At 46.8% G+C, this 288,358-nt stretch overlaps 3 protein-coding genes across 18 annotated transcripts; 1 reads left to right on the plus strand and 2 right to left on the minus strand.

Annotated features, from left to right (window-relative positions):
- Positions 1-44,138: 44,138 nt before the first annotated feature.
- On the minus strand, positions 44,139-68,672 carry ZNF558 (zinc finger protein 558). 10 transcript variants are annotated; one of them, XM_063658432.1, is made up of 11 exons: positions 68,538-68,672; positions 67,667-67,747; positions 62,366-62,477; positions 60,737-60,843; positions 59,817-60,152; positions 58,409-58,518; positions 57,781-57,869; positions 57,005-57,131; positions 48,937-49,032; positions 48,371-48,453; positions 44,139-47,873 (listed from the first exon to the last, which is right to left on the minus strand). In XM_063658432.1, exons 6-11 carry the CDS (start codon positions 58,437-58,439, stop codon positions 47,091-47,093), a joined length of 1,209 nt encoding a protein of 402 aa, XP_063514502.1. In that variant the 5' UTR covers positions 58,440-58,518; positions 59,817-60,152; positions 60,737-60,843; positions 62,366-62,477; positions 67,667-67,747; positions 68,538-68,672; the 3' UTR covers positions 44,139-47,090. The 10 variants fall into 10 exon arrangements, with proteins under 10 accessions (XP_063514502.1, XP_063514501.1, XP_063514503.1 ...); XM_063658431.1 differs by having other exon boundaries at positions 62,366-62,482; XM_063658433.1 differs by lacking the exon at positions 68,538-68,672 and adding an exon at positions 68,408-68,512 and having other exon boundaries at positions 62,366-62,482.
- Positions 68,673-81,152: 12,480 nt separating this feature from the next.
- On the plus strand, positions 81,153-84,834 carry MBD3L1 (methyl-CpG binding domain protein 3 like 1). 7 transcript variants are annotated; one of them, XR_008495598.1, is made up of 3 exons: positions 81,153-81,221; positions 82,411-82,498; positions 84,173-84,834. XR_008495598.1 is itself a non-coding variant. In XM_054461559.1 (3 exons), the coding sequence occupies exon 3, from the start codon at positions 84,194-84,196 to the stop codon at positions 84,794-84,796; it is 603 nt and encodes a 200-aa protein (XP_054317534.1). In that variant the 5' UTR covers positions 81,169-81,221; positions 82,414-82,486; positions 84,173-84,193; the 3' UTR covers positions 84,797-84,834. The 7 variants fall into 7 exon arrangements, 5 of the variants coding, with proteins under 5 accessions (XP_054317534.1, XP_054317535.1, XP_054317537.1 ...); XM_054461559.1 differs by having other exon boundaries at positions 81,169-81,221; positions 82,414-82,486; XM_054461560.2 differs by having other exon boundaries at positions 81,170-81,221; positions 82,411-82,486.
- A 5,464-nt stretch (positions 84,835-90,298) lies between these two features.
- On the minus strand, positions 90,299-181,621 carry MUC16 (mucin 16, cell surface associated). Its single transcript, XM_063658436.1, has 89 exons — positions 181,565-181,621; positions 181,404-181,471; positions 179,658-179,830; positions 166,114-166,149; positions 165,790-165,855; positions 164,592-164,716; positions 163,990-164,057; positions 163,221-163,396; positions 162,856-162,891; positions 162,529-162,594; positions 161,316-161,440; positions 161,027-161,094; positions 160,247-160,419; positions 159,862-159,897; positions 159,537-159,602; positions 158,696-158,820; positions 158,392-158,459; positions 157,605-157,777; positions 157,240-157,275; positions 156,918-156,980; positions 155,554-155,678; positions 155,252-155,319; positions 154,466-154,638; positions 154,102-154,137; positions 152,733-152,857; positions 152,427-152,494; positions 151,331-151,503; positions 150,980-151,015; positions 150,656-150,721; positions 149,606-149,730; positions 149,285-149,352; positions 148,185-148,357; positions 147,821-147,856; positions 147,499-147,564; positions 146,098-146,222; positions 145,798-145,865; positions 145,012-145,184; positions 144,660-144,695; positions 144,334-144,399; positions 142,906-143,030; positions 142,651-142,718; positions 141,873-142,045; positions 141,510-141,545; positions 140,076-140,200; positions 139,821-139,888; positions 139,127-139,299; positions 138,764-138,799; positions 138,438-138,503; positions 137,426-137,550; positions 137,172-137,239; positions 136,399-136,571; positions 136,032-136,067; positions 135,711-135,776; positions 134,475-134,599; positions 134,192-134,259; positions 133,423-133,595; positions 133,077-133,112; positions 132,753-132,818; positions 131,378-131,502; positions 131,083-131,150; positions 130,327-130,499; positions 129,966-130,001; positions 129,639-129,704; positions 128,350-128,474; positions 128,056-128,123; positions 127,280-127,452; positions 126,911-126,946; positions 126,565-126,630; positions 125,342-125,463; positions 125,065-125,132; positions 124,296-124,468; positions 123,931-123,966; positions 118,099-118,223; positions 117,934-118,001; positions 112,981-113,153; positions 110,040-110,075; positions 108,444-108,494; positions 107,539-107,660; positions 107,381-107,448; positions 107,060-107,232; positions 104,793-104,923; positions 104,369-104,436; positions 102,462-102,610; positions 100,066-100,217; positions 99,670-99,737; positions 97,426-97,592; positions 93,143-93,184; positions 92,744-92,823; positions 90,299-90,485 (listed from the first exon to the last, which is right to left on the minus strand). The coding sequence occupies exons 1-89, from the start codon at positions 181,619-181,621 to the stop codon at positions 90,390-90,392; spliced, it is 8,520 nt and encodes a 2,839-aa protein (XP_063514506.1). The 3' UTR covers positions 90,299-90,389.
- Positions 181,622-288,358: the final 106,737 nt, after the last annotated feature.

The raw sequence follows: 288,358 nt of genomic DNA on the forward strand, positions 1-288,358 counted from the left end.
GAGCTCTTGGGGGAATCTTTTATACTGTCAGCAGGGGGTGGAGCCAGGGGATTTGTCAGCAGGAACTGATGTGATTGGCTGTTCCTGCTATGACAATGGGAGGGGCCCTCCAGGAGGATTTGGGCATAACTCAATCGACAGGTGACCAATCAACAGAACCTGCCTAATCCCATCAAGAGCTAACCTGTTTCCTGCCCCCTCCCATCCTCTTGCTCTTGCCTAATAATGATAGACACTTTCTGTCATACCCAGTTCATCCATCGCTGAAATAGTTTTTAATGTGTGCCTTTTATATTTTCATGCAATAAAAATGCGTTAATTTTCACAGTGGCTATCCTGGGGAATGTTATGTATACGAAATGAAGTGTCAAAGGAGCAGAAGCAGAAGGAAATTCAGAAGCTTCTCTGAGTGTCCCTGCTTGAATTCCTGCCATGTTTTCTAAATACGCTGGCTTCTGTCTTCCTATCCAAGTAGGAAGGTGCTTCAGAAGTTCAATCATAGGGCATTTGACAAACACTGCTGAGAATTTCAGGATGACACGAAGGAACCCTTGATTGGATTTGTGGATGTGCCTATGAAAGCGTGTGTGTCTGTGTGTGTGTGTGTGTGTGTGTGTGTGTGTGTGTGTGCGTGTGTGTAGTCAGGATGAATTGGCTGTTCCTGGGGTGGAGACCCTTCTTTATCTTGAGAAATTTCTTTGTTGTTCAATCATTGTGGGGTTTGGAGACATTTTCTGTCTCTCTCTCGTTCTTTCTTTCTTTCTTTCAGGCATTTTCTTATTTCTCCCTCCCTCGCTCCCACCCTCCCTCCGTCCCTCCCTCCTTCACTCCCTCCCTCCCTCCCTCTTTCCATCCTTCCTCCCTCCCTTCCTTCTTTCCTTCCTTCCTGCCTTCTTCCCTTCCCCTTCCCCTTCCCCTTCCCCTCTTCCTTCCGTCCTTCCTTCCTGTGTGTAAAAAATAAATTGGTGAATAGAAGAATAATTGAATAACTGCCTCAGACATTTATATGGTTCTCATCTCATCCTGGGCACACAGAAGACCGTGTTGGACTCATCTCCTTGATCTTTAAAGCAGTCATTCTAAAATCAAGGAGACTAGATGTATCACTTGTAGGTGAAATCTTGAAAGAAAATGTGTAAGAGTTTCATGTGCTCTTAATCTCTGTGATCAGAATTGAAGAAGGCATGAGTTGTAGATGCTGCATCACCAAGATCGTGGTGATTCCATTAGCATTCCCCTTGTAACTTGTGAGCATCCTTACTGCCAGCAATGACTATTAGATATCAAATCTGAGATAGGAGTTAATATTTCCTGTATTACTATCTTGGTCTGGGAGTGGTGGCTCATGCCTGTAATCCCAGTGCTTTGGGAGGGAGAGGCAGGAGGCTCGCTTGAGCCCAGGAGTTCGAGACAAGCCAGGACAACATAGCGAGACCCACATGTCTACAAAAAATTTAAAAATCAGCCAAGTGTGGTGGTAGGTGCCTGTAGTCTCAGCTATTTGTGAGGCTGAAGTGGGAGGATCGCTTGAGCCCGGGATGCCAAGGCTACAGAAGCCGAGATGGTGCCACTGAACTTCAGCCTGGGAAACAGAGCAAGACTGTGTCTCAAAAATAAAATGTTTTTTCCTTTAGGCTTAAATTCTAACCCTGAAACCTCCAATGTGAAGGTTTTAGGAGGTGGGGCCCTTGGGAGATGATGAGGTTATGAAAGTGGAAGCCTTGTAGATGGGATTAGTGCCCTTCTGAAAGTCACAGAAGAGAGCTCGCCAGCACCTTGCACGTGAGGAGACAGGGAGGATATGACAGTCTCCAACCTGGAAGAGGGTCCTCACCAGACCCTCATCATGCTGGCACCCTCAACTTGGACTTCCAGCCTCCAGAACTGTGATAAACCAATGTCTGTTCTTAAAGAAAAAAAAAGTGTGGAAAACAATGTTAATGTTCCCAATCACTTTTAGTACATTCTTTTCCTTAACTATGGCTTAATGCATAGTTGTGTTGGATGGCCTAGTTTGCAATGTTAGAATATGGATGTGAGCGAATTAATAAATACAGCAGTAAAGAATACTGTTCGGGTTGGGAGTGGTGGCCCACGCCTGTAATCCCAGCACAATGGGAGGCCAAGGCGGGTGAATCAACTGAGGTCGGGAGTTCGAGATCAGCCTGAAAACCATGGAGAAACCCCGACTCTACTAAAAATACAAATCAGCCTGTCATAGTGGCACATGCCTTTCATCCCAGCTACTCGGGAGGCTGCGGCAGGAGAATCACTTGAACCTAGGAGGCAGAGGTTGTGGTGAGCCGAGATCGTGCCATTGCCCTCCAGCCTGTGCAACAAAAGCTGAACTCGATCTCAAAAACTTAAAAAAAAAAAGAAAAGAAAAGAAAAGAAAAGAATGCTGTTTGTTGACCATTTGATGGGCTAGTCTTGGTGCTTCCTGGTGGGCGAGGAGAGCCCTGCCCCATTCCTACCTATTCCAGTAGACATGGCATGAGAGTGATTCTCACTTTCTGCTATAGCCTCTTTATCCATTGGCTGAAGTGATTCTTTTTTAACGTGTCTTATAAATGCTTCCATACTAAAAAAAAAAAAAAAAAAAAAAGAAATGAATTGACTCTTATAGTGACTCTTTTGGGAATTCTTACCCATAATTGCATAATTTGTTTGAACTCCTAAAAAAGGAAGTATGCCGAGCCCAGTGGAGATTCCGTCTCAAAAAAAGGAAAAAAAAAAAAAAAGAAAGAAAAGGAAGTAAATGGAATTATACAAATAGACAAGGTGTTATGAGAGAGTTGCTAAATGTGATTCCCCCGAATTGTCCAAAGAGACCACCTCTGGGGGTCTATTCACAAAAGACCCCTTAGAAGTGCAGACTCACGCATTTGAGAATCACTCAGGGAAATCTGAAGATGACCCGTGGTGGGGGTATAAATGGATTCGTAAATGTGTCTTGTGATTGTGTGAGAGTGTGTCTGTGTGTTTGTGTGTGTGTTGTCATCTGTGGAGTGGGGGATACTCTTTTGCCTTGAGGAAGCTCATCTGTATCCCCTTACTGTGGGCTCTACCGTCTGTGCCTTGTATCCAGTAGAAATAAAACAATTTGCTGTAGAAATGGAGTTTTATTTTATTTCACTTTATTTTGTATTATTATTATACTTAGACCGGGTCTCACTCTGTGACTCAGGCTGGAGTGCAATGGCACGATCTCAGATGACTGCAACCTCTGCCTCCTGCACTGAAGCCATCCTCCCGCCTCAGCGTCTGGAGTGGGGAGATCCCACACCCGTGTAATTTTTGCGTTTTTTTCTAGAGATGGGGTTTCCTCATGCTGCCCAGGCTGGTTTCCAAACCCTGGGCTCAAGTGATCCACCCGCCTCAGCCTCCCAAAGTGCTGGGATTACAGGTGGGAGCTACTGTGACCGGCCAGAAATGGAGATTTTTTTTTTTTTTTCGGTTTTTGAGACGGAATCTCGCACTGTCGCCCAGGCTGGAGTGCAGTGGAGTGACCTCGGCTCACTGCAAGCTGTGCCTCCTGGGTTCACGCCATTCTCCTGCCTCAGCTTCCCAGACAGCTGGGACTACAGGCGCCCGACACCATGCCCAGCTAACTTTTTTTGTATTTTTCTTTGAGTAGAGACGGGGTTTCACCGTGTTAGCCAGGACGGTCTCGATCTCCTGCCCTCGTGACCCACCCGCCTCAGCCTCCCGAAGTGCTCGGATTACAGGCATGAGCCACCATGCACGGCCCAGAAATGGAGATTTTTCGGCAAACACATTAAAGAAAATAAACACAAATAGACGAAACTCATTTTAACGTTTTTATTCAACCCAAGGAATACAGATAGAATCAACACCAATACAATTTATGTCACAATGATGAATAAGATACATGCTACAATCCTTCATTCTCAGATGCAAAATCTAGTATGTGTTTTACAGCAAACCTCAATGGGAAACTGAATGTCGATCACACATGCTTGATGTGCACGTCAATTTCATAAGAGTTACAATCTCAGGATAAGTCTCACGTAGCCTGAGAGTCCAAACATACCTTCAAGTGTTCCAACAAGTTATTCAGTACTCATTCTTAGAACTGAATTTACAAACAAAAATCCCAGCCTGTTCATTGTTGAATTGCGTCCCATTGAAAGAATGGGTCACAGTTCCTGTTTCCAGACACTGTTGAATGACATTAAAGTCCCTTCCATCTTTTGGCGATGCTGAGGACAGGTGCTAGAAGTCTCTGCCCTCAGCCTTGTCCACCTGAGATCTAATTCCTTTAGAACAACTATCTCAGGGTGGGAAAGATGGTTCCACTGCTAAGTGCCTATTGCATTGATTATGAATCAATGAAACTCTTTCTCCCTGGGGGTTGTCCCAGTTGGATTCCAAGCAGCACTGTCAGAGCGTTCCAGCTTCTCCACATGCTCCGCAGCCCTTGGAGCATGTGGTGAGTCATTGTCATGGTGGCTTCTGTAAGAGCTTCTTGGTTGTATTTCAAGGTGTATTGGACGTGCATTTTCCCGGGGAAGGGGGGAGGGGGGATAGTGAACCCTTTTTGAAGTGGTTCTTTCCACCCCCTTTGAGGAAATATCTGTTCAAGTCTCTTGCTGGGTTTTGAACAGAATCATTTGTTTGTTCCATTGGAGTCTCGACAACACTGTGTATTCTGAGTATGAGCAGTCCTTGCCTGTATATGAGATTCGCAAATATTTTGTGCCCCAGTCTGAAGGTTGCTCTTTTATACAAATCAAGAGCATCTGAGGCAGAGCAAAGGTTCGGGTGAGAGGACGGAGCATTTCTCCACCTATCCAGCAGGCGCAGCATCTCTCTCCTCCGAGATGCAGAGACATCTGTGCAGAGAGACACCAGGAAAAAGCAGGTGTGCTTCATTCTGAATAGAGCATCTCTGATTCCCGTCTGGTGCCTGAGGGTTCATGGCCCATCAGCCGTAGAAGAGACGTCTTCGGGCCTTGCACATTGGCCTCCATAGAACCTTGTGGCAAATTCTGGGCTCCGGACTGGGTGAGGGGGGTAGAGGTCTGAGGGCAGAGCTGGGCAGGGGCTCCAGGCCACGGAGATCCAAGCTGAATTCTTCAGGCAGAGCCTGTCTCCAGGAACTAGGCTTGGGCATTTGGGATGAGCCCTGGGGGACGGCCGCTCTGTAGTCAGGTTGGAGGTAGAGGACACGCCAGGAAGAAGGGCTGATTCCATGCACGAGGCTTGCTGGGGGTCCCATCAGGGGCAGGAAGCCTTGGGGAGCCTCACCCTCTTTTACTGAAGGCGCCACACACACCTTCTCTGCTCTCTGGGCTCTCACAGATCCATTTTCAATGTCAATCTCCCAGACAGTCTCTGTACTCGTGAGCAGGAGCCAGCGGGCACGGGCAGGGAACAAGAGATCCTTCAAGGACATCAAGACTTGCTCAGGGACCACCAGGAGGAGCACATTGAGGAGGCTGAGTCGCAGGGCTCCCTGTGGGTCCAGCCCCAGGACCTCCTCTCCCAGGCGCAGGTGCAGGACCATTCCTGGTTCCAAGACCACGATGATCAGCTTCCTCTGGGGAAGCTGTGGGCCCTGGGGGAGAAAAGCCATGGGTCAGGCCTTGTCCTCTGAGGGAGGCTCAAACAGGGAGAGACCAAGGCAGGGAGCTGCCAGGAACTTCCCCAGCCATCAATTAAACCCCGCAGGGACACCCAGAATTTGCACTTGTATTGACGCCCCTTGGGACGGTGATTTCCTGGAAGTCCCCTAGGGCCTGGAGCTCCGGCAGACCTGTCTCACCCACGCCCACCTAGGTGGTGTGACCTTACCTGGGGCAGCTCCAGGGGCAGCTGTGCAGGGTGGTGGGGACCTGGCTGTGCTGGAGCTGGTTCTGCACCTGTGGAGAGAACAGAGTGTGCAGGTGAGAGCCCTTGTCATGCAGGATGCCCTTGAGGGTTAAAGGTGCCACCGTGAGAAAGACCAAATACGGAAGAAGCCAGGTACAGGACACCCGCCCACGGAGCTGCAGGAGGAAGCTCCCGACACTCTGGACAGCACAGCTGCTCGTCTCATGACGTGGTGGGACACCGGCTTCCTAGCAGGGGACTCACGAGGAAAAAGAGAAGATGCCTCACCTGGCTGAGGACCCAGCTCCTCCACTTTCTGGCGTTTTGGGGCATTTGATTGCGTGCTGCTGGAGCTGTAGGACAGAGAGACACTGTCAGATTTCGGGCAGTTACCTACGTCCAATTCCCTGAATCCCCACAAATTCACTCCACTTCCCTGCCTTTCCTTCAAGGTCACAGACTCGTCATCCACTTCCTGGGAGACCTGCTCCCAATCTGTCCTAACTGCCAGCTGTTCTTGTTCTCACCCTATCTACCTGAGCTTCCCTGGGTGAGGAAAAGGCAGGGAAGGAGGGTCGCTGCCCACAGGGAGCAGTTCACCCTTTCAGGAGCTCATGCAGATGAGAGTTAGAAACCTCTCCTTGGGTGTGAGGACCCGGAGAAAGATGTTGAGATGTCGGAAAGGTGACACCTCTGTCTAGACAGGTAACATAGGAATGGGGTCTTGGGATTCTAATGAAAGCAAGAAAAAAGGAAGGAATTTGTCGGGCATGATGGCATGCCCCTGTAATCCCAGCACTTTGGGAGGCCAAGGTAGGAGGATTGCTTGAGTCCAGGAGTTTGAGAGCAGCCCGGGCAACATGGTGAAACCTAGTCTCCACTAAAAATAGAAAACCTGAGTGGGTCACGGTGGTGCACGCCTGTGGTCTCACCTACTCAGGAGGCTCAGGCGGGAGGATCACCTGAGACTCAGAGGTGGAGCCAGCAGTCAGCTAAAATCACGCCACTGCACTCCAGTGTGGACCATCGGAGTGAGACGCTGTCTCAATAAAACAACTAAGTAAATAAGACAAATATAAAAATTAAAGATTAAAAAAGGAAGAAACTGTGTTTTTTTTTTTTTTTCTTACTAGATCTTGAAACTCACACACCATGTCCTACAGTCTCCCTTCTTGCAGAACACAGGACCCATTCCCTGTGGAGCTGGTTGGGTGGATTGAAAGAGGGGCTGCCCTGAGATATGTGTGTGGTTGGGTTGTAGAAGCCTTCCCAGCACCTTGTGGTGACTTACGGGCACCTCACTTCCCTCTTGCCCCAAATTCAAAACATCTAATCTCATGGCAGGTTCACGCATCTCTTTTCCCTTCCCCTCTCTCCAACACACACCCACACAGCCCACAGGCAGGTCACCCTGCAGGCGTCCCCAGCACATAGCAAAGCTTACCCGCTCTCTCCTGCGCGGTCGCTCTTGGATTCTGTGCAGGAATCACTGGGGCTTCTTGGGCGCCGGGAACCTTTCATGGTGAAAATTTCCAGGTCTCTCCAAGTCAGCCACTGCCAGTGTTTGTCTGTGTCCTGCAAAGATTTCTTCTTGGCTCCTGGATCTTTTACTTCCTTTGAGAGAGGGGTGTCAGCCCCAAAGCAGCTCCCGAAGGCTTGGGTTGCGTAGCGACGGGGCTGCGGCCAGCGGCAGGTGGAGCAGGCTCTGGCAACTGAGCTCTTGGGGGAATCTTTTATACTGTCAGCAGGGGGTGGAGCCAGGGGATTTGTCAGCAGGAACTGATGTGATTGGCTGTTCCTGCTATGACAATGGGAGGGGCCCTCCAGGAGGATTTGGGCATAACTCAATCGACAGGTGACCAATCAACAGAACCTGCCTAATCCCATCAAGAGCTAACCTGTTTCCTGCCCCCTCCCATCCTCTTGCTCTTGCCTAATAATGATAGACACTTTCTGTCATACCCAGTTCATCCATCGCTGAAATAGTTTTTAATGTGTGCCTTTTATATTTTCATGCAATAAAAATGCGTTAATTTTCACAGTGGCTATCCTGGGGAATGTTATGTATACGAAATGAAGTGTCAAAGGAGCAGAAGCAGAAGGAAATTCAGAAGCTTCTCTGAGTGTCCCTGCTTGAATTCCTGCCATGTTTTCTAAATACGCTGGCTTCTGTCTTCCTATCCAAGTAGGAAGGTGCTTCAGAAGTTCAATCATAGGGCATTTGACAAACACTGCTGAGAATTTCAGGATGACACGAAGGAACCCTTGATTGGATTTGTGCATGTGCCTATGAAAGCGTGTGTGTCTGTGTGTGTGTGTGTGTGTGTGTGTGTGTGCGTGTGTGTAGTCAGGATGAATTGGCTGTTCCTGGGGTGGAGACCCTTCTTTGTCTTGAGAAATTTCTTTGTTGTTCAATCATTGTGGGGTTTGGAGACATTTTCTGTCTCTCTCTCGTTCTTTCTTTCTTTCTTTCAGGCATTTTCTTCTTTCTCCCTCCCTCGCTCCCACCCTCCCTCCGTCCCTCCCTCCTTCACTCCCTCCCTCCCTCCCTCTTTCCATCCTTCCTCCCTCCCTTCCTTCTTTCCTTCCTTCCTGCCTTCTTCCCTTCCCCTTCCCCTTCCCCTTCCCCTTCCCCTCTTCCTTCCGTCCTTCCTTCCTGTGTGTAAAAAATAAATTGGTGAATAGAAGAATAATTGAATAACTGCCTCAGACATTTATATGGTTCTCATCTCATCCTGGGCACACAGAAGACCGTGTTGGACTCATCTCCTTGATCTTTAAAGCAGTCATTCTAAAATCAAGGAGACTAGATGTATCACTTGTAGGTGAAATCTTGAAAGAAAATGTGTAAGAGTTTCATGTGCTCTTAATCTCTGTGATCAGAATTGAAGAAGGCATGAGTTGTAGATGCTGCATCACCAAGATCGTGGTGATTCCATTAGCATTCCCCTTGTAACTTGTGAGCATCCTTACTGCCAGCAATGACTATTAGATATCAAATCTGAGGTAGGAGTTAATATTTCCTGTATTACTATCTTGGTCTGGGAGTGGTGGCTCATGCCTGTAATCCCAGTGCTTTGGGAGGGAGAGGCAGGAGGCTCGCTTGAGCCCAGGAGTTCGAGACAAGCCAGGACAACATAGCGAGACCCACATGTCTACAAAAAATTTAAAAATCAGCCAAGTGTGGTGGTAGGTGCCTGTAGTCTCAGCTATTTGGGAGGCTGAAGTGGGAGGATCGCTTGAGCCCGGGATGCCAAGGCTACAGAAGCCGAGATGGTGCCACTGAACTTCAGCCTGGGAAACAGAGCAAGACTGTGTCTCAAAAATAAAATGTTTTTTCCTTTAGGCTTAAATTCTAACCCTGAAACCTCCAATGTGAAGGTTTTAGGAGGTGGGGCCCTTGGGAGATGATGAGGTTATGAAAGTGGAAGCCTTGTAGATGGGATTAGTGCCCTTCTGAAAGTCACAGAAGAGAGCTCGCCAGCACCTTGCACGTGAGGAGACAGGGAGGATATGACAGTCTCCAACCTGGAAGAGGGTCCTCACCAGACCCTCATCATGCTGGCACCCTCAACTTGGACTTCCAGCCTCCAGAACTGTGATAAACCAATGTCTGTTCTTAAAGAAAAAAAAAGTGTGGAAAACAATGTTAATGTTCCCAATCACTTTTAGTACATTCTTTTCCTTAACTATGGCTTAATGCATAGTTGTGTTGGATGGCCTAGTTTGCAATGTTAGAATATGGATGTGAGCGAATTAATAAATACAGCAGTAAAGAATACTGTTCGGGTTGGGAGTGGTGGCCCACGCCTGTAATCCCAGCACAATGGGAGGCCAAGGCGGGTGAATCAACTGAGGTCGGGAGTTTGAGATCAGCCTGAAAACCATGGAGAAACCCCGACTCTACTAAAAATACAAATCAGCCTGTCATAGTGGCACATGCCTTTCATCCCAGCTACTCGGGAGGCTGCGGCAGGAGAATCAGTTGAACCTAGGAGGCAGAGGTTGTGGTGAGCCGAGATCGTGCCATTGCCCTCCAGCCTGTGCAACAAAAGCTGAACTCGATCTCAAAAACTTAAAAAAAAAAAAGAAAAGAAAAGAAAAGAAAAGAATGCTGTTTGTTGACTATTTGATGGGCTAGTCTTGGTGCTTCCTGGTGGGCGAGGAGAGCCCTGCCCCATTCCTACCTATTCCAGTAGACATGGCATGAGAGTGATTCTCACTTTCTGCTATAGCCTCTTTATCCATTGGCTGAAGTGATTCTTTTTTAACGTGTCTTATAAATGCTTCCATACTAAAAAAAAAAAAAAAAAAAAAAAAAAAAAAAAAAAAAAAAATGAATTGACTCTTATAGTGACTCTTTTGGGAATTCTTACCCATAATTGCATAATTTGTTTGAACTCCTAAAAAAGGAAGTATGCCGAGCCCAGTGGAGATTCCGTCTCAAAAAAAGGAAAAAAAAAAAAAAGAAAGAAAAGGAAGTAAAGGGAATTATACAAATAGACAAGGTGTTATGAGAGAGTTGCTAAATGTGATTCCCCCGAATTGTCCAAAGAGACCACCTCTGGGGGTCTATTCACAAAAGACTCCTTAGAAGTGCAGACTCACGCATTTGAGAATCACTCAGGGAAATCTGAAGATGACCCGTGGTGGCGGTATAAATGGATTCGTAAATGTGTCTTGTGATTGTGTGAGAGTGTGTCTGTGTGTTTGTGTGTGTGTTGTCATCTGTGGAGTGGGGGATACTCTTTTGCCTTGAGGAAGCTCATCTGTATCCCCTTACTGTGGGCTCTACCGTCTGTGCCTTGTATCCAGTAGAAATAAAACAATTTGCTGTAGAAATGGAGTTTTATTTTATTTCACTTTATTTTGTATTATTATTATACTTAGACCGGGTCTCACTCTGTGACTCAGGCTGGAGTGCAATGGCACGATCTCAGATGACTGCAACCTCTGCCTCCTGCACTGAAGCCATCCTCCCGCCTCAGCGTCTGGAGTGGGGAGATCCCACACCCGTGTAATTTTTGCGTTTTTTTCTAGAGATGGGGTTTCCTCATGCTGCCCAGGCTGGTTTCCAAACCCTGGGCTCAAGTGATCCACCCGCCTCAGCCTCCCAAAGTGCTGGGATTACAGGTGGGAGCTACTGTGACCGGCCAGAAATGGAGATTTTTTTTTTTTTTTCGGTTTTTGAGACGGAATCTCGCACTGTCGCCCAGGCTGGAGTGCAGTGGAGTGACCTCGGCTCACTGCAAGCTGTGCCTCCTGGGTTCACGCCATTCTCCTGCCTCAGCCTCCCAGACAGCTGGGACTACAGGCGCCCGACACCATGCCCAGCTAACTTTTTTTGTATTTTTCTTTGAGTAGAGACGGGGTTTCACCGTGTTAGCCAGGACGGTCTCGATCTCCTGCCCTCGTGACCCACCCGCCTCAGCCTCCCGAAGTGCTCGGATTACAGGCATGAGCCACCATGCACGGCCCAGAAATGGAGATTTTTCGGCAAACACATTAAAGAAAATAAACACAAATAGACGAAACTCATTTTAACGTTTTTATTCAACCCAAGGAATACAGATAGAATCAACACCAATACAATTTATGTCACAATGATGAATAAGATACATGCTACAATCCTTCATTCTCAGATGCAAAATCTAGTATGTGTTTTACATCAAACCTCAATGGGAAACTGAATGTCGATCACACATGCTTGATGTGCACGTCAATTTCATAAGAGTTACAATCTCAGGATAAGTCTCACGTAGCCTGAGAGTCCAAACATACCTTCAAGTGTTCCAACAAGTTATTCAGTACTCATTCTTAGAACTGAATTTACAAACAAAAATCCCAGCCTGTTCATTGCTGAATTGCGTCCCATTGAAAGAATGGGTCACAGTTCCTCTTTCCAGACACTGTTGAATGACATTAAAGTCCCTTCCATCTTTTGGCGATACTGAGGACAGGTGCTAGAAGTCTCTGCCCTCAGCCTTGTCCACCTGAGATCTAATTCCTTTAGAACAACTATCTCAGGGTGGGAAAGTTGGTTCCACTGCTAAGTGCCTATTGCATTGATTATGAATCAATGAAACTCTTTCTCCCTGGGGGTTGTCCCAGTTGGATTCCAAGCAGCACTGTCAGAGCGTTCCAGCTTCTCCACATGCTCCGCAGCCCTTGGAGCATGTGGTGAGTCATTGTCATGGTGGCTTCTGTAAGAGCTTCTTGGTTGTATTTCAAGGTGTATTGGACGTGCATTTTCCCGGGGAAGGGGGGAGGGGGGATAGTGAACCCTTTTTGAAGTGGTTCTTTCCACCCCCTTTGAGGAAATATCTGTTCAAGTCTCTTGCTGGGTTTTGAACAGAATCATTTGTTTGTTCCGTTGGAGTCTCGACAACTCTGTGTATTCTGAGTATGAGCAGTCCTTGCCTGTATATGAGATTCGCAAATATTTTGTGCCCCAGTCTGAAGGTTGCTCTTTTATACAAATCAAGAGCATCTGAGGCAGAGCAAAGGTTCGGGTGAGAGGACGGAGCATTTCTCCACCTATCCAGCAGGCGCAGCATCTCTCTCCTCCGAGATGCAGAGACATCTGTGCAGAGAGACACCAGGAAAAAGCAGGTGTGCTTCATTCTGAATAGAGCATCTCTGATTCCCGTCTGGTGCCTGAGGGTTCATGGCCCATCAGCCGTAGAAGAGACGTCTTCGGGCCTTGCACATTGGCCTCCATAGAACCTTGTGGCAAATTCTGGGCTCCGGACTGGGTGAGGGGGGTAGAGGTCTGAGGGCAGAGCTGGGCAGGGGCTCCAGGCCACGGAGATCCAAGCTGAATTCTTCAGGCAGAGCCTGTCTCCAGGAACTAGGCTTGGGCATTTGGGATGAGCCCTGGGGGACGGCCGCTCTGTAGTCAGGTTGGAGGTAGAGGACACGCCAGGAAGAAGGGCTGATTCCATGCACGAGGCTTGCTGGGGGTCCCATCAGGGGCAGGAAGCCTTGGGGAGCCTCACCCTCTTTTACTGAAGGCGCCACACACACCTTCTCTGCTCTCTGGGCTCTCACAGATCCATTTTCAATGTCAATCTCCCAGACAGTCTCTGTACTCGTGAGCAGGAGCCAGCGGGCACGGGCAGGGAACAAGAGATCCTTCAAGGACATCAAGACTTGCTCAGGGACCACCAGGAGGAGCACATTGAGGAGGCTGAGTCGCAGGGCTCCCTGTGGGTCCAGCCCCAGGACCTCCTCTCCCAGGCGCAGGTGCAGGACCATTCCTGGTTCCAAGACCACGATGATCAGCTTCCTCTGGGGAAGCTGTGGGCCCTGGGGGAGAAAAGCCATGGGTCAGGCCTTGTCCTCTGAGGGAGGCTCAAACAGGGAGAGACCAAGGCAGGGAGCTGCCAGGAACTTCCCCAGCCATCAATTAAACCCCGCAGGGACACCCAGAATTTGCACTTGTATTGACGCCCCTTGGGACGGTGATTTCCTGGAAGTCCCCTAGGGCCTGGAGCTCCGGCAGACCTGTCTCACCCACGCCCACCTAGGTGGTGTGACCTTACCTGGGGCAGCTCCAGGGGCAGCTGTGCAGGGTGGTGGGGACCTGGCTGTGCTGGAGCTGGTTCTGCACCTGTGGAGAGAACAGAGTGTGCAGGTGAGAGCCCTTGTCATGCAGGATGCCCTTGAGGGTTAAAGGTGCCACCGTGAGAAAGACCAAATACGGAAGAAGCCAGGTACAGGACACCCGCCCACGGAGCTGCAGGAGGAAGCTCCCGACACTCTGGACAGCACAGCTGCTCGTCTCATGACGTGGTGGGACACCGGCTTCCTAGCAGGGGACTCACGAGGAAAAAGAGAAGATGCCTCACCTGGCTGAGGACCCAGCTCCTCCACTTTCTGGCGTTTTGGGGCATTTGATTGCGTGCTGCTGGAGCTGTAGGACAGAGAGACACTGTCAGATTTCGGGCAGTTACCTACGTCCAATTCCCTGAATCCCCACAAATTCACTCCACTTCCCTGCCTTTCCTTCAAGGTCACAGACTCGTCATCCACTTCCTGGGAGACCTGCTCCCAATCTGTCCTAACTGCCAGCTGTTCTTGTTCTCACCCTATCTACCTGAGCTTCCCTGGGTGAGGAAAAGGCAGGGAAGGAGGGTCGCTGCCCACAGGGAGCAGTTTACCCTTTCAGGAGCTCATGCAGATGAGAGTTAGAAACCTCTCCTTGGGTGTGAGGACCCGGAGAAAGATGTTGAGATGTCGGAAAGGTGACACCTCTGTCTAGACAGGTAACATAGGAATGGGGTCTTGGGATTCGAATGAAAGCAAGAAAAAAGGAAGGAATTTGTCGGGCATGATGGCATGCCCCTGTAATCCCAGCACTTTGGGAGGCCAAGGTAGGAGGATTGCTTGAGTCCAGGAGTTTGAGAGCAGCCCGGGCAACATGGTGAAACCTAGTCTCCACTAAAAATAGAAAACCTGAGTGGGTCACGGTGGTGCACGCCTGTGGTCTCACCTACTCAGGAGGCTCAGGCGGGAGGATCACCTGAGACTCAGAGGTGGAGCCAGCAGTCAGCTAAAATCACGCCACTGCACTCCAGTGTGGACCATCGGAGTGAGACGCTGTCTCAATAAAACAACTAAGTAAATAAGACAAATATAAAAATTAAAGATTAAAAAAGGAAGAAACTGTGTTTTTTTTTTTTTTTCTTACTAGATCTTGAAACTCACACACCATGTCCTACAGTCTCCCTTCTTGCAGAACACAGGACCCATTCCCTGTGGAGCTGGTTGGGTGGATTGAAAGAGGGGCTGCCCTGAGATATGTGTGTGGTTGGGTTGTAGAAGCCTTCCCAGCACCTTGTGGTGACTTACGGGCACCTCACTTCCCTCTTGCCCCAAATTCAAAACATCTAATCTCATGGCAGGTTCACGCATCTCTTTTCCCTTCCCCTCTCTCCAACACACACCCACACAGCCCACAGGCAGGTCACCCTGCAGGCGTCCCCAGCACATAGCAAAGCTTACCCGCTCTCTCCTGCGCGGTCGCTCTTGGATTCTGTGCAGGAATCACTGGGGCTTCTTGGGCGCCGGGAACCTTTCATGGTGAAAATTTCCAGGTCTCTCCAAGTCAGCCACTGCCAGTGTTTGTCTGTGTCCTGCAAAGATTTCTTCTTGGCTCCTGGATCTTTTACTTCCTTTGAGAGAGGGGTGTCAGCCCCAAAGCAGCTCCCGAAGGCTTGGGTTGCGTAGCGACGGGGCTGCGGCCAGCGGCAGGTGGAGCAGGCTCTGGCAACTGAGCTCTTGGGGGAATCTTTTATACTGTCAGCAGGGGGTGGAGCCAGGGGATTTGTCAGCAGGAACTGATGTGATTGGCTGTTCCTGCTATGACAATGGGAGGGGCCCTCCAGGAGGATTTGGGCATAACTCAATCGACAGGTGACCAATCAACAGAACCTGCCTAATCCCATCAAGAGCTAACCTGTTTCCTGCCCCCTCCCATCCTCTTGCTCTTGCCTAATAATGATAGACACTTTCTGTCATACCCAGTTCATCCATCGCTGAAATAGTTTTTAATGTGTGCCTTTTATATTTTCATGCAATAAAAATGCGTTAATTTTCACAGTGGCTATCCTGGGGAATGTTATGTATACGAAATGAAGTGTCAAAGGAGCAGAAGCAGAAGGAAATTCAGAAGCTTCTCTGAGTGTCCCTGCTTGAATTCCTGCCATGTTTTCTAAATACGCTGGCTTCTGTCTTCCTATCCAAGTAGGAAGGTGCTTCAGAAGTTCAATCATAGGGCATTTGACAAACACTGCTGAGAATTTCAGGATGACACGAAGGAACCCTTGATTGGATTTGTGGATGTGCCTATGAAAGCGTGTGTGTCTGTGTGTGTGTGTGTGTGTGTGTGTGTGTGTGTGTGTGTAGTCAGGATGAATTGGCTGTTCCTGGGGTGGAGACGCTTCTTTGTCTTGAGAAATTTCTTTGTTGTTCAATCATTGTGGGGTTTGGAGACATTTTCTGTCTCTCTCTCGTTCTTTCTTTCTTTCTTTCAGGCATTTTCTTCTTTCCCCCTCCGTCGCTCCCACCCTCCCTCCGTCCCTCCCTCCTTCACTCCCTCCCTCCCTCCCTCTTTCCATCCTTCCTCCCTCCCTTCCTTCTTTCCTTCCTTCCTGCCTTCTTCCCTTCCCCTTCCCCTTCCCCTTCCCCTCTTCCTTCCGTCCTTCCTTCCTGTGTGTAAAAAATAAATTGGTGAATAGAAGAATAATTGAATAACTGCCTCAGACATTTATATGGTTCTCATCTCATCCTGGGCACACAGAAGACCGTGTTGGACTCATCTCCTTGATCTTTAAAGCAGTCATTCTAAAATCAAGGAGACTAGATGTATCACTTGTAGGTGAAATCTTGAAAGAAAATGTGTAAGAGTTTCATGTGCTCTTAATCTCTGTGATCAGAATTGAAGAAGGCATGAGTTGTAGATGCTGCATCACCAAGATCGTGGTGATTCCATTAGCATTCCCCTTGTAACTTGTGAGCATCCTTACTGCCAGCAATGACTATTAGATATCAAATCTGAGATAGGAGTTAATATTTCCTGTATTACTATCTTGGTCTGGGAGTGGTGGCTCATGCCTGTAATCCCAGTGCTTTGGGAGGGAGAGGCAGGAGGCTCGCTTGAGCCCAGGAGTTCGAGACAAGCCAGAACAACATAGCGAGACCCACATGTCTACAAAAAATTTAAAAATCAGCCAAGTGTGGTGGTAGGTGCCTGTAGTCTCAGCTATTTGTGAGGCTGAAGTGGGAGGATCGCTTGAGCCCGGGATGCCAAGGCTACAGAAGCCGAGATGGTGCCACTGAACTTCAGCCTGGGAAACAGAGCAAGACTGTGTCTCAAAAATAAAATGTTTTTTCCTTTAGGCTTAAATTCTAACCCTGAAACCTCCAATGTGAAGGTTTTAGGAGGTGGGGCCCTTGGGAGATGATGAGGTTATGAAAGTGGAAGCCTTGTAGATGGGATTAGTGCCCTTCTGAAAGTCACAGAAGAGAGCTCGCCAGCACCTTGCACGTGAGGAGACAGGGAGGATATGACAGTCTCCAACCTGGAAGAGGGTCCTCACCAGACCCTCATCATGCTGGCACCCTCAACTTGGACTTCCAGCCTCCAGAACTGTGATAAACCAATGTCTGTTCTTAAAGAAAAAAAAAGTGTGGAAAACAATGTTAATGTTCCCAATCACTTTTAGTACATTCTTTTCCTTAACTATGGCTTAATGCATAGTTGTGTTGGATGGCCTAGTTTGCAATGTTAGAATATGGATGTGAGCGAATTAATAAATACAGCAGTAAAGAATACTGTTCGGGTTGGGAGTGGTGGCCCACGCCTGTAATCCCAGCACAATGGGAGGCCAAGGCGGGTGAATCAACTGAGGTCGGGAGTTCGAGATCAGCCTGAAAACCATGGAGAAACCCCGACTCTACTAAAAATACAAATCAGCCTGTCATAGTGGCACATGCCTTTCATCCCAGCTACTCGGGAGGCTGCGGCAGGAGAATCACTTGAACCTAGGAGGCAGAGGTTGTGGTGAGCCGAGATCGTGCCATTGCCCTCCAGCCTGTGCAACAAAAGCTGAACTCGATCTCAAAAACTTAAAAAAAAAAAGAAAAGAAAAGAAAAGAAAAGAATGCTGTTTGTTGACCATTTGATGGGCTAGCCTTGGTGCTTCCTGGTGGGCGAGGAGAGCCCTGCCCCATTCCTACCTATTCCAGTAGACATGGCATGAGAGTGATTCTCACTTTCTGCTATAGCCTCTTTATCCATTGGCTGAAGTGATTCTTTTTTAACGTGTCTTATAAATGCTTCCATACTAAAAAAAAAAAAAAAAAAAAAAAAAAAAAAATGAATTGACTCTTATAGTGACTCTTTTGGGAATTCTTACCCATAATTGCATAATTTGTTTGAACTCCTAAAAAAGGAAGTATGCCGAGCCCAGTGGAGATTCCGTCTCAAAAAAAGGAAAAAAAAAAAAAAAGAAAGAAAAGGAAGTAAAGGGAATTATACAAATAGACAAGGTGTTATGAGAGAGTTGCTAAATGTGATTCCCCCGAATTGTCCAAAGAGACCACCTCTGGGGGTCTATTCACAAAAGACCCCTTAGAAGTGCAGACTCACGCATTTGAGAATCACTCAGGGAAATCTGAAGATGACCCGTGGTGGCGGTATAAATGGATTCGTAAATGTGTCTTGTGATTGTGTGAGAGTGTGTCTGTGTGTTTGTGTGTGTGTTGTCATCTGTGGAGTGGGGGATACTCTTTTGCCTTGAGGAAGCTCATCTGTATCCCCTTACTGTGGGCTCTACCGTCTGTGCCTTGTATCCAGTAGAAATAAAACAATTTGCTGTAGAAATGGAGTTTTATTTTATTTCACTTTATTTTGTATTATTATTATACTTAGACCGGGTCTCACTCTGTGACTCAGGCTGGAGTGCAATGGCACGATCTCAGATGACTGCAACCTCTGCCTCCTGCACTGAAGCCATCCTCCCGCCTCAGCGTCTGGAGTGGGGAGATCCCACACCCGTGTAATTTTTGCGTTTTTTTCTAGAGATGGGGTTTCCTCATGCTGCCCAGGCTGGTTTCCAAACCCTGGGCTCAAGTGATCCACCCGCCTCAGCCTCCCAAAGTGCTGGGATTACAGGTGGGAGCTACTGTGACCGGCCAGAAATGGAGATTTTTTTTTTTTTTCGGTTTTTGAGACGGAATCTCGCACTGTCGCCCAGGCTGGAGTGCAGTGGAGTGACCTCGGCTCACTGCAAGCTGTGCCTCCTGGGTTCACGCCATTCTCCTGCCTCAGCCTCCCAGACAGCTGGGACTACAGGCGCCCGACACCATGCCCAGCTAACTTTTTTTGTATTTTTCTTTGAGTAGAGACGGGGTTTCACCGTGTTAGCCAGGACGGTCTCGATCTCCTGCCCTCGTGACCCACCCGCCTCAGCCTCCCGAAGTGCTCGGATTACATGCATGAGCCACCATGCACGGCCCAGAAATGGAGATTTTTCGGCAAACACATTAAAGAAAATAAACACAAATAGACGAAACTCATTTTAACGTTTTTATTCAACCCAAGGAATACAGATAGAATCAACACCAATACAATTTATGTCACAGTGATGAATAAGATACATGCTACAATCCTTCATTCTCAGATGCAAAATCTAGTATGTGTTTTACAGCAAACCTCAATGGGAAACTGAATGTCGATCACACATGCTTGATGTGCACGTCAATTTCATAAGAGTTACAATCTCAGGATAAGTCTCACGTAGCCTGAGAGTCCAAGCATACCTTCAAGTGTTCCAACAAGTTATTCAGTACTCATTCTTAGAACTGAATTTACAAACAAAAATCCCAGCCTGTTCATTGCTGAATTGCGTCCCATTGAAAGAATGGGTCACAGTTCCTGTTTCCAGACACTGTTGAATGACATTAAAGTCCCTTCCATCTTTTGGCGATGCTGAGGACAGGTGCTAGAAGCCTCTGCCCTCAGCCTTGTCCACCTGAGATCTAATTCCTTTAGAACAACTATCTCAGGGTGGGAAAGATGGTTCCACTGCTAAGTGCCTATTGCATTGATTATGAATCAATGAAACTCTTTCTCCCTGGGGGTTGTCCCAGTTGGATTCCAAGCAGCACTGTCAGAGCGTTCCAGCTTCTCCACATGCTCCGCAGCCCTTGGAGCATGTGGTGAGTCATTGTCATGGTGGCTTCTGTAAGAGCTTCTCGGTTGTATTTCAAGGTGTATTGGACGTGCATTTTCCCGGGGAAGGGGGGAGGGGGGATAGTGAACCCTTTTTGAAGTGGTTCTTTCCACCCCCTTTGAGGAAATATCTGTTCAAGTCTCTTGCTGGGTTTTGAACAGAATCATTTGTTTGTTCCATTGGAGTCTCGACAACTCTGTGTATTCTGAGTATGAGCAGTCCTTGCCTGTATATGAGATTCGCAAATATTTTGTGCCCCAGTCTGAAGGTTGCTCTTTTATACAAATCAAGAGCATCTGAGGCAGAGCAAAGGTTCGGGTGAGAGGACGGAGCATTTCTCCACCTATCCAGCAGGCGCAGCATCTCTCTCCTCCGAGATGCAGAGACATCTGTGCAGAGAGACACCAGGAAAAAGCAGGTGTGCTTCATTCTGAATAGAGCATCTCTGATTCCCGTCTGGTGCCTGAGGGTTCATGGCCCATCAGCCGTAGAAGAGACGTCTTCGGGCCTTGCACATTGGCCTCCATAGAACCTTGTGGCAAATTCTGGGCTCCGGACTGGGTGAGGGGGGTAGAGGTCTGAGGGCAGAGCTGGGCAGGGGCTCCAGGCCACGGAGATCCAAGCTGAATTCTTCAGGCAGAGCCTGTCTCCAGGAACTAGGCTTGGGCATTTGGGATGAGCCCTGGGGGACGGCCGCTCTGTAGTCAGGTTGGAGGTAGAGGACACGCCAGGAAGAAGGGCTGATTCCATGCACGAGGCTTGCTGGGGGTCCCATCAGGGGCAGGAAGCCTTGGGGAGCCTCACCCTCTTTTACTGAAGGCGCCACACACACCTTCTCTGCTCTCTGGGCTCTCACAGATCCATTTTCAATGTCAATCTCCCAGACAGTCTCTGTACTCGTGAGCAGGAGCCAGCGGGCACGGGCAGGGAACAAGAGATCCTTCAAGGACATCAAGACTTGCTCAGGGACCACCAGGAGGAGCACATTGAGGAGGCTGAGTCGCAGGGCTCCCTGTGGGTCCAGCCCCAGGACCTCCTCTCCCAGGCGCAGGTGCAGGACCATTCCTGGTTCCAAGACCACGATGATCAGCTTCCTCTGGGGAAGCTGTGGGCCCTGGGGGAGAAAAGCCATGGGTCAGGCCTTGTCCTCTGAGGGAGGCTCAAACAGGGAGAGACCAAGGCAGGGAGCTGCCAGGAACTTCCCCAGCCATCAATTAAACCCCGCAGGGACACCCAGAATTTGCACTTGTATTGACGCCCCTTGGGACGGTGATTTCCTGGAAGTCCCCTAGGGCCTGGAGCTCCGGCAGACCTGTCTCACCCACGCCCACCTAGGTGGTGTGACCTTACCTGGGGCAGCTCCAGGGGCAGCTGTGCAGGGTGGTGGGGACCTGGCTGTGCTGGAGCTGGTTCTGCACCTGTGGAGAGAACAGAGTGTGCAGGTGAGAGCCCTTGTCATGCAGGATGCCCTTGAGGGTTAAAGGTGCCACCGTGAGAAAGACCAAATACGGAAGAAGCCAGGTACAGGACACCCGCCCACGGAGCTGCAGGAGGAAGCTCCCGACACTCTGGACAGCACAGCTGCTCGTCTCATGACGTGGTGGGACACCGGCTTCCTAGCAGGGGACTCACGAGGAAAAAGAGAAGATGCCTCACCTGGCTGAGGACCCAGCTCCTCCACTTTCTGGCGTTTTGGGGCATTTGATTGCGTGCTGCTGGAGCTGTAGGACAGAGAGACACTGTCAGATTTCGGGCAGTTACCTACGTCCAATTCCCTGAATCCCCACAAATTCACTCCACTTCCCTGCCTTTCCTTCAAGGTCACAGACTCGTCATCCACTTCCTGGGAGACCTGCTCCCAATCTGTCCTAACTGCCAGCTGTTCTTGTTCTCACCCTATCTACCTGAGCTTCCCTGGGTGAGGAAAAGGCAGGGAAGGAGGGTCGCTGCCCACAGGGAGCAGTTTACCCTTTCAGGAGCTCATGCAGATGAGAGTTAGAAACCTCTCCTTGGGTGTGAGGACCCGGAGAAAGATGTTGAGATGTCGGAAAGGTGACACCTCTGTCTAGACAGGTAACATAGGAATGGGGTCTTGGGATTCGAATGAAAGCAAGAAAAAAGGAAGGAATTTGTCGGGCATGATGGCATGCCCCTGTAATCCCAGCACTTTGGGAGGCCAAGGTAGGAGGATTGCTTGAGTCCAGGAGTTTGAGAGCAGCCCGGGCAACATGGTGAAACCTAGTCTCCACTAAAAATAGAAAACCTGAGTGGGTCACGGTGGTGCACGCCTGTGGTCTCACCTACTCAGGAGGCTCAGGCGGGAGGATCACCTGAGACTCAGAGGTGGAGCCAGCAGTCAGCTAAAATCACGCCACTGCACTCCAGTGTGGACCATCGGAGTGAGACGCTGTCTCAATAAAACAACTAAGTAAATAAGACAAATATAAAAATTAAAGATTAAAAAAGGAAGAAACTGTGTTTTTTTTTTTTTTTCTTACTAGATCTTGAAACTCACACACCATGTCCTACAGTCTCCCTTCTTGCAGAACACAGGACCCATTCCCTGTGGAGCTGGTTGGGTGGATTGAAAGAGGGGCTGCCCTGAGATATGTGTGTGGTTGGGTTGTAGAAGCCTTCCCAGCACCTTGTGGTGACTTACGGGCACCTCACTTCCCTCTTGCCCCAAATTCAAAACATCTAATCTCATGGCAGGTTCACGCATCTCTTTTCCCTTCCCCTCTCTCCAACACACACCCACACAGCCCACAGGCAGGTCACCCTGCAGGCGTCCCCAGCACATAGCAAAGCTTACCCGCTCTCTCCTGCGCGGTCGCTCTTGGATTCTGTGCAGGAATCACTGGGGCTTCTTGGGCGCCGGGAACCTTTCATGGTGAAAATTTCCAGGTCTCTCCAAGTCAGCCACTGCCAGTGTTTGTCTGTGTCCTGCAAAGATTTCTTCTTGGCTCCTGGATCTTTTACTTCCTTTGAGAGAGGGGTGTCAGCCCCAAAGCAGCTCCCGAAGGCTTGGGTTGCGTAGCGACGGGGCTGCGGCCAGCGGCAGGTGGAGCAGGCTCTGGCAACTGAGCTCTTGGGGGAATCTTTTATACTGTCAGCAGGGGGTGGAGCCAGGGGATTTGTCAGCAGGAACTGATGTGATTGGCTGTTCCTGCTATGACAATGGGAGGGGCCCTCCAGGAGGATTTGGGCATAACTCAATCGACAGGTGACCAATCAACAGAACCTGCCTAATCCCATCAAGAGCTAACCTGTTTCCTGCCCCCTCCCATCCTCTTGCTCTTGCCTAATAATGATAGACACTTTCTGTCATACCCAGTTCATCCATCGCTGAAATAGTTTTTAATGTGTGCCTTTTATATTTTCATGCAATAAAAATGCGTTAATTTTCACAGTGGCTATCCTGGGGAATGTTATGTATACGAAATGAAGTGTCAAAGGAGCAGAAGCAGAAGGAAATTCAGAAGCTTCTCTGAGTGTCCCTGCTTGAATTCCTGCCATGTTTTCTAAATACGCTGGCTTCTGTCTTCCTATCCAAGTAGGAAGGTGCTTCAGAAGTTCAATCATAGGGCATTTGACAAACACTGCTGAGAATTTCAGGATGACACGAAGGAACCCTTGATTGGATTTGTGGATGTGCCTATGAAAGCGTGTGTGTCTGTGTGTGTGTGTGTGTGTGTGTGTGTGTGTGTGTGTAGTCAGGATGAATTGGCTGTTCCTGGGGTGGAGACGCTTCTTTGTCTTGAGAAATTTCTTTGTTGTTCAATCATTGTGGGGTTTGGAGACATTTTCTGTCTCTCTCTCGTTCTTTCTTTCTTTCTTTCAGGCATTTTCTTCTTTCCCCCTCCGTCGCTCCCACCCTCCCTCCGTCCCTCCCTCCTTCACTCCCTCCCTCCCTCCCTCTTTTCATCCTTCCTCCCTCCCTTCCTTCTTTCCTTCCTTCCTGCCTTCTTCCCTTCCCCTTCCCCTTCCCCTTCCCCTCTTCCTTCCGTCCTTCCTTCCTGTGTGTAAAAAATAAATTGGTGAATAGAAGAATAATTGAATAACTGCCTCAGACATTTATATGGTTCTCATCTCATCCTGGGCACACAGAAGACCGTGTTGGACTCATCTCCTTGATCTTTAAAGCAGTCATTCTAAAATCAAGGAGACTAGATGTATCACTTGTAGGTGAAATCTTGAAAGAAAATGTGTAAGAGTTTCATGTGCTCTTAATCTCTGTGATCAGAATTGAAGAAGGCATGAGTTGTAGATGCTGCATCACTAAGATCGTGGTGATTCCATTAGCATTCCCCTTGTAACTTGTGAGCATCCTTACTGCCAGCAATGACTATTAGATATCAAATCTGAGATAGGAGTTAATATTTCCTGTATTACTATCTTGGTCTGGGAGTGGTGGCTCATGCCTGTAATCCCAGTGCTTTGGGAGGGAGAGGCAGGAGGCTCGCTTGAGCCCAGGAGTTCGAGACAAGCCAGAACAACATAGCGAGACCCACATGTCTACAAAAAATTTAAAAATCAGCCAAGTGTGGTGGTAGGTGCCTGTAGTCTCAGCTATTTGTGAGGCTGAAGTGGGAGGATCGCTTGAGCCCGGGATGCCAAGGCTACAGAAGCCGAGATGGTGCCACTGAACTTCAGCCTGGGAAACAGAGCAAGACTGTGTCTCAAAAATAAAATGTTTTTTCCTTTAGGCTTAAATTCTAACCCTGAAACCTCCAATGTGAAGGTTTTAGGAGGTGGGGCCCTTGGGAGATGATGAGGTTATGAAAGTGGAAGCCTTGTAGATGGGATTAGTGCCCTTCTGAAAGTCACAGAAGAGAGCTCGCCAGCACCTTGCACGTGAGGAGACAGGGAGGATATGACAGTCTCCAACCTGGAAGAGGGTCCTCACCAGACCCTCATCATGCTGGCACCCTCAACTTGGACTTCCAGCCTCCAGAACTGTGATAAACCAATGTCTGTTCTTAAAGAAAAAAAAAGTGTGGAAAACAATGTTAATGTTCCCAATCACTTTTAGTACATTCTTTTCCTTAACTATGGCTTAATGCATAGTTGTGTTGGATGGCCTAGTTTGCAATGTTAGAATATGGATGTGAGCGAATTAATAAATACAGCAGTAAAGAATACTGTTCGGGTTGGGAGTGGTGGCCCACGCCTGTAATCCCAGCACAATGGGAGGCCAAGGCGGGTGAATCAACTGAGGTCGGGAGTTCGAGATCAGCCTGAAAACCATGGAGAAACCCCGACTCTACTAAAAATACAAATCAGCCTGTCATAGTGGCACATGCCTTTCATCCCAGCTACTCGGGAGGCTGCGGCAGGAGAATCACTTGAACCTAGGAGGCAGAGGTTGTGGTGAGCCGAGATCGTGCCATTGCCCTCCAGCCTGTGCAACAAAAGCTGAACTCGATCTCAAAAACTTAAAAAAAAAAAGAAAAGAAAAGAAAAGAAAAGAATGCTGTTTGTTGACCATTTGATGGGCTAGCCTTGGTGCTTCCTGGTGGGCGAGGAGAGCCCTGCCCCATTCCTACCTATTCCAGTAGACATGGCATGAGAGTGATTCTCACTTTCTGCTATAGCCTCTTTATCCATTGGCTGAAGTGATTCTTTTTTAACGTGTCTTATAAATGCTTCCATACTAAAAAAAAAAAAAAAAAAAAAAAAAAAAAATGAATTGACTCTTATAGTGACTCTTTTGGGAATTCTTACCCATAATTGCATAATTTGTTTGAACTCCTAAAAAAGGAAGTATGCCGAGCCCAGTGGAGATTCCGTCTCAAAAAAAGGAAAAAAAAAAAAAAAGAAAGAAAAGGAAGTAAAGGGAATTATACAAATAGACAAGGTGTTATGAGAGAGTTGCTAAATGTGATTCCCCCGAATTGTCCAAAGAGACCACCTCTGGGGGTCTATTCACAAAAGACCCCTTAGAAGTGCAGACTCACGCATTTGAGAATCACTCAGGGAAATCTGAAGATGACCCGTGGTGGCGGTATAAATGGATTCGTAAATGTGTCTTGTGATTGTGTGAGAGTGTGTCTGTGTGTTTGTGTGTGTGTTGTCATCTGTGGAGTGGGGGATACTCTTTTGCCTTGAGGAAGCTCATCTGTATCCCCTTACTGTGGGCTCTACCGTCTGTGCCTTGTATCCAGTAGAAATAAAACAATTTGCTGTAGAAATGGAGTTTTATTTTATTTCACTTTATTTTGTATTATTATTATACTTAGACCGGGTCTCACTCTGTGACTCAGGCTGGAGTGCAATGGCACGATCTCAGATGACTGCAACCTCTGCCTCCTGCACTGAAGCCATCCTCCCGCCTCAGCGTCTGGAGTGGGGAGATCCCACACCCGTGTAATTTTTGCGTTTTTTTCTAGAGATGGGGTTTCCTCATGCTGCCCAGGCTGGTTTCCAAACCCTGGGCTCAAGTGATCCACCGCCTCAGCCTCCCAAAGTGCTGGGATTACAGGTGGGAGCTACTGTGACCGGCCAGAAATGGAGATTTTTTTTTTTTTTCGGTTTTTGAGACGGAATCTCGCACTGTCGCCCAGGCTGGAGTGCAGTGGAGTGACCTCGGCTCACTGCAAGCTGTGCCTCCTGGGTTCACGCCATTCTCCTGCCTCAGCCTCCCAGACAGCTGGGACTACAGGCGCCCGACACCATGCCCAGCTAACTTTTTTTGTATTTTTCTTTGAGTAGAGACGGGGTTTCACCGTGTTAGCCAGGACGGTCTCGATCTCCTGCCCTCGTGACCCACCCGCCTCAGCCTCCCGAAGTGCTCGGATTACATGCATGAGCCACCATGCACGGCCCAGAAATGGAGATTTTTCGGCAAACACATTAAAGAAAATAAACACAAATAGACGAAACTCATTTTAACGTTTTTATTCAACCCAAGGAATACAGATAGAATCAACACCAATACAATTTATGTCACAGTGATGAATAAGATACATGCTACAATCCTTCATTCTCAGATGCAAAATCTAGTATGTGTTTTACAGCAAACCTCAATGGGAAACTGAATGTCGATCACACATGCTTGATGTGCACGTCAATTTCATAAGAGTTACAATCTCAGGATAAGTCTCACGTAGCCTGAGAGTCCAAGCATACCTTCAAGTGTTCCAACAAGTTATTCAGTACTCATTCTTAGAACTGAATTTACAAACAAAAATCCCAGCCTGTTCATTGCTGAATTGCGTCCCATTGAAAGAATGGGTCACAGTTCCTGTTTCCAGACACTGTTGAATGACATTAAAGTCCCTTCCATCTTTTGGCGATGCTGAGGACAGGTGCTAGAAGCCTCTGCCCTCAGCCTTGTCCACCTGAGATCTAATTCCTTTAGAACAACTATCTCAGGGTGGGAAAGATGGTTCCACTGCTAAGTGCCTATTGCATTGATTATGAATCAATGAAACTCTTTCTCCCTGGGGGTTGTCCCAGTTGGATTCCAAGCAGCACTGTCAGAGCGTTCCAGCTTCTCCACATGCTCCGCAGCCCTTGGAGCATGTGGTGAGTCATTGTCATGGTGGCTTCTGTAAGAGCTTCTCGGTTGTATTTCAAGGTGTATTGGACGTGCATTTTCCCGGGGAAGGGGGGAGGGGGGATAGTGAACCCTTTTTGAAGTGGTTCTTTCCACCCCCTTTGAGGAAATATCTGTTCAAGTCTCTTGCTGGGTTTTGAACAGAATCATTTGTTTGTTCCATTGGAGTCTCGACAACTCTGTGTATTCTGAGTATGAGCAGTCCTTGCCTGTATATGAGATTCGCAAATATTTTGTGCCCCAGTCTGAAGGTTGCTCTTTTATACAAATCAAGAGCATCTGAGGCAGAGCAAAGGTTCGGGTGAGAGGACGGAGCATTTCTCCACCTATCCAGCAGGCGCAGCATCTCTCTCCTCCGAGATGCAGAGACATCTGTGCAGAGAGACACCAGGAAAAAGCAGGTGTGCTTCATTCTGAATAGAGCATCTCTGATTCCCGTCTGGTGCCTGAGGGTTCATGGCCCATCAGCCGTAGAAGAGACGTCTTCGGGCCTTGCACATTGGCCTCCATAGAACCTTGTGGCAAATTCTGGGCTCCGGACTGGGTGAGGGGGGTAGAGGTCTGAGGGCAGAGCTGGGCAGGGGCTCCAGGCCACGGAGATCCAAGCTGAATTCTTCAGGCAGAGCCTGTCTCCAGGAACTAGGCTTGGGCATTTGGGATGAGCCCTGGGGGACGGCCGCTCTGTAGTCAGGTTGGAGGTAGAGGACACGCCAGGAAGAAGGGCTGATTCCATGCACGAGGCTTGCTGGGGGTCCCATCAGGGGCAGGAAGCCTTGGGGAGCCTCACCCTCTTTTACTGAAGGCGCCACACACACCTTCTCTGCTCTCTGGGCTCTCACAGATCCATTTTCAATGTCAATCTCCCAGACAGTCTCTGTACTCGTGAGCAGGAGCCAGCGGGCACGGGCAGGGAACAAGAGATCCTTCAAGGACATCAAGACTTGCTCAGGGACCACCAGGAGGAGCACATTGAGGAGGCTGAGTCGCAGGGCTCCCTGTGGGTCCAGCCCCAGGACCTCCTCTCCCAGGCGCAGGTGCAGGACCATTCCTGGTTCCAAGACCACGATGATCAGCTTCCTCTGGGGAAGCTGTGGGCCCTGGGGGAGAAAAGCCATGGGTCAGGCCTTGTCCTCTGAGGGAGGCTCAAACAGGGAGAGACCAAGGCAGGGAGCTGCCAGGAACTTCCCCAGCCATCAATTAAACCCCGCAGGGACACCCAGAATTTGCACTTGTATTGACGCCCCTTGGGACGGTGATTTCCTGGAAGTCCCCTAGGGCCTGGAGCTCCGGCAGACCTGTCTCACCCACGCCCACCTAGGTGGTGTGACCTTACCTGGGGCAGCTCCAGGGGCAGCTGTGCAGGGTGGTGGGGACCTGGCTGTGCTGGAGCTGGTTCTGCACCTGTGGAGAGAACAGAGTGTGCAGGTGAGAGCCCTTGTCATGCAGGATGCCCTTGAGGGTTAAAGGTGCCACCGTGAGAAAGACCAAATACGGAAGAAGCCAGGTACAGGACACCCGCCCACGGAGCTGCAGGAGGAAGCTCCCGACACTCTGGACAGCACAGCTGCTCGTCTCATGACGTGGTGGGACACCGGCTTCCTAGCAGGGGACTCACGAGGAAAAAGAGAAGATGCCTCACCTGGCTGAGGACCCAGCTCCTCCACTTTCTGGCGTTTTGGGGCATTTGATTGCGTGCTGCTGGAGCTGTAGGACAGAGAGACACTGTCAGATTTCGGGCAGTTACCTACGTCCAATTCCCTGAATCCCCACAAATTCACTCCACTTCCCTGCCTTTCCTTCAAGGTCACAGACTCGTCATCCACTTCCTGGGAGACCTGCTCCCAATCTGTCCTAACTGCCAGCTGTTCTTGTTCTCACCCTATCTACCTGAGCTTCCCTGGGTGAGGAAAAGGCAGGGAAGGAGGGTCGCTGCCCACAGGGAGCAGTTCACCCTTTCAGGAGCTCATGCAGATGAGAGTTAGAAACCTCTCCTTGGGTGTGAGGACCCGGAGAAAGATGTTGAGATGTCGGAAAGGTGACACCTCTGTCTAGACAGGTAACATAGGAATGGGGTCTTGGGATTCGAATGAAAGCAAGAAAAAAGGAAGGAATTTGTCGGGCATGATGGCATGCCCCTGTAATCCCAGCACTTTGGGAGGCCAAGGTAGGAGGATTGCTTGAGTCCAGGAGTTTGAGAGCAGCCCGGGCAACATGGTGAAACCTAGTCTCCACTAAAAATAGAAAACCTGAGTGGGTCACGGTGGTGCACGCCTGTGGTCTCACCTACTCAGGAGGCTCAGGCGGGAGGATCACCTGAGACTCAGAGGTGGAGCCAGCAGTCAGCTAAAATCACGCCACTGCACTCCAGTGTGGACCATCGGAGTGAGACGCTGTCTCAATAAAACAACTAAGTAAATAAGACAAATATAAAAATTAAAGATTAAAAAAGGAAGAAACTGTGTGTTTTTTTTTTTTCTTACTAGATCTTGAAACTCACACACCATGTCCTACAGTCTCCCTTCTTGCAGAACACAGGACCCATTCCCTGTGGAGCTGGTTGGGTGGATTGAAAGAGGGGCTGCCCTGAGATATGTGTGTGGTTGGGTTGTAGAAGCCTTCCCAGCACCTTGTGGTGACTTACGGGCACCTCACTTCCCTCTTGCCCCAAATTCAAAACATCTAATCTCATGGCAGGTTCACGCATCTCTTTTCCCTTCCCCTCTCTCCAACACACACCCACACAGCCCACAGGCAGGTCACCCTGCAGGCGTCCCCAGCACATAGCAAAGCTTACCCGCTCTCTCCTGCGCGGTCGCTCTTGGATTCTGTGCAGGAATCACTGGGGCTTCTTGGGCGCCGGGAACCTTTCATGGTGAAAATTTCCAGGTCTCTCCAAGTCAGCCACTGCCAGTGTTTGTCTGTGTCCTGCAAAGATTTCTTCTTGGCTCCTGGATCTTTTACTTCCTTTGAGAGAGGGGTGTCAGCCCCAAAGCAGCTCCCGAAGGCTTGGGTTGCGTAGCGACGGGGCTGCGGCCAGCGGCAGGTGGAGCAGGCTCTGGCAACTGAGCTCTTGGGGGAATCTTTTATACTGTCAGCAGGGGGTGGAGCCAGGGGATTTGTCAGCAGGAACTGATGTGATTGGCTGTTCCTGCTATGACAATGGGAGGGGCCCTCCAGGAGGATTTGGGCATAACTCAATCGACAGGTGACCAATCAACAGAACCTGCCTAATCCCATCAAGAGCTAACCTGTTTCCTGCCCCCTCCCATCCTCTTGCTCTTGCCTAATAATGATAGACACTTTCTGTCATACCCAGTTCATCCATCGCTGAAATAGTTTTTAATGTGTGCCTTTTATATTTTCATGCAATAAAAATGCGTTAATTTTCACAGTGGCTATCCTGGGGAATGTTATGTATACGAAATGAAGTGTCAAAGGAGCAGAAGCAGAAGGAAATTCAGAAGCTTCTCTGAGTGTCCCTGCTTGAATTCCTGCCATGTTTTCTAAATACGCTGGCTTCTGTCTTCCTATCCAAGTAGGAAGGTGCTTCAGAAGTTCAATCATAGGGCATTTGACAAACACTGCTGAGAATTTCAGGATGACACGAAGGAACCCTTGATTGGATTTGTGGATGTGCCTATGAAAGCGTGTGTGTCTGTGTGTGTGTGTGTGTGTGTGTGTGTGCGTGTGTGTAGTCAGGATGAATTGGCTGTTCCTGGGGTGGAGACCCTTCTTTGTCTTGAGAAATTTCTTTGTTGTTCAATCATTGTGGGGTTTGGAGACATTTTCTGTCTCTGTCTCGTTCTTTCTTTCTTTCTTTCAGACATTTTCTTCTTTCTCCCTCCCTCGCTCCCACCCTCCCTCCGTCCCTCCCTCCTTCACTCCCTCCCTCCCTCCCTCTTTCCATCCTTCCTCCCTCCCTTCCTTCTTTCCTTCCTTCCTGCCTTCTTCCCTTCCCCTTCCCCTTCCCCTTCCCCTTCCCCTCTTCCTTCCGTCCTTCCTTCCTGTGTGTAAAAAATAAATTGGTGAATAGAAGAATAATTGAATAACTGCCTCAGACATTTATATGGTTCTCATCTCATCCTGGGCACACAGAAGACCGTGTTGGACTCATCTCCTTGATCTTTAAAGCAGTCATTCTAAAATCAAGGAGACTAGATGTATCACTTGTAGGTGAAATCTTGAAAGAAAATGTGTAAGAGTTTCATGTGCTCTTAATCTTTGTGATCAGAATTGAAGAAGGCATGAGTTGTAGATGCTGCATCACCAAGATCGTGGTGATTCCATTAGCATTCCCCTTGTAACTTGTGAGCATCCTTACTGCCAGCAATGACTATTAGATATCAAATCTGAGATAGGAGTTAATATTTCCTGTATTACTATCTTGGTCTGGGAGTGGTGGCTCATGCTTGTAATCCCAGTGCATTGGGAGGGAGAGGCAGGAGGCTCGCTTGAGCCCAGGAGTTCGAGACAAGCCAGGACAACATAGCGAGACCCACATGTCTACAAAAAATTTAAAAATCAGCCAAGTGTGGTGGTAGGTGCCTGTAGTCTCAGCTATTTGGGAGGCTGAAGTGGGAGGATCGCTTGAGCCCGGGATGCCAAGGCTACAGAAGCCGAGATGGTGCCACTGAACTTCAGCCTGGGAAACAGAGCAAGACTGTGTCTCAAAAATAAAATGTTTTTTCCTTTAGGCTTAAATTCTAACCCTGAAACCTCCAATGTGAAGGTTTTAGGAGGTGGGGCCCTTGGGAGATGATGAGGTTATGAAAGTGGAAGCCTTGTAGATGGGATTAGTGCCCTTCTGAAAGTCACAGAAGAGAGCTCGCCAGCACCTTGCACGTGAGGAGACAGGGAGGATATGACAGTCTCCAACCTGGAAGAGGGTCCTCACCAGACCCTCATCATGCTGGCACCCTCAACTTGGACTTCCAGCCTCCAGAACTGTGATAAACCAATGTCTGTTCTTAAAGAAAAAAAAAGTGTGGAAAACAATGTTAATGTTCCCAATCACTTTTAGTACATTCTTTTCCTTAACTATGGCTTAATGCATAGTTGTGTTGGATGGCCTAGTTTGCAATGTTAGAATATGGATGTGAGCGAATTAATAAATACAGCAGTAAAGAATACTGTTCGGGTTGGGAGTGGTGGCCCACGCCTGTAATCCCAGCACAATGGGAGGCCAAGGCGGGTGAATCAACTGAGGTCGGGAGTTCGAGATCAGCCTGAAAACCATGGAGAAACCCCGACTCTACTAAAAATACAAATCAGCCTGTCATAGTGGCACATGCCTTTCATCCCAGCTACTCGGGAGGCTGCGGCAGGAGAATCACTTGAACTTAGGAGGCAGAGGTTGTGGTGAGCCGAGATCGTGCCATTGCCCTCCAGCCTGTGCAACAAAAGCTAAACTCGATCTCAAAAACTTAAAAAAAAAAAGAAAAGAAAAGAAAAGAAAAGAATGCTGTTTGTTGACCATTTGATGGGCTAGTCTTGGTGCTTCCGGGTGGGCGAGGAGAGCCCTGCCCCATTCCTACCTATTCCAGTAGACATGGCATGAGAGTGATTGTCACTTTCTGCTATAGCCTCTTTATCCGTTGGCTGAAGTGATTCTTTTTTAACGTGTCTTATAAATGCTTCCATACTAAAAAAAAAAAAAAAAAAAATGAATTGACTCTTATAGTGACTCTTTTGGGAATTCTTACCCATAATTCCATAATTTGTTTGAACTCCTAAAAAATGGAAGTATGCCGAGCCCAGTGGAGATTCCGTCTCAAAAAAAGGAAAAAAAAAAAAAAAAAAAAAAGAAAGAAAAGGAAGTAAAGGGAATTATACAAATAGACAAGGTGTTATGAGAGAGTTGCTAAATGTGATTCCTCCGAATTGTCCAAAGAGACCACCTCTGGGGGTCTATTCACAAAAGACTCCTTAGAAGTGCAGACTCACGCATTTGAGAATCACTCAGGGAAATCTGAAGATGACCCGTGGTGGGGGTATAAATGGATTCGTAAATGTGTCTTGTGATTGTGTGAGAGTGTGTCTGTGTGTTTGTGTGTGTGTTGTCATCTGTGGAGTGGGGGATACTCTTTTGCCTTGAGGAAGCTCATCTGTATCCCCTTACTGTGGGCTCTACCGTCTGTGCCTTGTATCCAGTAGAAATAAAACAATTTGCTGTAGAAATGGAGTTTTATTTTATTTCACTTTATTTTGTATTATTATTATACTTAGACCGGGTCTCACTCTGTGACTCAGGCTGGAGTGCAATGGCACGATCTCAGATGACTGCAACCTCTGCCTCCTGCACTGAAGCCATCCTCCCGCCTCAGCGTCTGGAGTGGGGAGATCCCACACCCGTGTAATTTTTGCGTTTTTTTCTAGAGATGGGGTTTCCTCATGCTGCCCAGGCTGGTTTCCAAACCCTGGGCTCAAGTGATCCACCCGCCTCAGCCTCCCAAAGTGCTGGGATTACAGGTGGGAGCTACTGTGACCGGCCAGAAATGGAGATTTTTTTTTTTTTCCGGTTTTTGAGACGGAATCTCGCACTGTCGCCCAGGCTGGAGTGCAGTGGAGTGACCTCGGCTCACTGCAAGCTGTGCCTCCTGGGTTCACGCCATTCTCCTGCCTCAGCCTCCCAGACAGCTGGGACTACAGGCGCCCGACACCATGCCCAGCTAACTTTTTTTGTATTTTTCTTTGAGTAGAGACGGGGTTTCACCGTGTTAGCCAGGACGGTCTCGATCTCCTGCCCTCGTGACCCACCCGCCTCAGCCTCCCGAAGTGCTCGGATTACATGCATGAGCCACCATGCACGGCCCAGAAATGGAGATTTTTCGGCAAACACATTAAAGAAAATAAACACAAATAGACGAAACTCATTTTAACGTTTTTATTTAACCCAAGGAATACAGATAGAATCAACACCAATACAATTTATGTCACAATGATGAATAAGATACATGCTACAATCCTTCATTCTCAGATGCAAAATCTAGTATGTGTTTTACAGCAAACCTCAATGGGAAACTGAATGTCGATCACACATGCTTGATGTGCACGTCAATTTCATAAGAGTTACAATCTCAGGATAAGTCTCACGTAGCCTGAGAGTCCAAACATACCTTCAAGTGTTCCAACAAGTTATTCAGTACTCATTCTTAGAACTGAATTTACAAACAAAAATCCCAGCCTGTTCATTGCTGAATTGCGTCCCGTTGAAAGAATGGGTCACAGTTCCTGTTTCCAGACACTGTTGAATGACATTAAAGTCCCTTCCATCTTTTGGCGATGCTGAGGACAGGTGCTAGAAGCCTCTGCCCTCAGCCTTGTCCACCTGAGATCTAATTCCTTTAGAACAACTATCTCAGGGTGGGAAAGATGGTTCCACTGCTAAGTGCCTATTGCATTGATTATGAATCAATGAAACTCTTTCTCCCTGGGGGTTGTCCCAGTTGGATTCCAAGCAGCACTGTCAGAGCGTTCCAGCTTCTCCACATGCTCCGCAGCCCTTGGAGCATGTGGTGAGTCATTGTCATGGTGGCTTCTGTAAGAGCTTCTTGGTTGTATTTCAAGGTGTATTGGACGTGCATTTTCCCGGGGAAGGGGGGAGGGGGGATAGTGAACCCTTTTTGAAGTGGTTCTTTCCACCCCCTTTGAGGAAATATCTGTTCAAGTCTCTTGCTGGGTTTTGAACAGAATCATTTGTTTGTTCCATTGGAGTCTCGACAACTCTGTGTATTCTGAGTATGAGCAGTCCTTGCCTGTATATGAGATTCGCAAATATTTTGTGCCCCAGTCTGAAGGTTGCTCTTTTATACAAATCAAGAGCATCTGAGGCAGAGCAAAGGTTCGGGTGAGAGGACGGAGCATTTCTCCACCTATCCAGCAGGCGCAGCATCTCTCTCCTCCGAGATGCAGAGACATCTGTGCAGAGAGACACCAGGAAAAAGCAGGTGTGCTTCATTCTGAATAGAGCATCTCTGATTCCCGTCTGGTGCCTGAGGGTTCATGGCCCATCAGCCGTAGAAGAGACGTCTTCGGGCCTTGCACATTGGCCTCCATAGAACCTTGTGGCAAATTCTGGGCTCCGGACTGGGTGACGGGGGTAGAGGTCTGAGGGCAGAGCTGGGCAGGGGCTCCAGGCCACGGAGATCCAAGCTGAATTCTTCAGGCAGAGCCTGTCTCCAGGAACTAGGCTTGGGCATTTGGGATGAGCCCTGGGGGACGGCCGCTCTGTAGTCAGGTTGGAGGTAGAGGACACGCCAGGAAGAAGGGCTGATTCCATGCACGAGGCTTGCTGGGGGTCCCATCAGGGGCAGGAAGCCTTGGGGAGCCTCACCCTCTTTTACTGAAGGCGCCACACACACCTTCTCTGCTCTCTGGGCTCTCACAGATCCATTTTCAATGTCAATCTCCCAGACAGTCTCTGTACTCGTGAGCAGGAGCCAGCGGGCACGGGCAGGGAACAAGAGATCCTTCAAGGACATCAAGACTTGCTCAGGGACCACCAGGAGGAGCACATTGAGGAGGCTGAGTCGCAGGGCTCCCTGTGGGTCCAGCCCCAGGACCTCCTCTCCCAGGCGCAGGTGCAGGACCATTCCTGGTTCCAAGACCACGATGATCAGCTTCCTCTGGGGAAGCTGTGGGCCCTGGGGGAGAAAAGCCATGGGTCAGGCCTTGTCCTCTGAGGGAGGCTCAAACAGGGAGAGACCAAGGCAGGGAGCTGCCAGGAACTTCCCCAGCCATCAATTAAACCCCGCAGGGACACCCAGAATTTGCACTTGTATTGACGCCCCTTGGGACGGTGATTTCCTGGAAGTCCCCTAGGGCCTGGAGCTCCGGCAGACCTGTCTCACCCACGCCCACCTAGGTGGTGTGACCTTACCTGGGGCAGCTCCAGGGGCAGCTGTGCAGGGTGGTGGGGACCTGGCTGTGCTGGAGCTGGTTCTGCACCTGCGGAGAGAGCAGAGTGTGCAGGTGAGAGCCCTTGTCATGCAGGATGCCCTTGAGGGTTAAAGGTGCCACCGTGAGAAAGACCAAATACGGAAGAAGCCAGGTACAGGACACCCGCCCACGGAGCTGCAGGAGGAAGCTCCCGACACTCTGGACAGCACAGCTGCTCGTCTCATGATGTGGTGGGACACCGGCTTCCTAGCAGGGGACTCACGAGGAAAAAGAGAAGATGCCTCACCTGGCTGAGGACCCAGCTCCTCCACTTTCTGGCGTTTTGGGGCATTTGATTGCGTGCTGCTGGAGCTGTAGGACAGAGAGACACAGTCAGATTTCGGGCAGTTACCTACGTCCAATTCCCTGAATCCCCACAAATTCACTCCACTTCCCTGCCTTTCATTCAAGGTCACAGACTCGTCATCCACTTCCTGGGAGACCTGCTCCCAATCTGTCCTAACTGCCAGCTGTTCTTGTTCTCAACCTATCTACCTGAGCTTCCCTGGGTGAGGAAAAGGCAGGGAAGGAGGGTCGCTGCCCACAGGGAGCAGTTTACCCTTTCAGGAGCTCATGCAGATGAGAGTTAGAAACCTCTCCTTGGGTGTGAGGACCCGGAGAAAGATGTTGAGATGTCGGAAAGGTGACACCTCTGTCTAGACAGGTAACATAGGAATGGGGTCTTGGGATTCGAATGAAAGCAAGAAAAAAGGAAGGAATTTGTCGGGCATGATGGCATGCCCCTGTAATCCCAGCACTTTGGGAGGCCAAGGTAGGAGGATTGCTTGAGTCCAGGAGTTTGAGAGCAGCCCGGGCAACATGGTGAAACCTAGTCTCCACTAAAAATAGAAAACCTGAGTGGGTCACGGTGGTGCACGCCTGTGGTCTCACCTACTCAGGAGGCTCAGGCGGGAGGATCACCTGAGACTCAGAGGTGGAGCCAGCAGTCAGCTAAAATCACGCCACTGCACTCCAGTGTGGACCATCGGAGTGAGACGCTGTCTCAATAAAACAACTAAGTAAATAAGACAAATATAAAAATTAAAGATTAAAAAAGGAAGAAACTGTGTTTTTTTTTTTTTTTCTTACTAGATCTTGAAACTCACACACCATGTCCTACAGTCTCCCTTCTTGCAGAACACAGGACCCATTCCCTGTGGAGCTGGTTGGGTGGATTGAAAGAGGGGCTGCCCTGAGATATGTGTGTGGTTGGGTTGTAGAAGCCTTCCCAGCACCTTGTGGTGACTTACGGGCACCTCACTTCCCTCTTGCCCCAAATTCAAAACATCTAATCTCATGGCAGGTTCACGCATCTCTTTTCCCTTCCCCTCTCTCCAACACACACCCACACAGCCCACAGGCAGGTCACCCTGCAGGCGTCCCCAGCACATAGCAAAGCTTACCCGCTCTCTCCTGCGCGGTCGCTCTTGGATTCTGTGCAGGAATCACTGGGGCTTCTTGGGCGCCGGGAACCTTTCATGGTGAAAATTTCCAGGTCTCTCCAAGTCAGCCACTGCCAGTGTTTGTCTGTGTCCTGCAAAGATTTCTTCTTGGCTCCTGGATCTTTTACTTCCTTTGAGAGAGGGGTGTCAGCCCCAAAGCAGCTCCCGAAGGCTTGGGTTGCGTAGCGACGGGGCTGCGGCCAGCGGCAGGTGGAGCAGGCTCTGGCAACTGAGCTCTTGGGGGAATCTTTTATACTGTCAGCAGGGGGTGGAGCCAGGGGATTTGTCAGCAGGAACTGATGTGATTGGCTGTTCCTGCTATGACAATGGGAGGGGCCCTCCAGGAGGATTTGGGCATAACTCAATCGACAGGTGACCAATCAACAGAACCTGCCTAATCCCATCAAGAGCTAACCTGTTTCCTGCCCCCTCCCATCCTCTTGCTCTTGCCTAATAATGATAGACACTTTCTGTCATACCCAGTTCATCCATCGCTGAAATAGTTTTTAATGTGTGCCTTTTATATTTTCATGCAATAAAAATGCGTTAATTTTCACAGTGGCTATCCTGGGGAATGTTATGTATACGAAATGAAGTGTCAAAGGAGCAGAAGCAGAAGGAAATTCAGAAGCTTCTCTGAGTGTCCCTGCTTGAATTCCTGCCATGTTTTCTAAATACGCTGGCTTCTGTCTTCCTATCCAAGTAGGAAGGTGCTTCAGAAGTTCAATCATAGGGCATTTGACAAACACTGCTGAGAATTTCAGGATGACACGAAGGAACCCTTGATTGGATTTGTGGATGTGCCTATGAAAGCGTGTGTGTCTGTGTGTGTGTGTGTGTGTGTGTGTGTGCGTGTGTGTAGTCAGGATGAATTGGCTGTTCCTGGGGTGGAGACGCTTCTTTGTCTTGAGAAATTTCTTTGTTGTTCAATCATTGTGGGGTTTGGAGACATTTTCTGTCTCTCTCTCGTTCTTTCTTTCTTTCTTTCAGGCATTTTCTTCTTTCTCCCTCCCTCGCTCCCACCCTCCCTCCGTCCCTCCCTCCTTCACTCCCTCCCTCCCTCCCTCTTTCCATCCTTCCTCCCTCCCTTCCTTCTTTCCTTCCTTCCTGCCTTCTTCCCTTCCCCTTCCCCTTCCCCTCTTCCTTCCGTCCTTCCTTCCTGTGTGTAAAAAATAAATTGGTGAATAGAAGAATAATTGAATAACTGCCTCAGACATTTATATGGTTCTCATCTCATCCTGGGCACACAGAAGACCGTGTTGGACTCATCTCCTTGATCTTTAAAACAGTCATTCTGAAATCAAGGAGACTAGATGTATCACTTGTAGGTGAAATCTTGAAAGAAAATGTGTAAGAGTTTCATGTGCTCTTAATCTCTGTGGTCAGAATTGAAGGAGGCATGAGTTGTAGATGCTGCATCACCAAGATCGTGGTGATTCCATTAGCAGTCCCCTTGTAACTTGTGAGCATTCTTACTGCCAGCAATGACTATTAGATATCAAATCTGAGATAGGAGTTAATATTTCCTGTATTAATATCTTGGTCTGGGAGTGGTGGCTCATGCCTGTAATCCCAGTGCTTTGGGAGGGAGAGGCAGGAGGCTCGCTTGAGTCCAGGAGTTTGAGACAAGCCAGGACAACATAGCGAGACCCCCATGTCTACAAAAAATTTAAAAATCAGCCAAGTGTGGTGGTAGGTGCCTGTAGTCTCAGCTCTTTGGGAGGCTGAAGTGGGCGGATCGCTTCAGCCCGGGACGTCAAGGCTACAGAGAACCGAGATGGTGCCACTGAACTTCAGCCTGTGAAACAGAGCAAGACTGTGTCTCAAAAATAAAATGTTTTTTCCTTTAGGCTTAAATTCTAACCCTGAAACCTCCAATGTGAAGGTTTTAGGAGGTGGGGCCCTTGGGAGATGATGAGGTTATGAAAGTGGAACCCTCGTAGATGGGATTAGTGCCCTTCTGAAAGTCACAGAAGAGAGCTCGCCAGCACCTTCCACGTGAGGAGACAGGGAGGATATGGCAGTCTCCAACCTGGAAGAGGGTCCTCACCAGACCCTCATCATGCTGGCACCCTCAAATTGGACTTCCAGCCTCCAGAACTGTGATAAAGAAATGTCTGTTCTTAATGAAAAAAAAAAAAGTGTGGAAAGCAATGTTAATGTTCCCAAGCACTTTTAGTACATTCTTTTCCTTAACTATGGCTTAATGCATAGTTGTGTTGGATGGCCTAGTTTGCAATGTTAGAATATGGATGTGAGCGAATTAATAAATACAGCAGTAAAGAATACTGTTCGGGTTGGGAATGGTGGCTCACGCCTGTAATCCCAGCACAATGGGAGGCCAAGGCGGGTGAATCAACTGAGGTCGGGAGTTCGAGATCAGCCTGAAAAACATGGAGAAACCCCGACTCTACTAAAAATACAAATCAGCCTGTCATAGTGGCACATGCCTTTAATCCCAGCTACTCGGGAGGCTGCGGCAGGAGAATCACTTGAACCTAGGAGGCAGAGGTTGTGGTGAGCCGAGATCGTGCCATTGCCCTCCAGCCTGTGGAAGAAAAGCTAAACTCGATCTCAAAAACTTAAAAAAAAAAAAAAAAAGAAAAGGATGCTGTTTGTTGACCATTTGATGGGCTAGTCTTGGTGCTTCCTGGTGGGCGAGGAGAGCCCTGCCCCATTCCTACCTATTCCAGTAGACATGGCATGAGAGTGATTCTCACTTTCTGCTATAGCCTCTTTATCCATTGGCTGAAGTGATTCTTTTTTAACGTGTCTTATAAATGCTTCCATACTAAAAAAAAAAAAAAAAATGAATTGACTCTTATAGTGACTCTTTTGGGAATTCTTACCCATAATTCCATAATTTGTTTGAACTCGTAAAAAGTGGAAGTATGCCGAGCCCAGTGGAGATTCCGTCTCAAAAAAAGGAAAAAAAAAAAAAAAAAGAAAGAAAAGGAAGTAAAGGGAAATATACAAATAGACAAGGTGTTATGAGAGAGTTGCTAAATGTGATTCCCCCGAATTGTCCAAAGAGACCACCTCTGGGGGTCTATTCACAAAAGACTCTGTAGAAATGCAGACTCACGCATTTGAGAATCACTCAGGGAAATCTGAAGATGACCCGTGGTGGGGGTATAAATGGATTCGTAAATGTGTCTTGTGATTGTGTGAGAGTGTGTCTGTGTGTTTGTGTGTGTGTTGTCATCTGTGGAGTGGGGGATACTCTTTTGCCTTGAGGAAGCTCATCTCTATCCCCTTACTGTGGGCTCTACCGTCCGTGCCTTGTATCCAGCAGAAATAAAACAATTTGCTGTAGAAATGGAGTTTTATTTTATTTCACTTTATTTTGTATTATTATTATACTTAGACCGGGTCTCACTCTGTGACTCGGGCTGGAGTGCAATGGCACGATCTCAGATGACTGCAACCTCTGCCTCCTGCACTGAAGCCATCCTCCCGCCTCAGCGTCTGGAGTGGGGAGATCCCACACCCGTGTAATTTTTGCGTTTTTTTCTAGAGATGGGGTTTCCTCATGCTGCCCAGGCTGGTTTCCAAACCCTGGGCTCAAGTGATCCACCCGCCTCAGCCTCCCAAAGTGCTGGGATTACAGGTGGGAGCTACTGTGACCGGCCAGAAATGGAGATTTTTTTTTTTTTTCGGTTTTTGAGACGGAATCTCGCACTGTCGCCCAGGCTGGAGTGCAGTGGAGTGACCTCGGCTCACTGCAAGCTGTGCCTCCTGGGTTCACGCCATTCTCCTGCCTCAGCCTCCCAGACAGCTGGGGCTACAGGCGCCCGACACCATGCCCAGCTAACTTTTTCTGTATTTTTCTTTGAGTAGAGACGGGGTTTCACCGTGTTAGCCAGGACGGTCTCGATCTCCTGCCCTCGTGACCCACCCGCCTCAGCCTCCCGAAGTGCTCGGATTACAGGCATGAGCCACCATGCCTGCTTCAAGCGTAGCAGGGCAGAGCTCTTTTAACACCCCACAGCCTGAAGGGACGACGGGAGGGATATATATGTATATATAGAGTGTATATATATATACACACACACACATACATATATATATACACTCTGTCTCTATATACATAGTATGTATACTCTCTATATACATATATAGTAGGTATATATACTCTCTATATACATATATAGTAGGTATATATACTCTCTATATACGTATATTGTATGTATATATACTCCCTATATACATATATAGTATATATATACTCTCTATATACATATATAGTATATATATATACTCTCTATATACATATATAGTATATATATATACTCTATATATATACACACACACATATACACACATGTACACATATACATACATACATACACTGTATATATATATATAGATATATATATATATCTATAGCTATACACTATATAACTATATCTATATCGAGAGAGCTACTCCAGATCCTCATGCCTAAGGGGTCTGGATGCCTGGACACAACGCCCTGCTCAGGATATATCTGCTGAACTTATTTATCATCAAAATTGGGGAAAAGAATATCAAGAGACATTCTATTGAATTACTTGAATGCCAAATGTTTTCCCCCTGCCCTCACTGTATAACGATGGTCCCATATCCTCTGGTTGATAGGATTAATTACCCATGCCAGTATGGTGGCTTCTTTCCTCTTGTGCTAGTCTCATAGCAGTCATAGTCGTACGTTTTTTTGTTTTTTTTTTTTTTTGAGATGGAGTCTAGCTCTGTTGCCAGGGTGGAGTGCAGTGGCACGATCTTGGCTTACTGCAACCTGTGCCTCCTGGGTTCAAGTGATTCTCCTGCCTCAGCCTCCCAAGTAGCTGGGATTACAGGCACATGCTGCCACACTCAGGTAATTTTTGCATTTTTAGTAGAGATGGCGTTTCACCATGTTGGCCAAGATGGTCTCGATCCCCTGACCTTGTGATCTGCCCACCTCGGCCTCCCAAAGTGTTGGGATTACAGGCATGAGCCACCACGTCCGGCCAGCAGTCATAGTTTAATGTCTGATGGGACTCTCACTGTGTTTCTTGGTGGAAATGTTCCCCTCTGGGAACCAGGCCCTTTAGATTATTTCTTCAGCTTTCCCCCCAACAGCCCCATCCCCCATCCTATACGAAGAACACTGGTGTTCGCAACTATTTTAGGCTTCAGGTGGGAGTATCAATGCATTGATAGCACCCCAGGGTAGCACAGAAGCTGATGGAATTCCTGGGCAAAGATATGAACTTTCCTGCCAAGTGATGGGCAAAAGTAGATTCTGAGAAGCAAAGGGGTGACCAATGCTGAGTATCTTCCATTGTCTCAATGAACCTACCTCTTCTATGAATGACATTGATAGGCTTCCTTGCCTTATGGCTTTTGGTTTGGTTTGGCCAGTGGGGAGGCCAGGCATGAGATCAGAAGGATGAAGGCGAGTGAGGTCTGACCCTGGCTATTTCCTGCAGGAGGACCTGGGGCTGGATGCTATCCCTGACTGACCTACTCTCAGCTCCTGGAATACAGCCGTCTCCTCTCGTCTCCAGATTCAGTTGTTCCCTCCCTTCGTCCCTTCAGGCTGTGGGGTGTTAAAAGAGCTCTGCCCTGCTACGCTACTGGGTGCTTTACAACTTTTTGTGGTTTCCCTGGATCCTGTCCACAGGACTGAGTAGACCCTTTATGAAAACTCTACTTGAATTGTCCTAGTCTGTGGGCGTCAATGTGAGTTCCTGCTGGGACCCTGACTGATGTGCCAACTCACTGAAATAAGGAAAAGTCCTAACAATGTCTCAGAAAACCCAACAAGATCAGGATCCACCATGTCTCTGACCACATCATCTTCTACTGCTCCCTCATCACCCCTTTGTTCCACTCCAGCTGTATTGGCCTCCTTGTTGTGGGCCTTTGCATGCCAACACTACTCTTGCAAGACAAATTCATGACTCACTGTCCCAACTTGTTCAGATCTCCGCTCAAATGCTCCTTACCAAGAGGCTTTCTTTTCCTAGTTATATAAAATTATTATTCCCAACCCCCCTTAACTCTCCTAAAATGCTTTTTTCCCCATAACTCTATAATACCATATTTTCTTGATTTTTCTATCATCTGTTCCTCCTCCATTAGGATGAAGTATTTCAATGGCAAAACTTTGCCTGGCACACAGAACATACTCTGTTAATAGGGTAGTGGTTAAGTGCATGGACTGTCTGGGTTCAGATCTTGGCTCTACCATTTACCAGTCAGTGAATGCAGACAAGTAACTTAAGTGTATCATACCAGTTTTCTCATCTGTAAATTGGAGATAATAACATTACATACTTAAGTTTACAGTGCATACTGAGTTAATACTTACATGGCATTTAGAAGGGGGCCTGATCTATGGGAAGTGCAATATAAATGTCTGACCATCAGGAGTTCGAGACTAGCCTGGCCAACATGGTGAAACCCCATCTCTACTAAAAATACAAAAAATTAGCTGGGCGTGGTGGCAGGTGCCTGTAATCCCAGCTACTCAGGAGGCTGAGGCAGGAGAATCACTTGAACCTGGGAGGCCGAGGTTGCAGTGAGCTGAGATCACACCATTGCACTCCACCCTTGGTGACAAGAGCAAAACTCCATCTAAAATAAATAAATAAATAAATAAATGTTTGACCATTTATTATTAATGCATTACAATACTTTGCTATGTAAAAATATCATCTCCACATAAAAAAGAATACAGAAGAAAATGCCTAATCCTGTATGCATCTAGTTACATAACATCAAAATATATAAAAATGACAAAATTACAATGTTAATACATAATGGAAGAGTTTACCACACCCCTATCACTAAATAAGGTTAGAAAAAGGAAATCTGAATATATGTACCGTACTTGGAAATACAATTAAGTTGCATTAATGTGCATATACCCTATATCCAAATATTAGAGAATATACATTTTTTCAAAGAAACAACATGGCGAAAATTTGACCAATTTATAGGTTTACCAGTTAGATTCTGCACCCTGCTGGAAGTTAACAGAACACCACCTCAAAAACAAACAGATCATGTTGGCTTCAATCAGTTAAGGGTTTCTTTTTTAAAAAATATTTATTTATTTGTTTATTTTGAGACGGAGTGTCACTCTGTTGCCAGGCTGGAGTGCAGTGGCACCATCTTGGCTCACTGCAACCTCTACCTCCCAGGTTCAGGCAATTCTCCTGTCTCAGTTTCCCGAGTAGCTGGGAATACGGGCGTGCACCACCACGCCCAGCTAATTTTTATATTTTTAGTAGAGATGGGGTTTCACCATGTTGGCCAGGATGGTCTCGATCTGTTGACCTCATGATCCACCCACCTCGGCCTCTCAAAGTGCTAGGATTAAAGGCATGAGACACCACATCCAGCCTAGGGGTTTCTTTTAGTCACGTAAGAAGTGTAAGAATAAGGAGCCCAGAGCAGATGCAGCCAATCGGAGGCTCCTGGAGAGCCCACAGCATTGTGATTTTTGGCTGCACTTTGGTTTCTGTCATTGTGGTCAAAAAGCAGCTCTTCAAACTTTAGACCTTGAGGCCACTTTCCAAGAGACAGAATGGGTGAGGTGAATGGAAAATACGTGAGGAGAACAAGCCAGGAGATGTTCCCCACAGTGACTTTGACTTACTTCTCATTGCCAGGGGAGTGCAAAAAAACCTGCCTGGGCTTCAGGAAAAACTATAAGATTGAGAACTTTCGATATTGTTCACAGACAACTTGAACATGTTTGTTTCTTGAAACGAATAAACAGAAGAGAATGGACACTGGGAAAGAAACCAACAGTATTTGCCATACCAAGATAGAGAGAAAATAATCAGTATCATAAAGCTCATGTACTCTGCCAAAAATACCATTAAATTAGAAAAATGTGTTTATAAATACTAATTTCCATTATGATAAACTGAATTACTCAGAAGGTATTTGGAAATAACTTTTTGAATATGCAATGTGTTGATGTCTTTAACAAGCAAATTATAATAAATATATTGCATTAAAATTATGAAATATAAGTTAATGTTTATTTTCGGGAACAGCTATACACAAATGTTTATATTAAAAGAAAAAAAGACTAAAAAAATTAATGAGCTAGCAGTCCAATCTACAGATGAGACACTGATAAAGGATATCCCACACTCAAAACAGTTATTATACTTTTTGTTCCCAGTGAAAATTGTGGCCACTCAGTGAAGAGTTCAGGCTGAGGCATCCTAACAGATCACATTCCTAGGGGTTTCTCCATATAAGTTCTCTCATATACAAGAAAGAGAAGAATCACTGAAAAATTTTCCAATATTAATATACTCATAGGTTTTGCATCCAGGGAGAAGTTCCATATTTTCCCTAACACAGAGGCATCACTGAAGGCTTTCTCTTCTTCTTTATATTTCAAGTTTCTCTGCAGTGTGAATGCTCACAGGTTTCCTAACAAACATAGAAAAACGGAAAGCTCTCCAATATTGATGATGTTCAATGGGGCATTCTCTCCAGAATTAATTCTCAAGTCCCTTAAAAACCGAGAGAACATTCAAGGCCTTCCCATAGTCACTGCAGAATACCACACTATAGTTTGCTCAGTAATGTGAACACTTTTGCTGTAGGGTATTCCCCATTTCTGAGTGTTGTTCCATTGTGTGATTTCCAATGTGTCTTAAGGGATGTCACTGAAGGCTTCTGAGACCTTCACAGGTTTTCTCCCTTAGTGTGAGCTGTCACATAAATCCCTGCTGATAGCACTGAAGGCTTTCTACAGCTGTTTCATTCTTCAGGATTCTCTCAGTACATAATCTTCTGGGCCCATGAAGGTGCGAATTCGAGCTGAGAGCTTTACCATACAGATTGTCCTCCAAAGGTTTCTCTTCAGAGTGAATTAATAGAAGTTACTGAATGCTATTTCATATTGATTAGATTAGAAGGATGATGTGCTGAGAGCTTTTCTTCATTAATTCCATGGCAAATTTCCCAGATGCTTCTGAGTGATCTGTTTCCTGGTATTCATACCTTCTGTAGTCTCTCACATTGTATCAGGATTAGTGTGTTGTGAGACAACACAATAGGAAATAAGTGAAAGCTTACCAGTCCTCCTGAGGATAGGTCATAAAAGCCATTTTGGCCTCTGTATTGGTCCTCTCTTGGATCACCAACCTTGGGGAGAACTTATTGCCAAATCATAAAGGAGCTCAGCCTTGTAAACTGGCCTACATGGAGAGGCCTACATGGTAATGACTGAAGGTCCCCTGACAATAACCAACATCAACTTTCCAGGCATGTGAATGAGTCATCTTGGAAGTGGACTGTTCATCAGTAAAGATGTTAGATAACCATAGCTTTGGCTGACATCTTGATTGTAAGTAAGGGCATGAGAGATCCTGCAGTGTAACTACAGAGATAAGCCGTTCTTGAATTCCTGACCTGTAGAAATTGTGAGAGAATAAACATTTTGTGTTTGAAGCCACAAAGTTTGGGGGGATCATTTGTTATGCTGCAACAAATAACTTATACATCCAGTGTGAACTCTCTCAAACTATCTTAGGGATGAAAGATCAATGAGTGCTTTCCTCCAGAAGTTCCTGCAGTAATTCATATCCACCTATTATGTATTCTCTTGTGCACAGAAAGGTAGGAGTTACTTGTGAAGGATTTCCCACAATGATTACATTCATAGGGCTTTTCTCCAGTGTGAGTTCTTAAGTGTTTCTTCACAGCTGAGAGATTATTAAAGGCTTTTCCACAGTCACTGCACTCGTAGGGTTTCTCTCCGGTATGTATTCTCTTGTGCACAGTAAGAGAAAAGCTACTGCTAAAGGATTTCCCACACTCATTACATTCATAGGGTTTTTCTCCAGTATGAGTTCTTACATGCTGTGTCAGATAAGAGCTCTTCCTGAAGGTTTTCCCACAATCGTGACATTCATAAGGTTTCTCCCCTGTATGAATGCTATTGTGCCCAGTGAGAGAGGACCTTGTGCTGAAAGCTTTTCCACACTGATTACATTCATGGTGATTCTCCCCCGTGTGAATCCTCTTGTGGCTTTTGAGGTTACAACTGGTGCGGAAGACGTGAAAACACTGGTTACATTCGTAGGGTTTTTCTCCGGTGTGAATTCTCACATGCAGTCTAAGGGATGAGGGATCACTAAACGCTTTCCCACAGTGATTGCATTCATAGGGTTTCTCCCCATTATGGATTCTCTTATGAATAGTAAGGTAAGATCTGCTACTGAAGGACTTCCCACATTGATTACAGTCATAGGGTTTTTCTCCAGTATGAATTCTCTTGTGCTGAGTTAGGTTAGATTTCGTGCTGAAGACTTTAAAACACTGATTACATTCATTGAGTTTCACTCCACGATGACTTCTTTCCTGTGGATTAAGAGATGAATGATAACTATAATTTATAATATTTGAAATACTTAATGTTCTCCTAGGAATTTTCTCTCCCAGGAATTCTGTTACATTATTATAATTGATATTTTGGCTACTTTCAGTGGTTGTATGTGATTTCTGCCCAGTTTTAGCTCTAAGAAAGTTAAAAAACATAGATGCTTTGCCACAAGTCCTTATCAGATTCACAAAACATTTTCTGATAATGTGTGGATGAAGTTTTGTTCCCAACAGTCAATAGCTGAGCCACAGATAGGAAATATTTACTTGTGGGAATTCTTAGTGAAGAAATAAGTTTGGAGCTAACTCATACTTCTCTAAATATTTAGAATTTTCAGAGTCTCTCCAGGGACACGGCATTCTCAATTATAAATGACACTTTCCTTTAATGCCTCTCCTGGTTATTTTGTGCCCTTTCTAAACTTAAGGCATTTCTCCTACTATAGAAAACCAGAAATCACCCATGTTAGTCTTACCGTTTTTACACCTTTAGACTGTTCTTTTCTGAAAACATGTTTCTTAGGAGTTAACCATTTGGCTTTAAGTAGAGTCTCCAAATCTGAAACAAATTGAAAAGAAATTTAGGTTGATGGAGAAAAGAAATGGAAAAATGCACACATGAGTAAAGGCAGATTCTGAGGGATCAGGGCTTTTGAGGATGTTTGTAACAAAGAGGATTTGGTTATGAAAATTTTAGGTATTAATTTTAAAAAAGGATTCTAGACAAATTGAGATTGATCACAGATTGACAAGAGGAGTGATCAGGAATGCAAAGTGGGAAGGAACTTGACTGAAATTTTCAAAAGAGTTGCATCTTTGTTTCTTCCCTGAGCCTGAAGCAAAGTATGAGATGATGACAAGAGAGTTAGAGAGAAAAGAAAGGACATGAGGAAGCTCATACCAAATGTTCTTGTGCATGTTTGTCAGGAACAGGGTATTTTACGAAGTTCCCTGATTGACATGAACTAATGTAATACTCCCAACTCCCAAGTCACTGGCCAGAGTTATTCCTCACAAGGGCTCATATCCACCTGGTGCTCACCTGGACAGGTGCTTGGTAGAATTCCTCTTTCCTCTGTCATCACCTTCTTGTCTTGTTCCAACTGGGATATCAGACTGGGTTTATTAACACGACACCCTATTTATGGAAAAAATACACATGATATAGGGAACAGTGCTGGGGACAACCAACTCCATGAAATGAAAGCCAACATTTCTGAAGATGGAAAAGTGTGACTTTAGGAGCAGTGAAATAAATTATGCCTTAATTCTTTTTTTCTTTTTTTTTTTTTTTTGAGATGGAGTCTTGCTCTGTCGCCCAGGCTGAAGTGCAGTGGCATGATCTTGGCTCACTGCAACCTCTCTGCCTTCCAGGTTCAAGTGATTCTCCTGCCTCAGCCTCCCGAGTAGTTGGGACTACAGGTGCATACCACCACGCCTGGCTAATTTTTGTATTTTTAGTAGAGACGGGGTTTCACTGTGTTGGCCAGGCAGGTCTTGATCTCTTGATCTCCTGACCTTGTGATGCACCCACCTTGGCCTCCCAAAGTGCTGGGATTACAGGCATGAGCCACCACGCCCCGCCAATTACACCTTAATTCTAGTGCATATGGTAACTCTCATGGAACAAAAATGCAAGCATATTCAACTAGATATTCAGGGTGATAGGGAATAAACAGCCCCAGAAGGCCATGCCTAAGTTCAAATGCACACTTCAGAGGCCCCAAAACTTTTAGCCATGAAGAATATAAAGTCAGAACAAGAAATAGATCTTCAGTTCATAAGGCAGGAATTAGAGACTGCCCATGAGGGTGGGACCATATGGTCCCATTCATCACTGTACTCTCAAGCCCCTGCACAGACCTAGGAACACAGAGGTGCTTAAGAAAACTTGAAAGAAGTGATGACAGTGACAGCGGTGGAGGAGGGAATTCCAAACGTTCATCCCTCCACAAAAACAGTGAGTAGACTGGCAAAAGCGGTCAGAATCAACTTTATTGGAATTCTTGAAATGTATCAAAAGTCCACAGCAATCAGGAGAATGCCTTCTCAGAAAACCCAGCTGAATCTGGGTAAGAGAGCTTTATGATACTTTAAATGGACCTCTTTCCCCTGCTTTTTCTACAACCTTGAAGACAACAGCCTGCATTCCTAGTACTTGCAGGGAGCAGAACAGACCTTACTCTGTGGTTGCTTTTCCTGACCTGTCTGGTGGTTCCCTGAAGGACTGGCTCAAAGGGTTGTCTTTATTTATCTAACTCCAAATTCTTTCAGGACTGAGCTGGTTACCTGGAACACACGTGATCGACACATGTAAAGGCAAATGTATTAGTCAGTACTGCTTGAGGCAAGAGAAAACAGTAGAAGCAAACAAAAGACTAACCAAAAAGCCTGAAAGGAAAAATGGGGAAAAAGATGTTTGGGGAGTAGGACTTTGAAAATCTTCCTCATATTCTTAAGAACCTGTAATTCCAAGCACATACTCAGGGCTGGGAGCATGCCCAGAAAATACCTTAGAAGGCATGAAACCCTCACCTTTTGGTGACCTTCAGGCTCTGCACAAGCCAGAAATGAAGGTCAAGGCAGAGTTAACTGCCTACCTAAGTATTAAAGGCATGTCCCTATGTACACGCAGAGCCCATGTAAAGAGACTGGAAGTTTTTTCCTTTTTTGTTCCAGGCCTTCAAATCACTATATGACCATTACACTGTCAGAAAAGAGACTTCAATGGCCACACATAACAAATACAGACATTACAAAGTTAGTTCTGAAATAGAACTGTTGTATATTCTAACAAGAGTTTACAATATACGATATTCTAGAACTTTAGAATATACAATAGTTCTATTTCAGAACTAACTTTAGAACTGTTGTATGTTCTATAGATACAATACCAACTACAACAAGTAAAACAAACTCTGGAGATGGGGAAAAGTCTGATTCCCAAATTGCTATATTATAATATTCCAAATACCTAGTTTCAACAAAATAGTTATGAGGGAGGCAAGGAAACAAACGTTGGGCCCATTATAAGAAAAATAAAGCTGGTAGAAATTGTCCCTTCAGAAATTCAAACACTGGACTTGACAAGTAAAATAAGTCAACTATTTAAAATCTGCTAAAAGATGTACAAGAAATATGTATAAAGAACTAAAGGAAACCATGAGTACATATTTTCAACAAATGAAAAACAGCAAAATAGGTACGACTATGGCATATCAAAAAAATACAAAAAATGGAAAACATAAAGAGACAGAAACTTTAGAAAGGCAAATAAAAAAAATTGAGTTGAAAAGTACAATAGCTGAAATGAAACATTCAGAACATATCTGAGCAGGCAGAAGACAAAATTGGTGACCATGAAGATAGGACAATTGATATTATCCAGTCTGAGGAGCAGAAAAAAGAGAGATGCCAGGTGCAATGGCTCATGTCTGTAATCCCAGCATTTTGGGAGGCTGAGGCAGGAGGATTGCTTGCATCCAGGAGTTCAAGACCAGCCTGGGAAACATAGTGAGATCCTGACTCTACAAAAAATAAAAAAATTAGCTGGGCATGGTGATGCATGTCTCTAGCCATGCCTCCCTATTTGGGAGGCTGAGGTGGGAGGATCACTTGAGCCCAGGAGGTCAAGGCTGCAGTAAGCCACAATCACTCTGCTGCACTCCAGCCTAGGTGACAGAGTGATGAGAACTTGTCTCAAAGATAGATAGATAGAGATAGAAAGAGAGAGACAGAATGGGAATTTTGAAAAAGATGAACAGAGCCTGAGACCTGTGGGATACCATCAAACCTACCAACATATATAGGATGCGGAGAACCAGCGAGATGTAAAGAGAGAAAGGGGTGAGAAGATTGAAGAAATAATGGCTAAAAACTTCCTAAAATTTGATGAAAGGCACAAATGTACAAATCCAAGAATCTCAACAAACTCAAGTAGAATAAATTTGAAAAAATAGAGATTCATACTGAAATACACACACACACACACACACATATACACACACGCAGTTTTTGAGCCAGGGTCTTATTCTGTCACCCAGGCTGGAGTGCAGTGGTGTGATCATGGCTCACTGCAGCCTTAATCTCCTTAGGTCAAGCAATCCTTCCACCTCAGCCTTCCAAGAAGCTGGGACCACAGGTGTGCACCAGCACGTCTGGCTAATTTTTTAATTTTTTGTAGAGACAGGGTCCAAGTTGCCCAGGCTGGTCTCATACTCCTGGCCTCAAGGGGTCCTCCTGCCTCAGCCTCCCAAAGTATTGGGATTATAAGCGTGAACCATTGCACCCGGCATCAAACACATATTAATCAAACTGTTGAAAGACAAAGGCAACATCCTAAAAACAGCAAGAGGGAGGTGACTTATCATGTACACAGGATCCTTGGTAAGATTACAGCCAATTTCTCAATAGAAACCATGGAAATCACCAAGTGCTGGAGTGGTATATTCAAAGTGCTGAGAAAAAAATGGCAACCAAGAATTCTATGTCTGGCAAAACTCCCCTTCAAAAATAAAGAAATGAAGACCTTCCCATAAACAAAGACTGAGTGTTTGTCACTATTACATCTACCCTACAAAAAATGATCAAGGGTGACTTCAGGACAAAACGAAAAGATAATGGATAGTAACTTGAATCCACAAAAGGAAGTGGTAAAGGTAAATACAGAGGTGAATATAAAAGTCACTGACAATGTGTTTTTGGTTTATAACTTCTCTTTTATTACTACATAATTTAAAGACAAAAGCATAAATGATTACACATCTACATTTATGGGCACACAATGTATACAGATGCAATCTGTGACAAAATTTCTAAACAGAACAGCTACAGTGAAACAAAGTTTTCATATACTATTGAAACTAAGTTGCTATTAAACTAGATTGTTATAAATTAAAATGCTTATTAATATTCTCAGGGCAACTACTAAGAAAATAACCAAAACGGATAAAAAGAAATGAGAAGGGAATCAAAATGGTCCACTAGAAAATATCTAACACAAAACAAAAATGAAAGAACTGAGGAACAAAAATGATATGACACATAGAAAAAAGTAAATAGTTATAGAGCAAATAGTAAATAGGCAAAAGTAGCTCCTTCCTTATCAGTAATTACATCATTACAAGGTGGATTTTGGCAGAATGGATTTAAAAAATAACCCAATTACAGATGGTCCCCAGCTTACCATGGTATGATTTTTTAACTTTATGATGGTGCAAAGGTCATATGCATTCAGTAGAAACCACACTTCAAGTACCCTACAACCATTCTATTTTTCACTTTCAGTACCATATTAAATATATAATTTATAATTGTTGAGATATTCAATACTTTATTTAAAATACACTGTTACGTTAGATGATTTTGCCCAACTGTAGGCTAATGTAAGTGTTCTGAGCATGTTTAGGCTAGGCTAACTTATGATGTTCAGTGGGTTAGGTGAATTAAATGCACTTTTGACTTTTTTTTTTCTTTTTTCATTGTTTTGCATTTTTGACTTATGGTATTTTTAACTTACAATGGCTTTACGGGGACATAGCCCCATCAAAGTTGTGGAGCATCTGTACACACTGTCTATAAGACACTTGCTTTATATTCAAAGCCACAAATATGACTGATAGTGAAATAATGGAAAAAGATTATTTCATACAATAAAAATTGTTATAAAACACAGAGAAGGACATTATAGATGTATAAAGCATCAATTTATGGAGAAAATGTAACAATTATAAACATATATGTGCCTAATAAGAACTCCAAAATGTACGAAGTAAAAACTGGCATAATTGAAGGAAGATATAGAGTGTTCTATAATAATCGTTTGAGACTTCAATACTCCACTTTCAATAATGGATAAAACAACATATTAGAAGATCAAAAAGGAAACAGAGGGCTTAAACAATAAACTAACTAGACCTAACAAATATATAAAGAACACACCACCCAACAAGAGAATCCATATTCATCTCAAATGCACATGGAACATTCTCCAGGATAGATTATATGTTAGGCTATAAAAAAGTCTCACTAAATTAAAAAACAATGAATTCATACAAAGTACCTTCCTTAACCACAATAGAATGAAATTAAAAATGAGTAACAGGGCCAGGTGCGGTGGCTCACACCTGAAATCCCAGCACTTTGGGAGGTCGAGGTGGGTGGATCACGAGGTCAAGAGATTGAGACCATCCTGGCCAACATGGTGGAACCCTGTCTCTACTAAAAATACAAAAATTAGCTGGGCGTGGTGGTGTGTGCCTGTAGTCTGAGCTACTCGGGAGGCTGAGGCAGGAGAATCACTTGAGCCTGGGAGGTAGAGGTTGCAGTGAGCCGAGATTGCACCACTGCACTCCAGCCTGGTGACAGAGTGAGACTCTGTCTCAAAAAAAATAATAAGGTTATGTATTGGAAGCCTTAATATTGTTAAGGTGACAATACTACCCAAAATTATCTACAGAGGTAAAACAATCATTATCAAAATTCTGAGTTTTTTTTCCTTTCAGAAACGCACAAACTGATCTGAAAATTCATGGCATTGCAAGGGATCTTGAACAGACAAGTGCTGAAAAAGAAGAATAAAGTAGAAAGATTTGCACTTCCTGCTATCAAAACTTACTACAATGTAACAATAATCAAGGCATTGTGGTACTGACCCAAGGATAGATACATAGACCAATGGAGCCAGGAGCAGTGGCTCACACCTGTAATCCCAGCACTTTGGGAGGCCCAGGTAGGCGCATCACTTGAGGTCAGGAGTTTGAGATATACAGACCAGTGGAACAGAATTGAGAGTATGTAAATAAACTCCAGTGTGTATGGCCACATAATTTTCAATAAGGGTACCAAGGTCATTTGATGGGGAAAGAACAACATCTTCTATAAAGGTGGTGAGACAACTGGATATACACACATGCAAAAGAATGAAGTTGACCCTTTCTCCACACCATATGCAAAATTCACTCAAAATCTATCAAACAGCTGAGTGGAAGAGTTAACACTAGAAAATTCTTGGAAGAAAACATAGGGGTAAATCTTCATGACCTTGACTTGAGCAATGGATTCTTAGGTATCACACCAAGAGCACAAACAAAAAAGAAAAACTAGATACAAAAAACTTCATCACAATTAAAACTTTTCTCATTTTTTGAGACGGAGTCTTGTTCTGTCACCTAGGCTGGAGTACAGTGGATCTCGGCTCACTACAACCTCTGCCTCCCAGGTTCAAGTGATTCTCCTGCCTCGGCCTCCCAAGTAGCTGGGATTACAGGCACCTGCCACCACGCCCGGCTAATTTTTGCATTGTTAGTAGAGATGGGGCTTCACCAAGTTGGCCAGGCTGGTCTTGAACTCCTGACCTCAGGTGATCCATCCATCTCAGCCTCCCAAAGTGCTGGGATTACAGGCGTGAGCCACCGTGCCTGGTCACAATTAAAACTTTTATGCATCAAAGGACATTATCAAGAAAATGAAAAGATACCCAAAGAATAGAGAAATCATTATATTTTGAATACATTATATTTTGAATAAGGATTTGGTACCCAGAATATAAAATGAACTTTTAAAATCCAACAGCAAAAATAAACAACCCAAATAAAACATGGCAGAGGGCTGGGAGTGATGGCTCACACCTGTAATCCTAGCACTTTGGGAGGCCAAGGCAGGCAGATCACTTGAGGCCAGGAGTTTGAGACCAGCCTGGCCAACACAGCAAAATCCTGTCTCTATAAAAAATACAAAAAAATTTAGCCAGGCATGGTGGCACATGCCTGTAATTCCAGCTACCTGAGAGGCTGAGGCATGAGAATCACTTGAACCCGGGAGGCAGAGGTTGCAGTGAGCCAAGATCAGGCTGCGCCATTGCACTGCAGCCTGGGCGACAGAGGGAGACTCTGTGTCAAAACAAGCAAACAAACAAACAACAACAATAACAAAAATGGGCAAAGGACTTGAATAGACATTTTTCCAAAGAAAAATACTCAACAAGTACATGAAAAGATGCTCCATGTCATTTGTCATTAGAAAAATGCAAATCAAAACAAGAACGAGATAGCACTTCATACCTGCTGGTATGACTATAATCAAAAGGGCAAGTGCTGGGAAGATGCAGAGAAGCTGGAACCCTCCTGCATTGGTGGGAATGTGCAATGGTGCAGCTGCTGTGGAAAAGTCTGGCAGTTCCTCAAGAAGCTAAACACAGACCTAGCCTTCCACTCCTAGTATATACCCAAGAAAACGGAAAGTGGGCATTTAAACAAAAGCATTATTCCTGATAGTCAAAAAGTGGAAACAACTCAAATGTTTCTCAATAGAAAAATGGATTGGCAAAATGTGGTATGTCCATACGATGGACTATCATTCAGTCATAAGCAATGAAGTACTGGTACAACATACAACATAGCTAAGCCTTTTTTTTTTTTTTTTTTTTTTGAGACACAGTTGTGCTCTGTTGCCCAGGCTGCAGTGCAATGGCGCAATCTCAGCTCACTGCAACCTCTGCCTCCTGGTTCAAGTGATTCTCCTGCCTCAGCCTCCTGACTAGCTGGGATTACAGGCACGTACCACCACGTCTGGCTAATTTGTATTTTTAGTAGAGACAGGGTTTCACCATGTTGGTCAGGCTGGTCTCCAACTCCTGACATTGTGATCCGCCTGCCTCGGCCTCCCAAAGTGCTGGGATTACAGGTGTGAGCCACCGCACCTGGCCCATTACTAAGCTTTTAAAACACTGTGCTACATGAAAGAAGTCAGACACAAAAGGTAATGTATTTTGTAATTCCATTTATATGATATGTTCTGGATAGGTAAATTCCTAAAGACAGACACCAGATGAGTGGTTACCAGCAGCAGTGGGTAGGGAAAGTAACAGGTATTGGCTGCTTCATAGGGACGGGGTTTCTTTCAGGGTGATGAAAATATGGTGATATTAGATAGTGTTGATGTTTGCACAATACCATGAATATATGAAAAACCACTAGACTGGACATCTTAGAATGGTTAAAAATGGTGAATTTTATGTTGTATGGATTTTACCACAATAAAAAAAGTAAGAAAAGCAGGCAAGTCTTGTCACTGGAGTCATTAAATAAAAGCAGGAATGATGTCAGGCTTACCCAGTGAGGCCAGGTTCCTGCAGTTCTCCAGCATCACGTCCCTGTACAGTGTCCTTTGGGCAGGGTCCAGCAACGCCCACTCCTCCTGGGTGAACTCCACGGCCACATCCTCGAAGGTCACCAAGCCCTAAAGCATTGCAAACATTACGGCTTAGCCAAGGGCCACCCCCACCAATGTGCACAGGAGGAGGGGCCAAGAAAACAGAGCCAGGGCTGGGGAAACCTGAGCACAAGATGTGGGGGGGTTCTGAGCTCCTCTTCTGGGGTTCTGAGCTCCTCTCCCTGGCTTCTGAGCTCAGCCCTCAATGCTTGTCTCCTTAGGCCACTCCCAGGTCCAATGCACAGTACCACAGAGCAGCTGTCTTTTCTCACTCAGACTGGGAGCTCCTGTGATCTTATTTCCCTCAATCTCCAGGGGAGCATGGGCCCGTGACATGGCAGAAATCAGAGAAATACTTGGTAAGTGAATGAATGATTTCCATGGCCTTTATGAATTGCTTGGGTTTAGAACATCATCACGTCTTTACTTGGTTTTCCCCTAAAACTTTCAGGAGCACATGATGTACTCAGGGACCCTGGAGGGAGCTCTGAACCTGCAATAAACGTTGACACACACTGACATTTTCTGGGCAGCCCTTACCCTCCATCAGATGCTTGGAAATCCTGGGATGCCTGAGGACCTGGTTTGGCCATGAGGCTCCAGGCTGCTGGAAGGTATCAAGTCCAACCTTCTGGCCAAAGGAATAATGATTTGGGAAAAGGAGCATCTGACTCACCTGTAGCCAGCTTGTCAGGAGCTCATTAACCAGCTCTCCGCCCTTTGTGTGTCCTTTTTGCTGAGAGGCTGGGAATGGGGAAGAGGGAGCTGGAGGAGGAGAAATGAGTCCCAGGGATTCAGGCTTGTCTGACACCCACACATCTGCCCATGATCGACCATATCCACCTCCCACACCCACAAGGATGAGGCACCCACACAGCGCCTAACTACGCCCCATGCAAACACCTACCTACAGCTCTCCTAAGATACCCGAACACAGCCCTGTCTCACCAACCAAAGACAACAGGGCTCAAGGTCTGACTGCACTTGGGGAAGGGATTATTCCCACTTCACAGATGACGAAACTGAAGTTCCAAGGGCGTCACTGTGTTTTTATCAGGTTCACAGAAAGAACTAAAGGGAGAATTTAAAAGCTCCAGCACATTCACCACACAGGTGACATCCACAGACACCCAAATGCCTAAGTCCCAAATCCCGAGAGCCGCCCGATCAGACACGGACGACCTCTGGGTCCCTGGGGCTCCACTCCTGCCTCACCTGCTCAGCCCAACCCCCTCCCGTCCCATGCTGTGGGTCAGGACCTTTCAAGCCTGGACTCTGAGAAATGCCAGGACCCCATGACTCACCAGCAGTCGGGGGCAGGACGATGGCCGCCATCCTGTGACTCTGACAGCAACACGGCAGCCGGGAAGCAGGACGCTCCTTCCTTTTCCTGCAGTGCTCTCAGGACAGCGCTCTGGAAGAAATGGGAACGCTCCAAGTCTCCACGGCCTCCTCCCTCTCGGGCTGCTGGGGATGGGCCCTCCTCAGCCCATCCTTCCCATCCTTCTTCAAATGCAAGTTCTGGCTTCCACACTGGGCCTTTATTTTGCTGAGCAGACAATGAATTCAGGGCCACCTGATGGAAAACTTGCCTTCCTCTGTCCCCAACACAACGACCGGTACCTCCCTGACCCACCCGCTTTGAGAACCTCGGCTTCACGCAGTCTCACGGCACGTTCTTCCCACCCAAGTGCGCCACAAACGCATTCCCAAGTGCGCCACAAACGCATTCCCGGATACTCCCTCCTTCCCTGGGGACTCCGGCGCCTCCATCACTCCTCCCACCTCCAGTTCCAGCTCCTGGAGGATGTCAGAGACCCCCAGAGTCTCGAGTTCCTCAGCTGCAGGGCCCTTTGTCCCCTCTCTCCTCATCAGCCACACGTTTCCACAGGTCCCCTCAGCCTTGGTCATCACCAGGCACTGTCCCACCACCCAGAACAATGTTCAGAAACTCCCCTCTCTGTGAACCCAACCTCCTTCCTCAACTTCCACCGCGTTCACTCCTTTTTTCTCTCACCACATGTCCTCCGACCACACACAGGCCTCAGTCACCTCCTCCTGCCTTGGTCACCCCACTCCTGCCTCAGTCAACCCCTCTTCTGCCTTGGTCACCCCCATCCTGCCTCAGTCAGCCCCCCTCCTGCCTCGGTCACCCCCCTCCTGCCTCGGTCACCCCCCTCCTGCCTTGGTCACCTCCCTCCTGCCTGTGCTCGGCCTCAGTCACCCTCCTCCTGCCTCAGTCAGCCCACCTCCTACCCATGCTCTGCCTCGGTCACCCCCTCTCCTGCCTCAGCCACCCCTTCTCTTGATTTCATCCTCACCCAGCTTGGATGTCACTGTCCCTCATTTCAGCTGATTTCCTCCTCCCCACCCCCCACTGTCACGCCAGCCCAGCAGAACTCCAGCCAGGCGTGACTTCAATCATCCACCTGCTCCAGGGGACGTTCGGGCAGACCACCCTGTGCAAGGGCTGTGATGCTGCCACTCAGGAATAACACGGTCATCAACGTGTAAAGAACCCTCAGCCTGCAGGGCGATCCCACAGGTCAGCATGGCTTCCCACTCGTCAAACCTCCTCTCCTCTCTTTAAACTTCACACCTCCTCCCCTGTCCCCTCTGTGGTAACTGCTTCCTAACGAGCCCTTGATGATCCCAGCCTCCTGGTGTTCACACCCTGCGTAGGCCCGACACACACATGGAATTAGAGCTGACCTGTGTGACCAGCAGAATATGGCTGAGGAGACAGCGGGGGTGGGTGCAGGGGTGACTTCCAGGGCCAGGTCCTAGAAGGCACTGCAGTTGCTTCCGCCTTGGTCTCCTGGATGTTGCTCTAGGGGACGCCAGTTGCCATGCTGGGAAGATGCTCAAGTGGCCCTGTGGAGAGGCCTATGTGGAGAGGAACTGAGGCCTCCCACCGACAGCCAGCTCCGACTCGCAGGCCATGGAGTGGCCCCCGGTACCCGTTGAGCCTTGGGATGATGCGGACCCAGCTGACAGCCTTCTGCAAGTTTCCAGCCAGAGCCTTCCAGCCAAGCTGCTCCTGAATTCCTGAAACACAAAAACAGTGAGGGACCATACATGGTCGTTGTTTCAAGTGACTAAGGTTTGAGATCATTTGTTAGGCAGCAAGACATGACAAATCATCTCATTTTCAGCAGACAATCCCGATCCTGCTTCTCAGGGTAACGATCACGAGTAGGAATCTACTTTCCTGTGTTGCTGCCAGCACTGCAACCTGCGCCCTGCTCTCCCGCCTCCTCCCATCACAGACAAGGAGCTGCCTGCCTTCTCCGCAGGGCCTGCTGGGCAGTTCTGGCCTGGGGTCCACCCTCCTGCTTTTGAGGAGCTGTCTGTGCTCGAAGCTCTCTCCTCCGCCCTTTCCCTTCTAGCTCTCCCATGCTGCTAGACCCTTCCTCACGCCCCTCAAGGCTGATGTGGCATCTTCTGTAGTGCGATGAGCCTATCCTTGGGGCACAGCTTTCTTTCCGGTTACTGCCCCGTCTGTGTCCCCCATTCCAGCCACAGCTCTTCACTCTGTCCCCTTTCCTGAGTCATCACACGGTGCAATCTGGCTTCCCTACTATCATCCCAAGGACAATACCCTTGATGGAATCGCCAATGACCTTACTCACTAGGGAGATGCGGATTGCAGCAACTCTGGCGCTATTTCCTAGCTGGCAGGTCAACAGAGAAACAGTGGCCCACACTCTTCATTCTCACACACTGCTGGGGGTAACCCCTAGGGAAGGAAATGTGTCAAGCAAAGCTGCAAAAAACATTTGTTCTTTCCTAGAACCCCACTTCTAGAAATCTATCTCAAAGGTACACAAATACTAAAAGACATGTGTAAGATGATTCACTGTGGCACTTCGTATAATCGCAGAGGATTGAAAATACCACAAGTGACCATCAGTAGGGGATTGGTTGAATAAACTATGTGATAGCTTTTAGGTTGGTGCAAAAGTGATTGCGGTTTTTGCCATTACTTTCAATGGCAAAACCTGCAATCACTTTTGCGGCAACTTAATAAATAACGAAGAAACATGTAGCCAGGAAAAAAAACCCCAAAACCAAAACCAAAACAAAGAACCCCTGAAAAGATTTCTAGGTATTCAGAGAGATTATCTCCAATAAATTTAAGTGAAAAAAAAAATCAAGGTACAAAGCAATGTCATGTGTCCTTTTTATAAGACGGGAAAGCCTCCTTTCTCTGGATTTATAGAATAAAACGTTAACTCCATAAAGCCAGTTTCTGGAGGTTTCCATGTGTGACCTCCATGACATGAACCCAAAAGATAAAAGGAGTGAAGGGTGTGAATGGGCAGGGATGGGGGCACTGGTCATTCAGGGTGAGTTCGGGTTCCGCGAAAAAATCAAGTTGCAGGGAGTCTTTAGCTCTTGGGCCTCTGTGGTAGACAGATGATTAACTTCCTGCTCTCCCAAGGAAGGGGTCTGTGTTCTAATCCCCAGAACCTCTGGATCTACCCCCTTACATGACAAAAGGGATTCTGCAGCTGTGAAGAAGGCAAGGATCCTGACATGGGGGATGATCCTGGGTGGGCCCACTGTGATTACAGGGGTCCTTATAAAAGGGAAACAGGAGGGTCAGTTCAAAGAAGGATGGGATGAGATGAGAGAAGAAGGGAGCGTGTGTGTAGCAGGAAGGAGATAACATACAGAGAGACTGGAAGATGCTGCCCTGCTGGTGTTGATGATGGAGGAACAAGCCACAGTCGGGGAAGGCTGGTGGCCTCTACAAGATGAAAAACGCAGGAAATGGGTTCTCCCCTAGAGCCTCTACAGCCGTGGTCCCCAACCTTTCTGGTACCAGGGACTGGTTTCATAGAAGACAATTTTTCCATGGACCACGGGGTGGCAGTGGGGCTGGGCAGGGAATGGTTTCAGGATGATGTTTTAGAAGCACGTTACATTTATTCTGCACTTTATTTCTATTATATTACATGGTAATACATAATGAAATAATTATACGACTCACAATAATGTAGAGTCAGTGGGAGCCCTGAGCTTGTTTTCCTGCAACTAGATGGTCCCATCTGGGGGTGATGGGAGAAAGCAACAGATCATCAGGAATTAGATTCTCATAAGGAGTGTGCAATCCAGATCTCTCGCATGCAAAGTTCACAACAGGGTTTGGGCTCCCATGAGAATCAAATGCTGCCACTGATCTGCCAGGAGGTGGAGCTCAGGTGGTAACGCGAGCGATGAGGAGTGGCTGTAAATACAGATGAAGCTTCGCTCACCTGCCGCTCACATCTTGCTGTGCAGCCCTGTTTATAAGCACCGGTCCGTGGCCCAGGGGCTGGGGACTCCTGCTCTAGAGGGAGTGCAGGCCTTCCAGCTTATTGAGGATTTCTGACCTCCAGAAAGGCAAGAGGATAAATGTGTGTTGTTTTAAGTCCCTGAATTTGTGGTAGTTTGTTACAGCATCAATAGGAAACTAACACACCTTTCACATCACACCTTCCCTTTGGGTGAGTTCAGCAGACCCAGGCAACTGCTGCAGAACTTCCCTACCCTCTACAGGAGGAAGTATCTCCTTTTTCCCCATAAAGGACCTGATGTGCAGGTAGGCACACAGTAGTTCCAGTCACCGAGCTGGGGAGTGAGAGGGGGGTTGGCCTCCAGCCAGTTCACTGGGCCTCCAAGAAGAAAACAAGTAGAGAAGGTACCTGGGACATTTTCAGGCCCTGAGTCCCTATTCAAGGCTGTCTGGAAGCAGAAATTTCCCACTAGGACAGAAGGGGTCTCTTCAGTTGACAGATCCTCTGACCCCTGCCCTACCCTGCCCTGGATATGGAGGACGGTCACAGCAGATGGGCCACTCTATGCCAGCTGCCCAACACAACTGTTGGTGATGATGGAGATGTTCTATAATTCTACTCTAATACTTGCAATGTGGCTAGTATGGCTGAGAAAATAAATTTAGTTTTATTTTTTTTGAGATGAAGTTTTGCTCTTGTTGCCCAGACTAGAGTCCAGTGGTGCAATCTTGGCTCACTGCAACCTCTGCCTTCTGGGTTCAAGCAATTCTTCTGCCTCAGTCTCCCCAGCAGCTGGGATTACAGGCGCCCACCACCATGCCCGACTAATTTTTGTATTTTTAGTAGAGACAAGGTTTCACCATGTTGGCCAAGCTGGTCTTGAACACCTGACCTCAGGTGATCCACCCGCCTCGGCCTCCCAAAGTGCTGGGATTACAGGCATGAGCCACTGAGCCCTGCCCGGAAATGAATTTTTAATTGTGTTTCATTCTCATTGGTTTAACTGAAATAGCTCCATGTGGCTAGTGGCTACCATGCTGGACAGGGCCTAGATATATGCAGGCCTGACTTCCTTGAGGATGCAGATCTGAGGCCCTGTGAGTGGCAAAGTGAGGGCAGGCACATGGCCCTGGGCTAAGGGGGCTACCTGCAGGTTTGCACAGACAGGCGCTGGGGCACAGTGAGTGCTCTCAGCCCTCTGACCAATGCATGGAGGAAAGCGAGCAGCATCACATTCTTTCAGCTCTAAACTCCCAGGTCTCTACTTTCTACATCCTTCCTACTCCAAGACCATCATCCAGGCATAGGGAGCAATCATGTGATTCCTAAATTACCTCCGAACACCTCCTCTTTTGCCTCTTAAATGCCTTCCTTCTGAATCCTGAAGTCCTTGTTATCTGCATGCTTCCACTACATGCAAATTACATCACCCTCTGGCCCACAACTCTTTAGTGTCTTCCCACTGGCCGGAGAACAGAGTCTGAAGTGAGGCCTAGTATGGTTCTGCCTCCCTCTTGGTCTTGGTCTTGGTCACACTTCTTTCCCTGCTTTTTTTTTTTTTTTGAGGAGTCTCACTCTTACACCCAGGCTGAGAGCAGTGGTGCAATCTCTGCTCACTGCAACCTCCGCCTCCCAGGTTCAAGCAATTCTCTTGTCTTGGCATCCTGAGCAGCTGGGACTACAGGTGTGTGCCACCATATCCAGCTAATTTTTGTACTTTTAGTAGAGACGGGGTTTCACCATGTTGGCCAGGCTGGTCTCGAACTTCTGACATCAGGTAATCAGCCCGCCTTGGTCTCCTAAAGTGCTGGGATTACAGGTGTGAGCCACTGCGCCCAGCTTCTTTCCCTGTTCTTGTCTCGGCTTCAGCCATCCCTGTGTTCCCAGTGCAGGGAGCATGGCAGCCTCTCTCCTGCTGCAGGGGCTTTCCTTATGCAGCTTCCTTGATGGCAGTGCTCTCTTGGACATATCCCTGTCCCCTCACTCTAGTTGAGCCCTATGACTAGCTACATCTGACCCCAACTTGGAGATGGAGCAGCAATTCCCTTTTTCAGGGGCCTGTGAACCCCAAGTGGGAAAATAAAGGAAAATCCTGAAATTCCTTTAAGGGAAATTCCGAGCATCCAGCTAGCCCCAAAAGTAAATATGGAACTTGTTAAACAGGAAGCTAATAGTAACTTAAAACAACAGCCAAAGAAGTTAAGGCTCCAGAGATGATTGCTTTCCCCATGGAAACTAAAGATAACATCTTAACATGTGTCCCTGAGCTGCCTTTCAGAGGCTGGGACTCCCACTGAGGACCCCCACCAAATGGAGCTGCTGGCTCAGAGACCCCAGATAAGGGGGACATGAAGGCTGAGCTTCAGCATCCTTTGTGCTAAGTTTCTTGCTGAGGGGCTTGGAGAAAGTCACTTCTCCCAGCCAGTTAACATTTTCCTACTGACTCTAAATTTTTAAGCAAAGCTTCTTTTCCTTAACCAATTACAAATCAGAAAAATCTTTCAATCTACCTATGACACATAAGCTCCTGCTTCAAGACATCCTTGCCCTTTTAGGTCTAAACCAGTGTGTAACCTCCATGTATTGCTTTATGATTTTGCCTGTAGCTTCTGCTTTTCTGTAATTTACTGTTGCCTTCAGAAATCCTTGCCTAGCCGGGCGCGGTGGCTCATGTCTGTAATCCCAGCACTCTGGGAGGCCTAGGCAGGCGGATCACCTGAGTTCAGGAGTTTGAGGCCAACCTGGCTAACATGGTGAAACTCTGTCTCTACTAAAAATACAAAAAATTTGCTGGGTGTGGTGGTATGTGCCTGTAATCCCAGGGACTTGGGAGGCTGAGGCAGGAAAATCACTTGAACCTGGCAGGCAGAGGATGCAGTGAGCTGAGATCGTGCCATTGCACTCCAGCCTGGGCGACCAAGTGAGATTCTGTCTCATTGAAAAAAAAAAGGCCGGGTGTGGTGGCTCATGCCTGTACCATCTCAGCACTTTGGGAGGCTGAGGCAGGTGGATCACAAAGTCAGGAGATAGAGACCGGCTGGGCCAACATGGTGAAATCCTGTCTCTACTGGAAATACAAAAATTAGCCGGGCGTGGTGGTGGGCGCCTATAATCCCAGCTACTCAGGAGGTCTTCGGCAGGAGAATTGCTTGAACCCGGGAGGCGGGGGTTGCAGTGAGCTGAGATTGCGACACAGTACTCCAGCCTGGGTAACAGAGCGAGACTCTGTCTCAAAAAAAAAAAAAAAAAAAAAAAAAAAAAAAAAAATTCCTTGCCTAAAAGCCACTAGGGAGGCCAGGATTTGAACATTTAATGGTCTGGTCCTCCTTGCTTAGTGTTCTGCAATAAAAGCCTTTCTATCTATCGTAGCAACCCTCAATATAGACATCTGGTTTCACTGCACCACCAGGTGAGCAGACCCGTTTGGTTCTGTAATAACTTAAGCTCTCAAGCTAAATATGCTTTCCAAGAAAGCTTCCCTGTTCCCTCTGATCAAGTTCACTAGTGCCAAGCTCCCAAATCACTCCTGTCATTCATGGTTTAAAATTTATCTTCCCTGTTAGAAGGTAAACTTTATGTGAGACAGGGGCCATTTCAGGTCCTCCAGGGTCCCTATGCATCTGACCTAGGACCTGATTCATGGAGGTGACCTAGTGTGCCAAGGATTGTCCCGTTTTGAACACTGGATGTCCTGTGCCCTAGCATACCCCTTGGTCCTGAATAAATGAGGATGGTTGCTCACCATAAACTGTGCACTCAAATAATATCTATTGCATGATAAGTAAACATTCCCTCAAGAATGTTGTAGGAAAGCTAGAATGGAAAAGGTGAACACACATACAATGAGCAGAAACCCCACAATTTAATACTAGATTACTTAACATGATTCTCTGCAATATGAATCACCATACTGTTATTTCAGAGAAGTTTTAAGAAACAAAGTTAATTCCTATTAGGAAGTGATATCGTCAGCTCTGTGTCCCCCACCCAAATCTCATCTCGAGTTGTAATAATCCCCACGTGTCAGAGGAGGGTCCTGGTAGGAAGTGACTGAATCATGGGGGCAGACTTCCCCCTTGCTGTTCTCCTGATAGTAAGTTCCCACGAGATCTGATGGTTTAGAAGTTTGGCGTTTATGTCTACTCTCTCTCCCCTGCTGCCATGTAAGATGTGCCTTGCTTTCCCTTTGCTTTCTGCCATGATTGTAAGTTTCCTGAGGCCTCCCCCGCCGTGCAGAACTGAGTCAATTAAACTTCTTTCCTTTGTAAGTCACTCAGTCTCAGGAAGTTATTTACAGCAGTGTGAAAACTCTCAGGTAGCTCTTTATAGCAGTGTGAAAATGGAGTAATACAGGACGAAAGGTACAGAGGACAATCTTTGGAAACCATTTCCCTACCCTTCAATCTATAAGTTGTTGCTTAATATTCTTCCAAATGTTTTCAAATCTCATTAGGAAAAAAAAAATCCCATTGCTCAAAACACATCTGGTCGCTGGTCAACTTAATTTTAAATTTGTTACTAACAAATCATCCTTTTTACAAATACCCTTATATTTTGAAGTTTGGTGGAGGGCCGATATGCCTTTAGAAATCAAATCGACAGCCGGACACGGTGGCTCTCACCTGTAATCCCAGCACTTTGGGAGGCTGAGGTGGACAGATCACTTGAGGTGAGGAGTTTGAGACCAGCCTGGCCAACATGGCAAAAACCCGTCTCTACTGAATATACAAACAAAGTTAGCTGGGCGTGGTGGCAATTGTCTGTAGTCCCAGCTACCCAGAAAACTGAGGCAGAAGAATTGCTTGAATCTGGAAGGTGGAGGTTGAAATGAGCCAAGATCACGCCACTGCACTCCAGCCTGGCCAACAGAGCGAGACTTGGTCTCAAGAAAAAAAAAAAAGTCAGATCAAACAGGCCTGAAGAATGTTGCTGAGTAGTCCTGGTAGTTGTTAGTGGGAAGACTTATAACACTACATATACATGTAAATATTTTCTATATTTATTATAGCATACCAGAAAATCTGTATTTAGCTACAGTTACACATCTTTACATTATTTGTATGTTTGTTTTGTGGATACTTATTTGCATGTAACTGTATTTACTTATTTACACACATGCAACCATAAATACCTCTGTCTTTTTACCTTGAACTTTCCTTAAGATACCTTCACTCTTAGTGACTTCCATGTGGTTACAACCCCAGCACAGGAAAAGCCCACCAGCAGTTCTACACAGCAGAGCCTGCTGGAACCTTGTTGTAGGTTCCACACTGTACTCACCTGGTCACACACAAACCCACAACAGGTGGACCTTGTGGCAGGCTTCAATACGAATCTGAGCTTGAATGATGCTTTTCTCATCTAAAAAAAAAAAAAAAGACACCAAGATTTCTTTCGAGGCTTTGTATAGGTTGTACAGTTGTTGTATACAGCTGCTGGAAACACCATCCCATTCACTTTTTTTGGGTACTCAATGATTAAATGTGTAATAAGGGCCCAGCCTATGGGCCAGGACTGGCTTTACCTGATTCCTAAGAGGAGAGAAAACAGCTTAATGCTGTGTGCATTTGACTTGCTCAACTTACTAGGCTGGAGAGAGATTCTATGGTGACTCCACGGGCTTTAAAAATATCTTGTCACTTAGAGGCCCTATTAAGTGACTAAGCTGAATTTTTAACAATTTATGTAGTTTATTCAGAACTGCAAAGATTTTTTTTTTTAAGGCCCTAGAGCAGGGTTTCCCAACCTGGCACTACTGTTAATTCTTTGTTGTGGGGGACTGTCCTGTACAACGTAGGATCTTTAAGAGCAAGCAGCGTCCCTCTTCCCCGGCCTCCACCCTCTAGGTGACAGTAGCAGCCTCCCCTCTCCGCAATTTGTGACAACCACAGCCGTCTCCAGCTACAGGCACAAGTCCCCTGGGGCGCAGAATCGCCCCGGGTGAAGGCGACTGGGACTCTCTGAGGAGGCGACAGCGGCGCGGTGCCCCGACCCAGGAGCAAGCAGCAGCTTCGTGCTGACCTAAGCACACAGCCCGAGGCCTCATGAACGGAAACACGGCTCCCGGGAGGGACGCAGGGCCCGCGGCTGGCGGTATCCGCGGCCCACGTCGCCCCCTGGACTCGGACCCGAGCCCCCACCAGTCGCTCACCGAGCCCGGCCCCTCCCGCAGGGCCAAAAGCGCCGACTCGCGGGGACGGAGGGACTCGCTCCCCGCTAACCCACGCGCGGCCCCTCCCACGGTACCGCCCCGCGCTTGCGCTTCCGCTTCCGGTCTGGGGAGAGCCGCGCTGCACCTCCCCTTCCGGCTCGCGCGGGCAGCCTCGCAGAGTCGAGCGTGTTGGGGGTTCGGCGCTTAGGCAACAGGCGCGGCGGGCAGGAGGGGCGGCTGCGCACCCCAGCCTTGGGCAGAGGTGTTCTAGTTTGCTTAGTGGGCACAAAGTTGGGCCCTGGCCTGGGGCAGTAGCGGGTGTAAGGTTGGCCCTGAGGGCGGGACCAGGCTGCTAGCCGCGCGAGGCCTGGGGGCGGGGCTGGTTGTGGGCGGAGATCGGTTCCGGGGCGGGGCTGAAGGCGGGGAACCGGCTGAGGCCGTACCGGGCCTGGAGGGCGAGGCTGATTGGGCAGAGACCAGCTCCAGGGGCGGGGCTGTGGGTGGGGCCCAATTCTGGGGGCGGATGGTACAAGGCTTGCAGAGCATGGATGACTGAGCAGAGACCAGTTACAGGGGCGGAGACCTCCATTTCTGGGGCGGGTCTAAGCGGGAACCAGCCTGTAGTTGTGACAGCTCTGGAGGTTGGGGCTGGCTGTGGGCGGAGATAAGTTCCGGGCAAGGCGGAGGGCGGGGACTAGGCTGTGGGTGTACCGGCCCTGGGGGGCAATGCTGATTGGCAGAGAGCCGTTCTAGGGGCGGAGCTATGGGGTGGCACCAAGCCTGGGGGCGGGGCTGGCTGTGGGCGGAGACCAGTTCTGGGGGCGGGACTGCGGGCTGCACCAGGCCTGGGGAGGGGGCAGCGGGTGGAGATCAGTTCCAGGGGCAGGGATCTGGGTATGAATAAAAGGGTGTATGATGTGGGTGGGTTGGGCTAGGCCCAGGAACCAGGATTGTGGGCGATCAGATTCAGGGGTAGGGCTTTCCTTGGATCCCTAGATTGATGATAGTTACTTCCCCATGTTCATACAACCCAATAGGATCAGATTATATATGCACATTTGTCTGTAACTTGCTTTCCCAAAGCAGAACATAGTGATTTAACACTAAGAGTTTAGGGGAGCAGGAGACGACTGGGTCATAGATACACATATAGGAAAACTTAAGAATGTTACAAAGTCAGTCAAATATTCTCCCACCACTGTCTTTTCAGTTCTTTTGCTCAGAGGCAAAAATAATTTTCTCCTCTATCTTTCCAGATATAGTGTGGACATGTATGTGTGTGTATGTGTGTATGCTGCAGTCATATTCATGGAATAAATGCTATTACCTCCCCCCCCCACAAGTCTCTGTTTTATACACCATGGATATGAACTGAACAAAATAGGTAAACGTCCTTGCCCTCAGAGAACGTGCATTTTAGTTGTAGATTGGGCAGGAGAAGTGAACAGTGAATGTGAAAAATAGAATACGTGGTGTGTTGGTGTGTTAGATACCACTAAGTGCTGGTTGGACCTGGCAGCTCACGCTTGTAATCCCAACACTTTGGGAGGCTGAGGCAGGCAGATCACCTGAGGTCAGGAGTTCGAGACCAGCCTGGCCAACATGGTGAAACCCCGTCTCTACTAAAAATACAAAATTAGCCGGGCGTGGTGGCGGATGCCTTGTAATCCCAGGTGCTTGGGAGGCTGAGGCAGGAGAATCGTTTGAACTCGGGAGGTGGAGGTTGCAGTGAGCCGAGATTGCAGCCGGTGCACTCCAGCCTGGGTGATGAGCGAGACTCTGTCTCAAAAAACAAAACAAAACAAAAACCAAAAACCATAAACAAAAAAAGATACTGGTAAGTGCAAAGGGAAAAAATGAGGGGAATGGTCTTGAGTGATCTTCCCCTTGGCCTCCACCTCTCATTCCTGAGAAGCTCAAAGCTTCAATTTTACTTTCCCATAGACAGTGAAGACTTTCTGCTGCCCTAGTTTGCCGTGCCCTTGCAGAAAGGCCACCAACTACATCCTTTTCCTCTTTCAGTACACAGTGTTTGTTTACCCTGATGGTGGAAGTGAGGCTGTGGGGCTGTGGGGCTGTGGTGGTCCTGGCTGGGAAGCTTCAACAGCTGCAGGTGTGAGTGACTGCTCATTTTCACAGTGATCTGGCTGTGATCTGCTGTTCTTCAGAAAGTTAGGTGTGCCATGAATGGATGTCCAGGAAGATAAGCAGCTGCTGATTGGAACTGTGTGAATTTTTCAATTTAGATTAAATTGAGGGAGAATTAACATTTAATTCTTTCCGTCTTTGAAAGTGGCATAGCTTTTCGTTGACATAGTTCTTTCCTTAAGCCATTAGAATTTTAATCCTAGTGAAATGTTAGGCATTCTTATTGGGGTTGTTTTTAGACATGGTACATAGCTCTTTTTTGTTTTAAAATTATTTTGATAAGATTCCAAATTTACAGAAAAGCTGCAAGAATGGTACAAAGAACTCCTTTATATCTGTGTATTTTGTGCCTGTGTCACCAAACGTTAACATTTTGCCCTGTTTGCTTTATCATGAACTCTGTCTCTCTTTACATACATTACTATTTTTTTTTTAACCATTTGAGAGTAAGTGACAGACATTGTGCCCATTTACTACCAAATCAGGGTATATTTCTTTATAACAAGGACCTTTTCTTTCAGAGCTACAGTAATTAGCAAAATCAGGGAATTGAACACTGCATGGGGCTGTTATCTAATAACATAATCCATATTCAGAATTGCCAATTGTCACAATAATGTTTTCCATGGAGTTTTTTTCTTTCTTTTTATTTTTTAATTTTGCGACAGAGTCTCACTCTGTTTCCCAGGTTGGAGTGCAGTGGCACCATTTCGGCTCACTGCAACCTCTGCCTCCCGGGTTCAAATGATTCTCATGCCTCAGCCTCCCAAGTAGCTGGGATTACAGGCACGTGCCACCACGCTGGCTAATTTTTTTTTTTTTTTTTTTTTGGTATTTCTAGTAGAGATGGTGTTTCACCATGTGGCTCACACATGTGGCTGGGGACCTCACAGTTCCATGTGACTAGGGAGGCCTCACAATCATGGTGGAAGGTGAAAGGCACAGTCTTATATGGTGGCAGACAAGAGAGAGCCTGTGCAGGGAAACTCCCCTTCATAAAACCATCAGATATCGTGAGACTTATTCGCTATCACGGGAACAGCACGGGAAAGACCTGTCCCCATGATTCAGTTACCTCCCACCGGGGCCCTTCCATGACACGTGGGAATTGTGGGAGCTACAATTCAAGATGAGATTTGGGTGGGGATACAGCCAAACCATATTAGATGTCCTGTATTTGGCCACATTGGAGTCCTTAAACTAAACCAAAGAAACAACAACAACAACAAAAATCAAATAACATTATTTGAAAATATACCTAGGAATACCTGACATGATTTAAAGACATCAAACCATTTACACATAAAAGTAAGATCTTTTACAAATTACTCTTGCATCAAAGAGGAACACTAACTTCCACTAAAGACTATCTAGAATAAGGCAATTTTTTTTTCACATTTCTTTGGGGAGACTTTTTAAAAAACTTTTAGGGTCGGGGTACATGTACAGGTTTGTTACATAGGTAAATTGCCTGTTATGAAGGTTTGGTGTACAGATTATTTCATCACCCAGGTAATAAGCATAGCACCCAATAGGTAGTTTTTCGATCCTTGCCCTCCTCCCACCCTCCACCCTCAAATAGGCTTCAGTGTCTCTTGTTCCATCTTTGTGTTAGAATAAGGAAAAAATTTGAACATGACACATAAATGTTGCTGAGAGGAGATTTTTAGCTTGATATGCTAGTAATCCCAAAGTGATGTATTCAAATGATTTATACTTTTAATTTAACATGGGATGTAAATAAGAAACTAAAACCCAGTAAGAAAGAAATAGAATATAAAATCAGAATAAAATGTAGCAAAGTAGCAGTATTTCTTAAAAACAATTCTGGAATAAAGGTTTATTCTAAAAAAGATGAGAATGTCCAAAAATTGACATGGACTATTTACAGAAATTTTATATAAGAGAGTGGTAACATTTAAAATCAGCCGGGAGGAAATACTTTCAATGAATGATATTGTTTCACGCACCTGTCCTTTCAGAAAAAAATAGATCTCTGCTTCCCAAAAATATCCTAATCATTCTCAGGTGGCTGAAGGAAGTTTAAGCAAAAATGAACAAGTTCAAAATTCAATATACTAGGAAAGTTCACTGGAAAGACTGTTCTCTTCAACAAATTGTGCTGGGACAACTAGATGCCAATATACAAAAGAATGAAATTGGGCTGGGTGTGGTGGCTCACGCCTGTAACCCCAGCACTTTGGGAGGCTGAGGCAGGCAGATCACGAGGTCAAGAGATCGAGACCATCCTGGCTAACATGGTGAAACCCCGTCTCTACTAAAAATACAAAAATTAGCTGGGTGTGTTGGCAGGCGCCTGTAGTCCCAGCTACTCGGGAGGCTGAGGCAGGAGAATATGACATCAAAAACAGGTGGCAAAAGAAAAAAATATATAAATTGGACTTAACATTAAAAAACATTGATGCTTCAAAGGATACCATCAAGAAAAAAGACAAACATGGACTGGGTGAAGACATTTACAAATGATTTATCTGATACATGACTTGTATTCAAAATATATAAAGGCTTGCAACTCAGCAATAAAAAGATACCCAATTAAAAGTGAACAAAGAGTTTTTTTTTTTTTTGAGATGGACTCTCCTTCTGTCACCCAGGCTGGAGTGCAGTGGCACCATTTTGGCTCACTGCATCCTCTGCCTCCTGGATTCAAGCGATTCTCCTGCCTCAGCCTCCCAAGTAGCTGGGACCACAGGCATTCACCACCACGCCTGGCTAATTTTTGTACTTTTAGCAGAGAGAGGGTTTTGCCATGTTGGCCAGGCTGGTCTTGAACTCCTGACCTCAAGTGATCTGCCCACCTCAGCCTCCTTAAGTGCTGGGATTACAGGTGTGAGCCACTGCACCCCGCCTGAAAAATGAACAAAGAGTTCAAATTGTCATTTCTACAAAGAAGATACACAAATGGCAAATATGTACATGAAAAGATGCTCGGCCCCATTAATCATTAGGGAAGTTAATATCAAAACTTCAGTAAAATACTACTTCACACCCATTGGGATAATTAAAATTAAAAAGATAGCCAATAACAAAGGTTGGCAAAGACAAGGAGAAATTGGAATTCTCATACATTGCTGTCACGATTGTAAAATGGTGCACCCACTTTGCAAAATAGTTTGGCAGTTCCTCAAAAAGTCATAGAGTTGCCACGTGACCCAGCAATTTTATTTCAAGTATATGCCCAAAGGAAATGAAAACGTGTTCATATGACAGCTTGTACATGAATGTTCATAACAGCATTATACATAATAGCCCAAAATTTTGTATGTCCCAAATGTCAATCAACTGATGAATAGATAAATAAAATGTGGTATATCCACACAATGGATTATTATTCATCCATTAAACAGAATACATATTCCATGGATGAACCTTGAAAACATTATGGTAAGTAAAAGAAGCCACTCATAAAAAACCCACATTTTGTATAATTCAATTTAAATAAAATTTCCAGAATAAGAAAATCCAAAGAGACAATAGATTAGTGGCAAATGTTGGGGAAAAGGGAAATGAGGGGAAGTGGGTAATGGTATGGATTTCATTTTAGATGAAAGTAAAATTAGATAGTGGTGATGATTGCACAACTGTGTGAATATACTAAAAACCATCGAACTGTACACTTTAAAAGGTTGAATATTATGGTAGCTCAATAAAGTTTTTATTTAAAAAATGTAGAATTATACACATAAATTCTTCAGTTAGGCAAAATAACAGAATAAAAGTGGAAAAATAAAATACTACATAAATATGAGTGCTTCTTCCTCAAAATAATAGAAGTGGAAAAAGTAAAATACTACAAAAATGTGAGTTCTTCTCTTCTTCCTCTTCCTCCTCCTCCTGCTTTCTTCCTTCTTCCTTACTCCTCCCCTTCCTCCTCCTCCTTGCCTCCTCCTTCTTCTTTCTTCTTTCCTCCTCCTCCTTCTCCTCCTCCTCCTTCTCTTCCTTCTCCTCCTCCTCCTTCTTTCTTCTTTTTTCTTTTTTTGGAGACAGGATCTTGCTTTGTCACCCAGGCTGGAGTGCAGTGGTGCAAACATGGCTCACTGCAGCCTGGACTTCCTGGGCTCAAGTCATTCTCCCTCCTCAGCTTCCCGAGTAGCTGGGACTGCAGGCGTGCACCACCACGCCCAGCTAATTTCTGTATTTTTTATAGAGACAGGGACTCACCACACCACACAGGCTAGTCTCGAACTCCTGAGCGCAAGCAGTCCCCTTGCCTTGGCTGCCCAAAGTGCTGGGATTTTAGGCATGACCCCACCGTATCCAGCTTAAGTGTATCTTAATTTTCCACACCATCACATTAGTAAATGGCAAAACAAACTGGGGATAAATAATTGTAAAAATCTATGACATGTGGGCTCATATCATTATTACATAAAGAATATTTTGGATAAATAAGCAAAAGATGAACAAGCCAGTAAAAACATCATCAAAGACAAAGGCTATGAACCACACACTCCTTTACAAATACGTACAATTGCCCAATACTGTAATTAGCAAAGAGGCACAAATTAAAATAATGGCATTATGTTTGTGCCTCTCAAGTAATGCAAAACATTTTAAATGCCCAGTTTGTCAAGACATGAACAAATGAATGACCGTGCCCTCTGCTAGTGGCATTGATAAGTACCAGTTTCTCAGCAGGTACTTGGTAACATATACCCAAAGCTGTACGAATGGGCATATTTATCAACCCAGCGATTTTACAATGATCTAAATCAGAGAAATGTTTGAACCTTGTTAAAAAGGATTGATCATCTACCTCCTATTTAATATGACAGAAGATTAGTAACAATGGCGAATAAGTACTGGTGTAGCCGTATGAAATGACATTCATGGGCCTTAAAACAACAATGTCAATGTACATTTAGTTATATTAAATTACAGTCAGGATATATTGTTAGATGTGAGAAGCTGGCTGCAGAATGAAGTCGACAGTGTGTATCCATGTTGTAACCCACAAAGTCTAGGAATATAAAATTCCAGGGCTTGACAACCACGTAATGCCTGGATCCTTTCTGCCTCGAATGGAGGTGGCTAGAAACTTCTCTGGCTGGAGGTCAGAAGGCAGAGTGCAAAGTTTTGCCTCAAGACTTGTGACGGGGATAAAGACCCTTACCCTTCACACTGGCCTCATGGACAAGTTCTCGCTTTCCCCACAGAGTACCTGAGATCCGAGGATACTTTATACTCTGATAGTCACTTCCGGCTCCCCTAATTCTGCTAGAGTAAAAACAACTAGCAGCTTCCACCTAACCAGATGACGCATAAAATAATTGCCACAAAATATTTCATTCCATGTTTTGGTTAATAAGGAAGAGAAGGAGGTAAAGAAACTTGAAACAACTGGAAGGGACCAAGATGGAGCAGGCAGAGTTCCTTATACACAGGAGACAGTAAGGCTGAAATTCTACCCAGGAGATCAGCAGCCCTGGCCAGGCACGGTTTCTCACGCCAGTAATCCCAGCACTTTGGGAGGCCGAGGTGGGTGGATCATGACGTCAAGAGATCGAGACCATCCTGGCTAATATGGTGAAACCCTGTCTCTACTAAAAATACAAAAAATTAGCTGGGCATAGTGGCGCACACTTGTAGTCCCAGCTACTCAGGAGGCTGAGGCAGGAGAATCGCTTGAACCCAGGAGGCAGAGGTTGCAGTGAGCCGAGATTGCATCACTGCACTGCACTCCAGCCTGAGCGACAGAGCAAGACTCCATCTCAAAAAAAAAAAAAAAAAAAAAAAAAAAGGTCAGCAGCCCCACTATCACCTGCCTCCAGGGCAAGGCCACCTGTGGAAATGACAGGTGTCAAATAATCCCCAAAAGAATTGCTAAGGATGGAGACATTCCATGGAAACAAACCGCATATTGCCTAACCCTCTCCTGAGGACATGGACATTTTGACATAGTAAATGTTTTGAAGGCTGTGCAACTCTGCAAACAACCAAGCAGGCACAGAACACAGGCTGTCTAGTGATAACTCCTAGATAAGCACCAATATAGCACCTCAGCCACAGATGGCATGCCATACACAATGAATTCTAAAAGTCTATTTTAAACTACGATAGCCAACATATTCTCATTTGTGCATGCAATCAATGTAAAAATTATTGAGACGTTTTAGGTGCGACTGGCTGGGGCTGGCATTGCGGGCGGTAAAATAATTTCCCAAGACAGTTGTAGGTAAAGAAAGACAGATTTATTAGAGAAGATATGAAGATAGGTTGCAAGGATGCAACAGGCAGCACAGAAGAGAAGGGGCCATTTGCAAAGAGGCAGAGGTTGGATGGGACTTTATAGGGTCGTGCTGGAGGCGGCTACGTGCACGTAAGGTGTGCAGATAAGGTCGTGTTGCTGGGACTACGTGCAGACCGAGGTCTTTTGGAACAGAATGTCACGCCAGTGGGTTGTTTGCAGTTAGCCATCTCTCAGAACAATTGTTCTCCCCCAACCAGGGGCCCCTTCCTTGTTGTTGGTTACTTATCTTATTAGGACTCTAGATGAGATCTTTTTTTTTTTTTTTTTTTTTTTTTTAAATTTATGAAGTATTTATTGATGATTCTTGGGTGTTTCTCGGAGAGGGGGATATGGGAGGGTCATAGGATAATAGTGGAGAGAAGGTCAGGAGATAAACACATGAACAAAGGTCTCTGGTTTTCCTAGGCAGAGGACCCTGCGGCCTTCTGCAGTGTTTGTGCCCCTGGGTACTGGAGATTAGGGAGTGGTGATGACTCTTAAAGAGCATGCTGCCTTCAAGCATCTGTTTAACAAAGTACATCTTGCACCGCCCTTAATCCATTTAACCCTGAGTTGACACAGCATATGTTTCAGAGAGCATGGGGCTGGGGGAAAGGCCATAGATCAACAGCATCCCAAGGCAGAAGAATTTCTCCTAGTCAGAACAAAATGGAATCTCCTATGCCCACCCCTTTCTACACAGACACAGCAACAATCTGATCTCTCCTTCCTTTCCCCACACTTCCCCCCCCCTTCCTTTCAACAAAACCGCCATCGTCCTCATGGCCGGCTCCCGATGGTCGCTGTCTCTTCGGAGCTGTTGGGTACACCTCCCAGACAGGGCGGCCGGGCAGAGGCGCTCCTCGCTTCCCAGACGGGGCCGCCCGGGCAGAGGCGCTCCTCTCCTCCCAGACGGGGCGGCCGGGCAGAGGCGCTCCTCGCTTCCCAGAGGGGGCCGCCCGGGCAGAGGCGCTCCTCGCTTCCCAGACGGGGCCGCCCGGGCAGAGGCGCTCCTCGCTTCCCAGACCGGGCCGCCCGGGCAGAGGCGCTCCTCACTTCCTCCCAGACCAGGTGGCAGCCGGGCAGAGGCGCTCCTCACCTCCCAGATGGGGCGGCCGGGCAGAGGCGCTCCTCACTTCCCAGAGGGGGCGGCCGGGCAGAGGCGCTCCTCACTTCCCAGACCGGGCGGCCGGGCAGAGGCGCTCCTCACTTCCCAGATGGGGCGGCCGGGCAGAGACGCTCCTCACTTCCTCCCAGACGGGGTGACGGCCGGGCAGAGGCGCTCCTCACCTCCCAGACAGGGCGGTCGGGCAGAGGCGCTCCTCACTTCCCAGACTGGGCGGCCGGGCAGAGGCGCTCCTCACCTCCTAGACGGGGTGGCCAGGCAGAGGCGCTCCTCACTTCCCAGACGGTGTGGCGGCTGGGCAGAGGCGCTCCTCCCTTCCCAGATGGGGCAGCCAGGCAGAGGCGCTCCTCACTTCCTCCCAGACGGGGTGGCGGCCAGGCAGAGGCGCTCCTCACTTCCCAGAGGGGGCGGCCGGGCAGAGGTGCTCCTCACTTCCTCCCAGACGGGGTGGCGGCTGGGCAGAGGCACTCCTCACCTCCCAGACGGGGCGGCCGGGCAGAGGTGCTCCTCACTTCCCATACGGGGTGGCAGCCGGGCAGAGGCGCTCCTCACTTCCCAGATGGGGCAGCTGGGCAGAGGTGCTCCTCACTTCCTCCCAGACGGGGTGGCGGCCAGGCAGAGGCGCTCCTCACTTCCCAGACTGGGCGGCCGGGCAGAGGCGCTCCTCACTTCCCAGACTGGGCGGCCGGGCAGAGGCGCTCCTCACTTCCCAGACTGGGCGGCCGGGCAGAGGCGCTCCTCACCTCCTAGACGGGGTGGCCAGGCAGAGGCGCTCCTCACTTCCCAGACGGTGTGGCGGCTGGGCAGAGGCGCTCCTCCCTTCCCAGATGGGGCAGCCAGGCAGAGGCGCTCCTCACTTCCCAGAGGGGGCGGCCGGGCAGAGGTGCTCCTCACTTCCTCCCAGACGGGGTGGCGGCTGGGCAGAGGCACTCCTCACCTCCCAGACGGGGCGGCCGGGCAGAGGTGCTCCTCATCTCCCAGACGGGGCGGCCGGACAGAGGTGCTCCTCACTTCCCCCCAGACGGGGTGACGGCCGGGCAGAGGCACTCCTCACCTCCCAGACGGGGCGGCCGGACAGAGGCGCTCTTCACTTCCCATACGGGGTGGCAGCCGGGCAGAGGCGCTCCTCACTTCCCAGATGGGGCAGCCGGGCAGAGGCGCTCCTCACTTCCTCCCAGATGGGGTGGCGGCCGGGCAGAGGCGCTCCTCACTTCCCAGATGGGGCAGCCGGGCAGAGGCGCTCCTCACTTCCTCCCAGATGGGGTGGCGGCCGGGCAGAGGCGCTCCTCACTTCCCAGACGGGGCGGCCGGGCAGAGGTGCTCCTCACTTCCTCCCAGACGGGGTGGCGGCCGGGCAGAGGCGCTCCTCACCTCCCAGACGGGGTGGCCGGGCAGAGGCGCTCCTCCCTTCCCAGACGGAGTGGCCAGGCAGAGGCGCTCCTCACCTCCCAGAGTGGGCGGCCAGGCAGAGGCGCTCCTCACTTCCCAGAGTGGGCGGCCGGGCAGAGGCGCTCCTCACTTCCCATAGGGGGTGGCAGCCAGGCAGAGGCGCTCCTCACTTCCCAGATGTGGCAGCTGGGCAGAGGTGCTCCTCACTTCCTCCCAGACGGGGTGGCGGCCAGGCAGAGGCGCTCCTCACCTCCCAGACGGGGCGGCTGGGCAGAGGCGCTCCTCACCTCCCAGAAGGGGCGGCTGGGCAGAGGCGCTCCTCACTTCCCATATGGGGTGGCAGCCGGGCAGAGGTGCTCCTCACTTCCCAGACAGGGTGGCGGCCAGGCAGAGGCGCTCCTCACCTCCCAGATGGGGCAACCGGGCAGAGGCGCTCCTCACTTCCTCCCAGACGGGGTGGCGGCCAGGCAGAGGCGCTCCTCACCTCCCAGACGGGGCGGCCGGGCAGAGGTGCTCCTCATCTCCCAGACGGGGCAGCCGGGCAGAGGTGCTCCTCACTTCCTCCCAGACGGGGTGGCGGCCGGGCAGAGGCACTCCTCACCTCCCAGACGGGGCGGCCGGGCAGAGGCGCTCCTCACTTCCTCCCAGACGGGGTGGCGGCCGGGCAGAGGCGCTCCTCACCTCCCAGAAGGGGTGGCCAGGCAGAGGCGCTCCTCACCTCCCAGACGGGGCGGCCGGGCAGAGGTGCTCCTCATCTCCCAGACGGGGCAGCCGGGCAGAGGCGCTCCTCCCTTCCTCCCAGACGGGGTGGCAGCCGGGCAGAGGCGCTCCTCACATCCCAGACGATGGGCGGCCGGGCAGAGGCGCTCCTCACTTCCCAGATAGGGCGGCCGGGCAGAGGGGTTCCTCACATCCCAGACGATGGGCGGCCAGGCAGAGATGCTCCTCACTTTCTAGACGGGGTGGCGGCGGGGCAGAGGCTGTAATCTTAGCACTTTAAGAGGCCAAGGCAGGAGGCTGGTAGGTGGAGGTTGCAGCGAGCCGAGATCACACCACTGCACTCCAGCCTGAGCACCATTGAGCATTGAGTTAGCGAGACTGAGATCTTTTAAATGATTTTTGTTTTTTGTAATGAGTTCCAGAAATCCAGTTTATACTTTCCACTGATGGCACATCTCAATTTGCGAGTTGAATGTTATCAGATGTGCTTGCCCCGTATTTAGATTTTCTTTGTTTTTCTTTTTTTTTTTTGAGACAGAGTCTTGCACTCTTGCCCAGGCTGGAGTGCAGTGGCGCCATCTCGGCTCACTGCAAGCTCCACCTCCCAGGTTCACGCCATTCTCCTGCCTCAGCCTCCTGAGTAGCTGGGATACAGGTGTGCGCCACCACACCTACCTGTATTAATATTATGGCTAATATTTTGTATTTTTAGTAGAGATGGGGTTTCACTGTGTTAGCCAGGATGGCCTCAATCTCCTGACCTCACGATCTGCCCACCTTGGCCTCCCAAAGTGCTGGGATTACAGGTGTGAGCCACCGTGCCTGGCCACATTTAGATTTTCTAGGGTTCACAGCTGTAAAGTAAGATTCACACGTCCAGGTTATTCCAAGCATACTTCAAAGCTTTCCACTTCAAGAGTCACGTCAGATGAATAATGAGAATTCCTTTGGGATCTAACAACAAAGGGGTCATTGTGGCCTTAGCAACAGAGGCAGCTGAGAACGGTGAAGGAAAACAGAAGTTTGGGGTGGCCTGAGGAGTTAGCTGGAGGTGAGGAGATAGGAGACATAGATGTAGATGATCTTTTCTCAGTGGTTCATAGCTAAGGGGAAGGGGTAGAGAATAGTGGTGAAGGAGGGGGTCCCAGGAAGTTTAGGAGAGGAGTGTCTGTGTAGCTAGGAGAAACTTGAACATGTTTAAATGCCAAAGAAGGGATTCAGTAGAAAAACAGAAGTTAAAGATATGGGGGCGCCTGTAATCCCAGCACTTTGAGAGGTTGAGGTGGGCAGATCATGAGGTCAGGAGTTCGAGGCCACTCTGGCCAACATGGCAAAACCCCATCTCTACTAAAAATACCAAAAAATTAGCCGGACATAGAGGTGTGTGCCTGTAATCCCAGCTACTTGGGAGGCTGAAACAAGAGAATTGCTTGAACTGGGCAGCGGAAGTTGCAGTGAGCCCAGATCATCCCACTGTACTCCAGCCTGGGCTATAGAGCGGGACTCCGTCTCAAAAAAAAAAAAAAAAAAAAAAAGATGATACAAAGGTTACATTGCGATATTGGAAGCATAAAATTAACAAAAAGGAAGAAGGAATAAGGCTCAGATCACTCTTGGTGGATAAAGGAAATATATTTATTTATTTATGAGACAGGGTCTTGCTCTGTTGCCAAGGCTAGAGTGCAGTGGCCTGATTGCTGCTCACTGCAACCTCGACCTCCTGGGCTCAAGCTATCCTCTTCGCTCGGCCTCCCTCACTCAGCTGGGACCTCAGACGTGTATCATCACCCCCAGCTAACTTTTTAATTTTTAGTAGAGATGGGGGTCTCCTTACGTTGCCCTGACTGGTCTCAAACTCCTGCATTCAAGTGGCCCTCCCACCTCAATCTACCAAAGTGCTGGGATTAGATGTGTGAGCCACCACGCCTGGCAGGAAATCTCTTTAAAATACAATTAAAGGAAATTTGGAAACATTCCATGCTTATCAGGGATATTTGCAGATTTGGCAACTAACGTCTTAGGGAACCATCAGGTAAGTTAAGGACAATTAAATATCTATGAGGAAAAAAGAAAGCTGGAGAAAATTTTGCAACAGGTTTTGGGGAAAATCAAGGAGTAAACATGACAATGCATATACAGAAAATAAAGTTTCTATGCATGATGGATTCTTCCCAGTTAGTGGAGAATATTTTGTATTTATAGTGGCACTAAGATGTCATGTCATGTGATTCTTTTTTCAGCAGTGATCATATGATGGCGTCAGCCATGGCATCACAGAGAATAGGGACCTTCCAAGTTTGAAGTTTTACAAGGCAGGTATGATAAGTGGTAAGGAATTTTGGATTAATCTAAGTGAAATTTTTTCTTTTTTTTCTTTTTTTTTTTTTTTTTTTTTAGACAGGGTCTCATTCTGTTGCTCAGGCTGGAGTGCAATGACGTGATCCCCGCTCACTGCAACCTCCACCTCCTGGGTTCAAGCGATTCTCCCACGTCAGCCTCCTGAATAGCTGGGACTACAGGTGTGGGCCACCACACCCAGCTAATTTTTTTTTTTTTTGGTAGGGATGGGGTTTCACCATGTTGGCCAGGCTGGTCTTGAACTCCTGGCCTCAAGTGATCCACCCACCTTGGCCTCCCAAAGTGCTGAGATTACAGGCGTGGAGCCGCCATGCCCGGCCTCTAAGGGAAATATTGAGGTCGCAGACCACAGAATCCAAGAGTGCTAGGAATCAGAGGAGAGAGAGGAAGGTGAAGATACGGAGGTCTGGAGTAATTCAAATACCCAAATCACAGATACTTGTTCCTCAAGGTACGTTCATCAAGAACAGGTATCTATGGTATGGGCATTTGAATTTAAAAAACCCGGGAAATCAGAAATTTATAGTGGGTGAATAAGTTTTCCGATTTATTTATTTATTTGTTTTGAGACAGTCTCGCTCTATTGCCCAGACTGGAGTGCAGTGGTACGATCTCGGCTCACTGCAACCTCCAGCTCCCAGGTTCAAGCTATTCTCCTGCCTCAGCCTCCCGAGTAGCTGGGATTACAGGTGCCCGCCACCATGCCTAGCTAATTTTTGTATTTTTTGTAGAGATGGGGTTTCGCCATGTTGGTCAGGCTGGTCTTGAACTCCTGACCTCAAGCGATTCGCCTGCCTTGGCCTCCCAAAGTGCTGGGATTACAGATGTAAGCCACTGTGCTGGGCCTGAATTATTTATTTTTGAGCATGGCTGTTTGGGTTGCTGAAAATGTCTGGGGTGTGGGATTAAGGCTCGAAGAGCAGAGCAGTTGATAATTTCATTATTGACTTACAAGCTGCAGGAACTGTGCAAACCAAGAGGTCAATGTGTTAACCAGATGAATAGTCAAGTAATGCATAAGAATGGCAGGATTTGGGCTGGGCACGGTCGCCCATGCCTGTAATCCCAGCACTTTGGGAGGTCGAGGTGGGTGGATCACTTGAGTTCAGGAGTTCCAGACCAGCCTGGACAGTACGGTGAAAACTCGTCTCTACAAAGACCAGAAATAGCCAGGCGTGGTGATGCACGCCTGTAGTCCCAGCTACTCGGGAGGTTCAGGTGGGTGGATCACTTGAGCCTGGGGAAGTAAAGGCTTCAGTGAGCAGTGATTGCACCACTGCACTCCAGCCCGAGTGATGGAGTGGGACAAAAAAAAAAAAAGGCAAGATTTGAGATTTAGAAAAAGACTGTCATATGTGTCATGAGAGGGAGTATCAGGACTTGAACATTTAAGAGTGACAAGGGCAGAAAGAGAATAAAATAGTACTGAAACAAGGAGGGGGTTTGCAGGATGATGAAGGAGAGTTTTGACCTTGAGCTTTCTGTGCTTGACTCAAATCTGCCTGATGATGTCCCAGGAAGCAGGTCAGACCTGTCCCCAGAGGGAGAGAGGAAGGATGAAAGTCCAAAACAGCTGAGATCGTTGTCCTGAGAAGGCAGGCTTCATTGACCAATTTGACCCCATTTCATGATTTATTTTAATAGTGTAAGAGGAAAAGAAGTGTGATGGCCAAGAGTTCACAGAGGAAGCAACGTGACTGTGTAAACCAATGCAAATCAAAGCCTGGCTTGAGCACCTCAATCCCTCTGAGAATGTCCAGTTACACATTCAAGAGGCCAGTTACGAGAATTACACCCCATCCTGGCAATGAGGTCAGATACCATCAATGGGAGGAGAGCTTGGAGAAGCCTCAGCAGGTCTGCTGGCAGAGGAGACTGCAAGGACTCCAGGCTTACAGCAGTGCAGGAGAACTTTTAAGTACTTTGGATCTTGCCAATACCTTGCAAAAACTTGTCCCTAGTTACACAGGTGGATCTCTGCTGGGGGATCTTGCCAGTGGTCTGGAGCAAGCCTGCCCCATGCCCCACCTTGCCTGCTCTTCAGATGCGATGGAGATAATTCCTGGAGAGGGAGCGGGTATCTCGCAGCTCCTCTGCCAACAATTTCTGGTCACTGAGGAAGATATCAGGAAACAGGAAAGGAAAGTGAAGACAGTCAGACAGAGACTCGCAATAGCACTGATTGCAGACGGGCTCGCTAATGAGGCAGAGAAAGTGAGAGATCAAGAAGGCTGTCCTGAAAAACACTATGAAAAAAAGGGAAGATAGTGCAGATGAAATAAAGCGTAATCCTTTATTAACATCTCTTTGCAGTGTCCACAATGAGGTTTTTTTGCTTTAAGCTCTTGAAACTTTAAAATATGCCAATACTTAAAAAAAAAATTAGGCTGGGTGAGCACCTAAGAGCACCTAAGTAAGTAAGCTCAGAACAGGGCACGGTGGCTTATGCCTGTAATCCCAGCACTTTGGGAGGCTGAGGCGGGCGATCACTTGTGGCCAGGAGTTCAAGACCAGCCTGGTCAACATGGTGAAACCCCGTCTCTACTAAAAATACAAAAATTAGCTGGGCATGGTGGCAGGCACCTGTAATGCCAGCTACTCAGGAGGCTGAGGCAGGAGAATCGCTTGAACCTGGAGGCAGAGGCTGCAGTGAGCCGAGATTGCACCACTCCACTCCAGCCTGGGTGACAGATTGAGACTCTGTTTCAAAAACAAAACAAAACAAAACAAAAAATTACACTCCTTTGTGTGACACAAGGGAATAAAGACAATAATTTCTTTTTGAGGTGAGAGATTGGGTTTCAGGTGGGCAGGGAAAGGAGATTTTTTTCTTTTTCATGTTATACTCTCATTTTTATTTACTATGTATGTATGTATGTAGTCCAGGCTGGAGTGCGGTGGTGCCATCATAACTCACTGCAGGCCAGGTGTGGTGCCTCACACCTGTAATCCCAGCACTTTGGGAGGCCGAGGTGAGCAGATTGCTTGAGATCGGGAGTCCAAGACCAACCTGGCCAACATGGTGAAACCCTGTCTCTACAAAAAATACAAAACTTATCTGGGTGTGGTGATGTACACCTGTAGTCCCAGCTATTTGGGAGGCTGAGGCAGGGGAATCGTTTGAACCCAGGAGGCAAAGGTTGCAGTGAGGTGAGATCGTGCCACTGCACTCCAGCCTGGGCAACAGAGCAAGACTCTGTCTCAAAAAAAAAAAACCAAAAAAAACCCAAAAACCAAAAAACAACAACAAAATCCATAAAACAAAACAAAACAAAAAACCCAAACAAACAAACAAACAAACAAAATCTCACTGCAGTCTTGAACTCTTGGGCTCAGTTGATCCTCCAGCCTCAGCCTCCTGAGTAGCTGGGACTACAGGCACATGCCATTACATCTGGGTAATTTTTTCTGTTTTTTGCAGAGACAAGGTCTCACTCTGTTGCCCAGGCTGGTCTCAAACTCCTAGACTCAAGCAATCCTCACACCTCAGCCTCCCAAAATGCTGGGATTACAGGTGAGGACCATCATGCTTGGCCAGCATTCTATCATTTTTAACACATCAATCTCAGAAACTGGTAAATCCATCAAACAAAAGCAAATAATGATAAAGAGGACTGGAATAATTCAATAAGCTTCATCAGGCAAGTAGACAAATAGACTTTAACTCTTAATCCCAACAAGCAGAACGATGGTGCATTGTTAGATTCATAACACTGAAAAGTCTCTCTCTCTCTTTTCGAGACGGGGTCTTACTCTGTCACCCAGGCTGGAGTGCAGTGGTGTGATCTTGGCTCACTGCAACCTCTGCCTCCTGGGTTCAAGCGGTTCTCATGCCTCAGCCTCCCATGTGGCTGGAATTACGGGTGCCCACCACCACACCCAGCGAATTTTTGTATTTTTAGTAGAGATGAGGTTTCATCATGTTGGTCAGGTTGGTCTCGAACTCCTGACCTTGGGTGATTTGCCGGCCTTAGCCTCCCAAAGTGCTGGGATTATAGGCATGAGCCTCCATGCCCGGCCTGAAAAGTTTCTCTTGATATTATTATCCCTCAAATTGTGTCAACTGTCCTGAATCAAATTTCAAACACATATAGATCTAGAGAATCAGGGAAAGTCTGGTATTTCATTAAATGCAACTCTGAATTAACGGGCAATCAAGAACAGAAAAATAACTAGATTAGATAGCTTATTTGAGAACATAGATATAAAAAACTCTTTCCTGAAATATTATTTTGGAATCTTCTGGGATATTTCACAAAAATAATAATCAGTTCTGATTAGGTAGGCTTTATCCTGTGATGATAAGGACAAAACACTGAATAATTTCATAACCTTGATTACTGCCTACTGACTTTAAGATAAGTGAATTAAGTCAGACACAGAAAGAAAATACTGCATTGATGTCACTTCTATGTGGAATCTAAAAAAAGTCATATAGACTGGATGTAGGCTATTGGTATTTTTTTTCAAGCAAACAAAACATTAAAACGCATTCTAAGGCTGGACGCAGTGGCTCACGCCTGTAATCCCAGCACTTTGGGAGGCTAAGGCAGGCGGATCACCTGAGGTCAGGCGTTCAAGACCAGTCTGGCCAACAGGGCGAAACCCCGTCTCTACTAAAAATACAAAAATTAGCTGGGTATGGTGGCATGCACCTGTAATCCCAGCTACTCGGGAGGCTGAGGCAGGAGAATCGCTTGAACCTGGGAGGCAGTGGTTGCAGTGAGCTGAGATCATGCCATTGCACTCCAGCCTGGGCAACAGAGTGAGACTCCATCTCAAAAAACAAAAGAAAACAAAAACAAAAAAATCCCCACATTCTAGGTCTCACATGATTACCACGTGGAAGCACAGAGCAGAAAAGATGAAATTTTAAAATAATAAATTTTCAGGGAAGCTATAAATAATATAGATATTGCACTCTATTTTTTTTTAGAGATGGGGTCTCACTCTGTTGCCCAGGCTTGGAGTGCAGTGGTGCGATCATACTGCAGCCTCAACCTCCTGGGCTCAAGGGATCTTCCTGCCTCAGCCTCCCTAGTAGCTGGGACTGTAAGTGTGTGCCACCACATCCAGCTATTTTTTTCTTTTAGTAGAGTTGGGGGTCTCATTATGTTGCCAAGGCTGGTCTCTAACTCCTGGCCTCAAGCGATCCTCCTACCGTGGTCTCCCAACATGTTGGGATTACAGGTTTGAGCCACTGTGCCTGGCCCGTAGAACAATTTCTGGCCCGTTTATGTCTTCTTGGTCTACTTCCCATTGTAGAGGACCCGTGAGATGGATAATATGCCACCCAGGGAACACTAATTTGGAAGTTCTGGTGCATTTGAGTTTCAGAGAATGAAACAGCAGAAGAAAAATTTGCAACTGCCAGGGTTTCTTGGGGGCGGGGGTATGGGCATATAAAGGAACAGGATGGGTGTGATGGCTGGTATAGGAGTCAAGGGTGAGCATGTACTGAGTGACAAAGGAGGGAGACCTTACACTGAAGTGGAATGTTGATTTTCCATCATGGCAATTTCTTTTTTCTTTTTTTGAGATGGAGTCTTGCTCTGTTGCCCAGGCTGGAGTGCGATGGCACGATCTTAGCTCACAGCAACCTCCACCTCTCAGATTCAAGTGACTCTCCTGCCTCAGCCTCCTGAGTAGCTGGGATTACAGGCACCCACCACCACACCCAGCTAATTTTTTTGTATTTTTAGTAGAGTTGGGTTTCATTATGTTGGTCAGGCTGTTCTTGAACTCCTGACCTCAGGTGATCTACCTGCCTTGGCCTCCCAAAGTGCTGGGATTACAGTTGTGAGCCACCGTGCCCGGCCTCCATGATGGCGATTTCTATATCAGTGAAACAGGAGGATTCCCTGAGCTCCCTTGCAGGATGTGTGACAGGGGTGTGGCTCATCTGTTTGGCTGCTGGGTGCACTCAAACCCCTTATGGGATGGGGAGCACATAGACAGGCAGGTGCAGGAGCCGGGGTGAGTGCCCCTGGGCTCTGGCCCCATGGCAGCATCCAGGGATGTGTGTGTTACAGTGTGCTCCTTTAGCCTTGCTGTCTGTGGATGGCTTAAGTGTTAACCAGCTCAGTGCCCTCTTGGTACCCACGTCCTTGTCCAGCATCCAGGAAGAATCAGGTCACAGACAGACTTAAGGATGAATGCCGGGGTTTTATTGAATGGGGGAGGTGGCTCTCAGTGGGATGGATGGGGAGCTGGAAGGGGGATGGAGTGGGAAGATGATCTTTCCCTGGAGTTTGGCTGTCCAGTGGCTGGTCTCCTCTCCAACTGTCCCCAGCCGAACTCCTGTTGGCGTTCAGATGCTACTTCTCTTCTCTCTGCTGTGTCATTCTGCCATTCCTCTGCTCTTCTGATTATCTCATCTGCTTGTGGAGCCTGGGGTTTGGGGTTTATATGGGTACAGGATAGGGGAGCATGTGGGCCAAAAGTCTGAACACAGGAATGCCTGTTCCCATTTAGGGCTTGAGGGTGGGGCCTTTGCTGGGGAACCACCCTCTTCTACCCAGTATTTCCCTGTCTCGTGTCCATATCATCAGTAATGTAGTTTGGATGTGTGTCCCCACCAGATCTGACGTTGAATTGTAATCCCCAGTGTTGGAGGTGGAGCCTGGTAGGAGGTGCTTAGATCATAGAGGCAGATCCTTCACGGTTTGATGCTGCCTTTGCAACAGGGAGTCTGTACTTGTGAGATCTGGTTAAGTGTGTGGCACCTTTGCTCCCCCCAACTCTCTCTTGCTCCTGCTCTGGCCATGTGACATGCTGGCCCTCTCTTGTGACATGCTGGCCCTCCCTTGGCTTTCACCATGATTGGAAGCTTCCTGAGACCTCCCCAGAAGCTGATCAGATGCTGGCATCATGCTTCCTGTACAGCCTGCAGAACTGTGGGCCAATTAAACCTCTTTTCTTTAAAAATTACCCAGTCTCAGGTATTTCTTTTTTCTTTCTTTCTTTTTTTTTTTTTTTTTTTGAGACAGGATCTCACTCTGTCATTCAGGGTGGAGTGCAGTGGTGCAATCACAGTTTACTGCAGCCTTGACCTCCCAGGCTCAGGTGATACTCCCACCTGTGCCTCCTGGGTAGCTGGGACTACAGGGACGCACCACCATGCCTGGCTATTTTTAAAAATCTTTTGTAGAGACAGCATTTTGCCATGTTTCCCAGGCTGGTCTCGAACTCCTGGGCTCAAGCAACCTGCCTGCCTAGGCCTCCCATAGTGCTAGGATTACAGGTGTGAGCCACCGAGCCTGGCCAGGTTTTTTTTTCTCTTTTTCTTTTATTTGAGACAAAGTCTCGCTCTGTCACTCAGGCTGGAGTGCAGTGGCATGATCTTGGCTCGCTGCAACCTCCGCTTCCTGGGTTCAAGTGATTCTCGTGTCTCAGCCTTCTGAGTAGCTGGCATTACAGGCATGGACCACCATGCCTGGCTAATTATTGTATTTTTAGTAGAGACAGGGTTTCACCAAGTTGGCCAGGCTGGTCTTGAACTCCTGACCTCAAGTGATCCACCCGCCTTGGCCTCCCAAAGTGCTGGGATTATAGGTGTGAGCCACTGCGCCCAGCCAGGTATTTCTTTGTCACAGCGCAAGAACAGCCTAATACAATCATTTTCACCAATTCTGGTGTTCCCAAGGGATGACATGGTGTGAAACCACAACACACAACTGAGAGTTGCCTTTGGGACTTCACGAAGGGGGAAGACTGTTCTCTTAGTCCAACGAACCAGTCAGGGGTCACATCAAGGAAGGCTCAGAGACTGTGTCCGAGCAATATGGTTTATTTCTGCCCCAGCCAAGCTTCTTTGGACCCTGGCTGGGGGAAAGGGACCCCAGGCACTGGTAAGTTCCAGTCATTGCAGATCCTTCAGGTCTAGGTGTGACTGGTAGTAGCCTGGGCACTGTTGCTGGACGTTGTATTCTCCTTCCTTCTGCCGGCGGGTGGTCACCTACGAGGGTGAGGAGGAGGCGTGAGAATGGACTGGTCAGCCGTCCAGGGAGGGGAGACCACAGGGGTGAGAATATGGCCAAAGCCAGAGGCCTTATGATTCCTCTGTCTCCCTTCATTCTTTCATTTAATTTCTCCCTCAGTTCTTTTCCTCTTTTCACCACTTTCTTTTCTTCTGTCTCCTTGTTTCACTCCCAGTTTAAAAGAATTTTTCCCCCTCAATATCCCCTTCATTTCTCTCTCCCCTTGCCCATGATTTTCTTTATCAGTATATCACATGAATTTCTTTATCAGTATATCACATATCTACCAGTGATCCATTTATCTATCATCTAGTTATCAATATTTATCTGTCAATCAATTCTCTATCTACCAATCAATAACTATCAATTATCTCTCACCTCTCAATCATCTGCTATTTATAATCTATCAATCATCTATCAATCACCTGTCATCCATCAGTCATCTATTTATCAATATCTATTAACTACCTGTTACCTATCAATTTATTATCTACCAATTATCTATCAAAAATAATCTATTTATCATCTACCTATCAGCTATCCACCAATCATCTATCAACTATCAATCATCTATCGCCTGTCTTCTGTCTAAATATCATTTCTCTCTCATCTCATTCTCAGTCTCTGTCTCTCTGGCTTTTGGTCCTGATCTCAGCCCCTCTCTCTCTCTCCTTCCCTTCCTCCTCTACACCTGTCCAGCTTAACTGAGGCATAACTGACATAAACTGCGCACATTTAAAGTGAATGTTTTGATAAGTTCTGATCATAACTTATTGAACCGTCACCACAATCAACATAAGGAACGTCCATCCATCATCCCCAAAACTTTTGTCCTGGCCAGGCGTGGTGGCTCACGCCTGTAATCCCAGCGCTTTGGGAGGCCGAGACAGGTGGATTACCTGAGGTCAGGAGTTCGAGACCAGCCTGGCCAACATGGTAAAACCCCGTCTCTACTAAAAATACAAAAATTAGCTGGGTGTGATGGTGCGCGTCTGTAATCCCAGCTACTTGGGAGGCTGGGGCAGGAAAAAGGCTTGAACCTGAGAGGCAGAGGTTGCAATGAGCCGAGATTATGCCGTTGCACTCCAGTCTGGGTGACAGAGTAAGACTCCGTCTCAAGAAAAAACAAAACAACAGCAACAAAAAAACTTTCCTCCTGCTCTTTTACAATTCCTTTTTCCCTGCCACTGCAAACACATTTTCATTCCCAGGCAACCGCTAATCTGATTCCTGTCCTTACAGATTAGTTTGTGTTTTCTAGAATTTGTTTATTAAGGGAATCATATGGCATGTACTCTTTTCTTCATCTGGATTCTTTCACTAGGCATAACTATTTTGCAATTTATACATGTTGCTGTATAATTTATTAATGTATTAATAATTCCTTTTTGTTGCTGAATAATATTCCATTGTCGGGATATATTTGTTAATGGACATTAGGGTTGTTTTCAGAGTTTGGCTATTACAAACAAAGCTGTTATGAACATTTATTTGTGTACAAGTCTTCATATAGGCATATGTTTTTATTTCTCTTAGATAAATTACTAGGAGTGGGATGGTAGGGTCTTATGGTAGGTGTGTCTAATTTTCAAAGAAATGGCCAAGCTATTTTCCACTAGCGCTTTATGAGAGTTCCAGTTCTGTCACATTTTCACCAACACTTGTTATAGTCAATCTTTTCAATTTTATCCATTCTTGTGAAAAGTGGCCTCTCATTGTGACTTCCATGTACATTTCCCTAATGACTAATTTTGTTACATTTTTCCCTCTTACATTATTTTATTTACACTCTTCACAATCACTTTTTCACTCACTATCTTGTAATCAGCATATAGGTTGTGAAGTTTTTGAGATCTGCACAACATAGTAACTATAGTTAATAATAATGTAGATTTCAAAATTGCTAAGAGTATAGGTTGCCAATGTTCACACCACAAAGAAATAATAAGTATGAGAGGTGAGGGACATATTAATTAGCTTGATTGAGTCATTCCATAATTGTACATATACCAAAGCATCAAATTCTATCCCCTAAATATATGCATTCATTATTTGTCAATTAATTAAAAATAAAATTATAAAAAGAAAATAGGAAAGCCACTCTGTGAACTGGGAGAAAATATTTGCAAAACATATATCCAGCAAAGGACTTGTGTATAGTATAGTATGGTTTTATAATATATTAAGAATTCTTACAACCCAATAGTAAGAAGATAAGCAACCCTTCCTTGCTCACCAGGACACCGCAGATCAGGCATGTGATGAGTCCCAGGAGTCCTGCCAAGCCAATGAGGATGACGGCCCAGAAGGGAAAGTCTGGGGAGACAAGGGCTGGGGTGAGCTACCTCCTGCCACGTCCCAGGGCTCCTTCTTGGACCCTATGTGGCATGAGGATGGGCACAGCCCTGGGGAGGAGAGCTTAGTGGCTCAACACCTCATGCCTCTGATGCCCCCAAAAAGTGGGCCCCCAGCAAGCCAGGATCCCTGCTATCCCTTTACTATGCCTCAATAGTCTTTGCCATGGGTCGGCCAACTTTGATCCTCATCCAAGACTGTGCCTGGTGCTCTTGGACAAGGCAAAGCACCATCAGGTTACCCCCTCCCTACCCTGGGCTGGGGCTTCTTTGAGACTTACCAGAATTCCCAGTTAAGAGCTCATTTTTGTTGGAAGAATACCCTAGAAATGAAAGAAATGGAGGGTGCATGTGATTGTGTCTTAGTCTTTTTTTTTTTTTGGAGATGGGATCTTGCTCTGTTGCCCAGGCTAGAGTGCAGTGGCGTGATGTTGGTTCACTGCAACCTCTGCTTCCCGGGTTCAAGCAATTCTCCTGCTTCAGCCTCCCAAGTATCTGGGATTACAGGCACCTGCCAAAACGCCCGGCTAATTTTTGTATGTAGTGATGGGGTTTTACCATGTTGGCTAGGCTGGTCTCGAACTCCTGACCTCATGATCCACCCACCTTGGCCTCTCAAAGTGCTGGGATTACAAGCCTGAGCCACCACACCCGGCCGAGTGCGTCTTATTCTTTTAAATACAATTTTACAAGCACACAAAAAAGCAGAGAGAAAAGTACAATAAATATTCATCACCTAGGTTTAGTGATTTATATTTCCTCCAACTAAAACATATACATCCAATTTATGATTTATTGACATTTCAGTGAAAGTAAATGTTTTTGCTGAAGTTTTAGAGGCCAGTAGACATCATGACATCTCACTCCAAATATTTCAATTTGTATCTCTAAAAAAATGAGGACACATGGCTACATAAGCCCAAAGCCATTATCCCACCACAAGAGTGTCATAAGTTAAATTCATGCCTCTGGGCATGGTGGACCTAAATTGGGCTGGGCCCAATGGCGGTGGTGGAGAGAATGGATCATCACAGTTGGAAACTCATGGGATCTCTCTAAGTTTTAAAATTCTCACCCAAAAGCTTTTTCTTCTGCCTAAAAACACATTTAAGCTCTCCTTCACCTGGTGGTTTTATCATCATCTTTTAGAATTCACCTTCAACGTCATTTCCTCAAGGAAGCCTTCCCTGATGACCACACCCATGTATGAATAGGTTCACATCAAATAATTTATAACTGACAACTGCCTGTTCTTGTTATTCCTCAAGACAGAATAAACTCCATGAAGATAGGGATATAAAGCCATCATCAGGCATGGCGAGAAGGGTTACTGGTTCCTCTACTTCTACAACCCCATTATAGCCAACTTCTTTTTTTTTTCTCAAGATGGAGTCTTGCTCTGTCACCCAGGCTGGAGTGCAATGATGTGATCTTGTCTCACTACAACCTCCACCTCCTGGGTTCAAGTGATTCTCCTGCCTCAGCCTCCCGAGTAGCTGGGATTATAGGCGCACCACCATGCCTGGCTAATTTTTTGTATTTTTAGTAGAGACAGGGTTTCACCATGTTGGCCAGGCTGGTTTTGGACTCCTGACCTCGTGATCCACCTGCTTCGGCCTCCCAAAGTGCTGGGATTACAGGTGTGAGCCACCGCACGCAGCCTATAGCCAACTTCTTAGAGATGTGGAAGACATACCAATGGCTAACAAGCATAAGAAAAAATGCTTGACATCACTAATAATCAGAGAAATGCAGATTAAAACCATGATGAGATACCACCTTACGCCAGTCAGAATGGCTGTTACTAAAAAGACAAAAAATAACAGATGTTAAAAAGGATGCAAGAAAAGCGAACTCTTACACGCTGTTGGTGGGAATGTAATTTAGTACAATCTCTATGAAAAACATACGGATATTTCTCAAAGAACTAAAAATGAAACTACCATTTGATCCAGGAATCCCATGACTGGGTATCTACACAAAGGAAAATAAATAATTCTGTCAAAAAGACACCTGCACCTGTGTGTTCACCACAAAACTATTCACAATAGCAAAGATATGGAATCAACCTAAGTGTCCATCAATGGAGGACTGTATAAAGAAAATGTGATCTCTCTCTCCACACACACACACACACACACATACACTGCAATACCACACAGGCATAAAAAAGAATGAAATCATGTCTTTTGCAGCAACATGGATGGAAGTGAAGGTCATTATCTTAAGTCAAACAACTCAGATACAGGAAGTCAAATAGCACATGTATTTGACTAAATAATGCATAGACATATCAATGCTGAATAATGCATAGGCATGGACATAGAGAGTGGAATAATAGACAGGGGAGACTTGGAAGGGTTGGGGAGTGGAGGAGAGTGGATGATGAGAAATTACTCAATGGGTACAATGTACATTATTCAGGTAATGGATACCCTAAAAGCCCAGACTTCCCCACTGGGCAATAAATCCATGTAACAAAATTGCACTTGTACCCCTTAAATATATACAAATAATAACTTTAAAAAGTAGTGTGCAATATGGAGCAGCCACAAGTGGCTTTTTAAATTAAAATTAAATAAAATTAAAACTTCGGTATCTCAGTTACATTAACCACACTTCAAGCTTAGTAATCACACATGGCTTTGTGCTGAATGGCACAGATAGAAACATTTTCTATCACTGCAGAAAGTTCTATTGGATGGTACTGATTCAAGGCAAGGTTTGGCAAACTACAGCCATGCTGGGTCCATGGCCTGGTTTTAGAAAGCTTGTAAGCTGACAACAATTTTAATTAAAAAAAAAAATTGGGGCCCGGTGTGGTGGCTCACGCCTGTAATCCCAGCACTTTGGGAGGCCCAGGTGGGCAGATCACGAGGTCAGGAGATTGAGACCATTCTGGCCAACATGGTGAAACCCTGTCTCTACTAAAAATACAAAAAAAATTAGCCAGGCATGGTGGCGGGCGCCTGTAGTCCCAGCTACTCAGGAGGCTGAGGCAGGAAAATGGCGTGAACCCAAGAGGCAGCGCTTGCAGTGGGCCGAGATCGTGCCACTGCACTGCAGCCTGGGCGACAGAGCGAGACTCTGTCTCAAAAAAAACAAAAACAAAAACAAATAAAAAACAAAACAACAACAACAAACAAACAAAAAACCAAATTGGTAAAACAAGAAAAAGAAAAACCTGTGACAGGCATGTGAAAGGCTTGTTGATTCTGAAGGATCAACAGTACTCTCTTGCACAACAATAATTCAGAACCAAGGACAGTGCACACAGGCATTGGAAGGTCCCGTCTAAAACATTATTCACATTTGACTTGAAAAGAACCTTGTATGAAATCTAGTTATTCCTTCTGCAAATATGAGTTGAGTGTTTATTATGTGCCAGGCAGAATATGGGTTTCTTGGAATGTAGTGGTGAAAGAGCAGACAGTTACTCTCTGTTATATTCCTGATACATGGTACAATGTATATAACTATTCTTTGAATGGGTAAAATTGGATATGCAAAGTTGAGCCACCTTGAAGCCATCTCCAGAGTTGGAAAATAGGTCCATCCTACCACATTTGTTGAGGATGAATCACATAGAACTTGAAACTGGAAGCCCTCATTGACCTGCTGAGGCAGGAGGATCACTTGTGGCCAGGAGTTAGACCAGTCTGGGCAACATAGTGAGACCCTGTCTCTACAAAAAATTTAGAAATTAGCAAGTCATGGTGACACGTGCCTGTAGTTCCAGCTACTCGGGAGGCTGAGGTGGGAGGCTCGCTTGAGCCTGGGAGTTCAAGACTGCAGTGAGCTGTGATTGCACCACTGTACTCCATTCTGGTTAACAGAGTGAGACCCTGCCTCTAAAAGAAAAAAACAAACACAAAAAACCAGAGCCGGGTGCAGTGGTGCCTGCCTGCTTGTAATCCCAGCACTTTGGGAGGCTGAAGCAGGTGGCATGCTTGAGCTCAGGAGTTCAAGACCAGCCTGGGCAATGTCGCAAAACCCCATCTCTAGAAAAAATACAAAAATTATCCGGGTGTGGTGGCGCATGGCTGTAGTCCCAGCTACTTGGGAGGCTGAGGTGGGTGGATTGCTTGAGTCCGGGGGTTGAGGTTGCAGTGAGCTGAGATCATGTCACTGCACTCCAGCCTAGGTGACAGAGTGAGACCCTCTCTCAAAAACAAACAAACAACACAACTACAATAACTAATCAGGGTAATTGTTTAACACTGCAGCTGCCTGGGGGTGGAGGAGCAATACCATCTAGGGCAGGCAAGATGGGAACCAAAAACCAAGTGGCTTGCTAAGTACAGAGAGATAAGAAGTCCAGAGAGGAGATGTGACTAGCCTGAGGTCACAGAGCTGGCCAGAAGAGGGCAAATGCCTCCCATATCCCTCGGGCATCCTTTTCTTTCCTTCAATGATGGGTAAAGCCTAGGAGAACTAAGCCACCTTCTCCCAGTCTGAGAAAGCTTGATGATGAATCGTCCCCAAGCCTTCGGATTCCCAGGGAAAGACCCAGGTTAGGAAGTGGGAGCTTCCACCTCAGCCCCAATGACCCAGGGAGCTTTACCATCCACAAGAACACTGCTCCTGTCCAGGGTGAAGTTCTGCAGCTGGGTACCATTCCGGGTCATCCGCAGGAATTCCTCATAGATGGCAACTCTGTCTACTCTCCGAGCCAGTGGCGAGAAGTTACACAGGGAGTCCACCCCAGTGTGGTCGCTGTTGGGGACAGACCTGGAAGGGGACAGGGATAAGCAAAGATATCTGCAATTTTATCATGATTCTAGGCTTTCTCCTTCTAGGCTCTTCCTGCAGGAACTTTCTACAATGATGTAAACATTCTATGTTGGCCGGGCACAGTGGCTCATGCCTGTAATCCCAGCACTTTGGGAGGCCCAGGCAGGCGGATCATGAGGTCAGGAGATCGAGACCATCCATACAAATCACGAGGTCAGGAGATTGAGACCATCCATACAAATATTAGCTGGGTGTGGTGGCGTGTGCCTGTAATCCCAGCTACTCGAGAGGCTGAGGCAGGAGAATCACTTGAACCAGGGAGTAGAGATCGCAGTGAGCCGAGATCGCGCCATTGCACTCTAGCCTGGTGACAGAGCGAGACTCCATCTCAAAAACAAAACAAAAAACAAAAAAAAAATTCTACATCTGCACTACACAATGCAGCCATTAGTAGCTTCATGTTGTTATTAAATGCTTAAAATGCAGCTAGTGTGGGAGAAGAACTGAATTTCTAATTTTATTCTACTTAATTCATTTAAAAATAGCCACAGGGAGGCCAGGCACAGTGGCTCATGCCTGTTATCCCAGCACTTTGGGAGGCCAAGGCGGGTGGATCACTTGAGATCAAGAGTTCAAGGCCAGCCTGGCCAACACAGTGAAACCCCATCTCTACTAAAAACACAAAAATTAGCTGGTATGGTGGCGCACGCCCATAATCCCAGCTATTTGGGAGGCTGAGGCAGGAGAATCGCTTGAACCTGGAAGTGGAGGTTGCAGTGAGCTGAGATTGCACCACTGCACTCCAGCCTGGGCAACAGAGGGAGACTCTGTCTCAAATAAATAAATAAATAAATAAATAAATAAATAAAGTAATAGCCACAGGGAGAATATTTCTGGAATGTTGGGGTAACGACTTCTGAATACCCATAAAATCAACGAGAACATTGGCCAAAATAGTCCAAATCAATTTTTCCAGAAGTCTAGAAGTGAACCAAAGGCTTGCAAAAATTCAAGGGGTGTTTAGTTAAGGAAAGTGTTAAATATCAGTAAAAAGAGCAAGCTTTGTGGCATTTTAACTTGAATTATTTCCACAGTTCTCTTTCAAGATCCTCAGTATTTTATTATTATTATTATTATTATTATTATTATTATTATTATTATTTTTTGAGACAGGCTCTGGCTCTGTTGCCCAGGCTGGAGTGCATGGCACAATCTTAGCTCACTGCAACCTCTGCCTCCTGGGCTCAAGCCATCCTCCCACCTCAGCCTCCTAAGTAACTGGGACTACAGTGCATGCCACTATGCTCAGCTGATTTTTGTATTTTTTATAGAGATGTGTTTTCACCATATTGCCCAGGCTGGTCTCAAACTCCTGAGCTCAAGCGATCCATCCACCTTGGCCTCCCAAAGTGCTGGGATTACAGTCGCGAGCCACTGCATCCAGCAAGACCCTCAGTAACTTTGAAAACCAGCAGCCTCAGAATCATGATAGCTGTGAAAACCAGCTGCCTAGCAGTCAAAATAGCTTTAGAGTTCTCCAGACATCAATCTGCAGAACATTGTCACTATTTGATCTGTTTGGCAGCTCCTTGAAAAAGCCCTATTCTCAGGGATCATATTTATTTGTTCTGACTCAGAATTTGTTTAGTGAGGAAAGCCTGTTCTCAGGGCAGTTGTCAAAAACAAAACAAAAAAATCATTGGTACCCGCCCATTGGAAATGATACCTCTCATTGAAAAGCAGAGTTAGGCTGCTAGATTCTAAGTCATCTGGTTTTAGTCCCCTCCTTCCCCCATCTTCCATAGGTCCTGATTTCAGTAGCTGATGTCTTAATGTAGTAGATTCTACACTCTAGACTCCATGGCCTCAGCACCAGGTACCTTTATGTCTGCTGAGATTTACACCAGCTCGAGTGTTGAAGCCAGTTGGGCTCCAGCTTTAGGAAAAAGCTGGTTTTTAGTTAACAGCTCTCTATTTCTAGGGCTCTCTTCCATCAAAGCTATGGCTTGGGGACACTTCTATTTAAAGCACAGCAGAAGTTCCTAGAGTCATTAGGTCCTGAGTTAGAACTCACCTGAATGTTGAAACTTGACAGTCAGAAAAATAACTCTTGATGCTGCTGTTTTGGAAGAGTTGGTTGAGCTGAAAGACAGGGTGATGTTTCTTAGGTCAGAATCCTGGCCCCAGTAGCATCAGAGAAGTTTCAGCCACTGAGCACACTTCTCCATCTATTTTGCTTCTTGTCATGACAACCACTTGCCCAGGTATGTATATCAAAGGACATGCTCTTCTAGGGTATGACTTAGCTGTGTGACCTTGGGTCAGCTACTGAACCTCTCTGTGCTTGTGTCTTGAATGGGAATAAGAACCTGTCTTTGTGGATCATTATAAAAAGTCACCCTGTGGCTACCCCGTATGCATAAGTCAGTTTCTGCATGGCAACAGAGTGGACACACCACCCCCTTCTCACCGCGTCCTCAATATTCCTTTTGTTCCTCTGGTAATTGGTGGTGCCTGGCTGGGCCATGTCCCCGGAATATGGTAGGTTGGTGATGGTGAAATTCAGGTAGAAGTGCTGGGTGCTGGAGCTGCTTGTTGGTTGATAAACTGATGACTCCATTTCTAGAATTTAAAAAAAAGTATGTAAAAATCCACTATCAAGGCAGGGTTTTAAGAAAGAGATTATTCCAGCTAGCTTACTTATTCCTGGCAGTGTGAGCTGAGCTAGGTTTTTCTTTTTTTTTTTTTTTTTTTTGGCAGGGGGGTCATTTGTTTTGTTTTTTGAGACAGTTTCACTCTCTTTGCCCAGTCTGGAGTGTAATGGCGTGATCTTGGCTCACCACAACCTCCACCTCCTGGGTTCAAGCCATTCTCCTGCCTCAGCCTCCCGAGTAGCGGGATTACAGGCATGCGCCACCCTGCCTGGCTAATTTTTTTTTTTTTTTTTTTTGTATTTTTAATAGAGACAGGGTTTCTCCATGTTGGTCAGGCTGGTCTCGAACTCCCGACCTCAGGTGATCCGCCCGCCTTGGCCTCCCAAAGTGCTAGGATTACAGGTGTGAGCCACCGCACCTGGCTGAGCTAGGATTTTAAAGGTGGGATGGAGAGTTTTAGGTAACAGCTCTGTATTGGATGGAGGATCTTCCTCCATCCATCTGTCCAACTTGCATCCATCCACCCATCTACCTGTCCAATTCTCTTTCTACCAAGCATTGTAAGAATTCCCTACAACATGGGGGAAAAGAGACTGGGTTTCTCTGGGGGTGTAGTCAGCAATTGCAGGCGCTGAGCAACCCAGAATCTTCTAACTAATGATATTTGTTCCTAAAGGGTCTTCTTGCCTCCGCTCTCCTCTCCCCCCACCCTCCATTCTGCACACAGCACCCAAAGGATGAGCAGAATTCATTTCATTTTCTTTCTAAAGCAGAACTCATGAGTGTGTCATGTTCCTCCCCAAGCCATTCCAGTACCCAACAAAGTCTCTGCCCACATCTTTGGCTTCAACTGTCACCTCTCCAATATCAAAGCGGATGCTCCAGCTACACCAATCTTCTTAAACTTGCCCCAAAATGCCATGTTCTTTTTTTTTTTTTTGAGACGCAGTTTTGCTCTTTTTGCCTAGGCTTGAGTGCAATGGCACAATCTTGGCTCACTGCAACCTCCGCCTCCCGAGTTCAAGCGGTTCTCCTGTCTCAGCCTCCCAAGTGGCTAGGATTACAGGCACACACCACCACGCCTGGCTAATTTTTGTATTTTTAGCAGAGATGGGGTTTCATCATATTGGTCAGGCTGGTCTTGAACTCCTGACCTCAGGTGATCCACCCATCTCGGCCTCTGAAAGTGCTGGGATTACAGGCGTGAGCCACCGCACGCGGCCAAATGCCATATTCTTTCTATCTTCTAGGTTATAGATGCATGGAGCACAATTCTCCATCTATTACCCCCGGCTAGGTCCCATTGTCTGTCAGATCTCAGCTTCTTCACCCCTTCCTACACAAAACTTTCCAAGACAAGGTTGTGTGTTCCTCCTTGGGGCTCCCACAGGCTCCTGAAATTCCCTTATCATAGCAATGATCACACTGTATCATTAGTGCGTGTTTACTTCCATTGTTTATTTATTTTTTATTTTTATTTATTTATTTATTTTTGAGACAGAGTCTTGATCTGTTGCCCAGGCTGGAGTGCAGTGGCGTGATCTCGGCTCACTGCAAGCTCTGCCTCCTGGGTTCACGCCATTCTCCTGGCTCAGCCTCCTGAGTAGCTGGGACTACAGGCGGCCACCACCATGCCCGGCTAATTTTTTTGTATTTTTAGTGGAGACGGGGCTTCACCGTGTTAGCCAGGATGGTCTCGATCTCCTGACCTCGTGATCCACCCGCCTGGGCCTCCCAAAGTGCTGGGATTACAGGCGTGAGTCACCACGCCTGGCCTACTTCCATTGTTTATTGAATGAATGAATGACTTATTCATTTATCGATTCATTCATTTAATCATTTTAATCAATCAATTAATCAATTAAATCAATTCTCAATTAAATCAATTAATCAATTATGTACTGAATCATTTATTATTCATTAATTAAATGAATGAATCAATAAATTGATTCAAAATAAATGATTTATTGATTCATTCACTCAACTCAATTCTTTTTACATGTAAAAATAGCTATTCTCTTAGGTGTAATGGCTGAGTGTTCTGTTCCTGCCTCATTGGATGATCTACTGCCAGAGGTCACCTACGTGGGTCTCCAGAAAGCCTCCCTTTCCCTCTCTAGAGCCTCCACCAATTCCGCTGGTACTGAGAAGCCCCATCTTTCCTCAGAACCCCACCTCTTCCAGTTATGAAACCAGCCACCCCACCTTGTACCTGTCACATGGATGTCCACCAACTGGTAGGTGGAGCCCAGCCAATGGGATGAGGCATTCAGGGTCTTAGCTAGAAAGACTTGCTCCACCAGGCCGGGGTCCAGATTGGAGAAGAACAATGCCTTGACAGTGACCAACACAGAGTCCATCCTAGGGACAGAGACCACAGGAATTCAGCCAGTACTCAGCATCAGCAGGGTCATCGGTTGCTGTCTTTAAAGAGCGAAAGATCTAGAGGCAAGGTGGTGGTGGGGTGCCTAGCTGCCCCCACCCCCAGTCTAGAGAAGGGTTCTGATCAAAATGGGAGGCCTTCGGCTGGACGCAGTGGCTCACGCCTGTAATCTCAGCACTTTAGGAGGCCGAGGCAGGCAAATTGCCTGAGGTCGGGAGTTCAAGACCAGCCTGACCAACATGGCAAAACCCTGTCTCTAATAAAAATACAAAACTACACCGGGTGTGGTGGCGCGTGCCTGTAGTCCCTGCTACATGGGGGGGGTGCTGAGGCAGGAGAATTGCTTGAACCCAGGAGGCAGTTGCAGTGAGCCAAGATCACACCACTGCACTCCAGCCTGAGCAACAGAGCATGACTCCATCTCAAAAAAAAAAAAAAAAAAAAAAAAGAAGGCTTCCAGGAATTATGTCTAGAAGCAATAACAGTAACAATAATCGACATTTATTGAACACTTTTTATAGATCAAGACTGCTAAAAGTGACTTATGCATTCTTCATCATCACTCTTGTGGAAGGTATTGTTAAAATTATCCCAATTTCTCCCACATTTTCCCTCTTGATTTCTACTTATTATTTTATTTTATTTTTTTTGAGATAGGGTCTCGCTCTGTCACCCAGGCTGGAGTGCAGCCTCCTAGGCTCAGGTGATCCTCCCACCTCAGCTTCCTGAGTGGCTGGGACTACAGGTGTGTGCCACCATGCCTGGCTAATTTTTGTATTTTTTGTAGAGACTAGGTCTCCCTGTGTTGCCCTCACTGGTCTTGAACTTCTGGGCTCAAGAGATCTGCCTGCCGTGGCCTCCCGAAGTGCTGGGATTACAGGCGTGAGCCACTGTGCCTAGCCTACTTTTGATTTTATTTGTTTTTAATTTTTGTGGGTACATAGTAGGTGTTTTTATATTTTTGGGGTACATGAGATTTTTGATACAAGCATGTAATGCATAATAATCATCAGGGTAAATGGGGTATCCATCCCCTCAAGCATATATCCTTTGTGTTGCAAACAATCCAAGCATATACCTTTAGTTATATTTTAAAATGTACAATCAAGTTATTTTTTACTATAGTCACCCTGTTGTGCTAGCAAATACTAGGTCTTATTAATTCTTTATATTTTTTGTTCCCATTAACCTTCTCCATGTTCCCAGCTGAAATACAAAAATCTTTGAAGTTTAGAAATATGCAAAGTCAGCCCTGTGTCCTGTGACCCTCCTCTTCCCAAGTATAGATATCTTCATTCCTTCATCCAGTCATCAGAGACCTGGGTTCAAATCCCAACTTTGATGGTTCTTGGGACGTTCACTCTACTGACCCTCAGTTTTCCCATCTGCACAATAGGGATGATTTTTGCACTCCACTCATAGATTCTGTTGTGAGAATTAAATGAGAGGAGGCTGGTTGATGTTAAATATTATTATTGGGCTAATATTTTGAATTCTACATCAAAAAGTTATCTTTTCCCAAGTGTCCAGAAAAAAAGAAGAAGGTGGATGCTGGAAGTTGGTGGCCCCATGAGGTTAATCCTCACTCCCTACCTTGAGGATTTATGCAAAGAGATAGTAGGATTAGCTAACAGGGATGTAGGGGAGAATGGGTACCCCACTGGGGACGTCTAGCTCAAGGGTGCTCAGAGACACAGCCACAAGCTTGGTCACCGCTTATGACCTTCAGAACTTACGTCAAGTTGGTGACCAGGCAGAAGCGGAACTTGTCATGTAGTTGACTGCCTTTGTAGAGTGTGGTGACCTAGAAGGATGGGTAGGGAGAGTGGGTGAGATGGAGGTCTCTTGGGGGTGGAGGGGCCGCTGATGCCAGTGGAAAAAAAACACAGGACTTGGAGCAAAGGGGACCAGAGTTCAAATCCTAACTCTGTTCCTAAATCACTGTGTGACCCTAGGCACACCACGCCCCTTTCTGAGCCTCAGTTTGCCCATCTGTGGAATGGGAATGGTAGTCAAGAGAGTACTTTTGGAAACTGAGAGAGAACCCAGAATACGTAGTGAAGTGAAGCATTTGAAATGATCACTTAATAGACAAATCAGGTAGAAGAGGGAGAGAAGTACACAGGGCAGGGAAGACGGGAGGGGTGAGAGATGCCCCACCTTGTCCTGGATGTCCCTCAGCATGGTGATGTACTCTGAGGATGTGGGGTCTGGATTACTGAGGTTCCAGTTGACAATGTGGAAATTTATCTGGTACTCGCCCCGGATTGATAAATTCTGGGGTGCATAGCCTGGAGCCACAGAGAAGAAGAAAAGAACATGGTGGGGAAATGTTGATCACAAAATGCAGAGCCAGAATGGCCCAGCGGTCCCCTGCCTACTGTCAGAATCAGTCAATTTCAGGTCCACATGCTGGGCATTGCAGGAGCTCTTAGACGGAAAGTTGCCCCAAAGAGAGGGAAAAATGGAATATTACACAGATTCTCCTGAGCTGAGCTTTCCTGCATGTGCTGTGCAGTTCTCACTTCTAGGAATGCATCCTTTTCATTTCCTGCAAAACTCCTGCTCACGCTTCAAAAGCCCAGTGAGAGGGAGCTCCAGGACAGCCCAAGTCTGTCTTATTCATTATTGTGTCCCAGCACAGGGCCGGGTATATAACACCCTCCTCCAGGAAGCCCTCCTTAATTTACTCCTCCTCTCAGCTCCCGTAGTACCCTGTTAATAACAGCAGTGGGGTCTTTATTGTGCCCCTAATTTGTTGTTAACTTGAGTATGAGTTTTTCAGAGACAGAAAAATGTGTCTTCTATCTCCAGACCCAGTACAAGGCTTGGGGCAGAACAGCCACCCATATATGTTTGCTGAATGAATGAATTAATGTATGTGAGTTACAGCAGAGACACTAGTCTTTAATTTGCTCACTCATTCAATGATTCTTTCCATACTATGGTGTGCTGATGTACTGAGAACCAAGGGTACAGTGGCACTCAGACTGTAATTTTGTTGAGTTCACAGGGTAAGGGGGAATCAGATAATTTAACAAGTACTTACAGTAAAGTGTGATAAATGTCAGCCTTGTGCCCATCTAGGAACTTTGGGACCATGTACAACAGGATTTCTCACCCTTGAAATTATTGGCATTTGGGGCTGGATCATTCCCTGGGGTGGGCATCTCCTGTGCACTTGAAAATGGGCTACTGACCCACTAGATGCCAGTTGCACCCTCCTTCCCTCCCTGAGTTGTGATACCCAAAAATGATTCCAGATATTGCCTAGAGTCTCCCAGTTGGGAAGTGGGGTGGGGCAGAAGTGCAGAATTGTCCCCTGGTAATAACCACTGACACAGAGGATCCTCATATAGAAGGGACCTGCTATCCTGTCCCAAAGGATGCCAATGGCTCAGCCACTTGGGTTTTGAATTGAAATTAATTATGGATGTACCTGGGGGTTTTCATTATGCTAAGTGAAATAAACCAGATAGAGAAAAACAAATACTGCATGATCTCACTTATATGTGGGATCAGAAGAAGTCAAACTTACAGAAGCAGAGAGTAGCATGATGGTTATCAGGGGCTAGGGGCATGGGGGTGGTGATAGAGAAAATGGGGAGATGTTGGTCACAAAATACAAACTTTTAGTTACAAGATGAATAAGTTGTGGGGATCGAGTATAAAGCTTGATGATTATAGTTAATAATACTGTATTGTAAACCTGAAATTTTCTATGAGGGTAGACCTTAAATGTTCTCTTTCTCTCTAACTCAAACAGACGCACACAGACACACGGTAACTATGTGACATGATAGCAGTGTTAACTAATTTGATTATGGTAATCATTTCATAAGCTACACATATATTAAATCACTGCATTATACATCTTAAATACACACAATTGTATTTGATAGTTATACCGCAACCAAGTTGGAAACAAAAGTGAAGGAGAAAGAGACAAACAATTTATGACATTAATTTGGTCAAAGAATTTCATGCTATTTACTCAAAATAATGGGAAAGACCCTCCCCTTGGTGGTTTGGGGAAGGTTGTCCCCCAGCCAGGCCTTGGGCTATTTTTTTTAGACAGGAAAGGGACAAATAATAGTCACGGTGGGCCGGGCATGGTGGCTCATGCCTGTAATCCCAGCACTTTGGGAGGCCAAGGCAGGTGGATCACCTGAGGTCAGGAGTTCGAGACCAGCCTGGGCAACATGGCGAAACCCTGTCTCTACTAAAAATACAAAAATTAGCTGAGCATGGTGGCATGCACCTGTAATCCCAGCTACTTGTGAGGCTGAGGCAGGAGAATCACTGTTGCAGAGCCGAGACTGCACCACTGCACTCCAGCCTGGGTGATAGAGTGAGACTCCATCTCAAAAACAAAGAAACCAACCCCCAAAAAGTCACTGTAAATCCAAGTTCAGCCTGACACTCACCATTGATGAAGAGGCTATCCCTGTCCAGGACATAGAAGCCCAGTTGGGTGACACCATGGGTCAGCTGACTCAGCTCCCAGTAAAGCTGCTGTATGTCCAGCCCGGGACCCACAGGGTCAGGGTGGTAGGTGCAGGAGGTGTCCACGCCAGTGGCTGCCCCATCCTTCTCAGGCCTGGGGAGAGAGGAATTTGAGGACTCTAGAGAGGTCCCGAGACCTCTGCAGGTAAAGAGCAGAGGAGGGAGGAGCAGGGGAAGGCTGAGGAAGGGGTGGTCACAAAAGGGGTGGTCGTTACTGGCAAATGGCCAGGAAGTGGTCTCACCTGAGGGAGATCAGTTGGCAACCCAAGTAGAAGGGGCCCATGCTGCTCTTCTGGAACAAGGGTCTGAGCTTGAGAGGAAGGAGGAAGAGGGTAAGCCGAGGAACAGAGGCTGGGGGTAGGATTTATCCCACCAGGAGCTGCTGGGACCAGGGTCTCACCAGGTGCTGCAGGACCCTTTCGGTGGAGTTGAATGTAGCTGAGCCCTTGCCCATATCTGGTGAATACTGGAGATTGGAGATGGTGAAGTTGAGTGTGAGGGTCTTCAGGTGGTACCCCATGGCTGCAGGAGGGGAGGAGGAGAGACGTCTGCAACTGAGGGCTGGTCTGAGACTAGATCAGACTACACTCATTATTAACTAGTGTGGCCATCCAAGTCAGAAGCTACGTATCTTCTCCCCTCCAAGTAACACCAATTCTCTTTGCTGAATATTCATCACATATATCCTCTCTCTCCTCCCCTATCCCAGTTCAGGTCTTATTTTCTCTCACCCTGATTAGTACCCTGGCAGACTCACTGGATGCCCTGTCTAAAGGACATTCTCTATACTGAACACAAAAAGAATCTTTCTGAAATGACAGTCTCACTATGGCTGTCCCTGCTCTAGTACCATCCACAGCTCCCTATGGCCTTCAGTGTTAAGTTCAAATTTCTTGACTTGGCATTCAAGGCCCTTCCCAATCTGGCTCCTGCTGACCTTTCAGTCTCACTTATCCATCCACTCTGGGTTAAGCTTTATGTTTCATGCAAACCAAATTTCTCTCACTTCTCCCTATACTCTATGCTGTTTCTGGCCACTGAGGCTTTGCTCATGGAATCCCCTCTTTCAGTTTTACTGTTCATGCCCTATTTGCCTGAATCACTCTTAATCATCCTTAAAGACTCAGTTCGGGTGAAACTTTCTCCAGAAAGCCCTCCTCCTTCCCAATTATGCCAGGTGTCTCACCCCAAAACATCTGACATTATGATGGTCTATTTACTTCATAAAATTTGGGGCTCCATGAGGGCAGGTGTCTGATTGAAATGCTAGTCTAATCTTTGAGGAGGAAAAATGGCCCCAGATACCTGTTGTGGCTTCTGACAGAGGAGGCAGGAATGTGGTGGCTGGCTTGGGAGCTGTGGAAGGAACAGTCCATCAGAGAGGAAAAAAGCCCACCACCTAGTGGGAGAAGCTCCCCTGGGCTTCATCAGTGGTCCAAGCCAGGACAACCATTCACAGGTGGGCCATAAATGAGACTGAGGGAAGGAGTGATTGTGTGAGTGGAGGAGTGAGCAAGATGGATGGATGGATGGATGGATGGATGGATAAAAGGACAGGTGGAAGGAAGGACAAGCAGGTGAATGGGCAAGAGGATGTGTGGGTGGATGGAAAGATGGATGAATGGATGGAAGGACAGAAGGAAGGAGAGACAGGCAGATGAATAGGCAGGAGGATGGATGGAGAGATGGATGGATGGTTGGAAGGACAGAAAGAAGGACAAACAGGTGGATGGGGAGAAGGATAGATGGATGGATGATGGATGGATGGATGGATGGTTGGAAGGACAGAAAGAAGGACAAACAGGTGAATGGGGAGAAGGATAGATGGATGGATGATGGATGGATGGATGGGTGGATGGATGGATAAAAGGACAGATGGAAGGAAGGACAATTGAGTGAATGGGGAGGAGAATGGGTGGAGAGATGGCTGGCTGGATAGATGGATGGATGGAAAGACAGAAATAAGGAAACAGGTGAACGAAGAGGAGAATGAATGGAGAGATGGGTGGATGGTTGGAAGGACAGAAAGAAAGACAAACCGGTGAATAGGGAGAAGGATGGATGGATGGATGGTGGATGGATGGAGAGATGGATAAAAGACAGATAGAAGGAAGGACAAGCAGGTGAATGGGCAGGAAGATGGGTGGATGGATGAATGGAAGGACAGAAGGAAGGAGGGGCTAGAAAGTGAATGGGCAGAAGGATGGATGGGTGGTGGATGAGTGGATGGGTGGATGGATGGATGGATGGATGGATAGATGTATAGAAGGACAGAAGAAAGGACAAACAGGTGAATTGGCAGGAGGATGGGTGATGGATGAATAGATGGATAAAAGGACAGATGGAAGGAAGGACGAGGAGGTAAATGGTCAGGAAAATGGGTTGGATGGATGGATGGGTGAATGGATGGATGGAGGGATGGAGGGAAGGACGGATGGTGTCTGAGAGATGACTGGAAGGATAGAAAAATGGATGGCTGGAAAGATAGACAAGTGGATCACTGGATAAAGCAATGGGCAAATTTAGCCAAAACCAGTAGCCAGCAGAGTCTGCAGCTTGACCATGAAGCCTCTGCTGGGTCACTCGGAGGAGATTTTCTTATCAGGAGGTATGGACTAACAAGGTCATCATCTGACCTCAACCTCTATGCCTGTAGGGAATGCTTGTTCAAACTTCTTCCTCCAACCCAGAGGGACATGGAAAATTCACAAAGCCAAGACTATGGCTGCAGGTCTAAAAACAGGCCAAGGACTCAGCATTCTTCCTCCCACTGAGACATTGCCCCTCACCACCTCAGGGGACCAGCCCGAATTTGGGGCAACCTTTCTTCATGAATGAGGAGAAAAGCTTGAACCAAGACCCACGGAGATTGAAATGGGCACTGGATTCAAAGACACGTACTTGTAGGAGGCTCATCTGGACCAGGTTCATTATAACCTAGAAACAAAGAAGTCACACATAAGAGGAGGTGGTGGAACTGTCCCAGATACTCCATGCCTTTGTCCTTATGGGGCCCTGCCTGGATGCCTTTCCCTTTGTGTATCTAGAGATTATGGACACATTTATGTATCATCTAATATTTGACTTAAATGTGTTCACCACTAGAAAGAATTTCCTGATATTTCAATTAGCACTGACCCTTCCCTACTCACGTCTCCAGCATGCCTCCAATGAGAGGCTCTCACTACCTTTGTGTTCACAAGTCTATCCTCCTATCCATCCATAACCCCTGCCTCCCCTTCCAGTCCTCCTCCAATCTATTCCTCCACCCAATGAATGTTTATTAAGGGTTTACTATGTGCAAGGCTCCCTTTACATTTGGGGAATATAGGGTAGAACAAAACAGTCTCCGCCCCTCTGGAGATTACATTAGGACAGGATGCACATGTAACCTATCTCTGTCCCTGGGGACAGGCACAAGACCTGGTTAATAGTAGCTGCTTGGTAAATCTAAATGAAGGAACAAAATGAAGCATATAAGCGCTGCAGTTTACAAGGGGGAACAGCTCCCTGCAATAGCCAAGTTGAAGGGACTGGATGTTAACTCAGATCATCAAGACCCAACCCGCACCTGTGTGTTTATCACAGCACTATTTACAATAGCAGAGATGTAGAATCAACCTATATGTCCATCAACAGATGAATCCATAAAGAAAGTGTGGTATATATGCACAGTGGAACACTATTCAGCCATAAAGAGAAATAAAACCATGCTGCTGAGGTTGCAGAGAAAAAGGAGTGCTTATACACTGTTGGTGGGAGTGTAAATTAGTTCATCCACTGTAGAAAGCAGCAGGACGATTCCTCAAAGAGCTAAAAACAGAACTACCATCCGACCCAGCAATCCCATCACTACATATATGCCCAAAGGAATATAAATTTTTCTGTCATAAAGACACATGTTCATTGAAGCACCATTCATAATACCAAAGACATGGAATCTACTTAAATGCCCATCAAGGATAGACTGGATAAAGAAAATGTGGTACGTATACACCATGGAATACTATGCAGCTATAAAAAAGAATGAGATCGTGTCTGTTGCAGGAACATGGATGGAGCTGGAGGTCATTATCTTTAGCAAACTAATGCAGGAACAGAAAACCAAATACTGCCTGTTCTCACTTATAAGTGGGAGCTAAATGATGAGAACACATGGACACATAGAGGGGAACAACAGACACCGGGGCCTACCTGAGGTTGGAGGGTGGCAGGTGGAGGGTGGAGGGTGGAGGGTGGGAGGAGGGAGAGCATCAGAAAAAATAACTAATGGGTACTAGGCTTAATACTTGGGTGATGAAATAATCTGTACAAGAAACCCCTGTGACATGAGTTTAACCACACAGAAAATCTGCACGTGTATGTCTGAACTTAAGAGTTAGAAAAAAAGAATGAATCCATGTCTTTTGCAGCAACATGGATGAAACTGAAGTTACCTTAAGTGAAACAAGTCAGACACAGACAGACAAATAGCACATGTTCTCAATCATAAGTGGGAGCTAAACAATATGTAGACAAGAACTCAGAGAGGGGAATGATAGATAAAGGAGGCTTGGAAGGGTGAGGGGGTAGGAGCGAGGTGGGTGATGAGAAATGACTTAATGGATACAATGTATGTTATTGGAGTGGTGGATACTCTGAAAGTCTGACTTCACTACTATGCAATCTATGCATGTAACAAAATTGCACTTGTACCCCATAACTGTATACATACAATGATGATGAGGAGGAGGATAGTAATAATAATAATAAAGAACATCAAGACTCAGACTAGCCAAAAACTTACTGTGGGCATGGGCAAGTCCCTTCCCCTCTCTGTGCCTCAGTTTCCCTCTTTGCTAAAATAAGAGTAATGAAAGCCCAGGATGTCTCTCTACATCCCGGTACCTACCTAAAGGTACATCATATAAGTGATACGGGGTGCCCACCTCATGGGGTCATGATGATAAGCACTGTTCTTGGGTTGGCGGTGGAGGGGATGAAAGGGGAGCTATTTTGTCAATTCTCCACAGTCATGCTTTGCCTCTCAGAACCCCATTTAGGGGATGCCTTCTTAAATGCTATCTTTTCCTGAGTTCTAGACCAATGCTGAGGCCCAGTGTGCCTGAAGCTTAGATCCCGTAGATCTTCCTGGCATAGGGGCCTCAGGTAGGAGAGAAGCCCATCCCTCCTCAATGGTGAGAAGAAAGCAGGGAAGGGAAACATGTTTGTTTCGTTTTGTTTTGAAAAGAGTCTTGCTCTGTCACCAGGCTGGAGTGCAATGGTGCGATCTCGGCTCACTGCAACCTCCGCCTCCCGGGTTCAAGCGATTCTCCTGCCTCAGCCTCCTGAGTAGCTGGGACTACAGGCGCGCACCACCACACCCAGCTAATTATTGTATTTTTAGTAGAGACAGGGTTTCACCATGTTGGCCAGGGTGGTCTCAATCTCTTGACCTTGTGATCCGCCCGCCTCAGCTTCCCAAAGTGCTGGGATTACAGGCGTGAGCCACTGCGCACGGCTGGAAATGTGTTTTTTTGTCCCCCAAGTGCCTCCACCAGGAAGACTCTTCTGTGAGTTAAACATGTGGAGTGGATCATAGCACCGAATGCTGACAAGTGGAGTTCATATCCTGGTTCCACCACTGTCAAGGTAAATTGCTTAGCCTGTGTAAGCCTCAGTTTCTTCATCTGTAAAATGGGATTAATCAGTCCAACCTTGCATGGTGGTTATGGGAGGGCCAGTGGTAATGCCAACACTTGAACCCCAAGTCTTTCCCTAGAGAACCGGGAAACAGACACCCTCCTGGACTGCAGTGGGGGCTGGGGGGTGGGGCAGGGAGATGGGGCTGAGAGCTGCTCACCGTTAAGGTAGAGGCTGTCTTTGTTCAGAGAGTAGGGGCCCAGCCGGGTGATGCCGTGGGTCTGCTGGCTCAGCTCATGGAACACCTGCTTGATAGGCAGACCTGGGCCACTGAGGGGCTGCAGGTAGGTGCAGAGGAGGTCCACCCGTGTCTCAGCGCCGCTCTTCACAGACCTGAGGAGGGAGAGGTGCAGCTTTGGGGGATGAAGGCCACCTGGCACCTCTCCACTTGTGGTCGCTGCACAACTCACAGTCCGTATTTTGGTCTCGTTGACAATTTGCACTTTCTCCACCTGGCCTTATCTGTCATCTCAGGATCTTTGCAATTGCTGTTGCTTTTGTCTGGAAGCTTCTCCCCATTTCTCCTTACCTGGATAACTTCCTGGTCATCTTCCAGGTCTCAGCTTAGAGGACTCCCTCCTCCTCCTCCTCCTCCTCCTCTTCCTCCTCCTCCTCCTCTTCCTCCTCCTCCTCTTCCTCCTCCTCCTCTTCCTCCTCCTATCTTCCTAGGCAAGGTCAGGGGCCTCCTCTGGGTCCCACAATCCTTCACTCTTTCCCTGTCACTGCCCTGGTCACCCTTTATGTAATCATAAATTATTTGTTCCTGTTCCTGCCAGAACATGGTCTCCACAAAGGAGGAAATGAACCAGTTTAGCTTACTCTTATTATATTGAAGCCCCAGAACCTAGCACCCCTTGACAACTTCCTGCAAAAATCAAAGTCCTAATGAATGGAAAAACAAAATATAGCATTTACATACAAGTGGAAAAGGAAGGGAATTCTGACACATGCTACAACATGGATGAACTTTGAGAACGTTATATTTGGTGAAATAAGCCAGCCATACAGTATAAACCAGGACATATACCATATGATTCCTCCATTCATAGGAAGTCCTTAGAATCATCAGATTCACAGAGACAGAAAGTAGAATGGTGGGTGCCAGAGGCTTGAGGAGGGGGATGAGGAATGAGTATTTCATGGGGATGGAGTTTCAGTTTGGGAAGATGAGAAAGTTTTGGAGATGGATGATAGTGGTGATGGTTGCACAGTAATGTGAAAGTGCTTGATGCCACTGAACAGGAAATATAGCTAAAATGGTAAATTTAATGTGATGTGTATGTTACCACAATATAGAAAAAAAAAATCCAGGCCAGGTGCAGTGGCTCACACCTATAATCCCAGCACTTTGGGAGGCCGAGGCAGGCGGATCACCTGAGGTCAGGAGTTCGAGACCAGCCTGATCAACATGGAGAAGCCCCATTTCTACTAAAAATACAAAACTAGCCGGGTGTGGTGGCACATGCCTGTAATCCCAGCTACTCGGGAGGCTGAGGCAGAGGAATCACTTGAACCCAGGAGGTGGAGGTTGTGGTGAGCCGAGATCATACCTGGGCAACAAGAACAAAGCTCTGTCTTAAAAAAAAAAATCCAAGTCCTCCAAGGCCCTTTGACCCTGCTGATGTCTTGAGTCTCATCCTCTCTCTCTTTCCTTCTTGCTTTCTCTCTGCTCCAGCCACACTGGCCTCTTTGCTGTTCGTAGAACATGCCAAGCTCATTTGCACCTCAAGACCTTTTTTCATGGTGTTCTCCCTGCCTGGAACAGTTTTCATGGCCATTTGGGACACAGCCCAAGATTCATCCTGGGTAAAGTTGCTCTTCCCATCACTTGCTATTTATTTATGTTTCATATGACTTTACTCCATTTGAAGCCACTTTACTTAGATATTTATGTTCCTGTTTAGCATCTGTTCTTCTCCACTGGGTGAGGGCAGGGACAGCATCTGTCTTATCACTCTAGTACCCAGCACCTCCCTCAGAGGAGCGGTGCCATGGGCATCAGTTGACTAAAAATATAAATGGAGAAGTAAATAGTGAATACCAAGAGAGTGCAAACTGACCCGAAGAAGTCAAGTTGGCAAGGATGCAAGAAAAGGAACTCTTATACATGGTTGGTGGGAATGGTAGAGGAGTGGTGCCATGGGCATGGGTTGAGTAAAAATATAAATGGAGAAGTATCTAGCAAATACCATGAGAATGCAAACCAACCCAGAAAAGTCAAGTTGGCAAGGATGCACTAAAAGGAAACTTTTTTTTTTTTTTTTTTTGAGATGGAGTCTTGCTGTGTTGCCTAGGCTGAAGTGTGCAGTGGTGCGATCTCGGCTCACTGAAAGCCCCGCCTTCCAGGTTCATGCCATTCTCCTGCCTCAGCCTCTCCAGTAGTTGAGACTACAGGCACCCGCCACCACGCCTGGCTAATTTTTTGCCTATTTTTAGTAGAGATGGGGTTTCATCATGTTAGCCAGGGTGGTCTCGATCTCCTGACCTCATGATCCACCTGCCTGGGCCTCCCAAAATGCTGGGATTACAGGCATAAGCCACCGTGCCCGGCCTAGGAAATTCTTATACACTGTTGGTGGGAATGTAAATTAGTACAACCTCAAATGAAAAACAGTATGGACATTTCTCAAAAAACAAAAAAAAATCAGAACTACCATTTGACCCAGCAATCCCACTGTTAGGGATCTACCCAATGGAAAAGTATTAGAAATAAATAGTGGTGATGGCTGCATGACATTGTGAATATAATCAATGTCACTGAATTGTACATTTAAAAATGGTTAAAATGGCAGATTTTATGTTACATGTATTTTTGCCACAATATTAAAAAATGTGATTTTCTTAAATAGATGCAGAAAAGGACCGTCTGAGAATAGCTCAACCCATATATAGTTAAAGGAAATGAGGCCAGGTGTGGTGGTTCATGCCTGTAAAATCCCAGCACTTCAGGAGGCTGAGGCAGGTGGATCACTTGAGGCCAGGAATTTGAGACCAGCCTGGTCAACATGGCAAAACCCCGTCTCTACTAAAAATGCAAAAAAAATTAGCCTGGTGTGGTGTTGGGCGCCTGTAATCCTTGCTACCTGGGAGGCTAAGGCAGGAGAATCGCTTGAATCCGGGAGGTGGAGGTTGTGGTGTGCCAAGGTCATGCCACTGCACTCCAGCCTGGAAAGCAAGAGCAAAATTCCTTGGGAGGCTGAGGCACAAGAATCGCCTGAACTCAGGAGGCAGAGTTTGCAGTGAGCCGAGATTGCACCACTGCACTCCAGCTTGGGTGACACAGTGAGACTCTGTCTCAAAAAAAAAAAAGAAAAAAAAGAAAAGAAAAAGAAAAAAAAGAAATGAAATCAGTATCTTAAAGAGATATCTGCACTCCTATGTTCATGCAGCACTATTCACAATAGCCAAGATATGGAAACAAGCTCAACGACCTTCAATGAATGAATGGGTAAAGAAAATGTGGCATACACATATACAATGAAATATATAAGAAAGAAGAAAATCCTGCCACTTGGGATAACATAGATGGAGCTGGAGGACATTAGGCTAAGTGAAATAAACCAGGCACAGAAAGACAAATACCATATGATCTAACTTACAGGTGGAATCTAAAACTGTCAAACTCATAGAAGCAGAGAGTAGGATGGTGGTTGTCAGGGGCTGGGAGGAGGAGCAAATGGGGTGATGCTGGTCAAAGGGTACAAACATGATAGCTATGTAGAAAGAATAGATATATTAATTAGCTGAAATGTGGCCATCATTTTACAATGTTTACCAAAATATCAAGTTGTACACTTTAAATGCAAGCAATTATTATATGTCAAAAATCAAACTGTCATGAATAAATAAAAAAGTTATTAATACCAGTCAGAATAACTATTACTAAAAAGACAAAAACCAACCAACCAACCAAACAAACACCAAACAACCAGATGCTGGCAAGAATAAAAGAAAAGGGAACTCTCATACACTGTTGGTGGGAATCCGAATTAGTACAATCTCTATGGAAAACGGTATGAGGATTTCTCAACGAACAAAAATGTAGAACTACCATTTGACCCAGCAATCCCACTATTGGGGATCTACCCAATAAAAGAAATCATTATATATAAAAAAAAAGAAAGAAAAAAAGAAATCATTATATAAAAAAGACACCTGCACGTGTGTGTTTATTGCAGCACTATTCACAACAGCAAAGGTATGGACCCAACCTAAGTGTCCATCAGTAGAAGACTGGATAAAGAAAATGTGATATATATATATATATATATATACCACGAAATACCATTCAGCCATAAAAAGAGTGAAATCATGTCTTTTGCAGCAACATGGATGGAATGGGAGTCCATTATCTTAAGTGAAACAACTCAGAAATAGAAAGTCAAATACTGCATGTTCTCATTTATAAGTGGGAGCCAATGGACTCCATGTCCATTAGCTCATGGTCAAATACCATATGTTCTCACTTATACGTGGGAGCATGGACCTGGAGTGTGGAATAATAGACACTGGATACTCAGAAAGGTGGGAGAGTGGGAGAAGGGTGGGGAGCCTCACTTAATAAGTACAATGTACACTATTCAGGTGATACACCAAAAGCTACTGTCTGGAAGTCTACTGTTTGCAGACTTCACTATGCAATATATGTATGTAACAAAAACTGCACTTGCACTCCTTAAATCCATTTTAAAAAAAGAGTGGGGCCAGATGTGGTGGCTCACGCCTGTAATCCCAGCACTTTGGGAGGCTGAGGAGGGTGGATCACCTGAAGTTAGGAGTTCGAGACCAGACTGACCAACATGGAGAAACCCCATCTCTACTAAAAATACAAAAACAATTAGCCAGGCATGGTGGTACCTGCCTGTAATCCCAGCTACTAGGGAGGCTGAGGCAGGGTAATCACTTGAACCCGGGAAGCAGAGGTTGCAGTGAGCCAAGATCGTGCCATTGCACTGCAGCCTGGGCAACGAGAGTGGAACTTTGTCTCAAAAAAAAAAAAAAAGGAAAGATAAAAAGATTAAAAAATATATACAGCCCACCCCAACCCAAGAGGGACCTCCCAGTCAGAACTCTAAGTTCTTGGTGGTGCGCTGTGGGTGGGGGAGTTTCTCACCTTAGTGCGATGACCCTGCAGCCTGTGTACTGTGCACCCAGGCTGCTCCTCTGGAACAAAGGACTGAGCTGCAGAGGGAGAAGGGAGCCCGGGTTGGTCAGAGGCAGGCAGGCAACAGCCCTAGGATGGGCATGGCAGGGTTGCAGGGGGAGGCAGGCCTCTCACCAGGTGCTGCATGACGTTGTCTGTAATGTTGAACTTGAGGGAGCCGGGTTGGCCCATGTCCGCCATGTAGCGCAGGTTGTTGACGGTGAAGTTCAGTGTGAATGGCTCCTCACTGACCACCCCGGCTAGGGCAGGGGGAAGAAAGAGAGAGAGAGAGAGAGAGAGAGAGAGAGAGAGATGAAGCTCTTGGGGAGGATGATGGGTGGGTTGGGGGTGGTGTGGGACAGGGTAGGGGCAGTGTGTTCCAAGGACCCTGTGTCCGCCTCTCAATAAACCCAACGATGACTTTTAATGGAGACAACTCCAGCAGCCAGTAAGGGTGTGCTTAATGATTTGGGATGTCCAGATGGGGTTCTTCTACCCAAATGCAGGAAGGGAAGATTCTGTAAAAAGTACCAATGGTTCTGATCTTTCCCAGGGTAAAGGCTGCATATTACCACACTGATGCAGAAGTCATGACTCTAGACATTTTTAAAAAATTTATTCTCTCTCTCTCTCTTCTTCTCTCCCCATCGATCCTTCTCTGCCTTTCTCCCATTTCTCTCTCTCTCCTACACTCACAACCAGGTATGCTAATCTTCTATGCATTGGTTAACATGGCCAACAAGCTTTGCAGCCATAACCAACCTCTCAGCACTTCAGTTTATTCATCTGTGAAACGAGACGACAATGGTTCACAATGATGTTTCCTGCCTTAACGTTGTTATAAAGCTTAAACAAGTTAATCATTGTAAATCGTGTAAGCACTGCTGGGCACACAGGTCAATATGGTGTACATGTTTATTACATGAAATATATCAGCAAATGCTTTCTAATCACTCCCTGTGTGTGGAACTTTATGGACGTATGAACTAAGGTTTTTTTTTTTTGGTTTTTTTGGGCTTTTTTTTTTTTTGGTTTTTTGTTTTGTTTTTGTTTGAGACGGAGTCTCACTTTGTCACCCAGGCTAGAGTGCAGTGGTGCGATCTTGGCTCACTGCAAGCTCTGCCTCCCAGGTTTTAAGCTATTCTCCTGCCTCAGCCTCCTGAGTAGCTGGGACCACAGGCGTGCACCACCACGCCTGACTAATTTTTTTTTGTATTTTTAGTAGAGACAGGGTTTCACCGTGTTAGCCAGGATGGTCTTGATCTCTGACCTCATGATCCACCCGCCTCGGCCTCCCAAAGTGCTGGGATTACAGGCGTGAACCATGGTGTCCGGCCAAGCTAAGGCTTAAGACAAACCTCTAGAAGAAAAATTTACCTCTTCTTCTCTCCCTGCCTTTCTTCTTTTCATCACTCTTGAACTTTCTTCTGTTCATTCTTCCTTCTCTCCTTCTCTCATTCCATCCTTTCTTCTTCCCTTCCATCTTTCATTCTATTAATGCATCCTTTCTTTCTTGCTGGCTTCCTTCCTTTCATTGTACCTTCTATCATCTATCTATCCTTCCTCTTCCTTCTCTCACTTCTTTCCTTCCTTTCACCCATCCATCCATTTATCCATCCATCCATCCATCCATTCACTTATCCATCCATCTATCCATCCATCCACCTACCCACCCATCTGTCCATCCATCCATCCATCCATCCATCCACCTACCCATTTATCCATCCATCCATCTATCCACCCACCCATCTGTTCATCCATCTCTCCATCCATCCATTCATCCCTTCACCCACTCACCCACTGATCCATTCATCCATCCATCATCAATCTTTCCTTCCTTACACCTCTCTTTTCTTCCTTCCATCTACTTATCCATCTTTCCTCCTCCTTTTTTTCTTTCATCCATTTTCTTCTTTCTTCAATCCACTCATCCATCCTCTCTCCCTTCCTCCTTCCATTCATCACTTCTTCCTTCCATCTGTCACTTCTTCCTTCCATCTATCCACCTTGCCTTCCTTCCATATATATGGAATTGGTCCTACACCGCTCCAGGAACATTGGAAGGGGAGCAGAGGGGCGGGGTACAGAAATACTCTGGCCCTTCCATAGCCCCGCCCACCGTTGTCCCACCAATGCCTCCTATTGGCTGAAGCTAACAGAAAGCTAGTCAGCATGGGAGCCTGGGAAATGTAGTTTTCATGAGTCAGACGTCTATCCCACAGAGCACAGGAAGGTTGGAGAAGATTGGAGAATGGATCCAAGGACAAAAATAAAACAAAACAAAACAAAAACCCACATGTGGTATAACAGAGAAAGCCCATAAGAAGTTACATTCCCATAAAAGAGAAGCAGACAACAGAATATAAACAAATGAGTTCAAAAAAGTGGGAGAAGTATTGTGAAGGATTAACAGAAAAAAACCCCCAGGATCTCATTCGGAAGTAGGAGTGAGACAAATGCGTATAAGAAATTGACTTTTCCTTCACAGTCAGCAGAGTAAACAGACAACCTACAGAGTGGGAGAAAATCTTCACAATCTATATATCCAACAAAGGACTAATATCTAGAATCTACAACGAACTCAAACAAATTAGCAAGAAAAAAACAAACAATCCCATCAAAAAGTGGGCTAAGGACATGAATAGACAATTCTCGAAAGAATATATGCAAATGGCTAATGAACATATGAAAAAAATGTTCAACATTACTAGTGACTAGGGAAATGAAAATGAAAACCATAATGTGATACCACCTTACTTCTGCAAGAATTGCCACAATCAAAACATCAAAAAATAACATTTTTTGGGGGCCAAGATGGTTGACTATAAGCAGCAGCGCTCAGAGGCTCAGATTGAAAAAAACTGTAATAAGTGTGTGAATCCTTCCTGGCAACCAAAATGTCCAGGTTCCCTCATCAGAATTGACTAGAAGGCTGGCAGTGACCCACGGAGAGAAGGAAGAGCAGTGTGGTGTGGTGGCCCACCTGAGAGACACACGGGGAAGGGGAACCCCCTCCTTCCAGCAAAGGGAGGTGGTGAGTCAGCGGGCTACCCAAGCGGGGGAAACTGTGCTTTTTCCACGGAACTGTGCAACCCCCAGATTGGAAGATCTCACTCGCGAACCCATGCCACTGGGACCTAGTGTCCCAACCCCAGAACAGGCAGATTCTTACAGCTGGAATCTGCTTAAGCCTACGGAACTCCCCGGGGGAGGGGTGACCAGCACTGGCTGTGGCTGCCTGCTAAGTCTTTTTTGTTCCTTGGGGAAGGGGCGACAGCCAGCACTGGGACTCACAACTGCCTAACACGCTAAGCTCCCTGGGCGGGGGAAGGGCGGCACCCCTTTCAATAGCTCCAGGCTGCGCTTTTCCCCTGCTAGAGCCAGGTAGGCTGGACGGCTTGGTCCCAAGACTTGTCCCCACAGCCCAACACACCGGCTGTGGCAGTCTGCAGCCAGAGTGCCTTTTCAGGGCTAACCCTGAACCATCCTTCCTCAGTGGGCAGAGCTTCCTTGCAGGATCTCCAATGACTCCAGCCAGAGGCTCAGGGACAGAATTTGGACTCCCTGGGCTTGGGCCCCTAGTGGGAGGGATGGCTGCAGTCTCTGTGGACCAGCAGACTTAGCCTCTCCTCTGGTAGTTCTGAGGAATCCAGGCAGCCCAGACATATGGTTTCCCCCCAGTGAAGCACCCCCTCTCCACCAGGGGACAAAGTGCTTCATTAAATGGGTCCTGCTCCCCATGCCAGTCAACTGAGCGAGACCCTCCAACAATAGTTGTCAGACACCCTATACAGGAGCAATCCTACTGGCATCAGGTTGGTGTCCCTCGAGGTCAGAGGTCCCAGAAGAAGCAGGCACCTATGTTCGCTGCTCTCCAGCCTCCTTGAGTGACATCTCCAGGCATGGGAGCGAATCAGATGAATAGGGCCTGAAGTGAACCCCTAGCAAACTGCAGCAGCCCTACAGAAGAGGGACCTGACTATTGAAAGAACAAGCAGAAAGTGACAATAACAGCATCATCAACAACAACAACAACCAAAAGACCCCCGCAAAAACCCCATCCAAGGATCAGCAGCCTCAAAGCCTGAAACTAATACTCACGAAGATGGGAAAGAATCAATAAAAAAATGCTGAAAACCCAAAAGGCCAGAGTGCCTCTTTTCCTCCAAATGACCGCAACATCTCTCCATTAAGGGTGCAGAACTGGATGGAGGATCAGATGGATGAATTGACAGAAGTAGGCTTCAGAAGATGGGCAAAAAAAAGTACGATGAGCTAAAGGAGCATGTTCTAATGCAACGCAAAGCTAAGAACCTTGATGAAGTGTTAAAGGAATTGCTAACTAGAATAACCAGTTTAGAGAGGAACATAAACCAACCGATGGAGCCGAAAAACACAGCACAAAAACTTCGTGAAGCATACATAAGTATCAACAGCCAAATCGACCAAGTGGAAGAAAGGATATCAGCAATGACCAAGCTGAGCCTGAGCTGAGCCTTCTAGGAAAACCAAAGAGCCAACTACACATCATCAAGGAACCTAACTCTCTTGAATTCTGTCCCATAATCCTGAGTCACCTCCAATTGAATTGGTAGCGACTGATTTTTTTTTTTTTTTTTTTTTTTGGTAACCATTCTGAAGCTGTTTTGAACTGAGAGAAAATGAACACTATTATCAATTGGTGATGTCTGCCATGAATGCTGCAATCAATTAATGATGGCTGTCATGGATGAGGGAGTGGAGCAGAAGCCATATAGTTTTCCAGTGTAAACTCTGGCAGACACTAAAGTTGAACCAAGGCAGAAGAGGAAAGTTTCCATACATTATAAGAAAGCATACTTCATTCCTTCCTTCCCTGGGAAAATCCATGTTTTCCTGTAGATCTAAATCTGTCGATCTACCATGTACAAGGTCCTGAAGCAGATACTAGGGAAGCACAAGGGAGTAAGACACAGTTGCTCCAATCAGCAGGTTTATGCACTATTGGGGTGACTGGATATAAACACAATGTTCAAAGCAGAGAAACTGTGTTTGCAATTGACTTAAAAAAATATGCAACAGGACTTAAAGTGAGTGACAAAATAAAAGGTTCCCATGATTCTTTTGCCTATAATAATTCAAGATTTTTTTTTAGAAATCATATTAAATAGTACTAGTTAAACACTGAGCATAGCACTTTGGTGCATATTCAGTACCCAATAAGTTCATATATTATCTATTAACTTTATCACCACCACCATCACAATCATCACCATCCCTGTCACCATCACCATCATTATTGTCATAATCACCACCATCATTACCAACATCACCATCATCATCATTACCATCATCACCACCACCATCACCATTGTCATCATGATCATAATCACCATCATCATCATCATCATCATTGCCACCATCAGTATCATCATAAAAATAGCTCTCTGAGAGGAGAGATTATTAATTGTTTCATGATCCATGCCACAACCCCAGGATTTGGCAGAGCCCCAGGGCTTGGCACAATGCTCAATAAAATTTGTTGGTTAGCTCATCATCACTAGATTTATAAAGAATTTCCATCTTTATTTGACTGAATAATGGAAGAGATGTTTACACTCATCAACCATGCTCTAACAGAGGTGCCATTGGCTGGTACTTATTCAAGGGACCAGTAGAAGGGATGGATCCCCAGAGTTTCCCAGGTCCACTGTGGTAGTTCCAAGAGCTACAGAGAAACCCTCTTCAGAGGAAGCATCCAAGCCTCTCATGGCAGAAAGTTCAGCAAATAAAACTATTTACAGGGCTTGCTGCATATGGGGCCCGAGCTGAGTCTCTCTCTGGAGCTGGCCAGAAGGGAAAGGGAAGAACTTGTGCCCTCCCAGCCCCTTCCCTTATGAAGAGGACATAGGAGTATAGGAAGAGAGGACAGCTCCTGCCCTGCTTGGTGTATAATTGGGGCCACTGGAGCATCGGTTGAATACTCACTGCTGGTGGTGGGTACAGAGCTCCGATGGGTGAAACCTGCATAGAGAAGGAGGGAGGAGAGTGGGTAAGTGTTAAGGGAGAGATGGGGAATCAAATAGGGGTCACAGATACCCTAGTGGAATGGAAGAAGTTTCAAGGAACAGGGGCCTTTGAAGATTCTCTATCAGTACCCTCAGATCAGGGAAGAAGGTACTGAGGATGAACTCAGTCCAAGATGAAGAAACTATGAAGTTCAGACATCAGTCATCACATACAGACAACATAGCCAAGACGTCAATGCCAGTCAGGGAGTGTGACCTCAAGTCAGAGAGTAAGAGGCTGTCCAGCAAAGAGGAAGAATCTCCAACCACATCACAGCTGCTCACCATTGACATAGAGACTGTCCCTGTCCAGTGTGTAGGGGCCCAGCTCAGTGATGCTGTGGGTCAGCTGGCTCAGCTCCAAATACAGCTGCTCTCTGTCCAGCCCAGAGCCTGTGGGGTCAGGGCGGTGGGTGCAGATGGCATCCACTCCAGTGGCTTCCCCATCCTTCTCCGGCCTAGGGAGGGCAGATAAGGGGAATGACATTAAATAGATTGCCTATGGAGAGGCATTCTGAGATTCCTGGGGGCAGGACAGGAAGGGGACAGAGGAAATGAGAATCCTGGTAGACAGGTGAGAAGCCATACTAAGATTCTCTGAATGTGCCAACTTCCAGGCAGCCTGGGAATGTGAGTAGAGTCAGGAATACAAGAATTTTATAAAATTGCATTCTCATGGTATGGGGACAGGAGAGCCCAGACTTGAGAAACATTAAGAGCTGGAATCAGGGATGAAAGCAAGTGGATGGGGGATGTTTATCTTGAGAGAAACCTTGGAAGAGAACTTAACACCTGAAGGAGAGAGAGGCAGGGAGAAGTAAGAAATTCAGAGGGATGACCAAGGTAGAAGCCTGATCTGGCTGATGGGCCCTGCAAGTTCTCTCGATTGATGGGGGAGGTGGTAAGATCAGGAGATATGTTTGTCCTGGAGCCACCAATGCCTGAATTCCACTTGTGCTGAGGACTTCCATAGGGAGGGAAGGAAGAAAGCTGACTAAACTCCTTGGGCTTGGGAACACTTGGGGCAGCCAGACTGGTTATTCTCAGTTCTCACCTGAGCAAGGTCAGCCTGCAGCCAGAGTACAGATGGCCAACACTGGTGTTCTTGAACAAGGGCCTTAGCTGTGGAGGAGGAAGAGGGAGGTGAGTAGGACAGCTGAGAACATAGGAGTGAGGAAGATGTAAGGTGGGAGGGGCTGTAATCGGGGGCGAGGCTTGCATCTCTCGGGAGAGGGGAGGTGGGTGAGATCTTCTTCCATGCCTTGGAATGGGTGACGTAGGTGGAACGAGACAAGATGGGCAGGGCAGAGTGAGGTGGGCAGGGCTCTCACCAGACCCTGAAGGACCCTCTCTGTAGTGTTGAACTTCCTGGAGCCAGGCCACATATTCTCCTCATACCGCAGGTTAGTGATGGTGAAGTTGAGGGTGAATGGTATCAGGAGATGGCTGGCAGCTGTAGTGGAGGTGGGAAATAAACATTATGTTCAAAAGTAGAGAACATTTAAGAGTTTGTAATAGACTTATTTCTAAAGATATGCAACAAGATTTAAAGAGAGTGATAAAATAGAAGGTTTTCATGCTTCCCTTGACTATAACGATCAAAGTTTTTCATAGAGCATGCTAATAATAATAGTTAGATGCTGAGTATAACCTTTGGTGCAAATTCTGTGTTCCATAATACTAGATACTATCTATTACCTTTGTTATCACCACCATCATCATCATCACCAACACTGTGGCCATCACTTTCATTATTGTCATCACCACCACCATCAAGACAAAAATCATGATCATCATAATCCTTAACATCCCCACCACCATCACTATCATCATCCACATCATCACCTGCACCATCACCACCAGGAACATGGTCACCAACACCATCACTGTTTCATCCTTACCATCATGACAATCACCACCATCATCATCATGATCACCACCATCACCACCACCACCACAACAATCACGATCCACATCACCACCACTAGTACCATGATCACCAACACCATCATCACATCATCCTTAACCATCATCACCACCACCACCACACCACCACTATCATCATCATCCTCATTGTCAATATCACCATCACATTGTCACTCACCACCACAACCACCACCATCACCACCACCACTGTCATCCTTCCCATAATCACCACCATCACTATCATCATCATCATCACATCATCATTACCGTCAAAACCACTACCATCATCAATATCATCATCATCATCTTCATAATCACCATCATCATCACATCATGGTCATCAGCATCACCATCATTATTGTAATCATCTCCGGCAACATCATCGTCACTGCTACCCCACATCATCCTCAAAATAAAAGAAGCTCTCTGAGGGCAGAGATTTTTACCTCTTTTGTGTTCCCTGCCTTATCTCTAGGGCCTGGCAGAGAGTGGGTGCTCAAAGAAGTTTGTTGGGTGACTCATCATCAGTAAATTTGCTATGATTTTTAATCTTATTTGAGTGAAAAGGACAGAGATGTTGACACTCATCATGCATACTGTAATAGAGGTGCCATTGACTGGTACTTACCTGAAGGGCCAAATATCGAGACCGGAGTCCTAGATGCTCCCAGATACACTGTGGGGGTGCCAGGAGCTGAGGAGAAGCCCGCATTGGTTAAAGCAGCATAAGCTCTTTAGTTATGCTAAAGAGCATAAGCTCTTTCATGGCAGAAATGCCAGCAGATAGGAGTATTTCTGCATGCGGGGCTTGAGATTGGTGTCTCTCTGGAGCTGGGCCAGAGGGAAAGGGAATCCCTTGTGCCCTCTCAGATCCTTCCCTCATAAAGAAGATATAGGGGCATAGGAGAAGGGGGTCAGCTCCTGTCCTGCTTGGAGTAGGATTGGGGTCACTGGAACATTAGTAGAATACTCACTGCTGGTGGTGGGCACAGAGGTCCGATGAGTGAAACCTGCATAGAGAGGGAGGGAGGAGAGTGGGTAAGGGTTAAAGGAAAGGTGGGGGACCAAAAGGGGTCAGTGCTACCATAGTGCAATTGAAGGAGTTTCAGGGAACATGGGCTTTGAGGATTCTATATAAGCACTCTCAGATCAGGGAAGAAGGTCCTGAGGATGAAGATCTCCAGTACAAGATGAAGAAGAAACCATGAAGGTCATATCAATCATCAAATACAGAAAACATGGCCAAGACTTCAATGGCCAGGCAGGAAGAGTGACCTCAAGACAGAGAGTAGAGGCCTGCTCAGCAAGGAAGAAGAAACTCCAACCACATCACAATTGCTCACCATTGACAAAGAGGCTGTCGTTGTCCAGGGCATAGGGGCCCAGCTCAGTGATATTGTGGGTCAGCTGGCTCAGCTCCCAATACAGCTGCTCTCTGTCCAGCCTAGGGCTTTTGGGGTCAGGGTGGTGGGTGCAGACAGCGTCCACTCCAGTGGCTGTCCCATCCTTCTCAGGCCTGGAGAGGGGAGGTGAGGGGAATAATAATAAAGTTTTATCTAGGGAGGAGTCCCAAGATTGCTGAGTGAAAGACAGGAAGGGACCACAGGAAATGAGAAGCCTGATACACAGATGAGAAGCCACACTTAGATTCTCTGAGTTCACTGACTACTGTCCAGCTTGGGACGGTGAGCATACTTGTGGATAAAAGAATTTTTCTAACATTGCAGTGTGGCTCTTGCATTCTCATGGCATGAGGACAGGAGAGCCTAGACTTGAGACAGGTGACAAGCTGGAATTGGGAATTAAACAAGTGAATGAGGCATGTTTGTCTTGAGAGAAATCTTAGTTAGAGAATTTAACACCTAAAGGCAGGGGAGGTGGGGAGAAAAGAGGGTGGAAGTCCAATCCTGCTGATGGACCCTGTGGAAACTCTCAGTCAATTTGGGTGGGATGGCAGGGGGCAGTGGTAATATTGGGAGACAGGTTAGTCTTGGAGCCACTGTTCCTTGAGTTCCATCTTTGATGAGAATAACCACAGAGAGGGCAGGAAAAAAGAAGTCCAAACTCATGGAGACTGGGAACAATTGGGGCAGACAGGTTGGCAATTCTAAGTTCTCACCTGAGCAAAGTCAGTCTGCAGCCAGAGTACAGAGGGCCAACACTGGTGCTCTTGAACAGGGACCTGAGCTGTGGGGGAGGGAGAGGGAGGTGAGTAGGATGGCTGAGGGGGTAGGGGCAGGGGACTAGTCATTGGGGCTGGCACCAGTAGGCGGGCCTGGCATCAGTGGATGGGGGCTCATGTCTCTGGGTGTGAGGGGAGGTGAGTGAGATCTTCTTCCGTGGCCTGCCATGAGTGAGACAGGTGGGACTAGACAAGGTGAACTGGGCAGAGTGAGATGGGCGGGGCTCTTACCAGGCCCTGAAGGACCCTCTCCGTGGTGTTGAACTTCCTGGAGCCAGGGTGCTGCATGTTCTCCTCATACTGCAGGTTGGTGATGGTGAAGTTGAGAGTGAACGGCATCAGGAGAAGGCTGGCAGCTGTCGTGGAGGTGGGAAAGAAACAACATGTTCAAAAGTGGAGAACTTTATACATTTCCAAAAGGCCTACTTCTAAACATATGCAACAGGATTTAAAGAGAGAATAGTATAAAAAGTTTCCATGCGTTCCTTGAATATAACGATAGAAGTTTCTAACAAAGCCTACTAAATAATAGTAGTAGTTAGCATACCTCTTGGTGCATATTCAGAGTTCTATAATACTAAATATTATCTGTCACCTTTATTATTACCATTGTCATCATCAATGTCACCAACACTGTGACCCTATTATTGTCATCACCACCAGCATCAGCACCACCCACAGCAGCACCAAAATCATGACCAAAACTGTGGTGGGGATGACTCTAGCACCCCCACTACCATCATCGTCATCATCACCACCACCACAATCATCATCATTTGCATCATGATCACCAGCACCATGATTACCAACACCATTATCATATCATCATTATTCTCATCACCACAACCACCATCACAACCATCATCATTATAATCATCATTATCTTCATTGTAACCATCACAATCACTACTGTCAATCACTACCACAACCACCACCACCCTTACCACCATCATTCTTCCCATAATCACCCCTACAACTGCCCTCATCATCATCACATGATTACCATCATAACCACCACCACTACCATCATCATCATTCTTGTTGTCAACATCGTCATTACTATTGTCAATCACTACCAAAATTACCACCATCGCCAACACCACTAGCATCCTTCCCATAATCACCACCACCATTGTCATCATCATCACAGCATCACCATCATAACCCCTGCCACCACCATCATCATCATCACCACCATCTTCATAATTATAATCCTTATCGCCATCATCATCACTAGCATCACCATTCTTATTGTCATCATCTGCAGTAACTTCACCACCAACAACCCCCATCACCCTCACAATAAAACAAGCTTTCTTGCAGCAGATATTTTTAACTGTTTTGTGTCCCCTTCCTTATCCCTAGAGCCCTGCAGAAACTAGGCACTCAATTAAGTTTGTTAGATGACTCCTCATCCGTAGATTCACTAGGATTTTTTTATCTTTATTTAAGCGAAAATGGCAGAGATGTTGACAGTCATCAGGCATGCTCTAACAGAGATGCGATTGATTTGTACTTACCCGAGGGACCAGGTTTAGAAACTGGAGTCCCAGATGTTCCCAGGTCCACTGTGGAGGTCCCAGGAGCTGAGGAGAAGGCCTCATTAGTGAAAGTGTCGAACCCTCTCATGGCAGAAATGCCAGCAGGTAGGAGTATTTATGGACCTTGCAGCATGTGGGGCTTGAGCTGGGTCTCTCTCTGAAGAGACTTGGGCCAGAAGGGAAAGGGAGTAACTTGTGCTGTCCCAGCTCCTTTGCCCATAGAGGACATAGGGGCATGTGAGGAGGGGTGAGTTCTTGCCCTGCACGGTGTAGGATCAGGAGCACTGGAAATCAGTGGATACTCACTGCTAGTGGTGGGCACAGAGCTCCGCTGTGTGAAACCTGCATAGAGTGGGAGGGAAGAGGGTGGGTAAGGGTTAAGGGAGTGGTGGGGAACTATATAGGGGTCAGGGTACCCTGGTGCAATGGAAGAAATTTCCCAGAACACGAGCCATTGAAGATTCTCTATCAGCACCCTCAGATCCAGAAAGCAGATCCTGAGGATGAACTCAGTCCAAGATGAAATAGAAACCATGAAGTTCCAACCTCAGCCATCACATACAGACAACATGGATGAGCATTCAACAGCCAGGCAGGGAGTGTGACCTCAAGGCAGAGAGTAGAGGCTTCCCAGCAAGGAGACTCCAACCACATCACAGCTACTCACCATTGACATAGAGACTGTCCCTGTCCAGGGTGTAGGGGCCCAGCTCAGTGATGCTGTGGGTCAGCTGGCTCAGCTCCCAGTATAGCTGCTCTCTGTCCAGTCCAGGGCTTTTGGGATCAGGGCGGTAGGTGCAGATGGCATCCACTTTGGTGGCTGCCCCATCCTTCTTGGGCCTGGGGAGGGCAAGATTGGGGAAAGACAATACATGGATTGTCTAGGGAGGGGTTCTGAGATCCCACGGGGCAGGACAGGAGGGGGCCAGAGGAAATGAGAAGCCTGGTAGAGAAGTGAGAAGCCATACTTCCATTCTCTGAGTGCACTGACTCTCAGCAGCTATGAGCAGAATCGTGGATGCAAGGATTTTTATAAAATTGCAAAGTGGAAACTGCATTCTTGTAGCATGGGGTAAGGAGAACTCATACTTGAGACAGGTGAAGAGCTAGGCTTGGGGATGAAAGCAAGTGGATGAGGCATGTTTTTCTTGGGAGAAATCCTGGGAACAGAATTTAACAACTTGTGGAAAGGCAGGTAGGGGAAAGGAGGGAATTCAGAGAGATGACCAAGGTAGAAGCTCAGTCTTGCTGATGGGCTCTGCATCTCTCAGTTGAGGTGGGAGGTAGTAGGATCAGGAAGCACATTGGTCTTAGAGCCACTGCCTCCTGGATTCCACCTGTGCTACAGACATCTCCAGGGAGTGCAGAAGGGAAGCAGGTCAAACTGCTCAGATCAGTCAGACTGGGTGTTCTCAGTTCTCACCTGAGCAAGGCCAGTCTGCAGCCAGAGTACAGAGGGCCAACACTGGTGTTCTTGAACACAGGCCTGAGCTGTGGAGGAGGGAGAGGGAGGTAAGTGGGAGGACTGAAGTCATAGGGGTGTGGTAGAAGGGAGGTGGGCAGGGCTGGCAACAGTTGGTGGGGCTGGCATCAGTGGTTAGGGCATGCATATCTGGGGGCAAGATGAGGTAGGTGAGATCTTCCATGCTCTGCAATAGGTGAGGTGGGCAGGACTAAACATGGTGAGTGGGATAGAATGAGGTATGTGGGGCTCTTACCAGACCCTGAAGGACTCTCTCTGTGGTGTTAAACTTTCTAGAGCCAGGGTGATGCATGTTCTCCTCATACCACAGGTTAGTGATGGTAAAGTTAATTGTGAATAGCACCAGGAGAGGGCTGGTGGCTATAGTGAAGATGGGAAATAAACAGTGTTCAAAAGTAGGCTAACACTTAAGAATTTGTGATAGAATTGTTTCTAAACATATGCAACATGATTTAAAGTGACAAAATAAAAGGTTTTCACACTACCCTTCACTGTAATGGTAGATAGTTTTCATAGAGCATACTAAATAATAGTAGTTAGATGCTAAGCATGGCTCTTGGTGCATATTCAGTATTCCATACTACTAGACATTATCTACTACATTTGCCAACACCACGATCATCATCAACATCAGCAACACTGTGACCATCGCTATCATTATTGTCATCACCACCAGCATCAGCACTAAAACCATGACCACCATAATCTCTATGATCCCCACCCATCATCATCATTACACCACCAGCACCACAACCATCATCATCCATATAATCAGCACTAGCACATGGTCACTAACACCATTATCATATCATTCTTACCATCATAACCACCATCACCACCTCCATCATCATTATCATTATCATCATCACCACCATCATTATCCTTATTGTCAACATCACGATCACATTGTCAATTATCATCAGAACCATCACATCACCACCACCACTATCATTCTTCCCTTAATCGTCACCACCACCATCATCATCATCATCACCAACATCATCAGCAACACCATCATTGTTGTCATCATGTCCACCACCCCATCATTATCATCATCATCACAACAATATAACTTTCCTGAGGACAGAGATTTGTATTTCTTTTGTGTTCCCTGTCTTATCCCTAGGGCCCCGAAGAAGCCAGACGCTCAACAAAATTTGTTGGTTGACTTGTCATCACTAGATTCACCAGGACTTTTCATTTTTATTTGAGTGAAAATGGCAGAGTTGTAGGCCAGGTGTGGTGGCTCATGCCTGTAATCCCAGCACTTTGGGGGGCCAAGGCAGACAGATCATGAGGTCAGGAGTTCGAGATCAGCTTGACCAACATGGTGAAGCTCCATCTCTACTAAAAATATAAAAATTAGCTGGGTGTGGTGGCATGCACCTGTAATCCCAGCTACTCAGGAGGTGGAGGCAGGAGAATCGCTTGAACCTAGGAGGCAGAGGTTGCAGTGGGCTGAGATCACGCCATTGCATTCTAGCCTGGGTGACAGAGCAAGACTCTGTCTCAAAAAACAAAAAACAAAAAAAAACAAAGAAAAGAAAATGGCAGAGATGTTGACACTCCTCAGGCATGCTGTAATAGAGATGGCACTGAATGGTACTCACTCGTGGGTCCAGACAGGGAGGCTGGAGTTCTCGAGGTTGCCAGGTACATTGTGGAGGTATCAGGAGCTGAGGAGAAGGTTTGCTGTATTAGTGAAAGCAGCAAACCCTCTCATGGCAGAAACACCAGCAGGTAGGAGTATTTATGGCCCTTGCTGCATGTGGGGCAGTATCTCCATCTGGAGCTGGGCCAGAGGGAAAGGGATATAACTTGTGCTCTCTCAGTTCCTTCCCTCATGAAGAGGATATAGGGGCATAGAAGGAGAGGTAAGCTCCTGCCCTTTATGGTGTAGGATCAGGAGCACTGGAACATCAGTTAATACTCACTTCTGGTGGTCATCATGGAGCTCTGATGGGTGAAACCTGCATTGAGATGGAGGGAAGAGTGGGTAAGTGTTAAGGGAGTGGTGGGGTACCCTGGTGCAACAGAAGGAATTTCCCAGAACATGGGCCATTGAAGATTCTCCATCAGCACCCTCAGATTTAGAAAGCAGATCCTGAGGGTAAATTCAGTCTGAGATGAAAAAGAAACCATGAGGTTTTGACCTTAGCCACCACATACAGACAACATGGCTGAGCCTTCAATAGCCAGATGAGAAGTGTGACTTCAAGCCAGAGAGGAGGGGCAGCCCAGCAAGGAGGAAGAGACTCCAACCACATCAAAGCTGCTCACCATTGACATAGAGACTGTCTCTGTCCAGGGTGTAGGGGCCCAGCTCAGTGATGCCGTGGGTCAGCTGGCTCAGCTCCCAGTACAGCTGCTCTCTGTTCAGTCCAGGGCTTTGAGGGTCAGGGCGGTGGGTACAGATGGCATCCACTCTGGTGGCTGCCTTGTCCTTCTCTGGCCTGAGGAGGTTAGGTGGGGTGGGGGGGTGACAATGAAAGGATTGCCCAGGAACGGGTCCTGAGATTCCTGAGGGAAGGACAGGGAGGGGAGAGAGGAAATGAGAAGCCTGGGAGAGAGGTGAGAAGCCACAGTTAATTTCTCTAAATGCACCAACTCCCAGCCAGCCTTGGACTGGGAGCAGAGTCATGGACACAAGAGTATTTATGAAATTGCAAGGTGAAACCTGCAGTTTGATAGCACAAAGACAGGAGAGCTCAGATTTGAGACAAGTGAAGAGGTAGAATCAGAGATAAAAGCAAGTGAAAAAGCCACCTTTCTCTTAAGGGAGACCTTGGGAACAGAATTTTAAAGTTATATGGGGGAATGGAAGGTATTAAGAAGGATGAATGGAGTAAGAATCCAATCTTGATGATGGGCTCTGCGGAATCTGTCACTTGAGTGGGGAAGTGCTAGGATCAGGAGGCACATTCTTTCTTGAAGCCACTGTCAACTGAATCCCACTTCTGCTGAGGACGTTCACAGGGAGGGCAAGAAGGATGCTTCTGGGGCCTGGGAATACTTGGGTAAGCCCTGATTGGCTATTCTAAGGTCTCACCTGAGCAAGGTCAGTCTGCAGCTGGAGTACAGAGGGCCGATACTGGTATTCTTGAACAAGGGCCCGAGCTGTGGAGGAGGGAGAGGGAGGTGATTGGGAGGGCTGATGAGGAGGGGCAGGGCAGAAATGAGATAGGTGGGTGGGGCTCACACCAGTGGGTAGGGTTTGTGACTCGGGGTCAAAGGTGGTTCACATTGGATCTTCTTCTATATCCCTGGCGTGGGTGATGCAGGTGGAATCTGGTAAGGTGGGCCAGGCTGAGTTAGATGGGTTGGACTCTCACCAGACCCTGTAGGACCCTCTCTGTGGTATTGAACCTCCTGGAGCCAGGGTGTCGCATGGCCTCCTCATACTGCAAGTTGGTGATGGTGAAGTTGAGGGTGAATGGCACCAGGGGAGGGCCAGGCACTGTAGTGGGAGTGAGAAACAAACACTATGTTCAGAAGTAGGGAAATTAAGGGTTTGCAATAGAATTATTTTTAAATATACACAGCATTAAATGGGATGGACAAAATGAAGATTTTTGATCCCTCCCTTAACTATAATGATAGAATTTAAAAAAACACATACTATATCATATCAGTTGGATGCTAAGCCTAGCTTTCACTGTATGTTCATTGCTCAACAATGTCATGTTATCCCTTACCTTTGATACTGCCATCATAATCACCATCATTGTCACCTACAGCATCATTATTGTCATCATCATTGCCACCACCACCACCGTAATAATCCCCACAATCACCACCAGCACAACCATCGCCACCATCATCATGATCATCACCATCATTACTGTCATCATCACTGCCACCATCATCACCATGATAATCCCCATCACCACCACCATAGTCATCATCATCACCATCATTACTGCCATCATCACCGCCATCATCATCACCAGGATAATCCCCACTGTCATCATCATCATCACCATCATTGTCACCCACACCATAATTGTCATCATTACTGCCACCACCACCACCATGATAATCTCCATCATCACCACCAGCACCAGAACCATCATCATCACCATCACCATCATTGTCACCCACACCATCATTGTTGTCACCATCACTTCCATGACCACCACCATGATCATCTCCATCATGACCACCAGCACTATCATTTATCACACTCAACACATCATCATTATCATCATAACCCCCACCTTCATCCTCATCCTCACCTGTCATCATCCTCACCACCTTCATCATCATTATCATCATTGCTACCATAAGCATCACCATCATCATCAAAACCACCACCATGATCATCATCACCACCCACCACAGTCATCATCACAAGAATATAAGCTCTCTGATGGCAGAGACTTTTATCTGTTTTGTATACTTGCTGTATCCCTAGGGTCTGGCACAGAGGAGGTGCTCAATAACATTTGTAGGTTGACGCACCATCACTAGATTTACTATGATTTTTACATTTATTTGAGTAAATAATGGTAGACATGTTGCTGCTCACCAGTCATGCTCTAACAGAGGTGCCTTTGACTGGTACTTACCTATGGGTCTAGGTAGGGAGGATGGATTTTCAGAGGTTCCTAGGTATACTGTGGAGGTCCCAGGAGCTGAGGGAAAGACCTCATCAGTGAAAGCAGCAAGCTCTCTCATGGCAGAAATGCCAGTAGGTAAGACTATTTATGGGCTTTGCTGTATGTGGGGTTGGAGCTGGGTCTCTCCCTGGGGCACAGGGTAAAAGGAATAACTTGTGCCCATCCAGATCCTTTGCTCATCAAAATAACAGAAAGGCATATGAAGTGGGTTCAGGTCCTGCCCTGTTTAATGTAGGATTGGGGGCACTGGAATGTCAGTTGAATACTCACTGCTGGTGATGGGCACAAAGTTCCGATGGGTGAAACCTGCAGAGAGAGAGAGGAAGAATAGTGAATAAGAGTCAAAGGAGAGGTGGGTGACCAAATAGGGGTCATGGTACCCTGGTTCAATGGAAGGAGTTTCATGGAACAAAGGCCATTGGAGAGTCTCTATTACCACCTCACATCAAGGAGGAAGACGCTGAAGATATAACTCAGTGCAAGATGAAGAAGAAACCCTGAAGTTTAGATGTCAGCAATCACAAAAAGACAAAGTGGCTGCGCCTACAATAGTGAGGCAGGAATTGTGACCTCAAGCCAGAGAGTAGAGGCCACTCATCAAGAAGGAAAAGCCTGCAACCACATCACAGGCACTCACCATTGACATAGAGACTGCCTCTGTCCAGGAGGTAGGGGCCCAGCTCAGTGATGCCATGGGTCAGTTTGCTTAGCTCCCAGTATAGCTGCTCTCTGTCCAGTCCAGGGTTTAGAGGGTCAAAGCGGTGAGTGCAGATGGTGTCCACGCCAGTGGCTGCCCCATGTTTCTCAGGCCTGAGGAGGATAAGTGAGGGGAATGACAATAAATGGATTGCCTAGGAAGAGGTCCTGAGATTCCTGAGGGAAGGACAGGCAGGGGCCAGAGGAAATGGTACAAAGGTGAGAAGCTACACATAGATTCTGTGAGTGCACCAACTCCCAGCCAGCCTGGGTCTGTGAGCAGAATCATGGACACAAAAATATTTGTAACATTATAAAGCGGATCCTCTATTCTCAGGGGATGGGGACAGGAGAACTCAGACTTGAGACAGGTGAAGAGCTGGAACTGGGGATCAAAGCAAGTGGATGAGGCATGTTTGTGTTTGAAAGAAATGCTGGTTGTAGAGTTTATTATCTGCAGGAAAGGGAGGCGGTGGGGAAGGAGGGAATTTAGAGGGATGACCAGGGTAGGGGCCCTATCCTGCTGATGAGCTCTGCAGCATCACTGTTGAGTGGAGAGATGTTACTATCAGGGACACCTTGGTCCTGGAGCCACTGCCTCCTGGATTCCACCAGTGCTGAGGGCACCCCCAGGGAGGGCAGGAAGGAAGTTGTCCAAACTTCTTGGGACTAGGAACAATTGGAGAAGGTAGGCTGGCTCCTCTAAGGTCTCACCTGAGAAAGGTCAGTCTGCAGCCAGAGTACAGAGGGCCGACACTGGTGCTCTTGAACAAGGGCTTGAGCTGCAGAGGAGGGAGAGGGAGGTGAATGGGAGAGCTGAAGTGTAGGGGCGTGGCAGACATAAGGTAGAAGGGGCTGGCATCAGTGGGCAGGGCTTGTATCTCTGGGACCCAGGAATGGTGGGTGAGATCTCCGTGGCCCTGGCATAGATGATGTAGGTGGGACTGGCAAAATGGTAGGGCTCTCACCAGACCCTGCAGGACTCTCTCTGTGGTGTTGAACTTCCTGGAACCAGGGTGACGCATGTCCTCCTCATACTGTAGGTTGGTGATAGTGAAGTTGAGGGTGAATGGCACCAGGAGAGGGCCAGGGGCTGCAGTGGGAGTGGGAAGTAAACACTATGTTCAAAAGTAGGAAAAATATGATATTGCAATGGACTTATTTTTAAACACATGCAGAATTTATCACACCTGCAATCCCAGCACTCTGGGAGGCCAAGGCAGGTGGATCACGAGGTTGGGAGATCAAGACCATCCTGGCCAACATGATGAAAACAAAGTAAACCCGTCTTTACTTAAAAAAAAAATACAAAAATGAGCTGGGTGTGGTGGCACGTCTGTAATCCCAGATATTTGGGGGGCTGAGGCACAAGAATCACTTGAACCCACGAGGTGGAGGTTGCAATGAGCTCAGATCGCACCACTGCACTCCAGCCTGGCGACAGAGTGAGACTCTGTCTCAAAAAAACAAAACAAACAAACAAAAAACCATATGCAGCATTTAAAGTGATAGAATTTTGTAGAAAGCATACAATAGTAGGTAAATACTGAGCATAGCTCTTGATGCATATTCAGTGCTCAATATTGCCAAAAATTATCTATTCTCTTTGTTTCTACTATCATCATCATCACCATCATCCTCATCACCACCATTATTCTTGTCTTTCTCATTACCACCACTATCATCAGCATCACCATTACCATCATCATCATCACAGTCATCATCATCATCACCACTGTCATCACCATTATCATCACCAACACCCACTTAATCATCATCATCACAGAAATATAAGCTCTCTGAATGCAGTTATTTTATCTCTTTTCTGTTCCCTGCTGTATCCCCGGGCATTAAAGTTTGGGAGTTGACTTACCGTCACTAGATTTACCATTACTTTCCATCTTTATTTGAGTCAATAATGGCAGAGATGTTGGCATGCTCAGGCATGATCCAACAGAGGTGCCATTGACTGGTGCTCACCTGTGTGGCCAGGGAGGGAGGCTGGAGTCCCAGAGGTTTCCAGGTGCACTGCAGAGGTCCCAGGAACTGAGAATAAGCCCTCATTACTGAAAGCAGCAAACCCTCTCATGGTGGAAATGCCAGCAGGTAAAACTATTACGGGCCCCACTGCATTTGAGGTTTGAGCTGAGCCTCTCTATGAAGCTAAGACACAGGGGAAAGGAAATAAATTGTGCCCTCCAAGCCTTTTCCCACAAGAAGAGGACGTAAGGGGATAAGAGATAAGGTCAGCTCCTGCCCTGCTTGGTGTAGGATTAGGGGGACTGGAACATCAGTAAAATACTCACTACTGGTGGTTGGCACAGAGCTCTGATGGGTGAATCCTGCAGAGAGAGGGAGGGAGGAGAGTGGGTAAGGGTTAAGGAGAGGTCAGACCAAATAGGGGTCAGGGTTACCCTAGTGCAATGAGGAAAGTTTCATGATGCATGGTCATTGAGATCCCTTACCAGCACCCGCACATGGGGGAAGAAGGCCTTGAGGGTGAAATCCGTGCAAGATGAAGATGAAACCATGAAGTTGAAACTTCAATCATCACATATAGAGCACATCATCAAACCCTCAATGGTCAGAAAGGGCATGTGACCTCAGGACAGACAGTAGCATCTGCCCAGCTAGGAGGAAGAGCCTCCAACCACATCACGGCTGCTCACCATTGACATAGAGACTGTCCCTGTCCAGGGTGTAGGGGCCCAGCTCTGTAATGCTGTTGGTCAGCTGGCTCAGCTCCCAGTATAGCCGCTCTCTGTCCAGTACAGGACCGGTGGGATCAAGGCGGAGGGTGCAGATGGCGTCCACTCCAGTGGCTGCCCCATCCTTCTCAGGTCTGGGGAGGGTAAGAGTGGGGAATGGCATTAAGTGGATTGCCTAGGGAGGGGTTCTGAGCTTACTGGGTGAAGGACAGGAAGGGGCCAGAGGAATTAAGAAGCCTGGTACAGAAGTGAGAGAAGCCACACTTTGATTCCTTGAGTGCTTTGACTCCCTGCCAGCTTGGGACTGTGAGCAGAGTCATGGGTGCAAGGATTTTCATGAAATCACAAGGTGCAACCTGCATTCTCAGAGCAATGGGGAAAGAAGAGTTCAGTCCTGAGACAGGGGAAGAACAAGAATTAGGGGTGAAAGCAAGTAGATGAGGCATGTTTGGAGAGAAATTCTGGGAACAGAGTTTAACAATTGGAGGAAAGGGAGGTGGAGGGAATTTAGAGGGGTGATGGGTAAGGGATCAATCCTGCTGATAGACTCCGAAGAATTTGTCAGTTGATGTGGGTAGGGCAGGAAAGAAGGTGAGCAAACTCTTTGGGCCTGGGAACAATTGGGGAAGCCAAGCTGGAAATTCTAAGGTCTCACCTGAGCAAGGTCTGTCTGCAGCCAGAGTACAGAGGGCCAACAGTGGTGCTCTTGAACAAGGGCTTGAGCTGTAGAGGAAGGGGAGAGAGGTGAGTGGGTGGGCTGAGGCGGAGGGACGGGGCAGACATGAGGTAGGAGGGGCTGGCATCACTAGGCGGGGCTGGCATCTCTGGGGCCAAGGAGTGGTGGGTGAGATCTTCCATGGCCCTGGCGTGGGTGATATAAGCGGGACTGGTAAGGTGGTGGAGCTCTTACCAGACCCTGCAGAACCCTCTCCGTGGTGTTGAACTTCCTGGAACCAGGGTGTTGCATGTTTTCTTCATAATGCAGGTTGGTGATGGTAAAGTTGAGGGTGAATGGTATCAAGAGAGGGACAGGGGCTGTAAATGGATTGGGAAATAAACACTATGCTCAAAAGTAGAGAAATATATAACAGTTTGCAATAGACTTATTTTTGAACATATGCCAACAGCAGTTAATGTGGATAAAAAATAAAAGATTTTCATGCCTCTCTTGGCTAAAATGATAGAAGTTTTCCATAAAGAAGCATATTATATAATTGTAATTAGATGGTGAACATAGTGCTTGGTGCAGATTTAGTACTCAATAATGTCAGATGTTATTTTTTACCTCTGTTATTGCCACCTTCGTCAGCAACGTAACCATAGTTGTCGCCATGGACATCATCACTTTCATCACCATCAACATCAGCACCACCATTACCACCATCCTCATCACCATCACCACCACAGTGATCATAATCAGCATCATTACCGCCAGCACCATCATAATATTATCATTACCAGGATAACCACCAACACAATCATCATCATCATCATCATCATCATCTTCATTATCCTAATTGTCAACACCACAATCATCATTGGCAATCATCATCGTCACCACAATCATCACTATAATCATCACATCACCACCATCACATCATCATTCCTGTTATAACCAGCACCACCATTATCACCATCATCTTCATCACCATCTTCATAATCACCATCACCATAATCACCACCACCATCACCAACATCATCAGCAGCATCGCCATCTTTATAGTCATCTCCATCATATCATCATCATCTCCATCTCCACTACCATCATCATCACTGCCACCCTTATCATCCTCATCATCACAAGAATATAAGCTCTCTGAAGGAAGACATTTTTATCTCTTTTGTATTCCCTGCCATATTCCATGGGCCTGGCACAGAGCAGGTGCTCAATAAAGTGTGTTGGTTGCATCAGCAACACTAGATTTGATTTGCTATGATTTTTCATCTTAATTTGCATGAAAATGACAGAGATGCAGACACTCACCATCGACTGGTATCATTGACTGACTGGTGCTCACCTGTGTGGCCGGGGAGGGAGGATGGAGTCCCAGAGGTTGCCAGGTGCACTGTGGAGGTCCCAGGAGCTGAGAAGAAGCTCTCATCAGTGAAAGCAGCAAGTACCATTATGGCAGAAATGCCAGCAGGTAATACTATTATGGGCCCTGCTGCATTTGAGGTTTGAGCTGAACCTCTTTATGGAGCTAGGGCACAGGGGAAAGGGAATAATTTGTGCCCTCCCAGCCTTTTCCCTCATGAAGAGGACATAAGGGGATAAGAGGTAAGGTCAGCCCCTGCCCTGCTTGGTGTAGGATTGGGGGGACTGGAACATCAGTAAAATACTCACTGCTGGTGGTTGGCACAGAGCTCCGAGGGTTGAAGCCTGCAGAGAGAAGGAGGGAGGAGAGTGGGTAAGTGTTAAGGAGAGGTCAGACCAAATAGGGATAAGGGTTACCCTAGCGCAATGAGGAAAGTTTCATGATGCATGGTCATTCTGATTCTTCACCACCACCCTCACATGGGGGAAGAAGGCCTTGAGGGTGATATCCGTGCAAGATGAAGATGAAACCATGAAGTTGAAACTTCAATCATCACATATAGAGCACATCATCAAACCCTCAATGGTCAGACAGGGCACGTGACCTCAGGACAGACAATAGAGTCAACCCAGCTAGGAGGAAGAGACTCCAATCACATCACAGCTGCTCACCATTGACATAGAGACTGTCCCTGTCCAGGGTGTAGGGGCCCAGCTCTGTGATGCTGTTGGTCAGCTGGCTCAGCTCCCAGTATAGCCGCTCTTTGTCCAGTCCAGGATCGGTGGGATCAAGGCGATGGGTACAGATGGTGTCCACTCCAGTGGCTGCCCCATCCTTCTCAGGTCTGGGGAGGGTAAGAGTGGGGAATGGCAATAAATGGATTGCCTAGGGAGGGGTTCTGAGCTTACTGGGTGAAGGACAGGAAGGGGCCAGAGGAATTAAGAAGCCTGGTACAGAAGTGAGGGAAGCCACATTTTGATTCTCTGAGTGCTTCAACCCCCTGCCAGCCTGGGACTGTGAGCAGAGTCACGGATGCAAGGATTTTCATGAAATCACAAGGTGCAACCTACATTCTCACAGCAATCGGGAAAGAAGAGCTCAGTCCTGAGACAGGGGAAGAACAAGAATTAGGGGTGAAAGCAAGCAGATGAGGCATGTTTGTTTGGAGATAAATTCTGGGAACAGAGTTTAACAGCTGGAGGAAAGGGAGGTAGAGGGAATTTAGAGAGGTGATGACAGTAAGGGATCAGTCCTGCTGATGCACTCCAAAGAATTTGTCAGTTGATGTGGGAGGTGGTAGAATCAAGAGACAAATTTGTTCTGGAGCCAGTGCCTCCTGAATTCCATCTCTGCTGAGGCCATCCCTTGGTAGGGCAGGAAGGAAGGTGAGCAAACTCTTTGGGCCTGGGAACAACTGGGGAAGCCAAGCTGGAAATTCTAAGGTCTCACCTGAGCAAGGTCAGTCTGCAGCCAGAGTACAGAGGGCCAACACTGGTGTTCTTGAACAAGGGCTTGAGCTGTTGGGGATAGGGAGGGAGGTGAGTGGGTGGGCTGAGGTGGAGGGATGGGGCAGACATGTGGTAGGAGAGGCTGGCATCACTAGGGGGGGCTTGCATCTCTGGGGCCAAGGAGTGGTGGGCGAGATCTTCCATGGCCCTGGCGTGGGTGATATAAGCAGGACTGGTAAGGTGGTGGAGCTCTTACCAGACCCTGTAGAACCCTCTCCGTGGTGTTGAACTTCCTGGAACCAGGGTATTGCATGTTTTTCTCATAATGCAGGTTGGTGATGGTAAAGTTGAGGGTGAATGGTATCAGGAGAGGGCCAGGGGCTGTAAACAGGTTGGGAAATAAACACTGTTCAAAAGTAGAGAAATATATAACAGTTTGCAACATATTTATTTTTTATTTTTTATTTTTTGAGATGATGTCTCACTCTGTAGCCCAGGCTGAAGTGAAGTGGTGCAATATCGGTACACTGCAACCTCTGCCTCCCAGGTTGAAGCGATTCTCCTGCCTCAGCCTCCCAAGTAGCTGGGTATACAGGCGCATACCACCACGTCTGGCTAATTTTTTGTATTTTTAGTAGAGATGGGGTTTCGCCATGTTAGCCAGTATGATCTTGATTTCCTGACCTTGTGATCTGCTTGCCTCGGCCTCCCAAAGTGCTGGGATTACAGGCGTGAGCTACTGCACCCGGCCACAATAGACTTATTTTTTAATGTATTCTACAGCATTTAATGTGAATGAAAAATATAAGATTTTCATGCCTCTCTTTACTACAATGATAGAAGTTTTTCACAAAGAAGCATATTACATAATTGTAATTAGATGGTAAACATAGCTCTTGGTGCAGATTCAGTGCTCAATAATGTCAGATGTTATTTTTTACCTCTGTTATTGCCACCTTCATCAGCAACATAACCATAGTTGTCGCCATGGCTATCATCACTTTCATTGCCATCAACATCAGCACCACCACTACCACCATCCTCATCACCATCACCACCACAGTGATCATAATCAGCATCATTACCACGAGCAGCATCATAATATTATCATTACTAGGATAACCACCAACACAATCATCATCATCATCATCATCTTCATTATCCTAATTGTCAACACCACAATCATCATTGGCAATCATCATCATCACCACAATCATCTCAAACATCACCACTATCATCACCACAATCATCACATCACCACCATCACATCATCATTCCTGTTATAACCAGCACCACCATTATCACCATCATCTTCATCACCATCTTCATAATCACCATCACCATAATCACCACCACCATCACCAACATCATCAGCAGCATCGCCATCTTTATAGTCTTCTCCATCATATCATCATCATCTCCATCTCCACCACCATCATCATCACTGCCACCCTTATCATCCTCATCATCACAAGAATATAAGCTCTCTGAAGGAAGACATTTTTATCTCTTTTGTATTCCCTGCCACATTCCATGGGCCTGGCACAGAGTAGGTGCTCAATAAAGTGTGTTGGTTGCATCAGCAACACTAGATTTGATTTGCTATGATTTTCATCTTAATTTGCATGAAAATGACAGAGATGCAGACACTCACCATCGACTGGTATCATTGACTGGTGCTCACCTGTGTGGCCGGGGAGGGAGGATGGAGTCCCAGTGGTTGCCTGGTACACTGTGGAAGTCCCAGGAGCTGAGAAGAAGCTCTCATCAGTGAAAGCAGGAAGTACCCTCATGGCAGAAATGGCAGCAGGTATGACTATTATGAAACTTGATGCATATGGGGTTTGACCTAGATCAGTTTGTAGCTGGGACAGAAGGGAAGATGAATCACTCCTGCCTTCCCAGCTCCTTCTCTTAAGAAGAGGAGCCATGGATTTATAAGGAGGAGGGTCAGCTCCTGCTCCGCTTTGTGTAGAATCAGGGGCATGAGATTATCAGTTGAATACTCACTACTGGTGGTAGGCACAGAGTTCTGATGGGTGAAACCTGCACAGAAAGAGGGAGTAACCTGAGTAAGGTTAAGGTAGAGGTGGATAACAAAATAGGGGTCAGGGCTACCCTGGTGAAATGGAACCGGGGCTGCTGGAGGTTTTCTATCAGGACCCTCACATCAGGGAAGAAAACCCTGAGGGTAGACCCAGTCTCCAACATAAAGAAGAAACCATGACATTCTGATGTCAACTATCAAATATAGACAACATGGTCAAGCTTTCAATGGCCAGGCAGTGAGTGTGACCTCAAGCCAGGGAGTAGAGTTGCCCATCAGAGAGGAAGAGCCTCCAACCACATCACAGCTGCTCACCATTGACACAGAGACTGTCCCTGTCCAGGGTGTAGGGGCCCAGCTCAGTGATGCTGTGGGTCAGCTGGCTCAGCTCCCAGTACAGCTGCTCTCTGTCCAGCCCAGGTCTTTTGGGATTAGGGTGGTAGAAGCAGACAGCGTCCATTCCAGTTGCTGCCCCATCCTTCTCGGGCCTGGGGAAAGGAGGTTGGGGAAATGACAAGGAAAAGATTACCTAGGACAGGTCTTGAGATTGCTGATGGAAGGACAGCAAAGGAGAAGAGAAAATGAGAAACCTGGGAAAGAGGAGAGAAGCCACACTTAGATTCTCTGAGTGCACAGACTACCAGCTTGCTTGGGACCGTGAGTAGTGTCATGGATACAACAATTCTCATAAAAGTGCAAGGGTGAAACTTGCATTCTCATGGCATGAGAAAAAACAGCCCAGACGAGACCAGTGAAGACCTTGAAATGGGGATGAAAGCACGTGGATGAGGCATGATTGTCTTGAGAGAAATCCTGGGGACAGAATTTAACACCCAAAGGAAAGAGAGATGGAGGGAAAGGAGGGAATTCAGAGGAATGATCAGGGTAGGAGCTCAATCCTGATGATGGGCCATGCAGATTCTCTCTGTTGAGGTGAGGTGCGGGGTTGTTACTATCAGGAAACACACTGGGTCCTGAAGCCAGTGACTCCTGAATTCCACCTTTCATGAGGATATCCCTAGGAAGTGTATAAAGGAAGATTTGCAAAGTCTATTGGAGTGAGAATAATTGGGGCAGCCAGGCTGGCTATTCTAGCCTCACCTGAGAGAGGTCAGTCTGCAGCCAGAGTACAGAAGGCCAACACTGGAGTTCTTGAATATGGGACTAAGCTGTGGGGGAGGGAGAGAGAGGTGAGTAGGAGGGCTAAGGTCCCTGTGTGGGGACAAAAGTGAGGTGGGTGGGGCAGGCACCAGTGGGCATGGCTGGCCTCAGTGGGTGAGGCTTGCATCTCTGGGGATGAGGGCAAGGTGGGTGCAATATTCTTCCATTGCCCTGGCATGAATATTGTACGAGGGGCTCGGTATCTGGGGCGGGGAAGAGTGAAGAGGGCAGGGTACTAACCAGACCCTGCAGGACTCTCTCTGTGGTGTTGAACTTCCTAGATCCAGGGCGATGCATGTCCTCCTCATACTGCAGGTTGGTGATGGTGAAGTTGAGGGTGAATGGCACCAGGAGAGGGCCAGCAGCTGTAGTGGGAAGGGGAAATAAACACTATGTTCAAAGTGGAGAAAATAGGAGTTTGCAACAGACTTATCTTTAAACATGTGCAACATTTAAATTGAATGACTAAATAAATATTTACCGTGCATCCCTTCCCTATAATGACAGAATTTATTTATTTATTTATTTTTTGAGATGGAGTCTCGCTCTGTCACCAGGCTAGAGTGCAGTGGCGTGATCTCGGCTCACTACAATCTCCACCTCCTGGGTTCAAACAATTCTCCTACCTCAGCCTCCCAAGTAGCTGGGACTACAGGCGTGCACCACCACACCCGGCTAATTTTTGTATTTTTAGTAGAGATGGGGTTTCACCATGTTGGCCAGGATAGTCTTGATCTCTTGACCTCGTGATCTACCCACCTTGGCCTCCCAAAGTGCTGAGATTATAGACGTGATCCACCGCACCCGTCTTTTAAAAATAATTTATTTTTTAAAGGATGTTTTATGATAGTAGTTAGATGCTGAGCGTAGCTCTTGGTGCATATTCAGAGCTTAATATTGTCTGATGTTATCTGTTATCTTTTTTATTGCCATCATCATTGTTGCTATCATTGTCACCATCACCATTATTATCATCACCACCACCATGATAATCCCAAGCATGACCACCACAAACATCATCATCACCACACTCAACACATCATTATCATCATAACCCCATGACCATCATTGGTGTCATCCTCATCACCATCATTGTCACTGTCATCAACATCACCAGTCTCATCATCACCATCATAAACAGCACCCCAAAAAATAAACAATAAAAATAAATAAACAGAACCACCATCACCATCATCAGCATCACCCTCAATACATCATCACAAACATCATAACTGTCACTGACATCCTCATGTCCATCATCATCATGGTCAGCACCACCACCACCATTATCATCAGTAGCATCACTATCATCATCATCATCATAATCATCATAAACAGCACCACCACCATCATCATCATCCCACTCAACATATCATGATTAATATCATAACCACCACCACCACCATCATCATCATCATCATCATCACAAACAGAAGCTCACTGAGGGCAGAGATGTTTTTACTGGTTTTATTTTCCTTGCTGTATCCCTAGGGTCTGGTACACTGTAGGTGGCCAATTAATTTTTTTGGTTCATTCACTATCACTAGACTTACTATGATTTTCTATCTTTATTTGAATGAAAATGGCACAGATGTTTACATCAGGCATGCTCTAACAGAGATCCCATTGACTGGTACTTACTTGTGGTGCTGGGGATGGGGGATGGAGTCCTTGAGGTTCCAAGGTCCACTGTGGAAGTCCAAGGAGCTGAGAAAAAGTCCTCATCAGTGAAAGCAGGAAGCACTCTCATGACAGAAATGGCAAGAGGGGAGACTATGGGGTCTGCTGCCTGTGTGGCTAGAGAAGGGTCAGTCTTTGGAGCTGGGGCAGAGCAGAGCTTGAGTAACTGCTGCCCTCCTATCTCCTTTGCTGAAGAAGAGGACCTATGGGTTTATGAAGAGGGGTAGCTCCTGTTCCACTTGGTGTAGAATCAGAGGCATGTGGACATGAGTTGAATACTCACTGCTGGTGGTGGGCCCAGAGCTCCGATGGGTGAAACCTGCATAGAGAAGAAGGGAGGAAATTGTGTAAGGGTTAAGGAGACACTGGCAACCAAATAGGGGTCAAGGCTACCCTGGTGCAAAGGAATGAATTTCACGGTACGGGGCATTTGAAGATTTCCTATCAGCATCCTCATATTAGCAAAGAATGCCCTGAGGGAACACAGTCCACGGTGATAAAGAAACTATGAAGTCCAAACCTTAGTCATCCCATGTAAAACACATGACGGAATTTTCAATTGCCAGGCAGGAAGTGTGACCTCTAGTTAAAGATTAGAGGCTGCTCAGCAAGAAGGAAGAGACTTCAATTACATCACAGCCACTCACCATTGACATAGAGACTGTTCCAGTCCAGGGTGTAGGGGCCCAGCTGTTTGATGCCATTGGTCATCTGGCTCAGCTCCCAGTACAGCTGCTCCCTGTCTAGTCCAGGGCTTTGAGGGTTAAGGTGGTGGGTGCAGATGGCATCCACTCCAGTGGCTGCCCCATCCTTCTCAGACCTGGGGAAGGTAGGTGGGGAGAATGACAAAAGATTACCTAGGATGGGTCTTGAGATTGCTGAGAGAAGGATGGCAAGGGACCAGAGGAAATGAGAAACCTGGGAAAGAGATGAGAAGCCACACTTAGATTCTCTTGAGTGCACAGACTACTGGCTTGTTAGCGACTGTGAGCAGAGTCATGAATATAACAGTTTTGATAAAAGTGCAAGGTGAGGCTGGGCACAGTGGCTCACACCTGTAATCCCAGCACTTTGGGAGGCCGAGGCAGGTGGATCACCTGAGGTCAGGAGTTCAAGACCAGCCTAACCAACATGGAGAAACCCTGTCTCTACTAAAAATACAAAATTAGCCCGGTGTGGAGGCCCATGCCTGTAATCCCAGCTACTCGGGAGGCTGAGGCAGGAGAATCGCTTGAACCTGGGAGGCAGAGGTTGCAGTGAGCCGATTGTGTGATTGCACTCCAGCCTGGGCAACAAGAGTGAAACTCTGTCTCAAAAAAAAAAAAAAAAAAAAAAAAGGTGCAAGGTGAATCCTGCATTCTCATGGCATGGGGACACGAGAGCCCAGACTTGAGGCCAGCGAAGAGCTGGAAATGAGGATGAAAGCACGTGGCTGAGGCATGATTGTCTTGAGAGAAATCCTGGGGACAGAATTTGATACCTAAATGAAAGGGAGGGGCAGGAAAAGGAGGGAATTCAGAGTGATGACCAGGGTAGGGGCTTAATCCTGATGATGGACAATGCAGATTCTCTCTGTTGAGGTGGGGTGTGGGGGTGTTACTATCAGGAGACACACTGGTCCTGAAGCCAGTGACTCCGGAATCCCACCTTTGGTGAGGATATCCCTAGGAAGTGCGGCAAGGAAGCAGTGCAAAGTCTTTTGGAGTGACAATAATTGGGACAGCTAGGCTGGCTATTTTAGCCTCACCTGAGAGAGATTAGTCTGCAGCCAGAGTACAGAGGGCCGACACTGGAGTTCTTGAACAAGGGACCAAGCTGTGGAAGAGGGACAGAGAGGTGAGTAGGAGGGCTAAGGTCCCTGTGTGTGGGTGCAGAAATAGGGTGAGTGAGGCAGGGCCTAGTGGGTGAGGCTAGCTTCAGTGGGCATGGCTGGCCTCAGTGGGTGAGTCTTGCATCTCTGGGGGCAAGGACGAAGTGGGTACATTCTTCTCCCATTACCCTGGCTTGGATGTTGTAGGAGGCACTGAGTATCGGGGTCAGGGCAGAGTGAGGAGGGCGGGGCACTAACCAGACCCTGCAGGACCCTCTCTGTGGTGTTGAACTTCCTGGAGCCAGGGTGATGCATGTCCTCCCCATACTGCAGATTGGTGATGGTGAAGTTGAGGGTGAATGGCACCAGGAGAGGAACAGCTACTGTAGTGGGAGGGGGAAATAAACACTATGTTCAAAGGAGAGAAAATAGGAGTTTGCAATATACTCATCTTTAAATATAGGCAGTATTTAAATTGAGTGACTAAATAAATATTTACCATGCCTCCCTTGCCTTCAATGACAGAATTTATTTTTTAAAGGATATTATATAAAATAGTAGTTAGATGATGAGCATAGCTCTTGGTTCATATTCAGTGCTCAATATTGTCTGATGTTACCTGTTATCTTTATTATTGTCATCATCATCATTGCTTTCATTGTCACAATCACAATCGTTATTATTATCACCACCACCATAATAATCCCCACCATGACCACCACAAACATCATCATCACCACACTCAACACATCACTATTATCATTATAACCCCATGACCATCTTTGGCATCATCCTCATCACCATCATTGTAATTGTCATCAACATCACTAGTTTCATCATCATCATCATGAACAGCACCACCACCACTACCATCATCATCACTAACATCATAACCATCACTGACATCATCCTCATGTCCATCATCATCATGGTCGGCAACATCAACACCATTATCATCAACAGCATCACTATCATCATCATCATCAACAACAACAACAGCACCACTAGCACCATCATCAACAGCATTACCATCATGATCATCATCATCATCATTGTCATCAACAACTAGCACCACCACCACTATCATCATCAGGCATGAATAAAAAAGCTCACTGAGGGCAGAGATGTTTTTATTGATTTGGTTTTCCTTGCTGGGTCTGGTACACACTGGGTGGCCAACAAATATTTTTGGTTCATTCACTATTACCAGATTTACTACAATTTTCCATCTTTATTTGAGTGAAAATGGCAGAGATGTTCACACTCATCAGGCATGCTGTAATAGAGATGTCATTGACTGATACTTACTTGTGGAGCTGGGGAGGGAGGATGGAGTCCCTGAGGTCCGAAGGTCCACTGTGGAGGTCCCAGGAGCTGAGGAAAAGTCCTCATTAGTGAAAGCAGAAAGCACTCTCATGGCAGAAATGGCAAGACAGGGGACTATTATGAGGTCTGCTGCATGTGGGCTTGGGCTGGGTCTGTCTTTGGAGCTGGAGCAGAGGGGAGCTTCAATAACTTCAGCCTTCCCATCTCCTTTGCTTATGAGGAGGACTTATGGGTTTATGAGGAGGGGCAGCTCCTGCTTTGCTTGGTGTAGGATCAGGGGCATGCAGACATGAATTGAATACTCACTGCTGGTGGGGGCCACAGAGCTCCGATGGGTGAAACCTGCGTAGAGAAGGAGGGAGGAAATTGTGTAAGGATTAAGGAGAAGTGGGGGATGCAATAGGGATCATGGCTATCCTGGTGCCATGGGACAGGGACCACTAACGATTTCCTATCAGCATCCTCACAACAGAGAAGAATGCCCTGAGGGAATGCAGTTCACGATGATGAAGAAACCATGAAGTCCAGAACTTAGTCATCCCATGTAGAGCATATAACAGAATTTTCAATGGCCAGGCAGAGAGTGTGCCCCCAAGCCAGAGATTAGAGTCTGCCCAGCAGGGAGGAAGAGACTCCAACCACATCACATCTGCTCACCATTGACATAGAGACTGTTCCTGTCCAGGGTGTAGGGACCCAGCTCTTTGATGCCATGGGTCAGCTGGCTCAGCTCCCAGTACAGCTGCTCTCTGTTGAGTCCAGGGCTTTTGGGGTCAAGATGGTGGGTGCAGATGGCATCCATTCCAGTGGCTGCCCCATTCTTCTCAGGCCTGGGGAAGGTAGGTGGTAGGAATGCAATCAAAAGATTAACTAGGAAGGGTTTTGAGATTGCTGAGGGAAGGACAGCAAGGAACCAGAGGAAATGAGAAACCCGGGAAAGAGGTGAGAAATCACACTTAGATTCTCTCAGTGCACTGACTACTGGCTTGCTTTGAACTGCAAGCAGAGTAATGGATACAGGAATTTTTACAAAAGTGCAAAGTGGCTTGGCACAGTGCCTCATGTCTGTAATCCCAGCACTTTGGGAGGCCAAGGTGGGCAGATCACTTGAGGTCAGGAGTTCAAGACTAGCCTGGTCAACATGGTGAAACCCTGTCTTTATGGAAAATACAAAAATTAGCTGGGTGTAGTGGCGGGTGCCTGTAATCCCAGCTACTTGGGAGGCTGAGGCAGGAGAATCACTTGAACATGGAAGGCGGAGGTTGCAGTGAGCTGAGACCAGCCTGGTGTGCAGTGAGACTACGTTTCAACAATGAAATAATAAAATAAAATAAAATAAAAAAGTACAAGTTAAAACCTGCATTCTCATGGCATGGGGACAGAGACGCCAGACTCGAGACCAATGAAGAGCTGGAAATGGGGATGAAAGCCTGTAGATGGGGCACGATCATCTTGAGAGAAATCCTGGGGACAGAATTTAAGACCTAAAGGAAAGGGAGGTGCAGGGACATGAGGGAATTCAGAGGGATGATCAGGATAGAGGCTCAATCCTGATGATGGGCCATGCAGATTCTCCCTGTTGAGGTGGGGTGTGGGAGTGTTACTATCAGAAAACACATTGGTCATGAAGCCAGTGACTCCTGAATTCCACCTTTGGTGAGGATATCCCTAGGAAGTGCAGCAAGGAAGCAGTGCAAAGTCCATTGGAGTGAGAACAAGTGGGGCAGCCAGGCTTGATCTTCTAAGGTCTCACCTGAGCAAGGTCAGTCTGCAGCCAGAGTACAGAAGGCCGACACTGGTGTTCTTGAACATGGGACCAAGCTGTGGAGGAGGGAGAAGGAGATGAGTAGGAGGGCTAAGTTTCATGTGTAGGTGTGTAGGGCAGAAGTCAGGTGGGCAGAGCAGGCATCAGTGAGTAGGGCTGGCTTCAATGGGCACGGCTTGCATCTCTTGGGGCAAGGGTGAGGTGGGTGTGATCTTCTTCCATCGCCTGGCATGGATGATGTAGGAGGTACTGACTGTCTGGAGTGGGGCAGAGTGAGGAGAGTGGGGCACTAACCAGACTCTGCAGGACCCTCTCCGTGGTGTTGAACTTCCTGGAGCCTGGGTGATGCATGTCCTCCTCGTACTGCAGGTTGGTGATGGTGAAGTTGAGGGTGAACGGCACCAGGAGAGGGCCAGCAGCTGTAGTGGAGGTGGGAAACAAACACTATGTTCAAAGTAGAGAAAACAGGAGTTTGCAATAGACTTATCTTTAAACATATGCAGAATTTAAATTGAGTGACAAAATATTTACGATGCTTCCCTTGCCTATAACAATACAATTTATTTTTACAAAAATATATTCTATAACAGTATTTAGTTGCTGAGCACTGCTTCTGGTGCATATTCAGTGCTCAATATTGTCTGATGTTATCTATTATCTTTATTATGGCTATAATCATTGTTGCTATCATTGTCACCATCACTATCATTATTATGATCATCACTGGCATAATAATCCCCATCATGGCCACCACAAACATTATCATCACCACACTCAACACATCATCATTATCATCATAACCCCACAACCATCACTGGCATCATCCTCATCACCATCATTGTCATTGTCATCAACATAACCATGACCAACATCAATATCATCAGTACCATGGTCAACATCATAAACAGCATCACCACAATTATCATCATCATCACACTTAACACAACATCATTATCATCATAACCTTCACAACCATCACGGACAACATCCTCAAGTCCATCACCATCATCATCAGTAATATCACCATCACCATCATCAATAGCAACCCCATCATCAACATCATCCCACCCAACATGTCATTATTACTATCATAACTACCACCACCACCATCATCATCACATGAACACAAGCTCACGGAGGGCAGAGATGTTTTTATTGGTTTTATTTTCCTTGCTATATCCCTAGGGTCTTGTACACTGTAGGTGGCCAACACATTTTTTTGGTTCACTTAGTATCACTAGATTTACTATGATTTTCCATCTTCATTTGAGTGAAAATGGCACAGATGTTCACATTAATCAGACATGATCTAATAGACATGTCATTGACTGGTACTTACATGTATGGCTGGGGAGGGAGGATGGAGTCCCTGAGGTCCCAAGGTCCACTGTGGAGGTCCCAGGAGCTGAAAAAAGTCCTCATCAGTGAAAGCAGAAAGCAGGCTCATGGCAGAAATGGCAAGAGGGTAGACTAATATAAGGTCTGCTGCATGTGGGCTTGAGCTAGGTCTGTCTTTGGAGCTGGGGCAGAGGGGAGATTGAGTAACTTCTGCCTTCCCAGCTCCTTTGCTCAAGAGGAGGTCTTATGGGCTTAAGAGGAGGGGCCAGCTCCTGCTCCACTTAATGTAGGATCAGGGGCATCTGGACATGAGTTGAATACTCACTGCTGGTGGTGGGCACAGGGGTCCGATGGGTGAAACCTGCATAGAGAAGGAGGGAGGAGACTGGGTAAGGGTTAAGGAGATGTGGGAGATGCAATAGGGTTCAGGGCTACCCTGGTGCAATTAAATGAGTTTCAAGGGACAGGGGCCACTAAGATGTCCTATCAGCATCCTCACAAAAGGGAAGAGTGCCCTGACGGAATGCAGTTCACGATGATGAAGAAACCATGAAGTCCAGAACTTAGTCACCCCATGTAGAGCACATGACAAAATTTTCAATGGGCAGGCAGGGAGTGTGCCCCCAAGCCAGAGACTAGAGGTTGCCCAGCAAGGAGGAAGAGATTCCTACCATATTACAGCTCCTCACCATTGACATAGAGACTGTTTCTGTCCAGGGTGTAGGGGCCCAGGACTTTGATGCCATTGGTCAGCTGGTTCAGCTCCCAGTATAGCTGCTCCCTCTCCACTCCAGGTCTTTTGGGGTCAAGATGGTGGGTGCAGATGGCATCCACTCCAGTGGCTGCTCCATCCTTCTCGGACCTGGGGAAGGTAGGAGGGGAAATGACAATGAAAAGATTACCTAGGACTTCTCTTGAGATTGCTGAGGGAAACATATCAAGGAACCAGAAGAAATGAGAAACCTGGGAAAGAGGTGAGAAGCCACACTTAGATTATCTGAGTACACAGACCACTGTCTTGGTTGGGACTGCAAGCAGAGTCATGGATATAATAATTTTTATAAAAGTGCATGGTGAAACCTGCATTCTCATGGCATGGGGACAGGAGAACCCAGACTTCAGACTAGTGAAGAGCTTGAAAGGGGGATGTATGTATGTGGATGAGGTATGATTGTCTTAAAAGCAGTCCTGGGGACAGAATTTAACACTAAATGAAAGGGAGGGGCAGGCAAAGGAGGGAATTCAGAGGAGTGATCAGGGTAGTGCCTCAATCCTGATGATGGATCATGAAAATTCTGCCTGTTGAGGTGGGGGATGGCAGTGTTACTATCAGGAAACAACTGGTTCTCAAGCCAGGGACTCCTGAATTCCCTTATTGGTGAGGATATCCCTAGGAACTGCAGCAAGGAGACAGTGCAAAGTCTTTTGGAGTGAGAACAATTGTGGCAGCCAGGCTGGCTCTTCTAAAGTCTCACCTGAGCAAAGTCAGTCTGCAGCCAGAGTACAGAGGGCCGACACTGGTGTTCTTGAACATGGGACCAAGCTGTGGAGGAGGGAGAGAGAGGTGAGTAGGAGGGCTAAGGTGTGTGTGTGTTAGGGGCAGATACGAGGTGGGTGGAGTAGGCACCAATGAGCAGGGCTGGTCTCTGTGGGCAGGGCTTGCATCTCTCAGGGACAGGGGTGAGGTTGGTGCCATCTTCTTTCATCACCTTGGCATCTATGATGTAGAAGGGACTGGATATCGGGGCTGGCAGAGTGAGGAGGGAAGGGCACTAACCAGACTCTGCAGGACCCTCTCCGTGGTGTTGAACTTCCTGGAGCCAGGGCGATGCATGTCCTCCTCGTACTTCAGGTTGGTGATGGTGAAGTTGAGGGTGAACGGCACCAGGAGAGGGCCAGCAGCTGTAGTGGGAATTGAAAATAAACACTATGTTCAAAGTAGAGAAAATAGGGGCTTGGAATAGACTTATCTTTTTTTTTTTTTTTTTTTTTTTGAGACGGAGTCTTGCCCTGTTGCCCAGGCTGGAGTGTAGTGACACGATCTCGGCTCACTGCAAGCTCCACCTCCCGGGTTCACACCATTCTCCTGCCTCAGCCTCCCGAGTAGCTGGGATTACAGGTGCCCACCACCACACCTGGCTAATTTTTTGTATTTTTAGTAGAGATGGGGTTTCACTGTTTTAGCCAGGATGGTCTCGATCTCCTGACCTCTTGATCCACCTGCCTCGGCCTCCTAAAGTGCTGGGATTACAGGCGTGAGCCACAGCGCCCGGCGGAATAGACTTATCTTTAAACATATGCAAAATTTAAATTGAGAGAAAAATATTTACATCTCCCTTGCCTATAATAATACAATTTATTTTTATAAAAATATATTATATAATAGTAGTTAGATGCTGAGCATAGCTAGTTGTGCATATTCAGTGCTCAATATTGTCTGATGTTATCTGTTATCTTTATTATGGCCATAATCATTGTTGCTATCATTGTCACCATCACCATCATTATTATCATCATCACCATGATAATCCCCATCATGACCACCACAAACATAATCATCACCACACTCAACATATCATCATTATCATAGTAACCACATGACCATCACTGGCATCATCCTCATCACTATCATTGTTATTGTCATCAGCGTCACCACTACCATCATCAACATCATCAGTACCATGTTCACCATCATAAACAGCACCACCACCATCATCATCATCATCATCATCACACTCAACACATCATTACCATCATAACCTTCACAACCATCACTGACAACATCCTCATGTCCATCATCATCATTGTCATTAACATCACCACCACCATCATCAACAGCAACACCATAATCATAAATTATCATCACACTCAATATGTCGTTATTACTATTACCACCACCACCACCACCATCATATCATCACATGAACACAAGCTCACTGAGGGCAGAGATGTTTTTATTGGTTCTGTTTTCCATGCTATATCCCTAGGGTCTGATACACTGTAGGTGGCCAATACATTTTTTTGGTTCACTCAGTATCACTAGATTTATTATGATTTTCCATTTTCATTTGACCGAAAATGGCACAGATGTTTGCATTCATCAGGCATGATCTAATACAGATACCATTGGCTGGTACTTACTTGTGGGGCTGGGGAGGGAGGATGGAGTCCCTGACCCAAGGTCCACTGTAGAGGTCCCAGGAGCTGAGAAAAAGTCCTCATCAGTGAAAGCAGAAAGCACTCTCATGGCAGAAATGGCAAGAAGATAGACTATTATGAGGTCTGCTGCATGTGGGCTTGAGCTGGGTCTGTCTTTGGAGCTGGGGCAGAGGGGAGCTTGAGTAACTTCTGCCTTCCCAGCTCATTTGCTCAAGAGGAGGACTTATGGGTTTAAGAGGAGGGACCAGCTCTTGCTCCACTTGATGTAGGATCAGGGGCATCTGGACATGAGTTGAATACTCACTGCTGGTGGTGGGCACAGAGGTCCGATGGGTGAAACCTGCATAGAGAAGGAGGGAGGAGACTGGGTAAGGGTTAAGGAGATGTGGGAGATGCAATAGAGTTCAGGACTACCCTGGTGGAATTAAATGAGTTTCATGGGACAGGGGTCAATAAAGATTTCCTATCAGCATCCTCACAACAGGGAAGAGTGCCCAGAGGGAATGCCTCTCATGATAACGAAGAAACAATGAAGTCCAGAACTTAGTCATCCCATGTAGAGCACGTGACAGAATTTTCAATGGCCAGGCAGGGAGTGTGCCCCAAAGCCAGAGATTAGAGGTTGCACAGCCGGGAGGAAAAGACTCCCACCATATCACAGCTGCTCACCATTGACATACAGACTGTTCCTGTCCAGGGTGTAGGGGCCCAGGTCTTTGATGCCATTGGTCAGCTGGCTCAGCTCCCAGTACAGCTGCTCCCTGTCCACTCCAGGTCTTTTGGGGTCAAGATGGTGGGTGCAGATGGCATCCACTCCAGTGGCTGCTCCATCCTTCTCGGACCTGGGGAAGGTAGGAGGGGAAATGACAATGAAAAGATTGCCTTGGACTTGTCTTGAGATTGCTGAGGGAAACATATCAAGGAACCAGAGGAAATGAGAAACCTGGGAAAGAGGTGAGAAGCCACACTTAGATTATCTGAGTACACAGACCACTGTCTTGGTTGGGACTGCAAGCAGAGTCATAGATAAAATAATTTTTATAAAAGTGCAAGGTGAAACCTGCATTCTCATGGCATGGGAACAGGAGAACACAGACTTCAGACTAGTGATGAGCTTGAAAGGCTGGTGAATGTATATGGATGAGGCATGGTTATCTTGAGAGAAATCCTGGGGACAGAATTTAACACCTAAATGAAAGGGAGGGGCAGGGAAAGGAGGGAATTCAGATGGGTGATCAGGGTAGTGTCTCAATCCTGATGATGAACCATGAAGATTTTGCATGTTGAGGTGGGGCATGGGGGTGTTACTATCAGGAAACAACTGGTTCTCAAGCCGATGACTCCTGAATTCCCCTTTTGGTGAGGATATACCTAGGAAGTGCAGCAAGGAAGCAGTGCAAAGTCTTTTAGAGTGGGAACAAGTTGGGCACCCAGGCTGGCTCTTCTAAAGTCTCACCTGAGCAAGGTCAGTCTGCAGCCAGAGTACAGAAGGCCAACACTGGTGTTCTTGAACATAGGACCAAGCTGTAGAGGAGGGAGAGGGAGGTGAGTAGTGGGGCTAAGGTGTGTGTGCGTAGGGGCAGATGTGAGGTGGGTGGAGCAGGCACCAATGAGCAGGGCTGGTCTCTGTGGGTGGGGCTTATGTCTTTTGGGGGGAAGGGGGGAAGTTGTTGCTATCTTCTTTCATCACCCTGACATGGATGATGTAGAAGGGACTGGATATCTGGGGCTGGGCAGAGTGAGGAGGGAAGGGCACTAACCAGACTCTGCAGGACCCTCTCCGTGGTGTTGAACTTCCTGGAGCCAGGGCGATGCATGTCCTTCTCATACTTCAGGTTGGTGATGGTGAAGTTGAGGGTGAACGGCACCAGGAGAGGGCCAGCAGCTGTAGTGGGAATTGAAAATAAACACTATGTTTAAAGTCAAGAAATAGGGGTTTAGAATAGACTTATCTTTAAACATGTGCAAAATTTAAATTGAGAGACAAAATATTTACCATGTCTCCCTTGCCTACAATAATACAATTTATTTTTATGAAAGTATGTTATATAATAGTAGTTAGATGCTGAGCATAGCTAATCATGCATATTCAGTGCTCAATATTGTCTGATGTTATCTGTTATATTTGTGATGGCTGGCCATCATGATTGCTGCTATCATTTTCACCATCATAAACAGCACCATCATCATCATCATCACACTCCATACATCATCATTACCATCATAACCTTCACAACCATCACTGACAACATCCTTATGTCCATCATCATCATTGCCAGTAACATCACCACCATCATCATCAACAGCATCACGATCATCATCAATCATCATCACACTCAACATGTCATTATTACTATCATAACCACCGCCACCATCATCATCACATGAACACAAGCTCACTGAGGGCAGAGGTGCTTTTATTGGTTTTGTTTTCCTTGTATCTCTAAGGTCTGGTACACTGTAAGTGGCTAATAAATTTTTTTGGTTCACTCAGTATCACTAGATTTACTATGATTTTCCATTTTCATTTGAGTGAAAATGGCACAGATGTTCACACTCATCAGGCATAATCTAAGGGAGATGCCATTGACTAGTACCTACTTGTGGGGCTTGGGAGGGAGGATGGAGTCCCTGAGGTTCCAAGGTCCACTGTGGAGGTCCCAGGAGCTGAGAAAAAGTCCTCATTAGTGAAAGCAGAAAATAATCTCATGGCAGAAATGGCAAGAAGGTAGACTATTATGAGGTCTGCTGCATGTGGGCATGAGCTGGGCCTGTCTTTGGAGCTGGGGTGGAGGGGAGCTTCAATAACTTCTGCCTTCCCAGCTCCTTTGCTCAAGAGGAAGACTTATGGATTTAAGAGGAGGGGCCAGCTCCTGCTCCACTTAATGTAGGATCAGGGGCATGTGGACATGAGTTGAATACTCACTGCTGGTGGTGGGCACAGAGATCTGATGGGTGAAACCTGCATAGAGAAGGAGGGAGGAGACTTGGTAAGTGTTAAGGAGATGTGAGGGACACAATAAGGGTCATGGCAATCCTGACGCAACTAAATATGTTTCATGGGACAGTGAGTTTCATGGGACTGGGGCCATTAAAGAATTCCTACCAGCATCCTCACAACAGGGAAGAAAGCCCTGAGGGAACACAGTTCACAATAATGAAGAAACTGTGAAGTCCAGAACTTAGTCATCCCATGTACAGCACATGACAGAATATTCAATGGCCAGGCAGGGAGTGTGACTTCAAGCCAGAGATTAGATTCTACCCAGACTCTAGAAGGAAAAGACTCCAACCACATCACAGCTGCTCACCATTAACATAGAGACTGTTACTGTCCAGGGTGTAAGGGCCCAGCTCTTTGATGCCATTGGTCAGTTGGCTCAGCTCCCAGTACAGCTGCTCTCTGTTGAGTCCAGGGCCTTTGGGGTCAAGATGGCGGATGCAGATGGCATCCACTCCAGTGGCTGCTCCATCCTTCTCGGACCTGGGGAAGGTAGGTGGGGAGAATGACTATGAAAAGATTACCTAGGTTGTGTCTTGAGACTGCTGATGGAAAGACAGTAAGGAACCAGAGGAAATGAGAAACCTGGGAAAGAGATGAGAAGCTACACTTAGATTCTCTGAGTGCATGGACTTCTGGCTTGCTTGGGACTGTGAGCAGAGTCATGGATACAACTGTGCTTATAAAAGTGCAAGGTGAAACCTGCATTCTCATAGCATGAGGACAGGAGAGCCCAGACTTGAGACCAGTGAAGAGCTGGAAACAGGGATGAAAGCACTTGGATGGGGCATGATTGTCTTGAGAGAAATTCTGGGGACAGAATTTAACACCTAACTGAAAGGGAGGGGCAGGGAATTCAGAGGGATGATCAGGATAGAGGCTCAATCGTGATGATGGACCATGCAGATTCTCCCTGTTGAGGTGAGGTGTGGGAGTGTTACTATCGGGAAACACATTGGTCCTGAAGCCAGTGACTCCTGAATTCCCCTTTTGGTGATGATATCCCTAGGAGGTGCAACAAGGAAGCAGTGCAAAGTCTATTGGAGTGGGAACAATTGGGGCAGCCAGGCTGGATCTTCTAAGGTCTCACCTAAGAGAGGTCAGTCTGCAGCCAGAGTACAGAGGGCCGACACCGGTGTTCTTGAATATGGGACCAAGCTGTGGAGGAGGGAGAGGAAAGTGAGTAGGAGGGCTAAGGTGCATGTGTGTGGGGCAGAAGTCAGGTGGGTGGAGCAGGCACCAGTGGGCAGGGCTGGCCTCAGTGAGCAGGGCTTGCATCTTTTGTGGGCAAGGGTGAGATGCATACGATCTTCTTCCATAGCCCTGGCATGGATGATGTATCTGGGGTGGGGCAGGAGTAAAATGGGTGGGGCTCTCACCAGACCCTGCAGGACCCTCTCTGTGGTGTTGAACTTCCTGGAGCCAGGGTGACCCATGTCCTCCCCATACTGCAGGTTGGTGATGGTGAAGTTGAGGGTGAATGGTACCAGGAGAGGGCCAGCAGCTATAATTGGAATGGGAAATAAACACTATGTTCAAAGCAGAGAAAATAGGAGTTTGCAATAGACTTATCTTTCAATATATGCAGAATTTAAATTGAGTGACAAAGTATTTTCCATGCCTCCCTTGCCTATAATAATATACTTTATTTTTTAAAAAGTATGTTATATAATAGTAGATGCTGAGCTTAGCTCTTGGTGAATATTTGTTGCTCAATACTGTCTGACATTTTCTGTTAACTTTACTATCATCATCATCACCATCACCATCATTGTCATCATCACCATCATTATTATCATCATCACCACCATGATAATCCCCATCATGACCACCACAGACATCATCACTCTCAACACATCATCATTACCATCATAACCCCACCACCGTCACCTGAATCATCCTTGTCACCGTCATTGTCATCAACATCACCACCACCATCAACATCAACACTATCATTATCATGATCATTATAAACAGCAACACTACCACCATCATCATCACCATCACACTCAATACAACATCATTACCATCACAACCTCCACCACCATCACCTGCATCATCCTCATCACCATCATCACTATCATCAACATCACCACCACCATCATCAAGATCACCACTATCATCATTATAAACAGCAACACTAGCACTATCATCATCACACTCAATACATCATAATTACCATCATAACTTCCTCTACCTTCACCAGCATCATCCTCATCACCATCACCATCATCATCAACATCACTACCGCCATTATCAACAGTATGACCATCATCATCATCATCATAAACAATGCCACCACCACCATCATCATCATCCCACTGAACACATCATCATTACCATCGTAACTACCACCACCATCATCATCATCACAAGAATACAAGCTCACTGAGGGCATAGATTTTTTTTAATTGATTTTCTTTTTCTTACTGTATTCCTGGGGTCTGGTACACAGTAGGTGGCCAAAACAAATTTTTCCACTCAGTATCACTAGATTTACTATGATTTTCCATCTTTATTTGAGTGAAAATGACAGAGATGTTTACACTAATCAGGTATGCTCTCATAGAGATGTCATTGACTGATGCTTACTTGTGGGGCTGGAGAGGGAGGATGGAGTCCCTGAGGTCCCAAGGTCCACTGTGGAGGTCCCAGAAGCTGAGGAAAAGTCCTCATCAGGGAAAGCAGAAAGCACTCTCTTGGCAGAAATGGCAAGAGGGGAGACTATTTATGGGGTTTGTTGCATGTGTGGCTTGAGCTGGGTCGGTCTCTTGAGCTGGGCAGAGGGGCACTTAAATAACTTCTGCCCTCCTAAATCCTTTGCTTATGAAGAGGACTTAATGGGTTTATGAGGAGGAGCCAGCTTCTGCTCCTCTTGGTGTAGGAACTGAGGCATGTGGACATGAGTTGAATACTTACTGCTGGTGGTGGACACAGAGCTCTGATGGGTGAAACCTGCATAGAGAAGGAGGGAGGAGAGTGGGTAAGAGACAAGGAGAGGTGGGGGACAAAATGGAGGTCAATGCTACCCTGGTGCAATGAACTGAGTTTCATGGTACAGGGACCATTGAAGATTTCCTGTCAGCATCCTTACATCAGGAAAGAATGCCCTGAGGGAATACAGTCCACAATGGTAAGGAAACCATGAAGTCCAGACCTTAGTCATCCCATGTAGAGCACATGACAGAATTTTCAAAGGCCAGGCAGGGAGTCTGACCTCTAGTTAGAGATTAGAGGCTGCCAAGCAAGGGGGAAGAGATTTCAACCACATCACAGCCACTCACCATTGACATAGAGACTGTTCCTGTCCAGGGTGTAGGGGCCCAGCTCTTCAATGCCATTGGTCAGCCTGCTTAGCTCCCAGTACAGCTGCTCCCTGTTGAGTCCAGGGCTGTTGGGGTCAAGGTGGTGGTAGGTGCAGATGACATCCACTCCAGTGGCTGCCCCATCTTTCTCAGGCCTGGGGAGGGTCAGTGGGAAAAATGACAGTGAAAAGATTATCTAGGAAGGGTCTTGCGATTGCTGAGGGAAGGACAGCAAGGACCAGAGAAATGAGAAACCTGGGAAAGAGGTGAGAAGCCACATTGACTCTTAGTGCATGGACTATTGGCTTGCTGAGGACTGTGAGCGGAGTCACGGATACAATGACAAGATGAAACTGACATTTTCATGGATGGGACAGGGGAGCCAGACTTGAGCCCAGTGAAGAGCTCAAAATGAGGATGAAAGCATGTGGATGAGGCATGATTGTCCTGAAAGAAATCCTGGGGACAGAATTTAACATGTAAAGGAAAGGGAGGCACAGGGAATGGAGGGAATTCAGAGGGATGATAAGGGGAGGGGCTCAATCTTGATGATGGGCCATGCAGATTCTCTCTGTTGAGGTGGAGTGTAGGGGTGTTACTGTCAGGAAACACACTGATCCTGAAGCCAGTGACTCCTGAATTCCACCTTTGGTGAGGATATCCCTAGGAAGTGCAGCAAGGAAGCAGTGCAAAGTCTTTTGGAGTGAGTACAAGTGGGGCAGCCAGGCTGGAAATTCTAAGTTCTCACCTGAGCAAGGTCAATCTGCAGCCAGAGTAGAGAGGGCCGACACTGGTGTTCTTGAACAAGGGCTTGAGCTGTGGAGGAGGGAGAGGGCGGTGAGTAGGAGGGCTAAGTTTTATGTAAGAGCCAGGCAGAAGTGAGGTGGGCAGGGCTGGCCTCGGTGGGGGAGGCTTGCATCTCTCTCTTTTTTTCTTTTTTTTTGTGAGATGGAGTTCCACTTTTTTGCCTAGGCTGGAGTAAAGTGGCATGATCTTGACTCACTGCAACCTCTGCCTCCTTGATTCAAGTGATTCTCTTGCCTCACTCTCCCAAGTAGCTTGGATTACAGGCATGCACCACCATGCTTGGCTAATTTTTGTATATTAGTAGAGATGAGGTTTCACCATGTTGGCCAGGCTGGTCACAAACTCCTGACCTCAGGTGATCCACCCGCCTTGGCCTCCCAAAGTGCTGGTATTACAGGTGTGAGCCACCGCTCCCGGCTGAGGCTTGCATCTCTTGGGGCAAGAGTGAGTTGGGTGTGATATTTTTCCATCGCCCTGGCATGGATGATATAAGAGGGACTGGGTATCGTGAGCAGGGCACAGTGTGGAGGGCAGGACACTAACCAGACCCTGCAGGACGCTCTCCGTGGTGTTGAACTTCCTGGAGCCTGGGTGATGCATGTCCTCCTCGTACTGCAGGTTGGTGATGGTGAAGTTGAGGGTGAATGGCATCAGGAGAGGGCCAGCAGCTGTAGTGGGAGTGGGAAATAAACATTATGTTCAAAGTAGAGAGAATAGCACTTTGTAATAACCATATGCAGCAATTAAATTGAGTGACATAATGAATATTTTCCATGCCTTTCTTATCTATGATACAATTCATTTTCTAAAGTAGATTATACAATAGTAGTTAGATACTGAACATAGCTCTTGGCACATATTTAGTGCTCAATATTGTAAGGTGATATCTGTTATCTTTATTATCACCATCATCATCATCACTATCATTGTCATCATTATTATTATCATTATTGTCATCACAAATACCACCAGCACCACCATGATGATCCCCATCATGAACCACAAACATCATCATCACCATCATCACATTCAACATATCATTACCATCATAACCCCACCACCATCACCGACATCATTCTCATCACCATCATCGTTGTCATGGACACCACCATCACCATCATCCACAATGTCAGTAGCATAATAACCATCATCATCATCAACACTACCACTACCAGCATCATCATCATCACACCCAACATATCATTACCATCATAACCCCACCACCATCACCGACATCATCCTCATCACCATCATTGTCATTGTCATCGACATCACCATTAACATCAACAATGTCACTAGCATAATAATAATAATAATCATCATCATCATCAACACCACCACCATCATCATCACACTCAACATATCATTATTACCATAATAACCCCACCACCATCACCAGCTCATTTTCTTCAACATCATCATCATCATCATCATCATCATTGTCATCAACATCACTATCACCATCATCAACAGTATCACCAGCAACATCATCATCATCATCATCAACAGAACCACCATCAACATCATCATCATGACAAGAATACAAGCTCACTGAGAGCAGAGATTTTGTATCGGTTTTGTTCTCCCTCCTGTATCTCTAGGATCTGGTACACACTAGGTGGCCAACAAATTTCATTGGTCCACTCACTGTCAGTAGATTTGCTATGACTTTCCATCTTCATCTGAGTAAAAATGACAGAGATAGCATGCTGTAATAGAGATGTCATTGACTGGTACTTACTCGTGGGGCTGGGGCTGGAGGATGGAGTCCCTGAGGTTCCCACATCCGCTGTGGAGGTCCCAGGAGCTAAGGAGAAGTCCTCATTAGTGAGAGCAGAAAGCATTACCATGGCAGAAATGCCAAGAGGTGAGACTTTTATAGGGTTTGCTGCATGTGGGCTTGAGCTGAGTCGGTCTTTGAAACTGGGGCAAAGGGGAGCTTGAATAACTTCTGCCTTTCCAGCTGCTTTGCTCAAGAGGAGGACTTATGGGTTTATGAGGAGGGGCTGCTCCTGCTTTGCTTGGTGTAGGATCATGGGCATGTGGACATGAGTTGAATACTCACTGCTGGTGGTGGGCATAGAGCTTCGATGGGTGAAACCTGCATAGAGAAGGAGGGAGGAGTGTGGGTAAGTGACAAGGAGATGTGGGGGACAAAATAGGGGTCAGGGCTACCCTGGTGCAATGGAAGGAGTTTCATGCAGCAGGGACCATTAAAGATTTCCTATCAGCGCCCTCACATCAGGGAAGAATGCCCTGATGGAATTCACTCCATGACGATGAAGAAACCATGAAGTCCTGGCCAGGTGCGGTGGCTCAAGCCTGTAATCCCAGTACTTTGGGAGGCCAAGGCAGGCGGATTACAAGGTCAAGAGACTGAGACCATCCTGGCCAACATGGTGAAACCCTGTCTCTACCAAAAATACAGAAATTAGCTGGGTGTGGTGGCATGCACCTGTAGTCCCAGCTACTCGGGAGGCTGAGGCAGGAGAATTGCTTGAACCTGGGAGATGGAGGTTGCAGTAAGCTGAGATCATGCCACTGCACCTCAGCCTGGCGACAGCGTGAGATTCCGTTTCAAAAAAAAAAAAAAAAAAGATACCATGAGGTATCTTAGTACCATGAAGAACTTAGTCATCCCATGTAGAGCACAGGGCTGAATTTTCAAATGCCTGGCAGTGAGTGTGACCTCAAGCCAGAGATTACAGGCTGCCCAGCAAGGAGGAAGAGCCTCCAACCACATCACAGCTGCTTACCATTGACATAGAGACTGTTCCGGTCCAGGGTGTAGCGGCCCAGCTCCTGGATGCCATTTGTCAGATTGCTCAGCTCCCAGTACAGTCGCTCTCTGTCCAGTCCGAGGCCTTCAGGGTCAGGGCGATGTGTGCAGATGGCATCCACTGCCGTGGCTGAGCTGTCCTTCTCTGGCCTGGGTAAGAACCTACATATGCTTAGTCCATCCACCTCTCCATCCTTTTGTCCTTCCTTTCCACTCTTTGTCAACCCCTAATGTGGACTCTGGGGAAACTGTGGTTAACAAGAATGTGGCTCTCAGGCCAGGTGTGGTGGCTCACGCCTGTAATCCCAGCACTTTGGGAGGCCAAGGCAGGCAAATCAGGAGATCAGGAGATCAAGAGATTGAGACCATCCTGGCCAACATGGTGAAACCCCATCTCTACTAAAAATACAAAAATTAGCTGGGCGTGGTGGTACGTGCCTGTAATCCCAGCTACTTGGGAGGCTGAGGCAGGAGAACTGCTTGAACCCAGGAGCCAAATGTTACAGTGAGCTGAGATCGCGCCACTGCACTCCAGCCTGGGCAACAGAACAAGCCTGTTTCAAAAAAAAAAAAAAAAAAAAAAAAAAAAAAAAGAATGTGGCTCTCATCAGAGAGATGCCCACCATAAACAAATTACTAGGATTATTAGTGGAAGTAGAAAGCATTACCATGGCAGAAATGCCAAGAGGTGAGACTTTTATAGGGTTTGCTGCATGTAGGCTTGAGCTGAGTCTGTCTTTGGAATTGGGGCAGAAGGGAGATTGAATAACTTCTGGCCTTCCCAGCTGCTTTGCTCAAGAGGAGGGCTTATGGGTTTATGAGGAGGGGCAGCTCCTGCTTTGCTTGGTGTAGGATCCTAGGATAATAATGCCAGGGATCTGCATGGCCCTGAATAAGCCTCCTAAAGTACTAGGTATGCGACAGCTATACATAGGGTTAATCTGTAATCCGTGGCAGTGGCCCTTGTACTGGTGTGCCTAGCAGTGGCCCTCCTACTGGTGCCCACGGCATGGCGTTTTCAAATGGTGGGATCAGAAGGTTCAAGTCATCCTCTCTAGATCCCATGGACCAGCAGGGCTAAGAGATTTGTTATGAGACTCAAGGGAGCTAAATGGCTTGGGGAAAATGCCCTTTTTGGCTGGTCCGTCTGAAACTGTGGCTGGTCCAACATGGAGTCAGAAGGTCTTCATGTCTCAGCACCTGTTCCCGGCCACAGGATGTGGACTCACCTACCTAGCCACCCACTACTGAGTGATTAGAGGGAAAGGGGCTCCTATGTCCCAGGGTTGTGAGTAGCTCTATAGTAGGAACGACTTTATAGTAACAACTACCATTTATTAAATACTTCCTATGCAGCAGGCCCAGCATTTTGTATTCATAATTGCATATTTTCATCCTCAAAGCATCCCTATGGGTTGGTACTGCTCAATTCCCCCAGTCAGTACTATACTAATTATATTATGTATAACATAATTATATATAACATAAAATATACAAAATGTAGACCTGTAAATATAAACAATATAGAAATATATATCGTTTTGCATTTTATACATTATTATATTATATAGTATATATAATATATATTATTATACCTCTACCCAACATATATTAAACTGGTTTATATATAACTATTTTATATAATTATATAACTATATAACTATTATATAACTATTTTTTATGTAACTACCATATACCTCTACCTAACATATATTAAACTGGTTTAGATATAACTATTGTATATAACTATATAACTATTTTTATATAACTACCATGTACATTTAGATGCTTCTTGACTCATGATGGTATTATGTCCTGATAAACCCATGTTTTTTATTTTTTTTTTTTGTTTTTGTTTTCTTTTGTTTTTGGAGATGGAGTCTAACTCTGTTGCCCAGGCTGGAGTTCAGTGGTGTGATCTCGGCTCAGTGCAATCTCTGCCTCCCAGGTTCAATCCATTCTCCTGCCTCAGCCTCCCGAGTATCTGGGACTACAGGTACCCACCACCACACCCAGCTAATTTTTGTATTTTTAGTAGAGATGGGTTTTCTCCATGTTTGCCAAGCTGATCTTGAACTACTGACCTCAGATGATACACCTGCCTCAGCTTCCCAAAGTGCTGGGATTACAGGCATGAGCCATGCACCCAGCCTGTTTTTTGTTTTTTGGAGACAAGAGTCTTGCTCTGTCATCCAGGCTGGAGTGCAGTGGTGCGATCTTGACTCACTGCAACCTCCATCTCCTAAGTTCAAGTGATTCTCACGCTTCAGTCTCCCGAGTAGCTGGAACTACAGTTGTCACACCACGCCTGGCTAATTTTTGTATGTTTAGTAGAGACAAGATTTTGCCATTTGGACAGCTGGTCTCAAACTCCTGGCCTCAAGTGATCCACCTGCCTCAGCCTCCCAAAGTGCTGGGATGACAGGTGTGAGCCACCATGCCCAGCCCTGACAAACCCATTGTGAACTGAAAATGTCATAAGTCAAAAATGCCCTGTAGCCAGGCGTGGTGGCTCACGCCTGTAATCCCAGGATTTTGGGAGGCCAAGGTGGGAGGATTCCTTGAGCCCAGGAGTTCAAGGCCACCTGGGCAACATGGCAAGACCCTCCCCTCCACACACAAAAAAAATTAAAAAAAAAATAGCCAGGTGTGGTGGCACACACCTGTAGTCCCAGCTACTCAGGAGGCTGAGGTAGGAGGATCACTTGAGCCCAGGAGTTCAAGGCTGCAGTGAGCTATGATCGCACCAGTGCATTCCAGTCTGGGTGACAGAGCAAGACTCTGTCTCAAAAATAAAAATAAAAATAAAAATTCACTATACCTAACCTACAGAACATGATAGGTTAGCCTATCCTACCTTAAACATGCTCTGAACCCTTACATTAGCCTACATTTGGGCAAAATCACCTAACACAAAGACTATTTTATAATAAACTGTTGAATATCTCATATAATTTATTGAATATTGTACTGAAAGTGAATGACAGAATGGTTGCATGGGTGTTGAAGGTATGCTTTCTACTGAATGCATATTGCTATGGCATTATTGCAAAGTTTGAAAAATCATAAGTTGAATCATTGTAATTCATGGACTCTTTATATATAGAATATATACTAGGTATATGTAGAAGTTATATGTATCCACATGTATACTATACATAATATATATTTATATATTATATGTATTTGTACTTATATACTTTTATATATTATATATTTATACATATTATATTATGATACATAATATATAATATGTAACATATATAATATATTTTAACATGTTATATGTTAATGTCAGATATGTTATATACATCACACATACACATATATGTTACATACATTATATATAACATAAGTTATACATATGTTATATATGTATATATTATATATAACAATATATAATGTATATGTTATATGTTGTTATATGTTGTATATAATACATAACAAATATAATATATACATTATATATAACAATTATATATAATATATAATTATATATAATATATACATTATATATAACAATTATATATAATATATAATTATATATAATATATACATTATATATAACAATTATATATAATATATAATTATATATAACAATTATATATAATATATAATTATATATAATATATAATTATATATAATATATCATATATAACATGTACTATATATGTTATAACATATATAACATGTATACAATATAACAATATGTATAATATATACATTACATATATCATGTTATATATGTATATAACATGCATATAAAAATATGTCTATAAACATATGTTTATAAAATATGCCTCAATATGTATATAAAATATATGTCTATATATAATATATGTATTTTATATATATAATATGTTGGGAAACAGGGCACAGAAGGCTTCAGGCACTTGCTCAGAGTCACAGATAGTAAATGGCAGAGCTGGGTTAGTTTAGAACTGAGGTCTGCCTGAGTACACCAATGCTCTTAGCCACTAGGGACCCCTGTCCTGTCTTCCCCCTGGGAAGGAAAGGAAGCTGGAGGTAGATGACTGACTCTCTCTCGGGAGAGCCACACTTGGAGATTCTGTGGGAGAGGTGTGGAAGATGAGAATGCCAGGCAGGAAATTATATCAACCAATGTCTACCCTAAAGGACCTGCCCTTTCCGGCACTCAGGGACAGTGCCCTCGGTGCCTCTCAGTCACCCTCAGACTGGCCAGGCCCTCTGTGGCTGCATCTGAGCCACTCAGGAGCTGACCTCCTGCCTGTAAGGGCTGAATGCCTTCCTTTCCTCCCCTCTTAGATTCTCTGGGCAAGTTGCCTTAGAGGGAAGTCAGATTGGGGTTTTCCACATGCTGCAAGTTCATAATGGGGGCAGAGGAGGAAGTGTCACCTAAGGGATAGGAGTTTGGATCTAGAACCTGAAGTGCTGGAGTTGCTTTGTGTGCCCCGGCACAAGCCACTTAACCTGGGCCTCAGTTTCCCCTTCTGCTCCTGCTTCATGAGGCTGTTGCAAACACTGATGAGGCATTAAATATGAAGTACATAATGCAGTGCCTTGGGTCTTAGGAATAGTTATCTGCTGCTGGTGGTGGTGATGCTTAGTATCCATGGGCAATAGTTGTTCCAAGTATGAACAGAGTCAGGGAACCCAGAGACTAGGGTCATATTCACCTGTTGGGCTGTGTTTTTCTTGGGGAGGGTCTCACCTGAGTGAGGCTAGTCTGCAGCCTGAATAGAGGTATTCCAGACTGCTATTCCTGAACAAGGGTTTGAGCTGCAAGGAAGGAGAGGGGAGGTGAGAAACAACAGCTGTGGGAAGCCAGGAAGAATGGGGTGTTGGAGGGGTGGACCAGGCTGGAGTGATGTGGGTGGGGCAGGGTAGGTGGGCATGACTGAAATCAGTGGGTGGGGCAGGGAAAGGTGGCTGGGGTTGGATGAGGTGGGCATGGCTGGCATCAGTGGGTGAGGCAGTGTGAGGTGGGCTGGTTTGTCTTAAGTGGGCGAGGGAGGAGTAAGGTGGGCGGGGCTCTCACCAGACCCTGCAGTTCTCTCTCTGTGGCGTTGAACTTCCTGGAACCAGGGTGCCGCATGTCCTCCTCATACTGCAGGTTGGTGATGGTGAAGTTGAGGGTGAATGGCACCATGAATGGGACTGTGGCTGCTGCAAGGAAGGAGAAAAGAAGGCCACGCCTGAGTCAGATCTGAACTGACTGTAAGTCAATTTCTGAGGACCCAGATGGGGTGCTTGAAGCAAGAGTCTGAAGCAGACAGGTGGGTGCTTTAGTTTGGACGGATAATGGAAAGCCAGGTAAGGAGAAAAGTGGGATGTTCCTAAAATGCATTACCTGGGCCCAGAAGCAGGTTAGGGGACCAGAAGCAGGTTAGGGGACTAGGGTAGGTGTATTGGGTAAGAATGTGTGACTACTGGAAGCTGAGGTCTCAGACTCTGCCAGGTGCCCATACCCGCCCTAACAAACTCTAGCCATACCTTTTCCCTAACAAAAGGGAAAAGGACCGGAACAGTCTCATGCTTTGGGGAACAAGAAGGGAAAAAAGAACCAACTCAATCCCATTGAACACTGAACAACAACAACAAAAATCAAACAGCAGTCCTTAAAGCAGACCTTCTCTCACCTGCTTTACTTGACTACCCTTCCCCACTCAAGCCCAAAACTCCCAGAACTTGCCCTTTCTTTAATAAAGAGGAGACCACATGGTAGAGAGACATAGTTACCATGGTTATGGCCACACTAGTGAGTCAGATTTGATTTCAAATCTCCTCTCTGCCCCTCACCAGCCAAGTGACCATGGACATGTTACCTGTCCATACCTCAGTTTCTTCCACTGTAATACAATGGGCATAATGGGCCGGGCGCGGTGGCTCACGCCTGTAATCCCAGCACTTTGGGAGGCCAAGGCAGGCAGATCACTTGAGGTCAGGAATTCAAGACCAGCCTGGCCAACACAGTGAAACCCCATCTCGACTAAAAATACAAAAATTAGCCAGGCATGGTGGCATGCACTTGTAATCCCGGCTACTCGGGAGACTGAGGCAGGGGAATCACTTGAACCCGGGAGACAGAGGCTGCAGTGAGCTGAGATTATACCACTGCACTCCAGCCTGGGCGACAAAGCACTCTGTCTCAAAAAAAAAAAAAAAAAAAAAAAAAAAAAAAAAAAAAAAAAAAAGCAGCGAGGGGCATAATGATATTTTGGAGGGAAATTAGGAAGGTTACATGACTGTTAAAAAGAGCACATCTCCAGGGCATTACACTGAGTGGAAAAGAAGCCAATTTCAAAGGTGACATGTTGTACATTTCCATTTATATAACATCCTCAAACTAAAATTATAGAGACGGAGATGGAGATAGAGAGCAGAATAGCAATAGTTATTCTATTCAATAGTGTTGGGCTCGGTGGGCTTGATTATGAAGGCTAGCATGAGGGGACTCTTTGGGGGAATGGAACAGTTCTGAATCTTGATGGTGGTGGTGATTATAGGGCTATGCCCATGTGATAAAAATTGCATAGGGCTACCCACACACACACACACACACACACGCATGCACACACACGTGCACACATGCACACAGATGCACACATGCATGCACACATGCACACACACAAGCTCACATGCGCACACACGCATGTAAAACCAGTAAAATGGATTTTAACAATGTCAATTTCCCGCTTCTGATATTGTATTAGAGTTATGTAAGATGTAGCCATTGGGGAGAAACTGGGTGAAGGGTATAGGGTAACACTACACTATTTTTACAACATCCCCTGAATTTATTTATTATTTATTTCAAAATGAAAAGTTATTTATTATTTATTGATATTATTTATTATTTATTTTATTATATTTATTTATTTCAAAATGAAAAATAGAAAGTAAAAAATATATAGCACATGGTATGCCATATAGTAAGTGCTCAATAACTTGGTTGTCTTTTATTGTCAATTGTAATTGCTTGTTCCATTTCAGTCTTCCCCAATACACTGTAAACTTGGTGAGGGGAGGGACTGCATTTGACTTAGTCAACATCGTATCCCCTCTGCCCAGCCCAGAATAGGTGCTTGATAAATATTTGTTAAACCAAATTCTCTGGTAGCCCCTGTGCTAGGTGTTCTTACATAGAGTTGCATTTAACATTTGCAACCAATTTATGAAATATTATTATCCCCACTTGGCAGGTGAGAAAACTGAGGTACTGAGAGGGTAAGTAAATTGCTCAAGGTCAACATGACTGGAGAATGACGAGGACCCTTCTCCTGCTCTTGAGGAGTTTGGAGCAGAGTGGGGATGACCATGACTGCTCCAGGCTTCCTCATGCCATCTTTCCCCAGCATCTTCCAGTTATATGTATAATTTCTATAACTATATATATAGAAATATATATAGTTATATACAGAGAAACATACATATATAACTATATATAGTTACAGAGGTAGAAACTACATCTATAACCATATATATAACTATAACTATATATAGAGACACTATATATATAACTATATGTTTTATATATGTGGTTACTATATGGTAAATATATATATGGTTATATATAACTATATATAGTTTATATATAGTTATGGCTATATAAATAACTACATATAACATATATATTATATGTATAACCATAAATATATTTTTATATAACATATACGTTATAACATCCATCTATCTATCTATCTATCTATCTAACCAAACAGAAACTTTCAAACTGAAATATAAAGTAACTGAGATAAAAAGAATTCAATGGATGGGCAGAATGGAGCTGATAGAGAAAAGGCTTGGTGATTGTGAAAATATTCTATAAAAATTATTAAACCTGAAAGTCAGAGAGGAAAAAAGATTGATAAATAACAAAATGAACAGAACCTCAGGGTCTCTTGGGGCAACATCATTTCACTGGAGGTCCGAAGGGGAGAAAGAATCAGAGCAGAAAACAAAGTTGAAGATATAGTCTCAGATCATTTCCCAAATTTTTTGAAAAACAAACACTTTGAGACTCAAGAAGCTGAAAAAACTTTAAGCAGGATAAACTCAAAGAAAACCATGCCCAGACACACCATAATCAAACTACTGAAAATCAATAATGAAGAACAAATTTTGAAAGCACCTAGAAAAAGTGACATCATTGATCATGGAATGACTTGCTTAATAATACACGTTACATATGTACAAGCCCAGAGGAGTTAGGCACGTCACATAAATGGTTGAATTGATTAGAGCAGAGCGGTGAGGAAGTGGAGAGTGAACATCCTGTCTACAGCATGTAAAAAGTTTGCAGTGTTGTGACTCACAAAACAGAAGGCCTGAAAGCGGAATTTAAATTACGGGACACCAGGTTCTATCCCATAACTCCAGAATCACAAGGCAAGGTTAAGGGTTAGGAATGCCCAACTTCCATCTTTTTTTTTTTTTTTTTTTTTTTTTTTTTTTTTGTGATGGAGCCTAGCTCCATTGCCCAGGCTGGAGCGCAGTGGTGCGATCTTGACCACTGAGAAAATTTCTGGCTGAGGCAGGAAAATTGCATGAACCTTGGAGGTAGAGGTTGCAGTGAGCCGAGATCATGCCACTGCACTCCAGCCTGGGTGACAGAGCGAGACTCCATCTCAAAAAAAAAATAATAATTAATTTTAAAAAATTAGAAAGTTGAGAAGATACCAACCATAGCTGGTCTCCAGGAATCGCTAGTGCAAAGCTCCTGAGGTTGGACAGAGGTTAGGGTGCTAGAAGACCACTCAAGTGCCTGGGGTGGTCAAAATTTAGAGAGTGGGCCTGGCGTGGTGGCTCATGCCTATAATCCCAGCACTTTGGGAGGCCGAGGCGGGTGGATCACTTGAGGTCAGGAGTTCGAGACCAGCCTGGCCAACATGGTGAAACCCCGCCTCTACTAAAAATACAAAAAATTAGCCAGGCGTGGTGGCGTGCACCTGTAATCCCAGCTACTCGGGAGGCTGAGGCAGGAGAATCACTTGAACCTGGGAGGCGAAGGTTGAAGTGAGCTGAGATCACACCATTCCACTCCAGCCTGGGTGACAGAGCAAGACTCCATAAAAAAAAAAAAGAGAGAGAGTGAGAGGGAGAGTGGAACAGGCTGAGTCTGGGTGGTCAGCAGGGAACAGACCATGCAGTGTTAAATTTCATAGATGCCAGAGAGGAGCTTCCTACCTGTGGAGCTGGGGATGAAGGATGTGGAAATCCCTGGGGAGAATGTAGAAGTCACTGGAGCTGAGAAAAAAAGAACATAGAGAAATGATTGGGTGTCCTCCTAAAGGAATATGGGACAGGAACAGCTAATTGGAATTTGGGCTTCTGTCTTGACTCACACCAAGACCTTGATGGGTTAGGGGCTGCTCTGAGGCTGTGACTGGGCACGTAGGGAGGGAGAATGATCAGTTTCTCTTCTGAGGAATGCACCTTGGGGAGGAAGGGTCCCAAAGCCATTGGAATATCACAGGTTTGAATACTCACTGCTGGTGGCAGGGGTCCGGTACCGACGGTTATAACCTGTAGATAGGGAGGAAAGAGTAAAGAAGGACTATTATGATGGGTGAGAGGTAGGGGAGGTGAAGATGGTAGATCTAGAAATGGAAATCATGGGACACTTTCATGATAAGCCCATCTGGGCTATCCCTCATCCAGCCAGAGGGAGGGGAAGGGCTTCCACCTTCGATGTGTGACTTCAGCTCACAAGGGAACCTCCATCCTCTCAGCTCAGAGTGGCCAAAGTTGAACAAGTCATGGACACTTCATTGAGAAGAGGTGGGGCCAAGATCTTTTGTGAATAAAGGATAATGGCTACATTTTATTTGGTGCCTATTTTGTGTTTTGTCCTTTGACAATAATGGTGGAGATCATCACTATTATTATTCCTGAAATAAAAATACCATAATAGCTGTCCCTATTTATTGGGAATCTAGTATGCACCAGCAATAGTAATAAATACATTACAAGGGTGGAAAGACACATGTATGGATGAGTGTGCTTTCTATCCATAAAGATAATTTAGTTTGATTCTTACTCTCTCAGCTTACCTCCTTTCATAAAATTTCATGATAGTATAATTTTTTTCCAACTTTCTGTGTGTGTGTGTGATGTAGAATTGACAAAAATGTGATGGGTGAAGACAGTGGTATTTTTAGGTAAAAGTATAGAGAAATGAGGGATAGAAATGGTTCATATGGGGCCGGGCTTGGTGGCTCACGCCTGTAATCCCAGCACTTTGGGAGACCAAGATGGGCGGATCACTTGAGGTCAGGAGTTTGAGACCAGCCCGGCCAACATGGTGAAACCCCGTCTCCACTAAGAACACAAAAATTAGCGTGGCATGGCAGTGGGCGCCTGTAATCCCAGCTACTCAGGAAGCTGAGGCAAGAGAATCACTTGAACCTGGGAGGAGGAGTTGCAGTGAGCCGAGATCATGCCATTGCACTCCAGCCTGTGCAACAGGGTGAGACTGTGTCTCAAAAAGAAAAGAAAAGAAGAGAAGAGAAAAAAGAAAGAAAAAAGAGAGAAGAAAGAAAGAGAGAGAGAGAGAAAGAAAGAAGGGAAGGAGGGAAGGAAGGGAGGGAGGAAGGAAGGAAGGAAGGAAGGAAGGATAAGAAAGAAAGAAAGAAACAAAGAAAGAAAGGCTTCATATGGTTTGGAATACTGGAGAAAATTTGGCAAAACGGGTGTGGTGGTAAAAACAAGAGACTTCAGGATGAGAAGGGTGGCGTTGCCATTGGAGCAAGAAAGGAACTGGGGAAAAGAGAATTTGTCCTGAGCGTTTCTCTAGGTCATGGATTGCATCTCCTTTGAGGCTCTGTGAGAGATACAAGGAAGGACGGAACCCAGGGCAGCCCTGTAAATTTATCTGGGTTGTTCCTGAATTATCTCATTTGATTATCAGAACAATCCCACATAGTATTTTTATTCCATTCTACAGAGGGGACACTAAAGTCTAGGGAGGTTACATGGCTTGTCCTGCATCCAACAAAACAGACATCTGTCTGTCATTCAATAGTACCACATTGTTAAGCTGTGCCCTAAATTAGTCATAATCCTATGGACACAGAACAGGATGTGTACTTGATACTACAATGAAATACGTTGTGTGTATTATCTCCTATGTCAAGGATAGAGGAGTATATATCCTCTATTTCTAGTCAGATATAAAGGAAATCTCCAAGTGGATTCAGAGGGGAAATAACAAATTCAGCATTAGGTTAGATCATTAGCATAGAGGCCATTCTTGCCTCATTCCTGTCCTGAGATTGGGGCTTGCTTTATTTGGACGATCCACAGTGATGTCTTGTAGTTAGGAGCCTGGAGTTTTCATGAGTCTCCAATCTTTGGTTGGAGTTTCCATACTGTCCTGTGCTATAACTGAGTAATTTGGGCTAATTACTTCCTCTCTGGATGCATAAAGGCTCTCTGTAGAAATGAGTATAGTAACTCACGGAGGTTTGGGTAATAGTAATAGGAGATAATGCATATAAAGTTCTCATCACAATTCCTGGCACAATTCCTTTTTTTTTTCAGACAGAGTCTTGCTCTGTTGCCCAGGCTGGAGTGCAGTGGCATAATCTCAACTCACTGCAACCTCTGCCTCCCGGGTTCAAGCAAGTCTTCCGCCTCAGCCTCCCGAGTATCTGGGATTACAGGCACATGCCACCAAGCCTGGCTAATTTTTGTATTTTTAGTAGAGATGGGGTTTCACCATGTTGGCTGGGCTGGTCTCGAACTCCTGACCTCAAGTGATCCACTCGCTTCGGCCTCCCAAAGTACTGGGAATATAGGTGTGAGCCACTGTGCCCGGCCCTACAGTTTCCTTTTGATGAAAATGAGCTGCTGTTATGGTTGCTATTCTTGGCGGTGGCATTGCTGCTTGGGTCATTGTTGCCATTGGTGTTGTGTAAACAGTTATTATTTGAGGGGTATTTGCTCAGGGTGGGGTTATTTCATGAAGTCAGTGGATTCCACTGGCCCATGGAAACTGAGAATTTGCCTTGAGTTGTCATGATGGAGAAAATGAAAGGCAGGAGGGTGAACTGGGCACCCACTGCCCACTGAGGAGACTCAACCATAGGACCCTCCCTCACCCATTTCTTTCCCCATCGTCTGCAAACTCCAGCTGGGCTCTGACAGGATCAAGGTGGAGGAGGAAACATTTCATTCCAGGAGGTGAAAAGGAAGAGGAAATTGGCCTCCTCTGATGTGCTAAGCATTGAAAGATGAGCCCTCAAAGAACTACGAGATTTGTACCAGAACTTGGAATCTGTGTACAGCAGATGCTCAGCCTCAGCCTTATTGACATTTTGGTCCGGATAATGCGTTTTAGTAGTAGGCTGCTTTGTGCATTGTTGGATGTTTTGCAACTTCTCTGGCCTCTACTTACTAGATGCCATTAGCAGACGGCTGGGTGCCATGGCTCATGCCTGTAATCCCAGCACTTTGGGAGGCCAAGGCAGGTGGATCAGCTGAGGTCAGGAGTTCAAGACCAGCCTGGCCAACATGGTGAAGCTCCATCTCTACTAAAAATACAAAAATTAGCCAGGCGTGGTGGCAGGCACCTGTAATCTCAGCTACTCGGGAGGCTGAGGCAGGAGAATTGCTTGAACCCGGGAGGCAGAGGTTGCAGTGAGCCTAGATTGTGCCATTGCACTCCAGCCTGGGCAACAAGAGTGAAACTCTGTCTCAAAAAACAAACAAACAAACAAACAAAAAATGAAAATGTCTCCAGACACTGTCAAATGTGTCCTGGGGGGCAAAATTGTCCCTAGTTAAGAACTACTGGTGTAGAGTGACCTGGGAGTGTAGGAGACCCCAGCTGCAGCATAGACACTCACCATTAACATGGAGGCTGTTTCTGTCCAGGGTGTAGGGCCCCAGCTGGGTGATGTCATGGGTCAGCTGGCTCAGTTCCTGGTACAAATGCTCTCTGTCCAGCCCAGGGCTCGTGGGGTCAGGATGGTAGGTACAGACAGCATCCACTCTGGTGGCTGCCCCGTCCTTCTCAGTCCTGAAGTGATTGGAACATACAAATGGGAACAGTTAAACAGTCTGTGGGAGAGTTAAACAGTCTGTTCAACTCTTTCTTTAAAGGATCCTCCCACATTCTTGGTCTTAGGACATCTCTATTTACTGGGTGTTGTCTGGTTTCTCAGACACATTTCTTTCTGGGTCTTCTTTATACAGCCCTGTCTCCCTTCTGTAAAGAGACTGATCTCCAGGGTCTCATTCTTAACTGACCTGTCTCTCAATCTCTTTTTTTTTTTTTGAGACGGAGTCTCACTCTGTTGCCAGGCTGGAGTGCAGTGGCGCGATCTCAGCTCACTGCAACCTCCGCCTCCCAGGTTCAAGCGATTCTCTTGCCTCAGCCTCCCGAGTAGCTGGGATTACAGGCAGGTGCCACCACACCTGGCTAATTTTTGTATTTTTAGTAGAGTCCGGATTTCACCATGTTGGCCAGGATGGTCTCGATCTCCTGACCTCATGATCTGCCTGCCTTGGCCTCCCAAAGTGCTGGGATTACAGGCATGAGCCACCGGGCCACACCCTAGACACTATTAATGCTTAAAATACTATAAAATGTCTCTAGTATTTCCTCTAACCCCAACTCCACCCTGAACTCTTGATGATACCGCCTCATCCCACAATTCATTCACTCCTCATGCAACTATGCTCCATGCACTCATCCATCCACTCAGGCAGTCCCCCCATCAATCAGTCTCCTTTCTTCCTTTCTCTTCCTTCTTTTTTCCTGTCTCCTCCCTTCTTCTCTCCTTCCCTCCTATTCTGTCTTTTTTCCTCCCATCTCTTCTTTTTTCTTCCCATCTCCCTCTCTCATCCCTCCTCTCCCTCCATCACTCCCTTCCTTCCTTCCATTTTTTCATTCATTCGTTCATGCAATTGCTACTTGCCCCACACTCTTGAATTTTATAGAACTTTTTTCACATACTAGGCTATTTCTTCCATCTATCCCATTCCATAAGATGTGCCACCCTTTTAAATAATATCTTTGCCAGTGTTTATCTTCTGGCCATTGTTCACTCAACTGTCAAAACTTGGCTCAGGCATCATCTTCTCCAGCTTCTGCCCAACTGTCTCAGGTTGAGCTAAAAGTCCTTTTTCTGGGCTCCTGTGGCCCTATGTAGAGGTGTATTGTTATCCTAACTCTGTTTCTCCTAGTGTTTTAAGTCCATGTGGTTGCTGCCTTCTCTACATTGTGGGCTCCTTGAGGGAAAGGCCCATGGTTGACTCTCTCGGTACCCTTAGCCCCTGTCACATGGCGTGACCTGAGGCGCCTCATTCCATGTTCGCTTAATGAGTCAATGCTGCCCTTTCTAATAGGTGAGCCTCAGTGCTCCCTGCCTCTGCTTCTCCAAATAATTTAAGGTTCTTGAGAGACACCTCTTTCAGGAAGCCCTCTGTGATATACTCAGCCAGAGAGGGTGCCTTCTAAGTCTTCATTGCTGGAAGACCCCAGTCATTGATAATCCTTGCTTACTGGGTGTCAGGCTCAGGTCCTCACCTCCAGGTGGGCTTGCCTATGAGTGTGCAGCCCTTCATGATGTGAGAGAAGGAAGGCTCACCTGAGCAAGGTCAGTCTGCAGCCGGAGTAGCCAGAACCAATACTGGTGTTCTTGAACAAGGGCTTAAGCTAGAGGAAGGAAAGGAGATGAGCAGGATCGAATGCCTTGCCCAGGTGGGGCAAGGGCAAGGCAGGCCATGGTAGGCACTGTCTAGCTCTTACCAGGTGATTCAAGGTCTTCTCAGTAGAGTTGAAGATCAAGGAGCCTGGGTGCCCCATGTCTGGGGTGTAAAGCAGGTTGTTGATGGTGAAGTTGAGAGTAAATGGCATCAGGACTGGACTCACAACTGCTGGAGAAAGAAAGGAAAGAGAGAGAGAGAGAGCCCATCTCGATCTCAGTCTTGAGCTGCATGTGGCGTAAGGAGCTAATACCGTTTACCTGACCACAGTGTTCAGTAGGTGAGGTTTGAGATAACCCATCTGGGCTATCCCTCAGCCAGCCAGAGAAAGGGGAAGGGCTTCCACCTTAGATATGTGACTTCAGCTCACAAGGGAACTTCAATCTTCTCAGCCCAGAGTGGCCAAAGTTGAACAAGTCATGGACATTTCATTGAGAAGAGGCGGGCAAAGATCTCTTATGCTCAGGTCTTGGGGCACAAATACTCGAGCAGGCAAGAAATCCAAATACAGCTGACCCCCCAGCAACACGAGTTTGAACTGCGTGGGTCCACTTATACATGGATTTTCTTCCACCTCTGCCACTCTTGAGATAGCAAGACCCACCCCTCTTCTTCCTCCCCCTCCTCAGCCTGCTCAACATGAAGAGGACGAGGATGAAGACCTTTACAATGGCCAGGTGCAGTGGCTTATGCCTGTAATCCCAACACTTTGGGAGGCCAAGGTAAGCGAATCACCCGAGGTCAGGAGTTCAAGACCAGCCTGGCCAACATGGTGAAACGTTGTCTCTACTAAAAATACAAAAATTAGCCAAGCATGGCAGTGCATGCCTGTAATCCCAGCTACTTGGAAGGCTGAGGCATGAGGACCGCTTGAACCTGGGATGCAGAGGTTGCAGTGAGCCAAGACTGTGCCACTGGATTCCAGGCTAAGCGACAAAGCAGGACTCCGTCTCACAAAAAAAAAAAAAAAAAAAAAGAAGAAGAAGTTGATTTGATGATCCACTTATGATTTTCTTAATAACATTTTCTTAACTCTAGCTTCTTAGTTTATTGTAAGAATACAGTATATAATACACATAGCATACAAAATATATGTTCATTGACTATGTTATCAGTAAGGCCTTCTGGTCAATGGTAGGCTATTAGTAGCTAAGTAAGTCAAAAGTTATGGCTGGGCACAGTGAAGTTAAGGAAAGTCAAAAGTTATGGCTAGGTGCGGTGGCTCACGCCTGTAATCCCAGCACTTTGGGAGGCCAAGGCGAGCAGATCACCTGAGGTCAGGAGTTCAAGACCAGCCTGACCAACATGGAGAAACCTCATCTCTACTAAAAATACAAAAGTAGCTGGGTATGGTGGCACATGCCTGTAATCCCAGCTACTCAGGAGGCTGAGGCAGGAGAATCACTTGAACCCGGGAGACAGAGTTTGCGGTGAGCCAAGATGGCGCCACTGCACTCCAGCCTGGGCAACAAGTGTGAAACTCCATCTCAAAAAAAAAACAAGTTATATGTGGATTTTTGAATGCATAGGGGTTAGCACCCTGGACCCTCACGCTGTTCAAGGGCCCAACTGTAGTAATAATTGCCAGGAAGGAAGTAAGCATGGAGGTAGAATAGAGATTGGCTGTGTGCAAGGTGTGTATACAGGGGAAATGCTACTTTATAAAGGGTGATCCAAGCTGAGATTTGAAGGACAAGAACACCAGGTGCAAAGACTCTGAGGATGGAGGGATGTTTGGACCCTGGAGGAAAAAAAAAAAATGAGGCTGATATGGCCAGAGATGGACACAGCTCACTCACTTACTCCATTCTAAAAATGGACACTAAAGCCTGGACAGGTTACGTGGCTCTTCCGGGGCCACAGAGTGAGCAAAAGAGAGGACCAGGACTTAAAGCAAGACCTGTAATTTACCAAAACCTACACCACTCATTACTGCTTTTAAGTCAGAGTCGGTCTCAATGACGACTTTTTTTTTTTTTTTTTTTTTTTTTTTGAGACAGAGTCGCTCTCTGTTGCCCAGGCTGAAGTGCAGTGGTGTGATCTCTGCTCACTGCAAGCTCCGTCTCCCAGGTTCATGCCATTCTCCTGCCTCAGCCTCCTGAGTAGCTGGGACTACAGGCGCCTGCCACCATGCCCGGCTAATTTTTTTTGTATTTTTAGTAGAGATGGGGTTTCACTGTGTTAGCCAGGGTGGTCTTGATCTCCTGACCTCGTGATCCAGCGGCCTCAGCCTCCCAAAGTGCTGGGATTACAGGCGTGAGCCACTGCGCCCGGCCTCAATGACTACTGAAATACAATACAAGTTTTTGGCCTGGTGCAGTGGCTCACACTTGTAATCCCAGCATTTTGAGAGGCTGAGGCAGGCGGATCACTTGAGGTCAGCAGTTCGAGACAAGCCTGGCCCACATTGCAAAACCATGTCTCTACTAAAAATACAAAAAACTAGCCAGTGTGATGGTGCATGCCTGTAGTTCCAACTACTCAGGAGGCTGAGGCAGGAAAATCGCTTGAACCTGGGAGAAGGAGGTTGCAGTGAACCAAGATCATGCCATGGCATTCCAGCTTGGGCAACAGAGTGAGACTCTGTCTCAAAAAACCCCCCAAAAAACAAAAAAACAAAAATTAGCCAGGCATAGTGGCATGTGGCATGAGAATCGCTTGAACCTGGGAGGCAGAAGTTGCAGTGAACCAAGATTGCACCATTGCACTCCAGCCTGGGCGACAGAGTGAGGCTCTGCCAAAAGAAAGAAAGAAAGAAAAAGACAGAAAGGAAGAAAGGAAGGAAGGAAAGAAGGAAGGAAGGAAGGAAGGAAGGAAGGAAAGAAAAAAGGAAGAAAGGAAAGAAATGGAAGCTTTAAATCCAGGCAAAAAGAAGTGTCCAAGGTGGTATAGTGAGGACATCATTAATCAAGCATTAGCTTAAATTGTTGGATGAGATTGGACAGAGGGGGACATGCTGAGACTTGGTGGGCATCAGGACTCAGACCACACAGCAATTCATCAGCCACTGAATGGCAGCCGACGTTTCATGGGAGCTGGAAGCCAGATTCCTACCTGTAGAACTGGGGGTGGGGGTCACAGATATGAGAGGTCTTGGAGAGAACGTGGAGGTGACTGGAGCTGAAAGAAAATGCAACATGAATCGGGATTGTTGGGTCCTCTTATTTAGCGAGGGGACAGCAGGACTGTTGATGGGCACTGGCATCTGTGCCTTGGCTCAGCCTGAGACTTTTGCTATTCTGGAGTTTCTATGGGGATGAGAACCTAGGGAATGGGAGATACTTTCCTCCTGGAAAGCAGGCTTAGGGAGGAAGAATTCCAAGGGCATAGGGACTTCAGGGCCATAATTACTCACTGCTGGTGGTGGAGATCCAGGACCGATGGTTATAACCTGCAGAGAGACAGAGGGAGAGGAAGGAAGAAAGAATAAGAGTGAGAAGACAGGAGGAGGTTAAGGGGAGGTGGGCGTAGAACTCAAAACACAGGTGCACCAATCTTCCTGTGTGCTTTCTCTAAGGTTCATTCATAAATAACAACAGCTGGGGAGGCTGAGGCGGGAGAATCACGTGAACCTGGGAGGCGGAGGTTACAGTGAGCCAAGATTGTGCCACTGCACTCCAGCCTGGGTGACAGAGCGAGACTCCGTCTCAAAATAAATAAATAAATAAATAAATAACAGCTAGTCTTTTTTTGTTTGGTTTAGTTTTTGTTTGTTTGTTTTGTTTTTTTGAGACAAGAGTCTCCCTCTGTTGCCCGGGCTGGAGTGCAGTGGTACAAGCTCAGCTCACTGCAGCCTCTGCCTCCCAGGTTCAAGCGATTCTCCTGCCTTAGCCTCCCAAGTAGTTGTCATTACAGGCACACGCCACCACACCTGACTAATTTTTGTATTTTTGGTAGAGACCGGGTTTCACCATGTTGGCCAGGCTGGTCTTGAACTCCTGACCTCAAGTGAGCCGCCCACTCTGGCCTCCCAAAGTGCTGGGACTGCAGGTGTGAGCCAGCACGCCCAGCCGACAGCTTGGTCTTATTAGTTAACCGCCTCCTACACTGATGCTCATGATATCCTCACCCTCATTATCATTAACAACAACGACAATAATCAATCGCCAGAGGCCCCTCCTTATTGTGGGGGTTCACTATGTGGCTGGAATACTGCCACCTTCATTAAATAAATGATGGGGACAAAATTTTCTGTTTCCAGACTTATTTGTGTTTCCTTCATCCATTACGTATAATTTTGTCGTTGCTGTCTGAGTTTCTACTCTTTCCCGACTTTTCAAAGACAGGAAAGACTTTTGGCAGTATAGTTTCTGGAATTCTTTCATTATCTCATGTGAAATTGAGATAATAAGAGGGGAGGGAAAGAGAGAGAGAGAGACTGACTATGGGGAGGGGAGAGACTAGGGGGTCAGCAGGAGATGATAAAGTTGCAGAATGCAAAGAAATGAGGAAAAGGGGATTTTAGTAAGTATGGTATGTTCTGAAAGATGAATTAGATCCTCTTTGGCGCTCTGTGAATAGTGTAAAGAAATTTTAGACTTAGTTTACATTTGATGGTCTGACTGGTTTTCTTGAAACTTCTGAGACTGGTCCAAGTGGAGCCCTGTGGTTTACTTGGGTTATTAGGATTTTATCTTATTTGATCTTCACAATAATCTTAGGTGACATTTTAAAAATTAAAAAAAAAAAAACATCCATTCCGAACATAGGGCCAGGTGAGGTGGCTCCCACCTGTAATCCCAGCACTTTGGGAGGCTCTTGGGTGGATCACTTGAGATCAGGAGTTTGAGATCAGCCTGGCCAACATGGTGAAACCCCATCTCTACTAAAAATACAAAAATTAGTTGGGCGTGGTGGCACGTGCCTGTAGTCCCAGCTATTCGGGAGGCTGAGGCAGGAGAATCACTTCAACCTGGGAGGTGGAGGCTGCAGTGAGCCAAGACCATACCACTGCACTCCAGCCTGGGTGCCAGAGGGAGACTCTATTAAAAAAAAGAAGAAGAAGAAAGAAAAAAAAAAAAAGGACACTGAATCCTCTTGACAAGATTAGTAAGATCTAACACATATGGCCGGGCACGGTGTCTCACACTTGTAATCCCAGCATTTTGGGAGGCCAAGGCGGGTGGATCACCTGAGGTCAGGAGTTCGAGACCAGCCTGATCAACATGGTGAAACCCTGCCTGTACTAAAAATACAAAAATTAGCCAGGCACGGTGGCATGCACCTGTGGTCCCAACTACTCAGGAGGCTGATGCAGGAGAATTGCTTGAACCCAGGAGACAGAGGTTCAGAGGTTGTGGTAAGCCGAGATTGCGCCACTGCGTTAGGGAGAACGGGGAATGGGAAATTATTCCTTCAGTCCTGTTTGGGGTGATAAAAAAAATTTTGAAAACAGATAGTGGTGGTGAGGGTTGCACAACAATGTGAATGTATTAGTACTGCTGAATTGTACATTTAAAATGTTTAGAATGGCAAATTTTATAGTATTTATATTTTACCACAATAAAAAAGTTATTCTTACTTGTTCTTGAGGTCACACTCTTAGAGGCCAAGGTGGACATCCCAGGTGTGGTCAGAGGAGCAAAGAGGCTTCCAGCAAGTGTATTGAAGGTGGTTGTTGTCTTGGCCACAGTGGGACTGGAACGTGTGGTAGCTAAATTAGTGGCTTCAACCATTGTAGTTCTCAAGATAGTGGTTGGACTCACTCCTTCTCCATGGCTGGTTTTAGGTGGTGTTGGTGTCTCTGATGGTTTCAAGGTCATAGTGGTGCCTGTGACAATCCTGGAAAATTCTGGGGGTCCAACTGAAGTTACAGATGGTGAGGTTTCTGTGTTCCAGGAGGTCACAGCTTGGGGCTTATCAGTTGTTATAGAGGCACTGGGAAGCCCAGAGACAGCAGGGGAAACAGTCAGAGTTAGAGTACCCATGCTGGTCTCTGCTGAAGAGCTGGTGGCCAGTAAGCCTGTAGTCTCTAATAAACCAAGGGAAAGAGTTGAAGTTGGAATCATTGTGCTGGTTTCTGTCCCTGGATGGGTGGAAAGTGAGGCTGTTTTTTCAGAAACACCAGGTGAAGCAGTTGGATTTAGATCAACTCTGCTGGTTCCAGTTACAAGTAGGGTGAAGAGAGAGGATGTTGTCTGAGTTGGGAGAGCTGTGCTAGTCTCTGCACCAGGTCTAATGGAGAGTGAGGCTGTGGTTTCTGATACTTGAGGAAACACAGTTGAAGCAGGAAATGTTTTACTTGTCTCTGTGCTGAGATGGGTGCTCAATAAGGCTGTACTCTCTGGCATACCAGGAGAATGAGTCAAAGTTGGAATAGTTGTACTGTTTGCTGCCCCAGAACTAGTAATCTGTGAAGTCACCATCTCTGGTGCACCAGGTGAGATTGCTGTCAGTACAGCTGAACTGGCTTCTGTCCTAGGACTGGTGGCCATTACAGGTGTGGCATCTGGACTACTATGGGAAAAACTGGGAGCTGTTCTGGAAACAGGTGTGCTGGTCTGTGGAGGATGAGTGACCCAGGAAGCTGTTGTATCTGGCTCACTAGAGGAAACAGTCTGAATTGGAACAGTGAAGCCAGTCTGTGTCCCACGATGGGTAGCTGATGAGGCTGTGGTCTCTGGTTCACCAAGAGAAGGAGTCAAAGTTGGAATAGTTGTACTAGTGTCTGTTGCAGAACTAGTGACCTGTGAGGTCACTATCCCTGGTATACTGGGTGGGATGGTTGTAGTTGGAACAGCTGACCCGGCGTCTACTCCAGGACTGGTGACCATTGAGGGTACAGTGTCTGATCCCCTATGGGAAAAGTTGGGAATCGTCCTAGAAACCATTGTGCTGGTCTCTGCAGGATGAGTGAGCCATGTGGCTGTAGTCTCTGGTTCATATGAGGTCTCACTCAATGTTGGGAAGGTTGTACTGGTGTCTGTCCCAGAACTAGGGACCTGTGAGGTCACCAGATCTGACATATCAGGTGAGATAGTTGTTGTTGAAACAGCTGAACTGGCTTCTGGCCCAGGACTGGTGATGGCTACTGGGAGTGTGGTGTCTGACTTACTATGGGAAAACTTGGGGGTTGTCCTGGGAACCATTGTGTTGGTCTCTGCAGGATGAATGAGCTGTGTGGCTGTTGTCTCTGGTTTATATGGGGTCTCCGTCAGTGTTGGGAAAGTTGTAGTTCTGTCTATCCCAGAACTGGTGACCAGTGAGGTCAGCATCTTTGATGCACCAGGGGAGACAGGGAGAGTTGGAATGGCTGAACTTGTGTGTGTCTCAGAATAGGTGATAAATGAGGTTGTGGTCTCTGGCTCACCAGAAGAAAGAGTCAGAGTTGGAATAGTTATACTGGTGTCTGTCCCAGAACTAGTGACCTGTGAGGTCACCATATCTGGTACATCAGGTGAGACAGTTATTGTTGGAAAAGCTGAAATGGCTTCTGCCCCAGGACTGGTTGCTATTGAGGGTGTGGTGTTTGGTTCACTATGAGAAAAATTAGGGGTTGTCCTGGGAACTGTTGTGCTGGTGACTGCAGGATGAGAAACCCATGAGGCTGTTGCCTCTGATTCATCTGGGGACTCAGGCACTGTTGGAAAAGTTGCACTGATATCTGTCCCAGAGCTAGTGACCAGTGATGTCAGCACACCTGGTATACCAGGTGAAATAGTTGTTGAAATGGCTGAGCTGGATTCTGCCTCAGGACTGGTGACTGTGGAAGGCATAGTGTCTAATTCACTGTGGGAAAACCTTGAGGTTGTCCTGGGAAGAGTTGAGCTACTCTCTGCAGGATGGGTGACCAATGAGATATTTATAAACGGCTCACCAGTGGAGAGAGTCAAAGTTGGAACAACAGAGCTTGCTTCTGTCCCAGGATGAGCGACCCATGAGGCTGTGGTCTCTGGTTGACTTGACGCAGCAGTTAGATTTGAAAACGCACTGGTCTCTGACCCAGAACTAGTAACCAGTGAAGTCACCAGCCCTTGTACAGTAGGGGAGACAGCTAAAGTTGGAATGGCTGAAATTGTCTTTGCCTCAGAATGGGTGACCAATGAAGTTGTGGTCTCTGGTTCATCAGAAGAAATAGTCAGAGTTGGAATAGTTGTACTGGTTACTGCACTAGAACTAGTGACCAGAGAGGTCACCACTCCTGGTACCTCAGGTGAAACAGTTGGAGTTGGAACAGCTGAGCTGGCTTCTGCCCCATGACTGGTGGCCATTGAAGGTGTGGTCTCTGGTTCACCAGGAGAAAGAATCAGAGTTGGAATAGTTGTACTGTTTACTGCACTAGAACTAGTGACCAGAGAGGTCACCACTCCTGGTACCTCAGGTGAAACAGTTGGAACAGTTGAGCTGGCTTCTGCCCCATGACTGGTGGCCATTGAAGGTGTGGTCTCTGGTTCACCAAGAGAAAGAGTCAGAGTTGGAAGAGGTGTATTGGTTACTGCCCTAGAACTAGCAACCAGAGAGGTCACCATTCCTGGTACCTCAGGTAAAACAGTTGGAACAGCTGAGCCGGCTTCTGCCCCATGACTGGTGACCATCGAAGGTGTGGTCTCTGGTTCACCAAGAGAAAAAGTCAGAATTGGAATAGTTGTACTAGTCGCTGCCCTAGAACTAGTGACCAGAGAGGTCACCACTCCTGGTACCCCAGGTGAAACAGTTGGAGTTGGAATAGCAGAACTGGCTTCTGCCCCATGACTGGTGGCCATTGAAGGTGTGGTCTCTTGTTCACCAGGAGAAAGAGTCAGAATTGGAATAGTTGTACTGATCACTGCCCTAGAACTAGTGACCAAAGGGGTCACCACTCCTGGTACCCCAGTTGAAACAGTTGGAGTTGGAACAGCTGAACTGGATTCTGCCCCATGACTGGTGGCCATTGAAGGTGTGGTGTCTGATTTACTATGGAAAAAAACGGAAGTTGTCCAGGGAACTGTTGGGCTGGTCTGTGCAGGATGCGTGACCAATGAAACTGTTGTAGCTGGTTCACCAGGAGAGTTTGTCAGAGCTGGATTAGTTGTACTTGTCTCTGCCGCCAAACTGGTGACCATTGAGGTCACCATCCGTGATACACCAGGCGAGATAGTTGAAGTTGGAATGGCCGAACTTGTCTGTGCTTCAGGATGGGTGACTAATGAGGCTGTGGTCTTTGGTTCACTAGGAGAAACAGTCAAAGTTGGAATAGTCATATTTCTGTCTGTCCCAGAACTAGCAACCTGTGAGGTCACCAGATCTGCTGCACCAGGTGAGACAGTCATAATTGGAATAGCTGAACTGGTTTCTGCCCCAGGACTGGTGGCTATTGAAGGTGTGGCATCTGATTCACGATGAGAAAAATTGGGGATTGTTCTGGGAACAGTTGAGCTGGTCTCTGCAGGATGAGTGAGCCATGTGTTTCTTGCCTCTGTTTCATGTGGGGACTTAGTCAGTGTTGGGAATGTTGTACTAGTATCTGTCCCCGAAATAGTGACCAGTGGGGTCAGTGCATCTAGTTCACTAAGTGAGATATTTGTTGGAATGGCTGAGCTGACGTCTGCCCCATGACTGGTGGCTGTGGAAGATACTGTGTCTGATTCACTGTGGAAAAAATTGGGGGTTGTCTTGGAAACAGTTGGGATGGTCTCTGCAGGATGGATAACCCATGAAACTGTTGTATCTGGCTCGCTAGAAGAAATATCTAGAGTGTGAATAGCTGGACTTCTCTCTGCCCCAGAACTAGAGACCAGTGAGGCTGTGGTCTCTGATTCTCTACTGAAAACAGATGGGGTTGTCCTGGCAACAGCTGTGCTAGTTTCTGCTCCCAGGCTGGTAGCCAATGAGGATGTCGTTTCTGGAACATCAGGGAAAACATATGGGGTTGTGGTCATCATTTCTGTGGGGATTGTGCTGGCCATTTGCATTGATGCATTGAGGGGAGTCAGTGTTCCCAAACTGGGAATATAGACACTGGTGGTCAAGGTGGCTCTGGAAGTGGTCTTCAGAGCTTTGGTGGTGGTCTTCAGAGCTGTGGTGGTGGTCTCCATTCTTTTTGTCCCTCCTGTGTGTAGTCCTGTGAATTGGGGAATGGGCACACAATTTGAACAAAATGATTACACTTACTGGACTAGCAATAGCTTATTTATTCTCCATAGGAGGAAAGGGAGAGAAATGTCTCCCAGTTACTAGGATGTGTCTGGGATGCTTCTGGAATGGGAAAAGAGATTGTGATTTGTATTCCTCTATCTTACCTTGGCCTGTAACTTGGTTGCATCTTCACCTATAACTCCTCTGTGAATTCTTGACCGCTACTCTATTCCCTCTTCCCATGTGTTTCCTGTACTGTCAGCCTCTGAGCCTTGTTCAAGCTCTTCTCTCCGCCTGAAGTGCCCACTTCTCATCAGATTCCTTAAGTTCTGCCATTATTGAAATCCAAGCCCATATCCACCTTTACAAATTCATGCCAGAACTCATCTTTGCTTCTCAATATTTCCTTATCACACTGTCTGAATCTGCGTTGTACCATCCTTCACAGTCTCATTTGTAACAGCTATTCACGTCTGACTGTTTGGCATACGGTAAGTGCTCAACTAATATTTGTTGAATGATTGAATGAATGAATATGTGGATGGATGTATACTTAAGTGGATCTCCTCTGACTTGAGAGAGATTAAGTATTGTGTATCATGTGTTTGAGAGCTTGGGCTCTGGAATAAGATAGCCCTGACTGGGATTCTGGCTCTTTCTCTAAAGAGATGGATGGCTCTTTAAGTTAAAAAATATTGCTGGACCTCCATTTTCCCATCTATAAAGCGGGGGTAAGTACAATGGCCATCTCAAAGTGTTGGTAAAAAGGTGCCAAGCACAGTGCCTCCTGGGTCACAATAAGACATTATTACTATTACCACGACTATGATCTGCTATTGCTACTGTTATTACCATCACTTCTCCACCTACCATTACTGCTGTTATTGCTACTGTTACTACTACCTATCACTATGGTTATTACTATGGTTACTGCTACTTACTATTACTACTGCTGCTGCTATTACTATTGTTACTACCACTACCACTTCATATTACTACTCTACCTACAGTAGAGTAACAGCAGTAATGGTAGTGCTCTACCTGTCATTACTGCTGTTATTACTACTGTTACTACTCATATTACTACCTGTTGCTATGGTTATTACTATGCTATTACTATGGTTACTACTATTACTACTATTGTTGCTACCACTATTACTTATGATTTCTACTGTCACTACCACCACTGCTACTACCTACTACTACTGTTACTACCAACACAACTCTACATACCATTACTGCCATTATCACTACTATTACTACTAGTATTACTGCTTATTGCTATGGTTATTGCTACAGTTACTACTACTTACTAGTGCTATTGTTACTACCACTACTACTTACCATTACTACTGTCACTACTAGTAGTTCTACTACAAAATAAACATTTGCTAAATAGAATTCTCCACCAACCACACTAGACACTACCAGAGCTGACCAAGGTGACTCGAATACCTTTGAACAAGATTCCAGTAGCATTGATGAGACAGCAGCTGCTGACCAGGCTTTAGAAAATGGTTCCTATGGAAGAGGAAGAACTACCTGGAGGCTTGTCTATAAAGCCCACAAAGCCTACTGGAGATTGGTAGAGAAAGGGGGTAAAATGAAGGGGATTTTGACTCTGATTATGGAGCAATGCCCCTGTGTTGCTGGATATACTCTAAAAACAATATGTCTGAGAAAGCACACTCTCAAGTGCTTCATGTGTATCTAACAATGATGGTGATGATGATGGTGACTATGTTAATGGGAAGGAGGAGGAGGAGGAGGAGCAATTGCAAAGCACTTGACATGCACGGTCTTTTTGATCCTCACAAGAACATTAAATGGCACAGTCTGGCCAGGCGCGGTGGCTCACGCCTGTAATCCCAGCACTTTGGGAGGTTGAGGTGGGTGGATCACCTGAGGTCAGGAGTTCTAGACCAGCCTGGTCAACATGGTCAAACCCCGTCTCTACTAAAAATACAAAAATTAGCCAGGCTTAGTGGCATGCATCTGTAATCCCAGCTACTCAGGAGGCTGAAGCAGGAGAATGACACGAACTCAGGAGATGGAGGTTGCAGGGAGCCAAGATTGCACCTCTGCACTTCAGCTTGGGTGACAGAGCAAGACTCCGCCTTAAATAAATAAATAAATAAATAAATAAAATAAAATGTGCATTCTATAATTCTTGTCATTTTACAGGAGAGAAAGAGAAATCCAGAGACCACAATTTACCAAGGTCACACACAGCTATTGACAGGGCGAAAACTTGAACATCATCGTGTCTAAATCCTAAATCCATATTATTAACCATTGCATTATATTAATTCCCTAAAGGATCTTCTGGATCTTGTGGGGACCAGAATGGAAAGAGAATGCAGTGAGGTGAAAATGCCGATCTAGTAAGATGGATCTTAGGATACATTCTCCAGTTCAGTGGTTCTCAACCAGGGGCAGTTTTGCTTCCAGGAGACACTTATCAATGTCTGAAGATATTTTTGGTTGTCACAACTGTGTGTGGGCAGAAGGTATGGCATCTAGAACAGAGGCCAGAGAGGCTGGTAAACATCCTACAATGCACAGCACAGCCCCCATCGCAAAGAAGTATCTGCCCCAAATGACAATAATGTCAAGGTTGAGAAACCCAGATTTTTATTTATTTATGTATTTCATATTACTGCCTTTTAAAGTGAAAATTTTGTTTCAGACTTGATTCAAAACAGAAGGAGGAATTACTAAATATTGTGACAAAGAAAACATAGAACAGTGATGTCATAAACCATCTTACATTTATATCGTGTTTTTATTCCCCCCATTGTACTTACATATTGTGATTTAGCTCTCCAGTGATGACAAACATAAATAACCCAGCAGCTCACCCATCTTCTTTATTTAAGTGAAAGTTAAAAAAAATATACAGTTCCAAATTTTTCATCATGGGAGATATAATCCTAGGGTTTTTTTTTGAAGTTTCTCTTACAAGAGAGTTGTGTCTGTTTTTCAACCAGGGCATACATAAAGGCTGTTAATTTATACTTCTTTTTCCTACATTTGCTAGAACTATTGGGATGTATTTTCAGACATATCTTTCTCTCTCTATATATATATAGAATATATATAAAGAGAGTATATATATAATATATATATTGAGTATATATATAAAATATACTCTATATATAAATATACTCTCTCTATATATATTGAGTATATTTTATTTAAAGAAATAAAATATATATATAATATATATAATATATATTATATATTATTAATTTATTTATTTATTTTTGAGCTGGAGTCTTGCTCTGTCACCCAGGCTGGAGTGCATTGGCACAATCTCAGCTCACTGCAGCCTCTACCTCCTGGGTTCAAGCGACTCTCTTGCCTCAGCTTCCTGAGTAGATGTGATTACAGGTGCGTGCCACCATGCCTGGCTAATTTTTATATTTTCAGTAGAGATGGAGTTTCACCATTTTGGTCAGACTGGTCTCGAATTTTTGACCTCAGGTGATCCACCCGCCTCAGCCTCCCAAAGTGTTGGGATTACAGGCATGAGCCACTGCGCCCAGCTCATAGTAAGTTTTAATGAGCATTTAAAAAATTTAGTTAACATGGACAAATTTGTGAATATTTGATGTTGGACAAAACTCACTCAGCATGCCATGAGGAGAAAGAGAAGTGGTAACATCTGCCTGGTAGCCATTAGACAAAGACTCAGTTCAGACAGGGATACCTATGACAACCACTCACGATTCTCTGTCTAAAGAATACAAACATTTTGTCTCTCTGGAGGAGGAAATATGGTCACGAGTGGCATTACTGGGAGGTAAGCAAAGTTAAACCTACCTTTAGGACTGGCAGGCGAAGTGGATGTCTGAGGGCCTTTAACTGGTCTTACAGTACGTCTGTGTGCTGCTTCATTGGGTATTTTTGTGATGTGCTCCATAATGCCATCAGTTCCTGAAGATGAAGTTGGGGAGGAAAACTGGGGTAACTCATCTCATTCAGAAGAAGAGCACTGTCTAAATGGATCCACTTCATTGGCCACAAACACTCCTCAAGTCCATTAGTATGAACTGGAGCTGGGACTGTGTGCCATAAGTGGCCACACCCATCCATAGATCCATCCACCTACCTATAGATTTGTCCATCCTTCCTTTCATTCATCCCTAGATCTGATTATCTATTCTTCCATTTTTTCTTCCTTTTATTCTTTCCTCCTATCACCCATTCTTCCTTTTGTCTTTCCTCCCTTCTTTCCTTTCTCTTGCTTTTTAAAATTTTAATTTAAAAGTTTGTATTTCAATAGCTTTGAGGGTACAAGTGGTTTTTGCTTATATGGATGAATCATATGTGGTGAAGTGTGAGATTTTTCATACACCCTCCTTTCTTCTTTCCATCCATCTTTTCTTCAATCTTTACTTCATTTCATCCTTCTACCCTTCTTTCCTTCAATCTATATCCCCTTCAATCCTGTCTTCCATCATCTTTCTTTCTTTCTTTTCATTCTTCCTTCTGTGCATCTATCCTTCCTCCGCTTCATCTTTGCTTCCTTCCATTCACTTATCTCTCCATTCTTCCTTTTATCCATCCAAATACACTTCTCCCTTCTCACCATGCCATTCATCACTTGCTTACTGAACACCCGTGACTCAACTACTACTGAGTCACATAGTAACACATGGGTCAATAGCCACCAATGTGTCTAAATTTAGTGTGAATTACAAAACTAATGTGAAGAAGGAGAGGGAGCAAATCATTCTCCTGGAGATATTGTCCAGTGAGGCAGAAACTCGAGTCGTTGGAGGGTCTCTTTGGATTTGTGTCCAGAACAAAAGTTGGTGCCAAGCTCAACCCTTTCAGAGGAATGGAATCCCCAAGATCTTCCTTCCTTTATCTACTGACCGCTTGGAAGTAGTGTTTCCTCCTTCTAGGCTCTGGGTGCCTCCTACCTTCTTAGGTACTTTGTTCCCTCAATTTTCATTAATTCACCTTTTCCTTTCACTTATCCCTTTTGCCTCTTGCTCAACTCAGAGGGAGAAACCCTCCCTTATGTCTATGTAGTATTTTAGCTGTTCTTCTAATGCCCTATACCTCACTGATGCTCCCTTCATTAGAATCCCTGAGAACCACGTGTTGCCAAGGCAGTTCTCATCTCATTTCAACTTGGCAATTCTGTGGTATTTCACAGAACTTACCATTTCTCCTTCCTAAAACCCTCCCCTCCTGTGGCTTCTGTGATGCCAGAACTTCTCGCTTTTTCTGTTACCTCTCTGACCACTCCTGTTTAGCCCAACAGTTAGGAGCATGAGTTCCTAGTGACAGACAATTTGAGTTCTTATCCTAGTTCTGTCACTTTCTAGCTATATGGCCTTAAGAAAGTTAATCTCCCTGTGCCTAAATGTCTTCATCTCCAAAATAGGCTTATAATAGTCTCTACTTCAATTAGTGTTACAATTGAGGATCAAATAGCTTAATAAAACTGCCCTTGAAACAGAATAAGTACTGTTATAAATATTTTCTGTTGTCATTATTCTTATTGTCATCATCATCATTACTAGTAGTAATATTAGAGCACCTACCATGATACTGTAATGATTCAATTATTTGCTTATTTTTTTTCTCCAATTCCTAACCCACTGCCTAGAAGTGAAATTAGATAAACACATGTTTGCTAAAAGAATTTCTGGTACAGGAATAAACTAGTTAACTCTTTTTTTTTTTTGCTTCTTAGGAAGGGGTCATTTCCTATGAGCCCCCAATAATGGGATTGTAGGGGCTGTGGGTCCTTACTTGTCAACCGTGTTGAGAGTGAAGGAACTTGATAAGCACTTGTCACTGTTCCCAGCTCAATGCTCTCTGTCATTCTGGTATCCAAAATGGGTGATGAAGATGTCCTGGCTGGTTGGCTTGAAGTGTCCAAAGTACTGACCATAACCAAGCGTCCTTCAGTAGTGCTGCTCTCTGTCCCAAGACTGGTGTCCACTCTATGTGGGGTAGCTGAAGAGGAAGTTATCTCATGGAGGGCTGGGATGGTTGAAGAATCAGTGGTAGCAAAGGTTGAAGAGGAGAATGGCACAGGAGTGGATGAAGGCAGGCTCTCTGCAATGGTGGACAGAGTAGCATCCCCAGGGCCTGACTCTGTCCTAGAGAATGGACTACCTGAACCTGAAATGGCTCGTGGAACTCCAGTGGTGGCAAATGAAGTCATGGCCTCTGATAGAGAAGGCGTCACTGTGTCAGTGGAAATAGTCTCAGCTGAAGGCAGCAAATCTGTACTCAGATGATGAGTACTTTCTGTTACAGACACGGTAAACTTGGATTCTGGGAAGGAGGTTATCCCAGTTGACTCCATAATAGATGGAGAAGCATTAAAGGGGGTGATTATGTCCACTGGAATTTCAGTATATTGTGAGGCTGGAGGCCGGTCTGGGGACGATGCTTTCGCAGAAGAGGTGAAGTCAGTCTTGGAATTCTGTAAAAGGTGAGTGGACCCAGGAGAAGAAGGTGTATTTGTTGGTTTGACTGAGCTGGTGTCCAGGGACATGTTAGTCTTCCTAAATCCAGAAGTCAAATGAGAAAATGGCTCTGCCTCAAATCTTGTGGTCTCAAAAATGGCAGGCACTGATGTGGGAATAGAGGTTTCAGCCATGGAAGAGGAAGTACTCACTGGGTATGTAGCCTTGGATGGCTCCGAGTGGATTGAAACAGAGGAATATAGTTCATGTCCAGAACTGGTGGTTCCCACATTGGTCACTGCAATGCTTGAAGAAGGATGAATTTTCTCTGTATCTGTGGTGACTTCAGAGGCAGCCAGTATTTCAACTGAGGTGCTGGTCAGATTTGGAGATAAACTGGTTCCAGGTTCTGTGCTTGTGTCTGTAGTCTTCACCATGCCTGGGGTGAGGAGTGAAGTCACAGAAAAAGAGGAGGAAGGGATACTCTGTGGTAATGTGGAAGAAACAGAAGGTGAGGTCGTGACAGGTAAGGACAACAGAGAAGATGAAGAGCTAGTTTTTTCCACAAAGGGAGAGCTCTTCCATGATGGATTTTCAGGACTCCTACTCATAAGAGTTGTCATCTCTGAGTGTAAAAATCTTGGAGGAACAGTTGAATGGGTTCTAGCCAAGGGGGCTGTTGTTGTGGCCAAGGTAAGAGTACTCTGTGCTGTAGCCCCAGGAGAACTTGTTTGGGTGGTGATGGTCATTTGTGTTGATTCTGACATCATGGATGAGGAAGAGAGCCTGGTGGTCACTTCAGTGATGATGTCTGGAGACATCGTGGACTGATCAGAGTCAGGGCTGTGTGTTCTATTAGAGGACATGATTTCTGTCATGGAGACCTCAGTACTAGCACTAGTGGGCACTCCAAAAAGGACTGCACTAGTTTCTGTGATTGAGGTGGTCTCTTCAGAGGTGCTAGTCTCCCTGAATCCAGGAGTCAGTGAGAATGTTGGCTCTGTTGGAATCCTCCTAGTCTCAGAGAAGGCAGGAGTTGATGTGAAAAGAGTGGTATCCTCCACAGCGGAGGTGATACCCATTGAAGGTATGGTTATGGTTGTTTCTGAGTCAGCTAGGACAGAGGAATGAGATTCATGAACAGAACTGGAGGTCCTCACTTTGGTTACCGCTGTCTTTGTGGAAGGATGAATTTTCTCTGTATCTGTGATGATTTCAGAGGTGGCCAGTATTTCAACCGAGGTGCTGCTCAAATTTGGAGATGAACTGGTTTTAGGCTGTGAGCTTGTATCCAACACTTCTGTAGTCTTCACCAGGCCTGGGAGGATAAGTGAAGTCACAGGAAGAGGAGAGGAGGGGCTACTGTCTAGTAATGTGGAGGACACAGGAGAAAGTGAGGTCGTGAGAGGTAACGATGTCAGAGAAGAGGAAGATCTAGTTTTTTCCACAAAGCGAGGGCTCGTCCGTGACAGATTTTCAGGACCCCTGCTCATAAGATTGGTCATCTCTGAGTGTGAAAGTCCTTGAGACACAGTTGAGTGGGTCCCTGACAAAAAGGTCATTGAGGTGCCCAAGGGAAGGGTAACCTGGGATGTAGCCAGAGAAGAACCTGTTTGGGTGGTGATGGTTATTTCTGCAGATTCTGTCATGATGGGGGAGGTAGAGAGCATGGTGACAACTTCATCGGAGATGTCTAGTGACTCAGTCATTGTGGACTGAGCAGGGCCAGGAATGGATGTTCTGCTAGAGGACATAACTTCTGTCCTGGAGACCTCAGAAGTGGCACCAGAGGGCATCTTGTAAAGGACAGTGCTTGTCTCTGTGGATGAAGTGATGTCCTGGGAGGTTCTGGTCTCCCTCAGTCCAGGGTTCAGAGATGACGTTGACTCTATCTCAATCCTTGTAATGCCAGAGGAGCCAGGCATTGTTGTGGAAACAATGTTGTCTCTTAAAGAGGAAGAGGTGACCATTGGAGATGTCACTTTTGTTGTCTCTGAGAAGCCTGGGGAAGAGGAATAGAGTTCCTCTCTAGCACTGGTGGTTTCCACAAGGGACGCTGCTGTATTTTCAAAAACCTGAATTGCCTCTGTCTCCGTGGTGGCTTTAGAAGTGGCCAGACTCTCATCTGAGGTGATATTCATATTGGGAGCTGAAGTGGTCTCAGGTTCCAAGCTTGCATCCAACATGTCTGTGGCCTTCATCATGACAGAGGTGAGAAGAGAAATGACAGGGACAGTAGAGGACTGGCTACTCCCAGATGGTGTGGAATAAAGTGGCGAAGGTGAAGTTACTGCAGATGAAGACACCAGGGAAGATGGAGGGCTGTTTTTTTCCACAGACAGGGGGCTTGGCCATGACACATCCTCAGGACCTCTGCTCATAGGAGTTGTCACCACTGACTGTGGAAATCTCTGAGTTGCAGCTGAGTGAGTTCCTGGCCAGGAGGCTGTGCTTGATGTGTCCAAGGTAAAGGTACCCTGTGAGGTAGCCCAAGAAGGACCTGTTTTGGGGGTGATGGCCATGTCTGTTGATTCTTTCCTTGTGAGGGGGATAGAAATTCTAGTGATGGTTTCCGTGGAGGTGTCTGGTGACATTGTGGATTGAGCAGGGCCTGGGATGGATGTTCTGCTAGAGGAGATGGCTTCTGTCCTGGAGACCTCAGTAGTAGCACCAGTGGGCACATTAGAAAGGACAGAGCTTGTTTCTGTGGCAGAGCTGGTCTTTTCAGAGATGCTGGTCTCCATCAACCCAGGAGTCAGTGAGAGCGTTGACTTTGTTTGAATCCTACTGGTGTCAGAGAAGGCAGGGGTTGATGTGAGAACATTTGTATCTCCTGTGGGGTAGGTGACACCCATTGAAGATGTGGCCTTTGCTGTCACTGAGTCAGCTAGGACAGAGGAAGGAGATTCATGTGTATAACCTGAGGTTACCACATTGGTCATCTCCAGTTTCTCTGTATCTGTGGTGACTTCAGTGGTGGCCAGTATTTCAGCTGAAGTGCTGCTCAAATTTGGGTGTGAACTGGTTTCAGGTTCTGAGCTTGTGCCCAACAGCTCTGTGGTCTTCACCAGCCCCGAGGTGAGAAGTGATGTCACAGGAAGCAAAGAAGAGTGGATGCTGTCTGGTAATGTGGAAGAAATGGGAGAAGATGAGGTCATGACAGGTGAAGACAGAGAGGAAGAGGCAGAGCTGGCTTCTTCCACAGAGGGATGGCTCAGCCATGGCACATCTCCAGGAGTTCTACTCATAAGAGTGGTCATCTCTGAGTGTGAAAATCCTTGAGATGCAGTTGAGTGGGTCCCTGACATAAAAGTTGTTGTTGAGGTGTCCAAGGTAAGGGTACCCCGTGATGTAGCCCCAGGAGAACCTGTTTGGGTGGTAATGGTCATTTCTGTAGATTCTGTCATGATGGGGGAGGTAGAGAGCCTGGTGATCACTTCAGTGGATATGTCTTGTGACATTGTGGACTGATCAGGGCTAGGTCCTCTGCTAGAGGATGTGACTTGTGTCCTGGAGTCCTCAATCATGGCACTAGTGAGTGCCTTGTAAGGAACTGTGCTTGGCTTTGTGGCTGAGTGGATCTCCTGGGAGGTGCTGGTCTCCCTTGGTGTGGGGGTCAGGGTGGATGTTGACTCCATCTCAATTCTTGTTATCTCAGAGGAAGCAGGTATGGTTGTAGAAACAATGTCTTTTATGGTGGAAGAGGTGACCATTGGAGATGTCACTTTGGATGGCTCTGGGAGGCCTGGATAAGAGGAATAGAATTCTTGTCTAGCACTGATGGTGCCTCTCTGAGTCACAGCTGTGTTTTCAGAAAGCTGAATTGTCTCTGTCTCCGTGGTGGCTTTAGAAGTGGCCAGACTCTCATCTGAGGTGATATTCTTACTGGGAGGTGAAGTGGTCACAGGTTCCAAGCTTGTGTCCAACATGTCTGTGGTCTTCATCATGACAGGGGTGAAAAGAGAAGTCACCCGGAGAGGAGACGAGTGGCTACTCCCAGATGGTGTGGAATAAAGTGGCGAAGGTGAGGTTACTGCAGATGAAGACACCAGGGAAGATGGAGGGCTAGTTTTTTCCACTGATGGGGGGTTTGGCCATGACACATCCTCAGGACCTCTGCTCACAGGAGTGGTCATCCCTGAGTGTGGAGATCTGTGAGTTGCAGCTGAGTGAGTTCCTGGCCAGGAGGCTCTGTTTGATGTCTCCAAGGTAAAGGTACCTTGTGAGGATGCCCCAGAGTGACCTGTTTTGGGGGTGATGGCCATTTCTGCTGATTCTGTCGTTGTGAGGGGAGTAGAAATTCTAGTGATTGTTTCCGTGGAGATGTCTGGTGATATTGTGGATTGAGCAGGACCTGGGGTGGATGTTCTGCCTGAAGAGAGGGCTTCTGTTCTGGAGACCTTAGTAGTAGCAACAGTGGGCATTCCAGAAAGAGAAGCACTTCTCTCTGTTGCTGAGCTGGTCTCTTGAGAGGTACTGATCTCCCTTAATCCAGAAGTTAGGGAGGAAGTTGGCTCTGTCATCATAGTTTCTGGGAAGGCAGGAGTTGATGTGGAGACACTTGTATTCCCCAGAGTGGAGGTGGTAGCCATTGGAGATGTGGCTTTTGTTGTCACTAAGTCAGCCAAAACAGAGGAAGGGGATAGATGTTTATAAATCAAGGTCCCTACATTGATTACAGGTGTGTTTGAGGAGGGATGAATTTTCTCTGTATCTTTGGTGACTTCAGAGGTGGCTAATATTTCAGCTGAGGTGCTGCTCAAATTTGGAGGTGAACTTGTTTCAGGTTCTGAGCTTGTGCGCAACATGTCTGTGGTCTTCATTGGGCCAGGGGTGAGAAGTGCAGTCACAGGATGAGGAGAGGAGGAGATGCTCTCTGGTAATGTGGAGGAAAAAGAAGTTGAGGTCATGGCAGGTGAAGACAGTGAGGAAGAGACAGAGCTGGCTGCTTCCACAGAGGGAAGGCTCCGCCATGGCACATCTCCAGGAGTTCTACTCATAAGAGTGGTCATCTCTGACTGTGAAAATCCTGGAGATGCAGTTGAGTGGGTCCCTGACCAAAAGGTTGTTGTTGAGGTGTCCAAGGTGAGGGTACCCTCTGATGTAGCCCCAGGAGAACCTGTCTCAATAGTGATGGCACTTTCTGCTGATTCTGTCATAATGGGGGAAGTAGAAAGCCTGGTGATCGCTTCAGTGGAGATGTCTGTTGACATGGTGAACTGATCAGGCCCTGACATGGATGTCCCCCTAGAGGAGATCACTTCTGTCCTGGAGACCTCAGTGGTAGCACCACCGGGCACTTCAGAAAGGACAGTGCTTCTCTCTGTGTCTGAGCTGATCCTCTCAGAGCTGCTGGTCTCCCTCAATCCAGAAGTCAGGGAGGATGTTGGTTCTATCTGAATTCTGCTGGTCTCAAAGAAGTCAGAAGTGGATGTGGAAACACTCGTTTCCCCCATGGTGTAGGTGGTACCCATTGGAGATGTGGCTTTGGGTGTCTCTGAGTCAGCTAGGACAGAAGATTGTGATTCATGTCCAGAACTGGAGGTCCCCACGTTGGTCACTGCTGTGTGTGTGGAAGGATGCGTGGCTTCTGTATATACAGTGTCTTCCAAAGTGGTCAGTCTCTCATGGGAGGTGCTGCTCAAATTTGAAGTGGAACTGGTTCCAGGTTCTCTGCTTATGCCCATCCTGTCTGTGGTTATCACCAGGCCAGGGGTGAGAAGAGAATTCACAGGAAGAGAAGGGGAAGGGAAATCCTCTGCTAACGTAGAGGAAAGAGGAGGAGGTGAGGTCGTGGCAGGTAGAGACAGCAGGGAAGAGGCAGAGCTGGTTTCTTCCACAGAGGATTGACTAGGCCACAACACATCACCAGGGCTTCTGCTCAGAAGAGTGGTCATCTCTGAGTGTGAAAATCTCTGAGTCACAGTCGAGTGGGTTTCTACCCAGTTGGGTATTGTTGATATGTCCACAGTATGAGTACTCTCTGGTGTAGACCCAGGAGGATCTGTTTGTGTCTTGATCATCATTTCTGCTGATTCTGTCATTATGCGGGAGGTAGGGAGTCTGGTGATGGTTTCTGTGGGAGTCTCTGGTGACACCATGAGCTGAGCAAGGCCTGAGATGGATGTTCTTCTAGAGGAGGCGACTTCTGTCCTGGAGACTTCAGCAGTGGCACCAGTGGGCATTCCAGAAAGGAAAGTGCTCATCTCCATGGCTGAGCTGGTCCCCCCAGAGCTGCTGGTCTTTCTCAGTCCAAGGGTCAGGGAGGATGTTGGTTCTGTCTGAATTCTGCTAGTCTCAAAAAAGCCAGGAGTTGATATGGAGACACTTGCATCCTCCATGGTGGAGGTAATAACCACTGGAGATGTGACTTTGAATGTCTGTGAGTCAGCTAGGACAGAGGAAGGGAATTCATGTCCAGAACTGGAGGTCCCCACATCAGTCACTGCTCTGTTTGAAGAAGGATGAGTTTTCTCTGTATCTGTGGTGACTTCAGAGGTGGCCAGTATTTCAAATGAGGTGCTGCTCAAATTTGCAGGTGAGTTGGTTTCAGGTTCTGAGCTTTTGTGCAATATATCTGTAGTTTTTGCCAAGCCAGACGTGAGGAGTGAAGTCACAGGAAGAGGAGAGGAAGAGATGCTCTCTGGTAATGTGGAGGAAACAGGAGAAGGTGAAGTTGTGGCTGGTGAAGACATCAGAGAAAAGGAAGGTCTAGTTTTTTCCAGAAGGGGAGGGCTCATCCATGATACATCCTCAGGACCCCTCCTCATAAGAGTGCTCATCTCTGAGTGTGAAAATCCTTGAGATATAGTTGAGTGTGTCATTGTCAAAGACGTTGTGCTTGACGTGCCCAAAGTACTGGTGCCTTGTGTTGTGGCCCCTAAAGGACTTGTATGGGTGTTCATGGTTATTTCTTCTGATTCTGTCATGACAGGGGATGTAGAGAACCAGCTGACTGTTCCTGTGGAGATGTCTGGTGATATTGTGGATTGAGCGGGACCTGGGATGGAGGTGATGTCTTCCTTGGAGATCTCAGTAGTAGCACCAGTGGGCACTTTAGAGAGGACAGTGCTCATCTTGGTGCCTGAGCTGGTCCCTTCAGAGCCACTGGACTCCCTCAATCCAGGGATCAGGGAGGAAGCTAGCTCTGTCTGAATCCTCCTAGTCTCAAGGAAGGCAGGAGTTGATGTGAGAACACTTGTATCCCCCATGGTGGAGGTGGTACCCATTGGAGATGTGGCTTTGGATGTGTCTGAGTCAGCTAGGACAGAAGATTGTGATTCATGTCCAGAAATGGAGGTCCCCACGTTGGCCACTGCAGTGTTTGTCGAAGTATGCATGGGTTCTGTGTGCGCAGTGTCTTTGTAAGTGGCCAGTCTCTCATGTGTGGGGCTGCTTAAATTTGGAGGTGAACTGGTTATGGGCTCTGGGCTTGTTGTGCCCAACACATTTGTGGTTGTCACCAGAACAGAAGTAAGAAGTGCAGTCACAGGGAGAGGAGAGGAGGGGATGCTGTCTGGTGATGTGGAGGAAACAGGAGGAGATGTCATGGAAGGTGACATCAGGGAAAACCCAGAGCTGGTTTCTTCCACAGGGGGAGTTGTCATCCATGACACATCTCCAGGGGTTCTGCTCCTAAGAGTGGTTATCTCTGAGTGTGGGAATCCCTGAGACACGGTTGAATGAGTCCCTCCCTGGAAGAGTGTGGTTGATGTGTCCCAGGGAAGGGTACCCTGTGATGTAGCCCCGGGAGTAGTTTTTTGAGTGGTGATGGTCATTTCTGCAGATTTTGTCATGATGGGGGAGGTGAAGAGCCTGGTGATCATTCCTGTGGAGATGCCGGGTGCTATTGTGGACCGATCAAGGTCCGAGATGGATGTTCTGCTAGAGGAGATTTCTGTTCTGGAGGTCTGAGTAATAGCACCTGTGGGCACATAAGAAAAGGCAGTATTTGTCTCTGTCGTTGAGCTAGTCTTCTCTGACGTGCTGCTCTCCCTCAGTCTAGGGCTCAGGGATGCTGTTGGCTCTGTTTGAATTGGGTTAGTCTGAGAGATATTAGGAGTTGATGTGGAAACACTTGTGTCCCCCAGGGTGGAGGTGGTACTCATTGGAGATGTGGCTTTTGATGTTTCTGAGTCAGCTAGGACAGAGGATTGTGATTCATGTCCAGACCTGGAGGTCCCTACATTGGTCACTGTTGTGTTTGTGGAAGGATGCATGGTTTCTGTATGTGCAGTGTCTTTGTAATTGGCTGGTCTCTCATGTGTGGGGCTGCTCAAACTTGGAGGTGAACTGGTTACAGGCTCTGGGCTTGTTGTGCCCAACACATCTGTGGTTGTCACCAGAACAGAAGTAGGAAGTGCAATCACAGGAAGAGGAGAAGAGGGGATACTCTCTGATAATGTGGAAGAAACAGGAGAAGGGGATGTCATGGCAGATGAAGACATCAAGGAGGATGCAGAGCTGGTTTCTTCTACAGAGGAAGTTGTCATCCATGACACATCTCCAGGAGTTCCACTCCTAAGAGTGGTTATCTCTAAGTGCGGGAATCCCTGAGACATGGTTGAATGAGTCCCTTCCTGGAAGAGTGTGGTTGATGTGTCCAAGGGAAGGATACCGTGTGATGTAGCCCTAGGAGTAGTTGTTTGAGTGGCAACACTCATTTCTGCAGATTTTGTCATGATGGGGGAGGTGAAGAGCCTGGTGATCATTCCTGTGGAGATGTTGGGTGTCATTGTAGACTGATCAAGGTCTGAGAAGGATGTTCTGCTAGAGGGGATGACTTCTGTCCTGGAGGCCTGAGTAGGAGCACCCGTGGGCACATAAGAAAAGGCAGTATTTGTCTCTGTCACTGAGCTGGTCTTCTCAGACGTGCTTCTCTCCCTCATTCTAGGGCTCAGGGATGCCGTTGACTCTGTTTGAATTTGGCTAGTTTGAGAGATATCAGGAGTTGATATGGAAACACTTGTGTCCCCCATGGTGGAGGTGGTACTCATCAGAGGTGTGGCTTTCGATGTCTCTGAGTCAACTAGGACAGAGGATTGTGATTTATGTCCAGACCCAGAAGTCCCTACATTGGTCACTGTGGTGTTTGTGGAAGGATGCGTGGTGGCTTCTGTGTGTGCAGTGTCTTTGTAAGTGGTTGGTCTCTCATGAGTGGTGCTGCTCAAATTTGGAGGTGAACTGGTTACAGACTCTGGGCTTGTTGTGCCCAACACATCCGTGGTTGTCACCAGAACAGACATAGGAAGTGCAGTCACAGGAAGAGGAGAGGAGGGGATGCTCTCTGGTGATGTGGAGGAAACAGGAGAAGGGGATGCCATGGCAGGTGAAGACATCAGGGAAGACACAGAGCTGGTTTCTTCCACAGGGGGAGTTGTCATCCATGACACATTCTCAGGACCCATGCTCATGAGAGTGGTCACCTCTGAGTATGGGAATCCCTGAGTCACAGTTGAATGAGTCCCTCCCTGGGAAAGTGTGGTTGATGTGTCCAAGGGAACGGTACCATGTGAGGCAGACTCAGTAGGACTTGCTTGGGTTGTGATCGTCATTTCTGCAGATTTTGTCTTAATAGAGGAGGTGAAGACCCTGGGGATCTCTCCTGTGAAGGTGTCAGGTGGCATTGTAGACTTACCATGGTCTAGGGTGGAAATTTTGCTAGAAGAGATGACCTCTGTACTGGAGACCACAGTAATAGTACCAGTGGGGACTTTGGAAAGTAGAAAACTCGTGTCTGTGGAAAAGCTGGACTCCTGAGAGGTACTGGTCTCTCTCAGTCTAGGAGTCAAGAAATATGTTGGCTCTCTCTTAATGTTTGTAGTCTCGGAGGAACCATGCACTGGCATTGATGTGGAAGGAGTTGGATCTCCTACAGTGGTGGCGATAACCATTTGAGTTGTGGCTTTGGGTGTCTCTGAGTCAGCCAGTGCAGAGGAATGGGATTCGTGTCCAGAGTTGTTGGCTTCCACATTGGTCTCTTCTGTGTTTATAGAAGGAAAAATTTCCTTTGTGTCTTTACTGTCTTTAGAAGTGGCCAGTATCTTATCTGAGGTGCTGCTGAAATTTGGAGGTGAACTGGTCACAGGTTCCAAGCGTGTACGTAATATGTCTGTGATCTTCACTAGGCCAGAGGTGAGAAGTGAAGTCATAGGAGAGGAGAGCCTATCCTCTGGTAAGGTAGAGGAAATCAGGGAAGGTGTGGTCATTGCAGGTGAAGACAGAAAGGAAGAGGGGGAGTTGGTTTTATCCACAGAGGGAGGACTTGTCCATGATACATCCTGTGGAATTCTGCTCATAAGAGTGGTCACATCCAATTGTGAAAATCCATGAGTCATAGCTGAGTGGATCCCTGCCTGGGGGGTTGTATTTGATGTGTCCATGGTGAAAGTATTCTGTGATGTAGCCCCATGAGGACCTACATGGTCCTCATCATGGGTGGTGATGGTTATTTCTGCAGATTCTGTCATTATTGGGGAGGTAGACAGCCTGGTGTTGGTTTCTGTGGAGATGTCTAGTGACACTGTGGACTGATCAGGGCCAGGGATGGATGTACTGCTAGAGGAAGTGACATCTGTCCTGGATACCTCGGTAGTGGCACCAGTGAGCTCTTTGTAAGGAACAGTGCTTGTCTCCGTGGACAAGGTGATCTCCTGGGAGATGCTGGTCTCCCTCAGTTTAGGAGTCAGGGAGGAAGTTGTCTCAGTCTCAATTCTTGTAGTCTTAGAGGATCTAGGTATTGATCCGGAAATTGTGGTGTCTTCCATGGTGGAGATGGTAACATTTGGAGATGTGACTTTAGATGGCTCTGGGTCAGCTGAGACAGTAGAATGTGATTCAAATGCTGAACCGGTGGTCCCCACATTGGTAACTGCTGTGTTTATGGAAGGATGCATTGTCTCTATATCTGTGGTGGCTGCTGAAGTGACCAATATGTCATCCAAAGTGTTGCTCATACTTTGAGGTGAACTGCTCACCATTTCTAAGCTTGTATCCACCTTGCCTGTGGTCTTTACCAGTGAAGAAGTAAGAACTGAGGACATAGAAACAGGAGAGGAGGTACTGTGCCATTGTGGTGTGAAAGCAACAGAAGGTAAGTTTGTGACAAGGACAGGTGCTTGAGAAGAGGGAGAGCTGGCTTCATCCTGAAAGGGAGGGTTTGTCTGTGACACGTCCTTGACATCACTGTTCATTGCAGTGGTTATTTTTGAGTGGGCAAACCCCTCAGTCACCACTGATGGAGTCCCTGCTGAGATTTCCAAGGTTGATGTGTCTAAGGCAAGTGGAATCTTTGAAGTAGCTCCAGAAGACCCTGTCTGGGTGGTGGTCATGTGGGTAGATATTGTCATGGGAGGAGAGTTTGAAAGTCTACTGCTGGCTACTGAGAAAATATCTGGGAACTTTGTTGACTGAGCAGGAGTTGGTATGAATGTTGCATCAAAAGCGGGGACTTCCATTTTGGTGGCTTCAGTAATAGCCCCCACAGACACATTGGAGAGGATGATGTTTGACTCTGTAGTTGAGTTCATCTCCTGGAGGGTGCTGTTCTCTTTTCGTCCAGCAGTCAGGGAGGATGTTGGCTCTCCCTCAACGTCTGTGGTCTCAGAACCAGGTTTTGATGTAGAAGCAAGAGTGTCCCCCATGGTGGAGGCAGGAACCATTGGAGATGTGGCTGTGGATGGTTCTGAGCTGACTGGGAGAGTGGAATGCAGTACATGTGCTGAACTGGCGGTCCCCATATTGATCACTGCTTTGTTTATGGAAGGATGAATTGTCTGTATATCTGGGGTGGCTTCCAAAGTGGCCAGTATCTCATTTGATATATTGTTCAAACTTTGAGGTGAATTGGTCACAGGTTCCATGCTTGTGTTCAACATATCTGTGGTCTTCACCAGTCCAGAGGTGAGAACTGAAGTCGCAGAAACAGGAGAGGATGTATGTTGCCCTTGTAATGTGGAAGTGGCAGGAGGTATGGTTGTGACCAAGATAGGTGTCAGGGAAGAGGGATAGCTGGTTTCTGCCACAGAGGGAGGGCTTGTCCATGACACATCCTTGGGACCTTTGCTCATGAGAGTGGTCTTCTCTGATTGCATAAAATCTGGAGTCACAGCCAGTGGAGTCTCTGTCAAGTAAGGTATGGTTGATGTGTCCAAGAGATATGGACCCTGTGTCGTAGCTCCAGTAGGACCTGTTTGGGTGGTGATGGTCACTCCTGAAGATTCTGTCATTATCAGAGAGGTGGAGGGGTTGGTGCTCACATTTGTAAATGTGTTGGTAGAAGTTATGAAGTGATGAGGGCTTTGGATGGATGTTCCACTAGAGAAAGTGGCTTGTGTCTTGGTGACATGAGTAGTAGCATCACCACTAGACACATGGGTAATGACAGTGCTTGTCTCTGTAGCAGAGCTGGCCACCTGGGATGTGCTCCTGTCCTGAAGTCCCTGGTTCACAGAGGACACTGTCTCAATCTCTGTGGTCTTGGAGGAGCCAAACACTGATGTGGAAGAAGTGATGTCCCCCATGATGTGGGAGGTAACCAATGCAGATGTGGCTTTGGATGGCTTTGGATGGACTGGGACAGGAGAATGTTCAGAACTGGTTGCCTCCATATTCGTCACTCCTGTGTCTGCAAAATGATGAATTGCCTTTGTATCTCTGGAGGCTTCATAAGTGGATAACGCCTCACCTGCTGTACTGCTCAAATTGGGAGGTAAACTGGTGCCAGGTTCCAAGCTTATCCTCGACATGTCTGTGGTCTTCCCCAGGCCAGAGGTCTCAGACAAGAAAACTGAGGTCACAGATGGAGTAGAGGAGGGACTGTGTCCTTGTGATGTCAACAAAATATTGGAAGGTGAGGTTGTAGCATGGATAGGTACCAGGGAAGAGGAAGAGCTGGTTTCTTCCACAGAGGGAGGGCTTGGCTGTGATGTATCCTCAGGACCTTTGCTAAAGAGAGTGGTCTTCTCTGAGTATGTAAATCTCTGAGTCATAGCCATTGGAGTCCCTGTCCAGGAGGCTGTGGCTGATGTATCCAAAGTAGGTGCACTTAGTGATGTAGCGCCAGGTGGACTTGTTTGCATAGTGAGGATCATTCCTCCAGATTCTGTCATGGCAGAGAAGTTAGACAGCCTGGTGATGGCTTCTGAGGGGCTGTCTGATGACCTCATAGACTGGGCAAGGAATGAACTGGATATTCTCTTAGAGGAGGTAATTTCTTTTCCAGGCCCCTTGGTGATCGCAGTGGAACCTGGGGAAGAGATAATGCTTGTTTGTGTGGTTGAGCTGGTGTCCATGTAAGGGCTGAAGTCCCTCAGTTCAATAGTCAAGGAGAAATTAGGCCCTGTTCTAGCCCTTGTGGACTCTGGCCATGTGGTTGTTGACACAGAAACAATTGCTTGTTCCCTGGTGGAGGCAGTAACCACTGGAGATGTGAGTTTGGATGACTCTGAGTGGGCTGGAACAGTGGAATGAGAAGCGTGTTCAGAACTTGTGACCCAGCCTGTGGTCTCTACTGTGTCTATAGAAGGGTGAATTGCCTCTTTGTCTGTGGTGGACTCAGAAGAGGCAATTCTCTCATATGGGCTGCTTTTCCAACTTGGGGATGAAGTCATCGCAGATTCCAAGTTTATGTCCAGCGTATTCAGGCTCCTTAATACACTGGAGGAGCTGGTAACCTCCTTGATGGTCTCTTCTGAGACAGAATTCATCATCTCAGTGATCCAAGGTGCACTTGGGGTTGATTTTTCTTTCTCATTCCAGGAGTCAGATGTAGCTCTTGCCTCTGTTGTAAGAGCCGTCTGCCCTTGTCTCTGAAGAGTTGGATCTGGAGCTTTTGCTGTGTGTGGGATCACATCCAGAGTTGTTGCTGCCGATCTGGGCACCTGCCCTGGATGTGCAGAAGTTGTGGTGGGAAGCTGAGTAGAAGTCTGCTCTGCCTTTTTGCTTGTGGGATCCGGTCTTGAAAAAGTAACTCCAGAGCTCCTTGCCATTGCAGCTGGTGTGACTGCACTTGTAACGTCCCCTATAGAGAAGGGCAGCTGTGAGGGAGCTGGGCTGATCATGGTTTCCAAAGTGAGTTCTTGAGGAGTTGTGGCCCCCTGAGGAGCTGAGGTAGTGGCTGTGGCTGATGACACGGATCTCCCAGTGTCCCAGTCACGAGTGGACAGAGAATCAAACAGAAAAGTGGACAGGGACATATTTGGGTCAGTCTTTGTACTAGCATGATCTGTAGAAACCATTGAAACAGGCACATCTTCTGCTTCTGTACTACTGGGAGTCCAAGTTGTACTTAAAATGTCAGGAACTGAGATGCTCATCCTCTGGACAGGAGAAAAAGTTGAGATGGGAGTAGATGCAGTTGTGTCTGAAGGACTCAGTGTTCTTTCACTTGTACTGGTCTCTGTCCTTACAGCTGAAGCATCAGAGGATGGAGTGACCAGGCTGGTTCCAATGACAGTTATACGGCCATGGGGAGTAGACACGGAGTCTAATTCAGTGCTTGAGGCTAAGAATGAAGTTGTGTGCATTGTAGAAATTGTTCCAGGAGAACTTGCAACTTTCAAGTTTGAAGTCATGTCTGTGACAGTCCAGGAATCTGATGCAGCTGTGGAGGACCAGGTGGAAGGGTGTTCTGTAGAAGATGTGTGCCTCTCTGTGGCCGGGGTGCTGTCCATGGTACTCACACCCACTTTTGGGTTGGGTGTGGTAGTCGAGATTGAGTTGGTTCCCATGGTGGTGATGGTGGTGGAGATACCTGGAGTAGGAGCTGTGGTTACATCCAGGATGCTCACTTCCACAGGAGATGAAGTCTGAGATATATGCCCAGCAGTAGGGGCAATGTCACTGGTCACTGCACTTACGACAGCCATCAGAGTCTCAAGCTCTATTGAAGGGGATGTCACAGATGATGCAGAGCTTGTTTTTCCTCCTGAGGGATTGGTAAGGCTGGTAATGCTTTGGTCTCCAGAGGGCAGAGATACTAGTGAGGTGGTTTGTGCTGTGGAGGTGATGTATAATGTGTTTGTGACATCAGGAGATGCACCAAGGGTGATGTCACTCCCAGATGTCTGATCTGACCAAGAACTAGTTGATGAATAAGCCTCATCCGGAGATCGACTTGTCTGTTGTTCAGCTGCCATTGTCTTATTATTCAGGACAGTGGAGGGAATGGCTGTGGTGCTGACCCATGTCTCGGTTTTATGTTTGGATTTTACTGTCACTGAGCTCACAGAGTTTGGGCTGGTTACAGGGTCTTCAAGGGTATTGGAAGATGTGCTCAGAGAGACATGTGTGTCCACTGTGGTCCCTCCAGTAGAGCCATGCCACATAGAGAATTCCATTGCAGTCGTCTTTGAAACCAGTTCTGGACTGCTTTGCTGACCAGCCCCTGTGATGCTTCTAGCAGTTGGTGGCTCTAGGGAGACAGAGGGCATTGTGGCCAGTGACTGCCTGGTCCCTCCTGGAGTTCCAGAATAAAGGTTGGTCAAAGCCTCAGGTGGGGATGGGGAGAGGGAGACTCTTTCTGTAGCCAACATATTTTCTGTTGGTGACTTGGTTGGTGATGTGGCTCCTGTGGGCAGGTGAGAGAGGCTGGTGCTGCCACTTCCTAGGGCTGTGGACTGAAGGGTGACTGGTTCCACTGTGGTCTCCATGGGAACAGTTGTTTCTGGAGTCTTCCAAGGAGAATTTCTCACGATGGACCTGATCTCTGGGCTGATGCCGGGTTCCTTGGAGCTCATGATTTTGAAAGCGGTAGACATTTCTGGGCTTCCTGGGGATGTGCCTGTGATTAGAAAGTAAGTCAGTGGAGTATATGCAAGTGGTACAGAAGATGAGGTTTTTTGTTTGACACTATCATTCATTTCCTCCCAGGATTTCAATTAAAACTATTTCCTCCTTCCCTGGGAAAGAAAATGTTGAGCTTTTAATTCTCACACTTTAAGCCTCTGGACACCAGGGAACACATTAAACATTCCAAGGGAGATGGTGAGGTTAGAGCTTTGACCATCTGGCTTGCTCAGGAGAAATTATCACCTTTAGCTCAGTTTTTCCCCATGCCCCATATAAAACGGCTCTTTGTATAAGGCAGGATGTGATGAACTAGCGCTTCACCCATGCAAGAGGCTACCCCCAAACTATTTCCACTTTTGTCTTTGGAGCTTGCCCTTGCTAAACCAGTTTCAGCTTACAACTTTCAGCCTCCTCTAGGTTCCCCCAAATCTTAGTTCACTGCAAAGCTATTTAAGGATTTGAGAAGAAAGAGGATAAGGGAGATGAGCTCATTCTTTCTCGTAACCTTCATTTTCTTTCAAATTCATTCCTCCCTCTGAATCCTTTCCCTGTCCTTCAGGAAAATAACATCTACCTGTCAAAGGAGTGAGAAAAATGTGACATCCCAAGAGCTCTCCTAGGGACCATTTTTCACATTTTTCTAAGCAATTTGGCACTGCCAAGGACTTCAACCCATAATCTCTTATTCCGTAGTAACAAAGGCAACATTTGCCATCTCAAGTTCACCTATGCCCTCCCTGTGAACACAGTGATGGTCTCTGATTTAGAAAGATCCTTCACTCTGGAGCAGAAGAAAGTACAGAAGGAATCAACTCTGTAGCATTCTCTTCTACAGAATTAATTGGCTATTGATAATGTAAATTAGTAAGTTGAAGCAACAGAAGTGTTCAGTTAGTAACATCTATCGGGAAAAAATGATCAATATCCTCAGAGAAGAGTGTCAAGAAGTCAAAGGAGCCTATTTTTTTTCTTTTTTTGAGATGGAGACTCGCTCTGTCACCCAGGATGGAGAGCAATGGTGTGATCTCGGCTCACTGCAACCTCTGCCTCCCGGGTTCAAGCAATTCTCCTGCCTCAGCCTCCCGAGTAGCTGGGATTACAGGTGTGTGCCACTACGCCCAGCTAATTTTTTGTATTTTTAGTAGAGACAGGGTTTCACTATGTTGGCCAGGCTGGTCTCGAACTCCTGACCTCGTGATCCGCCTACCTCGGCCTCCCAAAGTGCTGGGATTACAGGCGTAAGCCACCACACCCAGCCTAGGAACCTATTTTAAAACCTAGTCCTTGCCGGGTGTGGTGGCTCAAGCCTGTAATCCCAGTGCTTAGGGAGGCCAAGGTAGGTGAATCACTTGAGCCCAGGAGTTTGAGACCAGCCCAAGCAATATAGTGAGAACTACCTCTACAAAAAATTTAAGAAATACACACACAATTAACCAGGCTAATTGGTGATGATCACCTGCAGTTCTAGCTGCTGTGGGAGGCTGAAGTTGGAGGATTGCTTGAGACTGGGGAGGCTGAGGCTGCAGTGAACCATGACCACACCATTGCACTCCAGCCTGGGCAATAGAGGGAGACCTTGTTTCAAAAAAAAAAAATGCTGTCTAGGCTGGGCACAATGGCTCACACCTGTAATCCCTGCACTTTGGGAGGCTGAGGTGGGAGGATCTCTTAGAGCCAGGAGTTTAAGACCAGCTTGGGCCGCATAGTGAGACCCCTTCTGTACAAAAACAAATTTAAAAAAAAACCAATAAGCTGGGCATAGTGCAGAGGGTCTAGAGCCCAGTGAGTGAGCTGGACAGCTTCCCAGCTACTCAGGAGGCTGAGGTGAGAGGATAGCTTGAGCCCAGGAATTTGAGGCTGCAGTGAGTACAGTGAGTACTGCAGTGAGTATACACCACTGTACTCCAGCCTGAGTGACAGAATGAGACCGTGTCTCAAAAATGAAAGAAAAAGAGAAAGAAAGAAAGAAGAGAAAAGAAGAAAGAGAAGAGAAGGAGAGGAGAGAGAAAGAGAGAGACAGAAAGAAAGAAGAGAAGAGGAGAGGAGAGAAAGAGAGAAAGAAAGAAAGAAAAACAAAAGTTGCTAGCATTCACTTATAAAATAATGAAACTGAAGCCTTGTATATTTTTTCTTCCCAGAATCAATAAGCAGCACTTTTAGTCAGCAGCAAGCTATCCTCCCACCTTGGCCTCTTGAGTAGCTGGGACTACAGGCCTGCATGGTGCCCAACTTATTGTTTTTTTTTTAATTTTTTTTTTTTTTTTTTGTAGAGATGGGGTCTCACTATGTGGTCCAAACTGGCCTTAAGGCTTGGGTGAAAAAAAAAATAAAGTAAAAAAATAAAAAATTTAAAAAGAACAAGAGAAAGAAAGAAAGAGAGAGAGCAAGAAGAAAGAAAGAAAGAGAAAGAAAGAAAGAAAGGAAGAAAGGAAGAAAGAAAGAGGGAGAGAAAAAAAAGAAAAGAAAAGAAAAAGGCTTGGGTGACATTAGCAGAGCAGAAAGGGAAACAAGGTCCATATTCACCTGCTGGACTGGTCCCCGTCTCCTCTGCTGTGGCAGGCCACGTGGAATTTCCTTGTGCTGCCTGGCTTGACGTCTTTGTGGTGGTCACTAGTGTTCCATCAGTTGCTGAAAGAAAAGGGCAATAGGAAGGTTCAGCTATCCATTACTTCAGAATGTCAGTTTTTTCACTTTCTTTACTTTGACTGATCTTTCTATTTTGCTTCAACTCAGAGGCTCTAGAGCCCAGTGAGTGAGCTGGACAGCTGCCCAGGTGACCTCCCACCAAACCCTAGTCTAAAACAGGACATGGTAGAAAGCAGACACCAGGCACCGTCACAAGAAAGACTGACGGATCTCAGATGGGAAGGGGTTCATTTTATAAGTAATCACAAATTAAAATGTGACAAGTGGCCAGGCACAGTGGCTCGCCCCTGTAATCTCAACACTTTGGGAGGTCAAAGTGGGAGGATTGCCTGAGCCCAGGAGTTTGAAACCAGCCTGGGTAGGATAGCGAGACACCATCTCTACAAAATAATTTCTCAAATTAGCTGGGCATGGTGATGTGCACCTGTAGTCCCAGCTCCTCTGGAGGATGAAGCAGGAGAATTACTTGTGCCCAAGAGTTCAGGGTTGCAGTGAGCTATGATCGCTCCACTGCACTCCAGCCTGGATGACAGAGTGAGACTGTCTCTTTAAAAATAAATGAAATAAAATGGAGTAATATTCTGTTTAGAGCATGGATTCTTAACCTCTTTTTATTATAGGTCCCTTCGACAGGCTTGTGAACCATATGAATTCCTTTATAAATTAAAATAAAAATATAGAATAAAACATATAATAACAATATAAAATATTAGATTACAAAGGAAATCATTGTTGGTAAAGAAAATCTGGTCCACGTACACCTTGGAGTACTACGCAGCCATAAAAAAGAATGAAATCATGTTCTTTAAAGCAACATGGATGGAGCTGAAGGCCGTCATCCTAAGCAAAACAACTCAAAAACAGAAAATTAAATACTGCACGTTCTCATTTATAAGTGGGAGCTAAACAATGGGTACATGTGGACGTAAAGATAGAAATAATAGACACTGGGACTCCAAAATAGAGGAGGCTGAGAGTGAAGTGAGGATTGAAAAACTACTTATTGGGTACAACATTCACTATTTGGCTGATGGGTTCACTAGAAGCCAAACCTCACCATTATGCGGTATATCCACGTAACAAACCTGCACGTATACCCCTGAATCTAAAATTTAAAAAACAAAGGAAATGATTATATTGAAATGTTGTTATCAAGATCTTAATAAACAAAGGTAATACAATAATACGGGCACTTCTTTTACTAACTCATTAAATAAGATCTATTGAAAAGCCTAATAACCACCATAATTATGAATAAAGTCATACCTGATATTTAAAAGTGCTTGCAACAACTGTCATAGGATATGAAAGTGTCCAAAATTTCTGTTGTTGGCAAAGGCACAGGCACCACTGGGATTAATGTGGTTTGTTTTGTTACCTCTATTCATCAATGAAACAAATGCTAAATTTCAGTTCGAGGTTAGCAAAAATAAAGATGTTTACAAATACCGCATGTTCTCACTTATAAGTGGGAACTAAACCTTGAGAACACGTGGAGACATGTGAATTGGGGGTGGAGACTGGGAGGAGGGAGAGGATAAAAAAAAATCTATCGATCAGGTACTAGGCTTATTACCTGGCTGATGATGTAATCTGTACCCCAAGCCCCCATGCCATGCAATTTACCTATATAACAAACCTGCACATGTTCCCTGAACCTAAAATATTTATATTTTCAAATATAAAAATTTTAAAAATAAAAAAGATGTAGCTTATTTCCAGATTCACTCCCAGCACACTTGGGGAAGGAGCAGGGCATTCTTACTTTCAACCAAGGAGGTCTTGGTAGGAACTGAAATAGAGCTTGCCCACGTTTCTGGAGAACCCTTTCTTCTGGCTGTGGGTTCTGTGGGAGAAGAGACAGGTAACAAGGATGTCGGGGTCTCAGATGGTGTGAAGGTTAACATCTGTGTTTCAGCTGTTGTTCCCTCTTCTTCTGTAGTGGTCTGGCCTGAGGTTATCTCAGGAGGCTCCTCCTGGGACATATTTAGAGTGGATGTTGGAGAAAGTGTCAGAGCTGAAGTCTGAAGATGCACCAATGTGTTGGGCTCTCTTGCCATGGAAGGCCCAAGAAAGAGTGAAGTCTTTCTGGAGGTGGATGCAGTGGGGGAAAGGAAGCTGGTTTCTTTCTCAGTGGGTAGGCTTATGTTAGAGGAACTAGAACCAGACCTTGCTGCTTGACCTGTGCTGAAGAGAGTTGTGAGTTTTGATGCAAGAGAGGTTGATGTCATAGCTGATGATGCCTTGCTTGGGTCTGGATAAGACATGCTCTCTGAGGCATATCTAGGGTCCCCTGTTCCTGAAGTGGAGACTCTGGGTTCATGCCCTGACATAGAAGGGGAGGCAGATCCCTCGGGGATTTTAGTAAAACCTGTTGATTGAACTGAGCTTGTACTTATGGCCTTTGTGGAAGTCATCATCCCTGCCCTTGGGTTTTTTTCTGGAGACTTGAACAGTGAGGAAGATGCTGTGCTTGCATCTGAGTCTGGAATGGTGTTCAGGGACTGTCCAGGAGTTGGTAAAGAAGCAGACTTAGTATCCAAACTTGGGACCTCAGAAAACTCAAAGGTCAAGGTGGACTGTGGGATCCCCCAAGTTGGGGGAACTGTAGTCAGTGATGCAAAGGCCTTTGATGGGCTTGAGGAGGCAGAGACAGGTGTTAGGAGCCCTGAATCAGCACTGGTGGGCTTCACAGGTATCCCTTTGGGTGCTGTTGATTGAGTAGCTGTCAGTCTGTTGGTGGTGATTTCAGACATGGCTGTAACCTCACCTGGGTTCATGGTCAGAGGGAGAGAAGAAAATATTTTGGTTCCAGTTGAGTGAGTGGACCCACTTCTGATTCCTCCAGAGCTGGCCAAACCCTGGCTTCCTGTGGTTAGTGGCATCACAGATGCCCTCCCAAGCCCAGCTGATGAGTCCACCAAAGCCGTTGTCTCTGAGTTATCAGAACTCTGACTGAATACAAGGGAACCAGTAGTTCCTGCAGGCAGAGTAGAAAGTGCCACGGTGGCCAAACCTTCATAGGTTGAGTTCCGTGGAGCAATAATCTTAGAGGGGGAAGTGGAAGGAGGATGGAGTGGACTTTCTGCTACTCCTTGGATAGTGATTCCAGGGATGCTCCTATCTGGGTTACTTACTGTCTTAAGAACCAGTGCATCACCATTTGAGGTCTCTGACATGGTCAGGGTAGTCTCTGGGACTATGCCAAGACTATCCGAAGCTATAGTCACCAGTGGGGTGGAATCAAAGGATGTAGCTAATGAACTTGTTGGCTCAGTGGCAGTGAGAAGGATGGCTGGAGTGTCCGGGAGTAACGTAGGGAAGGAAGCTCCAGAGAGAGTCCCTGTACTTGGAAGTTTAGAAGGTGGTGTGGACACAGTTGAAAACAAGATGGTGTCTGTGACCGAAATCTTTGAGGTGAGTGTTGTGTCTGAAGTCTCAGTGACTACCAAAAGGCTCTCAGGAGTAGCTGAAGTTTCCCAGCTTGCTCCAGAGGTGGGTGTAGTTGGGGTCTGTGGTGAAGAATGAATGGCTTTGTTTTCACTCATAGTGAGAAGACTGGCTTCTGATGTAGCGCTGAATCCAGTGACCACTGCTGCTGAGAGATGAGGAGTGAAGGCAGTGGCTGGTTCAATAGTTGATGCTGGAAGTGAGTGTGTCTCTCCTGCAGGACTTGTCTTGAGAGAGCCCATGGCAGGTAGGTCAGTAGTACTGCCTACACTGGTCCATGTACCTGGTGCTGGAACGGAAGTCACCACAGGATTGCTAGAGGTAGGATTTTCTCCGGCGGCAGTGTCAGTGCTGACCATGGTGCTGAAAGTTCCTACTGGTCTAGACCAGGCTAATAGGGCCGAGCTTGTCTCGACAGGGTGGGTGATTGTAAAGGGTGGTAAAGTGGATGGAGTGCCACCCACATTGGAGCCCCCATCAAGAGAATAGGTGTTACTGGAAACAGATGGAGAGGTGGCTGTATTTGTCCCTGTTGTAGATGTGGGAACCTGGGGTCTATCTGAAGAGAAGAGAGATGGGGAGGAACTTGTTGTCATTCCTGAGATGCTAGTGGGACTGACGGAGGCTGTTTTAGTGACACCCATAGTTGAAGAAGCTATGGAGGTGTTGATCAGATCAGAAGGAGAACTGCTGTCTGAGGGGAGCTCATTTGTTGTCTGTGCGTCAAGGATATCTGAGGTTTTTACTGTAGTTTCATTATCCAGTGAAACTGTGCTGGTTTCTGTGAAACTAGCAGTGAGAACTATGGGGGAAGTGGTTGGAGCAGCAGAGGTGATTGTCCTTCTCTCTCCCAGTGTAATGGAGGAACTGGCTCCTGTGGGCTTTGTGAACGTAGCCGAACTTGTCCAATCCCCAGGAGTAGGTGTCACTCTTGAAGTCAACTCAGGAGTGAGAGATGAAATGGTTCTAAATGAATGAGCTGTCTTTTCTGGGAAATGTGAGATAGTTGTCACTTCAGTATCAGGCGATGGGGAAAAGGAGACAGTGGGAATACTCTCAGCCCCATCTGTAGGTGTGTCAATTACATCTGATGCTACTGTGGACAAGCCAGGTGGACCTGCGCTGTTTACTGGGATGCTTGTTTCTGTATTAGTAGTTGGATGGGACCCCAAAGGGACTGACACTGTCCATGGATCCTTGTTCATCCTAAAGGAAACCAAAGACTCTGAAGTGGGTAGGGATATTGTCCTAGTTAATTTGGTCCCTGCTGAAGAGGCTGTGCCTAAACTCGGGTTAGCAGTACTCTCAGATGTAAGGCCAGAAACATCTGATCTAGAAGTTATGCCGATTGGAAGAGGAACTTCAGAGCTGATACTTGCCCCCACAGGAGTCTCAGAAAGACCTGTGACCGAGGATGCATCAGTGTTCAAAGTACTCGGGGCTGTATTCGGGGGACCATGGGTCTCTGTTTTTGGATTTCTTTGCTTAGCAGTAGATGTGGATGCAGCTGAAAAAAGTGGAAATTCAGACGTAGTTGAACTTGGGTTTGAAACCCCAGAATGAGCTGAGGACAGTGCCTCAGATAAACTAGTACCTGGCCAAATTGTAGTGGGGAGAGATGTAGTGAGGTCCCATAGCCAGGAAGTGATTGAATTCCTCCTACTGATTGTGGAATCCAAGGATTCAAGTGAGGCTGAGGAATATGAAGAGGATGTGCTGCTTCCAGAAGAGACTGAATTCTCATGGGTAGGGGAAGCAGTCATTGCTACAGAGTTGACATATGGAGTTGACTGTGTCTGCACAGAAACTTTTTCTGAAGAAACTGCATGTAGTGGCTGAGTGGACTGTTCAATTGTGCCTGTACTGGTCCATGCAATTTTTGGTGGGGTGATGGGAGAATGTGTCATGGGTGCTGAGTTGATGTCTGGTCCTGAGGTTATGCCTGTAGAAATGACTTCCTCCACTGGAATGGATGAAAAAGGCAATGTTAAGCTTGTGGTCCTGTTTCCAGGAGTGGAAGTCAAAGTGGTCTCTGCTTCGGGAGCTGAGGTCTCAGGTTGGGGACGGATTGACAAAGACACTTCACTCTTCTCTGTGTAAGTCATGGAAGTGTGAGTGCTGGTTCCCACAGACAGGGACTTAGAAGAGGTATTGGAGCTGTTTTCCAATCTGGAGGCTCTAGTGACACCAGTATTCAATGGCCTGTCAGTGGCCAAAGTCCCTGTAGAGCTGGTGTGCACCCCATGGCTGAGGTCAAGTGAATCTGTGGTCTTGGGGGCACTACTGAGAGTGAGAGAACTCCATGGTGTCACCTCCATTGATGGAGTTGGAGATGGAAGATCCATAGAGGCAGTTCTGAGTTTTTCTTTTTCTGTGTTTTCAGTGCTTCCCAAAGCTGTGGACATAAGGGTAGCTGAGCTGGACTCTGTCTTTGCTGAAGACTTGGAGATGTCTGAGGTCATAACTGTGGTGACCTCCTTGGTCCAAAATGTGCTGCCCCCTGTGAATTCCACATCAGGAGTTGTAGGAGATGAGGGCAGACGGATGCTTGTGCTCATCTGGCTTCCTTCAGCAGAGCTGGGTTCAAGAGAGGAGGAGAGAGTTGCATTTCCCTGTGTGTTCAGCCTTGGGCTGCTTCCCTTACGAGAATCTGTGACTCCTTCAGTAGTTGACTCAGAAAGGACAGAGGAAACTCTTCCTAATGACTGGCTGATTCTTCTTCCTGGAGCACTAGTAACAAGGAGTCCCATTGTCCCAGCCATAGAGACAGTGGCTGTAGAACTTCTTCTTTCCAGTGCCCTGTTTGTGGATGTCTCAGCTGGGGAGGATGTTCCTATGGGAAGGTGGGCTGTGCCAAGGGTGACTCCACTACTACTGCTCCCTGTTGTTGTGTTGTCCATGGGAGGAGTGGATTGAATGTTTGTTGGGCCAGTCTCAGTCTCTCTGGAGAGTGTGTCTGTAGATGGTTTCCAAAAAGTGGTTGCCTCAAAGGAGCTTCTCCCTTGTGTCCCGAGCTCAGGGTAGACTTCAGTAAGATGGAGAGGGGATGCTGAGGCTGGTATAGATGTTTGATCTCTGAGTGACTGTGTCACATGAGTAGGACTCATCGTTGCAGAAAGGGTGTCCTGTGCTTGTGTTGCGTGTTCAATCACACTGGTCCATGTGGTTGTCAGTGGGGTGACAGGAACAGTTGTTAAGTCCCCAGTTGTGCCCAAACTCCTGATTCCTAGGTGCTGATACAACGTGGTTGAATCTGTATTTCTAATGGCACTGGTATCTGCCTCTGACTTTGAAAGTTCATGAGAAGGTGTGGACATAGGTGGAAAAATAGCAAATGTACTCATGGGTGAACTTGGACTTGAAATATCAAGGTCTGTTGAAGCCATTTCCTCTGTCAAACTGGTACTCAGCCATGTTGCCATGGGGAGAGTGATTGTGGTCTGCTCACTGGTAGTGAGGACCAGAGGTTCCCCTGGGACATCAGAAGTTATTTCCAATGTGCTGCTTCCAATGGTAGGGGAGGTAGGGATTACTACAGAGACAGGTCCTGGAGCTGACTGTGTCTCAAATCCAGATGATTTTTCTGCCAAATTTGTGTAATGTAATTGAGTGGAGTGTTCAGTTCTGTCTGTGATGGTCCATGCTTTTGTGGCCGGACTGGTGAGATTGGGTGAACTTGAGATTTTAGGACTTCCAGAGTAAGTAGCTGGGGTGGTGGACTCTGTCTTTGGATGGTTTTCTGTGGTTCTGAGTGTCCTCATTGAGTGGGGTATAGAGACCTGAGCTGAACTTGTATCCTTAGGATCTGTAGTGGTGATGTAGGTAGTGGGGGCCCGGGTACTACCAGTGCTAGTCTCTCCTGGAGCTGTCATCTCAGATGAAGACCCAGAAGAGTAAGCAATTTCATCTGTCTCCATTCTGGCTGTTGATACATGAATGTGGGTCTCTATTGAGGGAAAGATGAGAGGGGTGTAAGAGCCAGTTTTTACTACTGAAGCCATGGTAAGGTTGATGGTGCTTGGACTTTCTGAACTAGCATGTGCTCCGAGGCGGATGCCAGGTGTGTTTGTTGATTCAGGGTAGGTGCTGAGGGTCGGGAGTCCGCCTTCTGATGCCTCCACTGATGTGGCTGGAGATGGAGTGTCCAAGGGGACCAGGGTGCTTTTTCCTACGGCATCACTTGTTGGAATATTACTTGGTGTCAAGGAAGTCATGGAAGGTAAGTTGGGAATGTTCCATTGACTAGTTTCAACTGTGTCCATTATCATGCTTGTGGTGACTCTCTGACTTGAAAATGTGGAGCTCATTGTGACTTTGGGAGTAGGAGAAGAAGGAGATGAGGACAAGACGCCAAGCCAGGTGCTTCTAGCAGAGCCAGGATCAGGAGATAGAGGGTGAGTTGCAGTCATTTGTGGAGTCAAAGCTGAGCTTGTTCCATCTCTAGGTATTGTAATTTCTCTAGATGTTAAATGATAGACATCATCAGAAAATCTGCCAATGAATTGGCTTGTCCTTCCTGGAGTGCTTGAGCCAGCAGCATCCATGGACTGAGATGGTGGTACTGACATTGAGACACTTTCTTTGGCCATGGTAAAATCCATAGATGTCTCAGAGGAAGCTGTGGCTCCAATGGGCAGATGGCTTGTGTCCAATCTTCCTTCAGTAATGTAACCCTTTCCAATTGGGATATTGGTAGAAGCCATAGCCATAGTGCCTGGGCCATTCGTGGTCTCTGTTGTGAGGATGGTTGTTGATGGTTCCCTGACAGAAGTTGCTTCCATGGAACTAGTTGCTGGAGAAGTGAATTTAGAGACCATTACAGTAGCAGAGAGAGAAGTGGCAGAGGTTGAAACAGTGGTTGTTGCTGAAGGTAACCCTGTCTTGAATCTGGGACTAGTCTCTGGCCAAGTTGTGCTTTGGGGTGCAGCAGAGTCATTAAACATGCCTGTATTGGTCTGTGACATTGCTGCTGTCCCAGAGAGGTGAGATATTTTAGGAAGAGCTGAACCGGTTGAGTTTGTAACTGAAGTACTGCTCGTGGCTCTGAGCTCACTCACTAGGTGGGATGAAGAGAACTGAGCTGAATGTGTAGTCCAGGTGTCCATGGTGGGGAATACTGGCGTAGGGACAGAGGTGCTGGCTAAGGTGGTCCTTACTCTGGAAACAGAAGTCTCAGGTTGAGACACAGATGGATTCGAAGTTTCCTCTGTTTCTTCTCCACTGGTAAATAGATGAGTGGAAGGAATAGATGAAGAAAATGTGGTTTTGACTCCAGAGACACTTGGGAGGCTGAGAGTGCTAGGACTCTCTGACCATTCTGAAGTCAATGTCCCAGTTGGGTGGATGCTAGGTGAGTCTGTAGTCTCAGCAGAGGTGCTGAGAGTGAGGACACTCCCTCCTGTCCCTTCCTCTGATGGAGATGGATGAGTCAGAGGGGAAGTTGCATTTCTGACTCTTTCGGGACTTGTTGCTGCATTACTTAGGGTCATGGAGAAAAGAATGGCTGAGCTGGGATTTGTCTTTGTTGAGATTTCAGGAGTCCCTGTGGTCATAGATGAGGTGACTTTGTGGTGTGAGAATGTGCTGGTCGCTGACACGTTATCCTCAAGAACTGAAGCAGATGACAACAGAGGAACGCTGGTGCTTATCTTGGTGTGTCCTGCAGAGTCTGGTTCAGGGGAAGAGAAGGGATGTCTAGTGTTTAATGGAGTCAGTCCCAGGCTGGTTCCTTCCCTAGAAGCTGGGGACTCTAGAGATGATGTCTCAGGGATGACAATAGAAACCATTGTATATGATGGGTTTGTCCCTCCTGGAGGACTTGAGCCAGCAGCCATCTTGCTCACTGCTGGAGACATGGAGACTGGGACACCGTTCGTGGCCAGAGTCAAATCTGCGGATGTCTCAGATGATGCTGTGGCTCTGGTGAGTGGGTGGGTTGTGCCTTGGCTTCCCCTGGTGCTGCTGCCTCCTGTCATTGAAATCTCAGTGGGAACAGAAAACTGATGGGTGGTTGGGCCAGCTGTGGATTCTCCGATGAGTGTGTCTGCAGATGTTTCTTCAAGCCAAATCCCTTTTGTGGAGCTGGTCTTCAGGGTGGTGAAGCCAGAGACCACTGAGGGAACAGAAGTGGTGACAGGGGCTGCCACACTGGCTGATGCTGGGAGTCTCTCTGTTTTCATGCTAGGACTTGTCTCCACCCACTGTGTGTGCTGGGGTTCACTAAATTGCTGACCTGTGCTTTCACTGGTCCATGATGATGCTTTTGAGGTGCTGGAAGTGGTTGCCCTCAGGATGTCAGAGCTCCCATGGGCAGCTGTGCTGGAACTCTGCCTCCCTGAGGTGCTGCCTGTGGTTCTGAGCTCTCTTGATGGGTGGGATGAAGAGACCTGAGATGGACTTCTGATCTTGCTGTCAAGAGTGGTAAAACCTGGAGTGGGGACCAAGGTGGCAGTCATTTCGGTCTCTTTTCCAGGAGCAGAGGTCTCAAGTGGAGTCACAGATGTATTCAAAGTTCCTTCTGTTTCCTTTCCACTCGTGGAGTGACGGGTGTTGGTCTCCTCTGAGACTAAAGTGGTAGATGGAGATGTAGTTGTCAGCGCTGAAGTGCTGGTGCCACCAAGGGTACCTGGACTCCATGACCATTCTGAAGCCAAAGTCTTGGCTATGTGGGTGGTGGGTATATCCGTGGTCTCAGTGAAGGCATGGAAGGTAAGGATAGTCTCTGCTGTCTGCCCTGTGGATACTGATGGAGTCCCCAGAGAGGAAATTGTACTTCTGACCCTTTCGGCACTTGTTTCTGCATTGCTTAGTGTCATGGAAAAAGGGATAGCTGAGTTGGGCATTGTGCTGGCTCTGGCCTCGGGCACCCCAGGAGACAGAGGGGAGGTGAGACTCTGGCCTGAGAATATGCTGGTCTCTGATATTTTATTATTGAGAACTGAAGCAGATGATGACAAAGGCGCACTGGAACTTATTCTGCTGTGTCCTGCGGAGCCAGGTTCAGGAGAGGAGAAGGGATATCCAGTGGTTGATGGAATCAGTTCCAGGCTTGTTCCACCTCTAGAATTTGGGGTCCCTCTAGATGATAAGTCAAGGAAGGAAGAATAAACTGTCCCAAATGATGGGTTTGTCCTTCCTGGAGTATGTGAGTCAGTAACTGTGGTCTCAGCTGGAGTCGTAGACACTGGGACATTTTCCTTGGATGCAGTTGAATCTGCAAATGTTTTCATTGGAGATGTGATTTTTACAGGAATATATCTTGTGTCCCAGGGGGTCTCTGTGCTGTCACCTTCGGTTGTTGAGGTCTCAGTGGGGACTGTGTAATTCTCAGTGACTGGGCCACTTGTGGTCTCTACAGTGAGTGTGTATGTAGATGCTTCTTTGGTAAAATTTCCTTCTGTGGAACTGGTCCTGGTCCTTGGGGAACTCAATCCTGAAACCACGCTTGTAGCAGGGGAGTTCCTAGAGGGAGTTCCATTGACCTGAGGACTCAGCGATGGGCTGGTTCTTTGCTCGGAGTGTGTAATTCCTCTAGAGGTTGACTCAGGGAGAGCAGAGGACATCACCCCCAAAGACTGGGTGGTTCTTCCCACAACCAAAGATGCAGGACTGGCCAAGGTCTTATCTGGGGAAGTAAAGGGCAGAGTATGTTCTGTCACCACGATTGCACCTGTAGATGTCTTAGGTGACAAGGTGGCTCCTGTCAGTACTGAATCCATTTCCGGTGTGGCTTTAGTGCTCCTGCTCCCTGTCATCAAGAAGTGGGTGGGAGAAGATGACCCAGGAAGGCCTGTGGGTTTCAGCATGGACAGGTCAACATTTGCCTCTGGATGGAGGTCTAAGAACAATCCCCTCAGAGAGGGTGGCCTCTGCAGAGCTTCTGAGCTCCCTGAAACTCCAAAATTTCTCAGGGTGGGAGATATGGCTAGGGTCCCTGCATTTCATCTGGGAAAACCTGTGTCTAGAAGAGCTGCCATATGTATGGAGGTTGGGGGAATTGTGCAACCCTTCTAAGTGAGAAGACCAAATCTCAGGGAAAGGAAAGGATAGTTCAACCACAGACAATTTCCTCATATAAACACCTGATGATCTCAATTCTTCCCTTCAAACTTTTTAACGGATTCTCAGTGTCTGTAGAATAGAATTTCTTAGTGTATCATGTCTTAATGATCCTCTCTCTCTCTCTCTCTGAGTGTGTGTGCATGCGTGTGTGTGTGTGTGTGTGTGTGATGTCTTAGAAACCAGGAACCAGGCTGGGCGCGGTGGCTCATGCCTGTAATCCCAGCACTTTGGGAGGCCGAGGCGGGAGGATCAGCTGAGGTTGGGAGTTCGAGACCAGCCTGACCAACATGGAGAAACACCGTCTCTACTAAAAATACAAAATTATTTTTAATTTTTAAAAAATAATTAAAAATTTTTTAATAAAAATAAATATTGGGTGTGGTGGCATGTGTCTGTAATCCCAGCTACTTGGGAGGCTGAGGCAGGAGAATCACTTGACCCTAGGAGGCAGAGGTTGCAGTAAGCCAAGATCACACCACTGCACTCCAGCCTGGGCAATAAGAGCTCTATCTCAAAAAGAAAGAGAAAGAAGGAAAAGAAAAAGAAAGAAAGAAAGAGAGAGAGAGAGAAGGAAGGAAGGGAGGAAGGAAAGAAAGAAAGAAAGAAAGAAAGAAAGAAAGAAAGAAAGAAAGAAAGAAAGAAAGAAAGAAAGAAAGAAAGAAAGAAAGAGAGAAAGAAAGAAAGAAGGAAAGAAAGGAAGGAGGGAGGGAGGGAGGGAAGGAAGAGAGAAAGAAAGGAAGGAAAGAGAGAGAGAGAAAGAGAGAAAGAAAGAGAGAAAGAGAGAGAAAGGGAGGGAGGGAGGAAGGGAGGAAGGAAGAAAGAAAGGGAAAGAAAGAGAGGACCGGAGGGAGGAAGGGAGGAAGGGAAAGAAAAAAAGAAAGAAAGATGCAGATAGAACCCCGACCTACACCCCCATGAGATGGAGCTAATGCTCGGTGTGTGATACTGGCAGATACTAAGGCTCTTGAATTGAGAAGTGGAGGTCAGAGAAGACACGGCACTTCTGTTCAGATCAGAGCACGGGCCCACAGATGCACTCTCAGGAATCAGTGGAAGTTCTCTTGATTAAAATCTCACGACCCTGGCCGGCCGGGCGCGGTGGCTCATGCCTGTAATCCCAGCACTTTGGGAGGCTGAGGTGGGCGGATCACGAGGTCAAGAGATGGAGACCAACCTGGCTAATATGGTGAAACCCCATCTCTACTAAAAATACAAAAAATTAGCTGGGTGTGGTGGTGGGTGCCTGTAATCCCAGCTACTCGGGAGGCTGAGGCAGGAGAATCACTTGAACCTGGGAGGCAGAGGTTGCAGTGAGCCAAGGTCACACCACTGCACTTCAGCCTGGGCGACAGAGCCAGAGTCTGTCTCAAGAAAATAATAAATAAATAAATAAATAAATAAATAAATAAATAAATAAATAAAATCTCATGACCCAGAGGGTGAAGAATATAAGGTTGAATCATGTAAAGGTCTAACCATGGTGATTTACGACAGAAGAGGAAAAAAAAAAGAATTTCCTGGCAGCTCACTATCTCTGGCTGTTTTTGTTGAGGGAAAAGTGCAGGGAAGATTTTTCACTTTGGGCATTGCTATGATTTGAATGTCCCCTCCAAAACTCTGTTGAAACTTAATCCCCAGTGTGGCAGTATCGAGAGGTGGGGCCTTTAAGAGGTGATTGGGTGATGAGGGCTCTGTCCCTATGAATAGATTAATCCATTCATGACTAGTCCATGTATTAGTGGGCTATCTTGGGAAGGGACTTGGTGGCTTTAAAAGAAGCTTTAGGCCAGGCATGGTGGCTCATGCTTGTAATCCCAGCACTTTGGGAGGCTGAGGCAGGTGGATCACTTGAAGTCAGGAGTTTGAGACCAGCCTGGCCAACATGGTGAAACCATGTCTCTACAAAAAATACAAAAATTAGCCAGGCATAGTGGTGCGCACCTGTGGTCCCAGCTATTCGGGAGGCTGAGGGAGGAAAATCACTTGAACCCAGGAGGTGGAGGTTGCAGTGAGCCAAGATTGCAGCACTGCACTCCATCCTGGGTGACAGAGTGAGACTCCATCTCAAAAAAAAAAAAAAAGAAAAAGAAAAAGAAAAAGAAAAGCTTTTAAAGAGGAAGTGAGACCTGTGGTACCACATTAGCACACTCAGCTGTCTTGATGTGTGATGCCCTGTCTACCTCTGGATGCCAGAGTCCCCACCAGCAACAGGGCTCTCACCAGGTGTGCCCCCCTGGATTTCAACTTTCCAGCCTTCATATCTGTAATAGATACATTATTTTTCTTTGTAAATTACCCAGTTTCAGCTGTTCTGCTATAAGCAATGCAATACAGACTAAGATAGGCATGGCTCATGGATTTCTCTCAAGATGAGGCCCACCTTGGTTCTAAGCTGCCTCTCCTAGGAATTGAGTTTTTCCCTAGGCCGGCGGGGTAAGTAAAACTGTAATTCATTCCTCATGCTTTCCCAATCTTCTTTTCTACTCAGGAGCTACCAATTTTATCCAGGTCAAAATGATTGAAGAACCACGTCCTTTGCCCACGTTTTAATGTTTTTTTGTTTGTTTGTTTTGTTTTTTGCTGGTTTTTTTAAATTATAAATTTGTTTATTTTTTATTTATTTTTTATTTTTGAGATAGAGTCTCGCTCTGTCACCCAGGCTGGAGTGCAGTTGGTGCAATCTCGGCTCACTGCAACCTCCACCTTCCGGGTTCAAGCGATTCTCCTGCCTCAGGCCCTGGAGTAGCTGGAATTATAGGCATGCGCCACCACTCCCGGCTAATTTTTGTATTTTTAGTAGAGATGGGCTTTCTCCATGTTGGTCAGGCTGGTCTTGAACTCTCAACCTCAGGTGATCCCCCTAAGTGCTGGGATTACAGGTGTGAGCCACCACACCCATCATGTTTCTTTTAGATGCTGGATTTAGACCTTTGTCAGATGCAAAGTTTGTAAAGCTTTTCTCCCATTCTGTAGGTTGTCTGTTCACTCTGTTGATAGTTTCCTTTACCGTGCAGAAGCTCTTTAGTTTAATTAGGGGCCTATTGGAGGGTGGAGGGTGGGAGGAGGGAGAAGATCAGCAAAAATAACTAATGGATACTAGGCTTAATACCTGGGTGATGAAATAATCTGTAAAACCAACCCCAATGGCAAAAGTTTACCTATATAACAAGCCTGCACATGTACCCCTCAACTTAAAATAAAAGCTAAATTTTAAAAAAGAAAATAAAAGTCTTCTGATCCCTAATAGAACAACTTAGATGCAAAAAAGTGCTATGAGACATATAAATTATTAGCTCACTCTTCTTCTGAACTAAGAGTTCCTGCTGGGCATGGTGGCTCACGCCTGTAATCCCAGCACTTTGGGAGGCCAAAGCGGGCGGATCACCTGAGGTCAGGAGTTCGAGACCAGCCTGGCCAACATGGTGAAACCCCTTCTCTACTAAAAATACAAAAACTAGCTGGGCATGGTGGCGGGTGGCTGTAATTCCAGCTACTCGGGAGGCTGAGACAGGAGAATCACTTGAACCCGGGAGGCGGAGGTTGCAGTGAGCCAAGATCGCACCATTGCACTCCAGCCTGGGAGACAAAGAGCAGAACTCCATCTTAAAAAAAAAAAAAAAAAAAATCCTTCCAAGAGAGTCCTGAGGAGAGCAGATTACTTGAGGTCAGGAGTTCAAGACCAGCCTGACCAACATGGTAAAACTCCGTCCCTACCAAAAACATACAAAAATTAGCCGGGGGTGGTGGCAGGCACCTGTAATCCCAGCTACTCAGGAGGCTGAGACACCAAAATTGCTTGAACTCGGGAGGCAGGGGTTGCAGTCAGCTGAGATTGTGCCACTGCACTCCAGCCTGGGTAACAGAATGAGACTCTGTCTAAAAAAAAAAAAAAAAAAAAAAATCAGGGGTTATAGGTTTCCTGTCCCCCAACTACTCTGGATTAGAATCTCAAAACAAGATAAAGATTAGAATTGCATACTTGTACATGGTCATAAAGTTGGAGGTTAAATAAAAAGTTAGGGAGCCCTGTAGCTGGGGAGCAAACTCCAACACAGGCGTCCCTTTCACTTCCCCTATGGAAAAGATCAAAATGTTCATCTCCAAAGAGATTAACAAAGCTCCAGGAGACCATAACAATGTGGAGGAGATGAGATTGGAGCATACCTGCAGGACTGATTGTTGATTCCACCAGAGGGCTGCTTGTTGGCCATACTGAGGTTCCATGTGGGGATGCCGAACTCTCCCCAGGCTCGTGAGTTCCTGCGAGGAGAAAAGGATGGAAAGAGCACCTAAGTAAGGAAGCTCAGAACAGGGCACGATGGTTCACACCTGTAATCCCAGCACTTTGGGACTCTGGGCAGGAGGATCACTTGAGGCCAGGGGTTCAAATCCAGCCTGGGCAATATAGCAAGACCCCATCTTTACAAAACAATTTAGAAAATTAACCAGGCGTGGTGGTGCTTGCCTGTGGTTCCAGCTACTCGGGAGGTTGATGTTGGAGGACCACTTGAACCAAAAATTAGCCAGGCGTGGTGGCACGTTCCTGTAATCCCAGCTACTTGGGAGGCTGAGGTAGGATAACTGCTTGAACCCAGAAGGCGGAGGTTGCAGTGAGCCGAGGTCACGCTACTGCACTCCAGCCTGGGCGATAGAGCGAGACTCTGCCTCAAAAAAGAAAGGAAAGAAAGAAAGAAAGAAGGAAGGAAGGAAGGAAGAAAGGAAGGAAAGAAGGAAGGAAGGAAGGAAGGAAGGAAGGGAAAAAAGAAAGGAAAAGAAAAGAAAGGAAAAGAAAAGAAAAGAACGATTTGTAGACCAAAAAGAATTGGGGAATTGGGGATGACAGTAGGTGAGGCATTCCAGGTTAAATAATGGCTTTGACCCAAGTAAGACATGAGAACATGATACAATGGGAGTCCTTCTACCATCTTCAGATTGTTTTGCAAATAGAGCATCAGCATGGATGGAAGTAGCTACACTGTCTACATCGCATTGACTCAGGAATGGCACAGGAGACTGTCCTCAATGACTGAATCACTGAGCCAGAAGTAGCTGTGGTCTCAGCTGGGAGAACCCATACTCATGGCTGTATTCATGACCTTGGGAGGCTGCTGTTGTGAATCATCTGGATCCACTATGTGGTGTGGCTGGTGTGGATTTCGCAAACTCTGCTCTGGGTAGACATGGCCTAGAGGGCAGTGGAGGTGGCTGTGGTCTCCATGGTGATGATTGCTGTTGACATCTACCTTGCAAAGGTCGCCTCAGTGATGCTATGTGTTGGGCAGTGCTGGGCTGGTTGGTTCCTCTGGTGACGACAGGCTTTCTGGTGCTTTGGGCAGCCAGGCTGTCACTGATGTCATACCTTTGGGGTGTTCCTTTGAGTACAGAATGTGCTCTGATCTTTCCCTGTTGCATCACTGTCTTGTCTACTGGGTCAAAACATTAGCAGAGAAGATGCTACATGCAGGCGCTATGTGGAGTGACTTTTGTCCTCACCACAACCTGGGAAGACAAGTGCTATCCTTCCCATTTTACAGCTGAAGAAACTGAAGTCTAAGGAGGTGAAATGACAAGGCTCAGGTCCCAGAACCAGGAAGTGGCAGAGTTAGGATTTTTTTTAGAGAGTTAACAATATTTTTTTTTTGTGAGACGGAATCTTGCTCTGTTGCCCAGGCTGAAGTACGGTGGTGTGATCTCAGCTCACTGCAACCTCTACCTCCTGGGTTCAAGCAATTCTCCTGCCTCAGCCTCCCAAGCAGCTGGGACTACAGGCGTGCGACACTACGCCTGGCTAATTTTTGTATTTTGAGTACAGATGGGGTTTCACTGTGTTAGCCAGAATGGTCTCGATCTCTTGACCTCGTGATCCACCCACCTCGGCCTCCCAAAGTGCTGGCATTACAGGCGTGAGCCACCGCCCAGCCTGTTACTGGTTTTTATTATTTATTATTATTTTATCATTTTTATTATTTATTATTATTATTATTTTATTATTACCTACCTACGGAGCTGATGAGTGACGCCGGGGAGGAAGGGTCCTGGGTCAACTGCCTGGTGGCTCCAAGTGTTCCTTGGTCTGTGGTTTGGGCAAAGACCACTGCGTCGAAAGGCAGCCCTGTGGAGGAAGAACCAGGTTTGTTATCCCAGCAGGAAGTAGAACGAAAAAAATTTAAAAAAGTCTTTTCTTCTGGACTTGCTCTTCTTTCCATAGGAATCTCTGCATAGTGACTCGTTCATTTACCATTTCATTTATTTAATATTTATTCCAGACCCTCAGTCACTCATTCCTCCAACCAGCAAATATGTCTTGAGCACCTTTTATATGACAGCTGATTCTGAAACCAACCCGATAGTCTCATTGACAGTATTTATATACATATTTAAATACTTGAAACTGACATTTGTTATTGTTTAACTCTTATTTTAGGTTTGGGGCTACATGTGAAGGTTTGTTATATAGGTAATCTCATGTCACGGGGTTTGCTGTACAAATGATTTTATCACCCAGGTATGAAGCCTAGTACTCAATAGTTATTTTTTCTGCTCCTCTCTCTCCTCCCAATATTTACCATGAAGTAGACCCCAGTGGTTTTTATTCCCTTCTTTGTGTTCATGAGTTCTCATCATTTAGCTCCCTCTTCTAAGTGAGAACACGCAATATTTGGTTTTCTGTTCCTGGGTTAGTTTGCTAAGGATAATGGCCTTTAGCCCCATCCATGTTCCCACAAAAGCAATGATCTTGTTCTTTTTTGTGGTTGCATAGTATTCCATGGTGTATATGTATCACATTTGCTTTATCCAATCTCACTGATGGGTGTTTAGGTTGAGTCCACGTCTTTGCTATTGGGAATAGTGCTGCAATGAACATTCACGTGCATATGTCTTTATGGTAGAATGATTTCTATTCCTCTGGGTATATACCTAATAATGAGATTGCTGGGTCAAATGGTAGTTCTACTTTTAGCTCTTTGAGGAATTGCCACACTGCTTTCCACAATAGTTGAACTAATTTACACTCCCACCAACAGTGTATAAATGTTCAATTTTCTCCACAACCTTGCCAGCATCTGTTATTTTTTGACTTTTTAATAATAGCCATTCTGACTGTTGTGAGATGCTATCTCATTGTGGTTTTGATTTGCATTTCTCTAATGATCAGTGATAGTGAGCATTTTTTTCATATGCTTGTTGGCTACATGTATCTCTTCTTTTAAAAAGTGTCTGTTCATGTCCTTTGTCCACTTTTTTTTTTTTTTTTGATACAGTGTCTCACTCCGTCGACCAGGCTAGAGTGCAGTAGCGATCTCGGCTCACTAAAACCTCCGCCTCCTGGGTTCAAGTGATTCTCCTGCCTCAGCCTCCTGAGTAGCTGGGATTACAGGCGTGCACCACCATGCCCAGCTAATTTTTGTATTTTTAGTAGAGACAGGGTTTCACCATGTTGGTCAGGCTGGTCTTGAACTCCTGACTTCGTGATCTGCCTGCCTTGGCCTCTCAAAGTGCCGGGATTACAGTTGTGAGCCACTGTGCCCGGCCTTTGCCCACTTTTTAATGGTGTTGTTTGTTTTTCTCTTGTAAATTTACTTAAGTTCTCTATAGATGCTGGATATTAGACCTTTGTCAGGTGCATAGTTTACACATATTTTCTCCCATTCTGTGGGAAACTTACATTTGTTTTATCTGAGTTCCTTCCTCATTAAAGGACCCCCAGTCCTCTCAAAAAGTATCAGAGAAAAGAAACTCAACAGATCATCATATCCAGACAATGCGATGCCAGACCCCTCATTCCTCATGATTGCTTCCTGACCCCTCTTGATTTCCTGTTTTACTACATAGTCACATTTCTTCCCTGCTATATAAACCTCTAATTTTAGTTGGTCAGGGAGATGGATTTAAGACTGAGCTGCCATCTCCTCATTGCAGCCAAGGAGACTAAAGTCTTCTTCCTTGGTAATAATCGTGGTCTCAGTGATTGACTTTCTGTGTGGTGAGCAGCAGGACCCAGCCTGGACCCCTGGTGTTTTGGCAACAATTCCAAGTTTGGGGCACAGAGTGAGGAACAAGACAAGTCTTTACTCCCTCAAAAAGTTTATGTCCAGAACAGAAAACCAAATACTGCATGTTCTCACTCATAAGTGGGAGTTGAACAATGAGAACACATGGACACAGGTAGGGGAACATCACACACTGGGGCCTGTCGGGGGTTGTGGGGCTATAGGGGAGGTATAACATTAGGAGAAATACCTAATGCAGAGGACGGGTTGATGAGTGCAGCAAAACACCATGGCACATGTATACCTATGTAACAAACCTGCACATTCTGCACATGTACCCCAGAAGTTAAAGTATATAAAAAAAAAAGTTTACATCCTAGTGGAGAAAGCAGACAGCGATTCATCCAACAGATAAATAATTAATGTCCTTGCAGAGAGTGAAGGGAATTTTGAAGTCACTCTACCAATGGGAGAGAAGCATAATTTTCCATAGAGTCATCAGGGAAGACTTCTCATAGGAGGTAATATTTAAGGAGGGCCCTGAGAGATGAGAAGGTACTTATCACAGGGGAAGTGTGCTTGTGATGGAGGGAACTACATATGCAAAAGCCCAGAGGCTGGAATAAACCTGACCCATTCAAGGAATTTCAAGAAGGCCAGAGCGGCCAGAGTGCATTGAGAAAGCATGGCTGGAGTGTAAGGCGAGACCAGCTGGGTAAGCAGAGGTCAGATCTAATGAGGAGAAAGAGGAGGAAGGGTTGCAAACCAGTGATGTATGAAGTTTAGATTTTCTTGGAAGTGCAATGGAAAGTCACTGGAGGATTTGAAGCAAAGGGTGAGAATTGTGACCAGGCTAGCATTTTTAAGAGATAATTCTGCCAGAAAGCAAGGAAGTGCTCAAAGACTAAGGAGATTATGTTACAAGGACAAAGAAGAGACTGTAAAGTCCTCAAGATTGGCCGGGTACAGTGGCTGATGCCTGTAATCCTAGCATTTTGGGAGGCTGAGGTGGGTGGATCACCTGAGATCAGAAGTTCCAGACCAGCCTGGCCAACATGGCGAAATCCCGTCTCCATAAAAATACAAAAATTAGCTGGGTGATCCCAGCTACTTGGGAGGCTGAGGCAGGAGAATCACTTGAACCTGGGAGGCAGAGGTTGCAGTGAGCCGAGATCACACCACTGCACTCCAGCCTGGGTGACAGAGCCAGGCTCCATCTCATAAATAAATAAATAAACAAATAAAGTCCTCAAGGTCAGAGGCTATGACTTCAAACTATACTACAAGGCTATAGTAACCAAAACAGCATGGTATTGGTACAAAAATAGATATATAGACCAATGGAACACAATAGAGAGCCCAGAAATAATGCCACATATCTACAACCATCTGATCTTCAACAAAACTGAAAAAAAAACAAGCAATGGGGAAAGGATTCCCTATTCAATAAGTGGTGCTGGGATAACTGGCTACCCATATGTAGAAGATCAAAACTGGGCCCCTTCATTACATCATATACGAAAATCAACTCAAGACAGATTAACAACTTAAATGTAAAACCTAAGACTATAAAAACTCTGGAAGATAACCTAGGAAATGCCATTCTAGACATAGGACCTGGCAAAGATTTCATGACAAAGATGCCAAAAGCTGTGGCAGCAAAAACAAAAATTGACAAATGCAACTTAATTAAACTTCAAAGCTCAGCACAGCAAAAGAAACTATCAATAGAGTAAACAGACAACCTACAGAATGAGAGAAAATAATTGCAAACTATGCATCTGACAAAGGTCTAATATCCAAAATCTATATGGAATTTAAACAAATTAACAAGCAAAAGAACAAACAACCCCACTAAAATGTGGGCAAAGGACATGAACAGACACTTTTTGTTCATTAGACACATGACGATGGCTAAAGCCCAGAAGGCGGAGGTTGCAGTGAGCTGTGATTGCCCCACTGCACTCCAGCCTGGGTGACAGAGGAAGACCTTGTCTCAAAATGTGCCTCCACTGCCTTTCTCTTGCTCCTACCCTGGACATGTGATGTGCTGGCTTCCCGCTTGCCTTCTGCCATGGTTGTATATTTCCTGAGGTCGCCCCAAAAACCAAGCAGATGCTGCTATGCTTCCTGTACAGCCTGTGGAACCATGAGCCAATTAAACCTCTTATCTGTATAAATTACCCAGTCTCAGGTATTTCTTTGTAGCAAAACGAGAATGGACTAATCCATCTATAAAACCTATTATTTTAAAGGTAATACTATTTAGGATAAGGCAATACTTAAATAGCTATTGAATATAATAGGTACTTTAAGAAATGAGCTACTTTAAAGAAAAGCTTTAGATTCATAATATAACACGTGCTACAAGAATATTTAAAAATGGCCATGGGGCCAGACACTGTGGCTCATACCTGTAATCCCAGAACTTTGGGAGACCGAGGTGGGTGGGATCACCTGTGGTCAGGAGTTTGAGACCAGCCTGGCTAACATGATGAAACCCCGTCTCTACCAAAAATACAAAAAAATTAGCTGGGCATGGTAGCGAGCGCCTGTAGTCCCAGCTACTCGGGAGGCTGAGGCAGGAGAACAGCGTGAACCCAGGAGGCGGAGCTTGCAGTGAGCAGAGATCGCGCCACTGCACTCCAGCCTGGGCGACAGAGGAGAATCTGCCTCAAAAAAAAAAAAACGGAAAAAAGACCATGGGAAGTGAAGATGTGAATGACTGAAATTTTGAAATTTTGGGGAAACTTTTCTTGGATGTGTATTTTCATAGCTACAGCCCTCACCAAGAAAATACACACAAACACACACACACGTGGTCCTACTGAATGGCACTAAATTATCCGCATACTCCTGATAGATTATTTCACTCCCTACAAACTTCTGAGATGGAAGAAGCCAGCTTCCGAGGACTCCAGGGAGGGGAGGAATTTATGATAAGATAGAGCGATCCCAGTTTCTTAGACTAACTAGCCAAACCCCTGTCAACCTAAATAGCAAACAGAGACAGACTCTCTAAAGGAAAATATGTTCATTTGGGAATAGAACATTGCAGTAGGAATATGCACGCCACTGTAATATACGTGCATATTCAGGAAGGCAAAGGAAGACAAAGCTTTTTAGAGGAAAAATTGAGGAGAATTGCATAATAGTTTTGAAATATTTGTCCTTGGTTACAAAGATTGATAACAAGGATAACACCTTCTCTGTAGAGACAGCGTCTTGGAAGGCTGGGCACAGTGGCTCACGCCTGTAATCCCAGCACTTTGGGAGGCTGAGGCGGGTGGATCACGAGGTCAGGAGTTCGAGACCAGCCTGGCCAACATGGTGAAACACTGTCTCTACTAAAAATACAAAAATTAGCCAGGCGTGGTGGTGGGAGCCTGTAGTCCCAGCTACTTGGGAGGCTGAGGCAGGAGAATCGCTTGAACCCGGGAGGTGGAGGTTACAGTGAGCTGAGATTGCGCCACAGTATTCCAGCCTGGGTGACAGAGCGAGACTCCGTTTCAAAAAAAAAGAGAGAGAGAGCAGGCTGGGTGCGGTGGCTCAGGCCTGTAATCCCAGCACTTTGGGAGGACGAGGCGGATGGATCACGAGATCAGGAGTTCAAGACCAGCCTGGCCAACATGGTGAAACCCCATCTCTACTAAAAATACAAAAAAATTAGCCGGGCATGGTGATGGGTGCCCATAATCCCAGCTACTTGAGAGGCTAAGGCAGGAGAATCGCTGGAACCCAGGAGGCAGAGGTTGTGGTGAGCTGAGATCGTGCCATTGCACTCCAGGCTGGGCAACAAGAGCGAAACTCCGTCTCAATAATAATAATAATAATGTAATGTATATTTCAAAATTGCTAGGAGGAAAGATTTTAAATGTTCATACCACACCAAAAAAATGATATGCATGCGAGGTGATATATGTGGTAGTTGGCTTGATTTCATCATTCCACCTTGTATACATATATTAAAACATCATATTGTAATCCATAAGTATATACCATCATTGCTTGTCAGTTAGAAAAAGCCTTTTCCAGTATACGTCTATAAGCAAAACTGGTCACAATGTACAATATATTTCTTACCATGGATCCCAGTCTAAAAAGACTGTTTTAGGCTGGGTGCGGTGGCTCTCGTCTGTAATTCCAGCACTTTGGGAGGCTGAGGTGGGTGGATCACTTGAGGTCAGGAGTTTAAGACCAGCCTGGCCAACACGGTGAAACCCTGTCTCTACTAAAAATATAAAAATTAGCTGGGCATGGTGGCACGCGCCTGTAATCCCAGCTACTCGGGAGGCTAAGACAGGAGAATCATTTGAGCCCAGAGGCGGAGGTTGCAGTGAGCCGAGATTGCACCATTGCACTCCAGCCTGGGTGACAGAGCGAGTCTCTGTCCCAAAAAACAGAAACAGAAACAAGAATATGGTAGTTGGCTTGATTTTGTCATTACACACTGTATACATATACTAAAACATCACATTGTAACCCATAAGTGTATACAATTATTTTTTGTCAATTAGAAAATAGTATTTTCCGGCCAGGTGTGGTGGCTTACCCCTGTATTCCAGCACTTTGGGAGGCCGAGGCAGGCAGCACCTGAAGTCAGGAGTTCGAGACCAGCTTGACCAAAATGGTGAAACCCTGTCTCTACTAAAAATACAAAAATTAGCTGGGTGTGGTGGCACACGCCTGTAATCCCAGCTACTCGGGAGGCTGAGGCAGGAGAATTGCTTGAACCCAGGAGGCAGAGGTTGCAGTGAGCCGAGATTGCGGCATTGCACTCCAGCCTGGGCAACAAGAGTGAAACACTTCTCAAAGAAAAAAAAGAAAAAAGAAAAGAAAAAAGTATTTTCATCATGCATCTATAAGCAAAACTGGTCACAATGTATTGCACACTCGTACACAATGGTAAAATGGTACTGGTACACTGGTACACAATACATTGCACACTGGTACACAATGTGCAATGTATTTCTTACCATGGATCCCAGTCTAAAAAGACTATATTAGCTCCTGCATCAGCTCATTCTCTGATAGACAGCACCTGCCTTCCTCCTCTGCCACATCTCTTTGCCTCGTTCTCTCAGTACTGGGGGTCGCTGAGAAAGAGGATGTCTCAGATCACATGGGAGCTGGGTCAGAATCACTAGGGTCTTACAGACCCAGTCTGCCCAGGGTCAAAGCCTAGCCCTACCACATAGCAGCTATGTGCCCTTGGACAGGTTGCATAACTAACTGTGCCTTGGTTTCCTTTTCTGCAGAATGGAAATGATAATAGGACGTACCTCCTATTGTCCTCCAAGTTGTTATGAGGATTTAATGAATTCATATCCGCAAAGAGCTTAAAAGAGTGCCTGGTACATGTTAGTGTTCCCTGTTAGCTGTTATCATTATCATGACGTGCTCTAGAATAGCACTTACCCAGAGTGTAATTCTTTTTATTATTAGGGGAAGGGGGCAATGTGGGTTCAGAGTCACTGAGAGGGGGTGGATCAGAGCCAGAATAAGGATGAGAAGCCCGGCTCAGATTCACTGTGTGTTGGGGACAGGGTTGGCAGAGCTGCAAGTGCTAGGACAAGTGTCCCAGAACAGGTCTAACAAAGGGTTAAATGAAGCAGATGGGATTGTTCAGGGCGGGATGAAAGGTCCAGGGAGGGTGGGGACAATCGGGCAGGCTGCCTCCCTGCACCGCAGTGTTTGTTTCCTTGACAGGTGGGAGGCCCAGTTCCACTCAGGTATGTGGCCAGACCAGCCAGGGCAGCCCCCTGGACCTCTCATCCCAGGCAGAGATGAGGAGAGGTACAGGGTGGGGCCCTCCAGCCCAGGATGGCCCCGGCCCACCTCCTCTCTCCCACTCAGGAGGGGCTGAGCCACTTTGGACAATGGGCTGAGTCCCCTGGCCCCATTCAGCCCCACTGGCCCGTCCTGTCCCCACAGGGACTGCTGGAGGTCCTTGGGGGATGTTGGCACCAACTGCTCCTTTGTCTTGCTACCTACCCTAGAAAGAACAAGCTAAGGGCTCTCCTCCCCAACTGAGGAAAGGAGGATATTTTGCCACGAGTGGCAAACGGGGACCCCCGCTGCCCCAGAGGAAGAGGAAGGAACACATATGTACCCACACATGCACACACACAAACACTCATGCACACTCTGTCACGCTTATGCACACACAAAAACTCATTTGCATGCATGCACACACACACTCTTACACATGGACACACATGCACAAATACAAACACACACTCATGCACACACTTAAACTTATGTACATACTCACACTCACACAGTCTCACACATGTGCAGACTCAAACACAGTCACTCATGCACACACTAATACACACACAAACGCACATACATATGTATGCACTCTCTTGTACATATGCACACACACACAGCTACACACTCACATGTAAGCATTGAAACACACCCACACATGGACACACATGCTGAAAAACAAGCACACACTCATTCATGCACACCCACACACCTATGCACACATGCACACACACATTCACACTCACACACATATTCACACATGATTATGCACACTCAGTCACACCTGTGCAAACTCACTCACTCATTGCACACACTTGTAGACACATAGGTGGATGCACACACTCACAAGTATGCATGCAAGCACTAAGTTGCACACACATGGACACGTGCACACACTTATGCACAGTCACTCTAACACACATGTGCTCATGCAGACACACACAAAGCACACAGACACACAATCACACACTCATCCACATGCACACTCACTGGGCAGGAACTCAAGTCCTAGAGTTCTGGGTTTCATCCTGGTTCTGCCCCAACTCGCTTCACTGAGCCTCAGTTTCCCCATGGTTAAAGCAGAAATAGCAGCATACACCTCTCCAGGCATTGCAATAAGGTCAACCTGAGATGAGCTAGTTGTGAATCTGTAACAAGAACCCCACCCCTCAAGTCTTAGCTTCTCAGTGAGGGCCTTTCCTTGAACCCACTTTATTGGAAAGAGCAACGTGCTCCACAACACACTCCAGCACCCCCGAGTCTCCATCCTGTTTCTTTTCTCCTTATTTCCTTCTTTTCTTGTTTTCTTTTTTTTTTTTTTTTTTTTTGAGATGGAGTTTTGCTGTTGTTGCTCAGGCTGGAATGCAATGGCTCGATCTTGGCTCACCACAACCTCCACCTCCTGTGTTCAAGTGATTCTCCTGCCTCAGCCTCCTGAGTAGCTGGGATTACAGGCGTGTGCCACCATGCCCAGCTAATTTTGTATTTTTAGTAGAGAAGGGGTTTCTCCATGTTGGTCAGGCTGGTCTCGAACTCCCGACCTCAAGTGATCTGCCTGCCTCGGCCTCCCAAAGTGCTGGGATTACAGGCGTGAGCCACCGCGCCCGGCCGCCTTATTCTCTTCTTAACACTGCATCATGTACTTACTCTGGTCATGGTTTAAGGTCATCCCCCTTTGCTGAGAGTGTCAGCTCACCAGGGATCTTTTGATTTGCTCACAGCCATCCCCTCATTGCCCAGAATAGTGCCTGCACACAGTAGGTGCTCAATAAATACTCATTGAACAAATTGAATGAATGAATCTCTTCAAAAGTATTGACTAAAGAGGTAAAGATCCCTTCTTGATAGAGTAAAACTGCAAAGAAGACCCTTCCTTGATATCAGTGTGCAAAACCTCACATTAAGGGACCTCCCCTCCACAAAAAAAGAATAATAAAGAGTCCTTCTTTTCCAGGTTGAGAAAGGAGGGGGATGTCTCCTCTCCTGGGAAAAGTGACGACATCTCTAGAAGCCAGGCATGAAAGAAGAGAATGAAAACTGCAGTGTGGATTGAGACAGAGACCCTACTCACTTCCTGTGGTTCCTCAAAAAATTAAAAATAGAACTATAAGCCGGGTACAGTGGCTTACGCCTGTAATCCCAGCATTTTGGGAGGCCGAGGCGGGTGGGTCACATTTGAGGTCAAGAGATTGAGACCAGCCTGGCCAACATGGTGAAACTCCCCGTCTCTACTAAAAATACAAAAATTAGCCGGGTGTGGTGGCAGGTGCCTGTAATCCCTGCTACTCAGGAGGCTGAGGCAGGAGAATCGCTTGAACCCAGGAGGCGGAGGTTGCAGTGAGCCGAGATCACTCCACTACACTGCAGTCTGGGCAACAGAGTGAGACTCCGTCACAAAAACAAAAAAACAAACAAACAAACAAAAAAACTGTGAGCTGAGCATGGTGATTGATGCCTGTAGTCCCAGTGACTTGAGAGGCTGAAGCAGGAGGATGGCTTGAGCCCAGGAATTGGAGGCTGCAGTGAGCTATGATTGTGCCACTGCTCCCCAGCTGGGTGACAGAGCAAGATCTTGTCTCTAAAATAAATAAATAAATAAAAGTAGAACTACCGTATGATCCAGCAATCCCACTTCTTGGAACATATACTGTGAAAGGAAAATAAATATCGAGACCCCAAAATCACAAAGCCAAAGGGAAAAGTCAAGTTGAGAACTACATCAGGCAAACCTGCCTCCCATTTCATTTCTAAATAAGATAGCTGCCAAGTTGTTTGTTTGTTTGTTTGTTTGTTTGTTTTAGACAGGGTCTCCCTCTGTCGCCCAGGCTGGAGTGCGGTGGCTCAGTCTCTACTCACTGCAACCTCCACCTCCCAGGTTCAAGTGATTCTCCTGCCTCAGCCTCCTGAGTAGCTGGGACTACAGACGCGCGCCACCATGTTTTTTTGTTTTTAGTAAAGATGGGGTTTCAGCATGCTGGTCAGGCTGGTCTCGAACTCCTGACCTCGTGATCCGCCCGCCTTGGCCTCCCAAAGTGCTGGGATTACAGGCATGAGCCAACGCACCCGGCCAATAGCTACCAGGATTTAAAAAGCAACATGCCTCCCTCAAAATTTGCCCACAAGGAAATTCTTCGTGGGACTCAAGATCTTTACCCTAAAACAGTGCTGTTGAATTTCACCTTGGCAATGTAAATGGACAGCTTATCTTTACAGATGCGGGACAGAAAGTCATCCCTCCGCTTGCCTGAGACAAATGCATATCTGATTGCTTCCTCTGCCCAATTGTTCACGTAAAAATGCAGATTTATGGACCCAGACTAAGGTTTAAGTGACTATTCCTCTACCTCCCTCTTACGTGTAAACTGTGTATTCAGTGAAAGGCTGATCAAAGACTCAAAAGTAGCCGGGTGCGGTGGCTCACGCCGGTAATCCCAGCACTTTGGAAGGCTGAGGTGGTCGAATCACAAGGTCAGGAGATCGAGACCATCCTGGCTAACACGGTGAAACCCAGTCTCTAGTAAAAACACAAAAAATTAGCCGGGCATGGTGGCGGGCGCCTGTAGTCCCGGCTACTCGGGAGGCTGAGGCAGGAGAATGGCGTGAGCCCTGGAGGCGGAGGTTGCAGTGAGCCAAGATTGCACCACTGCACTCCAACCTGGGCGACAGAGTGAGACTCAATCTCAAAAAAAAAAAAAAAAAAAAAAAAAAGACTGAGAAGTATGCAACCATTTGTCTCTTACCTACCTATAACCTGGAAACTGGCCCCCTCCCCACCCCACAACCCGCGCCGCTGCCATTTCAAGTTGCCCCGCCTTTCCAGACCAAGCCAACGTATCTTACACATCTTGATTGATGTCTTATGTCTCCCTAAAGTGTATAAAAGCAAACTGCACCCTGACCACCTTGGGCAAATGTCATCAGGACCTCCTAAGGCTGTCACAGGCATGTTCTCAACCTTGGCAAAATAAACTTTCTAAATGGATGGAGACCTGTCTCAAATACTTTGAGTTCACAATCCAAACAAAATCAAATCAGTATCTCCAAGAGACATCTGCACCCCCCACGTTCATTGTAGCATTATTCAGAGTAGCCAAGATATGGAAACAATTTAAATGTCCACCAATGGATGAACAGACAAAAAAATTGTGGTTTATCTACAGTGGAATATTATTCGGTCTTTAAAAAGAAAGACATTCTGCCATATATGACATCGTGGATGAACTGGAGGACATTATGCGAAGTGAAATAAGCCAGTCACAAAAAGACAATTATTGCATGATCTCACTCACGTGTGGAATCTAAAAAAGTCAACCTCGCGGATAGGTGCGGTGGCTCACACCTGTAATCCCAGCACTCTGGAGGCCAAGGCAGGTGGATCACCTGAGGTCAGAAGTTCGAAACCAGCCTGACCAACACAGTGAAACCCTGTCTCTACTAAAAATGCAAAATTAGCTGGGTATGGTGGTGCATGCCTCTAATCCCAGCTACTTGGGAGGCTGAGGCAGGAAAATCGCTTGAACCCAGGAGGCGGAGGTTGCAGTTAGCCAAGATCATGCCATTGCACTCCAGCCGGGGCAACGAGAGTGAAACTCTATCTCAAAAAAAAAAAAAGGAAAGAAAGAGAAAATTCTAAAAGAGTTGATCTTAAATGTTCTCACAATCTCACTATTGCCCCTGCGCTGGCACTAACCAAGACTCAAACTCCTCGTCATCGTATTTGTTGGAATAGTAAATTTGTTTGTGGGACATGACCGCTCCATCTGCGAGCCTTCAGCCCCAAGCTGCCAGCCTCCGAGCAACTCCCAGCAGCAGGCAGGTATAAAGTTTTAGTTGTGCAGGATGAACAAGTTCTGGAGACCTAATGTACAGCATGGTGACTACAGGTAGTAACACTGTAATATATACTTGAATATGGTAAAAGAAGGCTGGGCACAGTGGCTCACAACTGTAATCCCAGTACTTTGGGAGGCCAAGGCAGGCAGATCACCTGAGGTCAGGAGTTCAAGACCAGCCTGACCAACATGAGGAAACCCCGTCTCTACTAAAAATACAAAATTAGCCTGTAATCCCAGCTACTCGGGAGGCTGAGGCAGGAGAATTGCTTGAACCCAGGAGGCAGAGGTTGCAGTAAGTCGAGATCGCACCACTGCACTCCAGCCTGGGCAACAAGAGTTGCTCCGAGAGAGAGAGAGAGAGAGAGAGGAGAGAGAGAGAGAGAGAGAAAGAAAGAAGCTAAAAAGAGTTTATCTTAAATGTTCTCACAACATAAAAAAAGGTAATCATGTGAGGTGATGACGGGTATGTTAATTAGCTTGATTGTGGTAATCATTTCACAAGGTGTACATATATCAAAACAGTGTATTCTACATGTTGTATATGGATATGGTGGGATTGCTGGATCATATGGTAGTTCTACTTTTATACAAATACATGCAATATTTATTTTTCAAGTGTACCTCAATACAGCGGGGGGTCGGGGGGAAGTAGTCTATTACCTTGTTAATTCATTCATTCATTCATGTAACAAATATGTCTCGTACACTTACCATGTGCCAGGTACTGGAACAGGCTGAAGAGAGGAAGTGTCAGGAAGGAAATCCATATAGAAGAGCATCTGGGCTGGAAGAGTGACCCTCATGTCTTGGTCTACCCAGGGCTTTCTTAGTTTTACTAAAGTCCCTCATCCAAGGAACTGCCTCAGGCTCAAGCAAACCGGAATATCCTACTGGTCATTCTACTGAGATCTGTGTCCTCCTGACCTGGCATTTGTCCCTGCGGCTCTGGGACTGTGATCAGTTTAGGTCCCTGGGCACAGCTCTGAGCTGCAGGAGTGAGGAGCTTTTGGGAGCACCTCCAAGGTGGAGAGGAAGAGGCTGGTACCTGGATTAGAAGTCGGGCCTGGATAATGGCAGGAAGATCAAGAGGATGGGTTCAGTTCTACCCTGGCTACCTGGGGGTCTTCCTCTTTCAGCTTTTTTTTTTTTTTTTTCTGAGATAAGGTCTCACTCGTTGCCCAGGCTGGAGTGCAGTGGTGCGATCTCAGCTCACAGCAGCCTCTGCCTCCAGGGTTCAAGCGATTCTCGTGCCTCAGCCTCCTGAGTAGCTGAGGCTACAGGTGTGTGTCACCACGCCTGACTAATTTTTGTATTTTTTGGTAGAGACAGGTTTCACCCTGTAGGCCAGGCTGGTCTCGAACTCCTGACCTCAGGTGATCCACCTGCCTCAGCCTCCCAAAGTGCTGGGATTACAGGCATGAGCCACTGCACCCAGCCCTTCCTCTTTGAGCTTCTGTCCTCTCATCTGTAAAACAGGGATGGCCATCTGGACCACTGAATCTACAGTCAGCATGAGTGCGTGCTTGGATAATCTGCTATGTCTGGCCTTCTGGCCCTTGAGGCTCCCGGGAGGTAGGAAGAGTCTCCTTCACTTGCTCAACCCACGCTGGGAGAACCAAGTGACCACAAGAATCCATTGAGCATAAAGAATGCCCAGGCTGGCCAGGCGCCGTGCCTCAGGCCTGTAATCCCAACACTTTGGGAGCCTGAGGCAGGCGGATCACTTGAGGCCAGGAGTTCAAGACCAGCCTGGGCAACATGTTGAAACCCCATCTTTACTAAAAACACAAAAATTAGCCGGGTGTGGTGGCGCATGCCTGTAATCCCAGCTACTCGGGAGGCTGAGGCAGCAGAATCGCTTGAACCCGGGAGGCGGGGCTGCAGTGAGCCGAGATCATGCCACTACACTTCAGCCTGGGCGACAGAGTAAGACACTGTCTCACAACACACACACACACACACACACACACACAGAGAGAGAGAGGGAGAGAGAGAGAGTATGCCCAGCCAGGCCTGCCCCTCTTGGATCCATTGTCTTCCTTTGCTACCCAGCAACTGGGAAGAAAGGTAACTTTATCTCTCCAGGGTTGGAGGAAACAGTAAGCAAACCTTTCTGCTTTTTGGTGAACCAAAAGTGGTGAAAGATAAACTGTAACTCTGGCAAGGGCAGGTTAGACGCAGGAACCCACCTCACTGTTCTACCCACGCCCACTACACACACCCATTCCCACCAATGCCCCCTTCTCTTGATAATCCAACTCCCTGAACTTCACATCCCCCTGGCCAGGCCTGGGCTGGGACGATGACCAGTGTTCAGGGATCCAGGAAGGGGCTCAGCAGCGCACGATGAGATCTGCCTATGTTCTGTGTCTTCACAGCCCTTCTCCTGGGATGGGCAGTACAGAACTCATTTCCTCAGCGGTGTAGGGGGACTCACGTACCCAGAAACTGCCAGGAGAGGAGAAATCCTCAACCTTCAGTCTCTTCCCAGGCAAAGGATAAAAACTAGCGTTTAGGAATCATCTGGAAACCGGAGTTGGAATCCTGGCTGTGTGACTTTAAACAAAAGGCTTAACCTCTCTGAGCCTGTTTTCTCTTCTGCAAAATGGTGGATAATGGTGCCCCTGTGTTCACCCATCAGGCAGGTTCAATGGAGACAACACATGCAAAGTGCAGGCACATATTATATAGAAGGTGGACCCTATAAAATGATGGTGGGCCAGGTGCGGTGCCTCACGCCTCTAATCCCAGCACTTTGAGAGGCTGAGGCAGGCGGATCACCTGAGGTCAGGAGTTCAAAACCAGCCTGACCAATATGGTGAAATCCCTGTCTCTACTAAAAATAGAAAAAAAAAAAATTAGCCGGGCGTGGTGGCAGGCACCTGTAATCCCAGCAACTCAGGAGGCTGAGACAGGAGAATTGCTTGAACCAGGGAGACAGAGGTTACAGTGAGCCAAGATTTCACCACTGTACTCCAGACTGGGTGACAGAGCGGGACTCTGTCTCAAATAAATAAATAAAATAAAATGATGGTCACAGAGGTCCTTTGGGCTCTTGGAGTTTCTCAGCCACAGGGTGGAGGGAGAGGCAACTGGGAGATGGATTTCTCCAGCTCTGGAATTCTTTTAAAAATTGCTCTTTGGGGAGATGGAAATGCGGAGAGTCTGGACCAAGGACTCACAGCTTGCCAGCAGTGGGCTCAGATTTATGGCCAGGGATTAAGAGAGTCTTCTCCAGTGTTTTATGTCAAAAATCCCTCATGGTGTCTGGACTGATTCCAGGGGAATCCCTTGGGGAGGGACCAATGTGGCCAGAGAGGTGATGGGGATGGGGAGGGGTGTCAGCCCAAAGCCCAGTCCTCCCTGAAACAGGAGCAGGGTCTGCCCAATGCAAACAGCCCCCAGCATCAGACCCTGAGTGAACCTTGGGGACAAATGCAGTTAACAGCCTCTGTTGGTGGTGACCTGCTTTGAGTACAGGTCAGGGGGACACGCCCCACTGGAGGTGGTGGGGTTGTCCTATACAAACTAGCCCACCATTCAGGCCATTGTGTGGAGGCCTCACAACGGTGTCCAACCACAAAGCTCTCCCTCCGTCCCCGGCTGCCCGGCCTCGGTGACTCACGGCTGGGGGACTGGGGTGCCTTCCTCACCTGCTCCTCAGGTTAGATCCGGGGCCTGGGTGGGGAAGGGCATGGAGGCAGGTGAATCACAGGCTGTCTGCATCCAGGGCACCCCTCCCTCCCCAGATGGGGGAGGTGAACGGGCCTCCCCCAACCCCAACCCCTTGAGGCCCCTCGCGGCCTCTGTTTCCAGGCCAATCTGTGAGAAATAGCCCTTCCTCCTCCTCTGAGTAAATGAACAGACATCTGAGCACCCAGCTCATTATACATCTCCTATTCCGCAAGCCTCAGTTCATCTTGCACACGAGGGCTGTTTGGTGAAAAAGCCCCAACTTCTTGCCCCCGGAGGCAACCAGAGTAAAATAAGTTCTGGGTGGGTTTGGGCAGCCCTAGGTCCAGGTATGAACAATCTTGAAACTTCTCTGTAGGGAAGAGAGCCTGGCTCCCTTCAGCCCACAACAACACACAGAAACACCAAGCTGGATGCCAGCCCTTCCCTGAGCCCAGGGTCTTTTCTCTGGGCAGTAATGTCCAGGCTAATCTCCTAAAATGACCAACAGTTCTTGAAAGACCCCTTTGGACCCAGGAACATGCCTCCCACAACCCTCCCACGCTGCATTTCTGCTTCCAGTCCTTCCCTCAGTATCTCCCCATCACACAGCCGAAATACATGCAGCTCACACGAAAGGACCCAGATACACCTGATGGCTCCCTGCCTCCTAGCCCATGCCTACTCCGTCCCCGCTGCCGGGAATGCCCTTCTCTTTTGCTCCTAACTGTGCCTGTAAAATTGCAACCCTGTACAATTCAGATGCCACCCTGCAGTTTAAGACGCCCGCCCCCACCGCCGCCACCCTCACCCCATCAATGCCTCTTAGCAAAGTTCCTGCTCAGCCCTGCAGCCCGACTGACTGGACGCCCCAGTCTCTCTCGCCCACCAGACAGGAGCTCCTGGAACCCTGCGGCGGCGACTTGCTCATTTCTGTCCCTGAGAGCTGGGCACAGATACTGGGACTGGAGGTGCCGCTAAAACCACCTCAGGGAGTGAGTGTGTGAGTGAGTCGGTGATAGAAGGAATCCTTGGGTGCTTCCACACCCATCTCGGCAGATACTCAATTTACAATACAGCAGTTTTGTGAACTCGCCCACGTCAGTCTGATAAATGCAGATTCATTGGGTCAGGGGTGGAGGAGGCATTTACAGAAAAGCAAAAGCAAAAGCAAAAGAAGACCTCCTGGCTGTCCCTGCTGGGGCTTAGGAAGCGCAAGGTACCTGTCATACCAGCCTCTCTCCTTAGGAATCTGTCCAACTCCTCAATGAGCCCCAGCCCAGTCCCGCTTACCTGGCCAGCAGTTGAGGAGGAGGCTCACGGCCAGCGCTAGCAGGGGCCTGCGTCGGTGCCCTGGCTGTGCAGGGCCCTCCCGGACCATCCTCCTGCCCGCCCAGGCTGTGCTCCTCACCCCCCGAGAGAGTCCCTGAGACTGAACCCAGCCCAGTCTGGCCCCAGCTGCAGGGAGGGTGGTGAGGACACACCTTGCTGAGCTTCTCAAGAGGGGCAGGGCTTGCCCTAGAGGGAAGCAGTGGGCGCCTCCTGGCAAAGGTCAGCTGGCATGATTCAGTGCACTCAGTGATTGACGCCTGCAGGCTGATACCTTCTGAGAGCAGTGGCCCGAGGGAGTCCCCACCACGGACAGACAGAGCCTGACTCCAGAGTCTGTTGCCAAACTGGGGGTCCCTCTGGGCTTGAAGGAAAACAGAGACCCAGGCATAGACCTGTCCTGTTCTCCAAAGCCCCCAGGCTCTACCTGACCCCCTCCTGCACAGGGACTGGCACCGCCAGACTGGAGCTGGATGGACCCTCCTTGGGGGAGGCACGGCTGCCTCTGGAGGGTTTTGGAATGTTCAGGAGTGTACGGGAGACTGCATTCCCACGCAGGAACTCCCTGGCTGCCAGGGGAGCTGAGGGCCGGCCTTCTCGTACCCTTCCAAAGCCCCACAGAGCCACACCCGCTATACTCCTGCTGTGCTCTGAGCCCCACGAAACCACCTTGGGGTTGCAGTCCCTCACTCCCCGGTCAAGCTCTTCAGCTGCCCTTGACAGCAGCAGAGAGGCAAGGAAGGGGCTGGTGTGGGGTACAGGGAGAGGATTAGGGGTTCTTCCTCCTCCTCACCAGCCCTGCAACCTCCACCAGCTTCTTCTCACCCCAGGCCTGGGTGATGACAATAGTCATTTCAGAAGTAGGCTCTTCCCCCTCAAATCGGCCCAGCACAGATTGCAGGGTGATCTTTTTTAAGTACCATGCCCCTCAAGACAGCCCCCTGCTGTCCCCCTTTGTCCAGACACTCAAGAGACCCCCACCCCTCCAGCCTCTAACTGTCAGAAGAAGTGGGTTTATCATCACCCATCTTTTTTTTTTTTTTTTTTTTTTTTTTTTGAGATGGAGTCTTGCTCTGTCACCCAGGCTGGAGTGCAATGACGTGATCTTGGCTCACTGCAACCTACGCCTCCTGGGTTCAAGAGATTCTCCTGCCTCAGCCTCCCAAGTAGCTGGGATTATAGGCGTGCGCCACCATGCCCAGCTAATTTTTGTGTTTTTAGTAGAGATGGGTTTTTGCCATGTTGGCCAGGCTGGTTTCGAACTCCTAACCTTAAGTGATCTACCCGCCTCGGCCTCCCAAAGCTCTGGGATTACAGGCATGAGCCACCGTGCCCGGCCTGTCATCACCCATCTTCAAGATAAGGAGACACCTGCAGGTGCCCAGTGTGAAGGAGGCAGGCAGTGGATTTGGACTTCAGCGTGCCAGACACCCCCACGGGGCCACCCACTTCTCCTGGGTCTTGTACCTGAAGCCAAACTCCATGACCCTGTGGCTGGGCTCATCGCCCAGGGAAGTTTGTCAGCGACCCCTGGGGCTTATGCTCTGTGCAATTTCCTATTAACCATTTCTCTTCTCTCCTTGCTCTGTAGCCCTTCCTCTCAGCATAGACATACCTTGAGCCCCAGGAAACACCCTGGGCAGGCAATCTGGCCAAAACAGATAAATGAACAAGTACAGGTGATCAAGCTGGAAATGAGAGGTAGGTGGGAGATGCCAAACCCAGACTGGGAGGGGGCAGGGAATCAGGGAAGTCTTCCTGGAGGAGATGGCACATGCATCAAGATGGAAAGATAGGCTGGAGTCCTCCAGACCAGGGGAGATGGAGAGAAGGGAAGGGAAGGGAGTTTCCCAGGGAGGAGACAGTGGCTGGAAGCAACAGAAAGGAAGGCAGGAAGGGAAAAGTTGAGCCTAAGTTTTGTCCAAACTCCCACCCTAGTTCTCTCTCAAGGCACCCCTCCCTCACTTAAGAAAAATCATCGCAGAGAAACAGAAGGCAAGCCAGTGAGTTTTCTGGGCAATCGCTGTATTCAATTTTCCCTACCTCAGAGATGGGAAAACTGGGCCCCTAAAAAGAGTATCACCTTTAATTCCAGCACTTTGTGAGGCCGAGGCGGGTGGATTACCTGAGGTCAGGAGTTCGAGACCAGCCCGGTCAACATGGTGAAACCCCATCTCTACTAAAAATACAAAATTAGCTGGGCATGGTGGTACACGCCTGCAATCCCAGCTACTTGGGAGGCTGAGGCAGGAGAATCGCTTGAACCCAGGGGGTGGAGGTTGCAGTGAGCAGAGATCGCGCCATTGCACTCCAGCCTGGGAGACAATAGCAAAACTCCATTTCAAAAAAAAAAAACAAAGCACCAGAATCTGCAAGATCAGCAACAGAACTGGAAACAGGCCCCAGGACTCTGGACTCCACAACCAGTGCTCTTCCCGAGTAAGCAGTGCAAATCCTCTTTCTCTAGCACACAACAGCAAGTATCCCCAAGCGCCATAGTACATCATGCCTTAGGTCCAGGGGTCGCCCGTTCTTACAAGGAGTGCATCTGGGAAAATGGGTTTAGATTCCAGATAGGTCATCATAGCTAATGGTTTTTGTTTTGTTTTGTTTGTTTGTTTTTGTTTTTGTTTTGTTTTGTTTTTTGGGGATGGAATCTTGCTCTGTCACCCAGGCTAAAGTGCAATGGCGTGATCTCGGCTCACTGCAACCTCCACCTCCTGGGTTCAAGCGATTCTCCTGCCTCAGCCTCCCAAGTAGCTAGGATTACGGGCATGCACCACCATGCCTGGCTAATTTTGTATTTTTTTTTTACTAGAGACAGGCTTTCACCATGTTGGCCAGGCTGGTCTCGAACTCCTGACCTCAAGTGATCTACCCACCTCGGCCTCCCAAAATGCTGGGATTACAGGCATGAGACACTGTGCCCGGCCCTGTTATCCTAAATGAATAACCCAGGGACAGAAAATCAAATACTGCATGTTCTCACTTATAAGTGTGAGGTAAACAACGGGTATGTATGGATGTAAAGATGGGAACAAGAGACACTGGAGGGTACTACAGGTGGGAGGCAGGAGGCGGGGCTAGGGCTGAAAACCCACCTATTGAGTACTATGCATAGTATCTGGGAGACAGGTGCATTCGTACCCCAAGCCTCAGCATCATAGAATATACCCATGTAACAAACCTGAACATAATTTGTACCTCCTGAATCTAAAATAAAAGTGGAAATTATAAATAAATAAATAAATAAATAAATGTTTTTAAAGTATGTTTTAAAAAATTAGGCAGGGTGCAATGGCTCACGCCTATAATCACAGCACTTTGGGAGGCCAAGGCAGGTGGATTGCTTGAGGCCAGGAGCTCGAGACCAGCCTGGCCATCAGGGTGAAACCTTGTCTCTACTAAAAATGCAAAAAAATTAGCCGGGCGTGGTGGTGCATGCTTGTAATCCCAGCTATTCAGGAGGCTGAGGCAGGAGAATCGCTTGAACCTAGGAGAGGGAGATCCAGCCTGGGCAACAGAGTGAGACTCTATCTCAAAAAAATAAAATAAAATAAAATAGCCTCTGACTGTTGGTGGTAATGTAAATTAGTTCAGCCCCTACGGAAAACAGTATGAAGATTTCCCAAAAAATGAAACATAGAACTACCATTCAACCCAGCAATCCCACTACTACCCAGAGGAAAAAAAATCTGCCCAAAGGAAAAGAAATTGTTTTATTTAAAATACACTTGCTCCTTTATGTTTATTGCAGTACTATACACAAAAGCAAAGTTGTGGAATAAGTGTCCATCAATGGATGAATGAATAAAGTAAATGTGGTACGTATATGCCATGGAATACTATACACCCATAAAAAAAGAATGAAATCATGTCCTTTGCAGCAACATGGTGGAGATGGAGGTCATTATCCTAAGTGAAATAACTCAGAAACAGGATGTAAAATACCACGTGTTCTCACTTAAAAGTGGGAGCTAAACAATGAGTATACATGGACACAAAGATGGAAATAATAGACACTGGGAACTCCAAAAAAAGGGAGGGTAGGAGGAAGAGTGAGGGTTGAAAAATTACCTATTAGCCGGGTGCGGTGGCTCATGCCTGTAATCCCAGTACTTTGGGAGGCCAAGGTAGGTGGATCACCTGAAGTCAGGAGTTTGAGACCAGCCTGGCCAACATGGTGAAACCCCATCTCTACTAAAACTACGAAAATTAGACAGGCATGGTGGCCCATTCCTGTAGTCCCAGAACTCGGGAGGCTGATGCAGGAGAATCGCTTGAACCCGGGAGATGGAGTTTGCAGTGAGCCAAGATCACACCATTGCACTCCAGCCTGGGCAACAAGAGCAAAACTCCGTCTCAAAAAATTTTTTTTAAAAATTTAAAACAAATCTGGATGATGAAATAATTTGTACAACACACCCCCCTGACATGAGTTTACCTTTGTAACAAACCTTCCCATGTACCCTTGAACCTAAAATAAAAGTTTTTTAAAAAAGGAACTGGGGGAGAAGTGTACAGATTTCTGGGTGCTCTCTTCTCAAAGGTCTGCCTGCCTCTCTGTGGGAAAATGGAGAGGACCACAGCAGAATCAAAGAAGAAGCAAGGCAACCTCTGTCTCCTGCTATCCCCAGACTGACCCGGCCTGAGCCAGCTTTGCTTATGTGATAACATCGCTGGGGGCAAAGAAGAGACGGTCAGGGCTGGGTGGTGCCGGCCGAGCGAGAGAGAGGGCTGAGGGACGCTGCTGAGTAGAGAAGAGGAAGAGAGATCAGTGGCAGAGACATAGGAGGCAGGGTCAGAGAGCAGGAGGAGAAACCCATAGTCATCACTAAACAGCAAGGTGCAGTGTGGTTTGTTTGTCTGAGGTTTTTTTTTTTTTTTTTTTTTGAGACAGAGTTTTGCTCTGTCACCCAGGCTGGAGTGCAGTGGCACAATCTCGGCTCACTGCAAACTCCGCCTCCCAGATTCAAATGATTCTCCTGCCTCAGCCTCCCGAGTAGCGGGGGTTACATGCACCTGCCACCACGTCTGGCTCCTTTTTGTATTTTTAGTAGAGACGGGGTTTCCCCGTGTTGGCCAGGCTGGTCTTGAACTCCCGTCCTCAAGTGATCCGCCTGCCTCGGCCTCCCAAAGTGTTGGGATTACAGGCGTGAGCCACCGCGCCCGGCCAGAGAGTGGGTTTCAATGGCACGGGAGAGTCTCCCAGGGCAAACATCATGGAAAAGGTGCAACTAGAGGAAACTCAGAAAAGCTGTTGGCATTTCTTAATAAGATGGGAGAAGAGAGAAGCCTGGATTGTCAGGCTTAGAAGTCACAGGGGACACTGGGCATAGTGGCTTATGCCTGTAATCCCAGCACTTTGGGAAGCCGAGCCTAGAGGACTGCTTAAGCCCAAGAATTTGAGACCAGCCTGGGCAACATAATGAGACTCCATATCTACAAAAAATAAAATACAAAAATTAGCCAGGCGTGGTGGCGCTCACCTGTAGTCTCAGCTACTCAGGAGGCTGAGGTGGAAGGATGGCCTGAGCCTGGGAGGTCGAGACTGCAGTGAGCCAAGATCACACCTCTGCACTCCATCCAGCCTGGGTGACAGAGTGAGACCCTGTCTCAAAAAAAAAAAAAAAAAAAGAAAGCCAGGCATGGTGGCTCACACCTGTAATCCCAGCACTTTGGGAGGCTGAGATGGGAGGATTGCTTGAGGCAAGGAGTTCGAGACCAGTCTGGGTAATATAGTGAGACCCCATCTCTCTAAAAAAAAAAAATCACAAGGGAATGACAGGGGAGCTGGAGGTAGTCTAGGTTCAAATCCTCACAGTAGAAGAAATGAACATGACCCTAAAAGTGTTTACCGAGAACTTAGTGTTTGCCAGGCATCCATCCGTGAAACCAGAAGAAAGGACACTGACATTAAATCACGGCATCCACAAATGACGTGAGTTCAATATTTTCTCTGAGCCACGCCCTTCCCAGAAGTGAACAGCTCTTCATTCTCGAGGTTTCTCTGTGAAGTGGTGCGTTTCATTGACCCATTTTACAGTGGGGGAAACTGAGGCACAAAGAAATTACATAACTCACATGAGATTGCCCAGCTAGGCCCTGTATGCTTCCATTTGTAATGTGTTCAAGGACAGGCAAGAGGAATTGAGGGGTAAGAAGCCAAAAGAGTGTTCTGAGGTGGGGGCGTGTTGTCTCACGCCTATAATCCCAGCACTTTGGAAGGCTGAGGCGGGCAGATCATGAGGTCAGGAGTTCGACACCAGCCTGGCCAACATAGTGAAACCCCGTCCCTCCTAAAAATACAAAAAAAAAAAAAAAAATTAGCTGGGCATGATGGTGTGCACCTGTAATCCCAGCTACTTGGGAGGCTGAGGCAGAAGAATTGCTTGAACCCGGGAGGCGGAGGCTGCAGTGAGCTAAGATTGCACCATTGCACTCCAGCCTGGGAAACAGTGCAAGACTTCACCTCAAAAAAAAAAAAGATGTTCTGGGGATGGGGGCACTGTCTGACTGTCTGGAAAACGGGTTTGAAGGAGCTTTCTACAGCAGTGGTTTTCTTTTCTTTTTTTTTTTTTTTTGAGACGGAGTCTCGCTCTGTCACTCAGGCTGGAGGCAGTGGCGTGATTGCAGCACACTGCAAGCTCTGCCTCCCGGGTTCAAGTGATTCTCCTGCCTCAGCCTCCCCAGTAGCTGGGACTGCAGGCACCCACCACCACTCCCGGCTAATTTTTTGTATTTTTAGTAGAGACAGGGTTTCACTGTGCTAGCCAGGGTGGTCTTGATGTCCTGACCTCGTGATCTGCCCGCCTCAGCCTCCCAAAGTCCTGGGATTACAGACGTGAGCCACCGCGCCCGGCCAGCAGTGGTTTTCAAGTGAGGGCAATTATGCCTCCCAGCTGGCATTTGGCAACGTCTAAAGATGTTGTTTTAACTGAGAGAGAAGGGGTGCTACTGGTGTCTAATAGGTGGAGGCCAGAGATGCTGCTCAACATCCTACAACACACAGGACAGCCCCTTACAACAAAGTATTACCCAGCTTCTAACGTCAAAAGCGCCAAGGCTGAGAAATCCTGTTCTAGAAAAAGGGGGCGGCAGGTGGCTTATGCCTGTAATCCCAGGACTTTGGGAGGCTGAGGCAAGAGGATCACTTGAGCTCAGGAGTTCGAGACCAGACTGGGCAACATAGTGAGATGTCCCCACTAAAAATAAAAAAAAAAAAAATTAGCCAGGTGTGGTGGAGCACATCTGTCGTGCCAGCTACCCTGGAGGCTGAAACATGAGGACTGCTTGAGCCCAGGAGGTTGAGGCTGCAGTGAGCCATGACTGCCTCACTATACTCCAGCCTGGGTGCTAGTGTGAGACTCTATTTCAAAAAATAAAATTAAAATTAAAAAAAAAATAGAGGAAGGGAACATTTTACATCGTGGTGTGCGACGGTTACACATATGTAAAAATTCATTGACACGCACTTAAGATTCAGGCATTTTGTGCGCACTTTACTTGTGTCTGTTACGTTGCAACAAAAAGTTGTTTTTTTTTTTTTTTGAGACGAAGTCTTGCTCTGTCACCCAGGCTGGAGTACAGTGGCACTATCTCGGCTCACTGCAACCTCTGCCTCCCAGGTTTAAGTGATTCTCCTGTCTCAACCTCCTGAGTAGCTGGGATTACAGGTGTGCGCCACTATGCCTGGCTAGTATGTGTGTGTGTGTGTGTGTGTGTTTAGTAGAGACGGGGTTTCACCATGTTGGCCAGGCTGGTCTTGAACTCCTGACCTTAAGTCATCCACCCGCCTCGGCCTCCCAGAGTGCTGGGATTACAGGCCTGAGCCACCGTGCTTGACCCCTTCTAAGTAATCACTCGGCCCACTGCCTCACCTCTGTTCATTTCCTCATCCTCTCTCTCTGCCTGCCTTCCCGAAATAGCTTCTTTACTCATATTCATCTTCTACCCCCAGCTCCACCCACCTCCAGTTCCCCTCCACCCGCCCAGCGAACAGAGTGACCTTTCAAAAATGCAACACCGGCCATGCCCCGCCCCGGTCCGAATTCTTCAGTGCCTTCTCACTGCCCTCGGGACCAAGTCCAAATGCTGCAGCCTGGCGTTGAAGGCCCACCTTGAGCCGGGACCTGGCCTGCATTGGACTAACGTATGACTTCGCTTCTCACCCCCAAGCCTTTGCCTTGGCCGTTCCCTGTGCCGGAATTGTCCTCCCTCCCTTTACCTGACTCTGTGTCCCCTAATTCTCTGTAGGCCTCCCCTGCCTCCCTCCCCAGACAGAAAGCAGAGCTCCCCGCCCTGTTCCCGAAGCACCTTGTAACTTCCTTGTAAAATCGTTTGACCACAGGATCGCGTATCTGTGTTTTCATCTCTTATAACTCTCTGTAGTGTATGAATATAAAGAGGGTACCTGACTATGATAGGTGTGTCACATAAACCAAAAAAAAGCTTGCTGAATGATTTATTCATGTGTTGACCACTCCTCACCAGGCACCAAGCGCTGGGGATAAAGAGAAGGAACAAGGCCGGGCGCGGTGGTTCACGCCTGTAATCTCAACACTCTGGGAGGCCGAGGTGGGCGGATCACCTGAGGTCAGGAGTTCGAGACCAGCCTGGCCAACATGGTGAAACCCCATCTCTAGTAAAGACACAAAAAGTTAGCCGGGCATGGTGATGCATGCCTGTAATCCCAGCTACTGGGGAGGCTGAGGCAGGAGACTCGCTTGAACCTGGGAGGCAGAGGTTGCAGTGAGCCGAGATCGGGCCACTGCACTCCAGCATGGGTGACAGAGCAAGACTCCGTCAAAAGAAATAAAAAATTAATTTAAAAAATTTTTAAAAAAGAAGAGAAGAACAAGGCCGGGTGTTTTTTTGAGACGGAGTCTCGCTCAGTCGCCCAGGCTGGAGTGCAGTGATGCAATCTCGGCTCACTGTAACCTCCGCCTCCCAGGTTCACGCCATTCTCCTGCCTCAGCCTCCCAAGTAGCTGGGACTACAGGCGCCTGCCACCACGCCTGGCTAATTTTTTGTATTTTTAGTAGAGACGGGGTTTCACTGTGTTAGCCAGGATGGTCTCGATCTCCTGACCTCGTGATCCACCCGCCTCGGCCTCCCAAAAAGCTGGGATTACAGGCGTGAGCCACCGCGCCCGGCCGGGTGGATCACGAGGTCAGGAGTTCAAGACCAGCCTGGCCAACATGGTGAAACCCTGTCTCTACTAAAAATACAAAAATTAGCCAGGTGTGGTGGTGGGCACCTGTAATCCCAGCTACTCGGGAGGCTGAGACAGAGAATCACTTGAGCCTGGGAGGCAGAGGTTGCAGTGAGCCAAGATCGCGCCACTGCACTCCAGCCTGGGCGACAGAGTGAAACTACGTCAAAAAAAAAGAAAAAAAGAAAAAAGAAAAGTTTTCTCTAGCTACAGCCATCAAAGTCACTGACATGTCAGGAGGTTGTGGGGTGATGTATGAAATTAAAATTGAATCAGAAGAAGTTAAGGAGAAGAGAACTGTCCGGCATCACCAGATAATTAATCAGGCACTACAAGAGGAAATCAAAGGGATGCATGGATTGCGGATATTTACCTCTGTCCCCAAATGCTGACCACGCCCTGGCTGCATAGATGCTGCTGCTTAAGACCTTGGATGAACTTGACTGACACCATTCTTCCCTAGGCATTTGCCAAAAAATTTGTATATTTTGCTCATATACATTTCCATATTATAATTATAGAAGATGGGTAATCTATTTAGATGTTAATTAAAGGAAACAATGAAAAAAAAATTAGCCAAGTTTTATGGTGTGTGCCTGTAGTCCCAGCTACTTGGAAGGCTGAGGTGGGAGGATTGCTTGAGTCCAGGAAATGAAGGTTGCAGTGATCCGAGATCACACCACTGCACTCCAGCCTGGGCAACAGAGCAAGACCTTGTCTCAAAGGAAAAAAGAGAAAAGGAGAGAGAGGAGAACAAGATTCAGGAGGCTGATGCTAGAGGATCTCTTTGAGGCCAGGAGTTCAAGACCAGACTGGGCAGCATAGTGAGACCCCATCTCTAAACAAATAAAAAACTTAGCCAGGTGTGGTGGCACCAGCCTGAAGTCCTAGCTATTTGGGAGGCTGAGACAGGAGAATTATTTGAGCCCAGGAGTTTAAGACCAGCCTGGGCAACATAGTGAGATCCTGTCTCTACAAAATAAAAAAATAAAAAATGTAGACAGGCACGGTGTTACCTGTAGTCCTAGCTACTTGAGAGGCTGAGAAAGGAGGATCGCTTGTGCCCAGGAGTTGGAAGCTGCAGTGAGCTATGATCACACCACTGCACTCCAGCCTGGGTGACAGGGCGAGACCCCATCTCTTAAAACAAAACAAACAAAAAAAGAGAGATGAACAAAGCAGATGTGGTGTATTTTCTGTACCCCTTTGTTTTGTTTTCATTTTTGTTTTGAGATGGACTCTCGCTCCGTCGCCCAGGCTGGAGTGCAGTGGTGCAATCGCGGCTCACTGCAACCTCCAGCTCCTGGGTTCAAGCTATTCTCCTGCCTCAGCCTCACTCCGCTTCCCAGGGGTGACAATCAAAATGTCTCCAGATATTGCCAACTGTCCCCTGGGGTCAAAATCACTCCTAATTGAGAACCATTGATTGATGTCAATACCAAAGAGTCTTTTTTTTTTTTTTTTGAGACAGGGTCTCACTCTGCCCTCCAAGCTAGAGTGCAGTGGCATGATCTCGGCTCACTGCAACCTCCACCTCCCGGGTTCAAGCAATTCTCCTGCCTCAGCCTCCCAAGTAGCTGGGATTACAGGCACCCGCCACCACGCCCAGCTAATTTTTTGTGTATTTAGTAGAGACAGGGTTTCACCATGTTGGCCAGGCTGGTCTCAAACTCCTGACCTCAGGTGGTCTGCCCTCTTCGGCCTCCCAAAGTGCTGGGATTACAAGCATGAGCCGCCGTACCCGGCCAAAAGAGTCTAGACTAAAGAAAAGTCCAGTTATCAAGATGAGACATGACTTCAAGTATAGTCCGGTGGCTAAAAGCTATGGCTCTCACAACAGTTTATTGAGCACTTAAGATGTGTGGATTTTAGTGAGTATAAATTATACTTCCATATAAAGGGAAAAATAGAGGAGAATAGTATTCTATATCTTTCTGTGGTGTTGCTGATGTTCTATATCTTAGTAGGGATTTGGGTTAGACAGATGTTTGCATTTGTCCAAACTTAGCCAACGTACACTTGAAATCTGTGCATTTAATTGAGTATAAACTTGACCTCAAAAGATAAAATTCTATACATGAATACTGACCTCTAGTTAATGCTCTGCGTGAAGAACTTTTTGTTTACTTTTATATATATTTATTTATTTATTTATTTTTAGAGACAAGGTCTTGCTATGTTGCCCAGGCTGGCCTTGAACTCCTGGGCTCAAGCAATCCTCCTGCCTCTGCCTCCCAAAGTGCTGGGACTACAGGCATGAGCCACTGTGCCAGGACTCCCAATTTTTTTTTTTTTTTTTTGGTGAGACAGAGTCTTGCTCTATCACCCAGGCTGGAGTGCAATGGCACGATCTTGGCTCATTGCAACCTCTGCCTCTGGTTTCAAGAGATTCTAGTGCCTCAGCCACCTGAGTAGCTGGGACTACAGGTGTGCGCCACAATGCCCATCTAATTTTTTTTTTTTTTTTTTTTTTTTCAGTAGAGACAGGGTTTTGTCATGTTTGCCTGGCTGGTCTTGAACTCCTGGCCTCAAGTGATCTGCCCACCTTGGCCTCTCAAAGTGCTGGGATTACAGGCGTGAGCCACTGCGCCCAGCCTGCATGAAGAACTATTTAGGAAAGGATGGTACTGATGAATGCAGCTTCCTTGACATTCAACCTAAAAATGGTTGAATAAGGCGGACAGAGGAATGGGTGGATGTGAAGATGGGTGGTAAAGCAAGTTTGACAAAATGTGAATTACAGAATCTAGGGCATGGGTATATGAGAGTTCACTGCAAAATTATTTTTCTCCTTCTCCTTCATCTTTTTTTTTTTTTTTTTTAGACAGGGTCTCAATCTGTTGCCCAGGCTCTGGCGTGCAGTGGCGCAATCATAGTTCACTGCACCCTTGACCTCCTGGGCTCAAGCAATCCTCCCATCTCAGCCTCCTAAGTAGCTGGGACTACAAGCATGCACTACCACGCCCAGCTAATTTTTTACTTTTTGTAGAAATGAGGTCTCGCTTCATTGCCCAGCCTAATCTGGAACTACTCTCCTTCTCCTCCTCCTTCGCCGCTGCCACCTCTTCCTCCTCCTCCTCCTTCTTCTCCTTCTTCCTCTTCTTCTTCTTCTCCTTCTCCTCCTCCTCCTTTTCTTTCTTTCTTTTTCTTTCTTTCTTTCTCTCTTTCTCTCTCTTTCTGAAACCTCTTCCTCTTCTTCCTTCTTCCTTCCTTCCTCGTCCTCCTCCTTCTTCTTTCTTCTTTTGTGAGACAGGGTCTCACTCTGTCACCCGGGTCTGGAGTGCAGTGACACAATCATAGTTCACTGCATCCTCCACCTCCTGGGCTCAAGTGATCCTCCCGCCTTGACCCCCACCCAAAGTGCTGAGATTACAGGCATGAGCCACTGCACCTGGCCTGCAAAATTATTTCTATGTTTGAATTTTTTATGATAAGATTTTGGGGGAAATCCCTTGCATTTTTGCATGTTACCGCATACAAATTCTAATTTCATCTTCAAAAGAGGAAAATAAGAGTATACATGGCTTTGAAGTCAGATTCACCTGAGTTCAAATCCCAGAAGGGCTTCCCTTCTCGCATGGCTATGCCCTTCCTTCTTCTGACCTGCTTTCTGTCCCATCAACCTGGGCTAATGATTTATTGAGGTGGGGTTTTAAGCACAAGCTAGGGAACCAGACACACTGTGTTTAAATCAAAGACCATTATTCTAAGTGAATTAATGCAGAAACAGAAGACCAAATACCACGTGTTTTCACCTCTAAGGAGCTAAACACTGACTACACACAGACATAAAGATGGGAATGATAGGCCGGGCGCAGTGGCTAACACCTGTAATCCCAGCACTTTGGAAGGCCAAGGCCAGTGGATCACAAAGTCAGGAGTTTGAGACCAGCCTGGCCAACATGGTGAAACCCCGTCTCTACTAAAAATACAAAAATTAGCTGGGTGTGGTGGTGGGTGCCTGTAATCCCAGCTACTCAGGAGGCTGAGGCAGGAGAATTGCTTGAACTCGGGAGGTGGAGCTTGCAGTGAGCCGAGATCGCACCACTGCACTCCAGCCTGGGTGACAGAGGAGACTCCGTCTCAAAAAAAAAAAAGAAAACAAAAAAAAAATGACAACTCCACCAGTTCCCAGGTGTGCCATCTTAGACAATGACTTCAGTTTTTGTGCATTTGAAATGGGTAATGACAGCACCTACTTTGCAGCATCACTGTGAGGCTGAAATGAGGACTCCCGGTGCCCTTCCAGCAAAGCTGGTGAAGTGGCATCAAGCATGTTTATCTGTGAGAGGGTGCGAGACACCTGCAGTCGCCCTGGGGGAGACTTTGAAAGACTTCAGAAAAGCAGGAGTGGGGCAGGGCCAAGGAAATATTTTCTTGCAATTATTTGCAATTACTAAATCTGTTTGCCTTTATCCTCCCCAGGCGATGCAACCTGAAAAACTGTTTTCAAAGGCACATCTGGGCTGGCGTGGTGGCTCCTACCTGTAATCCCAGCACTTCGGAAAGCCCAGGTAGGAGGATCAGTAGAACCCAGAAGTTTGAGACCAGCTTGGGCAACATATCAAGACCCCCATCTCTACAGAAAGTTAAAAAATGAGCCGGGCGGCCAGGCACGGTGGCTCACGCCTGTAATTCCAGCACTTTGGGAGGCCAAGGCGGGTGGATCACAAGGTCAGGAGTTTGAGACCAGCCTGGCCAACATGGCGAAATCCCGTCTCTACTAAAAATACAAAAATTAGCCGAGTGTGGCGGTGTGCACCTGTAAACCCAGCTTCTCGGGAGGCTGAGACAGGAGAATCACTTGAACCCAGGAGGTGGAGGTTGCAGTGAGCCAAGATTGTGCCACTGCACTCCAGCCTGGGCGACAGAGCGAGACTCTGTCTCAAAAAAAAAAATTAGCCAGGCATGTTGGTGCACATCTGTAGTATCAGCTACTCAGGAGGCTGAGGTGGGAAGATTGTTTGAGCCTAAGAGTTTGAGGCTGCAGTGAGCCATTATCATGCCTCACCTCAGCTTGGGTGACGGGGCAAGATCTTGTCCAAAAATTAAAAAAAAAAATTTTTTTTAAAAAGTACACCTGGCTGGGCGCGGTGGCTCGCGCCTATAATCCCAGCACTTTAGGAGGCCGAGGCAGGAAGATCACGAGGTCAGGAGATCGAGACCATCCTGGCTAACACGGTGAAACCCCATCTCTACTAAAAATACAAAAAAATTAGCCAGGCGCAGTGGTGGGCGCCTGTAGTCCCAGCTACTTGGGAGGCTGAGGCGGGAGAATCGCTTGAACCCAGGAGACAGAGGTTGCGGTGAGCCGAGATCGCGCCACCGCACTCCAGCCTGGGCGACAGAGCGAGACTCCGTCTCAAAAAAAAAAAAAAGCACACCTGTTCTTTCCTGATTGTAAATCTTAAAAGCAGGATTAAGATGCCCGCCAGGACTTGCTGTGGGATCTCCAGCCCTCAGCTCAATCCCCTATTATACTTAATAAGTCCATCTTTCCATATTTACTGAATTATGTAAAGGGTGGAGGCAAAGATGATTATGGTTTCAAGTATGGGTGACTCTGAAGCCAGAAGCCCCATGGGTTGAATTGTGTCCCCCTGAAAAATAGATGTTGATGTCCTAATGCCCAGTACCTCTCAGAATGTGACCTTATTTAGAAATACTGGAAACAAGGCTACCAGGGTGGGCTCTAATCCAATAGGACTGGTGTCCCCTTAAAAAGGGGAAATTTGAGGCTGGGCGTGGTGGCTCCCCCCTGTAATCCCAGCACTTTAGGAGGCCGAGGTGGGTGGATCAGGAGCTCAGGAGTTAGAGACCAGCCTGGCCAACATGGTGAAACCCGATCTCTACTAAAAATACAAAAATTAGCCAGGCGTGATGGTGCATGCCTGTCATCCCAGCTACCTGGGGAGGCGGCTGAGGCAGGAGAATCGCTTGAACCCGGGAAGCAAAGGTTGCAGTGAGCCAAGACCATGCCATTGCACTCCAGCCTGGGTGACAGAGTGAGACTCCATTTCAAAAAAAAAAAGGTTGGGGGGGAAATTTGGGCACCAAGACAGACATACACAGAGAGAAGCCCATATGAAGATGACGGCAGAGATTGGAGTGAGGTATCCACAAGCCAAGGAACCTCGAAGATTGTCAGCAAATAAGGCCAGGTGTGGTGGATCACACCTGTAATCTCAGCATTTTGGGAGGCCGAGGCGGGAGGATGGCTCGAGGTCAGGAGTTCAAGACCAGCCTGGCCGACATGGCAATACCCCATCTCTACTAAAAATACAAAAATTAGCTGAGCATCGTGGTGGGCACCTGCAATTCCACCTACTGGGGAGGCTGAGGCAGGAGAATCATTTGAACCTGGGAGGCAGAGGTTGCAGTGAGCCAAGATCGTGCCACTGCACTACAGCTGGGCAACAGAGTGAGAATCTGTCTCAAAAAAAAAAAAAAAAAAAAAGTTAGCAAACAACCAGATGCTGGGAGAGAGACATAGGACAAATCCTTCCCTCCACAGCCCCAGAAGGAACCAACCCTGTCCACACCTTGATCCCAGACTTCTGGCTTCCAGAAGGGTGAGACACTAAATTTCTGTTGTTGAAGTCACCTAGTCTCTGGTACTTTGTCACAGCAGCCCTAGGAAATTAAAACACACTGTAAATAGCAGTAAAGGAGCTGGTAGTGGGGCGGGAGAAGAGGGGGCAATGACTCAGTTCACACTGTCAGATTTTTGCCAGGGGCTGACAGGTACCAGGGAGAGTGTCAGGTATGAGGATGTGACAGTGACTGAGGGTTACAGCCCCTGCCCCCAGGGGGCTCAGAGTGACACTGCCGAGGTGGGTGACGAATAAGAAATAGGTCCATGCCTCTTAGGTGACAACAGTGGGTTGGACCCACAAGGAGGGGGTTGACTGTAATCTGGGGCTCCATGCAACCTGAGGTTGGATGCCTAAAAGACGGGTAATGTTGGCCAGGTGCAGTGGCTCAACGCCTATAATCTCAGCACTTTGGGAAGCCAAGGAGAGGACATCACTTGAGCTCAGGAGTTTGAGACCAGCCTGGCCAACATGGTGAAACTCCATCTCTACTAAAAATACAAAAATTAGCCAGGCGTGGTGGCGCGTGCCTGTAATCCCAGCTACTCAGAAGGCTGAGGCAGGAGAATCACTTGAGCCCAGGAGATGAAGCTTGCAGTGAGCCGAGGTCTCACCACTGCACTCCTGCCTGGGCAACAGAGCAAGACTCTGTCTCACAAAATTAAAAAAATAGGCCGGGCCTGGTGGCTCACGCCTGTAATCCCAACACTTCGGGAGGCTGAGGCGGGCAGATCACTTGAGGTCAGGAGTTTGAGACCAGCCTGACCAACATGGAGAAAGCCCGTCTCTACTAAAAATACAAAATTAGCCAGGCATGGTGGTGTATGCCTGTAATCCCAGCTACTCAGGAGTCTGAGGCAGGAAAATCGCTTGAGCCCCGGGAGGCGGAGGTTGCAGTGAGCTGAGATCATGCCATTGCACTCCAGCCTGGGCAACAAGAGCGAAACTCAGTCTCAAAAAAAATAAATAAATAAAAATAAGAAATAAAGAAATAAATTACCCAGTCTCAGGTATTTCTTTTTAGCAATGCAAGAATGGCCTAATATGCCTTGCCTCCAGTGTGGGCTGAACCTAATGACTCAGTTCTAAGGAACAGAAACCGGCAAAAGCAATGGTGTGTCACTTTTGTGATTAGGTTACAAAAGACTGCGATTTCCATCTCACTGCACTCCATCTAGCTCCTTCTTGGCTTGCATGCTTTGAAAAAACAAGCAGCCACCTGGGAGAAAGCTGCGTGGCAATGACACTGAGGGTTTTTTTGTTTTGTTTTGTTTTGTTTGAGACAGAGTCTCGCTCTGTCACCCAGGCTGGAGTGCAGTGGTGCGATCTCTGCTCACTGCAACCTCCACCTTCCAGGTTCAAGTGATTCTTCTGCCTCAGCTCCCGAGTAACTGAGACCACAGGCGCGTGCCACCACATCCGGCTAATTTTTTCTTTTTGTTTGTTTGTTTGTTTGTTTTTGAGACGGAGTTTTGCTCTTGTTGCGCAGGCTGGAGTGCAATGGCTCGATCTCAGCTCACTGCAACCTCCCCCTCCCGGGTTCAAGCGATTCTCCTGCCTCAACCTCCCGAGTAGCTGGGATTACAGGCATGCACCACCACGCTCAGTAATTTTGTATTTCTAGTAGAGATGGGGTTTCTCCATGTTGGTCACGCTGGTCTCAAACTCCCAACCTCAGGTGATCCACCTGCCTCGGCCTCCCAAAGTGCTGGGATTATAGGCGTGAGCCACCACACCCAGCTGACACTGAGGGCCTTAATCTAATAGCCACTGGGACTAAATCCTGCCAACAGTGAGCTTAGATGTCAATCCTCCCCTAGCTGACCCTTACAATGAGAACAGCCTTGGATGACATCTGGATCCCAGCCTAGGAGAGACCTTGAGGCAGAAAACCCAGCCCAGAGTCCAGGCCCACTGGAACTGTGAGATAATAAATGTTGTTTTGAGCCCATTCATTTTGGAGTAATTTGTTACACAATGAGAGCTGATACAAATGCCACACACCAACTGACTCGTGCCCACTTCATTGACTTCCCTTTTTCTATGGAGGATGGAGGCCTTCACTTTTCCAAATAATTTTTATTTTTATTTATTATTATTATTATTATTTTGAGATGGAGTCTCGCACTGTCACCCGGGCTACAGCACACAGGCGCAGTCTCGGCTCATTGCAACCTCCGCCTCCTAGGTTCAAGCGATTCTCCTGCCTCAGCCTCCTGAGTAGCTGGGATTACAGGTGTGTGCCACCACACCTGGCTAATTTTTGTATTTTCAGTAGAGACGGGGTTTCGCCACGTTGGCCAGGCTGGTCTCGAACTCCTGACCTCGTGATCCACCCACCTTGGCCTCCCAAAGTGCTGGGATTACAGGCGTGAGTCACCACGCCCGGCCTTCTTTTTTTTTTTCAATTGTTTTTTCTTTTATAGAGGTGAGGTCTTGCTGCGTTGGCCAGGTTGGTCTTGAACTCTTGGCCTCAAGCAGTCATCCCACCTCCGCCTCCCAAAGTGCTAGGATTACAGGCGTGCACCACTGCGCCCAACCTCCAAATGAATTTTTGTTGCTTATGTGGAGTCACTTCAAAGAGGCTCTTACTGACCTCTGCAGAGTCAGAGAAGTTGGACTCTTCTGTTTGGATTTCATAATAGTAAATGAACCTGCCACTGGGCATTGCTTTTGCTTTTGTTTTTTGAGACAGGGTCTCCCTCTGTCACCCAGGCTGGAGTGCAGTGGTGTTATCATAGCTCAATGCAACCTTGACCTCCCAGGCTTAAGCCATCCTCCCACCTCAGCCTCACAGGTAGCTGGGACTACAGGTGCATGCCACCATGCCTGGCTAATTTTTGTATTTTTTGAAGATATGCAGTTTTGCCGTGTTGCCTAGGCTGGTCTCCAACTCCTGGGCTGAAGCAAATCCTCCTGCCTCACCCTCCTAAAGTGCTGGGATTATGGGTGTGAGCCACCACACTCCGCCTGGACTTCTTAACTAATATTTAGAAGAGAGAGCTGTCACTTTGGAAAAAACCCTCAAGCTGTTTTTTTTTTTTTTTTTTTTTTTTGAGACAGAGTCTTGCTCTGTCACCTAGGCTGAAGTGCAGTGGTGCGATATTGGCTCACTGCAACCTCCGCCTCCCAGGTTCAAGCGATTCTCCTGCCTCAGCTTCCTGAATAGCTGGGATTACAGGCGTGCACCACCACGCCCAACTAATTTTTGTATTTTTAGTAGAAACGGAGTTTCACTATGTTGACCAGGCTGGTCTCGAAATCCTGACCTCAGGTGATCTGCCTGCCTAGGCCTCCCAAAGTGCCGGGGTTACAGGCGTGAGCCAGTGCACCTTGCAAAAATCCACAAGCTATTTCAAGGAGAGGGGAAACCAAGATGTTCTGAGTGAGTAAAGGAAGAAGTTGAGGATGGAGCTGAGCTGGACCCTAAATGAGAGCATTTCAGGAAAATCTGAACCCCAAAAAATGACCCCGGTGGACACACTCTCCCCGGGGAGACACTGCAGACACTGGAATAACCAAATATCTAGCTAATCATGTGAAATCTTCAGAGTTAACAAAAATTCCCTAAGATGTTGACAATTTAATTAAAACATTTCTAATCTACTTAAAAAAAAAAAGGTTAACTGACACATATTGTATATATTTACAGAGTACAATGTGATATTTTGATCCATGAACACATTGTAGACAGATTAAATCAAGCTAATTTTTGTTTTTGTTTTTGTTTTTGTTTGAGAGGGAGTTCCGCTCTGTCGCCCAGGCTGGAGTGCAGTGGTACAATCTCGGCTCACTGTAACCTCCACCTCCTGGATTCAAGAGATTCTCCTCCCTTAGCCTCCTGAGTAGCTGGGATTACAGGCGTGTGCTACTGCGCCTGGCTAATTTTTTCTACTTTTAGTAGAGATGGGGTTTTGCCATGTTGGCCAGGCTGGTCTTGAACTCCTGACCTCAGATGATCCGCCCACCTTGGCCTCCCAAAGTGCTGGGATTATAGGCATAAGCCATCGTGCCCAGCCATAAATCAAGCTAATTAACATATCTATCACATCACCTACTCAGCATTTTTTGGGGGGACGAGAATGTTTAAAATAGGCTCTATTAGGCTGGAGGAGGTGGCTCATGCCTGAAATCCTAGCACTTTGTGGGGCTGAGGTGGTTGGATAGCTTGAGTCCAGGAGTTTGAGACGAGCTAGGGAAACACAGCGAAACCCCATCTCTAAAAAAATACAAAAATTAGCCCAGCGTGGTAGCTCACGCCTGTAATCCCAGCACTTTGGGAGGCCGAGGCGGGTGGATCACCTGAGGTCGGGAGTTTGAGAACAGCCTGACCAACATGGAGAAACCCTGTCTCTACTAAAAATACAAAAGTAGCCAGGCGTGGTGGTGCATGCCTGTAATCCCAGCTACTCAGGAGGCTGAGGCAGGAGAATTGCTTGAACCCAGGAGGCAGAGGTTGCAGTGGCCGAGATCGCGCCATTGCACTCCAGCCTGGGCAATAAGAGTGAAACTCCGTCTCAAAAAAAAAAAAAAAAAAAAAAATTAGCCAGGTCTGGTGGCATGCACCTGTAGTCCCAGCTACTCAGGAGGCTGAGGCAGGAGAATATCACCTGAACCAGGGAGGTGGAGGTAGCAGTGAGCTATGATCACACCACTGCACACCAGCCTGGGGGACAGAGTGAGACTCTGTCTCAAAAAAAAAAAAAAAGGTTTAGCAATGTTTAAATATACATGATTGCTAACTATGGCCATCATCCCATGCAGTAGATCACTAAAGTGTGTTCCTATTGACTATTATTTAAAAGACAAAAAATATTTAATAACAGATGTAGATGAAAATGCTGAGAAAAGGGAACGCTTGTACACTGTTGGTGAGAGTGTAAATTAGTTCGACCTCTATGGAAAACAGTACGAAAACTTCTCAAATAGGTCAGGTGCGGTGGCTTACGCCTGTAATCCCAGCACTTTGGGAGGCTGAGGCGGGCGAATCATGAGGTCAGGAGATGGAGACCATCCTGGCTAACACAGTGAAGCTCTGTCTGTACTAAAAATACAAAAAAATTAGCCAGGCATGGTGGCGGGCACTTGTAATCCCAGCTACTTGGGAGGCTGAGGCAGGAGAATGGCATGAACCCGGGAGGCGGAGGTTGCAGTGAGCCAAGATCGCACCACTGCACTCCAGTCTGGGCGACACAGTGAGACTCCATCTCAAAAAAAACAAAAAAAAAGAGAAAATTTATCAAATAACTAAACAATAGAACTATCATTTGATCCAGCAATCCTACTACTGGGCATATACTCAAAAAAAAAAAAAAAAAAAAAGAAGAAATCAATATATCAAAAAGATACCTGGCTGGGCATGGTGGCTAAGCATGTAATCCCAGCACTTTGAGAGGCTGAGGTGTTCAGATCATTTGAGGTCAGGAGTTCGAGACCAGCCTGGCCAACATGGTGAAATTCCATCTCTACTAAAAATACAAAAGTTAGCCAGGCGTGGTGGCAGGTGCCTGTAATCCCAGCTACTTGGAAGACTGCGGCACAAGGATCGCTTGAACCCGGAAGACGGAGATTGCAGTGAGCTGAGATCATGCCATGCACTCCAGCCTGGGTGATAGAGCAAGACTCTGTCTCAAAACAGACAAACAAACAAACAAACAGATACCTGCACTTGTGGGTTTATCATAGCACTACTCGCAATAGCAAAGATAAGAAATCAGCCTAAATGCCCATCCACAGAGGATTGGCTAAGGAAAATGCGGTACATATACACAGCGGAATACCACACAGCCATAAAAAAAAGTCTTTGAGCCATGAAATCATGTCTTTTACTGCAACAAGGATGGAACTGGAGGTCATTATCTTAAGTGAAACAGGTCAGACACACAGTCAAATATTGCATGTTCTTACTCATACGTGGGTGCTAAAAAATGTGTTCATGTGGATGTAGAGAGTGGAATGATAGAGCAGACTTGGTAGGGTGATGAGAAATTACTTAATGGCTATGATGTACATTATTGGGGTGATGGATACCCCAAAAGCCCTGACTTCACCACTATACAATTTATGCATGTAACAAAATTACATACCCTCTATAGATTTATTTATTTATTTACTTATTGAGACAGAGTTTTGCTCTCATTGCCCAGGCTGGAGTGCAATGGCATGATCTCGGCTCACTGCAACCAACACCTGTAATCCCAGCACTTTGGGAGGCCGAGGGGAGCAGATCACCTGAGGTTGAGAGTTCGGACCAGCCTGACCAACATGGAGAAACCCCATTTCTACTAAAAATACAAAATTAGCCAGGCATGGTCATGCATGCCTGTAATCCCAGCTACTTGGGAGGCTGAGGCAGGAGAATCGCTTGAACCCAGAAGGTGGAGGTTGCAGAGAGCCAAGATCTCACCATTGCACTCCAGCCTAGGCAACAAGAGTGAAACTCCGTCTCAAAAAAAAAAAAAAAAGAGAGATGGGGTCTTGCTATGTTGCCCAGGCTGGAGTGCAGTGGCTATCCACAAGCAATCATCACAAACTACAGCCTCTAACTTCTGAGCTCAAGTGATCCTTCCACCTCAGCCTCCAAAGTAGCTAGGACTACAGGCACATGCCACCACCTGCAGCTGCATAGACTTTTTTACCACCTTTATCTTCTTGATTTTCTGCCTTGGCAAGGGCAGAAGCCCTGACCACATTGTTTACTGTACATCCCATGGTGTTTGACACAGGCGTTACCACCCAGCGGGTGCTCAATAAATATTTGCCAAACAAGCGAGGGAATGAATGAAGGAAGTTAGTGTCCACAAGACAGGTCTGCTTCACTCTTTGAGTTCAGAAACAAAGCAGATGACAGGAGCTGGTGGCACGTACACTCCCAAATGTCCAGTGCCAACACCTTGCCCTGCTCTTACTGGCTGGCCAGGTGGGAGCTGACTCGTACTTCCTCCAGCTCCCCAGCAGAAGCTGTATGGCACTTCCCACCTGCTGGGAGGACCCCTTCTCATTGCACAGTTGGCCTCATGACAGCCTCGCCCTACTGCTCTTCATGGTCTCCTGGGCACACCTGTGGTGTTAGCCAGCTCAGGTAACATCATGACTGGCTGCTAATCTCAAGTGTTCACAGAAGCAGCTGGGAAGGGCAGCAAGGAACCGTTCCCGTGAGGCCAGACCGGGAAAGCCCAGAAGGCTGAGGTGCACTGAGCTCTCCTGAAATATGCAAAGAGCACATTTGGTTCTAGGAGGTAGTGACTTGGAGGGTCTTCAGCAAAAGACTTAAAAGAGGCATCCTCCACCTGATGCTTTCAGTGACCCAGGCATTGTGTTAAGTGTTTGCTTTGTGCTATCTCTCTGTCTTTTTTTTTTTTTTTTTTTTTTTAGATGCAGTTTCGCTCTTGTTGCCCAGGCTGGAGTGCAATGGCATGATCTCGGCTCACTGCAACCTCTGCCTCCCAGGGTCAAGCAATTCTCCTGCCTCAGCCTCCTGAGTAGCTAGGATTACAGGCGTGTGCCACCACGCCCTGCTAATTTTGTATTTTTAGTAGAGACAGGGTTTCTCCATGTTGGTCAGGCTGGTCTCGAACTCCTGACTTCAGGTGATCCACCCACCTCGGCCTCCCAAAGTGCTGGGATTATAGGCATGAGCCACTGCACCTGACCTCTTTTTTTTTTTTTGAAACCAGGTCTTGCTCTGTCACCCAGGCTGGAGTGCAGTGACTCGATCTTGGCTCACTGCAATCTCTGCCTCCCGGGCTCAACCCATCCTCCCACCTCAGCCTCCCAAGTAGCTGGGACTACAGGAACCCGCCACCACGCCTGGCTAATTTTTTTGTAGAGATGGGGTTTTACCATGTTGCCCAGGGTGGTCTTGAACTCCTGGGATCAGGCAATCTGCCTTGGCCTCCCAAAGCACTGGGATTACAGGTGTGGGCCACCGTACCTAGCCAATGTGCTATATCATTAAATGCTCTTAGAGCCACATTGAACAGATGAGCTGCTGAGAACCAATGGGTTCAGCAGTGTGTTCACAACCACGGGTTCAAATCCAGAAATCTGAAGTCAGAGATGTACAAGAATAACAACTGACCTCCCTGTCCCTCCCCACCTTACATGTGCCTTGCTCTGGCACAGACCCTGGAAATGCTCTAAAGCAGCTCTTATGGTGGAAATGCAATGCAAGCCATATATGTGTTTTAAAACTTTCTAGCAGCCCCTCCCCACACATACACATGTAAAAAGAAACAAGTGAAAATCACATTAATAATATATTCCAGGCTGAGCGTGGTGATACACACCTGTCATCCCAGCTACTCAGGAAGCTGAGGCAGGAGAATCACTTGAACCCAGGAGGCGGAGGTTACAGTGAGCCGAGATGGCGCTACTGCACTCCAGCCTGGGCAACACAGACCGACTCTGTCTCAAAAAATAAATAAATAAAATAAAATAAAAAATAATATATTCCAGGTCTTGGCAAACTTTCAGTAAGGGCCCAGAGTGAGTATCTTAGGTTTCACGGGCTGTGAGAACCCTGCTTTGTCTTCTTCTTTTGTTGTTGATTTCCCCATCCTTTAAACATGTAAAAACCATCCTTTTTTTTTTTTTTTTTTTTTTTTTTTTTAAGACAGAGTCTCACTGTCACCCAGGCTGGAGTGCAGTGGCGTGATCTCAGCTCACTGCAACCTCTGCCTCGCAGGTTCAAGCGATTCTCCTGTCTCAGCCTCCCGAGTAGCTGGGATTACAAGCACCCGCCACCAAGCCCGGCTAATTTTTTGTATTTTAGTAGAGATGGGGTTTCACTATGTTGGCCAGGCTGGTCTCAAACTCCTGACCTCAAGTGATCCACCTGCCTCAGCCTCCCAAAGTGCTGGGATTACTGGCATAAGCCACAGCACCTGGCCAGTAAAAACCATCCTTAGCTTGAGATCTGGACAAAAAAAGAAGTAGAGGCTTTGTCCATGACTCGAAGGACTCAAGAAACAAATAGTAATTCATTTTAAAAATAATTGAAGGAGGGCCAGTTGTGGCAGCAGACGCCTGTAATCCCAGCACTTTGGGAGGCCGAGGTGGGTAGATCACCTGAGATCAGGAGTTCGAGACCATCCTGGCCAATATGGTGAAACTTCGTCTTTACCAAAAATACAAAAATTAGCCAGGGGTGTTGGCAGGTGCCTGTAATCTTAGCTACTTGGGAGGCTGAGGCTGGAGAATCGCTGGAACCTGAGAGGTGGAGGTTGTAGTGAGCCCAGATCACGCTGCTGTGCTCCAGCCTGGGCGACAGAGTGAGATCTGGTCTCAAAAAATAAATAAGTAAATAAATAAATAAAATAATTGAAGGAGGAGAAGAAAGGGGAGGAGAAAGGGGAAGAAGAGAAAAGAAGGAGGAGAAAAAAGGAGGGGGAGGGTCAGGAAGAAAAGGAGAGGGAAGCAGGAGGAGAAGAAAAGGAGGAAGAAAGAAAGAGGAGGTTGGGGCGGGGCGCAGTGGCTCACGCCTGTAATCCCAGCACTTTGGGAGGCCGATGCAGGCAGATCATGAGGTCAAGAGATCGAGACCATCCTGGCCAACATGGTGAAACCCCATCTCTACTAAAAATACAAACATTAGCTGGGCGTGGTGGTGCGTGCCTGTAGTCCCAGCTACTCAGGAGGCTGAGACAGGAGAATCGCTTGAACCTGGAAGGCGGGGGTTGCAGTGAACTGAGATCCTGCCACTGCACTCCAGCCTAGCAACAGAGCAAGACTCTGTCTCAAAAAAAAAAAAAAAGGTTGGGAGGAAGGAGAAGAAACATCCACTAAATCCTTACATCATGTGGACGCCATTTTTGCTGGTTAACTCCTCACTGCAGCTTAAATTTCACTAGCAGAGAAACTCCTGATTCCCTCCCCTAGGTTCACCCTACCTGCCTGAATGCTACATACTTCCCCCATCCTCCACATCATCCTGTTTTATTGTGATAATTTGTTTCAAATTTGTCTTCACTAGTTGACTCTAAACTGCGTGAAGCTGCAACCAATTTGCCCATCCTCTGGCATCAGGCACAGTTTCAACGTCTACTAGACCAATAAATAAAGAATCAAAGACATTTAAACACTGGCAGGGCCAATGTCTAGTTAGAAGATTAAAAAGGCAAGGACTTACTGTCTCCGGTCCTGGTGCGGGAATGTGGCCGGTGCCTCAGCCCTGAGTGTGCAGGCTGTGACTGCTCAGTGGGCACTTGATACACTGGGGTCCTGGGGCCTCCGGGGTCCCATCCCTGGCCTCTGGCGTCCAGCCTCCAGGAAGTCATAGGGCCCTCTGGCCTCGCAGGTGACCTTGAAGGAACTGGGCTGAATGCTGCCCTTCTGATCAGCTTTCTCTTGTTTGGCTGCCTCTTGGTGTCCACAGAAGCATCACTCATGTTCCTGACTCTGGACAGTGAGCGTGTCCCCAGGGTTCTCCCACGGGAGATGGGCATAGCAGGGCACAGGTCTTCTTCAGAAGGCTGAGATGTGGGTACATGGTGACCACCCAGGATTTCTGTGGCTGCAACCAGGCTTAGCAGGGCTCTGGTGTCCAGATGAGTAATTCCTCCTGGGGAGAGGAGAGAGAGGAGAGAGGATCAGTGTTACCTCTTCAGTGATTTAGAAAACTCAGAGCCATAAGTATACTTCAGAAGAGGCAATCCTCCATAAGTCCTCCCTGAATAAGACCCCAAATTGCAAACAAACCTTGCAAACAAAGAGCTAGTCTAGGCCGGGCGCGGTGGCTCACCCCTGTAATCCCAGCACTTTGGGAGGCCAAGGCAAGTGGATTACCTGAGGTCAGGAGCTCGAGACCAGCCTGGCCAATATGATGAAACCCCCCTTCTACTAAAAATACAAAAATTAGCTGGCCATGGTGGTGGGTGCCTGTAATCTCAGCTACTCAGGAGGTTGAGGCAAGAGAATCGCTTGAACTTGGGAGAAGGAAGTTGCAGTGAGCTGAGATCGTGCCCTTGCATTCCAGCCTGGGTGACAAGAGCAAAACTCCGTCCCAAACAAAAAAAAGAGCTAGTTTAGTGCTGATCTGTTCAATTCTGGAAGCTACAATGATAAAAATTGAAAATAGCAGTCCTACCATTTGTGGATTCACCAGTGTATGCCAGCATTGACCATGCTTCCTCCCAATCTTTTCGACAACTCTTGTCAATATTGGTAATGTTTATAGCAGTATCCCTCAAGATTTGATTCACATAGGAATCATTTGTTAAAATGCAGTTTCTGATACGGAAGGTCCTGCTGAGATTCTTCATGTCTAAAAAGACCCCAGGTGATCATTCTGCTTCACAGACCTCACAGAGAGTTCAAGTAGATATATTTGGGCAAACTGAGCATTTAGTGACTATTTGCTGGATGAATGAATGGATGGGTGGATGAGTGGACAGACGATAGATGGATGCATGAGCAGATAGATGGATTGATGAGTGGATGGATGGGTGGGTGAATGGATGGAGGAATGAATGGGTGAATAGATGGATGAATAGAAGATGGATGGATGAATGAAAGATGGCTGCATGGATGGAAGAAGGGGTTGGAGTGCATGAATGGATAGATGGATGAGTGGATGAATGGATGCATGAGTGGATGAATGAATGGATCGGTGAATGGATGAATGGGTGGGTGGATGGATGCAGGAATGAGTGGGTGAATAGATGAACAGAAGATGGATGGATGAATGAAAGAGGCAAGTTCCCCCACAAGCCTCTGAAATGTGGCTATTAGAAAATAATTGTGTCCTGGAAGCCAGCTCAGGGCCAAGCACATCATAGGTTCTTAGTAATAAACAAGCACCTTGGCACTTGAAAAAAATATCCAAGGCATGAAGGTTATTCTCACATTTTTCTCTTCTCTCCTAAAGCAAGTTGTAAGACTCTCACGTGAGAGCAGCCCTCCCTATCCCAGGAGGAGAGGAACAGCTTATCTCTGAAGACACAGGACACAGAGAAGAATCTGAACAAACAGACCTGGCTAAGTTCCCCCAGTTTACTGGCAGAAGATCCTTTCTTTTTTTTTTTTTTTTTTTTTGGTTTAACCCAATCCTACTTCTCTGTGACTATCCACCTCTTTATCAGACCTAGCATAAAAAATTACACAGGTTGGCCGGGTGTGGTGACTCACCTGTAATTCCAGCATTTTGGGAGGCCGAGGCAGGTAGATCATTTGAGATCAGGAGTTCGAGACTAGCCTGGCCAACATGGTGAAACCCCATCTCTACTAAAAATACACAAATTAGCCAGTGATTACAGGCATCTCAGCCCTTTTAGATCATGCTCACCAAGCATCCTCCCTGGCCACTGCATGGTTTCAATAACCTCCCACGCACCTGGAACATCAAACCTATAACTCCAGCCCCCCTCCAGAATCAAATACTCAGCTAGCCCTGTGGAGATAGCTGACCGACTCCAAGCCTAACATGGGTGTGACGGAGCCGATCACTGCTCTAGGTGCTGCTTTTCCTCTCTCTTGCTGAATGATTCCAACATCCACTTGTTTGCCCCAAACACCTAGAGATTACCCCATCTTCTTCCCTCATCCTCAGCCCCAAATACTATATTTCCTTCATATAACACCTGCTGTCATTTATGGTAATCACTAACTGGAGCCCCTACCCCCCAATACCCTTAGAGCTCTGCAAACAAACAGGTGTGGGGAACCAGACTGTGCCACCCCAAAATATGCCCCTTTAGCATAAGAACTGTTGAACTGAAGGCAATTAAGAAGTGGGCATGGGCTGGACGCAGGGGCTCATGCCTGTAATCCCAGCACTTTGGGAAGCCAAGGCAGATGGATCACTTGAGGTCAGGAGTTCGAGACCAGCCTGGCCAACACGGTGAAACCCCGTCTCTACTAATAATATAAAAATTAGCCAGGCATGGTGGTAGGCGCCTATAATCCCAGCTACTCGGGAGGCTGAGGCACAAGAATTGCTTAAACCCAGGAGGTGGGGGTTGTAGTGAGCCAAGACCGCATCATGGCACTCCAGGCTAGAGTGAGACTCTTTCTCAAGAAAAAAAAAAAGTGGGTGCAGGAAGGCTCTCTACCCTCTTTCCATTTGCCCAAAAGCAAATAGAGATACAGGACAGAGAGCTAACTGTACTTGAAAATTGCTAAGAGAGTAGATTTTGGGAGTTCTCAAAAAAAAGTATTGGAAGTAATATATATGTTTTGTTTTGTTTTGTTTTTGAGATGGAGTCTCACCCTGTTGCCCAGGCTGGAGTGCAGTGGCACGATCTCGGCTCATTGCAACCTCTGCCTCCTGGGTTCAAACGATTCTCGTGCCTCAGCCTCCCGAGTAGCTGGGATTATAGGCACCCGCCACCATGCCCGGCTAATTTTTGTATTTTTAGTAGAGACAAGGTTTCGTCATGTTGGCCAGGCTGGTCTCAAACGCCCGACCTTGTGATCCACCTGTCTTGGCTTCCCAAAGTGCTGGGATTACAGGCGTGAGCCACCATGCCCGGCCAGTAATATGTATGTTAATTAGCTCAATTTACTCATTGCACAATGCATACAAATTTCAAAACATCATCTTGTACATCATAAATATATACAATGTTTTATGTAAAAACATAAATGTAAAAAATGAAAAAGTGCCGGGCACAGTGGCTCACGCCTGTAATCCCAGCACTTTGGGAGGCCAAGGCAAGCAGATCATTTGAGGTCAGGAGTTCAAGACCAGCCTGGCCAACATAGTGAAACCCCGTCTTTACTAAAAGTATAAAAATTAGCCAGGCATGGTGGTGGGCGCCTGTAATCCCAGCTACTCGGGAGGCTGAGGCAGGAGAATTGCTTGAACCCAGGAGGCGGAGGCTGCAGTGAGCCCAGATCATGCCACCACACTCCAGCCTAGGCGACAGAGCAAGACTTTGTCTCAAAACAAAACAACAACAACAACAACAACAAAAAACAACAAAACCCTAACTCACTGCACTCCAACCTGGGTGACAGAGCGAGGCTCCATCTAAAAAAATAATAAATAAATACAAAATTTGAAATTACACACATGGCTGACATATTTCCACACTGGGTACTGCTATCTTGTAAGTATCCACATTTTACAAAGAAGAAGATTGAAGACACAGAGAGGCTAAGCTCCCAGTGTAACACAGCTGACTAGTAGTACAGCTGGGACTTGAACCCAGACCACATGGCTTCAGAGTCAGAAGACTTAGCCACTAGGCTACACTGCTGAATGCTGTTGCCTCCATATCCTTCATATATTATTGTGGGAAGGGGTAACTGAAGATCGGATACCTGCTCCCCAAGGAAGCCCTTTCACCTCAATTGTCCACCCTGGACAGGAGTTGAGCAACATGTTTGGACTTGTCTGCCTCTCCCCTACAGACTCTCAACCAGGGCGGATGTCAATCTTCTTCATTCCCATCACACAAGCAAAAGGAAACTATTTGTGAGCGTTAGGTGGAAGAAAAAGTAAGGTGTGGAACAAAAAACAATTGTATTTCTGGATGGTTGCGTTTCAAATAAATGAAACTCACTCTCTGTGAGTGTGGCCCGAGGGACAGAACCGGGGTCACCGCCCGGCTTCCAGAAACACCTATTTCCAGCAGAAGGGCCCTCAACGGATCAGGGTCACTGGGACTCAAGACCTGGCCCCTTCCTAGGACTTTAGGGGCTGGCCTCCCAGGGAGAAGATAGAAGAGGAAGGTGAGCTCTTTTCTTTGTGTTTTTTAGAACACTTCTATCTGGAGCCACACGCCCCTGTCACTAATGCCACACCGACCCACAGTCAGAGTTACTCATGGTCAGACTCACCCCAAACCTATCCTACACGCCCAGATGCAGCCATTCCCAAGCCCTTACCCACCGCTGGTATGCTCCCTCAGGGACATGCAGCCTCAGAGATACACTTCAACAGCATCTTCACACAACCCCCGGACCCTCTGAGACCCATCTGCTTACAAACATACAACCAGTTATTTGGCCCTACAACAGCATCACTTTCTTTTCTTTCCTTTTCTTTTAATTTAATAATTGCAGGGGAGTTTTGTAGTTCTGTTTCTGGTCGCATATTCCCTTGAAAATCATGCCGTAAAGGCCAGGTGCGGTGGCTCACGCCTATAATCCCAGCATTTTGGGAGGCTGAGGCAGGTGGATCACGAGGTCAGGAGTTCAAGACCAGCCTGGCCAACAAGGTGAAACCCCGTCTCTACTAAAAACTACAAAAAAATTAGCTGGGTGTGGTGGCAGGTGCCTGTAATCCCAGCTACTCAGGAGGCTGAGGCAGAAGAATCGCTCGAACCTGGGTGGCAGAGGTTGCAGTGAGCTGAGATTGTGCCACTGCATTCCAGCCTGGGCGACAAGAGTGAAACTGTCTCAAAAAAAAAAAAAAAAGAAAAAGAGAAGGAGAAAGAAAATCATGCTGTCGTCATGCCTGTAACCCTGCACTTTGGGAGGTCGAGGCGGGTGGATCGCTTGAGCACAGGGGTTCGAGACCAGCCCAGGCAACATGGGGAGACCTTGTCTATACAAAAATACAAAAATTATCTGGGTGTGGTGTCGCGTGCCTGTAGTCCCAGCTACTCAAGAGGCTGAGGTAGGAGGATGGCTTGAGGTCAGGAGGTCGAGGCTGCAGTGAGCTGAGATCACACCACCGCACTCTAGCTTGAATGACAGCCTCTCGAGTAGCTGGGACTACAGTTGAGTAACACCACACCCAGCTAATTTTTTTATTTTTGTAGAGACAGGGTCTCCCTATGTTGCCCAGGCTGGTCTTGAACTCCTGGGTTCAAGCGATCCACTCTCCTTGGCCTCCCAAAGTGCTGGGATTACAGGTCTGAGGATGGCATCAAGGGAATACATGACTAGAAACAGACCTCCAAACCTCCCTTGCAATGATTTAATCTACCCTCCAGATTGCAAGTCACCTCTTTATAGGATAAAAGCTTTAAGGAAACATGGCCGGGCACGGTGGCTCACACCTGTAATCCCAGCACTTAGGGAGGTCAAGGTGGATGGATCACCTGAGGTCAGGAGTTTGAGACCAGCCTAGCCAACATGATAAAACCCCATCTCTATTAAAAATACAAAACTTAGCCAGGCATGGTGGCACACGCCTGTAGTCCCAGCTACTCAGGAGGCTAAGGCAGGAGAATCGTTTGAACCCGGGAGGCAGAGGTTGCAGTGAGCCGAGTTAGTGCCATGCACTCCAGCCTGGGCAACAGAGCAAGACTCTGTCTCAAAAATAAAAACAAAACAAAAAACAAACAAAAAACAAGAAACATTTATTTTCTCACATAATTCCTGTGAGCCAGGAGTTGAAGGGCAGCTTAGATGGGTGCTTAGTGGATTTCAAGAGGTTGAAGTCAAATGTCCTCTGGGGCTGCAGTCATCTGAAGCCTTGATGTGGGCTGGAGGATCCAGTTCCAAGGTGGTTCATTCATTTGCTTGGCAAATTAGTGCTGGTTGTGGGCAGAAAACCTCAGTTCATTGTCATGTAGGCCTCTCTATAGAGCTGCTTGAGTATCCTGGTGATAATATGGAAGTAGTCATGTCTTCTATGATGTAAATTAGGGCCGGGGCTGGGCACGGTGGCTCACTCCTGTAATCCCAGCACTTTGAGAAACCGAGGCGGGCAGATTGCTTGAGCCCAAGAGTTGGAGACCAGCTTGGGCAACATGGTGAAACCCCACCTCTACAAAAGATACAAACATTAGCCAGGCATGGTGGCGTGCGCCTGTAGTCCCAGCTACTCTGGAGGCTGAGGCAGGAGGATTACCTGAACCTGGGAGGCGGAGGTTGCAGTGAGCCAAGATCCGGGCACTACACTCCAGCCCGGGTGACAGAGGGAGACTTCATCTCAATCAATCAATCAATAAATTAGGTCCAGGTGTGGACAATGGTCCTCAGGTATTATACCTTAAACACCTTGAGTACAACTTCTCTTGATCTAAAGACCAATAAATTTGCCTTCACTCACTCTTCTTTCTTTTTGAAGTTCCGGGCTTCTCTTTGATATCATTTCCCTTCAGCCTCAATAACTCTCTTTACTGTTTCTTTTAGAGCAATTCTGTTAATGATGACTTCTTTTCATTTTCTTTTACCTGATAATTTATTTATTTTACCATCATTCCTCCTAGATATTTTCACTGGTATAGAATTCTTAGTGAATCATCATGTTATCTCAGCATTTTAGAAACATTGTTCCATTGTGTTCTAGAGTCCATGGTTTCCAATGAGAAATCCAGTCACTCAAATCATTGTTTGCTAGAGGGTGGTTGGTGTTTGGTGTTTTTCTTTTTTTTAAGAGATGGGGTCTCGCTATGTTGCCCAGGCTGGACTCAAACTCTTGGGCTCAAGTGATCCTCCTATCTCAGCTACCCAAATAGCTGAAACTACGGACATGTACTGCGTTATTAATTTAAGCCTCTGCATTTTGGGGTCATTTCTTCTATAACAATAGATAACTGGGACAGGCGCAGTGGCTCACGCCTGTAATCCCAACACTTTGGGATGCCAAGGTGGGCAGATCACCTGAGGTCGGGAGTTCAAGAAGAGCCTGAGCGACATGGAGAAACCCCATCTCTACTAAAAATATAAAATTAACTGGGCATGGTGGCGCACGCCTGTAATCCCAGCACTTTGGGAGGCCGAGGCCGGTGGATCACCTGAGGTCAGGAGTTCCAGACCAGCCTGGCCAACCTGGTGAAACCCCGTCTCTACTAAAAATACAAAAATTAACTGGGCTTGGTGGCGGGTGCCTGTAATCCCAGCTATTCCGGAAGCTGAGGCAGGAGAATCACTTGAACCTGGGAGGCAGAGGTTGCAGTGAGCTGAGATCATGTCACTGCACTCCAGGCTGGGCGACAGTGAGACTCCATCTCAAAAAAAAAAAAAAAAAAAAAAGTGTGCGGATTACAGGCAGAGCCACCATGCCTGCTGTCTGTGTCTGTTTTGTTGAGCCACCAACAGGCTGTTAACTTGAGTACATTTCTTCTGCTCTCTGACTTAGTGTACTCATCTGGAAAATGGGGGTGAATGTGCTCCCACACTGCTGAGCTGTAGAGGGCATTAAATGAGTTAATCTCTCCCTGAAATCTCTCTGTGAATGGCCCAACCGTAATCAGATTCCGTAAAGGGTAGCTGTGGTCATTCTTCTTTTTTCCCTCCTCCCCTCTTCCACTCATTCTGGTGACCCAAGATTTCCCAGTTCTTTACCTATGACTCACCCCACCCCAGAGCTTTTTCTTTTTCTTTTTTTCTTGAGATGGAGTCTTGCTCTGTCACCCAAGCTGGAGTGTGGTGGTGTCATCTCTGCTTACTGCAACCTCCGCCTCCCAGGTTCAAGCAATTCTCCTGCCTCAGCCTCCACAGCAGCTGGGATTACAGGTGCACACCAGCATGCCTGGCTAATTTTTGTATTTTTAGTAGAGACAAGGTTTTATCATGTTGGCCAGGCTGGTCTCAAACTCCCGACCTCAAGTGATCGGCCCACCTTGACCTCCGAAACCGAGCTTTTTCTTTTCCTTTCTTTTTTTTTTTTTTCGAGACAGAGTCTCACTCTGTCGCCCAGGCTGGAGTGTAGTGGCGCAATCTCGGCTCACTGCAACCTCTGCCTCCCGGGTTCAAGAGATTCCCCTGCCCCAGCCTCCCAGGTAGCTGGGATTACAGGCGAACACCACCATGCCTGGCTAATTTTTGTATTTTAGTAGAGACAGGGTTTCACCATGTTGGCCAGGCTGGTCTGGAACTCCTGACCTCAAGTGATCCGCCCGCCTTGGCCTCCCAAAGTGTTGGGATTACAGACGTGAGCCACCGCGCCTGTCCCAGAACTTTTTCTTACAGGCCTCTTGGACCACCTGACCCAGATACAGGGCATTTCCTACAACTCCAGAGGAAAATCCCCTTCTTCCTGCCTCTACAGAAGTGACTGAGAGAAAGTAACACTCACTGTTTCCTCTCTTCCAGACCCTTCTGAAAATTCTAATTCCAGAAAGCTCATCTTATAAACCAAAAATAAAATTTTAAGCCCCCTAACCGACTGAATAGACCCCTCTCTTGGCCAAGAGGATCCCAAAGGAACCTGAAAAACTAGTTCAGCCCATAATAAGAAGAGGATTTGGACATCCTTCATTGTACCCTCTCCCTTTGAAGTTTAAGCACAACTGACCAGCATTAACATTAAAACAGAGGCCCAGAGAGTTGGCCAATATATTGTCTTTTTGTTTGTTTGTTTTTTGAGACAGAGTTTCACTCTTGTTGCCCAGGCTGGAGTGCAGTGATGTGATCTCAGCTCACTGCAACCTCCACCTCCCAGGTCCAAGTGATTCTCCTGCTTCAGCCTCCCAAGTAGCTGGAATTACAGGCATGCACCACCACGCCCAGCAAATTTTGTATTTTTAGTAGAGACGGGGTTTCACCATGTTGGCCAGGCTGGTCTCAAACTCCTGACCTCACATGATCCACCCACCTTGACCTCCCAAAGTGCTGGGATTACACGTGTGAGCCACCACGCCTTTTTGCCTTTCTAACTGAGCCCCTGGCAAATTCAAAAACCGTTTTGCTCTCTCTGCAAGTCTCCCTGGCAGATCCCTCAGTGATATTCACACCCACCCCTTGAATGCTGTAGCTTCCAGAGATCCACTGAACACCAAAGACTTCCATTCTCAACCACCTGAATCTCTGGAATCCCCTGCACCCACCTCCTCTCCCATGTTTCACGAATCAGCTAATCCTTCAAGGTCTTTAAAATCTATCCACGTCTTCCTCCTGGATTATTGCGTCTTGATAGCCTCTCTGATTTCTTTCCACCTTATGCCCTAACAGTCTGCTCTTTGTACAGCAGCCAGAATGAGGCTGTGAAAAACAAGAGTCAAAGCATGGGCTGGGCGTAGTGGCTCATGCCTGTAATCCCAGCACTTTGGGAGGCCAAGGCGAGAGGATCGCTTAGGCCCAGGAGTTCAAGATAAACTTAGGCAACATAGCGAGACCCTGTCTCTACAAAAAAAAAGTTAAAATAGGCCAGGCGCAGTGGCTCATACCTATAATCCTAGCACTTTGGGAAGCAGAGGCGGGCAGATCACCTGAGGTCAGGAGTTCAAGACCAGCCTGGCCACCATGGTGAAACCTTATCTCTACAAAAATACAAAAATTAGCTGGGCATGATGACGGGTACCTGTAATCCCAGCTACTCAGGAGGCTGAGGCAGGAGAATCACTCAAACCCAAGAGGTAGAGGTTGCAGTGAGCTGAGATCATGCCATTGAACTCTAGCCTGGGCAACAGAGCAAGACTCCATCTCAAAAATAAAATAAAATAAAAAATGAGCCAGGTATGGTAGTGCACACCTGTAGTCCCAGGTACTTGGGAAACTGAGGTGGGAGGATCACTTGAGCCCAGGAGGTTGAGGTTGCAGTGAGCTGTGATCAGCCACTGCACTGCAGCCTGGGGCACAGAGCAAGACCCTGTCCAAAAAAAAAGAAAAAAAAATGATAGACCAGAGCCTAATGTCTTTCCATGGCCCTGCATGTATGTCAGAGTCAAAACTAAATTCCCTCCAAGGACCTGTTGGTTTGTCCCTGCCCTCATGTCCCTCCCCAGATTCCTTCTCTCCCACCTCGTTCACTGTGTTTCAGCTGCTCTGGTTTGTTTGCTGTTTCTCAAACTCACTCCTGCCTCAAGGCCCTTGCATTTGCTGTTCCCATTACCTGGAACATCCTTCCACCTACCCAAATATCTAAATAGTTCCATCCTCACCTCATTAAGTTCTCTGCTCAGATGTCACCTCTTCAAAGACTGTTCTGCCTCAGCCCTGAACCCTGACACCCACTACCTCTCTTGACATAGTAGGTGCTCAGTCATGTTTGTAGGATGAAAACATGATGGAAAAGAGCTTCTGCTCAAAGCTTTTTCTCCTTTTTTCTTTCTCTCCTTCCTTCCTTCTTTCCTTCCTTTCTTTCTTTTTGTTTTGTTTTTCTTTTTCTTTTTTTTTTTTTGATACATAGTCTTGCTCTGTCACCTAGGCTGGACTG

This window comes from Pongo pygmaeus, chromosome 20 (genome assembly GCF_028885625.2).
Source record: "Pongo pygmaeus isolate AG05252 chromosome 20, NHGRI_mPonPyg2-v2.0_pri, whole genome shotgun sequence".
Classification (NCBI taxonomy): domain Eukaryota; kingdom Metazoa; phylum Chordata; class Mammalia; order Primates; family Hominidae; genus Pongo; species Pongo pygmaeus.

Bases quoted from the DNA above. Each gene is read 5' to 3' on its own strand.
- MUC16 (XM_063658436.1), bottom strand. From the start codon at position 181,621: ATGGGGCACCCAGGCTCCTTGATCTTCAACTCTACTGAGAAGACCTTG. The intron at 164,717-165,789 runs GTAAGTACCAGT...CTCCCACTACAG, and splicing joins CTCCAGCCCCAGCCCCACGA to CTGCTGGCCCTCTCCTGATG. The intron at 164,058-164,591 runs GTTAGTGTCCTG...CCTCCTCCACAG, and splicing joins AGAGCGTCCTGCAGGGTCTG to CTCAAGCCCTTGTTCAAGAA.
- MBD3L1 (XM_054461559.1), top strand. From the start codon at position 84,194: ATGGCCAAGAGTTCACAGAGGAAGCAACGTGACTGTGTAAACCAATGC.
- ZNF558 (XM_054461557.2), bottom strand. From the start codon at position 58,439: ATGGCGGCCATCGTCCTGCCCCCGACTGCTG. The intron at 57,870-58,408 runs GTGAGTCATGGG...CTCCTCCTCCAG, and splicing joins CGTCCTGCCCCCGACTGCTG to CTCCCTCTTCCCCATTCCCA. The intron at 49,033-57,004 runs GTAAGCCTGACA...TTCCATAAATAG, and splicing joins CAGGAACCTGGCCTCACTGG to GGTGTCGTGTTAATAAACCC.